Below are 288358 nucleotides of genomic sequence, written 5' to 3'. Positions count from 1 at the left end.
GGAGTGCAAGCCAGTGGCGTGCAGCACAGCGCTCACACTGAGCAGTGTGCCAGGGGAAGCCAAAACACACACAGCCACAGACACGTGGTGTGCAGCCCCCTGCGCCTGGTGGCACATACAGACCCCAGCCTCAAGCCAGACTCCTCCACCTGCGACTGGGGCTTTCAGTTGAACTCAAATACTCTTGAATAATTACAGAAAACCGATATGATTTTTCAGCAGGGATGGGTATGTGCACCAGCACAGCGGTGATGAAGCTGCACCCTGAGCTGCAGGCACCCCGCACTGGCTGCTGCAGCATGCTGCCGCTGCGCAGAGCGGGCAGCCCGAGCCCGCCCTCATTTGTCTTCCCTCTGAGTTGTGAATGAACGAACTTTCTCCCAGAATAAATAATCGCTCAAAAGTTATTTTAGGGCTGGTCTCAGCTGCTGGAGTTTCCGCGCCTGCCGAGGCCCATCACATTGTTTTCTGCTGCTTTTCTTGGCATGGCCCCAATTCAGGGCTCAGGAGTTATTACTATAAAAGTCAAATTGCTTTGAGGGGGGGAGGCTGGGGGAGGCAGGGTCGGGGGAGAGCTCCAGGATGGGATTCCTGAAAAGGCTCCAGCCAGGGATAATTGGAGCTGCACGGGGTTGGACTGGTCCCCGCCGAGCTCAGGGGAGCCTTTTGCCTGGCCTGTGGCCAGTGGGATCCGGGGCAAGGAGGACAACTAGGGCATTGCAGGCACATTCCCCTGGCAAGACGATGTGCTGGAGGGGTCCTGGGAGGCTCCAGGCTTGGTCTCTATCGTATCCTTGAGAGCCCCAGCCCATCCTCCTTCTCGTGGCCCCTTCAACCTGCCCTCGCCCTGCTTCCATTTAATGCTGGTTATTTCTCCACCTACAGCACTAATTACTTTCCTGCTTTTGCACTGAGGATCATCTTAAGCCCTGAGGCATTAGCGTTTTATTTCCCTTCTAAAACTTCCTCTTTCAGTGTTCGCCACCACAACTCTTGGTAAATTTTGGCCATCCCTAAAAGCAAATGCCCTGCCCCTTCACACCAGCCTCCACACTTAGTCGCAGTGAAGCTGGTGACAAGATGCCAGTCCCCATCCTGCACCGAGCAGTTTCTCCCTCTGTTCTTCAGGCCCTTTTCCCACCCCCTTTGCAGGACAGAGCTTGTCCTGGACCTTCCCCAATGCAGTGGGGCAGGAGCAGCTCATGGGACCCAGTGGGAATGGGAGACACAGGCCACCTCTGTGACTTCATGGGATTGTGCCCTGGCTGCTGTGTTCCACATTCTTCAACCTAAACTCGATGTGCCTCTGACCTACACCCCAGAGACCTGCCCCAGGCCTCCCCCCCAAAAAAAGCCTGGCACCTCAAATCCACCATGACACACAGTGCCAGAAAACCGCTGCAAACGTCCCCCAGCCAGGAATCCCAGGCTAGGAACAGGCATGAACACAGCCAGGAGATAAGATGTGGCTCAGCTTTGATATGTGCAGCTTGTATGCCTGGAGCAAAACGATCAAACATGGGTATCTGCTCGGCGAGATGACTGCCGGGCAGCACGGCTTCAGGGGGACAGGGAGGTGCAACAGGAAGTTATCTAGCAGCAGGATGTGGCAGCAGACGTGACCTGCAGAGGCACCTCAGAGAGGATGTCTTCGTGGCATCACTCTGGGAAGAGCCTGGTGCTGCTCCTGGTGCTGCTTCTGGTGCTGCTTCCTGAGCCAGCCCAGCATGGCTCAGGGCACATCCCAACTCCTTCCCTGCCTGGGAGATGGGATGCTGTGCTACCTGTGATGCTCAGGTGAGCAAATATAAGAGCATTAACTGAGTATAAAGAAGAAAAATGTGAGTAAAGGAGAGCAAGCAGGGTGAATCTCAGCTGCCATGGCAGCTGGGAGATGGACAGAGCACCCTGCCCAAGCACCAGGGACCCCCCTGCCTTAGGGTGTGCAGGAAACCCTTGTCTCAGGGCTGCCAGGCTGCTGTTCCACACCTGCGGTGACCTAGTGCAAACCCCCAGGTGTGGCTGCTGCAGAAAGGCTCTGCTTCTTGCAGCTTAAAGCCAGCAGAAAGCATCCCTGTGGCCACATCCAGCCGGGCTAGTGGGTGAGGTGGGCTCCTGGCTCCTCTGGACACTTTTTCCACCTAACCATCCCATTCAATCCCCTGCTGTGTGCCCCTACCACCCCAGCAGACCCACTGCCTCTCCCATGATAGCCATCCACCAGGCATGGCTAGTTCCATCCCTAATGGATCTGGCAGCTGAGCCAGGTTTCGGTTTCCCCATGCTGGGTTTTGTTGCACAGTCTGCTGCAAAGCAAGAGCCGGGGCTGGTGGCAGCGATGGTCCCCCAGCCCTGGTGCAGCTGCCTCACCTGTGGGTCATCCTGCCCGCACCCTCGCAGGCAGCCACCGGCGCGCTGGGGAGGGGAAGGAAGAAATAGAGTCGCAGGAATCAGATTGTGAACTAATATCACATGCGGAAGAGCCTGTGGGGAAGGGGCTTCCAGGGCTATTTTTGCCCAACCAAAGTTGCAATTAATTTGCAAAGGAAGTTGCTCAGCATTAAGAAACCCTCCGGGCAGAGCCCAGACCCAGAGACGCACAGCGCATTATTTCCTCGTTTAGAAACCATCGTGGTGATGAAGGGGCTGCTCCCCCTGGGCTGGCGCTAACGGGGAGCTTGGGGGGGGGCTGGGGAAGGGGGGAGCTGGCTCCAGAGGGGCAGGCGCATTTGGAGAGAGAGAGAGGGAGCAGAAATTAACCTTGGAAAGCACTCAAATTAGTCTGTGTAATAAGAGACCCACTTCTCTGGGTAAATTTGTTAGGATTAGGGCTCACTGAGCTGTTGAGGAGAATTCAGCGTGGCTTGGAGCCAGGGTGAAATGAAGCTCCTGGCTTGGTCGGCTGCGGGAAAGTCCAGGCTAATGGGCTTTGGTTCAAACTTTGATAGGAAAAAAATCCAGGAACAAAGGCACTAATTCTTCCAAAAGCCTCAAAATCTCAGTTTATACATTTGTGTTTATGTTCGTTCATAATAGATATACACAGCTGTTCTTATCATTCATATTCAAATTCCATATGCATCTTTAGCAGTTATAACTCCTGCCTCAAAAAGAAAAGAAGAAAAAAAAAAAGCCATGTGGAAGATTAAAAAAACCCACCAAACCAACCTGCCTTGGGGTGTGAATTCTCTCAGCATCTGTGTCGAGCTCAGGAATTTGCAAAGGTGTCCTTCCACTGAGGTCCCGCCTCAGAGCAGGAGAGGAGCCCATTGCCAGCCTGAGCAGGGTGTTCTAGGGACTTGTTCGAGGCTCTTTGCCACCTGCAGAGCTCCCTCTGCCCTGGGTAGTGAGGTGGCTGGTTGGGGTTCACCCTGTGCCGCTGCTCCTGGCACCCGCCAGCGAGGGCACGGCTTCCCCCAGCAATGCTCTGCAACTGGGAGAGATGTGGATGAACCTGACCTGCTCCTCCCCCAGGAGCCGCAGGCTCCCTGCCCCAGGGCTGGGGCAGCTGGGCTCACACTGCCGCGGGTGAGCAGAAGGAAACTTCTACAAATTCAGTGTTCTTAAGGAAAAAGAAAATAAAAAAAATTGTATTTTTATTTTGTTCCGTCTTTTCTTTTAATAAAGTTTGTCTCACAATCTAGAGGATCTTTCCTGGCTTCCTTAAAAACTTATCCCTGGCGCCTGGGCTAAGGAACAACAACAACAACAAAAGACATTTAAATCCGTATATCTCACAGAATATTTGCATCTTTAAACCTTATCTCTGGATCCACAGAGGTTGCTCTTACAGGCAAACCTAGTGCATTTAAGTAAAGCTCATCAGTAGGAGCTAGCTGCCAGAATGAGCAGCAGGGATACAGATACCACAGGTACTTAAAGTGTTGTCACTAGGTTTCAGAGTTAATCCTGCTGGCAAGTTCTCCTCTTAACTCCGAGCTGCTCTGCACAGTCAGGGGGCCTAGAGACACTGCTATTGATTCTTAGGATTATTAGGGGATGGCTGAGACTCCATCCCTCTGTCACTGGACATGTGACCCGTGGCCCCTCACTGTGGAAAGCAGGAGTAGCAGGGGTGGGACTGGATTGATGCAACAGTCTCTGGCTCTCCTCCTTCTCACCTCTGCACAAAACCCAGGCAAGACATGGGCTCTGCTGTCCTGTGGCAAGGACGGATGAGATCTGAGCTGCCGCAGGCAGCTCTCGCACTGGTCCCAGGGCCAGGAGGGAGTGACGTGTGCCGCTGCTGTATTTACATTCCAGTGTAAATTGCTTTCTCCTCTCGTCTCTCACGCGTGCTGTCCCCGTCCTCTCCTGATGCACGTTCCCCGGCCGACGCAGCCCCTCCGTCTGGTTAAAATATCCTTTAATCGGGAGCTCATGTCTTCCAGCCGCAGCAGAATGGAGCATCAGCCTGGGGGCAGGGGACAATGCGAGCCAGCCCAGCCAAGGCCCCCTGGCTGGTGCCCCATGCCCCCCACATGCTGTGCGCCAGCATGGTCCTTGGTGCCCAGGGAGGTGCACTGAGTGGTACCAGCACCTGCCCCCTATCACCTTCAGCCCAAAGCCACATCATCCCCATCACTCAGGGCACAGGTTTAACACCTGACTGGGGGCGCTGGAACATGTCTTGCAGCACATAACTCCATACAGATGTGTCCGCTACTCTTGTGGTCCCACTGGGTGTTTGGGTGCCTGTGAGACATGAAGGGAGGCGTCATCTCAAGGCTGAAGGACCCCCTCCAGGCTGCAGAACGGGCGCCAGAGGAGTGGAAAGTAGGCTCACCCAGCCGTCTTTCATTTAATGAACAAACACACAAAGACCTGGAAGCAATAAATCCAGAGCTTGGACTACAAAACCAAACACGGCTGCAGCTCACCCTTGGAATGGGTGAAGCAGGAGGAAGAGGACAGCCACAAAGCCAGCTGGGAAGCAAAAGCACCGTCTCCCCTCCTGCAACCACCCCTGGCAGCAGGACTGCCTGCTGAGCAACCAGGATGCTTAAAAGTGACCTGATCAGGGTGCTCTGGCCAAAAATGCAGCCCCAAACAGCTAGCTGCTCTAGTTTTTTTTGGCTGTCAGTCACCGTGCCTGAGGGATGCACAGAACATCCTTGGATGCAGCTTGGATTGGCAGGTCCCAGGGAGAGCAGTCATCCCTTGCCCTCCTGGCAACAGTGGGAGCAGAGGGTACAAAGGAAGGACACATTCCTTCCACGTCTGTGGCATCACCCACACCCCTGCATGAGGTGCCAGACCATGCAGGCAGCCAGAGCCCTCCCAGGGGCCATGGGCCACACGTGCTGTGCCAGCGGGGTGTCTGGCTGCTGTCCTGACATGGGGCTACCCCAGGGGTGCTGCAGGGGGATGGGGCTTCCCTGAGCTGCTCTGCCAGGCAGGAGTCCCCCAGCCTGGACGCTGTCTGCCCATGGGTGTAGAGTGGCACAGGATGGACAGGATGACTCCCCACCTCCCAGCACCCCCTGGAGAAACAGCTGGGACGTGCCAGACCCTGATGCTGCAGGCTCCTAACAGGTGTCCCCAGCCCAGCTATCTCTCTCTTAATGCCAATCCCCTTTCCTGCTCCCTCCTTGCAGCGGGAGCTGAGCTTTAGTGTTGCTGTGCCAGCCCTGCAGACACCCTTGGGCTCACGGCTGCCTTCCCGCGCAGCACAGTTGTGCAGCTGCAAGGATGGGTGTGCACCCAGGCCACAGCACAGCTCACTTTACGAAGCCTTGATCCCCATGCAGGAGGAGACATCCCACCCCAGAACCCTGGGGAGTCCTGTTCACACTGGGCTGGAGTCCCAGGGAGAAGGAGAAGGATGAGGGTGGGAGAGGTGACAGGAAGACCGATGGGCAATACAGGCCATTAGTACGATCCCCGGACAAGCCCCCCAGCAGCAGTCCCAGCTTTCCCCACGTCCTTGCTGGGTGTGAGGAGGGGCTGGGCGCCCACCAGCCTCCCTCCCCAGGACCCTGCTCACCTGGCTGCCAGCACACCCGGGGGACCCGGGCATCTCCCCTCGCAGCTGGGAAAGCTGCAACAGCATCATCGGAGCCACCTTCTCCTTCCAGCGCTCCAGCAAATTGCTATTTGTGAAACGAAGGTGGAAACATAAATGAAATGGATGAGTCAGAGGAGAAGTTCAAAAAGGGGAGCACAGGGAGGGGGAGAAGCAGGATCCATTTCCCCTCCCACCTGCCAGCAGGCAGGGAAGCAGGCAGCGTGCCTCGCCTGCTTGGCAGCCCATCACCGCTTCAAAGCGGGTGCAGATAGGATCTGGGAGCCAGAGAAGGCACTGAGCAAGCGCTTAGCAGGAACAGAGATAACTCCTGATAAGCCAACGTGTGAACTCCCAGATTTAAATTAACTGACTTCAGATGCCGCCGATAGTCTGCAGGGGACAGGGAGAAGTGATTTACGGGGGAAGATTAAGCAGACTAATTAGGCCAGCCTCACCACTTAGGAGTTTCCCAGCCGGGCTGGGGGCTGTGCCAGGGAGGACCTGCTGTGCCCCAGCCTCGTGGGAAAGGATGGGGAGCAAACCCAGGCCCCCTCACAGCTGTGGGTGCGCTGGCAGCCTCCCTGCCCAGCAGCATCACTGCCATGAGCATGAGCATGGGGGATGCCACCATGCACCCCAGCATTCGCTCACAGCTGCCCACTGTTGGATGCAAACATAGGATGTCTATGGGCTCCCTCCCACTGCGTGACCTGCCTCTCCCTGTGCTCCTCAGCCAGCATGGGATGGGGAGCCCGGGCCTCTGCTCAATCCACACCAGGCTGTTTCAAATTACAGCCTGGCTTCCCACCAAACCTAAACACCTCTCGTCTCCCAGGTGCTTTTCCTATTAGCTGATCATTTTTATTGTTCTTAGACAATAATCTGTTACAACACAAAGCCAGGGCACATGCATGGCTCTGCCTTGCGCTCACCTGCTGGCAGGGGCACAGGGAAGAATGTGCCCACTATCTGTCCACCCCTCCTGCTGCTCGCCATGGCCACCGCGCACCAGGCACCATGTGGACCAGGCACCACAGCTGCCAGGTCTCTGGCGGAGAATGCAAGGTCAACAGAACTCATAACAAGCCTCTTCCAAACCCCAGTTATATACACCCCAAAAAGCAGTGATTTCCAGTGGCTGCACAAGCACTGAGCTCAGCCACATGCACACTAATTCACTGTTCTCACGTGTAACAAGTTGCTGTGGTCTCAGCCAGGAGAGCTTTATATCACGCTGTGGGAAAGCACTTGCAGTTTCTTTTTCCAGGAGCCCTGGATATGATAAAAAGGCCTCCTCAGGCTTCAAAGCAGGAGGATTTTCACTGCTTCCTGGGCCAAGAACAAAGCACTATTGAGCATGGCCAACAGTTGTTGTCTCTGTCCCTTGATGTGCATCAAGTATCCCATCCTCAGGGCTCAGTGGCAGCGTGGAGACCCAGGTTCACAAGGATGGAGATGGGTTCATCCTGCTCTTGCACTGAACCGTGAGTGCTCCATGCCATGAGCTGCCAGGGTGGTCTGACCCAGGGGCTGGCACCACCTCCCCAGCCACCTGCTCGGTACCTGCAAAGACAGCGAATTGCTGCTGCAGTGAGTAATGTTGTTTTCAGCAGGGATTGTGTGCATGACTGTGTAAACGACACAGTTAGAGGTACCATGAAACCAGCTGTTCTCATGTTAAAATGTAAATTTAATAGAGTGACAAGCAGGAGCTGCGAGGGGTGCAGCGCGGGCTTCCTCTCTGAGCCCACACAAGCTGCAGCTTAACACTGGAGCATGAACTCCCCATCACACCCAAAGCTCAGCCCTGGTGTGATGATCACCCAGTGCCATGTAGAAAAGCATGGGTGCTTCCTGCCCTTTGTCCTGGGGTGCCCGTAAGGAACCAGAGCCCTGCTTTCAGACCACTACCTCCAGCACAGCAACATGCTGGGGGCAAACAGGCAGCTGAGGATGTTTCCCAGACCTCTTTGGGGAAACAGAAGTTCCTTGTCACCACTATCAGCACAAGGCTCCTGATACTTTTTCCAGCCCACGGCTGGGTCTGGGACAGGATGCCTGGAGCCTTTTGTCACCAGCGCATTGGGACTGGCTGGGGAGGGATCTGCCTGGCATGGTAGCACCAGTCCCATCAATGGAAGTGGGGGTTTTGAGGGAAGGAACTGCTGCTGTCCTCATGGCTCCTCCTCTCCCTCATGCGACACAGACCAGGGCCGTGGTGTTCCCACGAGCCCCTGCCTGCTCCCTGCATCCCGTGCTGCCAGCCCACGCTCTGGTTCCACCACCTCACCACAGTTCCCTGGGAAACAAAAGGCCTTCATGTTTGCACGGAGCCAGAGGCAGGAAAGTTCACGTGGAAAGGAAACAAAAAAGGGAATAAAAAACCAGAGGAAACAGTCTGCATCGCACCGCACTGCTAACGCCGCGCTGCTGCCGCCACCCGTGACCTACTCCAGCAATGCACAGCATCATTTGCAGGCAATTACTCATTGCACAATATTTTTATTTCCCCAAACCATTAATGAATTATTTAGGCATCTCTAGCAGTCACATGGAAAATGATCAACCGCTGTTCATCCCAGGCTGTCGGTGCGGGCTGCCTCCGTAGCTGCCAGGGAGCAGCTTTTGGGAAAAGCATGCCCATCCCCATGGCACTCTGCGTGCCCAAGCACAGCTATGGCACTGCAGAGCTCACTGCCACGCTGCCAGCAGGGCAAAGTAACGCTGGCTTTCCCTGCAAAGGTTATCCTACCAGGAGCAGGAGCTTTTTTCCAGAGCTGGAAGAGCGAAGTCCACCTGCTCTGACTCCGCTGCTCCCCCGGCCCTTCCCTCCCCTCTCCTCCCTGCAACGTGCTCCAGGCACCTGCCTGGTGCCAAAACCATTGAGAAATCCCGTGCTGATTTGTAATGTGTGAAGGCAATGCACTGCTGGAACAAACCGCATCCACTCACAGGCGAACCATGCCTATCTGCTGACGAGCACAGGGCTGGGACATCTAAAAGCTGTGAGAAAGCCCAGGGTAGGGCAAGCCAGCAGAAAGCCACCTGACAGGGAGAGCTCCAGCTGCTGCTCACTGCAGCCCTGAAACTTCACGACGGTAATGCTGATCCCTGACACAACAGCTCCAGCCAACACACGCATGGGCTTGAGGCATCTCATCCACTCAGCCCAGCTTCCCAAACCAAGGTACCACTCAGCATCTGCACTAATGGGCACAAGCTGAAGGGTCCTGAACCCAGGCCCCTTCTCCCAGCTCAGCACCTTGCATGGCTTCAATTACCACTGAAGGCTTCCACTGCCCCTGGCCTCTGCCTGGTGGGGTGAAGACCCTGGTTACTTGCAGCTGATCGCAACACCCTTCTCAGACCTGGGGACCATCACCACCTCCCCTGCTTCCAGCTCCTGAATAACGTCCAAATCCTCTTCCTCATGGCTTAACAGCTGCATGCTGTCTCTGCCATCCCCACCCCAGCCTGCCAGGTTCATGGCATCCCCAGTGGACCCAGACAGCTGGCAGTGCCTCCTTCCCAGTCTCCATGGGGGACACATTAGGCTATTCAGAGACAAAACTTTCTCTCTTTGGAGAGCTTTTTTGGTGTTCGCTGCCCCAGGGAAGCCTCCATGACCACTCTACCAGCTCTGCAGCCCCTCAGTCTTGCAGTAGCAGCATCAGCAGGGGTGAGCCCTGTGCCCAGGGCACTCCAGCACCTCACAAGCGTGGCAAGTTCCTAGCCCAAAGCATCCAAGTCTGTCTTTTACCTTATGAATTACTTCTCCTGTGCCAAGGGATGGGGCAGAAAGAGCTGAGGGGTACAGGTAAGGATGGAGCAGGGACCCATGCAAGCCTGAGCCTGTGTACCGGTACCTAGGTGCTCAGCTGCTGCGGTTTCCAGGGGACAGTCCCCTCCCTGGGGAAAGCACTCAGCCCACTTTGCCTGCTGCTAAATTTGGTGGAGAATCTTGCCCGAGCTCACTGGTTTGGGCAATTAGACCTCTTCTGCAATGCATGGCTCCCCCCTCCTGATCTCTCTGATGTCTCAGCGATGAAAGCCGAGATGACACCCAGAGGGAGGGACCCCCCGTAAGCGAGAGGGAGTTCACAGACACCACCACAGCTCCAGCTTTCCCTCCTTCATCCCCGGCCCCACTGTGCATCATGTGGCTCTTGCCTGCAGTGGGGCCTCAAACCAGAGAAACACTAGCTTTTTTGTCAGGGCTGGTCTCCTCATGTTTATTTCCCTTTGCCGCGCGAGCAATTTCCCCTTCCCACACAGGGAACGGCAGCCCATGGCCATATCAAACGCGGCCGTGGGGATGGGGCCAGCCCTACCCCGCGCCGACACAGCCAGGCAGGGACGAGCGCCCGTATCTCATCCGCCAGCATGCAGCATGCCGCCGCGCCTGCAGGAAACATATGTCACTGGTTAAACAGATCGTGAAAGCTTCAATCACTTCCTTATGGCAGAGCCTGGCTGAATTCATACCAACAGCCAGCATCTCCTGCACCCTTTCCTGCGAGTGGGACCAGCCCTCACCTCTGCGGTGCTCCCTTGCCTTGGCGCTCCCCTCGCTCCCTGGAGATGGGGCAGCCCCATGGGGAGCTATGAAACACCATCCAGAAAGACAAACCATTTCTTGTCAGCACCTTGTTACCTTCCCCAGGATGCTCCTCTCTGCCTATAAACCTGCCCCTCAGGAGGTCAGGGATGGAGAAAGCCTCCTCCAAATGCCCAGTCCATCCTCAGGCTCCCTCCAGCAAATAACACCCAGAGCCTCATGCACAAATCCTACCGTCAGGGACCCTGTGCTTGCTGGCAGCACATCGCCAGAACCCAGTAACAGCCTCGCTGGTTCCCAACCCCTGGGGCAGCCTTGCAGGAGCTTGACATGTCTTATAGGCACAGGCTGTGCATGGAGGAAAGGCTCCCCCAGCTCTGCTGTCCCTGAGGAGCTTTCTCAGGGTGCCACCCAGGGATCAGCAGCATCTCCTGGAGCAATCTGCTCCAGAAGGACATTAATTAAGCACTTTCTCCTGCTCCGCTGATGGGGTTATGAAAGCTTGCAGTGCCAATACAGCAGGCAGCCCTGGACACCCCCTGCACCTCCTGCAGCAGATGTCCAGGTCTGCCTGGCCAGGACACCTGCCCAGACGGGTCCCTCTTCCCGCAGACATGGGTAGGTGTAATGCGATGATGCATCATCACAACATCTCCTCCATTACGCTCAGCTTTCTCCTGTGGGCTGGAAGTTGCTTTTTTTGGAAGAGAGGCAAGCAGGAAAGCTCACGTGGGCTTTGGTGGTGAGACTGGTGGCTGCTGTCATCCAAGCCCAGCAGCAGGGAGAAGCCGGCCAACCTGGCTGTGGGTGCTACTGTGATGGCAGACCACATGCCAAAGAGCTCCTCCAGCTTCTGCGCTGCCAATCTTGCCTTGCCCAGGGGTGCCCCAACTCTCCTGCCTCCCCGCAGCCCCTGGCCACCTCTGCAGCACCACTCGCCAGGGATGGAGCACTTCACAATAACATCTTCTTTATGTGCCTGAAACAACTGCAAAATCCCAGGCCTCTCCTGAGGCTGCATTTCAGTGAAATTCCTGCACCTTCATGAAAGGGCAGAGCAAGACAACAGAGTTATTTGTGCAAATGCAAACACTCACAGAGATTCTAGACACTCCAGGCACTGGAGATGAGGACGGGTAGGCTGGTGTGACATCTGCACAGCTCCTATCTCCCTGAGCTCTGCTCACCGAGACATCACCTCCTGTAACAGCCAGTTTGCTTGGGATGGTTCTCCTGCTTGGAAGCAGCATCAGTACCAGCACGCCACTGCTGAGAGCAGTGCCCACTCGATAGCTCCGGCTCCTCACTGCAGGATCACGTTTGCTTTGACTCTCCCTCCATCTCTTCTCTGCACAGCTGTTTTCCTTGGCTTCCCTGTTTCCCGTGGTAGCCTGCTGGGTCACCCCTTCTGCTTGCAAAGGACAAGGACCAAATCTGTGCTTGGTCTCAGCAGTGTGATCCGCCCAGGTGCCTCTGCCCCAGGACTGTGTGCTTTGTTAGCAGCCTCAGTTCTGTCAGTATTGGCAAACCTGATCCCAGCCAAAGCGGTGCCTCCTGCCAGCTCATTAGCGAAGGGAGTATGTAACAGAAACTTCCTCCCTACCCACTCCTGCACACTGCCTCTGGGATGCTCTTCTTGCTTGGTTGCTTTCTAACGCATCTGGCAGCAAGCCAGACCCTCGCATGGCCACAGCCTCACGTGAACGATGGGACCCACCATGGCTCTTGCCAGATCCCGCGCCTGCCCCAGGCAAGAGGCAGGGTAGCTGCAGCCCACTTTCACTCCTGTGCACCTATCCCGGACCCCAAAATCCTTGGGGTGGGGTTTGCCTCCTGCACATGCCTGCTGGTGTCCAAAGCTCCAGCTCTGGTGTCTTCACAGCAGCCAACATCCCCAGCAGGAAAGGTTTGGTGAAACACTGTGCAAAGGCACAAGACAGTTCACGACCAGTTCCTGCAACCTTCATCAGTGTTCCTGAGGAACGCACCTTCCGGTTCATCAGCTCCCTTTTATTTCCATTGCCCAGGAGCCATCTCCCCACCACACCACCTCTCATTTACCAGGGTCAAGGGCCCAGGTCCACAGCTAATTTGTACAAATCAGAGATTAAACCAATTTTAAGGGGAAGAGGTGGTGCAGACTTGCTACTCATACACACTTCATTACATGCTCTACAGCCTGCTTGAACCACATAGCTCCTCATCGTCATAAACATCTCCCATTGCTGGTTCCCAGCCTACATCTCCAAAAGCCTTTTCAGGACGGACCCTCCATCCCTCCCTGTCCACCCACAGCTCCAGGCCCTGGAATTTACCAACATTTAAAAATATTTTACGCATCAATGTAAAATCACACACATTTAAGGCCAGTTAAGGCCTGAATTATGTTTTAAGATGTTGTCCAATTTGTAAGCATCAGAAAAACCTGAAATAAGTTATCACAGAAATAACCACAGGGAAATTAGAGTCCCGAATCACAGCCGAGGAGGCTGTGACCCAGGTGCACGAGCAAACAGCTCCCGCATGACTAATGCAGCCAGGGAGCAGGAGAGCTGCCAGGGCTTTCGGGGACTGTATTTTAGCCATCAAATTTGCTATAACTCCAGGCAGCTTTAAAGCAATCCTTATGTAGCTTGCCTCCTGCCACAAGAGCTTGGTTGTTCTCTGAGCACATGCTTGTCAGTGGCACAGGCAGAGCCAAGTCCCATCACACCAGGGAACCCCATGGGTGCTGGGTGCTGCCAGGCAGAAGCAGTGAGGGATAGAGGATGGCATGGGGAGCCCGAGGAGGTGGATGCCATGACCCTCCACTGCCTTGGACCTATTGGGAACATGGAGGGAAGCTGAGCTTGGGCTGACAGTGTTTCCCCCCCCCAAATATTACCTAGAAAGCCATGCAGGAAGGGATCCTGCCAATTTCCTGCCAAGCCATACCAGCGCTCAGTCTTACGCTTTCCATTATATGTACATAGACAGGGGTTGGTGAAGGGGGCTGTAGACCCTAAGCAGCACTAAACACTAGTCAGCAAACAGGGTGGCTGCTGCCTCCCAAATCTCCTCTGATTCATCTCTGCAAGGGATGTAAGGGACCACTGCCCTCTGCTACATGGCCATTTTCTCCATCTTGCTTCCTTTCCAGCAAGCACCCCGCTACATTTTGATGTTTCTATGAAGTCCCCTTGTTTTTTCTGCCAGCTTCCAGAGAGGGAGAGGCACTGTAGTGCAGGATGAACCAGCTCTCCGCAGCATGGGGAGACCTTGCTGGGCTCTTGGCTACCCTGAGGGCCTCCTGTGGCACATCTGGGCCATCAGACTTCCACCACCTCCATACAGGCTTTGGACATCGTGGAGGTGCACAAAAGATGGATCATGAAATTAAACCACCTGGAGAAAGACATGGAGCAGGACTTATGCCTGTGAGCAAGCCAGTCCCGGCACGGCAGGAGCTGCCAGCCGCCTTCCCCGCGTTTTGCACTCCCCATCTGTCTCCAATGCAAGGCAGGAGCCTGGCGTGAAAACCCACTGATTCTTTCCAGAGCTGCAAAGGGAAACTTTTCATCCCAAGGACATGGGCTGCTCTGCACGCTGCCCTCCTGCCTCCCTAAACTCCAACCAGATTTCACATGAAGCCTTCAAAGGGAAGGAACCGGAGCAGCATCCATGACAGGTAGCACAGTGGAGACTGGGCAGCTGAGCCCCTCGGGGGCACCTTGGGGCCACTGGTCCCCAGGGCAGGGTGGCAAGTTCCCATGGCAGAAAGGTGTTAATAAAGGCCTACCAAGCAGGCTGTGGCTCAGCTGCTGGCAGAGAATCAGAGAGCCCAGGTCTGTTTTGCTGCCAGGTTATCAGTGGATCCATCAAGCGATGCCTGCTAGACGCCAGATCTATCAGCTCTCCCATATGGATGCCATCCACGCTGAGCCATTTCCTGCCTAATCGGTATCAGCCGTACTCCTCCCTCCCCAAAAATCATTCTTTACAGCCTGCTGCAACTCTACAAATATTTTTACAAGTAGTAAAAAAAAAAAGCGTGGAGCGCATGCCCCCCAGCCCAAACCTGCCCCCAGGGCGCTCACTGTGCACTATCTTTGCACCAACTGGGATGCAGGTGTGGGAAGACATCCTTGGGGTCTGACATTACTTTGCGCTCTGAATTTTCACCATGGCTCTGTGAACAGATGCAGATTTGAATGAAAAGAGGAGGAGGAGGAGGAAATTTCTTTTCATAGGGTTTTGGTTCCCCTGCCTATAAACAGTGCTGACAGCGAGAGGTGGCAGTGATAAACACTGAGATAAGAGCCCAGCTAGACAGGTAATTTCGCGCAAAAGGTTTGTCTGGAGAAGCTTAGGCAGAAGTTGCCACATGCTGTTTAAAAACACAAACCTCAAGCCCTGACCAGGGCTGGTGGCTGTGCCAGGGAATTCCCTGGCTGCTCAGGCACGGGGTACCCCGGCGGGGCGGGGGGTTACCCCATTAAGTGCGGTTGGTTTTCCTGCCTGGCAGCTGCAGGAACTCCCAGCGGAGGGGCTTGGCACCCCCTCCACCACCCCAAAACCATCTTACTTTCTCATCCTATGTGCTGTCACATATTCTTAAACGTCTTCACCAACACACGCTATTAGGGGAAATCCTTCCTCCTGTTTAAAGATTCATGAATTTTGGTGTTGGAGAGAAAAATAGCAGTTTTCTCTTCCTTGTGGTCAGAAATCACCACAAGGCGGGATCGTTTAGACAACAATAAATAGTGTCTTGGCCCCAGGATCATCCCGCCAGCAGCACCATTCCCAGGGTGCCAGGTAAAGGGACCGTAAATCCTAAAACCTTGGATAAAGAGAGTACATGTTTTAAGGCAGGAGCACCACATATAAATTGTGCAGATCTTTATAAAAGCTGCAGAAAATACAGCCCCACAGTGCGAGCGGCATAAACCTTACACAACAGCTGGGATGATTCACGAGAGTGAAGTGGCATGAATCACACGGTGGTGGGTGAAACAGGTTTCTACCCTGTACCTTTAATGCAGAGACAGCCCAGCTTGGGCCGGGATCTTATCAGCCCCATCCTCCTCCCTTGGCACTGGGTGCGTGACTCGACTTGCCAGCATCGCCAGGGTGTGATGGGAAGAGACAGGGCAGGCAAAGCCATTGCAGAAGAGCCGAGGAGGATTTCTTTTAAACCAGCTGGTGCCTAGCAGGGACAGCAGAGAGATGCCTATTATTTTCAGGTGATAACAATGAAGTATTTCTACAGAGAGCAATGCCAAAGGAGCAGATGTTGTGCCCATCCGTCCAGCACAAAGCTGCTGAAGTTGAAAGGGAAATACCCAAATGCTCTGACAGCTCTCCCTCACCGAGTGACCTGGCTGCTAACAAAAGAGCCAGCAAAGGAAATAGTCTGCTCTCTGGCAGGTGTAGAGACACGTCTCTTTTTAAGGCTGCAAGAATTGAATCAGCGGTTAGAGATGAAGGTGCTCATAAAAAGCTGAATTTAAAAAAACTGTAAATTAACTAAGTAAGAGAGGGGCAAGCTGTCCTGGCTTCCTGAAAGGAAGTTCATGCCTCTAATCTGCTAGGATGCTTTCTCCTATCGTCAGGAGGGGGAAAGTAAGAACTACTTGACATAATGTGTTTGGGGTTTCAAAGCTCTTTGACAAGGTCCCTTACAAGAGGCTATTAAGGGAATTAAATGCTTGCAAAGCAAATGGAAAAAGTAACTCTAATGGTTGGAAACAAAGAGGCAAACCAGTGTATATTAATGAGGGCTACCTTGCAGAAGGCTATGGTACTCATTGGGAAACTCCCCCAGTTTTCGTGTTAATACTGTTAATAAGGTGGTTAAAGAGATGCCTTAATGATCTAGAAAAGGAGAATGAAAAATGTCATAAGAAAAATCTGGCAGAGGACCCAAATTGCACAGAGTGTTCAGAACAAGAGAAGACTAGGGGGAACTTCAAAAGGCCCGAAGAGAGCTTGATGGATGGGCCAGTCAATGGCAGATGAAATCCAAAGTAGACAAATGCATAGTCATGCACACAGTGAGGAACAGGCCCCACTAATTCAAACAAAATGTTAAAATGCAAAGGAGCGGGAGAGATAACAGGAGAAACGCTCCAGTGCCAATACCTCCATCAATAGCACCCCCTCATCAAGGATGTTGTGCTCAGCCCTGGTTGCTTCACTTTGGATGACGGCACCACCCAGCATTCCAGGGGCTGTGCAGGCTCAGGGGTAACCTGCCCATCATTAGGCACTGGGGTTGGTGCAGGCACAGAAGATGCAGCAGGTGAGGCAGAGCATCTCCTCCGGCAGGAACTGCTGAGCAAGAGCTTCATTTTCAGGGCTGGGATTGCCCTCAGAGGTACCCTCACCATTGCCCAGAGGAAGAGCCTGGTGAGACCTGCCAGGCATTTGTCCAGTCAAATAACCTTCCGATAGCAAGGTAAGGTGAAGCCTCATGCCACCCTCTCTGGAGATCAGATCCTCATCCCAGAGGATGGCTGCTCTAAACATCCTGGGAAGGTCCCACACAGAGCCCAGGAACAACAGGATCATCTGGTCTGGTGTGGTCCACCAGTGCATGAGCCCAATGCCATCTCTCTCGGACAGGATGAGCTGCTTATTTGCTCAGCTGGGGACAGCCCCGGCTTCCTGCTTTGCCCCAGTCCTCTCCAGTGCTGCCAAAACCAGCGCAGAGGAGCAGGGGCTGGACTTCATCAGCATTAACAGGTCACAGCAGCGGGCTCTTGAAAATTATAAACATCTACAGTGCCTTTGAAACAGATGCAGATGTTGACAGGCAGTCGCTAGGAGGTACGGGTGCATGGCCGGGCAGGGGTGCCCCCAGGGGCTGGGGGACAGATACCAGCAGGATTGCAACAGGTCATCCCAGCAGGGGCTCCTTTGGCATGGCTTTGACACGGCTTTGACACTTGACAGATGTCAGGCTTCAGTGGGGGCTTTGGTTTGAAAGCCAGACAGCCCTGTCTTAGGGTTGGCTTTGGGGAGTTCCCCATCGCAGGCTGGGGGAGACGGCTGTAAATACACCAAACCTAACACCATTAGGCAGCCTGGGGCGAGCAGTGACCTTGCAAGGAGCAGATGGGAAAGACCTGGTGGAAACAGTGCCAAGGAGGCAGTGCACACAACAGTGACAAGTGGGAACAGGGAAGGGAGCTCCCCACAGAGGAAAGCAAGCAAAGATGCTTGAAGAGCCCCACCAGGCCATTCACAGCTTCATCAGTGGCTAGTTTTCTGCAAATAAATGCAATATTTATTTCCAGCAAGTGGCTGGCGGAGGGTAGAGGAAGGAAAGACACTTATTGAATAATAGTGCAACCCTCAAGAAAAGCCATAAATTACCAAGCTCTATCTGTCACTATAATTTCCAGCCAAAGCCCTAATGAATCTTTCCCAACAATAGTGTAAGGACAGGTCTGAAAATCTATTGTACCATCTAAGCACTTGGGTAAGCAAAGCAGAGACATTAATAACCAGGAGACAGCCCACACTGCAGTGGGGACAGAGCATCTCGGGCCACCTTCACTCCTTGGCCTCTGCCACAGCCCTCACTGCCCTGGCACAAGGCGAGGGCAGCTGTGGGGGTCACCAGCCCAAAAGAGCAACTTGAGGCTTAAATAGTTCACAGGTTTTAATAATTATAGGCAAGAAAACTCAGCAGCAGAACAGCATCACTAAAGGAAAATGGTGCCCAAGGGATGTCTGTTTATGGGCAGGAGAGAGGAGACAGCTTTGGCCCTGTAGTTTTGGTCCACAAAGCAACAGAAGATGAGAGGTTTGTCCGCACAACGAATCTTGTCTCACATTAACATGCTGAACTGAAGCTTGTAAGGGCAATTAAAAAATATAGGTAATTTTTTTTGCCAGACACCAAAATACAGTAAAAATTAGTTCCATGAACTGCTTCTCCAAAAAGTGTTTCTGAATTCAAACCAATCTTTGCCTTTTCTCATCAAACTCTTCCAGCAACCAGTATAAATGGAGAAGGTTAAAAAAACAATAAACATTAAATACTCAGCTGGTGGCAGGTGGGGTGGGCAAACCCCAGCTCTCACCAGATCTGCACCCACCCCACTGCTGGGGCACACAAGCGCCTCGATGGCCTCTGGCTCTGGGGACCAGGGCAGCCAAACCCTCCTCTCCCAGACAAACCCAGTCCAGAGCTGCCCAGCACTGGGCTGCGAGTCCAGTCACGCTCTGAAGTCCTCGATACACTGTATGCTTTCACTTCACGTTTCACTTCTGCACTTCAAATGCTATTCCCACAGCGAGGATTTACTGCTGCCGGGTTTGCAGGCAGCCCTCCATTGTGTATCACGTAATGCCATCTCCAAATGGCTGGCATGGCTCTCTCCAGTGCTTACAGGACCACCATTACTCTGATATCCAAGTACTTCACAAGCATTAATGGATTTAAGCCTGCAACTTCCAGCTGAAGCAGGAAAGAGTTAGTACTTCTGTTTACAGATGGGGAACCATGACACAGCAGGGCTGGCTTGCCCAAATCCATGGAGAAATCTGTAGTGAAGCAGGAGAGGGGACATGGTTTCTTGTCTCTCAGATTAACATCCTAATACCAAATCCACCTTTCTCTTCCCATTCCCATGAATGGACTCCCTCCACAGGGATTTCAGCTGTTATTGCCTGCCACACTGAACCTTTAAATACAGAGGGACATACTACAGCCTCCTGTGGAAGGCATAGGGCAGCTTCCGGGACCCTGGGGTCAGTTGTGGAAGAGGGGGTCCCACAGGAGACCACAGCCTCCTGGGAACAGATAGATTAACGTTTCAACTTGGCTCAGTGTGACATTTCCATCTGGTTTGACAAACTAAACATTTGAGTTTGCAAATGTCAGTGTATTTCCATCAAAAATGTCGACAGTGAAGCCTGACATTTCTTAATCTTTTTTTTTTTGTTCCCATTTTGTGGACATTTTTGATATTTCAACTTTGTCTTGATTTGAGAGGGAAAAAACACACTGCAATTTTTGGCTGATTTAAGCAATTACAAATTTTTAACCTAAGCCATTAGCTAGGTCCTGTGGGCTATTCCTGCCAGGAATAGATATCGAGAGTGGCACCAGGCAGTCCCTCTATGAACCCTGGTTATTTACTGAGGGGGTCCAAAGTCACACAGCCCAGAGCATGTCAGGAAGCAAGCAGCTGAAGTCCCTTCACTCCAGGCTCCAAGTCGCATCCAACCTGCCCTTCACCTCCAACTTCTTGCTCAGCTCTTTCATGGGATCACACTGAACTCCCTCTCCAAGGGCCTGGGCAAGGCTCTTCCCACCACCTCCTGGTGCATTAGTGGAAGAAGGAGCAGGAAAGTCAATGCGGAAGAGCACGTACCGTACAGAAATCTATAGTCAGCTGCATTTTGATACAGTCCCCAAAGTACCTAATTATACAGCTCAGATTTCTCCCTGCTCCTCATTCCAGCAATAGCTCACCCTGAATCTTTATCAGGCCTTCAGGCTTTGCAGACACAAAGGAGACGTTTGGCTCTCCCATCTTCCCAGCAGGATAGGAGGGCAGAGGTAGAAGGGCGACATACTGCTCTTGTCAGATTTGCAGAAAACCACATCAGGGAGCAGGCGTCTAAGTGCACATAACACCTAAATAAATGCCTGCCTTCCCCGTGGTGCTTGGGCTCTGCTGGGGAGGGCTGGTGTGGAGCCAAGCAGGCAGCTGTAGCAGTGCAGGAACACGCTCTGAGGGGGTCTTAGAGGGATTTGGGAGAGGGAGAGCATGCATGAAAATTGCATCAGAGCAAGAGCTAATTGCCAAGATTAACAGGCTCCAACAAGTGAAGGGTGAGCACTTGAAGTATGAAGTGTCGACTGAGATGCGAGCGTTACCCATGGAGCCGATGCGGAGCTCTGGGTAGAGCTATTTAGGAGCAGCAAGTGGGCTACACAATCCCAGCTGCTTCCTGTTCCCAGAGGATGGGCAGAGGCACTGAACGGCCAACTGCCCCCGAGGCACCCCAGGGAGGATGACTTCAGGTCGCAAGGCTCTGAGTGGGCAGATGTAAGGGAGCAGAGAAGGGAACCATATGCCCCCATCTCGGGGTTTGCATATTGAAGGTTTCCCAAAGATGGGGCTGCGGACTGCCATGATTCCACTGCATATATTGCCCACAGTGTGTCCTCACTGTTCTGTCCCAAGAAAGGCGTAGAAATGCTATTTGCAATTAGGAATTGGTGACCTAACTGAAGAGGCTTGGGCCACTGGGAGGGAGCAGACAGCAGGGCACAGGTGGATGCCTGCTCGGAAAACCAGGGCCAGCTGCCCTGGAAAAATAAATAAAACCAGCCAGCTCTGATGCTTAGCCAATCCAGGGACACACTAACTGCACAGCTGGGGAGAGTTGTGAGGTGACTGCATGGATTGGACAGCTTACGAGATGGATGAACACCATGGCTGGCAGAATTTGTTGGTGCTTAAATTAGATGAGGAGGACATGGAGGTACTTTGACAGAAACACCTGGGGCCACGTACCAAGCACAGGGCAGGGGACGGTGGTCTGCTGCACGAGGAGATGCTGCTGCAAGAACTGCCTACAGGAGAAGATGAGAAATGCTACCACTGCCTCGTGGGATGAGCGGAGTGAAGCCCACGTCCAGAAGCAGCTTGGCAACAAGATGTTGTCATGAGGAGGGAGAAGATGGCTGGGAGCTGCCTGGGAGCACAGGGCAGGTTGCAGAGCACATACCAGCCTTGCAACGGCAGAGCTGGCAGCAAAGGGAGCCAAGGGAAAAGCTCCCAAGGGAGACACAGAAGGAAAACCCAAAGGAGAAGCTATGGGGAGTGTCTGCTCCCCTAGACTGCAGCGCTGAAGGCGAGCAAGGTGCCTGGCCCTGTGCTGAGTCCCAAGCACCCTTTTAAGATGGGTACTCTGATGATATGTGCCATAGGTGGCAGACGGATCAGGAGAGCCAGTCATTACTGACCTGCAGAAGAATGGTGCCTGCACACCTTGTGGGATGCACAAAGCCCTGCCACCCTGAGGCTCTCCTGCTTAAACACCAAGAAGAAAGGGAAGGGTACCTATCTCTGTTTGGCTCAGCAAGTCAGGGGTGCTGCAAAGGAGGGTGATGTGACTCCCTCCAAGTCCTCGACGAAATTGGTGCGGGACTGGGAGCAAAGCCTGATTTCCCCAGCTGGCCAGCAGCACACCATGGGGCACCTGCTCCTCCTTATGAGCATGTCCCCAGAACCAGATTTGGGGCAGGCACGATTCACAAACTAGAGAGAGATAAACTTCTAACAAATATTATTTGCAAACATATCATTCAGTCAGCCCCGTTTCTAGGTTACACAGCTGACAATTTTGTAATGCAGAAAGAGAAAAAAGATCAAAACCAGCCAACATGTCAAGGAACATAAGCCACAGAAGACAAAACACAGGGGAGGAAAAAAAAAGAAAAAAAAAAAAAGAAAAAAAAAAAAAAAACCCATCCCAGTTTTCAAAGAGGAAAGAGAAAGAAAACATTAAACCACAGGGTGCCTGGAGATGTCTGCCAGAACCAGGCTTGTCTCCCTCTCCACCAGGGCTGGAAACTTGCAAAACTATTTGGGGTGGGTTAACGGAGGGCAGCAAACATGGTGCAGGGCATGAGATGGACCCTGGCATGGAGGAGAACGCTGCTTAACCGTGCCCGACACCGGTATGTCTTGGTTATTCGTGCACAATAAACAGTTTGAATGCAGCTGAGGTGAATAGGAAAATGCCTGAACATCACTGCACGTATTCCCCAAAATGTGTCTATACATTGTGTAGCAGCATTCAAAACCCAAATAAAACATTATAGAATATATAAAGGATGGCATAGAAATACTATTATATAAAGCTGTCCTCGCATCAAGACTGAGGGCTTTTCCAGAAAGATACCCGTCAGCCAAACAAATTACAGAGCTTGGTACAGGGATAACCAGATGAAGTTTAATAGCCTGTAATATGCAGGAGGTCAGGCTAAGTGAGCTAATAGTTTCTCCCGGCCTTAAAGCCTATGAACGTATGAATAAATCAAGGGAATACTTGTTTAGTTCCAGTCCCCCTGCCTGCAAAAATATGATGTAGTAGGAGGAGAGGGAAGTTAGAGATGGGCAGTGGAAGCAGCACAGGAAGACGAAGGGGATGAGAAGGGGTTCACGAAGCACTGTGCTGAACAAACCCCAAAGCCACTGATTAAGATGCTGGGTTTTGCACAGTGTGTGACTGACCTTGGAGCTGGGAGGAATTGCTGGAGTGAAGTGATTTACAGAAGTAAGAGGACAGCTGAGAAGGAGCGGCGGTTGCTGGAGCAGGAGGGAACATCTGCCTCGGGCAAAGATCGGCTCTGCAGCCAGTGGGACCTGGGAGAAGATGCAAGACAGGAGTATGGGGCATCAGATCAGGCAGCATCACTCCCCATCCCCTAATACCCAAATGCAGGGAGAAAGAAATCCCACTGCCAAATCCTTGGATAGGTTGGGGCTGAGAAACCCCAGAATAAACACGGTCAGCAAGGAGAGGGGAAGCACCAAAACCAGGGTCATCAGGCAGGTGAAGCCACAGGAATGGCAGCTGATGGGTGGCGTAAGTTAGAGCTGATAAAGTGTTCCAGGGAACATGAAGGGCTTTTAAAGATATTGGGGGAAAAGAAGTGGTAGTGAGACAGAAGGATGATAATAAATGAGAAAGGGCCTGGAAAGAATGAAGAGCTTTAAAATGGCAGTTGCTGAATTGCTTTTTTAAATTGCTCTTTAAGGCGATAACTAAAGAGAAGAGGCACGGTCAATTAGGAAGTAATGAAGACCTTGTAAATACACTTACTGATAAAAAGCACGTAAGGGAATGCTTGACAAGCCCAACATACACAAATCAGCCGGGGCAAGCAACATGCGTTTTGAATTATTAAGAGAATTCTCTAAAGAACTTAGCTAGCCTCTGCCACTTCAAAACCCACCACCATCAACAGAAATAAAATTGCAGTCGGCCAAATTCCAAGCTGGCGTAACGAATCAGTGGAGGGCTCAGGGGGGCAGCAGGGACTGGCAGGGAAGGAAATAAACACAAAGCAAAATTAAAAGGAGGGAGTCTGGAAAAGGAGACTGACAATTAGTAGCCAGGAAATTTGTTTCATCTGCCAGGCAAGGAATGCCACAAAAATCGGGGATTAAGGGAAAAGTATTTGTCTGCTCCCAGAGGAGAGCAAAGCCATGAGCAATGCAAAGGAAGAATTTTCTAAGGACAAACTGTGACGGTCAAAGCCGACTGGTATTTACAGGGCATTGCACCCTCTCTGGAGCAAGGGACTGGTGGCTAAAACCTGGCAGGACACACAGCAGTTCACCCAATGTCTTAGGGATATTTCTTGGAGGAAATAAAAGGCTGCGAAGCAAGGCCAGCTCAGGAGACTGCACAGCGCAGCAGCCGGCTCATGAACCAACACTAGGCCTGGTCTTGTTCGAGATGAACATTAACGATTGAGAAGATAAATGGCAAAGTAATTATATTTGCAGATGATGCTTAATTAGGTCACGCTGCAAACAGAAATAACACAACAGGAGCCATGATGGTTTGAAACACGGATGGAACTGGGAGAGTCATGAGCCTGGAAGGATGCAGGCAGCTCAGGGGAGAAGGTGTCCTCAACATAGGTGGTGGAGACAAGCTGGGGCACAGCAGGTTAGGTGGGATTTCTAAATACATCTATTCCATGCTCCCAGCACTTTGAAAGGCATCAGATCTCCTCAAAATCACTGCTGGCACAGCAGGGTTTGCCTCAGCAGTTTGCAGCACAAGGAGGAGTGTGCTTGCTGCTGTCTCACCTGGAAGGTTTGGGGCAGAAAGGGTGATTCTGGGAACCAGGAGAAAGCACCTCCCTTGGACTGAGAGGGGCTGGGGCATTGGCTGCCTCCTGTGCATGGCTGGGTCTGGACAGGCACACAAGGGAGATGACATCTCCACTCCGGGAAAGGGCACACAGATTTGTGCAGTGGGGGAGGAAACCCACTCCCACTAGCCCCCAAACAGGTCAAGGCAAACATAAGCAGGGAGCCCCAGCAGAGCGGGTGTATTTTGGGAGAGCTGTCAGAGCACTCACTCCCAGGGCATCTCTGCTTCTCATCCACTGATGGAAGCTGACGTTGTGTGAACCATTCTGAGCAAACCCAAATTATTTTAATTTCTAAATCCAAACAACTCCAATTATATCATTTCCCCTGTGCGAAGCTGGGTAATGCTCTCCCTCTGCTTCCCTGGCAGAGCTACGGCAGCCCTTAGTGCCGGCAGTCCTGGGGAGGCTCAGGATTGGTTTGAGAGGTCCAGGAGCTCACATCCCTCCTGTTCAGAGGCAGCATGAGGGGCACATTGGGGCAGACCCCAACAGGCAAGGTTAGGTGGGGTGATGGCGAGATGTGGGTATGGCTTAAATACACAGAGGGATTTTCTAAGGTTCAGTTTTGCGCATATATCAGGAAAAAATAAAAAATAAAAAATAAAATCAGATTTTCAAAGTGATTAAAAATCTTTCAGGTGATCTCTCCTAGCCACAGCAGAGCCTTCAGTTTTCCTCCTTTTGCTCCACACAGAGCAGCCTTCCATAGCAGGCTGGGGGGGAATTTCACTTTAAGGATGAGCAACAAATGATTTGATAGTTACAGAAATAGAGGGGGGAAGAAAGCCAATTGAGGAAACATTTCCTAAAGATCTCTGATTAACTAATTAACTGAGTTTCTTCCTACACCAGCCTTTCCCTCACAGCTTCAGTGCCATCCATTTGCAGAGGGTATATTGCACTAACACTTAACTTACCATAATTGCAATTATACACCTCCAGCTGCCTTTGGTAATTTTTTTTCCTCCCATAAGCAGCCCTCCCCCTTCTCTCTAGGGCTGCCTCAGCACCATTCCCTCACTCTTGTTCTACCCACAGCCTGTGTAGAGTGAGCAGAACAAACCCTGGATGTAGCTCCTGCCTTTCATACCCAGCCTCCCCTGACTTTTTATACCTCCACCCCAAACCCCATTACTCCCTATATCTCCTTTCTCCTTGCTACCTGCTCCTCTATTTCTCCTCTTGGTACTTTTAACAGGGTCTCAAGAGTCTGCTTCCAGAACCTCTTCTCTGATTCAGCTAGGCCCAGTTCCAGGCATATCCCTCTCCCTGCATCCACCCTCAGCTCCCCAAGCCAGCAAGAGCTTTTCTCAAGCCACTCACAGCCCCTCCAGTGCCACATAGTCCCAGCAAACCTGGTCATACATGGACAAGCTACTCTGGATCTGTCACTGGTGGGAGATGCCAACTCAGTTGCCACCACCTCCAGCATCACTGACTCAGCCCTCCCCTCGCTGCTTTTTAGTGCACACAGTCCCACTGCAGCATCACCTGGCTGGCGGCAGTACCTGAGCCCCCATGCTCAGCACTCTGCCTACACACAGTCTCAAGAGGCTGCTTCCAGAGTCTCTTCTCTGATTCAGCCATGCCCAATTCCAGGCACACCCATCTCCCTACAACCACCCTCAGCTCCCTAAAACAGTGAGGGCATTTCTCAAGCCACCCACAGCCCCTTCAGTGCCACATGGTCCCAGCAAACCTGGTCACACATGGGCAAGCCACTCTGGATCTGCAACCAGCAGGAAATACTGACTCAGTCACCACCACCTCCAGCATCACTGACTCAGCCCTCCCCTCACTGCTTTTTAGCATGCCCTGTCCCACTGCAGCATCACCTGGTTGGTGGCAGCACCTGAGCCCCTCACCCTCAACACCCTGCCTACATGCAGCTGGGGGCAAGGTGGGGGCTGAGCTGTTCTTGCTCCCACGTGGGAACTCTTTGCTCTAGGAACTGCAGCGCCCTGGCACCATGTCCCTCCTAGGCTCCACCAGAGCTTTCTGGAGCACCCAAAATACCCCCAACCCCTCCATTTCTGGTTTAAATTCCCAGCCTCTTATCATGTTACAAAGTAACTGGGGCGCCTCTGTGCTCCTCTAAACTCAAACACCTTTTATTCGCATTAAAGGGGTTTGTGCCTCTCTCCTGCTTCTCTATCTCCCAGTTAAAAGCTAATTAATTACTGTTGACTTTCCCAGCAGGTGTTCTTGCTTCGGCGCTGGTCAGAAATGTGGTGATTTGTGAACCACAGGGCTCTGGTGCAGAGGAGCGAGGACCAGGGCATGTGGGCCGGTGGGGAGAGGAGTCCTACCCAGCCAGCCCTGCTTTTGAAAAGGAGAGAAAGTGGCTGTTTATGAGAAAGGCACTGGTTGTTTTTCTTGGAAAGAAGCAAAATCCTCAGATACGGGTAAAATCCTGATTCCACAGAAAATTAAGCAGTGTGGATTTCAGCTGGGTCTGGTCAGAGGTTTATTTCCCCTTATACAAGAAACCTCTCATAAATCACTGCTCTCTCCGAGGGCTTTTCAAAGTGGTGATGCAAAACAGATCTGCACTGTCCGTGAAAGGCTAGAGGGCCCCAAAGAGCTCTGGGAAAGTGGGAAGGGATGGGCGGTCATCTCCATGGTCCCACCACCCTGCTACAGCCATGCTTCCCTCTGCCCTGCACCCCTTCTCCTGCCTATGCAGCTCACAAAATGCCAGCAAAAGGTGGGCAGGGATGAGGAAGAAATGGGTGCTGGGGGAAGGAGATGGGTGGCAGCAGTGGACCAAAGGGAGGATGACCTGGCAGCACGCTGCATGTTCCATGGCAGGGAAGGGGCAACCTCACTTGCTAGTGGAGGTACCATGGCCATGGCATTTACAGGTGTCCTGGTGAGCATGGACATCCTGATGGGCATCCCAGAAGGCATGCCATGAGCACGGGGATCCTAGGGAACATGGCCATCCCGGTAGGCTTGGGCATCCTGGTGAGCACGTGCAGCTCCTGGCTGGGGCTGGTGTCTCCACTGCTGCCTTTGCTCCACCAGAGCTGCAGTTGCAGCACCCTCAGTGCAGAGTTGGACACAGGGGTATGAAGTCCTCACCAACAGGGTTCATGTCAAAGACACCTTCTTCTGCAAAAATGCTGCTGAAAACACTGCCAAGCAGCGAAGCTCCTGGGCTAACAGCTGTGAAAATCCCCTTGATGATTACAGTGACTTTCTAATATCAACAGAAACCTTGGTGCTAATGAAATGCACTGAAGTTAAGCAGCCATGGAAATGCCAGTATAAAGGCGAAAGGCCACCAAACAGGCACTAATGGAAACCCAAATCCCCAGAATTAACATGCTGCGCTTGGACGAAAAGGAAGAGAGCAGAGGTGCCCTGTGCCATTGTCCCTGGATGGTGGTGTGACCTTCTCCAGCTTCAACTAGTTGATGCCATCGTCCCTGGAGGAGAGGGAGTGCATGAGTGGGGGTACCAGTGGATGGGTAAGAACACTGGGGACAGGAACTGGGAAGACATGGAGAAGTTTATCCCTTTGGCCCTCAACTCTGGCACTGTCGAGGTGCTTTTCCTTGCCAAGGGACCTCCAGCATTGCCAGGAAGTGCTGTCTGCAGAGTGGGCACCTAACACAGCCACTTGCAATCCTGCCTGGCCCCGACAGATCATTTCCCATCGAGCTACAAGTAGAAAATGGGATTTCAGCTTTTCCTTTTCATGGTAAATGTTTCTGATTCTGCCAGATGATGTGTTCACCTCTCAAGTTAATAGGCAATAAGCAAAGCGGTGTCATTCTTGTTAAGGAGACAGAAAGGGCTCCATTTAAATGCAATATGCGGGGCGGCATAAGCTGAGCTGGGAAAATACTCTGTGCCTCACTGCAGTGGTTCAGGGAGCTGAGGAGGGAGGTTTGCATCTTCTCCAAAAGCAGAGGCAGGCTGGGAGCATGGCTGGAATACACCAGCACCAAAATTAGGGCCTTTTGTCATCTTTCCATCAGAGCTTCCAGGGGTTTGATTCAAAAGTGACCTCAGACACAGGTCCCCCTCTCCTCCCCAGCTATCAGGACAGACTGGGTATCTTCTTCCAGCCCCGCTCTGCTCCACTTGCCGCCACTCCTTGCAGCTGCCAGAGCAGCACAACCCAGTGCTGTGCTGATGCTACGAATTGCATCTTGCTGGAGAGTGACAAGAAACAGGGGCTGAACCCTTTCAGACACCATCCATGTTCCCGGGTGGGATGCAAGGTGCCAGAGGTGCAGGCAAACGAGGGTGCCATGTGCTATGAGTACATTTGCTGTCAAAGGCTTACTACCTATTACACTAAAAATCTCGCATTAAGATGAGGGTAAATGCACCCCGGCTGTCAGCAGGAACACACTCAGACTGACTCATTACAAAATCCCCCTTGCTGATAGGGCCCCCTCTTTAAACAATAAGAATTGGATTCTTCTTGCTTTATAAAATTCCATTTAAGGGAGAAATTACAAAAGCTTTCGGGCTCCTTTGGTATTCTGTTACAGTCCTTTCCAGTGTGGCAGAGAGATCCTGACCCCAGCCATGGCATGATATTTGTGTGATGGGAATGGGACGGCATGCACACAGGCTGCATTGCTGCTGCCCAACGCGATGCCAGCATCACTGCACACATCCCCATGGAGCCATTGCTGCTGGCACCACCACCCAGCTCTTCCAGGAGAGCCCCTGCTGAGGACATGCAAGGTCATCGCCAAAAGCCTTCTGGCTGCTGTGGCATGTATGCGATCAGTTTCTTTTCAGCCATGCATGTCCTTTGGCTTAAATACCAAAGCCCTGGCAGTTAAAACTGTTTCTCTTTTTTGTCTTTTTATTGAAGGGCAGAGTGTGAAGGGGAGGGAACAGCAGCCGGGTGTATTCTAATGAACCCTGATTTCTAGCAAAGCCTTTAATAGTATCTCATCTTGTGGTATCTTGCTTGAAAAATTAATTCAAATTGGTTTGGATATAAGCCTTTTCACAGGGGCTGAGAACAAGCTGAAGGATCTGAAACAAAAGGGAACAATAATATCTTGAGCTGGAAGGCGCTGTTCAGACCCAGCAAGGATTGGTGTTAGTCCTGGTTTTATCTAACACCTTCAATTAATTATCTAGGAAAGGGAACAAACAGCACCTTAATTAAATCTTCAGATGACATTACAGTGAAAAGGTGTTAGACACTGGCGGGGACATGCAAAGGGGCTGGGGAAGGCAGTGGTGCAGTGAGGAGAGAGCCAGGCTGACTCAGCCACACTGTTTGGGAGGAGGGCTGTGGGCAAGTGGGGTTCTCCACGCACGCCTTTTCCCCCTGCTGCATCTGTGGAAGTGCAGGGAGTGACCTTAGCCCACTGGCTCCAGCCCCAGCACCCTATTACCCCCACATCCCTGCCCGAGCAGGTTTCAGTGCTGCCAAAACCATCACCATCAGGACGACATCCTGCCCCCTCTGCCCACGGCCATGCTGACTCTGACCGCTCTGGACTTGCACCTCCTGCGGCTCTTTGAAGCTGCAGCTGGGCTGGGTCTGCTCTGGGGAAAACCGAAACTCTTCAAGCAATGTATTTTATGTGGTGGAAACCAAGTGAACTTAGCGGAGACACAGCCATGGTCTTAACTGGAAATGCCAGGTATATTAACAAAGAAACCGAGCAAAGAAATTTCTGGACAAAAAGTTAATTAACTAAAAATCGAGCTTCCAGAGGAAGTTACATAAATATTTTTGGGAAAAAAAAAAATAAACATGCAGAATATTTGCAAGAGAATTAAGAAAAGCTGTAAGTATTTCAGCCTAGAAATGAGAAGCTAATATTGTGAACATAAAGATTTAAATTCCTTTGCAGTTCATACATTTTATAACAGAAATCCAGACATCTAAAAACCAAAATAAAACACTCCAATAACAATCATAACTCTGGCTCTCTCTTTTTCTTGTTTCCTGGCACCCAGACAACAGCTCAGAAATGCATCTCATAACTTGAGCTTGGCGCCGGAAGTGACTTCTATAAAATGGGATAATTAAGCAAGAGTAACGTGTTATTTTAGAAATTACATCCTTGCCATAACATGCCGGAGAAGGATGCTGGGCTGCCGTGGGCTGGGACCGCTGCTCGATGCGTGCTGGCACCCCTGGCTCTGAAGCCATCAGCGCCCATGGGGTGGGCGTGACTGGCGGCTGCAGGGTGCTTCAGCTGCCCTGGTTGTGTTTGTGCTTTACACTGGGAAAGACGTAGTCTCTACACTGCATTTAACTCCCAGCTTCTCTGCTGCTGGGGAGGGCGGAGGTCAAAGCAAGGCTGCTCCTGGCAGACTGATTAATTCAGGCTGTGAGGAGCAGGGTTGTGGTGCTCTGGGATGACAAGCACTGACATCTCCCCATGCCTTATCCTGCTGCACTGGGACTGTATTTTGCATCTCGTAACATGCATCAGATGTTTTTGGTGCTGTGTGGCTAATAAGCCAGCGGCTGCCAATTCCCACTCTCCTGCTTTTTCAGTGCTGGGGCTGTTGTCCTTCCTTTACATCCCAGTGTTTATTTTTTCCTACTGTTTAGATGAGCTTTAACTTGGAGTGGACACCAGGATTTTGTCCAGGAAAAAAATAGGAATCCCACAAGCAGCCAGATCTAACAACATGTTGTAAGCACCTCTAAATATTTTATGGAGAGAGGCTGTCAGGGTTGCAGGGGAGAGGCTCCGATCTACGCTCATTCATAGTTTAGCACATCCTACACCTCCTCCCACCTTCACAAGCAGCTGTGCCTGAGCTCAAACACACGCGCACCTTCCTCATGCTGAAAACATGTCGGCAGCTTCCCGCGAGGAGCCAGGCCAACTGGGGCTGCCAATCCGGCTGCTCCAGCCCTTGGTGGGGGGGAGAGGAGCAGGAGGAGAACCACTGCCTCCAATTAATCCTGAGCAAAGTCCCTGCACAGCCAGAGAGTGCTCAGATTTATCTCCTGACTGCCTGACTTGGCTCCTCTCCCCCAAACATTTGGCAGCGGCGGCTGAGACACGGTGGCTGGTGGAAACTCATAAGGGTCTACTGGGGCTGGAGCTACTTCAAGGAACCTGCTGAGGGTCTCTGTGGTGGGATGAGACCCTCAGGCAACCCGGAGCAGGAAGCACCCGCTCTGCTCCGGTGGTGCGGTGCCTCCTCATCCATCCCTCTCACCTGCTGCAGCAGCCCTGCTGGTCACTGTGGGCACACGGGAGCCTGGCCCTGGCTGGGATCCACTCCAGACCTCATGCAGAAATGCCATGGGGAAGGCAACCCACAGGCACTGCCTAATAGAAAGGATGAGCTGGCTGGTTAGAGGTGTGAAAACAACATTTTGTTTTGGAATTTTTTTTTCCCCAGTCTTATTAAAAGAAATGATTAGTGAAATCCCTGCAGCCGGGGCAGAGCCAGTCATGCTGGCAGACGCCTCCAACCTTAATGCAAGGACAGAGGCAAGCAGAGGCTGGGAGTGAAGCCGAGATGCTGCTTAACCTTGGAGATGACCCAGGCAGCTTCCTCTGGCCCCACTGCATGGGCACTGAGGGATAAAAGGATTCACGCTGCTGGCACAGAGCTGTAAGTCTCACTGAAAAGAGAAAAGACAAGAGCAGCAAGGGCAGAGGAAGATTGAAAAAGGGGTGGATTAAGCCCTGGAAGAGTGAAAGGGGAAGGAGCGTTTGGGTCTGACACTGCTTGGGGAGGACTTGCAGGCTGAGCAAACCCACACCCTCTGCTGCTCAATTCCCGCTGCACCAAGAGGAACAGGATATTGCACGTCCTTTGTACATAAACCTGTGGCATCAAAGGAGCCCTCGTCTCTGGCCCCATGCACCCGTTCCAGGCTGCGGCTCTTGGGGGAACACACGAGTGCTCCTGGGGATGGAACACAGAGAGGCATCGGGACTTCTGGAGGCTTGTTCACTCACTGCAGGAGCTGGTGGCATGTCAAGGGGGTTATCCAGATGCCTGGAAAAGGTACACATCAGAGGTGTGGGTGGAGATGTCCCCACCACTGCAGCCCCGAGCAATGGTCATGAGCCGCGCCGCCGGGGTGCTGAACCATGTGATGATGGCTTTGGATGATGCTCCAGGGGGTGATGACCCAGGGTAAGGAGAGGCTTGTGGGTGCCACACACCCTCCTCGGGGCACTCCTGCCACTGCCTTCTCCCCAGCATGGGAGCCCGCCGAGGGAATAAGAGCTGCCTCGGCTCTCTGACTTCAAAGCTGCAAGGGGAACATAATGATGTGCGAAACGCCAAGCTGCCAGCTCCCTGCGGCCGGCCCCACGTTTCCTTTGGAGTAAATAATGCTGTCTAACAAGATGGTTTAATTGTGTCATGCTAATTCCGCTTGAAAGGAGACAAGATTGAGCACGTGTGCAGTCACGGCGGGTGCAGGACCCCAGCCCATGGTGTCTCTCTTGCCCCATGGTGGCCCGGTCACAGCGGTGCTACCACATGATGTTCAGCCCAGGAATGAGCTGCAGATAACTATGTTCTCCAGAAATAACTGAGTTACCATGAGAGCCATCTTGTGCAGACACCTTGGCTGCTCCAGGGCACCCTGGGGCGCACATAGGTGGGTGCCAGAAAGATGCTGGGTGCTGGGCAATGCAGGGAGATGAGGGAAGGTGCTACACAACACTGGGAACTTCAGCTTGTGCCAAAGGGTCTGCGTGTGGGGCTCGGATGTGTCGGCTGCATGCTACCGAGTTACCGGCTGGACCTAAACCATGACAGATGCTGGAAGCACCGCCAGCCTGGGAAGCCGCGAAGTGAAGTCAGGATTCCAGCAGCATGGAGGGCACAGCTCATAGCCTGAGTTTGTCCAGGCTCCATGGGTATTCCTGGTGCAGTGGTACAGTGTTATCTCTGATTGCCGCAGCTCAGGGGAGGATGGTGCTCAGACTTGCTTGCTGCTGAAGCCCCATGCTGACCATCCCAGGCCAACCTATGGGGTATCTACAAGCAAACACCAGCCAGTGAGCTGGGAAACCCTGGCAGCAGGACACGCTGTGCCCAGGGTGCAGTCATGTCCCCGGTGATGGGCACAACTGGTTACAAGCTGAGCGGAGCCACGAGCATCTCCCAGCCTCCCACCTCACAAAGCTGGGCTGAGCTTTGCTGGAGCAGCTCACATCCAATCTGGTTTCATCCAGTTCTACTTCTTAAATTGGATTAAAACGACAAAGAGCATGAAGAGCAGAAATGCGCACAAGGGGTCAACTGAGCCTGGGAAAATCCCCTCATATTCATGGTGGGATGGTCCCCAGTTTCCATCTCCGCAGCAGCACTGGTTGATCTGGCGGTGTGCCCCATCCCTCCTCACAGGCATGTGCAGCGCCATGATCCTCCTGGGTGGTTTGTGGCCACTGTTACTCCTGTGGATTAGCATTTTGTTATGGTCTCCAGAAAGCCTGACCCTGGTCCCCACACAGGGGCTCCTAGTCCCCCAGGTGTGACTTCAGCCATTGGCCATGTGCAACAAGCGGCCAAGAAGCCAGCACCTGTGTGCACCGTGCACCCAGCCGCCCCGGCCACTGCAGGCTCTTTCCAGGACATAAACCCTCGGTTTTCAAGGCTGTTTTCTCACCAGATGAATGAAATAAACCAATGATTAAAAGGAAAAGTAGGAAAATAAATTGCACCATGTGCAGTCGTTTGGACACCCCAGATGGCTTGTCAGCAGGGTTTGACTTTCAGGTCTACAGCACAGATGGCTACCTCTGAAGCTGGGGGAAGAGCTGTTACCCGCCATACGCAGCAGCCCCAGGTGCTTCTCCTTGGAGGTCGGGGGCCATGGATCAGCCCCACGCAAGCACTGGGGTCTCACGTGTGCCACCACGGTGCACTCAGCAGAAGCTCCACTCGTGTGGCTGCTGCACCATATGAGTGCTCTTGTGCACTGCCCCTCATGCAGCTATTTACAGAGTGATGCCAAAACACTTTGAGAAGCCACTCAGCCAGGATCCATGCCAAGGGCAGGATGCAAAGGCTGACCTGAGGCAGGGAGCATGGTCCTGATGGGGAGACATGATGCTGGGGGAAGGCCAAGGCAGGTTGGGGTATCTCAGTGGTCACCCTTCTCTCCTACACAGTAGTGATGCTGACAGCATGCCTCTTCTCCAGGAGTCCATGGCCCTCAGAGCTCACTTCCTCCTTCTCCTCACAGATATATGGTCTAATTTGGAGCAGCAACACCCTGGAGCAGAGGCTGCATCAGTTTCTGCCTGGAACTGCCAGACACATCGGCACAGTGGCATTGGCACAAGAAAGTAGCAATAACCATTAGCACCGGGACTGAGAGGACTCCATGCTGACAGTGATGTAGCATTTCCATTAGGAGCCTCACACTGTTCTATTACTATGGCATTAGTAGGAGTGCTGCCGTTGTGGCAGCAGCTTTGGGAGTGGGAGAGGATGGGGCAGCGGTGGGCCTGCGGCTCCTCATCAAACCTCCCTGCTCTGTTACCAACCAGGATGCAGTGGCAATGCTCATGGCAATACCTCGGGGTGGGGGGCCTGTCCCCTATCACACAGAGGGGTCTGTCCTGATGTTTTGGCATTTGCTTTTGTTTCTTTTTTCTTTTTCACCCCTAGCTTTCTGTTTTTTATTGTAAAGCTCCAAACTTTCCCCTCCACTTCCCTGTGTGCAACAACATTTCCAACCCTCCCCTCCTCAGAGACTCCTGAAGGCTCCAGGAAGAGGGAGGTTTGCAATAAACAGATGGGAAATAGGGAAAATAGTCAAACAAAGAGAGGAATGAGAAGGAGAAGAGAACAAGGTGCAGATTCCTGGCCACTGGGGCGGGAGGGGGAAGCGGGAGGATTATTACGTTAGGAGCAGCTTCAAACTCCCAATTCTCAGGGCACGAAACCTGCACAATTTAAAGTAGTCAAAACAAACCCTTTGCCGCTATTTATACTTGAGCTGCCTGCAGGCGGCAAAACCTTGACTCCATATTCCAGGCCTAATAGATTCCAGGTGTTTTCCAATAAACTCCCCTCCTCCAGCAAAAAGCCTGAATAAGCTCCTGGCACCTTTTGGTCCCTCATCCCCCTCGGAGTGGCCAGCGGGAAGGGGTTGGCCCATGGGGTTGACCATCCTGGCCCCCGCAGCGGGGAATCTCCTGCTCCCAACTTCCGCTGCCGGGGCTGGAAACACAGGCTGCGAGCCAGGGCTGTGGCTGCAAGGGCGGCTTTTCCAGTTGAGGGGTGCAGGGCAGCTATGGGGGTTACCCCTGAAGCCAGGCTTGCTCCTGGGGGCGACAACCACACGTGCCAGTGGGGAGGGCGTGTTGCATGGGACCAGCGTGGGGTGGGAGAGAGGGTTTGCAGAGGCGGGGCTGTTCGTGCCAGTTACATCCCCATCTCCCCCTCACCATGTCATTATGATGACCACGGGAGGTCTGCTGTCTCTGGCTGCGGAGGGAGTCCAGCCCTGCTGCAATGCTGCATGATGCAGCCCTTGAGGGTGGCTCCAGCGTCTTCAGCCACCAGCACTCAGGGCCAAAGGCAACGCGTCACCACGGTGTTGAGCATGGAGCAGCATGGGAAGCACCAGGGTAGCATGGGGAGAGAGTGTCCACCTGCACCCCTGCCTGCAGTCCCACTCCTGAAGGATGTTCAGCTCCTGTGGAGCTGGAAAATCCCTTTTTTAAAGCAGCCAAGAAGCAGCAGTAAGACATGCCCAGTATCAGGCAGCTAAACCGGTGGCAGGGCTCCAGCACGGGCTGCATGTTCCCCTCTGCTTCCCTGCTGCTCTCCCAGGGGTGGTGGGCATGGTCAGGCTTTTTCCCCAGCATGGCTCCCAAGTCCTCCCAGCCAGCCACGGTGTGGCTGGTACCATGTTTTACAGATGGGCTGCTATTCCTCGTGAGCTGAGTGAAGTTCTTTTGCAGCTCCCCAGGAAAAGGAGCAGGCCTGGCTGAAAACAAGGCATGCTTCCAAAATTACTTGGGTGAGATAAAGTCTAACCCTGGGTGCCTTATCAGATTTACACAGCTGTCTGGCAGGAGGGTACTGGGATGGAGGTGTGAGCAGGCTGAGCCACAGAGACACTATGCAAACCCTGCTCCTACCCCCTCCATGTCCAAAGAAATGTGCTTGAAAGACCTGAGAGCTGGTTTTGTTTTATTCATGTCTCAGAGCCAGAGGAGGCCACAGGCATTAGCACTGCATTGCACGTGGCAGAGAAAACTCCCCATCAGTTCCTTTGGCATGTGTAGGAAATTAGACTTCAGCATCTGAGCGATACCCACAGATTTAAGGATCCCATACTTGAAGGACCCGCAGCATCCCCTTGTTACAGCAGTTAATTCCTCTCCCAAATAAATATTTGTGCCTGAATTAATTTTTCTTTCCTCCTTTGAAGCCTCCAGCTGTGGCATCCTGCTTTACCTGCTAAGCTGGAGAAGCCTCTGCTATCAGATATCTTCCCCTGGTGCAGCTCAGGTCTCCTCTCCTTTGATCAACTGATTGGGATCCTTAAATTTCTCACGCTAAGCAGGTCTTGCAGCTCAGCCACACCAGGTATCTCAGCCTGTTTCTGATCTCGTTACTGTTTTCCCATATCCTTTTCAGGAATGAGGTCACCAAAACTGGATCCCGGCTGCTCTCACCCTTACACCTCTGAAGCAGCGCCCACCGCATCCATGCTGCACCCCAGCCCAGGCAGCACATGTGGCACAGCTGCTGGCACTGCCATGGTCTCTGTGAGATCCCACGGCTGCACAGCATCCCCCATGCTCAGAGACCAGCAAAACACAAGCCAGGGCTGGAGGAGAAGCCTTGCCACTCTCCAGCAGCACTCCTATGGGCAAGGGCGTGTGCCCATTCCCACAACCACCCCTTGTTTTTGCATTTATGGTCAGGTTTGATTTTGTTCTTTTTACATGCCAAATTAGCAGATTTGCAGAGAAGCAGAGCAGGCAGCACCCAAGGCTGCTTGTAAGGGACTTGAGAGGGTCAGCACCCGGGGCTGTGAAGCTGCTCCTTCTCCCAAGGAGGAACAGGGGAAGAGCCGGGCCCTCTGGAGTAATTTAAAATGAAACAAATAAAAAGAAAGCATGACTGTAAAGACAAATAGTTTTCAGGCACTGTGTTGGCATTTCGGCCTAATGACTGATTAATCTAAAGCGGAGTCTCGTTACGGATTCACGGGTGTCGATCGGATCAGATCGTTAATTCCAGCATCCACTGGCCATGATTAGAAATCCAGAGCGGCAGAGCCTGCAGGGGAAGGATTAAAGGCTCAGGCCAGGAGGAGGGAGCGAAGCAGTGGGAAATAGGAAGGCACAGTCAGGGAAGACATCGTCTCTACAACGAAGGGAATTTAGTGTGGTCACTGAAACAGCTGGTCTCACCGAAATCTGCCATGGTCCCAGGACTGATTTGCTCTGCAGGGATGGGAGAGCATCTTCCCACTGGGAATGAAGACTGGCAAACACAACCCCAGGAAATTTTGACTGTATCCCAGCCATGCTCAGGGCGACCATTCTAAAAGAAGGACTCTGATGATGTGACTGGCAGGAAACATCATCCATTGCCACCAGCAAGCCTCCCGGAGTCCCCAAGGAGACAATTGGTAGGTGTCAAGTGCTGTCTAACTAAAATGCTTACAGGAGCACTCTTCTTCCATACACCATGCAAAGAGAGTATGAAGGGTCCTGGCAAGAGCAGGCTCAGTTCTACACTGTCTTGTCTGCAAGCAAACCTGGCTGTGTGGTATAAATTAATGCTCTCCTGTTCCTCAGGAGCTTAACCCATGGCCATAGCGCTCTTTGCTGCACAGAACTTCCCGCTCAAGCATCCCTCTGTGCCATAGGGCAGTCCCCACGACACCTCCGGCAGGGTCACTTCCACCTCCCATGGGCTGCTAGCAAACAGAGGAGAAAGCAGCAGACCCATGTCTGGGCCAGGCTGAGTGATGGCAGCGCTGCACAGACCCAGCGTTGCCCCTGGCTCTAAACTGGAGGCAGAGACACTCAGCTGGGTCCAGCGCTGCCAGTCAGAGGAGGCACAGCCCCAGAGTGATTGCCATCCGCTCTTCAGTTGTCGGATGTCAACTGATTAACTTTGCCTGGGATTAATTACGGAGCAGCCAGTGACCGCTGTGCCGGTGGAGGGGCCCACAGTGACCTCCCCGCGGCCCGCAGCGGTGGGAAGCCAGGGTCAGTGACCGCCTCCATGGACACAACCACTGCCGGGCCAGGTGCTGAACCCTGCGGCGCAATGCGCCGTTGGCCCGGTGCCTGCCTGGGGTCACGTTTCATCCTGTGGAGACACGGTGCCAGGGACAGTGTGTGTCGCTGCCACGCTGCACCCAGACACCTCTTACGGGTTTTCCTCCACCTCGGTGGCATGCATTTATGCTATGCATTCTGCAAGGCTTCGTGGCAGCAGGCTCTGCTGCTCAGCCTGGATGGCTGTGAGGATGCAGGCAGGTCATACCAGCTGAGCTGAGCTTGCCACCGGTCCACATGGCTGGCTGTTAAACAGGCGCAGCACTTCCTCACTGGCAGATCAGTTGCCAAGTGATTGCCTGGTTCAGGAGCTGAGATCGCTGAACAGAGATGTTTTAGGGAATAAAAGCACTGAGGTTTAGGCAGACTTGGTGGAAACCTGCAGACAGAGGAGGCGGGAGGCAACTGGTTGAGCAAAAGCTGTTGCAAGATGTGCTACGCTGGCATAAGTGTCCCCTTGGGAGAAGTGCATGTGAAACCCTGCGTGCTCAGTGCTTCTATGCTGGCTCACCATGCTCAGCCGTTCACCTCCTGGCCCCAATGGGAGGACACATCCCCTCCATGAGGAGCGGTGGGTCTCAGTGGGATGGGGTGTCTGCTCTTGCTGCAAGAGGTCAGGATGGCCACGGTGGCCAGCCTGGAGGCCATGCTGCATGGCATGGCCAGATCCACTCTCCTTGTGGGTGCAGCCATCCCAGCCAGGAGTGGCCCAGCCTGCTCCTCCACCTTAGTGCCCTGGCTGAGAGGGGGTGGATAATGACAGCCCTCTGTTCATGTAAACACCCAAGGGACATTAGCTGGAAGATGAATCATCCTGAAAGCCAGTCCTGCTGTCTCCAGGAGAAGCTGAACTCCTAGGAGGTATTTCACAGGCACAGGGGGTTCAAGCGACCATTAAGCATGAATGTGAGATGCACCTTCACCAAGGTCCCAGCAAACGTGTCCTCACACCTACAGACAGCTAATCCACCCTGTGCCTCTCTCTCTACCAGGGCTAGCAAGCATGAGGGGCTCTGCTCTCCCCAGAGCAACGGGCTGGAGGCTGTAGCAGCAAACCCAGGCAGCTACAGCATGACCCGCTGCAGCCTCTTGGGACACCCTGCACTCCCATTTCTCTCCTGGAACCAGTTTACTGGGCAGCCTGCCCCACTGCTTGCAGCAATCCCAGGCGAGACCCTTCTCCATCTGGGAAAACCTCCCAGCAGAACAGCAGAACTCAGAGCAAAGGCAGAGGAAGGAGACTGTTTCCCAGGCCTCCAGCACTCAGTCTCGAGAGATATGCACTAAAAGCACTTGCAGGGAAATGAGTTTCATGACACAGCCAAGCTGTGGATGCTTGGGGATCACTCTGGTGGCACTGTGCACGTGAGTGCAATTTGGTGGAGCCCTCCATCCCCATGGGAGCAGCCCCAGCAAACAGCAATAGTTCTGCAGTGCTTCCAGCACCAGAGATAGGATCCAATCCTCCTTCCCCTCCCAGGTGCTCTGTGCCCAGCTGCAAGTGAACTCCAGCTACTGTGCATCAGTCCCTGTTGCAGGTAAGGTGGTTGAGGGCCCACGCTGCTGGTGGTCCCCAGGCCGGCGGGCAGACCCTGCACAGGGCGGCAGCAGGGGTATCACTTACAGGAGGCAGGCGCGCAAGGCGGCTCGGGGCTCACCATCCTCCGCAGAGCCACCGCTGTATGGAAGGGAAAAACGGAAAAGAGGGCAAAGAAAAGAAAAAAAGATTCCCACCATAGGGAAGATTTGCTCCAACTCCCCAGCCAGGGCATTACCACCGCTATTGCAGGAGATCCTGTCAGAGTTTTACAAAGCAAAACTACCAGGAGAAATACATAACCTTTTCTTAACATCAGCAGCTCAATTAACTAATGACAGCAAAGCATTCTCGAGTGTCACCAGCCCTACTCGCTGCAAGGAGGTGGGGGCAAGGGGGCCACTGCATATTTGTGCAGCTGCACCCGGCCTTTGGCTGGAGCTGGCTACTTACTCTTTATCTCTGGCGGGATCTTTCCTGCCTTTCGCACGCGTGCGCGCACACATGCTTTGTAGAAGTGAGCTCCACTCCTCATGAGAAGGTTAACAAATACCAGACTGCCTCTAAAAATACCTCCCCAATCGATGCTGAGCGTAAGCCAGCCCAGAGTGCCAAAAGCTGAGAGAAAACCCATTTGTTCCTCTCAGGATCACCCCTTTCCATCTCCCCTCCATGCCACTGGGAGCTCTGAATCTGTCCCAGACGATCATCCGCTTGTCCCCACCTGGCTGTCTCTAAAAGGCTGGTCCCTCTCCTTCCACTCTGGCAAAAGCCTACATATTAACTCATTTGTCTGTGTCGATTGATTCAATATTGAGACGTGACTTGTAGCCATTTGTATCTAAATAGAATCTAAATTGTTATTATGGCTCCATAGTTGCAGCTTCTTCAGCATCGCCCCTCATCTTGTCAGCTCCGCTCTGCTCTAATTGCCTTCAGTGTGCTGAAAACATGAACGTGTACAATTTACAGGGAAGAAATTATCATCGCATCTCCTTTCAGATCTTGCTAAATGCTGTTGTGTTTATTCATTCACCCTGCGATTGCTCCCGGGGCAGATAGCAGCAGGCAGGCTAACAACAGGCATATAGTGTGCACTTCTGATCAGAGGCCAAGAGGAACACTAGAAAAGAGGGAAACCCATTGCTGCACGTGCTGCAGGGACAGCCGGAGGTCCTGGTGGCTGCAGCAACCCTGGAGCACCAGTCAGCTCCATCCCACCTGCTGCACCCTGGGGACAGCTGCTCCAGTGGCACGGGAGCCTTCCCTCAAGCTGGGCTGGGCATTGCACCAGCCATGATGGGCTCGGGGTCCTGTGAAGCTTGGAAGACTACGACTCATCTAGCAATGGGGAAACTGAGGCAAGGAAGACAGCGAAGGAGGCTGGGGTGAGAGCTTTGCTGTGGGGAATCCTGCTCCTGAGACGTCTCTGCAGGGCAAGTTATTCCCCAGGGTTGAGCCAGGGTGGCAGTGGCACCGGCTGCAGCCAGAACAGCCCTTTTGGGGGGAAGGCAGCAGAAATGCTGGAGGCATCACCTTCGGGGAGCAGCTTGCTGGCATGCCGTCCCTCCTGTCAGCGCTTGGCAGGCGCCTGCCATGCTGGTACCTCTGGCAGCAGCCCCAGGAAGCGGGCACAGGCCCAGGCTGGCCATAAATCACCCACTGCATGTGTGTCCCTCGGCTCTGACCTCGGCAGGGCCAAGATTAATGGACTATCGGTTTAACCTCACCAGCCCTTAACTAGCCGTGAAGCACAGGAACAGCTCAGCAACGGCACCGGTGGGAACAGTTCCACTCTGTGGGTGGCTGGGGTGAAGAGCATGAAGAGCCCCTCTTTTTTGGAGGAAAGCTGCCTGGGAAAGTCATTCTCTCTGAGCAGGGGGGGAGCTGCCCTGCCACTTCTCCCCTGTGCAGGACATTTTTCATAATTACAGGGAAGAGCTCAGTCACAACAGCTCCACACAGCTGCAATTAATACCCAGCCCACTGTGGCTTTTGCAGCCAGTCCCTGCTTCACCTTCCGTTAGGGAGATAAACAGAGGAGAGGGCATTTCCATGGGGCAGTTTCCCACACTTGCAGCACTAGCTATGTGCCAGGAGCCCGAGCAGATGGGTGCTGCCAGCCCCTCCAGGGGGTCCCGTGCAGAGACCCACATGCTTGGGTGAAGGCATCCAGCTTTCATGGGGACAATGAGAAGGAAGCGTGCATGGCTTCATCCCCACACCCCAGCAGCCAGGGGCAGCTTGCCCTCTCACCACCCCATCCTCTGCTGATGGCTGCTCATCTGCTGCTGCCCAGCACAGGAGTGAGTTTGGGGTTTCCCACCAGTTTCCTTCCTGGCCTCTCTGCCAGTCTGGCACTGGTCCTAGCACCACCCAGTCATAAGATGCCTTTGCACTGCAGGAGAAGGCTTTGCAGCAGAATAAAGGCCCCAAGGCAGAGGCAAGACGCCTTTGCAATTGCTGGCACTAACAGCAGTGGGTCAAAGCCTCAGCTGCAGCACTGGTGTTCAGACCCTCCCAGCTGAACCTGCCACCATTGTGCATTTTACAGTAGCGAAAGGGACAGGGGATTGGGCTGGTGTGTCCTCAGGCTCCCTCGCCAGTCCTGTGTAAGGTCACACCATAAGCCCTTGGGACAGTAGACCAGGGTCCTGGCCCTGTGTTGCAGCACACAGAGCCCTTAAACAATGAGCTGCTCTGCCTTCCCAGGCCCCCAGCTCCTTCCACCATCAATTTGCTCTACACACTCATCCATACATGGCAATACCCCTCACCATGAGGAGTACCAGCAGCCCCAGGGCAGGGTACTAAGGCATTTTGCCCATTTTCAGCCAGCCTCCTCTGGCTCATCTCATAGTCCTCTTACACCATCTGTAACCCTTCTTGGGCTTTGAGACTACTGCTTTTTGCCTGCAAACACCGCAAGAGGTGAATGCAGCACCCTCATCAATGGCAAAACCCAGGTCCTGCTCCTGGAGGAGAGGAAGGCAGAAGTGCTGTGCTTTGTGCTCACCTCCACTTTCTTCCTCAGCTTCAGAAAGACCTGCAGGGTGTTGGTCACCCAACAGCACAGTGTCGTTGGGACCCGCAGGTGGCAGCTCCCCTTTGTGTGAGCCGGGCAGAGAACCCATGTGGGAGCCAGATGTCCCCAAAACGCAGTGCTCACTCTTTCAATATTGTTATATGGAATAATGGAGAGTAAATATGAATGAATTCACTATTAACTGTATGAGATAGGATGCCGTATACTCACACAGTTAAGTAAAAGGAAGTAAATGGAAATCTTTATCACTATAGACTGCTGAATATTAATAGTTATTGTTTGAGTCGCTGCAGCGTGGAAAAGTCAATTATAACCTAAGTGTAAAACCATCCTGAATTATAGATAAACTAGGCAAAGAAAGAGACGAATCTTCACTACATAATACAGAAACCATGATAAAAGAAGAAATAAATGTGATAAGAACTTTAAAACAGTAGCTGTCAAAATGCACTGAATGATTATGTTAGTTAATGCTATGTATAAACTGGAATCTGGAAAGGGTTAAACACCTGCATGTTAAACACTTGCTTTATTTCTGCAGCCTACACAAAGACATGGACAACAGAGGGGAAATTGCATGTTTGCATCTTCAGCAGCAAAGCCTGAATTTTCCAAGTAGCTCAACCCCCACAGTGGGGCTGAGGTTTTCCAGCACCCTTTCCAAGACCTTTTCCAGTGGCCAGGTTTCCCATTGTTTTCAAGAACTGTGAGCTGAAAATACAAGGACACGTGCCTTGGTGGTGGCTGGTGGGCCCTGAGCACCTGAGGAGACCTTGCCCTTTGTCCCTGCCCTGGAAGAGATCATCGTCCCTCTGCTCTTGCTAAAGACAGAAGCTGCCTTTGGGATACTGCAAGTCACTGACTCCCAGCCTGGGAGGTGAAACAGAGCTGCTGCAGCCCTGGTCTCTCCTCACGGTCACACTTGTGACATTGCTTCTAGCAGCAAGAAATTAGGATATACGTCATGAGTGCATTCCCAAAGATCCTACAGAGGCCTGGATGGGGCTCACTGCATGCCACTTTCCTTCTTGACCATGAAGCAACCCACATTTCTTGCATTTAATTCCAGGAGAGACGGATGTTTGTGGGAGATGACTCTGCTCCCTTTGGGGACAGCCTCAAGCTGGCTGAGGTCTGGCAAGGTGATGGTGGGACATGAAGCTCTGAACAGTGTACCAGGGGAGAATGGCTGCCATTCCCCAGCCATTCACTGCTGCAGATGTGAAGGAGAGTGATCCCTTGAAAGATATCGCTGTCATTTTCCATGATAATTTCTGGCAGTGGGCAGGCACAGGAGGAGGTCAGACCTTCTTCAAGTCCCTCTGGGTCTCCCATCATCCCAGTCTGCCCCACCGACAGCACTGGTCCTGGCGGATGTCCTCCAGCCCTGCAGCTATGTTACTCAGCAACTTGTCCCACCTGAATTTCCATAGCATCAAGCAAGGCTTTTGCTGGACTTGTGATCTGAGAAGCTCAGATACCTTTGTGGCAGGAGAGAAGATGAGCCAGGCGATCCCCTAGACCCTTGGAGGGCCAGCATCCCTTCACTGCCCCAAATGGAGGTTTCTAAATCACATTAGCTCCACATGTCATTACTCCCAGGTGGTGTCAAGTGACCCGTTATAGGAGGAATAACACCAGATTTCCAGAGCGAGGAGATTTGACCCAACACCAGAGGTGATGTGCTTCCTCTTCAGTAATTAATCCATCCTGCTCCCACCCCTGGCTAACACCGCATGATTATTTTGCAATCTGGATCCTTCAAACAAGCATTTCTTTGCAGGTCGGCAGTTCTCATCGGCATCGTTTATCCCTGGAAAGAAGCGCTGGAGTTTATCGTACTGCCATTCACAGCCGAGAACTGCTTCCCTGGAGGAGCGGAGAGGAGACGAGAGAGACAGGCTGCCAGCCCGCTCGCCCCCTGCCTCTGCCCAGGGCTGAAGCCGAGCAGGGCAAGCCATGCTGCCTTCGTGCTACGACTTGCCCCTGCTGATCCCGGTGTGAAATTACAGCCTCTTCCAGCTCCCCTGTCCGGAGGTGCCGGGTGCCCCGCTGCTCATCCTGTGGCAATGATGAGGGGCTTGAGGCCACTTATATTCTTGTCTGAGGCAAAAATGAGGTGAAGCCTTAGCTCAGATGGAGCGAGCCAGAGCTGCGGCTGGTAGAATTGAGGAACATTCTCCTCGCTGGCTCTAGCCCTGCTTTCTGAGAGCCTCCTGCGAGTGAGCAGCCAAGGCCACTAGAGCCCTCGTTGTCCTCCTGTCACCATCCTCAGCTCAGATCTGCTTGCAGATACTAAACCCCACTTCTGAGGTTGCACAACTATTTCCATTAGAAGCCATAATTAAGGTCAAAAACTATTTCTATTATAACTCTGCTTTACTCACTTAGAGCTTCTTGAAAAAATTCTCCTTTTGGTCTAATTTTTTCCATGCCCTGAGCCCAGAGGCAAATTGGGAGTTAATGTTTAAATTAAGCCTATTGAAGAGCATCTGAGAGACATGAGACGCACACTGTCCTGCTCCTGCCACCACTCTGGAAACAGCCCACATCCCCCAACCAGCACCACGTCTCACTCTGGAGTGGGGGCTATCCTAGATCTGAGTGGAGGAGAAAGCTGATTAATATTAAGCTGATTAATATGGGACCATTGTTTAGAGATACCCCACGGAGTATTTATATTAATTCCACACTAGCACCGTGCTGTGACCCCGCACACCATGCCCTGTATAGATATTAGTGCAGCATGGATATTAAAACAATTTCAAAATAACAAAATCTTGGCCACAGCCAAGATCAGAGCAGCGACAGCTCACAGACCAAGTCCCCTGGCCATGCAGTGAGCTGATGTCTTTGCTCAGCCCGGTTAACCATCCACAGCCAAAAGATGAACCAGCACAAAAACAATTTGGTCTCTAAGCAGCCATAAGTGTTTTGGTCTGGCAGATCACTCGCTGTGGGTCCTTCAGTGCTGTGGTGCAAGAGAAGAGTTGTAGGAAGGTTACTGTCATCAGGAGCAGATATTTAGGGAGATCCTATCGCATCTGCTCTCTGCAGGGACACGGGGGTTGTTGTGATTAGTGTAATTCCGTTTAGGAATCTAAGAAAACACCAGTTCTCCAAATCTGCTGAAATTCCTACCCTTCCAGAAAGGCAGGTTAGCAGCAGCCAGCCGGCACCTCCGAACCACCTCTGCTTGCAGACAGAATTTGTGACTCATTAAGGCAACAAATATGAACAAGATCAATATCACCATCTTGAACAACTCCAGGTACTATTGGCACAGAAAAAAATGATCTGATCCAAGCTGTGGGAGGGGAGAAACACGCTCTGGGCAAGACCCTGCAGGTATTCTGCGGGTACTAGGCAGAGAGGTGTAAAGGTGTAAGGGTGCTTGTTGGAGGAGGTCACTATTCCAAGGGTAGTTTCTCCTCACAGAGAAGCTGCTCAGGGTTGTCAGGTTGTGTGCTGGGACCATGAGCTGGGCAGGCTGGTCTCGTGTGCATTAATCGCCTCCGTCTGCTCACCATACGGGCTGCCACAGCGGGCCCCGGCGGGGAGAGGAATGCTTTTGTTAGCCCAGCACACTTGGCAGCCGGGAGGGATCGCTGGAAAGCAAAGCGGGCACTTAACGAGCCGCGTCCTTCCATTATAATTAAAGCGAGACCCAGAAATCAAAGCTATTATCTGCCTGCCCACACGACAGGCAAGATGCTGCCCTTGGTTGCCGCCAAGCTGGGGTCTGAGCCGGCCCATGGGCTTTCTGCCCGGGAATGGCTGTGGACATGGGCCAGGGCTGCTGGCGAGCCCCCAGCCCCTTGCACCAGCTGGTTTAATTTACAGGTAACCCATCTCCAGCATGGGAGAGTGGCTGCAGGGTGGAGAGAGACCTCTGGCTGTCAGACATCACTAGTGACAAGCTCTCCCCTTTTTCCTCCCAGGAATTTGGATGCTGGGTCACCTTCAGCCAGAAGAAAAGACACAGGTTTTGTCAGTGGTTCCCAGAATAAGAAGTGCAAGCCTGGCCACTCGCATGCTGCTTCTTCACCCCTCCGCAATGGGGAGATAGGTTGAGCACAGGGGATGTGGATGAGCTTTACCCTGCTGTGGATCGGTGGCAGCAGTCCAGCAGCTCAAGAGCAGCCTAACAGCAAGCTTTCACTCCAGAAGTTGCATGCACAAGAATAAGGAGAGGAGAGGGGAGGACATACCCCACACCCAACATCCCAGGCCATGCCAGGGGCATCAGCATAGCAACCCCCTCCCACCAGTCCAGGACGGCTCCTCTGCAGAGAAGACCAAACTCTGTGGGACCTTTTTTGTTGGATCAACATCTAATGGCTGTGTTGGGGGAAACAGCCAAGCTGGGGACAGAGGGGTGAAAGGGCAATGACTGATTCACAAACCACCCAGTCACCAGAACAAAATTTCCCTTCTAACAAGGCATGGAGCAAACAAATTATCTTTGTTGTTAGGAAATCTGTAAGCACTTATCATTATAATTACCATCTGTGGTTTTGCCATTCAGGTAAAGTAGCAGCAGCAGCTCTGATATGGGTTAGGCTCAGCCCCATGAGCTGCTAATCAAAACCAACCCGTTTGCCTTCAGGTTGAAGATGATGTCAAACTCGATTGAACGTCCACCTTTGATGGCTTTACCTGAGACCTAACAACATCTGTGTCCTACTCACAGTAGCTCTGAAAGGTGATACGTGTGGAAGAATGAAGCTGCTTGCCATCCGCGCCCAGAAAGGGAGCAGTGAGCTCTGTCCAAGACATCACAGCCTCAGGAATCAATAAAACACAATTAAAAAAAAAAAAAAAAAAAAAAAAAAGGAGTGTAAACAACAGAGACCAAAGCCCAAAGAGCCAGTCAGAAGATTTATATGCAGCTTAGTTCAAATTTCTGTAATCTATTTAAATTAATAGCCACGTCCCATGCTAAATTGCTTCCAGAGACCAACAGCTTCCAGGTTATTTCATTCTTTGCAAGGGAAGTGCAGAGGGGGACCTTGCCATAGGCTCAGCAACATGGTGCAACTCATCCTTTGAGGGCTAAAGCCTGCGTGTGCAAGGAGCCTGGACATGACAGAGAGCTGGATGGGTCCCTCTTAGCTGCTGCCCAGCACCTCCCGGAGGAGAAATGCACTGGGAAGCTGGTTTGGGGTTGCTGTACCTCGCTGTTTGCTGTGCTCAGCTGGAGCGGGGATGGGAGCATCCTCCCACATCCAGACCCCATCTGTGCCATGCCCAGCTGAGTGCAGGGGCCAGTGGCATGAGGGAGCCTGGTCAAGCTCTCGTCACCGTGCCAACCCCTCCAACGCTATCCAGGCTTGCCCAACATTTTCCATTTTAAGATCTTCCCTCAATTCCTTATAACCGTGCCAGCATTTAGCTGGACTTTTCAAAAATAAGAAAATCCCCTCAAGCTGGGGGCACAGGCTGGGCCAGGAATATTTCAGCCAACGTGCCGAAAAGAGGTCCTGGAAAACAAAGATGGCCAAACTGAGAAATTCTTGCAGCCGCTTCAAGGAGAAGCTTGAATGCCTCCGCGTTTGTGGTGGATAGCTGAATTTCCCCGGGGTGCTGCAGCAATTTTCCCAGTGATAATTCTTCCAAGTTGTGCAATATCTTAAGCTTCTGAAACTCCTTGGTTGCCCGTGCTGAGCAAGGAGCTTGTGTTTGCTGACTGGCAACTCTGCCGATTTATCCAAGCCCTAAACTGGGGACGCAGGAGGGAGCCAAGCTCTCTCTGCGCTTGCACCTTGCAGCGGCTGTGGGGACTCGCATTGCCTCATGCAAACTCTCCTGTCCCAGGCAAGTAGAAGAAGGAGAGGAAAACTGCACAGGAGCAAAGGGAAAACCGTGCTGAAGCTGGGCCTGGGGAGGGCTTGAGTTTGGCAGGGAAGGCAGGCAGGAGCAGAACGGGTGCTGCAGAAGTGCTTGGGCTGGATCACGGGATCCTCAGCCTCCTGCGGCAAGAAGGCAAGCCATTTGTCAAATTACACCTCTTATTTGTGCTAGAAAGAAATGTTTAACTCCCTGTGGGTGAAATGCCTGGTGTCAGAGTGTACAGCTTGCATGAAATGCAGTAGCATCAGACTATCAAGATCAAAAACTGCACCCAACTTTCACCCTGTGCCTGCAAGCTCTCAGGAAGGATGGTGCTCACAAAAGAAATGATTTAGAAAGGCAGGAGTCTTCTCCTCCCTCTCTCTATCACACACTTGCTGTCTCCATGTAAAACCCCACCGAGGAAGGTTTGAATTTAACTCATTCTCTCTATACCACATTCCATCTCTGGCAGAAACCAAACCCTGGGAATGAGAGCCCCAAAAGCTGAAAGGAGGAAAATCTCCTGGAAACCATTACACAACCCAGCACTGTTGCGACATGTCTGAAGCATAATAAACAAGGTGCTCAGCATACCAGCAATACCATCACTCTGCCCTGCGTCACTGCCACCCACTTGCAGGAGACTTTTCTTGTCTGTCCCCAAACCTCTTCTGAGCCTCAAGAGCCAGTCTGAAATCCTGCCTCAGTGTTATCCTGGTCACCCGGCCCCAAGGAACCACCATCCTCAGAGGGAGGTAACAGCCCTGGGAAAATGGTGTTGCGTGGATTTGTTTTAAAGCATAACTGGCTCATCTGGGTGAGATGTCTGCTGAGGTTTCACTGGTGTAATTTCTGTCTGCAAGCATGGTAACCACTCCTATTGCAAGTGGTAAAAGACCTTTCCCTGTACCTTGCCTTGTTCAGGGAGCACAGAGCAGCGCATGGCATCTGCAAAATCCTATGTCCTACAGCATCCCTCTCCCTATGGCCTGGGAGGCAGCACCATGAGCACAAACCGACTTCTCACCGAGGGCAGAGAGGTTACCCCCTCCCAGCATAGCTGCTCTATATAAACCATGCCCCGCAGATTATTATCTGAGGGTAGTATTTTAACCACAAACTATTATTAGTTATCCTTTATAGAGGCAGGCAGGTGCAGGAGGCACTGAGTAATGACTGTGTAAGCTATGGCTGGGGGAATGAAGGTGCTCAGTGGCATCAAGAAACGCTATTCTTCTTCACTTCTGTGTTACCTGGACATCTCCAGAGGAACCCCCTCGTTGCTCCTTGCTCTCCCCCCAGCCTTTTAATAAGCCCTTCTGCTAGGCACAGATTCCCTCCAGCCCCCGTTATTGCCCATCTCCAGCAGTCATCAACACAGATTCCCTCCAGCCCCCGTTATTGCCCATCTCCAGCAGTCATCAACATGGTGCTAATCACAGCTGACTCCCAGGAAGGGTAAGCTCCCCATGTCCCGCAAGGAATAGGCAACTTGCAGGCAGCAGCCTGGCAGCTTTGCAGTCCTCATTCAGGCACCACCATCCCTGGGGGTGGGGGATGCTGCAAATGTCCCAGACTGAATGTGCACAGGGGAGGGTGGCCACTGGCCCCCATGCCAGGCTGGAGGGGGAAAGCAGCTTCTGGTCACCTCGGCTGAGGCAAAGTGGGGTAAGCAGATGTTTTGGCACCCTGGCCCATCGCTGTTACTGATTCACTGGGGGAAGGGAGGTTTTGGGTTCAGACTGATGGATGGATGGAGAGCGTGGTCTGGCAGCCAGTCCCGTGCTGGTCAGCATCATGCTCCCTCTTCCACAGCCCCAGACACTGTCAAGTTTGTTCCTGGAAATATTTGTAAAATGTAGGCAACTCTTTTAATAACTCCCACATGACACACTTAAAAAAATCCAACAAACCCCCCCCCCAAAAAAAAACCAAACAAACCCCAACAAACCCAGCAGAGTGTCAACATTTCCTTCAAACTAGTATCATACTAATGCTAAGCATCAGTGAACAGCAGAGGAAGGTGGATTTATAGCAGAGACACAAAGTGACAGAGACACCAAACCTCCTGGGTTTTGGTCCCAACTCTGCCACAGTCTTGTCTGTGCTGGAGGAGAAGTTTGTGCTCACATCTCCACCGCACTGTGCCTCAGTTTCCCCAACCAAAACAGAAGGAGAAAAGAGGCCAGGAAGCATGTCCATACCCACCAAGATCTGGAGGAGAGGTATGCAAGGAAAAAACATATTATTGATAAACTATCCCGCGATGTCTGCAAGCCCAAGCAAATTCTCCACTGGCAGCGAAGTGTCTGGGAGAGCCAGCCCTGCCGTGCTTGGGGCCTGTGGTCAGTCAGGGCCTAGTGCCTTGTGGGGGGATGACAGAGGCTGCAGAAAACTGTCTTGAGGGATAAGTTCTAGTGTCTGTGTGTGGCCAGGGAACAAGCAAGAGGAGCTATTTCAGTCTCATTCATTTATCAACCCATTCACGGCTTCCCCAGCCTCATTACTGTCATTTCTCCCGCAGCAGCCCCAGAAGGATCTGCTCTGCCTGGTGCTTACCAGCACACACAGCATCCCTCCCTGCCCCAGCGGACGGAGGAGTTAGGCACAGGGGTAAGATGACGTTCCTCAGCCGAGTCACCTTGAGGGGCTTGGCCCCTTTCACAAATATTTGATCCACTGAACAACCTGGGGATAAGGTACCATCCCCAGATAAGCCTCTCCAGAGAGCAACCAGAAAAAGGCTTATGTGCTCTGACAGACATTCTCCATGACAGAGAGCATCTCTGCTCAGCTCAGCCTCCGACACTGGGTGACAAAAATCTCACAGTGCAAACATTGCCATCCTCTTTCCCCCCAGCCTGAGTCTTTCCACACCACACACCTCCTTCCACATTATCACACTGGCATGAGCCGCTTCATCCTTGTCATGGTTAAATTACAGCCAACAGTTCCAGGATGGAGCAAGATGGACTCATATCTTTCACACCACTGGTCTCCCAGCATTTACTGAGTTATGACCATGCAGGTCCAGGACAGCCGAGTCACAGCCTGCCACGACGGCTTTCACTGGCACAGGGAGCATTTACTGTGGGTAACATGAGCACTCTTCTGGGTTCCCAGACCTCAAGATTTGCATGGCTGACAATTCGCATTCAGGAGTACTAATACCTTGACATTTCCAATAGTTTGGTACTGCAAAGCAAACACATTTGATGTGGAATCATTAATATGTAATAAATGCAACCCCACCACAGTGCTTTGACAGCTGCTGTTTTTCAGAACAGAATGACTTCGCTGAACAGATTTTAAACCCAAAGAAGCTTTTCCCTGGCAGCTGCCAGGAACCAGGGGTTTAGAAGGTTTCACTGGCTTGCAAGGCTTCAGGGGTGCCTTCATCAAGGAGCTATGCTCCTTCAGACCTCTACAAAGGCATGAGCAAGTCCTGCAGGGCATGATCAGCATGGCAGCAGCATGGTGGGGGTATGCAGGTGGGCAAGCTGAGTTGACAGGGTTCACCCTACAGCCTCCCGGGTGGGCTGGTGGCCTTGCAAAAAGGGGTCCTGCAGCCCTAATCCAAATGGGTGGCACCATCCGTCCACCTGGGGATCTGGTGGGATTGTGCTTGGGATGCTGCTGCAGGGTTGGATTTTTATTCCTTGGTTGCTTATTTTCTATTCCAGAGACCTGTTTTTAGTCTGCAGGCTGACACTGGTCTTCGGCGCAGACATCAGGCAGCACAGCTCTTCCCGCATCAGCTCACACCTGCTTTGCAAAGCTGCTCTCCATCCAACACACACAGCCTGTTTGCAAGCTATGCATATGTTTGCGTAACCTCGGGTTTTTTTGGCCGGAAACCAGGCTTTTGTGAGGATTTCTCAGGCTTTCAAAACCCGTTGTGGTGCTGGGGCCATGAGTACGTGTGCTTTAACCACACAACGTGACGGGCAGGGGAAAGGAGCAGCGGCCGTGGGAGGGAAAGATGGGTCCATCCAAGCTGCAAAAGCAGACTTTTTGGGATCACACCTTGCTTTTTTTCCCCCTCCCCAGAGATACTTTCTTTCAAACATCATAAAAAGGTATTGGATATTCTTTCAAAGATGCCCAGGAGAGCGAGCAGAAGGAAAGCCAGCCTGCTCCGTGGCTCTGTGGATAACTGATCGCTTTGCTCATTTTCGTCTGACCCGGAACAAATATATTTCATTTTTCCAAAGAGCTGGTAAAAAAAAAAAATACAGTCCCCTTATTTCTAGTTTACTTAGAGCTTGGTTGGTTTGGTATTTTTGTTGGTGTTCTGGGTTTTTTGGGTTTTGGGGTTTTGTTTGTTTGTTTGTTTTTTGGTTGGTTTTTTGGTTTGGTTTTTTTTTTCCTTTCTTTTATTCCTTTTTAATGCAGGGCAATTTCAGAACAAAAGGCCAAAATAGTGACCTGAAAAATCACTTTTTAAGGTTTTCTTATTCTTGTCAATACAATTTGCCCTGCTCAGCCTGACTTCACAAACCATTTTAGTCACCTTGAAACACCTTTTTTTGGCCCTTTCAGTGCTCACCACAGTCATCATGCCCAATTGCAGTCTTCAGCACACCCCAGTCAGGATGTGATGGCACCCCAGCACCTCCTGCGCAGGATGCGGCCAGCAGTGCTGCGCTCCCCTCACCTCTGCGCCAGGATTGTGCTGGCTGCTCAGCTCGACGCTGTTTCCCCAGCGAAAGACGCTTCAGACTAAAGCTGAGATGTGGTTTGCCAAAATATTTGACAACACGAAGCGCTGCTTGGACAGGCTCCAGGAGCCCCGTTTGAAAAGTGAAATTCGGCATACTCTAGCCCCAGGAGCTGTTCCCACGCAGCCGGGGAGGGTGACGGCAGCGCCCAGGGATGAGGATGGGGCAGACGGCCCATCATCTCCTCATTTTGCTTCTGCTGGAGGATGAGCATCCCCAGAACTGTGGGAGGCAAGCCGCACCTTTCCTGCCCAAACAATAGGGTCGGGGTGCTGCTAGCACCCAAGCACCCTCTGGCAGAACACCAAGAGCTTGCCCAAGACAGGGCATGACTCCAGGGCAGCCTGCCCTCCTCCAGCACAGCTCCCAGCTGCAAACCCACCCTGACATGGCTACTGCCTGCTGCCAGGTCTCACCAGCTCCCGCACAGCCTGCAGCAGAGGTGCTGGGCTGGGTGAATGAGTCCTCGTCAGATGCCAACATTTTCCCTCCACTCGCAGGTGGCTTGGGAGGGCTGTGCCAGGCTGTCAAATGGTCCCTGTTTGGGAACTGTGTGCCATATGCCCTCCTCACCACAGCTTTCACAGGACACCTGCCTGCCAAAAGTAGTGACTCATGTGAGGGGCAGAGCATGGCGGGCAGCAAGGCTGCCATGGGGTAGGAAAACCCCCTCGTGTCACTAAGAAAGGTAGAAGCAGCTCAAAACTGCTGTGACAGCAAGGCAGGAGGAAAGCCAGGACACAGTCACGCTGCGTCTTCCATTTGTAACTCGGTCAGGATTTAATGCCAGGTAAATCTGTCGGATGGACCTCATCTTTCTCCCCGCACTGTAAAGTGCTGAGCACACATCAGGGTGCTGTAAAACTAATTCATAATAAAAAATAAGGTCTTCCAGGATAGAAAACATGTTAACCTCAGCACAGGGAAAGGTGTGATACAGGTAATCAGGATATTTGGGAGGCATCCCTGCCGTACTTGCACTTTCTCCTCCCACCCTCACTGTGTAAGGTTTTTGGGCACCTTGGGCTCTCACCCACCCCTGTCCAGGCTGTTGTCCCTCCGTCAGAGCTCTTATGGGATGCCCAGAGCAGCATGGAGAAATGCTGCCCACTTCCCTCCTACTCCCTTCCCCAGCCTCTGCTCTCAGGGTGGCCGGGGTTTGTTTGTCTGCAACCCAAATGATCCAGCCTTCATTTGCATCACTTCGCCTTTGCGCCAGAAAGAGAACAACAAAATTAAAGAGCAAAGCACAGCAGTAAATACAAATACAAAAACAGTGAGCAGCATCCCCAGCAGCAGTAACACATGTCCAAGAGCTCCAAATCCCAGCACATGAAAATGGCGCTTCTGGAAAGAAGTAGCAGAAAAGAGTAAAGTCTTCTTCGAGATCCCTGAAGCATAAATCCCTGATTTGAGCTATGAAATAGAGCATTAAGATGAGGAAAAAAAAGCCTAACCCTTTGCCAGGATACTGATGTTCATGAAAAGAATAAATATCTGGAAGAAGAGTGGCTGTTATTGCTGGAATAACACAATCACAAAGGAACACACTGCAAAGAATTACACTGGAACTAAGAGGGATGGATGCTAGCTCTGTACGCAATTAGGCACAGCTATGAGTCAGGGAAACACACATTTTTCTAGAAACACTGCACTTCTCCGTAGCACAGAAACCACCTCCTGGACAGCAGGATAAAGTTAAAAAAAAAAAAAAAAAAGAAAAAAAGAAAAAGGGATTAGAAATCTGCAGTATCATAACAGAAATCACAGATCAATGCGTTTGCCCTAGGAAATGAACAGATACAAATCAGGACTTGGCAGCTAAAGGAGTCTCCCAAACAAAGCAGAAACAGCTTAAAAGGGAAAGAACAAAACCGAGAGGGAGAGGAAGGAAAGGGAAGAGGGAGCAGGCTCTGGAGCAGACACCATCAATCTGCACATGTGGAGAAGGAGTCAGCAGCGGTACCTGCCTCCCGACCAGCAAAGGCTGCACATGTGAAGAGGGAGGACAAACAGCCCTGAGAAAATACAGATGATTTGCTTCCAAGGGCTTTTTCTTGCCAAAATTTACAGGCCTGCAGTTCTCAGTTAATAGATGGAGCTCCCCTTAGAGCTTCTAATGGAAGAGGCTGAAATGAAAACCACCCGCTCCCCAAGGGAGAGGGGGGTCAGATCCAACAGCCTGCGCAAATGTGCTCTGCATCATCTCTGCCGGGACAGACCCCTGGACACCTCATCACACGCCCTGAGATAACGAGCTATGTGGAAGTGGGAATGTGGATTTTTAAATTAAAAAAGAAGAAGAAACCGCCTAGCACAAAGGGATCATCACCAGGAGAATGCATGGGAAATCCCAGCCTCCCGGCGTGCCCCAGGCATGTGGGGGTGGGGTAGGATGTGTGTTGCTGCTTCTCCCTGGGACATCTCCTGCCTGACCACTGGTGAATCCCACTGGATTTCTGTGCCTCATCTGCCTGCGGGGCAGAGAGGATAAATCCATTAAACCCATGTAAGTTGGGCTATGCAGGAGGATGCCTTGCCACGATATGGAGTGGCATATGCTGCAATTCACCTGAGGTTTTAGCCTTCCAGCTCCTCACCACAGCAAAGAGGTTTCGCTGACTTTTTAGGGGAGGGGGGTGGTGGGGGGAGGGGGCGTGGACAGGAATAAATCTATTGGCATGCAGAGCTGATCACATTTCACTTCGGTTCCTGTTGTCACAAGGCAGGAGGGCAGATCACTTCCACACCAGCTGGGCTCCCTGGGGAGCCAGGACACCTTCCCAGGGCAATGCTGCACTGGGCAGGCAGGGGAACTTGGGGACCAGTGAGTGCTGAGCCTGCCGCAGCTTGGCACATCCTCACCATCTGGAGCAGGCACCCACCACCGGCGCCCAGCCAGAGGCTACTCCAAACATGCTGTAATCAATAACTCTGCTCAGATGGAGACACACTCCCAGACCTGCATAGGCTGGCAGGCAGCAAATGACATGATGGTACAAAGAGAGACCCCAACAGCTATTAAACACAAAAGGCAGCAAACTCCTCCATCGATATTCTGGACACACAACCTAACTCTCGCCATAAATCACTCCCGATAACGCAGAGAATACAACCTTTGCAGAACTGGCGAGGTGTCGCGCAGCTCCACAGGCAGTGTTAAATGCAAATTGTTTAATTAACGGGATTACATATTTGCAGTTCACCTGCACGTGCCCTGTGTTGTTAGCTTGTTCTCAAACATCCAAGGTGTCAGAGCTCTGGCTCTGGTGGATGCAAAATGGTGATGGAAAAGCAAGGCACCATAGAGGAATAAGGAGACTGGAAGCAGAACAAAGATCAACTGGCCCATCAGCCAGGCTGCAACACCTATTGCTGTAGGCAACAGGGGGGTATGAATGTGCAAACAGGGTGTGACTGACCCTGCCCATTGCACACACCCCCATTTGCCCATTCATACCCTCCTGTTGCCTACAGCCCTACTAACCTGTGGCCAGCCCTCTCTTCCCTGGCACCTGATGAGCAGCCAAGCTGGAGAGGGGAAGGGGACCAGAATAGAGCAATCCCCATGCTCAGCTCCCAGGGAACAATGTGGCCATAAAGGTGATTTACCTGCTTGGCCAAAAGTAGTAAGCTCCCATTGAATCGGGAATATACAGCACGGTGCCATCAGGAAAGACCGAGTGTAAACCAGGAATGAAACCAGCACACAGGACGTGAGGGCATGCCGTGCAGTAGAAAGGCACATGCAAGCACATATATAGTATGGTGCGTGCATATTTAATGTATTTGCTTGGCAGATGGAATAACTTTGTTAACAGACTATTTAAATTCCTGAGGGGGTACCTGTAACTATTAGAAATTGATTTTATGAGCCTGTTATACAAACATTACTCTTCAAGGTCTAAAGCATATTGAAATTCTTCCTGTTCTCTCTCAAACAGATGGTGCTAGGAATTTTTCTGAACCTACTCATATCCATAAATACTACCCACCAATCCCTCTTGCAAGACAGAAACAATCCTAATTAGAATGGTGAGCCCTCACCATCTTTTCCTCATCACACAGTTACTATAAAAATGCTCCAGAATAAGATGGTTTTGGCAAAACTCTCCACAGGCGAGTGACTGTGAGTATTCCTCTCTGCTTGTCATGATCAGGCAGAATGAAAAGGGCTTCGATGTCATTCACAAGCCCTAAAAACAAAGCAGAGTGAGTGCGTGGAATAGTAGCAGGAGGTGGCATGCCAGCCTGTGGGTAACGGAGGGCTAAAGCAGGGTAAGGATGGGAATGTGATGCTGGAAAGATCATACCTCCAACCACAGGTTCAGTAACACTCCCAGGTCTTCAGAGCACACCAAATTGCAGAGAAATTAATGTGTGTGTGTGTGTGTGTGTGTGTGTGTGTGTGTGTGTGTGTGTGTGTGTGTGTGTGTGTGTGTGTGTGTATCCCCTACAACAGATTAAAGGGCTTGAGGGATTGATTTCTAAGGAAAAATTAAACGAGCTCAACCTGTCAAGCTTGAGCAGATATCAGCCAGGAGCAGGTATCAGGGTGGGGAGAGCTCGAGTGGGAGCCATGGGTGCCCAGAGTATTTGTACATCTCCAGGAGCTGCCTTCCAGGGCATTACAAGCAGGAGCAAAGGGACCAGAGGCAGGTTAGAGTGTAAATAGAGCTCTGAGCTCCTTCAAGTACCACCCGCTCGTGTCTGTGGCTGGCTTGGTGGGTGTACAACCAGAAATGAAATTTTGCTCACTGAGAGATCTTTTGGGGCTGGCAACAGATTAATTTAATCAAGCAGCCAGATTTGTTGCGGGATGAAATTAATTTTGTTCTGGGTAGAAGTGGAGGTAGTTGAGGGAGATGAGGGCTCCTATTGAGGGGAGAGAAATAATACATGGTGTGATAAGGTGCCCATCCTCACAGCATGAATAGGAAACTGCAGCTCAGATAGGCCACCTGATAGATTTTTTTTCACTATACTGCCATTCATGAACAACTCCGAGCTCAAATACCATCATAAAAAGCATTCACTGAGTGGAAAAAGAATCATTAAAAATTGTGGTCTCTTCCTAGACAACTCAGTAACAGAAAGTGCCAGCTACATTTGTTGAATAAATTGCTCACAGGGAATAGCTTTTACTAGCTCTAAATGGGATGAAATTAACCATAGGGAATGAATGCCAAGTACCACAAAACTATTCCTGGGTGTGAGAGGTACAGAGGCAGGGAACAGCCTCTCTGGGCAGACTCCAATGAAAAGCTGTGTCCAGACCCCCAGTACCCAGCTCTGACAGGCACCCCACTGATTTGGGGCTGCTTGGTCTGAATTTGGCACTTCCAGGTCTCATCAGCAGAGGGCAGGGGCTGGCCACAGAGTTAGAAACTGGGGCCACTGGGCAGGAGACATTAGGGGCCCTTGGGTGCCCCTCAAAAGCCCTGCAGCAGGTTTTGCCAGGTATCTCCCTGTCAGTCCCAGCCTAGTGTGGAGGTTGCAGTGGATTGCTTGGGTTTGGAAGATGAGGGATCTCATGCACATGGAAGAGGAGCAGAGTTTGCAGGACTAAGTCCACCCTTATTCCTCTTTTGGCTGCTTAAAATCCCAGTGTTTTCCCTGCTCCCCAGTTGCAGCAGTCGTCCCCAGGCTTCCATCCTCAGCGCTGCCTCCCAGCCTGTTCCCTCTCCTGGGCTGGAGGACCACCTCGGGAAGCACCACGGCACAAGAGCAGAGGCAGGCCTGACACCAGCAACGGATGAAGCTTTCCAATCAGTTATTTCCTAGGACTTCAGTGAATGGAAGAGGGTCTTGTTATAGAGAAGCAAAAATCCCCAAATGATTCACCTATTCCATCTGCTGTCTTGTCTGGGCAGCTCAAAGCAGGGGCTGTTGCAGGCTGAGGGCTGGTGCCCATTAAGTGGACATACATCGTGGTAAGGATATTTTACAGCCTCCATCCTCCATAGAGAGGGAGCAGTTTTCCCTCTTTAAGAACCATTAAGGAACAGAGCAGCTAAGAACAGGATGTCTGCAGATGCCAGCCCCATCAGCACCTCCAGGACAGGAACACGTTAAGTGGGATACCTACAGGGATTCCCCAAGCTTTGGCCAGTGAGTGAAAAGCATCTGTGTGGCTTGCAGGGAGTAACCTGGTGAACAGAAGATCCTGCCGTGCCCCTGCAGCGATCATGCGTAGCAAATTGCCATAGACAGGAGACTGTAATGCAACCCAGCAGCAGCGAAGAAAGCCAGCACCATTCTTGGCTGAATGCACAAACACATTTTGCCATGGAGCAGGGAGGTGACAAACCCTTGCTGGGCAGACTGGAGGTGACACAGAGGTCCTTGCACGCCCCTGTAGGGAAGGGAGGCTCTAAAGGGGGCCAGGCAAATCAGTCTAAAGGTCTCCCCAAGACCTGAGGGCAGGAGGAATGCAGCAGTGCTAGCCTAGTCCCACCCTGCTCTTCCCTGCCAGTTTGTGAGCACAGGAACTGAAGTCCCTTGGGAAGCACCTGGAGGAGGATGGGTGAGGATGAGGGTCAGAAGACCTTGAGGCGACAGCTCACCTTGAGTCATATGGGGCTTTTTGACCAGACACAGGTCCTGGCAACCTCTCAGGGCCATGGAGTATCTATCTTGGCGGGTCCAGGTAGACAGTGCACCCACATAGTCCTGCTAGACAAGTCAAGGAATTGGACAGCTTGAAATAGCATCTCAGATGGCCTTGACCTAGGGACTTCAATGGCTTCATATCTAGAAACACCTCCCTTTCCAAAACCAATTCACCACCAGCCATATCATGCCCTGCTGCCACAGCTAGATAAAAATCATGCTGAAACTGAAAGTCTTGCCACCTACCCACAAATCTCACTTCTTCCTTGGACTGGACAAAACCCTGCAGCAGGAAGTTCCTACCTGTGGCCACCTGCAGATGCCTCTGAGCCAGGATCACCCCACAGATCGGGGACACCAATGGGAGGTGCTGTGCAAACCCAGGGTAAAAGCATCACTCTGGATCCAAAAAACTTTCCAGGAACTGGGACTGGTGGCAGGAGACATGCCACACAGGAGGTCATGGATCTGAGAAGGGCACCCAGGTGCTTCCTTGCCAGCTCCGTAGCACAGTGAGGTGAGCACTGAGCATTTCCATCACACTGCTACAGCAATTACAGAATCAGCCAAACAGTTAAAGAGGCTGGAGGGTTTGATTTAAATAAATAATAATAATTTAGCTTCCAAATTGCTCCCACATTGAGGTGCTTCAGGCTTTGTGCAATGCAATAAAAGCCATCTCTAAAAACAACAAAACAGCAAAAAGCACACTAAAATGTTATCAGAAAAACACTACTCATTAAAATTACAATTAAAACAAATTAGAAAGGCTCTACCGACACAGAGGGTGAGGAAGAGCATCCAAACGAGGAAAAATGCCTGGCAATTTTTAGTCACTGATAAGTAAAATAATGGTCTCCTTTAATACTGATTGCCTAGAATTATTTAATTTTACTTCAAATTATTCAATTTTTGGTTGAAGTTACCTAGTAATTTTTAATTACTGATACATAATGCAGTGACGAATTATTCTTATTTACCTCTGTCTGCACAGAAGCGTGTGAGAAATCAATAAGCATTTCTGGCAAATTATTAAGCAACTTGATGAAATGATAGGAATGTTTTCCCATCAGTGGGAATTGTCAAGCCCTAGCCTAGGATGAGCACTAGGGCTGGACAAGGGAGGAGAAGCCAGAGCAGCTCCAAGGCGGGGAGACCCAGAGCACTGGCCCAGAGAGGTGGCTTTTGGGAGGTGATGGGGTTGGAGCTGGGAAAAGGCAAACCCACCCCACTGCACTCAGGAAAGTGGCACTTGGTCCATTTATAGCAGTGAGCAGGCTCAGCCACAGACTCTTGGCTGCCTCATTGATTTTTTTTCCTCCTAATGGAAACAACCTGCAGGACTGAAAATATTTGCAAACTGTTCAGGTCAAAAGAGGGAGCAGCAATAACAACAGGGGCGGAAAGGAGGCTCTTCCAGGGCAGAGTCATGCTGTGCCCCTTTCCCAGCATCTCTAGGATGGTTTCTCTTCCCTGGGCACGCTGCCTATCCTTCTTTTTTTTTTTTTCCTCTTTTAATCCTTAAGCAAGAGCATTCCCTGGGTATCTTCCCCTTGTGGACCAGCCTTGTTAAAGAGATGAGGGTGGAAAGGGTCAGAGGAAGAGGAACCAGCTCTGTCCTTAAGCTGTGTGTGCCTCTAAATGGCCAAAAATCACCTCCCATTCACACCTGCTAGAGATCTTGCGCCTTGTGTCAGAACCATGATGCTCAGGCATAGCAGCAAGACAGGATTAGAGCTCAAAATGATCTTGATAAATCAGAGAAAGAGCCAGGAAAAACAGAAGGCTGTTTACAAAGACAAGTGCAAGGTTCAACTGAGCAAATATGGGGCAGGGGGAGGAAGCCTAAATACTACAGGGAAAAGCTGGTAAGATAGCTGCTCTGCAGGAAAGAGCTGGGGGATGTAATGGATTGCAGGCTGAATACTAGGCAGAAGTGTTGTACTGTGGAAAAAAAAAATAAAATATCAAAAAAAGGAGCATTGTTGGGAGATTATGAAAAGAGCATCTTGCCTCCAGCACCCTACCCAGCCCTGCCACAATCTTGCCTGTGAATATGGCCAGTTTTGGGTGCCACCATGTAATGGAGGAGGGAAATAAACAGTGAGAGCATGGCCAACGACAATGAGACCTGCCAGAGGTCTGCAAAGCCATTCAGAGTGGTTGCCCAGCTGGGGTCAACCACACTCCAGGGAGGGAGGCAGGAGGCAGCACCCAGGCCCCTTGGGTAGAGAGATGCTGCAGGGAGGAAGGGACTTCTCTGTGCCACGCACAAACCACAAGCTAAAGCTGCAGGAAGGAGAAACTCTGGATGCAATGCTGTCATCTGCAAAGCCCTTTGGGAGTCTGTCTCCATCCTAGAGGGGTTGAGAAACCTCCAGCAAATGCAGTAGGGGATGAGCTGGTCCTGCCTCTGTGCTGGGCTGGAGGCCCGGCAGCTGCTGCTCCCCCACAGCAGCTAAGGAGGGGACAGGGTGCCTTCCCCACATGTCATCCAATGGTTACGCCCAGACCCATCTCACCCTGCCCAGTGCTGCCGGAAGAGCTCTGCTGCTGGAATGTTTTCAGCAGTCACTCCTATTATTTTTTGTGGTGTTTTTTTTTTTTTTTTTATTTTTAATGAAAGAAATAGCTGTGAAACACATGATAAAAATCTATAGCTCTCCCTGCCAGCTTGTGCATAGAGTCCCATGATTGTTCATATTGGAAATTCAATTCCAATCGGTGTATTGGCAGGAAAGGATTAGGATCAGTGCCAAAAGCATTCATCCTGGCCCCTGCTTTCCTGAGCCTCTGAATGCTCCGCCAGCCACTCCGGTACCTGCTGAGGGTCTGTCTCTGAAGCCGGCTGCTGGAACAGGTCTTTATGGGGCTCTGCCCATGCCAGCACCCTGTGATGTGCCCTGTGGAGGGTGTGAGCACATTCCTTGGTGATGCCTCCACATGCCCGGGCTGTGCCTGCCTTCCTCCTTCCCTGCAGAGCTCCCATGCTTGGCTGCCCAGGGGGTCAGTGGGCCCCAGGATGACTGCACTGTTCCGCTATTGCAGAAGCAATGGGGCCTGGTGAGTAAAACCTCCAACACTCCCTCCAGTGTTCTTCCCCTATCTCCTGCAATGAGCAGTCCCTATACCAAGATCCATAAGGACCATCTAGCACGCAGTAATCAGGATGTGAGGGTCTCCAGGACCTCCTTCCAGCAGCTCTGGGGCACTGTCCCACCAAGTCTCCCAGCAGCAGTTCAAGCTGCTCAAGACACCATGGTGTACAGCTTGTTGTTCAGCAGCACCCAGGGCACCAAGCTGCCCTTGGGCATGTGATGGTGGGGCCAGGGAGCACTGCACCAGGCTAAAGCAATACGGCAGCGTGTGCCTCATTTCATTCAGGAGCCTCACTGCAAAGGAGATACTGGAAAGAGAGTTGAGAGTGAAGGATTTCAAGCCATTGGGGTTTTTAGGAGCCTCGAGATAAAGCTGAATAAAAATGAGTAAGGTAGAGGTATTACCCACAGGGTCTTATCTGATCTGGCATCCAAACCTGCTATTGCCTCCACTTCCCTATCTTGAGGAGTTTTTTTAAATGTGCACAGATACAAATCACCCCCTTCCAGTTTAAGTGTCAAATTAAATCAAGACAAATGTTCCCCTGTTGCACATTTCCTTTGGTCCTTGGCTAAGCCCTGCAGCCCTTTCCCAAACCTCCACCTCCCACAACCTGGCACAACCCCAAGCCTTTGCCTTGGGAGACATCTTCAGCCTGAACTTCCCATCCCTCTGGCATGCAGAACTGCTCCACTGCCAGCCCCTCTTTTCAGCAAGAAAATTGCTGAAGACTTTTTGCAAGAGGAGGTTTGCTGTCAAGCTCTTCCAGTTACCAGCTTTTTGAGCCCATTACCAGAAAACATCAGGCAAAACCAGAGCTCATCTTGGCATCCAGCTCAGTCTGTATCAGGGATGTACACTCATGAATGTCACTAGAAAGCTCTACCAGGACGCATTGCTAAATCCAAAGGCAGAAAGCTTAAAACTGATAAGAAACTCATTTTTACACCAGCACATGGTTAACGTGTGGAACTCATTGCCATAAGATATAAAGAGGCAGAGAGTTTTGTAAGATTTTAAAGAAGATCTGACATTTACGTGGCTAATAGAAGTTTCTGTAGCTCCATGAGTCAAGGTAGATAAAAGGAAGATGCCTGGAGGGGAGATAAGGCCATGTGCTTCAGAGCATAAGCTAATGACTAATAGCAAAAGACAAAGAAGAAAGCACCCCTGGGAGGCTGGGTTTTTCCTGTGTACCAGGTGTTTGCTTGTACCTTTTCTGAAGGTCCTGGCACATGTTACTGCAAGATCGGATACGCGACAAGCTGCATCCCAGGCTTGCCTGAGGACAGCTACTCCCCTGCTCCTAAATATTTACGTTGTGTTTTGGTTTTAAATTAGACCCAGATCTCTTAAAGCCTGGAGATGCCTCTATCATCAATCCTCCTGATACACAACCTGGCCACATGCACTGGAAATCATTGCTCAGGGGTTGGCAGGGCTCCAGACAGAGGGGACTGAGTGCTGACTCACATAGGCCCCAGGGGTGCTGACACCACAGGCAGGCACTAATGATGCCAGCTTAGCTGTGCCTGTTCCAGCCACCCTCTGTCCACTGCACTCAACTTATACTGCACTGTAAGATTTTGCCTGAGCAAGAGCATGGTGCTGCCTGGATTCTGATAGCTGCTGAAAGGACATAGGTGATGCTGGTGGGACAGGCAGGTGCTTTGCTGGCTGGACTGGACCCCATCTCCACAAAGGGGATCACAGACCTGTCTGTGCTCAGGTAGCCTCATTTTGGTGGCAGCTGCAAAGCACGATGCCAATGTGCCACAGTTCAGGAGGTATGGCAGTGACTCACAAGCCTCTCCTCCATACCAGAGTTAGGAAAGGTATCACATATCCCAGGCTGGAGCCAAACCATAGGTGCAACTGTGCAAATATGCTCATGCTGGGTATGATGGCACCAGGGCTTTGTGTGCACTTACAGCCACATGCTCCCGCATCCCATCACCATGCCCTTCCACCATACAGCAACATTGCTACACATCCACCTCCCACCTCTGCTGGATATGCTGCTTTGCAGCCTCCTCCTTTGAAGGCCCGTGTGTCTGTACAGATGTCCAGAGCTGTTGCTGGCTGCCTCCTGGCATATGCCTCATGCCTTGGTCCAACATCTTACTTTTGCATAGCTTACATGATCTCAGCCTAATCCTTCCCCACTTGTCCATGGGCTCTGACTTGCCTCCCGGCACACAGAGGTCTCATTGTACAGCTACTGTCCTCCAAGACATGGATGCTTAAGTCCCAGGTCACACATCCTTCCTCTCCATCCAACCACCACCCCAGTGCACAACTCTGGCACCATTAATACCACCTGAGGACCTTACCTTGAGGTTTGGGGGCCCAAGTGCTCCTTATCTCCAGACTACCACTTGCACATAGAAGTGGACCACACCTCTGGGATCAATCTGTTGCTCTTTGCCTGGCCCAGATCTGCAGGAGGCAGGGCTGCTCTGCCTGCGCAGCTCCTGGTGCTTCTGGCCACAGGGAAGGTCCCTCAGCTGCAAGGTGGACATGGAGATCAGAGCACTGGAGGCTGTTGACTTCCTGCATTTTGGCTTGTAAATGCATACCCCCCTGCCAGCTTATTGCTCTCTAAAAATACCAAAGGCACTGTGCTTCTGCAAGCTGAGTTATAAAGGACCCACAGTACCTTTCTATTTCCACCCCACAATGCTCATCACTGAGCCTCCTGGCTGGCAGACCTCCACCCAGCTCCACTCATCACTCACACACCTCCTCAGAAACACCTGCAGAAGGGGCTGAGCTTTGGCACCCACCCTGATGCACCATAGCTTCATCCTCAGCTTTGCCCTTCCCCATGGCAAAGCTGCCAGAGACTCCACTGGCCTTACACACCCTCCTGTCCCTGCCTGCCCCTCTTCAGTTGTCTCCAAAAACCCTGCTGCCAAGTGTCTTTGCTCAGACCCACCATGTTCCTTGACCTCATTGCAAGCCACAGCCACCTCTGCACACCCACTTTTCCACCATAGTGGGTTAACCCCCCTGTTCCCCCGCAACCCCAAGGCTGAGGCTGCTTTTCTCCTCCTGAGCAGCTCTTCAAGGGTGCTACTTCCTGCCTCACACAACCCCAAGCCCCCCGGGCAGGAGACAAGTTCAGCCACAGCACTTTTGGTCTAAACAAAAACATGCGTGCAGCACCCTGACCCCCTCCTCCTCCCTGCTGGTGCTCACCCTGCATGCTTGTTTGTGCCTCTCACAGCAGTAGTCTGTCATTCACTGACAGGACTTCAGCCTCCCTAACCTCGGGCCGAGAGATATCCAGGGGAAGATCATTCTTGCTCTTAATTGCATATTTACATGGCACCCAGCAGGCTCAGTCAGGGCACCCAAGCATGCACAACCCCCTCAGGAACCAAGTGGGCACCAGCTCTAGCTCACACTTGCCTTCATGCCACCAGTTGGACAGCCGCAGACCAGCACCGAGTCCACCTTGCCAAGGGCTACAAGCACAAGAAAAGGATGAGACCCTAAACTAACTCCCTCTGCATGAAGCTGCTTGCAGCCCGAGCCATCAGAGAAACCCACCCCATCCTTCATCAGTCTTTAAAAGGGCTCAGCTGCAGCTGGGCAGGGAGGGACTGAACTCAGAGGGGCTGATGAGCCTTTTAGCGTCCTGGCAGGTTTGCAGTGAATGGGTGTGTGATTTGCTCCATCCTGATTTAGCAGAAATTTCCGATCATGGGTAGTACTCTAGCATTTGTTATAAAACAGCTCTCTGCTTCCCACCCCCCTCACCCTTTTTTTTTTTTTTTTTTTTTATGTCCTTAAAAGCAAAGTATTTGCTTCAGGCAGCATTTAGTGGAGCGCTGTGGTACCCGCTGTCCCTGCGCTGCCGCCAGCCCCAGCTGCGTGGTGCCCATGGCCTTGCTGCCATCTTCAGGGCATCTCCCACCGGCTCCGGCTCACCCGGGGTTATGGCCAGCTCTGCGGGAGGGCGTTCCTTGCCGTGGCTCCTCAGAGACCAAAGGCGGGGGAAAAAAGCCAACAGGCAAGTTCTGGAGGACTTTCCACAGCACGATCCAACAATTAAAAAAGCTACACAGATTTTACATATTAAGACTACAACCCTTCAGTGCAACATTAAAGACTATTTATTTAAGAGGCTGTGGCTGTTACGCTGGGAAGTTTTCCCTTCCACAGATGCTCTGAGCAGCGACGGTAGAAGCCTGCAACCAGCAGTTCGTGGTATTTTATCACGTAGTTGATGCAGCCAAAAGCGCTTGTTATCCTCCAAAAGCGGAAGTTTGCCAGTGCTGTTGCAACGAGCAGCCGGTCCCTGTGTGTTGGCTATGGATGCTCTGCTGCTCCAAAATGGTGTGCCCACGGCAGCCATAGGACCACCACCAGCAAGTCACTGCCCTTATAGTTATTTACAGATGGAGGGCCAAGAGGGGACCTGGAAGAGCATCCTATCCTGTGCCATTATCCCAGTGTGGCATCATCCAGCCCTTCCCTCTTCCCCCCTCAGCTTATCCCCTCAGGGTAACCCTTGGGAAAGATGGAGGAATTAGGCATTGACAGAGAAAAATATTTAACCTAATATAAAAATGATATAATCAGAAGTGCCCATTGTGAGCTCGATGGGCTTTAAATCTTCAAATTTAGCCTCCTGACCGCAGGGAGCTCTTCCCACTCCTCCGCTGGAGGGGAAAAGAGAGCTAACGCCTTCTGCTAAATCCAGATAACCCCGTCCATCTTCCGCGGCGGATCTTTACAGTTTTTACTGGAGAGATGCCAAACACCAGGAAATCTAAGCCTTGCCTCCCATCCGCTCTCAGGCCACCTGTACTCATGCCGGCATGGCCATGCTGGCCCTGCATTGCCTCCCGAACAGTCCTGTGGTTTCCTCCCATCCCAGACAGTGTTTCTGGAGCTTTATCTCTGATTCATTATGCTAATTGGGAGGAACCAGAAAGCCAGACTCTGGGTCAGCAGATTTTTGCTGGGAGAAAAAATAAAAAAGAGATGGTTTGGCTCTCTCTAGACATGTTTCCTGCTGCAAGAAGCTGTGAGAAATGTCACTGGGGCTAAAAGAGCCATTTTACCCCAATTGTTTGATTGTTCTTCTCTGTCCAGGTCTGTACCCACTGTGGACCCAGTGACGTCTCACATGGTTTTCAAAGTTACGACCACCTGAAATTGTGTTTAGATGAGAATAACAGCTTTCATTAATGTGTAACATGTCCCTTGTGTGCCCAAAACATTCAGACAGCCCAAGAAAAATTAAAAGCCATAATGTATTTTTTTATTCTTATTGATTTTTAAGCCTATCTCATATTGAGAACCTGGCCTGTAATTTTGGAGTGCTTGTGGGATAGTGTAAGTTCCCGAGGCCTCACAGTAGGATTGTACAAAGGCTTTTCCTTGTGTTTTATTTTCAGTAACCTTGATAGCTAAACCCAGTCTTGTCAAGAAGAGCTTTTAATATTCAGGCTGAAAAAAAAAATTACTGTTCAGTATTATGTGGTAAGCCATGTGATGGGGCCACGACACTGTTTTTCACGTGGGCAAGCTGGCCAGGATAGATCTCCGGCCAAGCACAGGGACCAGCCACCCGAGCCCAGGGTTTCCCTGCTTTTCCTTGGCTTTTATTGCACCAGAAGACTGGGAACTGCATGATGCACTGTCATCTCCTGGTATTCACGTGGAGGTTTGGCTGGCTGTGCAGGTCACACTGTGAGCCCAGCAGCTCCATGTGCACATCCTTGCTCGGGAAGCCGTGCTTTAATCAAGGCTCTGGGATCCTTCCTTCGGTCGCCCGGGGCGGGGGGTGGATTTTAACTCTAAACACATTAGCGTGCGAGATTGAAAGGTAACGTGTCCTCCCGGGACCGCTGAACAACTGAAAGGAGCCTGGGTTTCATTTGCACAAAGCTCACAGTGGGAATTTCCCTAATGAAATAAAAAGAAAATGAAAAACTCGCTGTCTCCAAAAGTTTAATTCTCTTAATTACATTAATTGGAGAAATATAGGAGCCTCCTTTGCTCACATGTCTTCTCTGTAGAGGAGGGGAGCTGCAGGAAGGGACTTTTTTGCATGAGGGTGCTGGCTGGACCTGCGTCTCCTGGCAGGATGGGATGGGAACGGAGGAAGCACAACAGGGATGTCCTGTGTTCATCCTCACCCCAAGAAGAGCACAAATAAATAATGTTTCTGCCACCTGGGTCTTTGCCCAGGCAGCTCCTGTGCCATCAAATGACCCATTTGAGCCTCGAAAATGTAACAGGGATTTTCTCCAGCCACTGCCTGCTCTCAGGTGTCTGAAGGGAGATGGGGAGCAGAGTGACTCCCCTCGCCTGCAGGCTGCTCCAAAGCATTTTGGCAGCTGGTCGGTGGCATCTGGTCCTGGTGGGGGCTGCACCATGGGCTAAGGCCCTCTGTCAGCCCCGGCCATGGACCCCTTACCAGGCGCTGCCCACCTGCGTGTCCTGGCCCCACTGCCCCCATTAGCACATGAACCTGTCTAATGTGTCCCCGGGGAGAGCAGGGAGGTGACATCATGGCAAGCAGCAGAGAAGGGGGAACTGCTTCTGCCCTGCTCCACATAGCCATGGCTCCCAAACAGCCCCCCCGGATTCAACCCCATCAGCTTTAACCGCTTTGCTACCAGAAGGAAGGGAGGAGCTTGAAGAACTGTCTGCTACAGTGTTGGATGCATGTGCTGCCTGTATCCACTGATGTCCGTCCTCAACCAAGCAGGGATGGATGCTCATGACATGTTTCACCAGTGGAGATCTCCAGTCCCCAGAGACAATGAGGAGCAACAGCATAAATGCATCAAAAATACCTGAAAATGTGTATTTACTGGCCCTGCTTAGAAATCATTGCCTTTGAGAAATCTTGGAGGAAAAGAGGAAAAGCGGTTTTGAACTTGCAACTATGCAAGGGTTAGGCTAGAAAGCAGCCCATCCCCCCACCCCCCTGCCACGCCTCTCTGCTTGCTTTAGGAAAACAAATACTAAAGTAGGATCACGCACTGCTCTGTGCTTGGGCAAAATGCCTTCATCAAAGGGTCATAATTCAGGATTCCCAGGGCACTCAAAGGGCCCTGGGGAGGATCAGTGTTTGGGTGAGCAGGGGGAAAACGAGCCTGGTTGGACAGCATCATCCCTCACCACACGCCAGCTCCCCGGCGGTTGGCCAGAGACCTTCTCCCCGGTGATACTACAGCAGGAAAGGTGATTCTATAACTATAACATTAATATATAATAGGAAAAGTCTGTTTGCCGTATGCTCACTAAAAAAAAAATAAAAAAAAAGAAAATGGACATGGCCAGACCATTTGGCTGAACGCTTTCAATTGGTTAAAAAAATAAAAAGGGAAAAGAGCCACCTTTGTAGGGAGCTCACGTCTGGAAAATTCCAGCCTGAATGACATAAGTTATGAGCAACTGAAAGTTTGGATTAGAAAGGAACTGAGTACGAGTATCAGCATCCTGCTCACGGGTCCCCATCGCCTGAGCAGAGGTCGGCAGCAGGATGGCTCCTGGGATGCTCTTGCTTCTGGACTCATTAGGGCCTGGATGAAGAGGGGGAACCAACTGGGTCACAGCATCGTCCTGCCTGCAGGGTGCTGGTAGAGCAGGGAGGCCAGGGAGGAGCCAGAGCCTCCTCCTTGCACTGTGGGCAGCAGCAGAGAGCTACTCTAAGGAGACGTAAATGACCCACAGCAAAACCCTTCACCCCAAACACCTCCTGTTCTCTTCTGCCATCTCAGGGCAGGGTTGAAGTACAGCCCAACCTCAGGCTGCACACAAAGCTGAACCTATTGAACTCTTGTTGTTTCACACTGGTTTAGCTCAAGGAAGCTTTGTGCCAGAAGTCTCCTAAGTGAATTTACTCCTGGCTTGCTGCAGGTCAGGCTGTGCCAAGAAATGCGCAGGTGCAAATTAAATCAATATACCTGGTGCTGGGGCAACGGGGGGGGGTCTCTGCGGAAGGGTTTGCACAGCTTTCACCAGATTTGCTTTAAAGCCAAGTGAAGCCGAAGTGCTGCAACTTCCGTTTCAAAAAAGCTGGGCGTCTGCAGGGCTTTCCCAGGCCAGCACAGCTGTACCTCCCTCTAATGAGGGCTGGAGACACAGCACAAGCAGGAGACCCCTCACTGTCCCTGTTTCTGGGGAACAGAGATGTGCCTGTCTCATTTTGCGCAGCACCGAGTGTGCTGGCAGCTCCATTGGCCCTGGGAAGGACATGAGGTGGGGTCCTGCCCTGGCACTCTGGTAGGACCTTTCCATATCCCTCTCCATCTCCCTCCAGTTCTGCTGAAGCCCATCACAGTGCCTGAGGCTGGATACAGCAAGGCCTCCATCTGGGGTAGCGGTACCCCAGTGCAAACCAGACTTGGTGGGAGCAGCAAGCAGGAAACTGCTCCTTTTTCTGGGCAGGATACAGGTGCTCTGCACCAGCTCCACTCCCATCTGCTCCTTCCCTGGTAGCTGCTGATGCAGGAGATGCTCCTTCCTTGAGCTGCCATCCATGTCCCTCATTTGCTCAGTGTCCTAATCTGCTCTGCATTTCAGCATCATCAAGAGGAAGAAGGCAAGACCTTACCATCCACCTTGCAAGCTCCCATGGTGGAAGGCCACACATGTCACAAGCCTCCATGCTATGAGACTACCTTGCAAGTCCCCATGGTAGGAGGTTGCACTGCAAGCCCCTGTGCTGGGAGGCTGCCCCATCCCAAGCTCCAGAGGTCTCTAGATGGGGCAGAGATGGGCCCATGGTTTTATTCTCACTAATACAGAGGGTCACAGCCCCAGGTGGGCAGTAACAACCCTGAGCTCAGCTCTCCCAGGGCATTAAGGGATGGTGTGGCTGTATCCACAGTAATGAATAAAATGGTGCCAGGGAGTGGGAAATTGTTAGCACAATTTGGGCTGGGCTGGGTAGCTCTGCTAAATGTGGCTTGGGGTGGTGTGGGACAGGGAACACCCCTGGTCTGCAGGATGGACTTGGCCCCTAACTGGGATGCTGCGGGAGTTTGGTACCCTGGAGGTGGCATGGTCTGTCTGCTTGACTTCAGCAGCCTGTCTGGACAAGCTGTGGCCAACAGCCAGAAAACACCTGGGCCTCTGGGTCCCAGGACCCATCACCAAGCCACCTAGGCCAGCACCTACCCCATGGTATAGCCACACAGGACGGATGGGATTCAGCATTTCCAGCCAAGGTGGGTGTCTGTGCTGCTGCCATGACCCCTGCATGGGGATGAGCCTGCCTGCCATGCCATGCCCAAAGTCAGACAGATATCCACAGCAAAAGCCACACTGTTCCCAGGCCCTGGAACAACAAGACCTGGAGATGTCCTTTGTCAAGTGAGGGTGCAGAGACCTCAGCTGGGAGCCGGGTCTTGGGCTGGGAGTCAATGAACCCAGCCATGGCCTGTCCCAGATTTATTTTTTTATTATCTGCATTATTTATGGGCACCCAGACATGATCGCAACAGTGGGATGAGACATTGCACCACCCTGGCAGCACTGTGCACTCGCTGCATCAGCCCCAAGATGCCAGCAGAGGAGGGAATCCATGGACAGCATCGTTCCCCCTTAGCGAGGTCTGGGAGAAAGGAGGGATTGGTGGTGTTATTTTACTTAATTTATGACTAAATGCCCCCAGAAGAGTTTAGCCCTTATTACCAAGATATAATGGCCTATTAAGGGAGCAGCATTTCCTGGAAAGCAGCCCAGTGTCAGTGACTCCTTATTGCGATAAGAACTTAATAATCACACATGGGGTGAGGACAGGAGGAAGCCCGCAGCCTGCCCACGCTGCAGCCCAGGGGCTCCTGCCCTGGAGAAGGGCAGTGGGAAGCACCCCTGGGGGCTCTGCTGATTGAGGAGGAAATCCTCAGACTTGTAAATCTGTAATTCCTCACTAAATGCTTCATAATGACAACAAATGTAAAGTAGTGCCAGAAACCTCTCGTTTTCTTTCATGGTAAAGTCATGTCCTGAAGCCAAAGAGAGGGACCAGAGGAAAAATAATTTCCTGCTCACTGCTTAAAATGTGCGTATCTTCAGCACCTTCGCAGCTTCTTCAACCCATTTTCCATCCTGTGGGCAGGGTGGAGAGCTTGAGCCTGAGTGTCTCCTACCCTTCGACTAATTTCAAATGGAGCTTTCAGAAGAAGGGACCCCCCCACACACACACACTTCTCAGCACATTGCTCCTAAGTGTGATGGTCTCATTTGCTTCTGGGTTTGTTATTGAACAGGGAACATTTTCTCAGCAAAATGTAAGGCTGAGCGATAAGGACTGGGCAGGAACTGATAGAGACTTTGCAGATCGAATATGATGTTGTTTATTTGACTATGATGTATATTTAAAGGTCTCAGTTACAATTGGCCCCAGGCAATCTCTAATGAGCTGCAGCTGCCTGGACTCTCATTAGCTTTAATGACAACTTCTCAGTACATTTTTCTTGGGGTAAGACCTTGTCCTCTCTATGGTTGTGCACACACTAAAACCAAGAGACATCTCACCCTAAAAGGGCAGCCAACTCAAAACAGTGGAGCAATGATAAATGATGCAAGTGCCCAGAAGAGACAAACCTTTCCTGGAAGAGTCATTGTTTATTTAAGGCAAACTAAGTGTAATTTACTTTGGCACGCCTTAGAATTAGACTGGGAGGTATTTGCGTGGAGGCTGAAAAAATAGGTAACGAAGAAGTCACTGTGTGTGTTCGGCAAAGATCAGTTTGCAATTTCCCTGATTTTTTGCTATTCATCTTACTCAATGGATAACCATCCACCTTCCAAAGAGCCACTTTTTGAGGCAGAAAAGCTGTGAGAAAAAAACCCTGGATTTGCAAAGGAGGTGAGAGGAGCAAACAGAAGCCCCAGTGTTACACAGCACATCCCTGTTCCCGTATGGAGTCAGCAAGCTGCTGGCACTCCAGCAGGCTGCTGCCTATTGATCCTGCCCCTCTGTGCAGAGCCCCATCCTTTTTTTGCTCTGGGTATGTCTTCTGGTGCTCTGCCCCTACTGCCAGCGGAGGCCTTATCCGACTTCCATCTCTTCTTCAGAGAATTGAGGGAGCAGTCATTAATCATCCGAGCTGTCCCCTCCGTGGGAGCACAATGGCCTTCTTTATCCCGCACTTCAACAGCCCTGACATGTACAATAACAATCAGCCTTGACGTATCCATATTGCACCAAAGAGACTTACTCAAAAGGTTCTTTTGCAACATTTTGGGTTGTAGTTAAAATATATTGGTTTATTGTGAGGCAAGTGGTATGGATCATATCAGAGATGTATACGGGTTACTGGGTAGCGGGGCAGCATCTCACAACCATTTTTCTCACTGCGTTGTTAACCCAGCCAGCTGAGGTAGAGCTGGCTATTGCAGGGAAGGTGATACGTGCTTCCATGGGGTGGTTTTCCATCCTGACTGTTTTCTCAGAGAATCTTTCTAACGGAGAAATTTGGCTGCTTCTCACTGACACGTGCAGAGCCTAGGAAACTCCTCTCCCAAAATGAATGCTGCTTCTAACACATGATGGGCAGTAAAGTGCCAACCCAGTGATGCCAGCACACCCTGAGAGAAATCAGATGAAACTTATATCTCCCAATCTTGTCCTGCAGCCAGGAATTTCTCCCCTACAGTGAAGCATTGTGGAAATTTGCCCCAAAAAATTCCAGTAGAGCTCTGCATGAGCTGCTCACCAGATTTGAGCATTCGGACCTTGCTACCCTGCCATATGTGTGCGCCAAATGTCCATGCTACCCCGTGGACATGGGGTGGGAGAGAATAAACTAGGTACCACATCCCCTGGGCATGGCGGAGAGAAGGCGGAGGTCAGGAGAGGGGAAGAGAGACACAAAGGACTGCAGAAATGCTAACTAAAAAAGCAGCTGGCTACCTTCACTCTTGTTTACCCAGTTGAAAGCTGTGTTAAGAATTTCTAAGCCCTCCTTAAATTCCTGGGCTTCAAAATGCCACTGAACTAGCAGAGGTATTTCTGGACAAGTTGCAGGAGCTCCCAAATAACTAGGGAACACTAAAAAAATAAAGTAAGGCGGGGGTGGGGGAAATAAAAGCAGGAAACAGGTGGGATTTACTTCTCCCTCTCCCCCTCCTCATCATTTCACTGCCTTTTGCGGGGGCAAGCTGTACCTCTGAAGCTCAGATTAAATAGTTTTCTACAAAATAAAAATGCAACTGAGTTAACAAGCTCTGAGATTTAGGGAGACGCCACTCCGGGAGATACGCGAGTAGGTCACCAGAGCATTTCTCTGCTGTCTGGGCCCCATGGCTAACTAACTGCTCTGCCCCTTCCAACACCAGTGAAACCTAAGCCCGCCGTTTATCCGCAGTGAGGCAAGCTGCTTTCGCTCAGCCGTCCCAGCAGCCAGGCCTCGATCTGGCTTTGCTGGCTGAGGACCTGGCTCCCCACTCTGCCTGGAGCAGCCAGGGCTTAAAAAGCAGCAAGAACAGAGTGAAAATTGGGAATATTTCAGATCAATGGCTCTGTCTGAAATTACAAACTGGTTTCAGTCCCCTGTATTGGATAAATGGGTTGGCAGAGAAGTGCCAGGGCAGTTGCAGTGTGGTGAAGCTGACCCCAGGACTCACACACTCTCCCTGCAGAACCGATGACCTGCTCCCACCACAGGCGGACATCGCATCCTCAAAACTGTGCACACCATGTTAGAATAGCACGCACACTGCCCTTTTGCTCTTCTCCAGGATCCTGTATTTTTAAGCACAACGTTTCTGCTGGCTGCCTCCATTTATTTGTAAATATCTCTGTATTTTTTCTTCCTTTCCTTTCCTTTCCTTTCCTTTCCTTTCCTTTCCTTTCCTTTCCTTTCCTTTCCTTTCCTTTCCTTTCCTTTCCTTTCCTTTCCTTTCCTTTCCTTTCCTTTCCTTTCCTTTCCTTTCTTTCCTTTCTTCCCTTTTCCTTCCCTTCCCTTCCCTTCCCTTCCCTTCCCTTCCCTTCCCTTCCCTTCTCTTTTCTGTCATTTCTAAGAAGAAATACAGGAAGGAAAAAAAAAGCCCCAAACCCCAAACCATCCCATTTTCCCTGCTCACAGCACACAATGACCTGGCAAGGATACCAGTACCAGCGCTGGCAATGCCTGCTGGACCCGGTACAGACAGAGCTGTACGGTGGCAGCAGTTCAGGAGCAATGACTGGTGCTGTGAGACGTGCTCTGGGTGATACCAGCCTCTTGGCAGCTCCAGCAGCAAAAGCAGCTTTTCCCTTTGACATAAACCACACTTAGATCCAACCTCTCATTCTCTCTCCTGGGTCCTCCCTGACCCCTTCACGGAGGAGTGATGGGTGCCTGTGGGGCTCTTGCTGCCGGGTGCTGTGGATGGATGTGGGTGATGCCGCTGGCTGCGATATGGTGGTGCAGAGCTGAGCCAGGGGCCCGACAGATGCTTTCTATTTGGTCATGTTTTGGTGCAGTGGTTTGACGTGTAATTAGAATTATTAGTTATAAATTTAGCCCATCCCTCCCCTGGCCACAAATAAGCCCTGATCTCCTTGCCATGTTTTCATCATTTGCAAATGTTTGTGGGGGTGATTGAGTTTGGGATGGGGAGGGCTGCTCGTCCCTGGCCACGTGGCGTCATCCTGCTGTTCTGACTGGAGGAAAGCATTTCAAACCCGGGGGATGGCATGCCACGAGCAGCAGTGGAGGGGAGAAAGATGTTTTGGGCAAAGAGCCCCAAGAGCATCGGGTAAAGGCTGAAAGGACCAACTAGCTCTTTCCCCCTCATACTGCGAGCCACAGACCCAAGTGCAGATATTTCCACTGGTGGGGACTTTGCACATCAGCATATCCATCCCTCCAGGTTTTGCTTTCCAGCCTTTCCCCATATAAAGGCTCATGCCACTCCGCAATGTGCTCAGGCCCCAGGCTTTTTATTATTTCCAAGGTCATTTACTCTGCAGCAGGGCTGAAAAGCAGAATTGCCTTTCTTGCGCTGTTTATGTCTACCAGATACACACTACTCGCTTTTTCATTTGGATTCATTTTCTGTGCTGTCCTGAGAGAAAGGAGCAAAGCAATTTTCTATTTACTGCAAAATTCCAAGTGAGCAATTTTGTGGATCTGGAGATTGTCAGGAAGAGGTTACTGGACTGTGTACACAGAGGAGGAGGAGAGCAGAAGTGATAGGAGAAGTGCACAGAGCAGGAGAGGCGATGGCTAAAGCTTTGCAATCCCTTCACCGTTTCAAGAAACCTTTGCCTAAACACCCAAGACTGGTAACTATTAGGGGATGTGTGAGTAATTCCTAGATAATTTTTTAAGTATTTGGAAAAAACAATGCATAATGAAAACATTACGCTATTGTCATGCTGCTGACACTGTTGGCTAGGTTCTCAACTGCTGTGAATCATGCTCTTGCCTTTAACTTGAGCAGAATTATGCCTTATTTATCCCAGCTGAGGATCAAATGCATTGGCCAGTGCGTGTATCACCTTTGCCTCACAGGTCAGAGCCTAAAAAGCTGGTAATCTGCTGATGCCTGCCCATGGCCATGCTCTGAAATATAGCCAAGACTGCAAAGCCCCAGCTACAGCTGGTTGCTGTTGCCCCCAGCCTAACCCTGATGTTGATGAACACTATCTACATCTCCCGGGGATGGGCAAGGGCAGGCAGCTGCTTTGCAAGTTCCCAAGAACGGGAGCCCCCTTGGGGCAGTGTGGGCAGTGGGCGAGGGCCAGGGCTGCAGCCAAGGAACTGGGAAGCACCCGGCTGGCAGGAGGGAATGATAAACAAGGAATGGTTAGCATTTTGCACACATAGATATTAATTTCTATGTGGTTTTTTTTGGAACTTAGAATAATTTATTGTAATTACTGTTGGCTGAGTTGTGTTTGAAGAAGGCAGTGCCGTTTAAAAGGATCTTTGAAAGGTATTGAATTGGGAGGCAATTATTATTTTTTTCTTTAAATATGTTTAAGGATTATAAAAGTAATTACTGCCCTCAAGCCAGGATGTCTAATTATGTTAAACTGTGGCTTAAGACAGCACAACTTTCAGTCTCTTCCTTGGGTGGTTCATGCAGGAGTAGAGCGCACGTGGCACGACTGGGGCAGGGCTTGGCTTGAGTGGGGACATTCCCACAATACCATGGCAGTGATGCAGCCCTTGCAGAGACACAGAAGAGGCACAAGGGGATGAACATGGGGCCTCAGGGAATCAGGGAAAAAGGGGCAAAAAAAGGGAGAAAGGGGAAAATCAGGAAAGCTATGGAAGCAAGGGACTGTGGGTAGCAAGCGGGTACCTCCATCACCCCAGTCTTTGGGCACAAGCTAGCCTGATGCCTCCAGGGAAGAGCTTGCTCTTGCTTTGGAAATGGGCACATTGACCCCTCTGGGGCCTCTTCCTGCCCTGTTTTTCTCTGTTTTCCTCTGGGAGCCCTTCATGAACAGCAAGAGAGAAGTATGCGTTTATTTTTCAAGCTTGCCTTTTGACTCCAACTCCCCTCTGTTCTTCTGCCAACGTGTGAGAAACAAGTTCAGGTTTAAAAGGCAACCTGAAATGTGCATGCACGCACAAAACTGTTTTATTTTTATAATGCTGTGATTTATGGGCCAGCTTGGGGCAGGGGGGGATTTCACTGGTGATTTCTGAGCGTTTGAAGGTTGCCCATAGCAGGAGAGGCAGCCAACATCCTACGTGCCGGAGACGTGGCTGCTGCAGGCAGGAGGACAGGCTGTGCAGACAGTACAGGCAGCACCAGGAGTGGCACTGAGGGTCTCTGCAATGGTGCTGTGGCTGCATAGGAGCAGGGCAGGTCTGAATGTGATGAGGCAGGAGCAGGGAGGAGGATATTTCAGTAACGGAGATGAGAGGTGGAGCTGTGAGACATCCCTGTGTCTTAGGGATGTCTAAAGAGCTGCCGAGATTTGGACTCAGCTAGGAGGTGGGGGACCTGTGGGAGGTGATTGCTGAGCTGGATGGAGGCTGGATATCTGGCAAAAATTGGGAGCCCTCCTTCACTACCCCTTCCAGCATCCAGTACTGGTGGTGGGCTCACGTAGCTGATCACACAGATCAATTTTGAGCACATATCACCCGGCTGATTCCTCTCACCCCACACCCCAATTCTCCCCCAGGCAGCAGTGAGCCAGAAGGCTGTGAGCTCGGGGACACACTCCTCTTCCAGCACGTCTCAAAATGAATTCACCCCATTTAACCTGAACTGTCAAGTGGCATCGACCCAGAAAAGGCTGTTCCTGGGGGTGGTACCGCAGGCAGAGCGGGCTGGCAGATGGGAGGGAGGCCTGTGTCCTGCACAGTGCTGGTGAACAGGTTGGGTGCTCAGCCCCAAGCTCAGGTGCAGGCAGAGAGCAGCAGCTGCAGCCTTGGCCATGGCACTGCAGACCTAGGGTGCTTCATGCTGCAGAGCTGCTGGCTGGCAAGCACTGGGGAGCTCGCAGAGGCACAGGGACGCTGCAAGGATCAGGAATGCAGTGAGAGACGACTGACAATATCTGCTTTCTGGAAAGAGACAGTGCTGTGCTGCTATTGAGAGCAGCAGCTAGAAAGCAAACCAGGAGCTGCCAGTGCTGGGAGAGGAATGGCAGGGCAGTTTCCAGCATCCCACGCCAACCTGGAAGTCTGTCAAGTGTCAGGGCTAGATTTATCTCTGGCTCAACTGTGCTAGATAGACGGGGGAAAATGCAGCCTTAACACAAGTTTTTTTAAAATACAGAAAATTATTTATCATTATTATTGTTGTTATTATTAATACCACTATTATTATTTTTCAGTCAAGGGTGAAAATCATCCAGTGTCTTTGGGTGATTTTCACCTTTGGAGTCTGTCAGCAGAAAGACTCTGGGGTTTTTTTCCCAAGGCACAGGTGGAAACAATTCTTGGTGGTTTTGGTCCTTTGTATTCTGTGGATTATAAAAGGTCTCTCCTGTAAGGAGCCAGGAAAAAGGAAGAGTACTAATTATTATTAACTCTGCCAAAGCCAATAATATCCTTGGGTAATTATTGGTTTACCCAATTTTCCTGTGAGCCTACTGTGTAAATACACCATTGTGAAGAGGCTTTTATTTCCTCCACGCTCCACCTCACCATAGGACTGATGGTTTCCGGCTAGTCACATGCCCGTTGAGATCAGGGTTGTTCATTTTGGTGGGTGATCGGCACCAATAATCAAACATAAGACAGGAAACATCACAAGTTGGTGTGCTCCTTGCACCCTGCCAGTCCAATCCCTTCCTCCTGCTCCAGCTTTGCCAAATGCCTCTGAGCCTTCTTGCCCCAGCTAGGGCCATTTGCCACTTCCATGCAAAATCCAGCAGGATGCTCCCCCGGGACCATGGGCACCCCTCAGCTCTTCCTGGGCTGGGCCAGCAGCATGGCACAGCAAGACCATCCCCATTGACTGGCTGCCTTCGTGTCCAGCCCCGAGTGTGACTTTCCCTGCCATGATGAGGTGAAGCGCAGGCAGGGAGCTGGCAGGGAGGAAGCGTGTCTCACGGCAGGAGACCCAAGCCGCTTTCCCTTTCATCACCACTCATTTATTTGGATTAGAGTCAGCTCTCTCCTGAATCCTTTGTTCACTGTTTGTTATTCCACATGCACCCAGCACTGCGCGTTCATCTTTATTAGCTCTAATTGCTTTCCCGTTCTAATGGGATCTCGCTATTCGCATACAATTGAAAGGAAATGTATTCATTAAAATAATTCTCCTCCTGTTATTTAGGGCTAGTGCTGTCAGTGCTACTCGCCGTGATTTTCTCTCTGCCCACTGCCGAGTGCTGGACAGGACCAGGACACAGGCAAAACTACAATAATGATTTAATGTTAACATGAACTGTAGGCTTTAGGATCAGGTCAGTTTGAGCAATGTTTGTTGATATAGGAAAGGTCACAAAGCCAGCTGGCTGCTCTTTCTGTGAAGCTTGAGGAGCACATGAAGGGGTGGCACATGTGTGCTCCCATCCATGGGCAACTGATCGGCATTCCTGGTTGTGCTGGGGCTGCGCTCAGCCACGTTACAGTCCCACACACTAGAGCTCCCCAGCCTTTGCTTTCAAGGGGAAGGAATTAAATGAGAAACTGTCAGAAGGAGGGTAAAGCCAGAGATGCCTCAGAGCTGGGGAAACCATGCTAGGCAAAAGTCTCCAGTCAAAATTAGTGACAAGAGGCAGCTTCAAGCAGCAAACGATCCATCCTTCTAAAGGCTTGGCTTTCTCCCTGGCACTCAGACCAACTTTTCCTCCTTATTTATTTCCTCCCACCACTGCTAGTTAAGTGTCTTTAGGGAACACTTTAATGACCCTTCTTCCCTTCTTCCTCTTTGCTGTTTTATGCTTAGCTTTCCTTTCCCTACCTGAGGAGGCTGAGGTACCATCGCCACTGTAGCTAAGCAACCTCCCCATTAGCACACTTGTGCCTCAGACCAAGGCACCTCCTCACCAGCTTTACACAATTAGCTCTGTGGTTTTTGTCTGCCTTGCCCCTCTCCTCCCTTCCCGACACCTCCAAACAGCTTGTTTCTGCAGCACTGTCCGCTCAAATGAATAGATCTCCCTTTCAGTGAAAAAAAAACGTCCCCTGCTTTATGACATTCCCAATCCTCTGTGAAAGCTGCCTTCCCTCGCCTGGCATATTTATGCCATAATTTGTTAAGACCATCATGTAAGGCCAGGAAACTGGCAGTTTCAGGGCTTGCAGAGCTGTTCCAGTGGAGATGGGCAGCATGTTCTCCTTGTAAGTGATGCAGATGTGCAGGAGTTGTCTCTGCAAATAGGGCTGGCAGGATCCTTCCCTGTTGGGCCGGACCGTGGGCCACATTTAAGTCACTGACAGGCTACATGAGCATGGGCACGGCTGTAGGCCAGGAGGGAGCATCAACTTGGACCAACATCACCGTTCTGGGGGAGACTCTGGCAGAGATGAGCCCTGCCAGCATCTCTTGTGCTCTTGTTCCCATCCCGTGTCACTGCTGCAGGGATACTTTGCAGTCAGCTCAAAGCTGAGCCCATGTGATGTTTGTTTTCACCACCAAGGTATTCCTGGGTGCCCCCAAGGCTCTCCTAGTGCGGACACAGCCTTGCAGTTTTCCTAGAGCTGATCCTGGACTGGAGCTGGTCTGGGAGCTTCGTTTAAAATGCAAATGACTCAATATTGCCTAACAGCAATGGCACTAATGGGATGAGAGTTTGTGCCCGCTAATAGCATCCTGCAGTACTTCTGAAGTAAGCGTCTGCTTTGTCTCCACATTTGTCTGTCACACAAGAACATTACCCAGGCCCTGGCCCCCATTCTATTAATATATTTGCTTAATTATGCTGTACAGAGCGAGTGCCAGCCTAGCCGACAGACTGCAGGAGCTCTGCTATCACTGGAAGTGCTCTGCCGAAGAAGACAACAGTGACATCACAGGCGGATGACATCAGCCCTGTGACATGCTTCTGCTCTTCCATCCGGCTCTGCAAACCGTTGTTACCTTGCCCTGCCAATCTTGGGCTTGCACAAGGCAGATAGGGGCTACCAAGTTCCCCCTTGATAAAAGACACACACTGTGCTCCCCAACAACTTGCCCTGCACATCCTAATGCTGGCATCCAGCTGCCCAGTGCTGCCTCCTTCCCACAGGGAGGGCTCGCCATCTATCTGCATTTTAAAAGTTCCTATCAAGCCCCAAAAGACAGTGCTAGACAGACGGTAACCATCCGCCTGCAGGTCAAGTGGCTGTGACAGGCGTCCTCTGGCCACTAAGACAGTGAGATAGTTTTGAGACTGTCTTCGCAGAGACTCTGGATGACTGCAGAAATCGCTACCTGCTCTGTCGCTTTTTATTCATCCTTGGGATGCACTTGAGAGCTGTCAGCTCCCTGAGTCACGTCTTGCCAAAACGTGTGCTCAGGTAGCAAGAGTGTGATGAATGCTTTTGGCAGAGCTGGGAGCCCTGCACTGGGCTGAGGTGCAGGCAGCTGGCTTGCACACACGGTGTGGGGAGACCCCAACCTCGATGGCCAGGAGCACCCAGGCAGCACCAGGAATTCCTATGGCCACCCAATTCTAGCAGGCATATGGGGTACATGTCAGCAAATGCCCCTGTACACCATCACTGCAAGCTGCGTGAGATGTTTGATGAAGTATCGAGGTGTAAACAGGGTGGGTGGCTGCTCATGGTGCCTGGTCTCAGGCTGGGCATCCATACACCCCACCTCTGCTTATGCTTTCTTGGAAGCCTTGCTGTTAATCTGGCCAAGCAGCAGGACAACATGTATCCAGCCCTATCTAAAAGGGCTTTCATCTCTAAAAGCCCTATTGAAAGGACCAGCTTCCATCGCTTCCTGCCTTCCTCCCACCTCTCCACTAAGGTCTTTTCCTGATCCCTCCTCTACCTTGATGCTTCACCTTGGATGCCCCTCCTCCTCCTCCATCCCTTCTTTAGCTCCCGGAACAAACTGCTAGATCCCTGCCTTTGCAGATGGTGCTGGTAGCTGATGCAGGACACCCCGATAGGTGGGAATTTGTAACAAGTCATAAATAATCTTCCCTCCCCCCTAAAAAAAGCCCCCAGAATCCCAAACCCAACCGTAAAGGAACAATAATGCTATCACATAGCAGCAAAGACAGTGCATCACAGGAGACACCTCCTGGCAAAGCCATCCTGGTGACCACAGCAGCCATACACAGGTTACCAGTGGAGGTGGTGGGGGGAGCTTAGGCACAAGCTGCTGATGGGAGATGCCAAGCTGGTGGGGTGAGACTCCTGGGCCCTAGAAGCTCTTGCAGAGACTTACTTAAACCAGTTCCTGAAAGATCCTGGGGCACCTGCAGGTCGAAGAATGTGCCACACTTACAGGGAGTAATGCCTGGAGGCTCTGGAAACACGTGTTACCAGTGACAGGGTGTTTTTCCTCTCCTCCCAGCCGTGGGGAAGGAGGGAAGCCAAGTGGAGAGAGGACAATTCTTGCTCCAAAAAGAGTAAAGTGAGATTATTATATTTTTTTGCCTCGTTCTGCACATAAACCTAACACTTCCTTTGAGACAGTCCTCAAGGACTTCCCAGACCCTGACTTCATCAAAAAGGAGAAAATTTTAAAAACTAAGCTGTTCCACCACAGTTGGTCTCCTGAAGCTTATAAACATGAGTGAGGTTAGACAGGGGCAGGAGAGATGGGGAAATACGGACCTGGTGCTGCAAAAGGTGGTGGGCAGAGAAACCCAGCAGTGGTGCCTGAGGGGGTTAGGGCAAAGAGGGAAAAAGCAAATTCCCTGCAAGCCAGGCCTGCCTGGGGGAGGGGGATCATTTGAGTCCTTTGAGAAGGGACACCTTGGCCTTGCAGGCAGGGTGGCACATCTCTGCAGGCATTGTGCAAACCTCTCCCTGCTCCTGGTCCCTTTGAAAAATCCAAGCAACACACAGGCGTAGCAGCAGCAGGAGAGCAGGCGGCTGCTCCTCATCCTGCCATGTGTCGGAAGCCCCGCCTGCGTCAAAGCCCTGGAGTTTGGTTGTTTTCTTGGATCCTAATGCATCTACTCTCCAAGCTTCACTCCGGTTACAAACATGCGTAGGTTGTCACTTGCATTGCTTTACTATTTTTTACTATTTGCCTGTTTTAATTTCCCTGCCTCATCTAACAGCCTTGTTCCCTTGCTGAGGCATACCCCCAGTCTCTGCCTGCAGCTCCTCAACAGCACATGGCCCTGCCTGTGCTCCCCACAGCCATCACCAGCGCTGCCACCTCAGACAGGTATCTCTCACCAACCCGACAGCTTCACAGCATCCTGCCGCATTCCCCAGATGAAATAATCCCCGCACACCTTGTCGGGTTTCTGCATCAGTGGCCCCACTGCAGTTTAATTAAGGCAAAACCCCTCCTTGGTGTAGACACTTTTGCTTACCAGTGCATTTCCCTAAGGCCCCATCAACTGAAACTCTTCTCTATACCTGCTCCTCCTCTACCAGCAGTGCAGCTTTCTCTGTCTGACCAGGGAGAATAGACAAGGTTCCTCTGAGGGTACTTGAGTGGGATGCCCTGACACCCAGGGAAGCACCCAGGAGCATGCGCTCATTGAACTGAGGCTGGTCTTGTCCTGGGAGAAGATGCTTTTGGCCCAAGCCCGGGCTTTGCTTTAGGCTCAGTGCGCTGAAATTTAGCTCTCATATCTGTACTGGGGACTCAAAATAACTCTGTGGCTATTGCACGGGCTGGAATTTGTGTTTGTTCTCTAAAAATATGTAGAGCTCCCAATGGTTCTGCAGCTGGAACAGCAGCCAGGATACCCAATTACCAGTTTTTTCTCTCCATCGAGCTTGACAACATTTGCGAAAAATTAAGAGAGGGCAGTGCTCTTCCCCTCTTAGAGAAGGAATGAGGCCTATCTGCCATAGACTTCCAGATGTCATTTTGTATTTTCTATAAAAATTTATAGGCAACCCAGCTGGCCCTAGAGGCACAGTTTGAGGAGCAAACAGTGAATTGTCACTTGGCAGATGCGGTCATGCAGCACGAGCCAGTGGTGCCTCAGCCTGCACGACGGCAGGCTGCCTTTCCCCAGCAGGGGAATGCAGAGGCTTCATGTCTAAACCAATACTGGCACTGGCCAAAGCCTCTGCCCTGCACTAAACTGAAGGGGGCTCAGCCTGCTGGTGGGAAGGAGGAGTGGGATGGGCTCCTGTGAGCAGTGGGAAAGGGGACGACCTCTGCCCTGAGCTGCTCCTGCTCACCAGCTTCCTATACCCCTCACTGCTGCTGGATATGGCACTCCTCTAGTGCTCCTCGGCATTGCAAACCGCGTAGGAGCAGAGAAGGTAGCAGGATTTGCCCCTTCTCTGACTTTGTTTCACATTTTCAGGAACATAAATTGCCATGGTTACCAAAGCCTGGGCTCCTCATTAGCAACATTTGCTCTCGATGTCAGATTAACGAAGCTGTTCCTTCACAGCGCTTGTGGGTGCTGCGGCTTTTCCAGCTCCTTTCGCCAGCACAGGCCATCAGTTCACCTGCAACCTGCCTCCCAGCTGTGTGAAGGGAACCCAGCCATGGGGTCTCAGTACCACCATGGAAAGGTGGCAGAGGGACCAGGGACGCAGGCTGCCTTCCAGAGCCCACTCTGCTGCATTTCCTTCAGACCCCAATTATATCCACCCATAGCACGTAGGCGCCTTCACCCCCTTACCGAGCTACCCGAACATATCAGCTTTCATTGTCCCTAACACACGTTACTGGCAGTAATGTCTTTGAAAGTATAAAACGCATCCGTTGTTCATACCATCACTCGGCGATGACTACGAAACATCAATGCTACAGCCAACATGCCTTTTTGACCCTCTCTCTCTCTTTCTCTCCAAAGAAGAGCTATTTAAAGCATCATATCGAACCATTTCATCGTCTATAGAAGAACTTCGAATGCTCCTGATATCTTAGCTTTCATAGCTTGCTGGTGCCAGCTATGAAAACATTTATCTGTGTGCTCTCATCTGCGAGGAGGGAATGGCTGCAGGGATCACCCACTCCTTGCCAGGGAGAGGAGAGCATGCCTGAGAATGCACTGCTCGGCTTGGCAGCCCTGGGATGCTAACGGGGAAGAAATGTCAGCTCATGCCAGAAACTCTGAACCTGACCAAATGTCTTGAATGACATCAGCATGTAAATCGTTATCCTGGCAATGTAATGTCATCAGGCTAATCCCCAATGGCGCGTAATCTCCTGTCACTAGGACAACACCGAAAGAAAGTAAACCTGGACCAATACCTCCTCATTTACCCAGACCTACCTAATCCCAGAGAAGCAAGTTAATAACATACATCAGCTCAGTATCTGCTAGTTTTTTATTAAACTCCTCACATAACTTCTATATTATTTTCATCCTTGCCAACTCAAGCTGCCCTGCTTCAGAGCCAGCAAGGACGTGCTCGCAGGAGATGTTTTGTGAACAAACCTCAGGCTAAAACTTATTTGTTCTCACTATCTGATGAATTCTTATGAATAATAAAAACATTTGTTTAAAAATATTAAAAAACCCCAACCTAGGTTGGATCCCAAGCATTTTGTGTGCAGAACAGTTTGAGAACAATTGACTGAACAATTTATAACAAGTCATTCGAGCGGCTTCTTTGGCGAGCATCTCCTCCTTGCATCCACCGACTCCCTGGTGCTCATGGGGCCCTTCTCATCAGCGCCTGCTGCTGCGTCCATGCAAGCACTTACCCGTATCTTTATCGTCCTGCTATGGATGAACAGTGTTTTTCTTACCCAGCTGTGCCTTAATAAGCTTCTCCAGTGAGCAGAGATCTGTAAACAGCGGTATCAGTTATTCTGTCTGACCTGCAGGACAAAATTGTTTTCCTGCTTGTGAAGGAAATCTTCAGAGCAGAGCTAGGGATACACAAACATAGCCCCACATAGACCATAAGTAAATATATATAAGTGAACACACTCTTTTATTTTGCATGCCTGAAAGCTAGAAATAATGTCTGATGCTCAGAAGAAAGGAAATATTTAGCTAAGAGAAAGAGAGAGAGCTGTAAGAAAGAAAGACAAACACAATATATTTATTTTTTATGGTGTAAATGGAAAGCCTGCGCTTTCAGCTCTGCTGAATTATTTTATGGCATATCTCTGGCAGAAATCGAAAAAATCTGCTCACATCCAGCCCCTCAATTATTGCACCTCGCTCTTCGGTGTGCCAAAATGACATCTTAAGAACTGGCAGAAAGATTTGCCTCCGCGCTCTTCCTTGCACACAGGAAGGCTGTTCCGCTGTGCTCAAAGGTGTCGGGAGATTTTGCAGCTTAGGTCAAAGGATGTTAATAAAGCACTTGAGTCTCCATATGGTATTTTGGCACTAAAATGTCAGCTGCTTTTCAGACACTGTACTTTAATCATTTCAGACAGGCCCCTTTTAAATGGTTTGTTTAGTTTGCTTAGAGAATAATATTTGTTATTTGGTTTTCAGAATGACTAATAAATGAACTGTCTTTGCTCAGGGAGAATAATGCCACTTAAGCAAAACCTAGTACTGCAGTTCAGAGCTATTTAATAAGAAATACCTGTCAGTGTCAGAATATATTTACTGTGCATTAGCTTTGAAGAATTGCAGAATTAGTTTTTCCCTTGCTAAGTTTACTTTATGTAAAATGTAACACATGAACTGTGAATATGTGGACAGCAAACAGACTGTATCAATGAATTCAGCCTCCCTCGGAAAATGCTGACAGTGGCAAGAGAAACACCTCCTAACAGACACAACTGACACCGTCAAAAGCAAAACGTGTGACAGCTGCCAAGGAGCCGCAGCCTCCCGCCTCCCTCCCCTTGTTTAAAAAACAAAATCAAATCCAAAATAACATGCTGTAGTCTATTTATCCTCTTGTTTAATCTGCTGGGAAAGCATCAGCATAATTAAACGTTTTTAGCCTTTTGGTTTTAACTTGCAATCAGGCAGCAGCAAAAAGAAAGCGGTGCCGTACGGGAGCAGAAGCTTTGCATCACTGCAGAGGCAGCAGCCCCCAGCACAGCCCTCTCTGCCCCAGCCTTAGTGCCACCAACCACCAGCCCGCTCTGATGGACCCGCACATGGGGAAGCTGCATTGTACTTTCCAGCAGTTCTTCAGCCCAGATCCGGAGTTGCAAAAGGCACATGTTTGCTCTACCATGCTGCAGCCACACCATTTCTATTATTCATGTAACTCAGTGCTTCCTTTCACAATCCAGGTACCATCTTGGATGCTCCAGCCATCTGGGGCAGCTAGTTGGGATGCTGATGGTAGGTTGTGTGAAGAAGCAAGTTATTTACTTAGAAACCGTCTCTGTGGCATCTTGACCATCTGGAAAGAATATGGAAATGAGACTTTTAGTGAGATGGAGTTTCTCAGTTGATAAATTAACCAGGCATCTCCAGAAGTAGGCGCAGCTGATAAAAGCATGCATTTCTAAGCACATCCCAGCGTGCACACTCGTATATAGGTGTGAGCGTACGCAATTTCCCATCTCACCCACACATCTGGGGACCTAAGTCACACTCCTGTGAAGCTGCCCAAGTTTCTAGCTAAAAAAAGCCCAACTTCCAGCTGTAAAATTCATGTGCAGTGAAGCGAGGGGCCAGGCAGGGCTGGGTTATAACGCTGTGCCACTGAAGCCCTGCTTGCATGACCAGACCTGCCCAAGGGGACCAAGCCCAGTTCTGCAGGAAGAGTTGCAAGTGTGCACCCCAGCATGGTATGATTACCTACTCCCCCCAAAGCTACAGCAGTGAGCAAGAGCCTGGTGCAGTGGGGGAATAACATGGGCAGCCTGGCACACATGCAGGAACCTCTCAGCTCTTATGCCAGCTTCTTACTAATCAAAATATCATGCTAGGCTGGAGTGGATCTGGCTTCTTTGAGCATGAGTCATATCATTTGCTGATTGCCAGGAGAGTTCCCAGGAACTGGGGGCAGCAGGACAGAAATTACAGCCATCCTCTGAGCACTATAATTTGTGCCAGAGCTAGACAGCTCCCCGAACCACCCCAAGACAGGACAATTAAGGCTGGCTTCGAGCCAGATGCAGGTTACTGGGATCAGAGCAGAGAGCCCTAAATTAAGCACTAGGAGAACGAAGCCAGGAGACTACAGAAGTTTGTGAAAAAGGGAAGGCCCTGGAACAGCCATCCTGCCTTTCAAATGCAAATGCCACCTCAAGGAAAGTGTTTTGTTCTGTGAGCCTCTGAGTGCTGACTTCTAATCATCTGAGCAGAGGAAATACTCTCAGGAATACCAACATGGAGGAAAGCCTCTGGGGGCTGGCTCGGAGCAGGTCAGTGGGGCAGGGAAACATGCTCCCACCAGTTGAGTCAATCCGGGGGCGCATGTTCAGTAAAACACTGCTTTGCACATGCAGAGGGCCGGTGTTCGTTCACATGGCCCTGCCACGCTGCGCATGGAATAAAGTTACCTGCTGCTAACGCAGCCCTCCGTCTTGCTAACTAGATCAATACCCAGAAATCCAACTATAAACTGAACTTAATATATATGAAACACTAACAAGGGATCTAGGAAAAGCCACAGCCTATGTTGCCAGCCCTGTAGTAACCTCCACAGGGGGTGAGAGTGTTGCTAAACTCCCAAGTAATTTTTCAATTTCCAAAGACTCCCTTCATCTCAGGGGTCCAGCATCAGCCAGGTGTCCTTCCACCCCAGGATGGCACCTTTGTCCCTTCACCTGCAAGTTTTTAAATGGGAGCTGTGACATGGTGGAGCTGGAGGTTGTATCCAGCTGCGCCTGTATGAGCCCATTCTCTCTATTTGGGCATCAGGAAGGTGGATGTCACTGGTCACTGGAGCCTGAGAAGATGAGACCCACCACAAGCTTCAGAAGGGCTTTGAGGGGGCTGGAGCTGCCTCAGCAGAGCACTGACCAGGGAGCAGCATTCCAGGGTGACAAACACAGGCTTACCTCTACAGGGCAGGGAAATCTGGTGAAGTCCTGCTGTGCCCAAGCTCTTCCAGTGGTCAGCAGATGAGCAGTTTCCTCGTTTAAGGCTCAGCATGGTCTGAACGTCTCCTTCATAGACATATTAGTGATTCTTGTGTGCCAAGGGACAGCATGAGAGCAGCAGCTGAGCATCTGTTCCCTGAGCCTGTGCTGCAGCTACAGCAGTCCAGTGAGATTTTTAACACTTCTCTCTAAAGAATATTTTTTTGCCTCTACATGTAGGAATACATCAAGCTCAGGTGTACCCAGATGGCTCTGGGAAACCCATGGGACCTCACAATGGGATTTACTGGCCATAATACTATGTAAACATGCATGTATTTTAAAGTCTGTTATTCTATTTTGTTAATTGACGGAAAAAGGCGATAAATTAAAGCAAAACTGAGATATGAGAAACTGTCAGATGACTTTGGATACCTGCAGTGCCAACGGGGCTTGAAGCTGGAGCTGCCAGAGGCTCAGCCCTCCAGCTACCAAGCTGAAGGCTCTCTGTGTGGACTCATCCTCAAACTCATGGTCCACTGCAGCAGCTGTGTCCTTGTACTGACTCGAGCACTGTGAGATTGTGCCATTGCTGGAGTTTCCCCATCCAAATAAAGTCAGGGGCCTTGTCCAGTGACAGGCTCCAGCTCCCTCTATACCTACCAGCACTCTGAATATTTTTGGTAGGAAAGGTCTGAGATGAGACCCTCTCCCCTTTCATCCCAGGATCACAGGCAGCAACGTTCCCTTTCTGAGAAACAAGGGCCCTTTTTAAAGCACTCCTCAGGTTTAACTCCCAAGGCATTTGGTAACTCTGTAAAGACAGGAATTAACCTGGGTTTCTAGAGAGTCTAATGTTTTTAAGCAGCATTTCAGAGGCAGAAATGATCTTCAAAATGTTTTGACTTCCAGTTTTGAGAGAAACATTTTTTTCTTTGAAATTAGCCTAATTAAAGAATCACAAAATTAATTAAAATGCAAAATGAGATGCAACACTTTGCATCAGGTCAAATGAAATGTTTTAGCATGCTTTGAAATGAAATCAGAGATGGTTTTCATTTCGATTACAGAAGCCTCCCTCTCCCTCCCGCAGCTATGGATAACACTGATCCAAAGAAAATCCGCCTCTTCCAAATTTGCCCATCGCAGCTCGCAGAGGGATTCAGCTGCCCCTGCCCCAAAATGTCAGGGACCCGAGCCTGCACTTCATGCTCGATCCTCAGCTCTCACTAAAGACACTTTGGCTGGATGATATTTTAAATTGCTCCTGCTTGGCAGAGGCAGCTCGTTTAAAATTAGCAGCGCCCCTAATTGGGAAGGGGGGAGCTGTGCCTGGCAGAAATGCCACTGCTGGCTCCCAGCACTGTGGGGGCTGCCTGGTGCCACTCTCAATCGCCACCACTGTCAGAGGCAGGCTCCTGGCCACGGCTAAACTATCCGCCTGTTTAACATTGCAAGTCCCCCAAATGTCAGGAGTTTCAAAGACAGCCACGAAGCAGTGGCATGGGGAAGGCAGGGCCTGGTGCTGGCTCAGAATCCCTCTGACGTACCAGTGGACACCTGAGCCACCGATGTGGCCTCATTCTGCTCCCCAGCAGAGCTGCAGACACAGCCCTGTGTAGCTCTTGGCACCAGAAAATACATTTTCCTCTGAGACCAAAAATTTCAGTTCTCTGTAAACATCAAGAGAGCGGCTGTGATTAAGCGGTTGGGGTTTTACGGCATCCCAAGGATGTGAAGTGCTATTTAAGCAGTAACTGTTTTTACTGTTGTTATTTATTTTGTGGAGCTGGTCAGTGCTGGAGTCTGTCCCCACTCCACACGGCAGGTGTTCCCGGCACGAAATGCCGACGTGCTGCTGGCAAACCTCAGACGAGCACCACGAAAGGAGGTGGCTGCGGTCCTCATGCTCATTCCATGAGCCTCTGATGGCAAGAATCACAAGGGGAGATGTCTTTTGGCCATAGGGAGGGTTGTTAAGCCCAGACCCTGAGAGACATTCAGGTTGGTAAACCCATGAGGGAACTAAGGGGCTGCTTCCCCCCAGCAAAGCCCTGAAACACTGCTGCTTCTAAGCTTGTGCCTCAAGGGGTGCATCCCTACAGAGGGGGTGAGGCACGATCAGACACTTCTGAGGGAAATGCTCCATTTTTTCCCCCCTGCCCTGTGATCTGGGCAAGCGCAGGCAGCTCTGCTTGTCCCATAGGGATGACAGAAGGACCACAGCTCCCAGTGCCTGTGCTGGGGCTCAGGCTCACAGCTGCAGCAGGTTCTGGTTTTATGGCTCCCCATTGGCTGCCCTGCTTTGCTGCCAGACATTACCTCCTCGGGCAGGCTGGTGGGCAGCATCCCAGCAGGGCGGCTGCCAAAGGGGGCTCTGCATGGAGGGACCAGGAGGCCGGTGTGTGAGTCATCCTCCCTGCCCCTGGCTGGGCTGTGAAATGACCGTGGCGTTTGTGAAACCTTCTTTGTACACAGAATAACATTTTGCAGTGTCACTCGTGCGTTGCTGCAGCGCTTGGGGTCATTAAACCTGGAGGAGCCGAGACTCCCCTCCACCAGGCACCATGCCATCGTGAATCCCACGCAAACATGGATACTTCAGCATCGCGGCAGAGCCCTGTCCCTGACTGTAGCCACGCAACCTCCTCCTCAGACAGGATGCTCTCTGTGCTGTGCTGCAAAAGCCAGACGACAAGCTAAGCCAAAGCAAATCCCCAGGCAGCTTCCAAGGGGTTAAGGGCTGTGCACACCCGTTCTCCCACTGCCTTTCCAACCTCCTCCTCCTCGAAAAAGGCAAACAAAGAGGTTCTCCTGAGCGAACAAAACCCCACATGTACCTCGCCTGCCATAATGGCATTAGGGGAAGGGCTGAAAGAGATCCTAGCTCTCCGCTCACATTTAAGCATACAAAAACAAACAAGGAAAAAAAAAAAAAACAAGGAAAAGTTAAAGCCATCTGAAAGTGCCTCCCTCTCTCCCCGAAGAGTGATAAAGGCTTTTTGGCAGAGCAAGGTGGTGTTTATTTTGGTTTGTGTTGTGTTGCTGCTCTGACCCCCTCAGCTGTTAGCCGGCAAACTTGACAGCCTGATTGTTTTTACTGGACCACGCTGGAGTTTTTTGCTTTGCAAAAGTGATCTGGGAGCAGTTTGCACTGATTGCTTCAGAGGGCTCTGACCAAGGACCATTGCCTTGTCCTGTACCGTGGCCCCTGTCTCAGGCGGGACCGCAGCCGGGGCTCAGCCTGCAGCTGGTTTAAATCATCACTTTCTTCCCATTTCACCGCGCAAGGCAGCGCTTGAAGATTTTCCTTTCTATTCCACTGAAATGTGACTCTAATTAGATGATAACAAGGCTCTGACATTTTCTAATCGTAATCCTATCTGTGCAAGGGGACATTATTAGAACGATTAAAATTATTGATAAAGAGGAGGAAAGATGCTCAGTTAGAGAACTCAGTATTTAGCCCATGGTGCGGGCGGGAGACGACAGCTCTGGGTCTGTCCCCTGGGATAAAGTCACCCCTGTCCCCAAGGATGTGCCACTCTCTAAACACTTGCTTAAGTAACACAGCGCCTCCCACCAACCTGGAGCCTCCCATCATAACCAGGACTTAAAGGGAAAGCCGTTTTGGTGACAAAAGGTGGACCTAGACGTTAGGAGGGAAAAATGAGACACAGCTTCATCAGACCTGAAGCTACCAAGGAGGCAGCCAGACGCAGTGGTTTTCACACCCATTTGTGCTCATGTAGGAATCCCAGTGCAAACATTAACATGACGCGGCTTTTTGACCCACTTTCAGGAAGGTTTTTGCTCCATGGGGGACAAGCAATCAGGCTCTCATTTGCTCAGGTGAAATTAAAGGATACCATGTTCCTGTTCACAAGGTGAGCAGTATTTTTTAAAGCTAGGCACCTCCCTGCAGGTAGGAGTCAGAAACAGAGACAGAGAAGCCCCAAGGGCTAAAGTTTCCACAAAGTAATAGTGAACAGGCCAAGGTTTTATCTTTACCCCCTTTGTAACCCTCCGAGGCAATGCAATAGTTTTATCTACATAGGGGACAGGCTATCCTATGTGATATCCTACATCCTCTGTCCCAAACCAGCTGTCAGGCCCCGCACATCCACTGGCGTGCTACACGAGGGACACCCCAGCCATCCTGGCTGGAGCCTACCTTGCAGCCCACGAGCACCAGGGCCAGACCCACCAACACTCATCTCAGCAGTCCCCGACTCTGCATTGCTTCTGCTGGATCCCATTGTTTTGTCTGCAGGATCCTTCCCTTTGTGGGGCTCCGTGCCTAGCTCCACATGAGCCCTGCCTGGTGTGCAGGCAGGCAGCTCTGAGCCAGTTTTCTGCTCCGGAAACCTCGGGAATCTCCCTTGGTGTTTCCCAGAATAGCCCCAAGGCTCCTCTAATTTCCTACAGCTGCTGCACACCAGTGTCACAGCGAGCTGCGGCCCCACCCGGAGCATCCCTCTCGTAGGTAGCAGGGACATCATGGCACAGCCCCGGGAGCTGGGGATTCCTCATCCCTGGAAAGCCCCTGCATCTGCAGAGTACAAGGCTCATTGTGTAACACTGAAACAAAACAGTACCAACCTAAAGGGGACAGAGAAACCCAGGCAGTGAAGCCTGTTAGCCAAGACACTGAGGGACAGCTTGCAAGCTCCAACACCAGTCCTCCTCGCTCCCCAGGGGAAGGGAAGTTGCACAGCACTACCCACCCCAATATGCATGTATCCCGATAGCTCATGTGTTTTCAAGGATAAAACAGAGCAGGAATTTTCCCAGCAGTCAGTGACCCCCAATCGACTGCTGGCAACACCCACAGCCCTGCTCAGCATGGCTACCTCCACCTAAGGGGCCTCAGCCTCCCCAGCAAGCACACTGCCAGAGACAGACTGTTGGTGGGTTAGTACAGTCAGTATGTGACAAAGCATGGGGCATTTAAGATGCTTTTCCCCAGCATTAGTTTGCAGACGGGGTCAAACCGCCAACACACAGAGGGCCAACAACGCCAGCAAGCTGCAGCGCTTCTCAAAGAGCAAAGTCCTCCAGAGCTAGCAAACCATTTGCAGAGAACAATTTATTCATCCAATTTACACCTTATTTCTCTTCACAAGCAGATCATAGTCTCCATGAAATTGCTCATTGCTAGAAATTATGCATCGAATATTTCAGGATACATATCTCCAGCAAACTGCTGGCTGCCAGTGCTATTTCCCTATTCATAGTCGGAAATCTGAGCTGTTTTGATAGGACATACAGCTTCCATAGCATGGCTCGTTCCCCGTCATGGAGGCATGACGCTCTCCCAGCCTGGAACCAACAGGCAGCGCTTCTTAGCTTATAAATAAAAAGCTCACAACAGAATCAACCTTACCGTGCAAATATTCATGATTATGAATTTGAAAATCACTTCCTATGAATAAGCCTGCACAGTTTGCATTAAAATATGCTGCTTCAGCATCATTCCTGACAGTTTACATGTTTGCTAGAACAGCCACAGAGAGCAAACCTGAAAAGGTCAGGAAGGGAAAGCGAACAAAATTATTGAGAAATTGAAACATATGTTTGGTGCTGGCTTAGAAAAAAATCTGCCGCAAATACATAGATGGTGTCTCCGTCAGAGAGGCTGCACAAGGCAAAGCTTGCTGCATGGGGAACAGAGGTCTCAGTTAATTGAAAAACAGATTAATTTTTACACCAACCAACTTTGATATTTTGAAGGTTTTAATTTCTTTTTAAAATGCTGAGGATTTCTTTGAAAAAGATTTAGAATTCATATTGGAAACCCACAAAGGAGTTTTTAAGACCCTACCTTCTTATTTTAATAAAATGTAGTTTAGATTTTTTTTTTTTCTTGGAAATATCTTCATTAAATAGAAGAGGAACTAAAGGGCATGGTAATATAATTCACAGACGATACTAAATTAGGATATATTGTACACGGCAGTGCGGACTGAGAAATAATACAAAGGGCCCCAGAGAGATTGGAAACCTGGGTAGAAAATAAATGAGATTCAATTTGGAAAAATGCTGTCGATGCCTCTGGGGAAAATAATTTGGAACACGCGGAAACCTGGGAAGCAGGAATGGCTAACAGGGAGTTTAGAACAATAACAGAGAGAAAATTGGTCTGCAAAGCATTACGGACCCCCTCTAACGCCCCTAGAGTCAGCAAAGAGGTTCTTGTTCGCTGCCACAAGGCCTTGGAGATGGTCACCGCCATACTGATGGCAAAGGCGCAAGCAGAAATGTGACCAAGAAAAGGCTCATCACGGCAGTCCTGGGCAGTGTTGTGCCAAAACCACACTGAAGTGACCAGGAAGAGGATCAGAGCAGGATCATTCAAATGACTGGGGGAATGACCAGGGCTGGGAGCTGTATCTGTACTAGCCCCTGACAGGCTGGACATGGAGGCACAGGAGGGTGAGGATGCTCTACAGGACCATGATGAAGGTGAGGGGCAGCACAGCAAGAGACACAAGCTAAATTTTGAACAACCACTTCAGAGGATGCCCCATCAGTAAAGACCAAAAGCACAAAGAGCTTTTTGACTGCACAAAGCTCTGCAGACACATACACTCCTGCATGCAACCTTCTTTTGAAAGGGGTCTGGCTGGCACCCAGGTGGTCTCTACCAAACTCAAGTGTTTCCTCTTCTCTGGTTTTCTTTCAAACTTTTGTATGTTTATCAGAACTGCAAAGAACGTAGAAAAGAGGAGCACAGAACAAGCGTGAGCACAAGAGAGAAGGCAAAGAGGGGGCAGGAGCAGCCTGGTCCTCAAAGAATGTGCACTAAGGGAGGAGTTGGACCAAAGCTGGATGTTCACCTCTGTCCAGACTCACAGCAGCTCCAGTCTTGTCAGCAGATGGTACCACCAGGTGCTCTTAAGTTACTAGTTTAGAGAAGAAAAGCTCTCCCTAATTTCATCCAGTCCTGAGGCTGGGACAAGATCATCCCCTCCCCTGCCCAGGAGGGGAGGTAACAGTACTAACATTACAGGCTCACCATCCTTGCTTTCCCAAGAACCCTTTCTCCCAGAGACACCATGTCTGACAACTAACTGGGTCTTTGCCAATTAGGGCAGGAGTTTGGATATACCACCCCGAAATCACCAAAAGCACTGTTTCACACAGCACTTTTAGAAAGATGCTTTATAGAAGAAATTCCTTGGAACAGGTGACCCGATCCAAGCCAGGAACCAGCTTAATTTACAGCCAAATGCAAATATTCTGCTGAGCTGGACCTGTAATATTTGGACATCCCCATGGGATGGATCATGACCTTGAGCAAGCCCTTTATTCCCCCCCCCCCACAAACATGTGTTTTGGAATCACAGTTCTGAGAAAATGAAGTGGGAGGGTGAGGCCTCCTCACCCACTCTGGGTCCCTGCTTAGAGTGCTGCAAGGAAGGGCCTGGCCCTGCGGCATCTCCCATGGCCAGAGGGCACAGCTCAGCCTCACACTGGCGCCTTCCTGTGGTTCAGCTGCACCCGCTACCGAACACTCTGTACATCCTGGCTGTGCGATGTCTGAACCACCACAGCCCAACCCTCTCACGCGGAGCTGCACCAGGTCAGCCTTCTTGCAGGATGCCAACTCATGTTCTTTTTAAAGGGTTGGGTACTACTTCTCCAGGGCACTCAGAACTCTGCTCACCTGTCCTCTGTATTTCAAGAAACCACCTAAGCCCATATATTCCAGATGATAAACTCTACCCTAGCAATTTTCTCCTTTTCATTAAAATTATTTACACGAGAAGAACTTAAAGCAAAAATCGATTTCAGAAGAAACAAGGAGGAACAGACCAAGGACTCCTGCTTTCCACTGCTATTTTTTCGCTTCTGAAAGGCACGCGCTACGTTTATGAACTTGAGCATCACATATATATTTTAAAAGGTAACAGCACAAACACTTGTTACTGTATCCATCATTTCTTCTTGACCTTACAAAAAAATAGAGCTCGTCAGGTAACAGCATTTCTGACATATTGAAGTTGTTTTCTTTCACTTTTGGGACAGAAATAAAATCTTTAAGCATTCCGTTGAATGAGCTTTCAGAAGTGTGGCTTTGGAGACACCTAACCAGACTCTAACAAAAGGAACTCCAACTAAACAAAATGGTTTTGTTTAGACAAGGTTGAAACTACATAAGACTTTCTATCAACTCTGAAAAAACAAATTATCTGATTTTAATTCTAATTCTAATAAGAGTGATCGTTTCCTCAGAGCATTTCAAATTAGATGTAATCATTGTTTTCCCCCAGATGAAAACTCTGGCACTGGGCTGGGACTGAGGATGGTTTTGATGATCATCCCCAGAGCTATTCGCGGGCTTTTGGAGACATTAATCTCAAATCAGAGGAAACTTGTTTACACTTTTTCCAGGACTATTGATTTTTAGACACTTCTCTGAAACAGCTTATATCTAGCTCTCACAAGAGGGGTCCTTAGGAATGAAGGATGTGGATATACGACCGGCTCTCAAAGTCCCTGGGAAACACCAGAGAGGAGGTTTGAAAAGACATTGTCCTGCACACTAGGACTGCCACAACACACCGGCTCTCCGGCCAACACCAAGTTTCAGCCAGCAAATGTTTAAACCTTCAGCTGAGGCCAACAGAGAAACGAGGAGGTCTCGGGAACTGGGCCATGTACAGCACAACAGCAACCAACTTGCCGCCTTCACTGTCGGGTCATCAACAATTAGATTTAAAAAAAAAAGCCTAACTTCAGCAATTCAAGTAAAATATCCACATGCCATTTTTAAAAATAACCAGTTTCTAAAGTTGACTGCAACAACATGCACCAAGGCAGAAACTTCAGTTTAATCTATTACCTAAATAAATAGAGATACAACACCTTTGCTCCTCAGTCACCACAGTTTCAGGGAGGTGGGATGGTTACAAACCAGAAAGCAGCATCCTCAACTTTAGAATATGTCTACCACTCTGGTTACTTAAATGCCTTGTGTCCCACACTAAAACACTGTGGCAGTCTTTAGAATGTAACAAATGATGGATTTATATACTTCAGTACAAACATCTGTGCATTCTGTCATACAGAAAGCCCATCTAATGCCACCAGTTTACAGTCCAGCTACCAAGTGTAGGGCAAGGTGATCTTCCCCCAGCCCAGCTCGGAAGGAACAGGGAATCTGGGAAGTCTTCCCATTCTTTCTCACCCAGCACATGTGAGCCTACTATGGAAGGATAAGAGCTACAGAGGGCATCTAGAATTTCAGAGGAAAAAAAAAAGCCACACAAGCCATTTCAAAAAGCTGTAGGTACTAACCCAGTAAATGTAAGCCCTTGGTCTCTCGTAAGTGACTTTTGGAAATCCTCTCCATGGCTACAGAGGCCCTGGACACTTGATGAAAGGCATCATCGTCCTGTTGTGACCAGAATCTGTCACATTCATTACCTTTTACTCACTTTGAAATGCAAAACGTCGTTTGACAAGCTTCATTTCTGTATTTAACCAGTTTTAAACTATATTGTTTATTTTAATTGCATACATTCTTCATCCAAGTGCAGTTCAACAAAATTAAAGCTAAAACACATAAAGGTTATGTTCATTTTTTCTAAAATGAAAAAGCTAGGATTCTGAATAAAAAAATTGAACTATGTAATTGTTTAAATGAGCATTCCTTTACCATATCATCCTCCCTAGGAAGAAGTAGTGCCATATTTAATGCAAGCAGCTATATTTGGTTACAAATCATGTTTTAGCAATTATACTACACAGCAAGAATGAACAACTCTGTAGTTTTTAATAAAATACACATGAGAAACAGGATCTTCAATTTACATTTATTTTTATCTCGCTTGTTCATGGAAAGTCATGTTCAAAACCTACTTTGTCTTGTCTTTTCATCAGAGCAAAGTGAGGGTTTGCTTGAGGCCAATGTGGCTCCAGCATCAGGTGAGATGTGACTGTCCTGCCCAGCTCAGAACTGAGCTGCATCAGGACATCTTAAGGTCCTTTCCAACCCTTATTATTCTATGATTCTATGATCTTAACTCAGATGTCATACCTCCACGGTTTGCAAAGGGAAGAGAGCACTCTTGAAATGTAGGGCTGGAAGGTACTTACGTAACGGGTGGGAAGCGGCACCACCACCTTCCTTGGAAGGCAGCACCCTGCTCTCACCACACTTCGCATCTGTCGCCTCCAGTGGGTTTGGCAGTTCTCAGCCTAGCAGGTTCCTGAAACTTCACACACCCAGGGCCTGGCACCTACAAGGTAAGAACTACACCTGACAGAGACCTTGCCATTTTCTTTCTTGATGTGTCCCATGGACAAACCAAGTCTTCCTGGTACTAAAGGAGCCTGTAAAGCCAAAATTCCTCCCCTTGATTTAAAGCCTACCAAAAGCTCTAATTAATTCCCACTGGCAATGGACGAGCATCTTAAATCCACCATGTTTCAGCCCTTAACTGACTAACCCGATCATTTATGTTAAGTGGAGGAGTAAGGAGAAGGAAGGCCGGGAAGGACAAAATAATGAAAAATAATAGGGCTACCTGGGAAACAAATGCACAAATTGCCATCAAAACACTAGTGAAGGGTAGTAGCTCACTACCGTCCAGAGCACCTTGCTGTCCTACTGCCTCCGTGGTTGGTCAGATGTTGGAAGGGATCCCCATGTAAATACACTCAGCTCCTCACTGCTCTAGGACAGACAAGACTTCATCAACCTCACTCCAGCTACCCCGTGCAACAAAGATGCTACTTTAACAATTTTAGTAAAGATGATAAACCAAACCAGTAACTTAAGAAGGGCAATGACTTTGATGGATTTGGGACCATAGCGCCGACTACCAACAGCAAGGTCAGTATGTTCAGTACTTTTGCAATGGGGTCTTCGAAGTTTTCCAAGCCAAAGCCTTCCCTAGACCCAGAACTTCAAGAACTGGGGTGAGGATGCTGCAGGTCTGTCAACCCAAGAAATCCCATCAGCAAAGTAGATTGAATAAAAAGGATACAAGGGCAAAGCTATTGCAGTGCAGTTCTTTTTCCATCCACCGTGAGGATTAACATAATTAATGAAGTATTTAGAAGCTTTTAGACTAGGAAGCGATGCCACCTAGTGAACAGGATGGCATGTGACAGAGAGAGGACACCTCTGAAGGTTGGTCCCGGGGCACAGCATAGAAGCAGCAAGCTCCCACTGCTGCTGTCGGGCTCAGCATCCAAGCCAAGCAGTGCACATACACGGCATTTGTGCAAGGACTAACCAGGTATCCCACCATCTGCCCCCCTAGTCTCACCAGCTACACAAATGCAAGTTCAAAGACATTTTAACCGATGAATAATTTAAAGAAAAATGCATTTTCAGGAGGCCTTGAATTTAAATTTTCCTTCAACAAGACCTTTTAAAGCTGGAAAATATACAGCTTAAAAGTGACAGATGGCTTTAAAATTAGAGATCAGATTATACGTGAATTTATAAAGGTATTGCAGAGAAAAAGCAGCACTGAATGTTACTAAATTTAGGATAAAGCCTGAGCAGACACCAGCAATTAAATAAAAATTCAACAAAAATTCACTGCCCAGGGGCCATCACAGTGTTCAGCAGTGGCTGACAGCCACAGCACAGCCTCAACTGCCTAACAGAGGGCAACTGGTTCCCATTCCTGCTCTGAACCATTTTCCATTAGAAGATCCAAATTGTGAGCAAGTCAGACTCTCCACACAAGATATTTGATGCAGCAGTTTTTTTGATTCTCTCTTCCCCCCTCCTTACCCTCCCCCCCTCCCACCCCAACGAATTCCTGGTTTTGTTTAGTTATTTGCAAAACCATGTCAAGTTATAAGCATAGGACCACAAATCAGACAGAAGTTGCCACTGATGTGGTTTTGCCCCCCTCAACCCCCCTCACCCCAAGCATTTGCCATGGTAATACAGAGTTATAAAAATAACAGTTGTGATCTATGGTGGGGCAGCAGTTTGATCAGAGTAAAGACTTCTGGTATGCAAGACTTCTCTACCAAAAAATGTTTCGGCCAATTTGTAAAATTGATGGGACTCCGGAGTAACTGTGCCAAAGCCAAACACTAACATGTTTGATACAAAGGGATTTTCAGTGGATTTGCTGGCAGGTGGATGGGAGCAGGAAGAGGGGTTTGGTTTAACATACACATTCTTTTTGCAAGTGCGGTGCAGACTCTGCTGTGAAATGCGTGAGAAGACAACCACCAACGCGGCAGGCAACACGCAACCAGAAGACATCGTTGGTCAATCCATGAGCAAGGAGCTGGAGGCACCGCAGCATACGCTGCTCTGATGGTCCTTGCGTGACATCTGGTGGTCAAAAAGTACCCCGAGAAGAACCATCTAACACACTGCACCCAGGGTACCCCCACAGCCACAGGAAATGCCACCAGCTACAGCCCTGTCAAGAACTTCACCAGGACCTAAATGCTCAGTTTCTAATGTATGCTCTGATAGAATGATCAAATGGTGATTTTGGGAACTGAACTTGTATGGTAAATAGCACAGATCCCCTCAAAATACACCCCAGTCCCTTCTAATAACTAGGGTATCCTGTCTGGGGACAATCAAGTGCTTACAAGAATTGTAAGTGGCCATAAATTTAAGGCATTGTGTGTCATTACCCTAAAGTTCTTAAGCATCTTTTAGCTATATTTATATACTAAAGGAAAAAAAAATTCATCTGAAGTGTGATCCACCAGAGGACAAACCCCAAAACTCTGCCAAAAATTCTGCCCTGAAGTCTCTTTTCTGACCATTAATAGTAGCATTTAAAGATTGCCTTCTTGTACTAATTGCTTCAGAAACAGAAGCATTTCAGTACATAAAACCGATAGCAGATCTCCAAAGACAAGTTTCCTCAATGAGAAGGTAATATACTCATTGAAGGTGTATCTTGAAACTTCTCTGTACCTGAGACTTCTTTAACCACAAAAACCTCCCACCCCAAACCTGAAACCCCAAAGAAGCCAGGAATTGAAAGGTGAGCTGGAATCCACTTAATCTGTAAGAGCCTTCAGGCAGCCCGGGTGTATGCAGTGAAGCAGAAGCACGCTTGTCTGCTTTTCAATAGGCTGGAGCTGTCAGAGATGCTGCAGATAAATTGTCAAGCCCTGACTGTCCTAAACAAACATGATGTTCAACTGAATCCTGCGGAGGCAGCTTCTTCCCTTGCTGCAGTTGCTGCCTGCATTAAATTGATCTAGGATGCATGGGCTTAAAGCAAGACTTAGCCTGTCCCTACGTGCACAGAGGAGCAGCCATCCCTGCAGAAAGCATCTCTTCCTCACATTTCTCTCCCACTTATCCCAAAGGTTTCCACAAACAAGATGGCTCCTTGTCTGTATCAAGCTCATGTACCATAAACATGACCTGACCCACATTACCCAGTTAAATTCATCTTATTTAAAGCTCAGTTTCTCCCCTGCCCTTCCTCACATGACACATTTATCACAAAGCAGTGCAAACAGATTCCCTGATGGATTTTTGATCCCTTCTTCTCACAGCGACTTCCCAAAGTTGCCCGTAAAGAGCCTGAGGTAACCTAAGCATTAGGTAAGGTCTGCAAACTCAAGAAAGTGCCACATTAGGGGAGATGAGTTACTGACAATACTGAAATCAAACACAAGAATTAAGAACTCGTCAGAATTTCAGGCAGGAGCTGGAGCTGCTTCACACATGTTCTGCTTAATTGTATTGAGAGACAAGAAGCCAGTTGATTTCTCAAGATACTTCACTCGGTTTGCAAGGTTTTAGCTCTATAGTTTGCAATATTACATGCTCTGAAAACGAAATTCAATCCCCAAATCCTTCTAGCTGGTTACTCATAAAATCCATTAAGTTCAGGCACAAGCAAACCAGACTCATCTCTTTCCCTCTCGGTGCCTATTACATATAAATAGTAATTATTGTTCCTGGCAAGGCTCTGGTGTCTCTTATGATTCTGTACTTTAATGATCTGATTTCTTAGTACTTTCTACTGAAGAATATATTTAACAAGCATCCATGCTTCCTCCTCCACGATAGGATTTTAAAATTATGAATGTAATAAAGACAATGATGTTGCCAATTTCATGATTAATAGCTTAAAGAGACATTCGCTGAGCCTTCATTCCCCCCATTATCACAAATTCACAAGCTGTATAGCTTTGTAAAATTCAGCACAGACAAGATTTAACTCTATAGTTACACAGCTAAATCATAAGCAATACAAGAAGGACATTAATTTAGTTTGATCTAGAAAAGCAATTTAAGGTCCTACTTGTTCTGTTGACAGATTTGTGTTTTTTAAATGCCACCTTAGTAGAATGTGTCTAATGCAAGATTTCCACCCTTATTTATGCAATATGTAACATCTCCAATCTTGTATGTTGTCACTGCTCAAACCACAGTAAGTTACATCACTGTGATGCTACAGAATAGAGAGCATCATTAGCATACAGTTCAGAGTTATAGAACTAATCAACTGGAGAGGCTTCTCCTAATAACTTAGATGCCAAAACAAGCTGCTACAAACATTCCCTCAACCATCATGTCAGTTGCTTTTAAAATTAAAATGAAACCAAACTGCTGAAAGAAAATAGGGTTTATGGTAAAACTCAATTTTATTACTTCACGGGAACATTGGCTTCATTCGATGTTAGAACACACCCACAAAACACAGTTGTTGCTCAGTGGAGTTAGGTCTGCATCGCTTCCCAAGGTTTAAATTTTCACATCGACTTGAATAAATGCTACAGTAGATAATGCCAATCAAAACTCTGAGAAAGGTAGGTTAAGCTTTACGCTAGAGATTCAACCCATGCCAGCTCCTCTTTGCAAGCCTGTCTGGCTCAGTAATCAGTGCAAGTGAAACATTCACACTCAAGAGGGCCACATGGAACGAAGCAACAGCATATTAGATAGCACAAAGGTCCAGCCTCCATTGTGCAAGTAACAGCTCAGCAATAGGCATCTCTCTACTTACCTTGCAGAATCAGGGCCACATTTTGCATTTTTTTATTTGTATCAGCTGCACAATCATTTTAAACTACAGATTAAAGCAAACAAAACAGAAACTAACAATTTACTTCCAATTGCGTTTAAAGTTTATTACAGCCCAGGTAGCTTAAATTTGTTGCACACAAGACGGAGGCTTTGCCAGTTCTGGACTATTTGTATAAATCAGCACAGTGAGACAATCTTTTCGGAACAAGTCATGAAATTTAAGCATCAGCCAAACCAGTTCAGAGTGATTTATGAAATTCTGAAGATCACATTAAATGGAATTGCTAACAGCCATAACTACATCCACATAAATGTGCCTCTCATAATAAAAACATTCTACATAGTTCTGAATGTTTTAAGAACTAGTAAAATGACTACAGATTATGGAGTCCATCTCCTTTAAGGCATCAAAGACATTCTCAAGGAGGAGTTAATTAGTCCAGTTTCACAGGATACACCATTACAGAATCTGAGATTCTGACTGCCTGTGATTAATTTCAACCCTGCACCAACATACTTTGCTTGCATTAGCTCTGTTTTCAATTTCCCCTCCTTTTTTTCCAGAGGTCTCTCACTGGGGTGTTCACAGCTGGAGACTCAAGTGTAGCTCCTCTGTGCTGCCCCATAACCAACTGTAACACTTGTCAGCAAACCTCTAGATGACAAGGAAGCACATAAGAAGTACTTTCCAACATGCATGTTTCCCCACCCTGTTCTCCAATTCACAAGGCAGCAGATTCACATGCAAGCCCCTCTCCCCTTAAACGATCTGGTACACATATGCACTTGCTTCCAAGCATCCACATTCCCATTAAATACAAAGTTCACAGAAATATTGCGCTTTTACTGATACCACTGATAAAGAGATCACGATTAAAGACTCCTTCCAACCTCTTTCATAAAGGAAGATGGATTCCTACCAACCAGTAGCAGGCACCAAGCTTCAGGAAAGGACTACCTGTGGTCCAGTGCTCCAGCGCATTCCCATGCAATGAAAAATATCCATCAGTGAGGCAACTTCCACAAAATATAAGCGTCTTCCTCCACAAAATATAAGAAGCACCGAGTCCCCTGGGCTGGTACACTGTCATAGCACACCTTTCAAGCTTCCTTACCAAACAGCTTATGTTCTGGAAATAAATGCAACTTGTGTATGCAGTTCCCTTTCTGTATTTCACTCCCTTTCTGCAGGGAGTCTTGCTTGAGGATATAGCTTCTACTGCATGCATCCAAAGTTGGCATCACATTCATGTCTCTTCCCAGCCACTCAATTCTCCCTCTTCATTCACACTGGTATACACATTCAGTGATAAGTTACACTGAAGTTAGTCTGGGTTAAGAGCAGCCTTTTAGCTGCATTAGTTTTAGCCTGGATCAGTTCAGCTGGTCTCATCACACGGCTGCGTTAGCATCTGGACCATTCATGCGACAGCAGTGCAGAGAGATGATAAGAATGAAAGCACTGGCTTTCATGTTCTACCCTAGCACATAAGAAAGTACATCCCAAGTTTCAATTTTCATGGAAATCACCCTCGACTGCTCAGAGTCACTCGCCCCGAGAGAGTGCTGCTCTTTGTATCAGTAACACTTGAGGGAAACACAAACCAACCATACGCTGTGGGGTGTTCTGCACCATACAATGGGCAAACATACGTTTAGTCCATCTAAGTCTTCAAGTTATTTCTGATTCAGTAAGTTCCTTGTTTAAACTATCTGAGTGCTTTAGGCCTTTCTTATCTTGCTAAATTAAGTCAGTCCTTGCCAGCTGCCAACAAGGGGAAGTGGGAACACATAAGGACACCACACGACCTCCCTCTCTAGAACAACACGGCGTGCTTCCACCTCCCCGCCTGACTGTGCTTGGTGCTCCCTCACTTCTCCCTGTTCCCTCCTTTAATCTAGAAGGGATTTGCACCTGGCTTAGCTCAAGCCCGAATTAATTTGCAAGACATGGAAGTCAAAGTGGTTTTCCTCCACCAGAAGTCAGGGCTATGGACAGACACAACATGAAACTGTGCAGCAAATGATGCTAAGCATTGAAAATAGTTTTCCTCTGGGCTCATTTCTTTATCTGGCAGAAAAACACAGCAAAGACATTTCCTGGTGTAGCAGTCCCATGCAACTGCCTCTTCAAACAAAAGTAGCTCTCTTCAGCAAGGAACATATCATAGTTTATGGACCAAGGTGAAAACCCAAGTCTCAAGATCCACTGCTCTCACTCATCCCTGCCCAGTGCAACAAAGCTGCCAGACTTGCCACCTCCCGCCCCTCCAGAGCAGAATGACATAATCTTCTTGTGTTTGTACAGCACCCACCACAAGTGCTATTATTCCCAACCAGACCCATTGGTACTACGGATCGCAAAGAAAACTAGGGATGTCTGAGACAATCAAACAGCAGATGCGGCAGAAATGAATTAATTTATATTTGAACAAAGGCAAAAGCCAATAGGAAGTTAAAGACAACAAGCTTGACGGAAATTCATTTGAAGACAGAGCTCAAGGGAGAGATGCTGAAATGGTACATTTCACTGCATACTGTAGAACTGAAAAATGACTGAAAGTCATCTGAGATTTAAACAGTTACAGCCAAGGAGTTTATCTTAGTATCTAAGCTGTGACTCTTCAGGGCCAGCTTTATAATTCTCCTTAATACACACATCATGGAGACTTCTGCAGCATATAGGAACATACCATCAATCTGATTGACTGCACACCTGTGTACTTTTTATTATACAGACAGGTGCTGAAGCTTTTTTGTGCAAAGGCTGCTTTTTATCTATAGGGACAGGCTGATAATGACACTGAATAAATGTTAATGGAACAAACTTTATTAGCAACTTGAACTATTTAAAAAAGGGGTCTCCACAAATTGAACCTGTAGATGAGTTTAGCCACCCTAAAAAGTGGTAATTCAGTATTATACAGCCACAACAGGGACAATGGAACTACCAAATAGGTTCTATCTGTTCTTTTTATGGCATTGTTTGTTTTTGATACATTCAAAGCATTATTGCATCAGAAAACATATCATGCATCTTTATGCGTCCAGACAAATTCACCTGTATTTGTCATTTCTAGCTACATCTCAAAGGTGCACCAAATCTACAGTTTTATGGTTTTAGTTGCATGCTTTGCCTATATGCATGCTGAGATAATAAATATTAAATACAGGAAAGAACATAAGAGAACCAAACTGACATTGGGAATATTTTATGGCAGCTCTGTTATGTTCTGCCAGTTAAAGAGCGTGTCAAAAAATTGAGGTAACAAGTGGCCACACCACTCAGCTGAGAATCGTTCAAAATTCACGGAAGTTTTCAGAAATTCAAGTACACAAACACCAGCTGCAACTTGTCAGAAATGCCAGAGAAATTAGGTTGGCTGCATTCTATTAGTCTATTAGCTGGCGTTCACATAGCTCCTTGTAAATCCTTTTTCTCACTCGGGGCATATCTTCCTGGGAGAACTGAAAAGGCTGGTCTAAGGCGAGGCACTTGCAGTACTGAGGAAAAGGAAAAGTCTTGATTGAAAAACAGGGCATTTATTATATGAACAATATAGGCCACTAATGTTTAAAAAGCAGTACTCTTACCTGGAGCACAAAAACCCCACAGTCACTGTCATTTTTCTGTTGTGGAATGCACTAAAAGGAAAAGAAACAGGAAGAGACATGTTAGATTTTTACGTATTCTTTTATTCTCTGACTCCTGCTTAAAGTCCAAAAGGAGATTCTTCATAATGATCAGTTAGCTCATTCTCAGAGGTAGCTGTTCTGCAGCACAAGAAACTGGAGTTGTAATTACTTATTCTGATCCCAACTTTTGCAAGGTGACACTCAACTCCTTGTTAGAATAACACCTAACACTTAGAAAATATATATAATATAGGACAGAAAACAAATTACCAATCTTTCTTTCAAGTTTATTGTCTTTAAGTGACCTACACAGAACAGCTTCTTAATTAGTTTAAATAAATGTTTGTAGAGCATTATCTCCTTTAAACAGGACCAAACTATATCAGCAAAGTCATACAGGCCTAGAGGAAAATTAATCTCAGCACCCATGCTACCAGCAGTGGCTTTCTTCCTCCAGCCACACCAAAGGGTCTTGAAGAACATTAAGAGTGGTACGTTGTCAGGCAGCAGGACTGACCAAGGCAGTTTCAAATGATAACTTTCAACCTTCATTATTTCTCCAAACATGTTCAACTTTGATATATGGAGCTAAAAAGTCCCACTTGCTAGTGCTGCTATATCTCTGGCACTTGAAGAGTAAAAGTAATTATTTTTCCTCAACTCCCAGATCTTCTACCTCACAGAATGCAGGAGGACAAACTCTGACTGCACAGGGTGTGCATGAGTGCAGAGCGGAATCATTCAATGATTTTATCAGCATCTAAAAATAAACCTGTGCGAGGAGGGAGCTGTTGGGAGTATGTCTAGTGTGCAATGACCTGTTTTAGATCTTTGGAGCCATTACGGTATGGCTAGGCAAATCCCATATTCTCTCATTTACACTACACACAAGTTTTTCCCTCTTATAGTTGTCAGACTTTGCTTACTTGCGATCAAACACAACACACAGCCCTGTCACAAACAGCCCTGGAGACCAAAGCCCTCTATCCATAGCAAATATAAAATATAGGCAGCAGCAACATTAGCCTGTTCTCTCCCTCACCAAATCCCACCCATGTGGCGTAATTCAGAACAGTTGTTTGGGAGAAGTGAGGAAGCTGAGTCTCCAGCTCATTCAGTGCCTGACCTTGCGCCAACTTGGGCACCAGCTACAGATTTTGCTGCACAGACATTTAATTGTCCAGAGATTAGGCTCAGATCATCAGGTCGCTTGCAGAAAGTATTACAGACCTGGTGGAACCTGAATGAGCAACACAGCTCTAACTCCCATGTGTAACCAACTGTACTGCTTCTAGCACCCTCCATATGGTCAGCGTAAACCAATTTACTACTTGTACAAATATATGGGTTTAGAAGCAGCCTCCTAATATCTCCCAGAAAGTCAGACTCCAGGGATTGAAGTGCTACCATTTACCTTTGTAACAGCAGTCTGCCAACCCTGAAGAAACTCAGGATGATTCTTCTCTTTTGCTTCAGTCAGCAAATACTTTCGAATATTCTTCAAAAAGGAAAGGAAAAAAGCAAAAATATTATTCACCAGCTAAGGAATAAGAGACATCGACATCTTTGGCGGTATCCTTTTTGACAATGAGGACAAAATTCATGCGAGCATTAAGCGTCAGGATCTGAGCTCAGACCTAGAAGAACTCTGGTGGGTACTACACCTTTTACCATCAGGGCTCATTTTGGGCTATCAAGGGAAGCTTCAACACCCCTCAGCATTGCTGTACGCCGGTATACTTAATACTAGGCTAGCTGTGGCACTGGGGCAGAGTCAGAGTGCTCTCAGACATGCAGAGATACACAGCACAGTCTGGCGTGTGTTCTCTCCTGGATTACTTGGCTGACACCAAGACCCTTACATTTGATATGATAGCATTTTCCTCCTTGAATCTCAATACAAAACACTTTGAGCTCTGCAGCTAATCAACAAAGCTCCAGGGAGAGTTTTAGTGACATACAGGAAAAAATAGTCTGACACAAGCGAAGAAAAGGAAGCAAGATAAATGAGCCTATGGTCTTGGGTTAAGCAAATCCTACTTCTGTGTAAACAGGCTGGTGCTTTATAGCACAATTTAAACGCACTCTAGCACACTAACAATCACTTTAGTGGGTGGATCACTGTGGAGTTTTGGGTATTGGCCCCCCTTCCCCTAGAAAGGGCAGGAATAAAAGTGTCTCATATTTGTGAGACATTTAAGTGCAAATGTTTTGCCAAGAGCAGGATGGGAGAGGCCACATTGCAAGAGACTCCAGGGCTGTTGAGAGGGACCGTTGCTTTATGCTGCAAGTTCAGAAGCTAGAGAGCATGAGGTCTCTTGCTCCCAGAACAAACATTAGCTTCATCCTCAGCAAATGCCAGCAGGAAACTAGTATCTTCATTCAGAAGTTCTAGCTGGGAACTCTCCTGGGAACAATAATTACTACACTTTTGTAAGCCAACGAACTACAGACAGTTAAAAGTAGAGGGCTGCTGCATCAAGCAAGCAATTAAGTTGACAAAACTAGCTTTTGTAAGAGGGTCATTACAATTTGTTAGTCCCAGCAAAAATTTCCTGGCTGCTCTTTACCAGAAAAACTGATAATTTAACTCTAGTGTTCAGGTTGCAGCTTTGAAAGGTTGCTGAGTTATAATCAGAGGTACACACCCCATACCGATGCAGACAGAGCAGAAGGGAAAAAGGCTGTTAACAGCACAGCAACGCATAAACCCCACTGGGCAACACCACAGCATCTTCAGTCCTGTTCTCTCACCCAGGCAACCTCCCCTAAAAAGGACCACAATTTATCATTTCCTAAACATGAGTCCCTTAACAGTTGAAAGAACTACCTTTACTTTCCTTCTGGCTTGTCTGCTTCCCTATGGCACTTGGCTTAGAGCCCCTGCTTTTTGCGGGAGTGACAAGACAGAGCCACAAAAGGTGTGTGCTGATTTCACAGTCAGGCTAATTAGGCAACAGGCAATCCAGCCTCAGCTGCCCACACTGGTGTGACCCTCAAGGTCTGTTCTTCAGACTCCTCAGCAGGACAAGCTGCTTCTCATTTCATATATGGCAGGACAACGGACTCACTGCATTTGAAGTTTTAAGGCTGAACAGAAAAAGGAAAGGAGGGGTTGTTTGTTCAAGAAAACAGTTCAAACTTTGCAGTCACAGCTGTCACTCTTACCTCTACACAAAACTTAAAATGAATGCCTTGGGAATCATAAAATGAAATAATTCGATTGGGGATGTTCACAGTAATGAGGGACCAGTGGACTTCCAGGTGAATAGGAATTAACAAGAGAGTCTTTTTAAACAAGTCCACCTGGCAAGAAGAACAATATATTAGACACAATTCCACAGGCACAACACAGCAGAGATTAATCATATCTAAGTTGCCTCTCCACCACCCTGCAATTGGAGCCTTCTTTTGCCTGCTCCACTCTTTCACCACATTCCTTATGTTTATATCACACAAAGCTTATTAGCATTCACAAAAACACACTTACAGCACAGAAAGTGGCTAAGGAGCCCTGCACAGTACCATAGTTACCACTGTATTTGTGACAAAATCCTGTTCGTGTTGTACATTATTAACAAGTGGGATTTCTTAAGTCATGATGGTAATACTATTGAGCCTCAGTCTGGGTTGAATAACGACACTTCTGTCATGGGAGCACCACGGTTTTCCATCAGAGCTGCATCGTGGATAGGTGACAGTCTCGGGGGTGCTGGTTGATAAGAATCTCATCATAACCCAGCAGTGTGTACTCACAGCCCAGAAAGCCGACCGAATCCTTGGCTGCATCATAAGACGCATGGCCAGCAGGGCGAGGGAGGTGATTCTTCCCCTCTACTCTGCTTTTGCGAGACCCCACCTGAAGTACTGTGTCCAGCTCTGGGCCCCCCGTTGTAAGCATGATGTGGACCTGTTAGAGTGAGTCCAGAGGAGGCCATGAAGACAATCTGGGGGCTGGAGCACCTCTCCTATGAAAACAGGCTGAAAGAGCTGGGCTTGTTGAGTCTGAAGAAGAGAAGGCTCCAGGGAGACCTTAGAGCGTCCTTCTAGTACCTAAAGGGGCTGACTGGAGAGCGACTTTTTACAAGGGCATGTACTGACAGGAAAATGGGAAATTACTTTAAACTGAAAGAGGGGAGATTTAGATTAAATATTAGGGAGAATTTCTTCACTATGAGGGTGGTGAGACACTGGCACAGGTTGCCCGGAGAAGTTGTGGAGGCCCCATCCCTGGCAGTGTTCAAGACCAGGTTGGACAGGGCTTTGAGCAACCTCGTCTAGCGGGAGGTGTCCCTGCCCAAGGCAGGGGTGATGGAACTAGATGATTTTTAAGAGCCATTCCAACCCAAACCATTCTATGATTCTATGAAGCAGTGGCAATTACAAACATACTACAAAACCAGCAAGCTGATGCAGTTTGTCTCCCTCTGCTATAATTCAGGTTCTGTGCCTTGTCAGAGGAAGGCAGAGGAGGAGTGCATGATGCTTTGGTGAGCAGAGGAAAGGAGGGGGTGAAGGCAGAGCAGATCCATCCTTTCTTGAACTTAACTTTGTAGCAGATGTACTGTGGTCACGGGCAAGCAAACAAGGAGAAGGTCTTAAAGTACAGAACAAGTAGATCAGATGCAACACCCCCAGTGTCTGTGTGGCAGATGAGCCCTTTCACTTTTGGAAGCCAGCCAAGCCAAGGCCTTTCATGATCTTCCTTTTCCCAGCTCCTCTCAAAATGAGTGTCTAATTGCTGGGTTTTTGATGGTACAGTCCAGAAAACAAGCAAAAATAGAATACTGAACTAAAACTCGTCCTGTGGGAAGATTTCCATGCCTTTTTTTTTTTTTTTTTTAGCACTGTGCAATTTGAACAGTACATAATTGCTGCGGCACTGGTAAAGACAGGTCGTTTGTAGGAGAGAAAAGTGTATTTTTTAAGTAACGTTGGGAAGCTGAAGACGCAAAAAGGTCTGAGCATTCACAGCAGTTATCAGCCAAGCCTTGCTCAGAACAGTACTTCGATTGTCACAAACACTGACAATCCTGCTCCCACCTGCAGAAACTGCTTCCTGACCAGATTACAGCACACTCGTTACACAACGATCCATCATTCTTGGAGGGAAGCAAAGAGATGTCACCCATCAGCAAGTGAAGCACATAAAGGAAAACTGGAATAAGATAAATGAACTACACCTTCTGTGATGTCCAGCAACAGCAGAGCTGTGCTAAATGCAAGGGTCCTCATGTGACCCCAGTTGCGCGATTGCTGCAAGCATGCAAACCTGTAGCAGAAAAGTCGAAAAAGACAGCCAGAAGCTGGAAGGGTCTTTAGTTAAGACCTCATGTACAGAAAGAATGGTGGCAACCTAGATTTGCTTCACCAAGACAGCGCAGTCAGCTAGCTGACATGAGGGTGGACCAGAGCAGGAGTGCCGATCTGATCAGTGGCCAGAAGGGTAAGACACAAACAGGAGCCTTGAAACCACTGCAGCTAGATGCCAAAGAACATGTCCTTCTGGGCTCTGCCCTCCCGTATCCCAGGAGAGCACATTTATAAAACCTGGTACCATACTCTGGTTTGTTGAAAAAGCAGAAACATGTTCCCCTTAATTGCATGCTGCAGGACAAAGCAGCCTACTGAAACCTTTCAGTAGAAACTGCTTAGTTCTCATTCTTGCTTTAGAGATTCTTCAGGAATTTAAGTGCAAATGTCTGAACAACTGTCCTACTCTCATCTCATCCCTTCTCAGCAGCAACAGGAATACAGGTTCTGCTTTCAGAATCTACCTTCACTTTGGGGGTTTTTGCAAAACTTGGGTTGCCGGAGAAAAAGAACATTAAAAAAAAATATCTGGGAATATTACACACCAATATTCAGTCTCTCTTTAAAGAGATTTTAATAAATTATATGAATAGACTTTATATTTGGATAATGAGTTCATCTCTAGCATTTCACAGATGTGTGCTATTTAAGTGCTTCTGCAGAAAGATCACACATTCCAACATGGCCCTTGATTAGTCTTGCCTCATCTCCCATATTAGAAAGGACAAATGTTCACAGAAGGAAAAAAAAAAAAATAAAGAGAGAGCACTGCTCTTTGTATTAGCTGCCTCAGAAAATATCACAACCCATGACCTGGTATGGGTTCTGGAAAGCAAGGTGAACTCTCTTCTTCTCATGCAAACAGCAGTTTGGGTTATTAACTATGGGTCTCTAATTTCTGTTTTTCAATACCTGTATGTGTTACTCAGGAGTAACAATTTGATTTTATGAAACAATCCCAGTTTGAGATAAAAGGAAGAAGCAGAATTAAGTCTGCTCTCCAGCAGATTAGTGTACCTGGCACTGTCAGGAGCATCGAGACATTTCTTGCAGCTAAATTAACAGCTTGCACGAACATACACAGAGAGATAACCTACCACCGCTGAAGATTAAGCCATTCAAAGTACATTTTCACAACACAACCATACTAACTTGAATAATGCGACCTGACTATTTTTATTAACCTCTTCCCACTTTGTATAGCTCCTTTGCAAACCCATCCTTTGCCAATAACACTTTGTAACCCCATTTCAAGTTAGTGATTCAACCCAGCCCCAAGAACCAAAGTATTGATGACATGGAGTTAAAGGATACCTTTTTAGTCCATCGTTTCACCCCATTATATCCTTTGGTTACAAGCTGTCTATGAAAAAAACTGTTAAAGAAATGAACCTAAAAAAGAGAAAGAGGAGGAATGAGCACAGAAATCCATGCACAATCATTCCCCTTCCCCCAGGATAATTTATACAAAACAATATGTAACAAGGCAGTATTTAATGCAGGTTTAGAAACAGGACCCTGGTAGGGACAAACAGAGGCTCATGCCAAGCTTAAAACTATTGCTGTTCTTCAGCAAGCAAATAAAGCAAACCTTATTTCCATCTAATTTACGATGTGAGCCACTGCAGCACTTATATTCACACTTGTGTATCTCCAGGTATACCATGTTTAATTTTTTATTGGGAATGGACTTGCAAGATAAACACCAGGATAAGAAGTTACAGGTTTTGTTGTTCTTTACAGGGATTAAGGAAGAGAACATTGGACTGGCAAAGTGGGGGTGGTGGAAAAGGGAGTTATTTGTGATTTTAGTTGTTGGAAGAGCTGAGATTAAAAAAAAAAAAAAAAAATTTTTAAAAATTGATCAAAATGGTTATGAAATTCAATCCAACACCACGGTCATTTGTATTCAACTACTATGACCAGCTCTAGACAAAACCAATATTCTGCATCCCTTTTGTAACTAAAGAGATGTAGTATACTTTGTATACAAACTAACTTTTGTAAAACCCTAAATTTACAGCAAAAAAAATTGTATGCTTATGTTACAAAAATTATCTAGCTCCAGGTTAACACTATTATTCCCTGTGACTAGCTTCTTGCAATTACAGGAACAGATTAGTACAAATGGAAATCTGCAACATCTGTTTTTAACAATTCTGCTAGTGTAGAGGTGGTAGAAGGCTTGAAAAAAAGTTAGAAAATTCAGTATCTGAAAACACAGTCTAACACCCATTAGCAATGCCAAGAGACTTCAAAACCACATTCTGAGGTACCAGCACAAAATCTCCCACGAGGATTTCAATTACGCACTATGAAGAAAAAGCAGACACAAGCAAACAGATACAATCTCCAACACTCCAACCCTAGCGTACACTCAGTAAGTATAGAGAATACTAATGAAGAATCACCATCACCACCAATCAAAGCAACAACGCTGCTGCTTCTGAGCTTGAAGATTTTAAGGGTTACGTTCTGCAGGGCTCATCTAAAAACAGCTTTGTTTGGTTCTTCCTTTGTGGTCTCACCTGAAAATTGTTCAGCTCTCCCAGTAAACAGATGGCTTTTTATAATTGCCACTGCTGCAAATTTAGTCACAGAAAAAGGGGGGGTTGATTTCTTGATTATTTTTTTTTTCCAACTGCCACCAACAGTTAGACCCTGAAGTTGGAAAAAAGTAAGCATTCTGTTCAGGATGCACAAACCAGAGAGTCCTGTAGAGTCACTGCTGCCAAGGAACCAAGCAGCTCTGCATCAATTCACACTCACTAGGCAGGCAGCTGACACAGCTTGAGCTGTTACGGCCCCCACAACTACGAGGTGGGTAGGTGGGCGAGTGCAAGCAGCACATGTGCATGGTTCAGATGCTACAATTCATGGTTTGTCATCTCAGCAGAAATCCATCTTCATCAGAAATTTCAGCTGAAACACTAGACTGGTGAGCAAGGGCATGGAAAAAGCACTTTGGAAGCAGATAAGCTGGAGACAGAAAGCTCTAGGGGAGAAAGGAGCACGGGATAGGCAAAAACAGGTCACCTGTCTTCTACGGGTACATTAGTAACATCAGCCTACCACAGAGATCACCTGCAGAGCTAATCTAATAAATTCCTGAAACAAGGGCAACAGCACTGAAAACTGTATTTTAGCACAGGAAGAGAAGAAAATTTGAGCAGCAGATAGCAACAAATTATAATAGAACCACTCAGATCATCATTGAGCTAAATCTCAATTTCTGCAGCTGAAATATTCAATGTTCCACCCTTCCCTCGAAATCTCTCACTAGGTACATTTGCATAATAACAAAAAACCTCACCTTTTCAGGGACTGCATCCATTACGAGTTCACCATACATGTTAATTATCTGTAAGAATTAGTAAATAGTTGAATACATACAGAATAATATTGTAAAACCCAAGTAAGTTCACAAGTTCCCATAAAATGTAGGAACCTTCGCACCCAAAACAGCAATAAGGAGGTGAGCAATTATAGTAACATTTTGCTGTAGTCTGAAGGACGAGCACTCTGGAACTAATAGTGGTTGGCCCAGAGAGAGACTGTAACTAGCTGCTCTAGGCCTGCCTCAATCTGAAACGCAGTTTAACTCAATTTAAGTCTACTGGCGCATGCCATGGCCACTGCAGCCTTCTTGGGTTTTTGGTTATGTGCCACAGGCTGCTGCTTCACCTTGCTTTCGTTATCTGCTCAAGCCTGGGGATAGGGGAAGATGCTAACACCTCTATGGGTAGTCACTGTTTTCTCAAAATAGTGCAACATAATAATAAAATGCAACAGTTCAGTTGTGATACCTTCCATCTTCCAGACTCATAACCATTATTATTGCACCTGCCATTGTAAAAGCTGCTCACCACTTTTAGTGTACAGTAAGGACAGTCCACCTATAATGTTAGCAGAAAGTGAACAACTAATACCCTAATATTAATGGGCTCAAAAGGGGTAAGGAACCACATAAACACCAAGCGTCTCTGACCTGATCATTCAGCCAGTTTTGGCCTTCCAGTGTAGCTAAATCATCCATGTCTAGCATGTGCTTATTATAGAAGACCCGGAAATTGCACGTGGAGGTTTTTGGATGTTTTTCCCGATACTTCATGATTTCCCTTGTGATAAAAGGTTTTCTAAAACAGGATTGAAAACGTAGAAAAAAACACAAGTCAAGATCATGCCAAATGGACTTCTGTTCTGGTAGGTGTTAGACATGGAGAGTGCAATAGCAATGCAAGCAATCTGTTCTTTACAAACTCTAGAATTAGATAGTGCTACACACCTATGGGAGAAATCTTCATTAAAGACTTCGTTTAATCTTCCCATGACATCTTTTTCACACAGTGGTACTAAACTGCCATATTTCTTCATAACGTCATCTAGGAATCCTTCAAATATATCAGAAAAATGAAAGTGCAATCATATAAAAGAACTTTCCAAGTTCACTACTCCAATAAAGCAGCCATTTCTTCCAAGTGCAAGCAGCAATCATTCTACACTCAACCAACAAACAGCACCACACATGGCAAGTATATATTTAAGAAAACTGAGCTCAAATTGGCAACATGAAATAAAAGCGGGGGTAGGGGAAGGAGGACAAAAACAAAAAAAGCAGTAATCTGATCACTCATCTTTACAGGAAAAGATCAGACCCCATTCTTGCCATACACACACATATATTCATCAAACTAATTATACCAGTGCTACGAGGAGAATCCACACCCCTGCCTATTTCAATTAGCAACTTAAATAATTTTACTGCAACAGGAAAAGCCATCAGTTTCTGCAACAGTTTTCACTGAAAACCCAGTATCTTGTCCTTATGGTATGCAAAATTACTCTCCTCAGATGTAAGCAGCCTTGGTTGGCAGAGCATTTGCCGTCTGTTCAGTTCCTCTGCTGTCACTGTAGCAAACAGAAAAGGCACCAGACAGACTCTCAGCAAGCTTAACCCACTTAACCTTGCATCCTTGGGACAGCATTTAAGGTGACATGGCCAGCCATGTCAGCCTGCCATTGCCTGGGAAAGCACTGGGCAGCCATAACACCAGAAACAAAAGATACAAACTAGGAAATAATGAAGAGATGAATACTGGAGGAATTTAAAAAACTATGAAATAGATTATTTTTTCCTCAAACACAAGACTGGAACACTGGAGACATAAATTCTACCCAAGCATCCAAAACTACTTTGAGAATGAAAGAGAATGGAAAACAGAATTTCAACACTTGCTAGTGATTAAAAGAAAAAAGAAAAGTTGTCCAGTTTTCTGAAACTTAATTTTCAAATGCTGCAGAAAACACATGTTCTGTATACAGAAAGCCGGATCTGAGATCAGAGTCCAGGGATATTGCACCAACCCAAACTACAGCACTCTTCTCCAGCCAGGGTGTGATGGCAGAGAGCATCACTGGACAGCTCTCTGCTTACTAAGACTTTAACAACATTTCCTGGAAACTTTCAAATATTAGGATAGGGAGAAGCCAGACAAGAGAAACGTGACAGAAAAAAATGCCAGAAGAACAACAGTAAGAGAAGAATTAGAAAAGAGAGAGACCAAGAACAAAACACAAAAAGCTGAGAAAAGCAGTGAAGTATAGCAAGAAGTAAATCTGAACGTGTGACAGAAGGAAGGGAGGACTGAAGAGAGAGATCAGACAACAAGGAAGTGCTCTTCATGGGAAGATAACCTTCCTCACAACACTGCTACACAGTTGCCTAACAACTTTTACCCCTTAGATCTCAGTAGACTGCGACAGGGAGGATATTTCTCACTCTGGCTAGAAGTCTAGATAGACGATTCATGGGGCTTATATGTGTACCTTATTCTCTTTTAGCCTATCAAATTTTTAAAAGCTTTTTATTCATACACACAGAGGAAGGACTGTTCTTGTAGCTACAACTAATAGCAGCAGAGCTCCAGGAGTCCTCTAGGTAGGCTCTGACTTCACTTGAGCTGGTGTAACTGAATAACTCGAGGAAAATATAAAGTTTGGACCTGGTGCATGATCAGACACCCATCATGAAAAGGATTCACCACGCAGCTCTGTTTGATACCCAATATCACATCAGAATGCACTAAATATTGCAGCCCATTAACATCCAAGTTCAGCTGGTGCAGAGAAATTAGAAACCCCAGAGCATCCTCAACACTTACATCTGCTTCATGCATCAACCCTAGCAACTCTTGCTAGGTTAACAGTATCTTTAAGGTACAGTTAATTATTAACATTCCTAAAAAGACAAGAACTCCTGTACATAGTAATACTAAAATTAAAATTCTTTTTTATAGCTTTTTAGCTGAGAAAACCCAGAAGAACTATACTATCAGTATGAACATGTAGTGTAGACTTGGCTTAAATCCTCAAGGAGAACCCTCAACTCCGAAGAAAATGGAAACTGGTCTCACCTACTTTCATGCAAAAGCTAGGTAAGAAAAAAAATTATCAAGTGTGGGAAAGCTTGGTGCATTTGCTGCCTTGTCTTTTAATTTTAAGTTATTCAGGCCTCCCATGAACAGGAACATGACTGCCTATCTGCTGGGAAAACAGTAACGTTTGCCACCCTGACATAATCTTAGTTCTTAACTGTTATGGAAGGACCATATGCCTTTTTCTGCTGAACAAACTTTAAAACTCCATTGCAGAAGTGGTCCATTCACTATGGTACCACAATTTCTCTCCATTTCTCACATAGCGCCTGGTCCTTGCTGGACCAGTCATAGAGAAACACATCCCATACTCACTTGCGAATATGGATGTGGAAAGCTAAATCATCTTTTGAGGTTCAATGCCTCCTTCTTGATGTTTTGCTTTAGAGGATCAATTGCAAAACTGAAGGACAAAAAGGTTGGCAGAAAAATCAGAGCATGTCAAACTTCAATCAATCCCTTTAACACTAATTGACACCAGCTTCAGGTTTATGGGAATCTATGAAGCAAATTTCTCCAAAGGAAGACTTCGGTAACCAGAAAACCACTGAACTTGAACATTATATTAATGGTACTAGGTGGCACAATGTGTTAACTTACTGCTTCTTACTATGTGTATAGTGTGCTCCTATACATAAATAAGACACCGATTACTATTTTTACCATGTTCCTCTTTAGAGAGACTATCAAATACCACACGCTCAGCATTAAGTAAAAAACCTCCAAAGTCTTTTTGCTGAACCTTTGCTAAGACTAGTCTTGCCTTTTTGAAAAATATTGCCTGATAAGATTCATTAAGCCTACTTTATGAACAATTGTAGAGAAAACTAAGTGACGATGAACGATACTTGGCTATTAAAACCTGAGATTCATTAAGTGATTTAGTTGCAGTCTAAGACAGAGCAAGAGAAGAGAGGATAAGGCTGGAAGTATTAGAACACCAGGGGTTTTCAAAAACCAAGCTGAGTAATAATTGTCAACCATTTAAAAATTGGAAGTCTTAACCCCATATCATCTTCTGAAACCACATGATAAAAGACATTTAAAATGCTTATCAACAATTTTCCACAAAGATTTCAATTAAATTACATTGTATTCTCTAAAACAAAAGCAGCAGAGGCACTATTCAACTATCCCTCAAAACAGCTTGTCAGATAAGCATAGATTTGTCCTTCCTTCATGCAGCTCTCCTCTTTGCAGCCTGATCTCATTAAGCGTTATGATAAGCACCCTTTACAGTTCACAATAAGAAACCGTTTTAAGAAAGGAATTAACACAATATGTAAATGCCACAATACATCCAGCAGTTTTCAGAAACTCCTGGAAGCCCTGAGATACGTAAAAAGGTATACCACAAAGCCACGTTGCCAACTGCTCATCAGCCACCCGAGAAGTTTTCTGACTGTTCCTTTTGCCTCCCTTATGAGTTCCGGATTTTAGTCCTGTGCTTTCTGGTAAAGGCTCCTCAAGAGGACTTTTACAGTACGGGTGATCTAGTAACTTTGCACTAAAAATGTCCAGGTTTAAGGAGCCCTCTACTTCCATTTTGCTAGGGCTGTCCTCCTTTTGTGCCAGCTCCATGGATAAAGGTCCATTTGCAAAATTATGATTAACATCAGAATCCTGCAAGGAGGATTGCAACAGTATCATTCCATCTACACCCATAACCTCATTAGATTCAGCATCATCTTGACCTGAAATTTCTTTTCCTGTCACAGAGACGAAAATGTCAGAGCAATGCTCCTCTGCCACAGCCCCGTTAGTCTCCACCTGCTGCAAGGTCTCTGCCTCTGGAGAAGATCTAGCATGCAGTTCTGGTGGGACAGCATCCACACTGCCATCAGGCCTTCTGGATTCTGGCTCCTCAGAACACGGCTCAGCACCCAGTAACGCATCCTGCGTACGGCAAATCTCAGGTGTGCATGGTTCATTCTCCTCTCCTAAAGATTTGGGTGTATTATGGTTCATATCTGATAAGCTGTACCGGTTCCAAAGACGGTTACTTTTAGATTTCCAGTAAGAAAGCCAATTACACAATCCACTTTCAAAATCCCGCTGGAGCGTCTCTTGATGGTCCCCCGTAACTTTCTTCACCCACGTTGGCTTGATTTTTCTCAATTTGCAGGTTTTGCCTCTTGCTCGAAGTTGCGGGGATTTTATAATTCTATACCGAAATCTAACCATAGAAAGTTTCTTATGCATCATAAATAAAGATCTCTTTTTTACAGTATGATGGTTAAATTTGGACCTCTTTACACTTGTCAAGGGGCCACAAGTTCCATTCCACTCCCTTTGCAACAGCATTTCCTTTTATAGTTGTTTAAAACTATTAGGACTCTGTTGCCCTCACCATTATTGCTCTCCTCCCAGCTATATACAAAACCACCTTTCTTTACAGGTAAGGCAGCACCATCCAGTGTACATGAGACATAATGGATGTTGCCAGAGATGCTATTAAGAATAGCAACAGTTTCAAATTCTTCGTTCAAGGGATCTTCACTCTGAAAGAATTCATTGTTGAATTTTCTTACTACTTTTCCAGATGGGCTTTTGGCTTTGCGATAGGGACAGGATCTTTTTGCTCTCAGTAAGAGAAAAGCTGTATGGTTCAGTGGCAGGCTTTTGACAGGTTTCTGCATTTAGAGGCACCTCAGGAGCCCACCTGCTCTCGAGCTCAAGTGCCTTCCTTCTGCACTGCAGTCTTCTGAACAGTTTGTTGTGATTTAAGCTCACAATTAGCTGAGCACTCTGTCTTTTCTTAGCTAGGTAAAATTGCTTTTGGAAGCAGTATTTCCCAAGCTCCCCAAATCCAGTGGTCCATCTTCTAGACTGGGCCAGCAACTGACTTCTTTTCCAGAGCAAAGGTTGTCTGCGGTTTTTCATTTTTCTGCTGCATTATGATCTTGAAAACAGCTGAAAGAATAAGGGAAATTAATTCAGAGTTATCTGGACTGTAACATAATAGCAAAACACTAAGGCACATTCCTCAGGCAACATGCCTATCTAAAATTCCACCCATCCTCCAAACACAATTCCACGTTCCCTAGGACATTCTCACTTGCACCAAGAGGGAAAAGAAGCAACAGTTGCAATGGTTTTCTGCATAAACAGGCTCTTCTCATTTACCTTCCCTTGAGGTAAAGCAATAAACAGGTAATCCCCACCCAGCCCACACTCCCTATATGTAATTTCTGACTTTCTGGCCTGAGGTTAAATCTCTCTCAACACCCAATGTTGTCGAGCAAGCACAGTCAACTATCTTGCCTCAAAAAGCTTTTGAAAAACAAAACTTTGAAGTCCAAGTTAGTCAACAAGTGTGTGCAGGTACCTGATTCCATTGGCACTGTACAAACGGAATGCTTACTCTTGTGCAATAGATGTTAGCAGGTACTCTGAAGACACCTCACATGCTCACACAAATTTTCCCCTTAAAGGAACAGTAATGGATACACTGCCACAGAAATGTTGATTCTCTAGCTAGATAAAGAATGACACAGCTTACTTTGTGAACCAGTTCCTCTTTATTTACAGTAACAGGTCACTACATAAGGCAACACCACCATCACCTTCTATAATTACTGTTTATCTTTGCATTGACAAAGCAATATCAATTCAGGACACCAGTTAATCACCTTAAAATTCCCTTTCCCTCACTAAAAACCTGCATCTCACAAGTGTGCAATAAGAGGCTACACAGGAGTGTAAAGCTTGCAGAGTAATATCTACTCATATTCACTACATAATTAAAATATTAATTCAAAGGTAGAAGAATCCAGAAAAACAAGGGGAAGGCATCAGCTGCACACACAACATAGGATGTTTCACGCAACTTCTCGCAGCCTCACCAAGTACATCACATCTCGCATCCTGTATTTTACAACAGCTTTTATTTTTCTTAAATTCAGAAATGGACTTTGCCCCCCTCTATCCAACTGATTCTGACTTACAGACTATTATAACAAATTTTCCCTTAGCCACATCTGTCCCAAGCATTACACAAAAGCATCAACTAGTTGAAAATAAAGGAGCCTGTAAGCAGAAATAAAACATTAACAACTGGACTTTAAAGGCAAATATGAATGTTAGACAGCTGCAAACCCAGGTATTTAAAGTATTTAAAGCCTGACTTAAGAAGCTCTTCTGCATTCTTCACTCATCTTAGATATAAACATCAGGTGGCTTTTTTTTTTTTTCCTATTTGTTGTTGTTGTTGTGGAGGAGTGAGAGGGGAGTAGAAATGCAGAGAGGATGAAGAATATTATTTAGCACTCGGGTAAAATATTCCTAGCATACAGAGAACAGTCCAGAGTTCACTAACTTAGAAAGGAACCTGGCTACCTTCCCTGACAGAGATGTGCAAGACAGTACAGCTTAACAGTATAAGAACTGCAGTAGGTTCCAGCTCTTTTGTAACCCTCTACTAGTCACCATGCAACCTAGTTACCATAAAAATCATGACATAACACCTAATCATGCCGACTTTCTCACACTTGCTCTTTTAGCACTTACATATTTCTCCACACTAGATCCAGTTTACACCTGCCTTTTTTTTTTATGCTACAAACTCTGCATTTCTGCCTACTGTGTACAGTACCTACAAAACATTCCTTGAGTGGCCCCAGGAAACATCAGCCAAACCAGTGTTTTGCTATGACGGCTTACTGCAGCCACATTTCCATCCAGGTAAAACAAACCAACCCAGCAAAACTATAGCATTCTGAGCAGAGCCACATATACAGGGGGCTTCTGCCAACGCAGCCAGTCTTGAGTACTCTAAGAAGAGCACAGCACATGAAGGTAATGGTTTCACTGCTTCTCAGCCTCAACAATATGTGCCCAGTAACTCTGCAATATACATGCCAGGTTTTAAGAACTCCTGAATGACTTGGAGTCATCGCTTTTCTCCTTCCTCTCTCATCGCAATGCCCAACAAGAAGCATTCCCTCCACGGGCACTGTCATGGAAGTCAGTCATGGAAGAAGGCTGAGCAACCACTGGTTTTGTGAACAGCCGTGGATTACGCAGGAGCTGAAACACCTACAGCTGCCATTGTTTCACCCATAGTAGACTAAACTAATGATCACAGTGGGAAAAATACTGAACTAGATCCTAGCAAAGATAAGACAACAAAAAGAACCCGAGGCAAACTGGAACTGAGTGACAAGAGTGGTGCCACACTTTCAACGCAACCAATTGCATCAGCAGCAATCGAAATAGCTCGTTTGCTCATTAGCGTCATGAAATCCAGCTTCTTATATTGCAACAAAGGAAGATCTTAGGAAAGCTACTCTACCCACATGTTCTTCTGCTTCATTTTTAACTTAGACCATTAAAAAATGCTTCACGTTATAATTTACAGGATTAAAAAATACTTCACGACTGCCTGTGATGCACACACCAATTTCCCCACATTGAAGGTTTTTTCTGCACAAAAAATGCTTCTCCTTAAAATGGGAAGAAAGTCTAAGTCATTTAATCCAAGCAAACCTTTCCTGCTCTCCCCTCTCCCTTTTCAAACATAATCAGTTTTGAGTCTGGATCCCTTTAAAGCAAAGGCCTCCTCCAAGGAGCAGTTAATCCCAGTTCTAGGAGCTGAAACAGTTCACTTTTCTAACAGCAGTATTACTTTGAATGACAAAAGATAATCCATACGCAAATATTTAATTAAAGGTGCTGCTTGAAGAACTTATTTTCCATCAGTGCTACAAGACTATTACTGGTTTTACTCAGCGACATAAATCAGCAAGGCAAATGGACAGCTTAAAAGCGCACTGCTAGAAAAGGAACTGAAGTGAGCAACAGAAGACCAAAAATAAAGCAAGCACCACCCGAAGTTTAAGAAGCTGAAGGGAAAGTCACATCTCCACCCCATACATTGACACAGATGGAAAAAAACCTCTGAAGTGGGGGAACTTGCACCATTAGGAGACATTTGCCTTGTATAAGTCATACCTCCACTGCACAGAGATGCTGCCAAGACTATGCCAGCAAAATCTTAAACCCAGAAGAGCCCAAGATGTACACCTCCCAGAGACCATAAGTGAAAGAAATTTGCTGTCATTAGTCTTCACCCCTTTGGCTATGTTTGACATACCACCTGCAAATGATTATATATTAAACGGCACAATCTCTTTTGCACTGGCCAAAGACAACCCCAAACCATTACAGCTCTGCACTAATGGCAGATTCTGGTTATAAATTTGCTTTGTATTCTAAGCTTTTAAAAACATATTTGGGAGGCACTTGGTTTTTAGAATAGAGACTTATCCCTGGAGCTCTGGTAAGTTACAAGCAAGCATGACCGTGTCAACTTGACATAAAGCTGGCCTAAAATTCACTGAACACCTACACACGACGAAGGGAGGAATGCGAGGCCTGTGATCCTTTACCAAGTAACAAATTCAGCATAGATACATGCTATATTTTCCTTTAAGCAATTTGCAGCTCATGCCATTTGCAACTTACATGGCTGCAGCTTATGCCACCTTTAGTGAAATTAAGTACTGGAAAAGACACTACACATTTAAATCTTTCACCAATTTTAAGCCTGTTACAGTTTGATCACTAATTAGTCCTTTGCAGCCCTATTTATTTTTGGCAGGTTTAGAGAGCCCAGGTTTTCACTGAAGAGCACAGAAGCAGGAAAGGCAGTCCCAGCCAGTGCTGCTGACAGGCCTCTAACCAAAGGTTTCCAGCTGACACCCGAAGTGTCAGACCACAGATACCTTTTGTCCACATGGGCACAGAACAAACCCAGAGCACTGCAGCAGCACAGCTACTTCATACTGAGATCACCACAAGCCATCTAGCGCTGCATCCGAGTGGCCAGCAGATCAAGAGACACATGTAGCTGGTAATTCAAATACAGCTCACTTGCTAACTCTTAGGTTGTTATTCCCCCCACCCCCCATCCCCAACTGTCCAGTTTTTAATATTGCTATTCAAATTATAAAAGAAGCTTGTTTTGAAGAGCATTAGCAATCTAATCAGCAAACAGCCTTGGGAGCATGGCCTTGTGTGGGCACGAGTAATTCATGCATCACCTGCTCCCAAGGGAGGCAGCAGTTCTTGCAACACCCCACAAGTCCAGCTTTTCCCAGGGGAGATCAGGGGCTGGCTCTCAAGGACAGAAGATAAGCAGGAAAGAGAAATCGGGCCTGAGGCTAGAGAGCTGGGCTGTGTTGTGCAAGAGGATGCCCTCCCTCCCCCAACTGGAATCCAGAACTGGAAAGACAGAGAAAGGAAGCTGGGGAAGGGTGTCTCTCTTCAAACCACCGCATGGCCAGAACTAGGCTGATAACGTCAGGAAGTCTGAAATGATTCAATTAGCCCATGCAGAAGTAATGCAGATTCAAAGCACTGAGAATTACCTCCACTTTGCTTTCTTTTCTGATCTGCCCAGCACAGTTCTGTGAACTGTCAACCAAACATTTTTGTCCCAGAGGTGAAACAACCCCTAGGGAAATGCACTTCGACAAAACATACTAACGCAAGACCATAAAGAAATGGCCAAAGTCCAAAGTTACCAACTCATGGGAACACAGCAGGGCATGCAGTTGATGACCTCAGCTATCACACTGCAAGGCTTAAACTCGTACAGTTACTTTGGTTTCTTCCCTTCTCCCTACTAGTGTTCCGGGAACTAACCCACAGTCTCACCCGCTTGGCTACACATCTGCTAAATTTATTTCTGGCAAGATGATTATAATTTACTTACAGAAACATCCCCCTTCAGGCTAAATTAGATTAGTGGAGATATGGCTATCAGATAAAATAGCATTTAAGAGAAATGCTGTCACAAATCAGAGTGATGAACAATTTCTAGATTAAAGAATCCAAAGTTATTTTTGTACAAGTAGTAAGGACATAACTAATTTTTCATCTTTACACTTTTGATTTTAATGAAGTATCAGTCAAGCTTTGCCCCTTCCTTCCTGAATACCTCTGCAAGGAAGAAGCATAGAAGTAGCTGAAACAAAGTCTTTTGAACTTTGCTGTCCAAGCCCTGTGAAGGGAACAGAAACTGGAATTCCAGTCAAGGTCCTTGCACATGTTTGGGCTCAAGGGTCCCCCTTGTGTTTTCTAAAGGCTTTCCTCAAGAAACACTGTATTTTCACAAGCATTAAACACATATTCCTGCAGCTTTGAAAAAAGATGACTTCTCTACTTATGTTAGTGACACACACAGAGATAAGTAAAGGTAAGGCTATTACCAAAGACATTCTGCTTCTCTTCTGAGCGAGAAGTTTGGCTAGAACAAGTTTAATTTGCAGATGGCTGTAGGGACAGCATGTTAGTTAAAGCTCCTCACCTGAGGAATAGCTCTGCTGTTCCTGCCCTGCCGTCCAGCACCCCACCTGTGACAGCCACCCCGCTGAGCTCCCCGGCCCTGCCTGACCAGCGCAGCCCAGTTTGGACAGGTGGAGACAGTGCTGGAGCAGATAAGCTCTCTCTGCTTACACAGCAAAGAGATTGGGAGTCTCTGTGAGCAAAAGGCAAAAGGGCAGAGAAGTGGGGTCGAGAGCCCAATGATGGGAAAAAAAAATAAATCTCTTAACTGAAAATCCCTTTTTACAGCTGCCCAGCTCCACCAACGCCCCCACTCTCCCAGTCCTGTAGTTACGGAGTCTACCCGAGCCTCCCAGAAGAGAGTGGCACTGAGGGACCCCGCGCCGCCCCGGGTTTTTCCTGACTCCTTGTTCTGGCCAGCGCAGTCAAACCCCGGTGACGACGCCAGGAACCAGGAGCCAGCGCCTGCCCCCGGCACCCACGGTGCGGGCAGGAGAGGCGGCAGCCCCGCAGAGAAGGCCGGGGGGCAGCACAGCGGCGAGCGGCGCCCTGCGGCCTCCGCCCGCGGCTCCCGGTGAGTGTCCGGCCCCCCCCGCTTTCCGGCCACCGGGGTCGAGCCGAGCCCGGGCGAGAAAACCCTGCGTGCTGCCGCGCGGGAGCTCCGGGCGGACACTGCCTCCCGCTTCCCCGGCCCGCACGGTGTGACCAGCCGAAGCCGCCCTGCAGCGGAGGCCCGGCGGCCTCTGGCCAGGCCGCGGTGCCCCGCACTCGCGGGGCTGAGCACCGAGCGGGCCGAGACCGCCGCTCAACCGCCATAACGGCCCTCACGGGTCCACCGCCCCCCACCTCACCTCCGCCCGCCGGCGCCACCCGGCTCATCCCGGCCGCCGCCAGGGCCGCGCTCCGCCCCCGCCGTACGCCGGGCCGGAGCGCGCTGCGCCGGCGCCGTCGCGTCAGCCCAGCGACGGGGAGTGGGGTAGCGGCCGACGGGGCACCGCGCCTGCGCCCGCCCACGAGCGGGGCCGGGTCGGCGGCCGGCGGGGCAGGGCCTGGTGTGCTGTGCCCGGTCCTGCCCTTCCTTTGCGGGAAGCTCAGGCACGGCATCCCTGGGACCTGTGAGCCAGGGAGGCGACATGAGCCTTTCCTGGTGCCGTTGTCACTCGGCAGCGGCTCCCTCGGCTGAGGGCGACCCTGCTCGGCAGCTGCAGAAACGAGGAGTTTAATAAATAACCTTTCTAAAATAAACCACTAATACCTCGGTATATGGCTGTATTTCTAATGGACCCAAGTTAAAAAACCCTGTTGTTACTCCGGCGTCAGTCGTCTGGCAAAAGTGCTGCTACAAGTGGAACCGCGGGCAGGGGTTTGCCAGCCTGAGCCGGCGGAGCTTGCGGGGTTCGCTTCTTGCGCTGCCCTTTGTGGGTCGGTTCACGTCTCTGTTCCTTGGTTCCTGTACCCGAAGAATGGGGAAGAAGATAGCGGCCAGTTCCAGTGCTGTGCTGCGCTATACAGCGACATTGTGAAAATGGGAAGTGCTCCAACACCATTGCATTTTTGTTGCTGAGTGGAGGAAGGTTACGCTTCCTCTCATCGGGTAGCCCCTGTGAGGAGAAGCTAAAAGAATTTCTACAAATTACAAGAAGTCAGTGAGGCAGGGGAGATTGGGAAATAGCCATGATGCATCAGTTTTGCTACAGCTTTGCGTGAGGTGAAATATTTTCCTCCAGGAATTACACAGGCCATGTTTTGTGAAATGCTGTAACAAATGGGAAAAAAAAAAGGGATTGAGAAGACAATGGGGCGACGAAACAAACAAACCGGCAGAGTCCACACCAAACTGAGAGTTGCTGGCTTTTATTTGTTTGTTTGAAAAAAGTCCAGCCCAGCTCTCTCATTATATCTGCTGCTTTCCTAAGCAACCATTTGTCCTTCCTGTACAGTAAATCCAGCCAAAGATGGGCTAAGCACTTTCAGAGCAACAAGATGAGTCCTCTGGCCTTTATGAAACACACAGTAAACAGGCTGCACAAAGCAGTGCTCAGGCCATGAAGTTATACAGGAATGTATTAAATAGAAAGAAGATTCCTCCCCCAATCCATCAGTACTGCAGTGCTCTCTGGCTCTCTGTGTAACAGCACTTCTGCACTGAAATCATGGCCTGACCCAGGCGACCATCAGTACAGTCTTACACCAGGCACTTGAGACACATAAATGAGAGACCAAGTTCATGAGATCCTCTTTAAAAGTCATGATTTGAATTTTTAAACGCAGGGTTTTATGAGCCTTCTGGTTTTGCCTGTGAGGATCAGCCTTATCACATGTTCATGCTTCCTCTCTGTCCACGAGGGCTAGTAGCAGATATTTATAAAACTGGAAGCTGAGATTCTTCGATGAGAAGATGCCTGTAAACACTGAGGCTTTATGGAATGCAAGAAAGACATGAGACTTGTGAATAGTAATAAATAAATAAATAAAAGCCAGACTTGGCAATGCTGAGAGAAAGGACTGAATACCAACTGCATTACTGTAACATTTTTGTGGCCAAACTTGCAGTCCCAGTGTTTTAATGATGGCAGCCTTTGCTTTATTTAACAGAAGCCTGGATTTGATTCTTTAAGAATAAAAGGGCTTTTGAATGCTCTGTAAAGGCAGTTTCCTGACTTTATTGATTGCTGACACAAACACCAGAACTAAATCTGCCACATCTTGAGCTAAAGCAACAATCCCATTAATTTGGACAGCAGTGAACTGTATAGGAAGCAGTTGCTGGAAGAGGACACGTAGCATGAGCTGAACCAGTTGGCTGCTCTGTGTCTCATGTCGCCAAGCAAGAACAGGGCCAAGGTACATCTCCATATAACCATGTTTTATTTGGAGGCTGCTAACAGCCAATCTGAATTCACAAAAGAATGCAAATAGCCACATCAGGAAACTCAGCAAAAGATGATTTGAACTGGCAGGGTTTGTTGTCCCTGCCTCTTTTTCCACTTCTGAATAGGAATAAAATTAAGGTCCACTCCAAAAACTTGCCCATTCCTTCACATAGCCTCAGGTTGTGATGTAAAAACTAGACTGGCAGAAATATCTGTGAATCTATGCTTGTCAATAAATACATTGAAAGGATTGTTGTTAGTTGCAACAAAGTAAAAAAAAACTTGAAAAAAAGGTACATTCACAGCAGGCGAACTCGAATACAACCTGAATACAACTACAGACAATGGAGCGTGGCTACTCTTTGGCCCATGGTTCATGAAGTTGGAAGTTTCTCCAGGCCATAAGAAGGTTCATGAGGACAACCCATCTATAGCACAACAATGCAAGGGGTGGTAAGGAAGCAGTAATGCAACGGAGATACCCTAGGCTCTCCTGTGAGGAAATATACCAACTACATAGTCTTGTCTCTGTACTTTTGGCCCCTGCCCAGATACTGAAGAGAATCTTGATCAGTTGGAGGAGCTCTGCCCTTGCTGCCAACCTTCCTGTGGCCACCCCACACCCTCACACTCTGCCCATGATTCCGGTCCCTCCACCCTGTTTGTTCACTTTGCCCTCCCAGGCAAGGACAAGTGCACAGCAGCTCCTGGAAAGATCATTTCAGCATATCTCAGAGGTGAATATTCTGAAATTTAAACATTGACTTCTATCTCACAGTTTACAAAAAGTGGCATTTCTTCTTCCCTCAAATTCAATGGACTTGATAAAGATTAAACCTTGTATCAGTACAGCTATGTAGATAGGCACAAACCTCATTTAAGAGGTTGCCAATTTTCCAGCTGCTCACCTCACTACATATCAGTTAGCCCAAAGCAAGGGCTGGCAATGCAGCAAGCTCCAAATTGGATCTGCAAAGTGACCTGATTTAAAGAAAAAAAAAAAAACCCGACCAACCCAAACCCCCAAAACTCCCACAACATTTTAAAAGTAGACTTCTCACAGCTTGTTTAGAGTGTGCTCCACAGCCTGCCCAATTCATCCAAGGCAACTTCTGCCAAAGGTGGGGGACCTCTGACATTTCCATCACTGCAGGATGAGGTTTTCAGTTCCTCCTCTGTGATTATAACCCAATTATATAAATACAGGCAGAGCTTTTAAAGTACAAAACCACTGCTACTTTCACATTTACTCAACTGCATTTAAAATATCTGTATTTTCATAATTACAACATTGACAAGGATTTCAGAGGGAAGGCTAATTTTCTTGAGGGAGAGGGCATACGTAAGTGATTGAGGATGATGTGCATTAATATCAACAATACAGATATCATTCTGCTCCACCACAAACTCCTAGAGTGAACCTCTCTGTTTCTGACATTTTGTGATAGTGCTTCACCCCACAGTGACCAGCAGCACTTGCCAGTTAGAGGCTGTTACCTCTCCAGCCCAGGCTGAAGGGCAGAAAATACTTCTGTTCCCTGTCCAATTGCAAGTCAGAATAGCTCGGGCCAACCTCACCGGTGGTTTAAGTGTTGCACAGAAGAGTGAAAAGCCACACAGCCCATCAGGTCTGCTGTGCCACTGATGGCTGCCCTTAAACAGGTAGGAGCAGTGAAGTCCCAAGTGATTCTTGCTGCTTGCAAGAATAGATGCGTCTGGGTGCTTCTTGGATCTCACTCTACAGGACACGGACAGGGCTGCTTCCCTGCCCTGCAAGCGTGTTTTGAAAGCAAGCAGATTGAAGTCAACAGGCCCCAGATATAACTGTAAAAGGGACTGTGGAAATGAAGTAGACACCCCTAACATAGTGTTTAGCTTTGCACTTGGATAGTCCATAATTCTGTCTTGCTGTATGTCTGCACAGACCAGAGCTCACTGAGATCATGTATAAGCTATATTTAAACTATTCCAGGTACCACAGGCAGCATCATCATGGCACTGATACAGTGCAGGCTGTGGAGCCCACTTACGAAACCAAGAAAATATGCAAGTGACTACACTCTGTTGCACTCTGTAGCTCACTAGGGCTGTTACTCAGCTAGGTAATTTAAAGCTAGTTCTAGGTACAATTCCACATGTTTACTTAGGCAGTGAAACCAGCTGGGGAAGTTTGCTTCCAGTCACTCTTTTTCACTTATTTTTTTTTCCTGTTCTCTTCCACTGTCCCTCCAGGTGTGCCACTACTACTATCTGTGAAGCTCAGTTGAAACTGAACACTTGAATTTATCCACATGGAGAAGGGGGGAAAAAAAAGAAAAAAAGCAGCAGCAATATCCAAAAGTTTTTCTCTGGAGTTGCACAGGTATCAGTGGAGGCAGGGGCAGGCTAAAGCAGTCAAGGCTGGAAGGATATGCAGGAATCCAGTTAGCCACTAGCGAAAATGTACATGGAACCATGGTCTCAGAATAGGTACACCCAGTCACTGCTCTTATAGTGAACAACAGCCCTTAAACATGCATAAATGATGCTAGTCCAAATGGTGTTGCAGAAAGGATAAATACAATCTCTTCCTGCCAATATTCTTCATTAAAACATGTTGGGTTTGTTCTCTCTAAGAGTGACACACTAGGGGCAAGATCTGGAAGAAGGCTGCCTCCTGGAAGCACTGCTGGTGCACAGCATCCTACTGGTACATTTTGTCTTTTGCTTGGCAGCTAAATGTGGGACTTTCTTTTGACACTGTGCTGCCTTTCACTCGTATCAGATTGTGAGGGGTTGTTTCATCAGAAACAGAAGAGTGAAATGGAATAAGGAATAAATTAGAAGCAGGACCAAGCTGTCATTGCAGTTCTTAAAACTTGGAAGAAAAAGAGGTAAAAACCTCATGCAGCAGAGATTTGATTATCAGTTTCCTCAAATGATACCATTATTGTAATTGCCAAACTCCTTCTAAAGCAGTGTGTAGCTACAGTCATTGCAGCACCAGAATTGTACATGCAGAAGGATGTAAAATGTGCACTGTAGGACAGAAATAAGGATGTTACCATCAGTGAAAATCTTTGTTATCATGAGAGGCTGGAGGAGCTGAGACCATCTTCAGAAAGAAAGGAGAGTGCTGGAGGGGCCTTCCTACATATTTTCAGATCAGTGAAAAGGAGTTGTCTTTATGTGTTATCCTTTGCCTGGGAGAATCAACTAGGAGAAAGTAAGATCAAACGGGGAGTTCAAAATGAAGTAGGCAAGGATGTCAGTCTTTCCCAGTGTCTTATCAAGACATTCGTACAATATCTTATGGAGCTAATGTGCTATAGTTAAGGCTTTCGAGACATAATGAACTTGCTTTTCAAATTAGAACTGACAAATAAAATAGCTTATTCACCTCTACTCAGAAATCACTCCAAGGAAAGAAAATCCAGGCAATATAGTTGGAGACCTGACACAGAAAATGTTTGTGATGACAGAGTTTGTTATTCAGAAATATGCCCATTTTCTGGGTTGAAGTTGCGAGCGAAAGGGGAATGCCTCAACCCGAACTGGGGGCCACTCCAGCTTGGGAAGTACCATCTCAATGAGGTTGGCATGGTTTGATTTTGGTATTTCAAGAGATACAGCAGAAGACCAATACTTGGCCTCTGCTTCAGAGACACCAGTTCATCCTGTGTCCTTGAAATTTTATAAGCTAAACAGATAGCATCCTGACCACACAAGAGGGATCCAAAATGTTCAGAAACAACCTTTGATACCTACAGTCTTTAGAGGAGCTACAGAAAAAAACATATCCCACTACCAAAAGAGCTAAACCTCTTTAACCTCTTTTGTATGAGTGTCTTTAAAACAAACGTAAACTCTCACGTAAGCAGTCAAATGAGAGATTCCTGAGCAGGGCTGAGCCCCGGGTGAATAGCCAACCTTATTAGCTTGAAGCATCAGTTGCTTGCATTTGAGAGGTATCCAGTGTGGCTGGCCTGTAACTAATGACATACCTGCAATAATGTCATAAAGATCAGGGCTCAGCTTGCTTCAAGATGGGTACCTGCAAATATTCCTGGAGAATTCTATGAATAGTGATCCAAATTCTGCACTCACTACTATTCTCTGGATAGGAGGGAAAGGTGTTCATTGAAAGCTGCAATTTAGTTCCTAGCTGGTAAAACTGGAATAATAATTCCCTAGCAAAGTGGGATCCTGTAAAGATGAGCATGTTCTGGGCACTCAGCTAGCAGAGATACCATGGCTGAATACACAGCTATTAGAAGAGCTGGAGGGGATCTTGCAATGTTTCTAGTCCATCCCCTTGTCCGAAGGTAGTATCAAGGTAGGTGATTTCAAACCTACCCTAAAACATATTTACATCTACCCTCCCCAGCCTGGTGCCATCTCTAGATTTAATATGGACAATCCCTTTCCAGGACTCACCTGCACAATCAAATCTTTTTTGTCACACATTCCCTGTGGTTGCTTGCGATTCTTAAAGAGTAGGTTCCTCTCCCTTTTATCATGACTCAGAAGTTCTCAATTTGCTCCCATCCATCTGCCAAGGCAGGCATACTCAGATGAGATATTTCAAGCCGTATCTTCTTCCTTTTCCTCCTGCCTATTCTCCCTGGGCAGTCTGTACATATAGAAAAGCTTTAAGTAGCTGATGCCTTCAAAATGCAAGTCCAAGTCTCTATTAAAACTTGTCCCCTTCACTCTGGAGCCGAATAAGTTGCAGAGCCTCTGGAAGGATAAGGCCTTGTCTGCTGGAGTTTTTCAAACTATGCATCTCTTTGATCCCTTTCCCAATATGCAAAAATACTAAAATTCTCTCCTGAATTTCATTACACATAAAGACATGAAAGTGCAATTTTTCCTTACTCATCAACAACTACCCACCAACCCTAGCTCCAAGGTAGACCATTCTGGCTACTTCAAAAAATGGGTTTAGAAATTTCCATTTCCAGATTGCCCTGGCAGGTATAACTGTGACTTTGCAAACAGCTACAGCTGTGTGCACTAATTGCTTTCCTCTAAATTATTTATGAGACACTTTTGACTGATGAGATTTCTCACAACAGCATGTGCTAACCATTGGCAATGGACTCCTGAACTAGGGGGAACTCCATCACCTGCTGAGGTGCAGAAAAGCCAGATGTTAGCAGGCACTGTGTCCCCGGCAGCATGTGCACTGAACTGCGAGGTCAAGCTCTACCTGCTTTCATCTCCTTTTCCAGTAGCTGCTCAATAGGAAATGTATGTGGAAGCATTATATCTGCACATAACACACCCTCTTTACTTTTGGGATTAGATCAGAGAATACTGGAGACTGCCTAATTTAGATAAAGCAGAATATAGGGTGTCAATGAGCCATGGAAGACAATCCATTTCACTAAACAGGGCTTTTCAAGCTCTGGTCCCGGATGCAATAGGGGGTCTGTAAAATGCAATTAGGAAAGCTAGAAATCAATAGGCTTAAATTCACCACATAGAAGGTAGCAGCTTTACCAGAAAAATTCTAAAAGATACATAAACTGAAAAAGAGTTGAAAACATGACTACAGACAGTGCAAAATATTTATCATGACCCTTTTTCACTTTACCACTGCTTTTTCCTGGAGGGCTTATCACTGCTATCCAGCTAAAAACTACTTAAAAAGCTATGGCTAAAGGTAACCATAAGCCCTATCAGTTAAATAAAAAAACTGGTGTTCCAGGGACCAGCACATTTTGTCAGTATTTTTCCTTTCCTTTTCAGATATGAATAACTGATAGGGTAAAGCAGTCAGAACCAGGTTACCTAAGAAGAAAAACTTCATGTCTTTTGTTGCAAGAGCTTGACAAGGAGCAGCCAGAGGAATGAAACAAAGCAGCCTGTTAGAATTAATGCTCACTATTGGTGTTTTTATTGCCTTCCCAAGAGACTATAAAGGTTGCTAGGTGAGCAACCAGTGTGACGGCTTCATGAGTTTCACAGCTGTGTTTAAGAACTAAATTTAAACAGGATTCCCAGCCAAACTGTAGATGAAATTGTGTGTTGGCCCTTTTCCTAAGCAGTATTTTTACTTTGCCCATCCCACAAATTTTAAAAAATTTGAATTAACCTTGTGCTCATTTATTCTACATATGCCAGAAATTTGACAATGTTTTCTGTACAGAAGTCTTTTGACCCTAGATACAGGGGTTCAGGCAGGAAAGAGAGGGTGACAAAGAGGGGCCATGTTGCTCTGCTGAGGTGAGCTGGTATTTCAGAGCCAGGCCAAATATTCCTCAGCCACTCTGCTCAGTGCAACAAAGATATAACATGAATTGCTGTGGGAGGAGTGCAGAGCACGGCACACCATCATCCAGCTGTGCATAAGGTCTGGAGGAGGAAGGCAAGGCAGAATGTGCAGTTGTCCTAAGAGCACCCAGAAGTTTAATTTCTTGACTCCGTTTTCTCCCTTGCTGTCTGGCCATGTCCTGTTCAGTGGGTAACACTTGGGAGCAGAAAGAAATGTCCCAGCTTCCAAGCCTGCTTCCTCAGAGAGATGGGACACATGGACTCCTTATAGTTCCATGAAACAGCAGCCTAGTGATGAGGACATAGGTCCTCTACAGAAGAATTGGAGGAAGTGGGGAGGAAGCTGATGTTCCCAGCCACCCATTACAGATGCAAAAGGAGACAGGATGGAAGGTATCTGTCTGGATCTGACACAGACTAACAGCGTGGCAGAGGTAAGGCTAGGAAGTCATTCATGCCTCATTTCTCCCACCTGTAAATTATTCCTCCCCCTTCATCCCCACAGGTGCATCATTATGATTGCTCAATTAATTAACAGTTTAAAAGAGCTCTGAGACATTCAGATGGAAGAGAATTTTATTTTTTTTTTTTAATTTCTGCTTCTCCAAGGTTGGATGCATAAACACTGAACTTTGTAAGTCTTCTGATGATGATGAAGAATTATCTTCAGTTTATGGATGGGAAAGTTAAACCATGGAAAAGTTAAAGCACACATTTTGAGAAACAGCCTCAAGTTCCACGATCCCCCTTTCTGAGTGCCCAGCTACATACAAATACACCTTGACTTTCACTCCCAATCCTGAATGTGAACAGCCACAAGTGAAGGCATTCGCCCACTGAAGATTGTGTGCTCAGGATCCCAAATCAAGTATCTCAAAGCTAAATCCACTCTAGAAAACCTAAACAGAAAGTTACCCAAGAAAACCTGACTGGAAACAGCAAACTCAAGTGCTCTGTCTACCACATCAGACAGAGCACACTTGTGTTTGACTAGAGCTTCAGAAAAGCTTCATGCCATTGGGGAACTAGAACAGGTGATCAGACTTTTGGAGGCATCTATCACGTGGCCCTCCAGCACAGCGAGCTGTAACTGAAAGTATTACCAGAGAGTTTCCCTGACCAAAACAATTTAAACTCTCACATAAAAATAGAATGCTGAAAGGAAATCTGCACTGTTATTATGTTTAACAGAAACCCCAAGTTCCTGTCAAAAACAAGAGAATAGACAATCTTCAGCCAGTTTTACTGACAGATCTTTTGAAATAGCCATCTGTCACAGCAGGAGTGCTTGTTGTTCAGCCCTTCTGAAAAATCTGGCCCCTCTTTGGGAACATGCTGCTTTTGAAACTCCTCTCTCAGGCCCCTCCTAGGAACAACTTCTGCTCTTTTTGTGTCTATCAGTACTGTCCTCAGTGCGGTGGAACCTGCCAGTAAAGCACATAGATGGGCTTGAACTGCAAAATGGGAAAATTGCTCTGAGCTAGCTGTAAATCCAAGGACAAGGGGGTAGGTTAAGTCCAGAACTAATTGTACTTCCAGTTAATGTTGCTTATAAAAAACATTGCAAACATATTTCAAAGGATTTCCAAATGCATATATCTCATAAAAATTGCTCACTGAATACTCCTTTTCCCTGAAAAAGATTTTCCCCTTGTCTGATTTTTCCAGTCCTTTCTCTTCTGTCTTGCTTGTTGACACCTTGTCCCAGGTAAAGAAGAGGTAACAAAGGACTCCAGTCACCTAGCAATGGAATGAACTGTTCCTTTGCTCATAAAAGATTGTTAATAGTGGGGCCCCAATTTGGGATGGAAAACCAGCTTCCAAGTAGGCTTCTGCTATAAAATCTGCTATACAAACGGAAAAATTCAGGAGCAGGTGAATCATCTCATGTGCTGGGACCATGCAAACAAAGATGGTATGATGCACAACACTACATTAAAACAGAAGTATTATCTTACTGTAAATACCTACACCTGGAACCTGCAATAATTCCCCTTCACAGAGCAGACATTTTAAACCAACAATCTGATGACAGCCCAGCACAGTAGAGCGCTAACCTGGACATTTGTCCTTTCTTCTGCTACTGGTGTATTAGAAGAACATGTTTCTGGTCTGCATTAACAAATACAAAACTTTTGTGGCTCTCTGCAATAGAGACAAAACCCATGTTTCTTTCAATGGAACAAGACCTCCAAAAAATCAGTGAGATATGGAAGAACACTTTTTATTTCTGATGTGGGCCAAGAAGCTTTGAAGTTACACTGGTACCTCCAGATAAAAAGCAACACAATCCCTCCTGCTACAAGGGAAACCTCAGTAAAATTCTGGCTATGTGAAAATCAACAGCAAAATTCCCACCAGTCCCACTGTGAACAAGGCTTCAGACCATGAATCTATTCTGTAGAGGGTTTCCTACCAAATGTTTGAATTTTTTTTTTTTTTCCCTAAAAGAAAAAAAAAGTCAATTATTGTATTTTCTTCAAAAAGCCATAACCAAACATTTCATTTTAGATTGGGGTCAATCCCAATTGAAAAATTTCCAATTCTCACACATGTCTTCATGAAGCAGTGGAACTGTATTGGCTGACATGTTCTGATACTAAACTGAACTGACACACAAAAGCTTAATAATGCCAGGCAATATGTTTTGAACTTTCCATCCCCACAAAACAAAAAAATCAGCATATCGAGGTTCTTCACCATCCTCCCTCCTGAATTTGGATAGAAATACATATGGTAATGCAATTTTTCAGAGTTGCTTTTTTTTAAAACTACAATTTGCCTCAACAGTGTCTACCACCTGGCACAACCCTACCAAAACTAAGAAGTTACTCTGGAATCATAAGACATAATTCAGAACAGAATTTGGCCTGAAGAACTCCATGTCCCAAAGATCCCAACAAAACCTTCCCCTTGGCTCTGCTCATTCCTTTTGAGGAAAAACCCAGCGGAAGGGAGGCAGTCAGTGTGACTGCCAGTTTTGCAGAGTCCATGAAGCTCGTGGGAGACATGACCCCAGTTCTCTGGCTCTTGGATTTCCAACAGAAGCCTCTATTGAAAATGAGCCTCTTCAGTGCCCCAAGATCTTCACTGTTAACCTTTCTGAGTCATTCAAGAAATTCAGCCCATAATACAAAAAATACAGCAAACTTCCATTTGCCACAGCATAGAAATCTCAGAAGCTACTGAAACATTATAAACTAATAAGACTTTGTTCAGCAAGGCTGAAGCCCCAGGAATGGAAAAGAACTTCAGCACTTGCTTAAATTTAAGCACAAGCTGAAATGCATGGCTGAATAGGAATGGCCTGAGGAATTACGCAAATGCTAGATGAATCCGAGTCCAAATATGAATTACTTTAGAAGATAGAGAAGCAAGCAGTGCTATTTAATAATTTTTATCTCCTTACCAAGAATGCATAAGTTCTTACAGCTAATACTACAGCATCTTCTGCTACTGCCAGAAGCCAAATGACCTATTCTTTAGCAGTCAAGCTCTACTCATTTTCAAACTGAAGATTAGTCCATTTATGCTGAACAGTGGCAGAGAATGACAATTTCATAATACACAGATTGAGTGCTATTCCACTCACATGTTACATTACCTTGCCCTTGCTTCCACTGTGCTTCCATTTGCAATTGACTATCATGGTAATAAGGTGGTGCTGCTTCTAATCTCAAATTATATACTTTCTGGGATGCTGGCAATTCATTAGATGCCGCCACAGAGTGACCAAGTGGATCTGACCTTGAATAGGAACACAAAAAAACATGGAGATGTAACTTATTCATATTAACAGCTTGCATTAAAGTTACGTGAGCTGGCCACTTCCTCAAAATGCTGAATAAAATGAACCTTCAGCAACAGCACTGAAAAGGGCAGCCAGCACCTCCCAGCAGGCTATCGGCACCATCCACAAGTGATCCCATAATCATGAAAGGTGATTGTGAAAATGCTTCTACACATGACTAGTCCTCGCTGCTGCAAACACTCTCACAGGCGTGAGCATTTTCAGGGTCAGATCCCACAGCCATACTGCTAACAGGCAGTGCAGTAAGTCAAACAGAGATTCCAGTTTGCCCTCCTTGCAGAAATATCAATGAATCCATAATATAATCTCTGAGAATGTCATATAGAAAACTAATGCTTTACCATACGATATCATGGCCCCTCCACAAACTAAACAAAGTCCTTATTTCACTGTGATCTGAGCAGAAATACATAAGAGAAAGTGGGCAGCAATTAATAAATTCTGCTACCAGAAAGAGGATTGTTGGTAACTACACACAGGAAGATACACAAAAGAGCTCACTGAGAAAACATCCCAATTTAGACTGTACATCTCCAGGGACCGCTTGCTAAGAAAATACAGAATATTTTACTTCTAGGTCACTGATTACAATCTGGCCTCAAAGGAGAAAATGACTGAAAGTTAATGCCAGCTGACAGTGGTGTGAAAGCATTAGGGTGGATCTCAGCCCACTTTCTAGAAGGTTGGAGGACACAACCCAAGTATTTGTTACTTGTGAAAGTATAAAGCTAAACATTCAGGCTGTGATTCAGTGATACAGTAAATCCAGCTGCAGGACTCCCAGGACAAGGAGTTAATGTGACATACATAATTCTGCTGATTCCAGCTTCTCTGAAACCTTTCGACAAGTTAACTGTGTACAAACAGGTGCTAGAGCAGATCATCATCTATCGTTATGCTTTTTACAACTGAAAGAAAAATCCAAGTTGCATGTGCTGACCAGCTCAATACAAATACAAATATGTGCCCTTAGCTCATTAGGGTCCAAACCGCCTGGTATCAAGAGTCACCAAACCATGGCCTCCAAGCTGCGTCCTTCAGTGACAGCAGGTACAGGCTGTGTAGGAGCAGGCACATCAGAACTATACTGTTTTATTGCTGCTGGTCACTCTCTGGACTGGAGACAAATGAAGATGCTGTCTACACATCCGTATGTCCTATGAAAGGGTGGAGGGTGCCAGATAGTTAGCAAGTCACCCAGGACACATAAAGGCACCCAGGCATTAAATAGCATAAATAGCAAGGCATTAAATGACACCATCCCTGCTGGCACCACATCCCTGCTCATCAGTGCTCCATTCATTTAGACACTTTAAAAGAGACCAGGGAAATAGGAGATCAGAGCGATGTGCTGCTGCCTTTGATAAGCCTGAAAATAGGAGCAATGTTTGTGTTAATCCTATAGCAGTAATACAGAAAAGGCACAATTAACTGCAGTTGCAGGGACAGTCTAGTGCAATCTATTTTCCCAGTGAATTCCTCCATGGAAAAATGGGTCACAGGGCAGACGTGCAAAATGCATCCAAATATTTGCATCTGCACGGTGTCCACAGCCTGTGCTCCAACAGATGGTTGGCCAAAGGACTTCTTCTCCTTTTGTTTTATTTCGTTGTTTTTTTCCCCCTGAACACACAGGAGCAGAGCAAGCCCTTCTGCCAACAGCATAGTGAAGGCAGTGCATTCAACAATGAAAGGGCAACCTTGATTAGTGTCTAATGAGTAGAAACCAGTTGCTTTTCAGCACATAATGAAGTAGAAAAGTTCTGCTATGGTCTGCCAGAGTTTTGATGCTGCTCTGAGGAATGCTGTTGGAGATGCTCTCCATGCAGTCTCTGCTTCAGGCACCATCTTATTTATCCTTGATCCCTCCACAAGCATGGTACCTCCCACTTCACTGCAGGATCACTCTTTCACATAAAGAAAATTATGTATTGCTCTTTACATAACATGCTATTCTTTAACCAGCAGCACAAGTATCAGGGCAGCTCCACCTGATTTGTACCTTCAGATAGAAAATGCAGACAGCTTTGGTTTAGATTCCTTATGTTCTTTCTTATTTCCCTTAAAAATGATTATATTCTTCAAGTAGCATTTGACCCCCATTGCTGATAGCAATGGAGGGGAATGAGCAGCCCTATAGGTAAGTAACGAAGAAATTCTGAATCCACTGATATCACAGAATCACAGAATCACAGAACGGTTTGGGTTGGAAGGGACCTTCCAAGATCATCCAGCTCCAACCAAAGGAAAATGTCCTTGCTGAGTGTTCCCCTTAGAACTCTACACCTTTGGGAAAGAGACCAACAGAGGTTGTATTAGCTGGAGTGAAGGTTTGCAAGATTGCAGCTTGGAAAGGCAATACCATCACAAAGGTGCTACTGAGAATAAAGAGGGGTTAACATGGTCATTGAATGCATCCATCAAGACTTGGGACAAGGAAACACGAACAGTATTGGCATCACTTGCTGGTAATAATAATAAAATCAGGCTGGTGATGGAGAGGGGAAAAAAATAGTACCTCTTCTCTACTACCTAACAAGAAACAGTGCTAGCAAGAAGGCTACAGTCCCTGTACACACAGACACTTTTCACTGGAAATGCAGAGAAAACCACCCATTCAGGCCACAAACACTACTCATTAGCAGGGGCCACAGAGAAACAGAAACCATGAATTGGAGGTAGCAGTACAGAAACAGAATAAACCAAGGAGTTTCCATATCATTTAAAAACCCAGGGCATTTGCAGGGCAAAACTTTCCAGGGGGCATGGGAGGGGGTAACATCTGTGCTTTGAAAGGGAGAAAATTCACAGTTTATAAAAAGGAGGGTGGAGTTGCTAATCTGGAAGCCAAATGCATACAGGGCTTGCAGGGGAATGGGTGTTGCAAATGGGAGGAAAAATCTTGTGCTCTTCAGAGGTTTCTAAACCCAGAAAGCTACAGCCTGCACTTGCTTAAGGTGCTCCATGTTAAGCCTGAGCTCCCTCTCTTCCATTTCATATTTTAGCCAGAGAGGAAAATGTTAAGCTGTTAGAATTAATAAAGAAGGAAAAAAGGAGGTTTAAATGTTTTTAATTTTAAAAAGAAGAAACTTCTTTATAGCTGCATAATCAGTTAAAACTTGCCTGTGGTGTTATGTCCATGTGCTAGGTGTCCTTCGGGATCCATTTGCATCTGCAAATTCATCCATTTTAATTACATGATGCCATAGGGTATATGATACTGTATGGACAAGTAAAAAGACAAGATGAAGGTGGGGCAGAAAATAGAGCTACCACATTTCCATCAGCCAGAATGACTGTTGCATTCAGTCATGTGCATGGGATGGGGGAGGGACAGTTATGTGAAATAAGTTACTTCAGTCCTTCAAGTCCCCAAAATGAATTCCTTCAGTCACTTGTGAGGGAGATTCTCTCTCTTCTGTCCCACATCTCAAATCCAGTATAATTTCCTGCTCCAGATGTGGCAATACTCTTCAAGCTAGGGCGTCTGTCTTCTCCAGACTATGACCTGAAGCATCTGCCATTTGAGAAGCCCCCACCTCACAGAAAACCCCTCCTATACCAACCCAGGATCCTGCCATTTAAGAAGCCCTCTGTTATCATTTATACATATATAAATAATGACATCTATGCACCTCTCAGAGACCAAGACAGACAGTGGTATGTATGCTGGCAACATACATACATTAGCCATTTTCCAGTGATCTTTCTTAGCTGCTCTGGCCCCCATAAGCTTATGCAGATTTTGTAATGATGGATTCTTAGGTCCCTTTCTGGAGGTGAATGCCAGCAAATGACACCTCCAATGGAGTCGTGGGGTCCAGTGGTGAAGCTGTCCCACCTGAGACTCTTAGGGGCACCAGGAGGTGAAACACCTACCTGAAAAACAGAGCAAGCCACAGAGAGGAGTCTGCAAAAGTGAAAATAACTAGCAAAAAGAAAGACAGCAAGTGACATGAGTAGGCTAAAACAGCTGCCAAGAAGCTCATCTTTCAAAGGTTTGGTTCTAACTGTCAGCATATCACATCCTACCATTGTAAGTCAGTTCGACAATATCTGGATTTGCAACTTTAGAGGTTTTGTTACATCTTGAGACAGGCTTGGCTGGAAAGAAGTTTTCAAACCTGAAACTGCCAGGGCTCAAAGTTAGGTACAGACTGAGATTATCTAAGCTGTGACTCCTAAGCACACTTGAACTTTGTTGTAACTGTAAAACAAAAGATGCACAAGGCAGAACTAAGCAGCTTGAAAAAAATAGGTCGTGGGTCACCTACAATTTTGTAAAGAATGATTTAATGCTACCAAGGTGAAAGATGATCCTAAAAAAGGGTAAACTATATTAAATTGGGAAAGCAGTGCTAACATTCTCCATAAAGAAAATACTCTGCAATTAGCAAGAGGCAAGATATGGGTAAGCAGTTTTCAAGAAGAAAGTCGCTCTATCTCATTAAACAGCTGCTTCGCTCCTGCTTTTTTTCCCTGTTCAACTGCTCACCTTTAATCTGTAATACTCAGCTACACTGCACACACCAAGAATGCAAAGCCGACAAGCACGGGGCCTCCTTTATCAGCTTAGGATAAAAGCAAGAGATTGAAAGGATGGATTGTCTGTGATTTTTCATTGCAGACTGGTAGATACCTTATGCCTGTTGCAAAAAGGCTAAAGATTTGGAAAACCTGAAGATTCGTTTATCTTTAAAGATTTGGAGGAATACTGGTAGAAAATGACAGGTGAACTTCTACATAGGAAGGAAAGAAGCGCCATTGTGTTCACACCACTGGGCCATGAGATAGCACAGGGCTGTTGCTGCTGTGTGGCAGGAGTTGGGGGCAGTGTGGCGATGCTGTTGCTCCCCCTCGCAGAGGACAGAGCACTTGCAGTGCTGGCTGGCGATAAGGGGAAGATACAAATCAATGACTCCTGTCTCCCCACAGAGGTGCTGGAAAACGGTATCTGCAGGTATAAAGTCTGCAGTAATATACCACCAAGGGAAGTTTCCTGCTAATCTCAGTGACTGCCGTGTGGTCTGTAGAAAGAGGATTTCAATTTTTCTGGAGGACAGCAGGGAAAACCAGAACACGGCTGAGCCAGTGTGGCAGGCTTATATGCCTGCAAGAGGAGCACAGAGACTCCCAGAAGCTTTCTCTTCCTCGCTGTCTGAATAAAGATCCTGAGTACAGAAAAGATAGCTTTGTCAGGGCCTTCCTTATCCTCCCTCCCTGCTGTGATCACAGGGAGCTCCCACTCCAGCCCTCTGATGTGTTGGCAGTCTCTATAATTTAGAGTAGCTGTGATTTATGGCTTGGACAGAGCCCATACTTAGGGAGTACAAAGGTAGGGCTGGCCTGACCAGTATAGCTGTGTTGTTGCTGGCCCTTTGTATTGATCAAATGCGTGATAGAAGTGAAGGATTAAATTGCATTTGCTGTCTGTAAAGATCAGCTAAGAGGGCTGGGGCGGAGGAAGGGATTTAATTACCCCCCACACTCATCACCAGCAGCTAGAAGTGTGATGATGACACTGTATATTGATGGGGGGAATTGCTCTTGGCCACGTCACCCTGCACCTCCTCTCTCAGTGAAGAGGGAAACATTAAAAAAAAAAAAAAAAAAAAAAAAAAAGAGGAAATTTTCTGAATTCTTTATCCTGCATTAATCACGTACCACATCCTTCTCCTCATCTAGTCTCTAGGGGAATGGCATAGGCGCTGGAACAAGAGAAATGAAGGGAAGTTTACAGTTGCCTAAATCTAAGAGAGAGAGGTGTTTGTGGCACGCAGCATGCTGCAGCTCCCACTATAAATTCATGGGCAGATTTCCCACAAGTAATAGGGAGCCGAATCCAAACATACTACTCAGTGAAAGGCTTGAGCAACCTTTAATCAGACTCCTAATTGGTCTTTCCCTCTGTTTCAACATTTGTCATTTGAGGAAACCAACAGCAGTTCCCAAATGAGCTTTTTTTAAGTAATATTCAGAACATAATCAGGTCTCTTTGAAAAGGGATCGTTCTAAATTAGTCATAAATGTTTGAGACTAACTATTGTGTGCCAAATTTAGCAAATGGTTTTAGTGGGGACCTGTATTTATCAAATTACCACCTTCAAGATTCCCATAATGCTTATGGGGAATGCATTATGCTCAATCTGCTCAGACCTTATTTTGCTAATGAGGGCATGCCCCATCTTTTCCAAAACACTACTTCTAAGACAATGGTCCAATTTTTACATTACAGCCTTGACTGCCTTGTACTGACTGAGTAGCTGTCATTTAGATTCCTCCTATCAACTCCAAATTCCCTTTCATCTGGGGTCTGTGTTATGTGATGGCAGCCCAGAGCAGTGACCTATCACTATGCTTGACTTCTTATCTCATGACATGTGGACTAACTTACAAATGCAGGTAATTAGTCAAAGACGTTTCATGACAAATTAGACTAATGGAATTGTAATGGTTAAATTAACGTCTTGGGGTCAGTTTTCAGGTCCCTTGTTAGGGGTGATAGTTAAAATGCAAACTGTCAGACTCTGGGAAGTATCTTGTTTCTTTTAATAAAGTGCTTCTTTTGCATGTGAAAAGCCAAGGACATAACTGCTGAGATAGGGCCTGATCCAAGGGAAACAATCTGGTTGGCAGTTTCTGGATAAGGCAGTCTCCCAGTCCTGCCCCTAAACTTTGTCCTGTAGGCAAGATACACAATGGAGCAGAGCAGTAAGCATGAAGAAGGATCGAAGTGCTTTGCACTGCTATGAACACTAATCTCTCACTCTCCCCTTGCACCTTCCAACTGAACATTTCATCTGACATCTTTCTTCAGGGAGGAAGTTAATTTTGCAAAATCAAACAGTCCAACATAAATTAAACAGATAAATCATGTCCTGTTATCTGCATCCTTCCTTCAGAAGGAGCCTGCAAGGCTCTCCCTGTAGGCTCTTCTAACAATAGAGCTACTTGTTAACTCTCACACAATGCTAAGGACAAATGGGAAGGGATGAGACAACAAAATAGAAAACATCATTCTGCAATTCTGTCAGTCCCTGGCGGTGTGGCTATGTCTTCAGCACTGAATGCAATTCTGGTCATGCCGTCTCAAAAACATATGGTAGAGTGAAGGAAAGCAGGAAGAACACCAGAAGTACTAAATGGCTTCTATAACTAAAAGGACTTCACAGGCAAGGACTCGCTCGCTTAACAGACAGCTGAACAGAATGTGATTGAGGTATTTATCATGGAGTGCAATGGAGAAGGCAAAGAGCGAAGAATTACTCTTTACTCCTTATAACAAAGAAGTACTTTTTACATAGTAGGTAGTTGAATGTTGAGGTCACTGATGCAGAGTCCGAAAGAGTAAGCAGATTCAAAAAAACCTAGATCATTTCATGGGAATCCAGCAGCAGCCACTACATACAGCAGTTCAGATACAGCCTGGAGTTCAGGAAGTGCCTCCACAAAGAGCACCAGAAGCTGGAAAAATACACCAGAAAAAGGACTCTTGTCTCAGTGCCCCCTTTTATGCTCTTTTCTTATGCTTTCAGTACTGCACTCTCTAAGACAGGACACCAGGGTGGATAGGGCTTTGTTCTGCCTCAACAATGCCACTATCATCACCTGATCTTGGGTGTCTCCTTATCGCAGACAACTAATTAGTCACAGATCAGGTTAAGTCCACTTCCCTTCAAAGCAGCCCTGACCTCTGATGGCCGTCTAAAGGAACAGCTTGGTTTTCAGAGAGCTGTCTCTTGCCCCAGGTTCCAGCGGTGATGAGGGGCAGGGGTACGTCATGTAAGTACATGTACATAAGCACATGACTGGGAATGAGATGAGGTCCCTAACCACACAGCCTCCATTTTTAACTCCAAGCACATGCTTTGATCTTTCATTTTCCAACATAAACACAGAGCAGAGTACACATTTAGACAGACATTCCCTGCTGAAACAAGCTGCACTATTCCCTGTCCAGGGAAGAGAACAAGACAGAGAATGACACAAGATAGCTGTTAGCTCTGTTGCTGAATCCACACTCTGGATATAGTGGCAAAAAGCACAGTGCAAGGACCCCTGTAGAACAGAAACTGTAATGTGAATATCATTCCAGAGCCAGTCCAGGCAGCTCTGGCTGGCACAGCACCCTCCACTGCTGTTTACTTCTTGCAATTGCTATCAGTCTATTGAATTCACCTCAAAAAAAAAAAAATCCATTGTAAAAGAATTGAGCCTACTATGATTTGGTACCATCTGCTTGGTCTTCTGCATTTTAGTGTCCTCCCCAGTCCCACAATGATAGTTTGCTGTATGAGATGAAGGGCAGTCCAGCCATGGTATGCTCTCTTCCTGACTTGTGGCACTACTCACGTGTGCCCTTGCACCTGGCTCTATCTTGGGTCAGCCCTGTAACAGCTCTTCCTCATGGTCATGTCTCCCTCCTGGGGAATCTGCGTACCCAGGAAAGCCATTCTCCTTTTGATACGTGACAGGACAGCAGAGCATGCACTTTTCCCTGCATTTCATGAGTTCTAGTGGCTGAGGGAAAAGGGGGCGGTGGGGTCCCAAGGGCAGTGCATTGCCAGCCCAAAGTGCAGATGAAACAAATCAACTCCAGTTCCACTTGGGAGCCGTGGTGCTGGAGCTCCTGCTATGGCAGCTTACACAGTCAGCCCTGGAGCTTCCAGAGTATCAGCCAAAATGGTGCTGCCATTGCTTCTTTTCTTTGCCACACTCTGGAGGACACAACTCAGGGGGAAGACTGAAGGCACTCAGTCAGTACCAGCAGGGAGAGCTGGGGATGGGTAGGTTCCTTCCACTTTCTGCCAGAATACACACATGCAGAGTAACAAGCCAGACCTTTGTGTATAAAAGGAAGATTTAAATTATCAGATGAACATTAAAGGACAATTATTAGTGTTTACTACACTTACTACATTTATTTCTTCAGGACAAAAACTGCAGGAATGGAGAATTGAGGTATGTAATATGTATGTAAGACAGCAGTTTTAAGATGACAGGAGGAATAAACCAAGACAAACAAACATCTTGCAGTGCCTTGACGTTCTGTATCTTTCATTTCCCTAATTCCTGGCATGTGACATTCATACCTTTTTCATATCTGCATCAGGACAAAGTGACAGACACAAATGCAACAATTTTCCTCCACAGACAAAGCCAGGATTTAAAAGCCCATTAACAGAACCATGCAGAATTCATTACATTGTGCATCCTTGTAAATACGCATGCACACTTTTTGTAGATCAGTTCATATATGTGAAATAGTAACAAGTAGTGAACATAACATAAAATGAGAACCTGATGTTATTACTACGCTACAGCTCTTGTTCTTTATGTGAGAGCTTTTAGCATTAATAGCTAGAGGAGTTTACACACAAGTCATTCTGAATTTTGGGAGTACTAATTAAGTTCTGCTCATTTCTATTACAGAGATTGGAATATTTGGACCTTGAACATAAGACAGAAAGAAGTGAATAATGATTTATCTTTAACATAAGAAAGAGAAAATACTTCCCATTAGTGGAATAGTAGCAGCTGTTAACTCTGTAGAGCATATATGTATTAGTTTGAAAAGTCTGTAGGTAGGGAAGATATTTCAGCCTCAAGTATCCTCATAAGACACTGACCTACTTAGGATATATTTTTCAACATGTTTGTAAAGTTAATGCTTGACAATTTTTTGTGTTAGTATTATTATACAGAAGTGATATAAGTATTATGTTATCAAATTATTATGTAAAGCACATAACCATATATATAATATATAGATATAATATAAAAATAATTTGAAAAGTGGATAATATACCTATTCTAATATCTATCCTTAATCTTGCCTTGAGAGAGCAAGAAAGCAAGGCTATTTAAGAGTTTGCCTGTGTTAGAATACTTAATACCAGTAATAAAAGATAATAAACACTGAACTTGTTTGCTTCCATGGCACAAAGATACAGATATTGCCTGAAATAATTTTGATATTTCCACATAAGACAAAGCTAATTAGAATCACAGAATCACAAAAAATGCTGTTTGAAGGGGACTTCCGGAGATCCCTAGTCCGACTTCCCATTCAAAGCAGGAACACTACTGCCAACACCAGATCAGGTCAACCATACCTTGGTCTGACAGCAGCTTAAAAATATACGGACAGATATTTCACAGCCACTTTAGGTGACATATTCCAGTGCTACACCACCCTCCTGATGAAGAAATCAAGCATTACAAAGTTACTGAGAGTCTCTTTTAAAAGACTAATGAAGGTTAACTAAAGTTTGGTCTTATGAAAGAGACTGTCTCTCCATAAAAGTCTTGTCTCACTGTTAATTCTCAGAGATTGAGTAAAACCCAAAGAATAGTATTTAACTGGCCTATCTCTATTTTACCCAATAACATGCAATATTTTTATCTCGCACCAGTGAATATATTCTCAAAGTCACCTTCTGATATTATGAAAATGTTCTTAGTTGTATCTGATGGAAGGAGAACCAAGGTGAACAGACACTGTATTCAGTTACACAGGACATCCAAAACAAAGCCAGGAACTGAATCCAGATTTTCTATGCACCGCTTAGCTGAGTTAACCACAAGATCACTTTATTGTTACTTAGTCTTCCTTTCCCACAAGCTACCGCAAAGATAAGTTACAAAAGGTTGAAACAACGCTGTGAGGGCAGCTTCAGTGATGACAGCATTTGCCAGGATCTGAAATTTGGACTCTCTCTACTTTACTACCTAAGAAAGAGTCACACTTCATTATCACTACAAGTATGGAGCTCACCAGGATCTCAGTCTGCCACTCTTTGGCTTCATCTTCACTGAGATGAATCCTGCAGTTCCTCCTGGAGAATGTAAAATGTAGTCACTGACTGACACACACACTGATTTTAGATTTCAATAAGATTTCAAAGATGCCACTGGAGCCTTTAGGAAGGGTTCAGTCTTTAAGGAAACACCTAAAAATGACAAGTGGGTGATGGGAATGAAAATGCAGCAGTAGGGGTGAGAAAAGCAGGGTTTGGTGAATATGTTTACACTCCTAAAATGAATTATTTGGAATGTCATTGAGCATCTTATCTGAAGAGCAAGAGAATGGCCAGGTGTCTGTGCTCACTTCCTATTGTTTCATTTTCTATCATTGTTGTGCTGCAACACCAGCTCATGTAACAGTAGGAATTGACTTGGTGGAACCGGGATTTACTCTTGAGAATGGGACCACTCAAGCCCCTGCTGAGGTGCTATTCTGTACCTGCAAACCTTTTTTGCATTCATCTTGAGAGTGATAGCTGAAAGATGCTGGATCTCATTACTATCTCTAAACACGCAGTCCCCTGTTAGCCAAGATCATGCAGTGCCCCTTTTACTGCAGCAATGTAAACATTTACCAGGAGGAGACAGGGAAATATGATCTGACACAAGAAGATTAAGCTGTATGGGTTTTCCACAGGAAGACAAGTTCTTCAGCTGTCAGATAGAAGCCACAAGGTGACGCCTATTGTTTCTTAAAGAGTAATTACTTCTGATTGCTTCCGAGTACACTAATTTGTCTTGATACAGAATGACAGCATAACCCAGAGCAGTGGATAACTGCATTACTTTACCTGCGTACAGGTTTTCTGGGGCTGGCAAGTGTACCCACGCTGGTTCGAGCAGCACTTCTCACCACTTCTGAGCTAATACCAGGTCCTCCATCATCCATCAGCATGTCACAGTCATGCACCCCAGTCAGTACAATCCCCAGCTGAGGAAAATGTCCGCTTCTTATGCTCCCTAAGCGTCCAAAGCATAGGGAAGCAGAGAAGAGAGGCCTATGACTTGTGCAGAGAGATTTTTGAGAAGTTATCTCCATGTGTACGGAAACTTTGAGTGTCATCAAACCAAATTCTAATTACAGTCAATACAAGCACCTCTCCAGTGTACAGCATCCATGGTACAGCACTCCAAAACCACATAGTATTTCAGAATGACTTCAGTTATTTACTTTGAAAATTTTGCTAGAGCAAAGAAAGTTGGCTCATGAAAGCATGAAAGGAATCTCATGTATAAGTTTTAGTAAGAACCTATTTATCTAATTCTGCCTACAACTAGAACAGGAAATTTTATTTTCCACTGGACATTAATTTAGGGAATTTTCTGAATTAAAAAAAAAAAAAAAAAAAAAATCCAAATGTGGCCAGCTCTTAAAATAACCTATAGAAAATAAAATTAGAGAAAAGTGTTAAAAATAAATTCATATTTCTTCTGGGAAACATTATTGCCAGGTTTAAGTTAGACATTGTGAAATAAGAAGAACATAATAAATGTATCTCCTCATTTGTGTGGGCTTCATTGTAAAAGAACTGATAAATAGGCCAAGATAAAAAAAAAAGCAAGTGGATGCTAGGGTTTGGAAGCCTTGTTTTGTGTTATAGAAGTAATACAGTAATAAATCATCATTAATATAAACACATTTACTCATTCTCTCCAAAGGACTTAATTGTTTCATGTTATCAATAAATATGTAACATTATTGATGGCATTTTCTTTTCTTAAATCAACCCTGAAGTCATTCTATCGATTTCAGCTGAGTTCCCAAAGAACAGCTTAGACCCACGATGTCCATTTAAATATATAACTCTGGAAAGCACCTTTCCATAAGATCTGTGACACTAGCTGCTATCATTCACTGTTTCCAAATACAGTTCTACCATAAAAGTTATTTACCGGCTTCTTACACTGCAGTTTATCACAATCTTCATTATTCCCTATAGGAGTTGCACTAAATCACCCAGCTGACAGCTCAAGTGATCCAGTTCCCTGACTACTGGTGCTTCTGAAATAATCAAGGTCCGAACAGCCTTCTATAAAGCTTCCATTTAATCAGTGCTGACATGCACCTTAGATTGCACTTCAGAAGGTGCCAGGAGCGCCTCCAGCGGTTTGTGGCTTATCACCAACAAGACAGACCGTTATTCTGCTGGCAGGTCACAGTCATGAACCTAGCCATTCACATGAAAATGTGAAGGTACTTGCTTTAAGTAAGGGACTTTACCTACCAAATCTGACTGTACCTTTATAATTATAAGTATATAAGGGGTGGGAAATGGTGTTATTTAGTTCTACTACAAGGGAACAAGAAGAGCAGAAATCCCTTTGCAGGGCTAGCCAGGTGGCAGTCAGACCAGATACTGCATCTGAGCTCTTGCCTGCACATAATATGTCTGGTCATATGACTGTCTTGGTCAGAGGCTGGATTTTTTTCTTCTTCTGACAAAAGCAGTGTCAGCAGAAACTAGTTTTCTTCCACACACAGTTTATGCAGTATGGGAAACTAGTTCGAAGTATATTGGCAAAAGATTACTATTATTCTGCCAATATAAGCCATGTCTCCACCAGGGAGCTCTGCCCCTGGTGCTCAACCAGTCAAGAAGCCCTGTGGATAGACTGACATATATACAAAGAAACTGCCTTGCTTTCAGTGGCGCTAGCAAGGATTTATCCTGATAAAACTGTGAAACAGATACTGGCCCTCTGTTCATTCTTTGGCACACAGAACAGTATTCCGAAGAACCACAAGAGTCAGTGCTATAATAGTGAGCCATAAAAAGAGACAGAAGATATAAACACATCTGTCCTATGTCCCATAAAAATTAACAACATTGCACTAAAGAAATACTTTCTAAAAGTTTCAGGCAAAAAATATATTCTTTGAATGATTTTTAATTAAAAAAAAAGTGAAATTTTCACACCGAAGACAAAACTTTGAGCAAAATGATTTTGTCAGGAGTCCAATTTTCCACTGAAAAGCATGATAGACTATCCCTTATAATAAATAATGACAGTCACCACTGCCAGTATGCTGTAGATGAAGCAATGAAGCAAGAAAATAGCATGTTCACTAACAGAATAAAAAGAATAGGCTGTATTGCCCTGGACACCATGCTAATATCAGTTTTTGATCTCGCTATAGCAGTATTTCCTGCTAGAGAGCTACAGCTGACATGGAGCACCGCAGGCTGCTTTTCAACACCTTCACACTTGCTGCTCTCACTCAGAAAACTGTTGAGAGGAAAACCACCACATACTGCAGAAGGATGAATTTTAATTCCAGTTTTATGAATTTGCATCAGAAAACAGTGGAGGACTGACGGAAGGAGGCTTATCGGTTTCAGGAGTTATTGTCAGATAAGGTGGAGCAGGAAAAGTCACTCCTTGTGCCGAGGACTACTGTTTGCAGCAGAGAAAAGCATCAAAACCAAATACATAAATCAAGATATATCAGTCTTTGGGATATAGAAGCATACTTGCAGCAAGACACAGAAGATTTGGAGCAGAAGATGGGGCAGAAGAAGGAAATGCTTTTTCAGCATGCATTTTCTGGTTTAGTTGAGGTACCAGCCAAAAGGTATTGACTGCAGGGCTCAAAAGTCCTAAGATGCACTGCAAAGAAAATCTGATCAGCTTACAGGACTCTGAGTAATGTCCATAGTGGTAAAGAAATAGAAGCAGGAAATATAGCTATTTTGTTGGTGGGTTTTGTTTTGTTTTGGTTTGTTTTGTTTTGGTTTGGTTTTTTTGGAGGGGGAGGTGGTGCACATTAGTATATTTTTGTGCTACTAAATAAAAAGCAATTATGCTTTAAAATCCTGTGCAAAGCTGGTGCATCCTGTGTAAGTGCATATTCTTGCATGCATATGCTGAAAAGTTCTGAGTATCCACATGTCGGAGTCTGGGAAAATCTGTACTCAAATATGAATAGAGACCTCACACCAGGGCTGTGCACAGACTCTTCAGAGCACACACTTAACACCCACAGTGGCTAAAAAGTCAAGCCTCTGCCAGAGCAGCCTAGGAGAGGTTTGAGGCCGGTGCTTTGTGGTGTGACAGAAGCCTTTCAATATTTTAAGTGCACAAACATTTAAGCAGGCTTGACATATAACAAAGCCTTCCAGATTACGCACCAGCAAGACTGCATGAGGATTCAGCAAGTACCATACAGCTGTGAATAAACATGGCTGATGCTAATGTGGTGGCTTAACTCATCATATGGACATGAATGACACAGATCATATGGTAGCTGATGGGGTTTTCTCTCTGATTCTAAGACTGTAGTGGGAAGTGCTTGACACAACTGTTGGATCATTTCCAGGCTTTGCCCATTTTCTATGACATAACTGCTTGCTTTGTTGCTTCCTACAAAATTTAGGTTTACACAATCTTGTAACCTGTTTTACCTGCTGACAGCAGCAATAAATTGGTGACTGTCTCTTCAGAGTATCCTGGAGTCCAATCTAGCTCTATCTGAAAACAATGGGTACGCTTCCAGAGAAGCCACAGGGAGCTGGGATGAGCTGAAAGGGGAGGAAAGAGGTAGATCACTTGGTGAATCTCCTTTTAAAAATGCCTTCTAATCAAGGGAGGGGGTGAAAAACTTGTTATCTCAGCTTTACAGACAGAAACTACTGTATTATTTGGGAACAATCCTGCACTGTGGTGTCTAAAGGTAGGTCTCTGCAGCAAATAGGATTCTACAGAAAGCCCATATACAATTAAAGACCTAAGCACTCAGAGGCAGATACTCAGAAGTGGCAAGCAGCCATAATTCCTCCTGAAACCAATGTGGTTTTATGGATGGAACTGAGGAAGCACTCTTTCCACAAAAGAACTTGCTGACAATAAATCAGCAGCAAGTGTTGCAATTACTGCCCCACACAGTGTGATGCCTTGCTTGATGCTCCCTCCACAGCAAAGAAATTCTATTGATGGTACTTCTCACAGTGGCGCTGGAAAAAAAGCAAACAAACCAACTTCACAGCAGTTTTGGCACAAGGAAAGATCCAGACAACTGCCAGTCTGCACTTCAATACAAAATCCTGACCAGGAGGAAAATGACTCATGCAAAGTCTGGAGCAAGACATGGTATAACGCCTTCATATGGCCCCAGACACAATTATAATTCCTCCCATCGGCTCTTCCTGCTGACATCAGCTTTCACATTGGTTTGGCCTAATAATTAGAAAAGTTCTTAGAACTTAACCAGAACATCATTGTTCCCATGGAAAACACCCCATTGCTCCTGTGATGGGAAATAGCTTTTTTCCTCTTTCCTTTTGAAAATTTTACTGCTGATCTGGCTAGGCCAGGCTCCAAGTTTAAGTTAGGTTTCAGTGTGCTTTTACAATGTTGGCTTCATGTCGGCATCTCCCACTGCTTCTTGAAATCAGCCAGAGAAAATGAGCCTTTGTAGGGAGCAAGGAGAAATGTGTCAGAAAAACAGATGAGCAGCCTGGACTGTATACTGGAACAAGAGCAGGAGGTGGAAAGGTTTCTCACACTGTCCTCCCTGCCCCATGTCCTGTCCTCTGGCTCCATCCTGCTGGGGAAGAGGAACCCTGGTGCCACAGCAAACCCATGCAAAGGTGGCAGTGGCCATGGAGACAGCCATGGAGAGAGGAAGAATGAGCAGTTAACTAATATCACTTGAAAATAGTGTGAGCTGCTTCTGGGGCTCACTCAGCGGCAAGCACAGAAGCGATCACAGGTAGGAGCACCTAACAGATGTCTGGCAGTACTGCTCCAAGGGAGCCTTGGTATGGTGGAGAGAAGGGAGGGAGAGACATCCTTCGAGGACCAGAGTGGGTGGTCCCTATTTGCAGGAGGCTGCCAGGAGATGTTCCTGCAATCCCAACTCATCCTTAGGGGAATGAATTGGGTTGGACTTCTCTGGGAAATCCCATCTCCCACCTTTTCCCCGCTATCTCCATTACTTCCTCTTAAAGACTTCGATTGTGAGAGGCACTGTCACACTGCAATTGCTCAGACAGACACCAAAACGGATATAGAGAAGGTAAGGGCTGGCCCCTTGGCTGTGTCTGGTGGAGAGGACATAGCTCCACCCAAGGCTACTGTGGTCAAACTATGCTTGCCTCAGGTGATGATGAGATTTGGTTCTGTGCCTTCACAGGCAGGATTTTAGTGTCAGAAGCTTGCATGAGCTTCCAGTGAGTAAGTTATGACAGTGTCTGTCAGTTAAGTGTCCCATTTTCTTTTGCATTGATGTTATAGGGATCTGGAGACTGGAGCTCCCAGATTTAAGATGGTAATAACCCTTTTGCAGCTTAAAAAAAAAACCCAGTAAACCCAGTAGAGGATACGGTTAAGCAGTAAACCAGCTTAAACTCAGTATATTTAATTTGCTTTTTTCATCATCCATCATATCATATTGGGAGAGCTGAAAGAATCTTATAATAATTTGAAGAGTGAGAGTTTTCTGGAAGAGTATGTGCTTGAAAATAGATTTTTGACTCCTGGGCTATAGCAGTATTACAAAACCACTCACATTGCACACTGACCCTTTGCCATCACCAAGGAATAGTTGTTAATTTTCATTTTAAGGGCTCAATTTTAGATTCTTCTAGCCACGTAAGCAGCACTTCCCTACCCTAGCTATTCCACTGTGCTACTCAGACCATATTACAGATTATATATACCATATATATGCAATACTGCACTACAAAGCCAGGGTAGTGTAAAGAGGAACATCAGCCAAACTGAGGAGCAACCCAGCCATGCACCACTTTAGCAGACACTTTCAGGCATAGTTACATACTCTGTTTTCATCAAGAGTGAAATAACCCCTGACTGTTTATTGCTACCTCTGGACAGTGGCTTGCTTCCAACAGAGATGACCACTTGATGAACTGTGCTCTGTTACTGGAGTGAGCCAGCGATGGGAACTTAAGCTGGCATCGCTGACAAATATTTTATACTGCATACCTATGGCCTTAGATCCACATGACATTACACAACATGGATTTGTGTGCCTGTCTTCAGGAGGAGAAAAGATGTTCCTAACTTGTGTCAATGTTGGAAGGGGACTCTTCCCTCCTGCTGCTCTCGCTGACATGTAGAGTGTTCTATCAACCATTTGTCTTGCCTACACTAGAGTCTTAGCAACGACCCAGGCAGCATGTAACACCCACTTTTTTTTTTGGTCTGTATCATAATTAACATAACCCTATGACCAAAAATAAAGTCAGACTAGTGCCAGATGAGGAGCCAGGGCTGCTATTGCTTACTTCAGTGTTACTTGTGTTGGTCTCTCTGAGAAGCTGATGTGAGTTTTAACTGAATACACATAAGAATGCACTCATGCTAACCTTACCCAGTAATACAAAGTCGAACTGAATTTCAGAGGCATCCAGACAGCAGATTTTACCCCTCCATGTGGACAGCTGAATAGTTTGCTGCATTGTGTCTGGGAATTGTGTGCTTTTTCTGATCAGGGCTGAGAGGGAGGATTCCTTGCTGGGCCACTTAACATAGTAACAATGCCGATAGTGAGTCATCAGAATCATAGAATCATAGAATAGTTAGGGTTGGAAAAGACCTTAAGATCATCTGGTTCCAACCCCCCTGCCATGGGCGGGGACACCTCGCACTAAAAGAACATTCTTCAAAATGGAGTGTAGTTTCCCATTGTGAACACAAATTTGGGTTTTCATTTACTCCAGATATCAGAAAGAGGAAAAGAAAAGAAAGGTAATTCATACGAAGTGCACTAGTTGCCTGTAACTCAGCACCAAGGAGACCAAATCACTACAGTTAACTCTCATCGTCCTCCTGCTGTGCAGATCATTGTGCCTTGATGCAGAAACTGAGGCAGAGATGGTTGATATGCTCAAGACTATGTAGTGGGCCAGCAGCTAAATCAAGAACAGAACCTAGGAGTCCCAACCCACCACCACTGGTGTCAGTGAGGATGAGGAGATACTTTTGGATCTTTGGCAGATGTGCTCTCTGCAAATTCATGAGTGGTCACTGTCTCCAGCTACCTGCCACTACCCTGATCAGCAGGCAGGACACACAGGCTCTTAAGGGCTGATCTTTTAAGCATTGCCAATCCCTATCAATCAAAACAAGACAGGTTTACTTAAGATGGCTTAAGTAATAACTCTTTGCTAACCCAGAGGATTTTGTCAGAAGCAACTTAAGGACCCCTTTCTGAACATCTATGCAAACAATCTGAGGATGTGATAACATCTGGCAGGGAGACACAGACAAACTACAGGGAGAGGAGGAAAGACTGGGAGACAATAATCCTTTTTTTTTTTAGTACGATTGGATTCAGAGATGGATATCTGATCCTGCCTTAGCACAGTAGCTGACCTGAATCACCTGGCAAGAAAGGTCCCACAGAGGAAAAGAAAGCTTTTTTTAGCACTTACTTAAGAACACTTCCTCTGGCCCACACACTAGGTCAAAATTTTGTCATACTAAACAGAAAACACAGTTAATTAAATCAGTTGGGTTTGGGTTGGTTTTTTTTCAGGGTAGAAAAGCATCCAGAGATGATGCCTCTTTGAGCTTCATTTTTAAGCTGAACTCAGACAAACCTCTCAGACACTAGAAGAAAAATGTCCACATAAATTTTCACCCAACCTTAAATTTATGCATCACTTTAAGGAGATCGTGAGGGGAGAGGAGGGGCGGCCATGAGGGGAGATCGTGGGGAGAGATCAGTTTGCTCTTAGTGACATGGCTTAGTGGTGGGCTTGGCAGTCCTGGGGTAATGGTTGGACTCGATGATCTTAAAGGTCTTTTCTGACATAGCTGGTCTATGCTTCTATCCTGTACATATCATATTTTGAAACAAATGACACTGTCTTCCACTACAACAGCAGCACTGATAAGCAGATGCAGACACAGTTCTAGCTTTGATTCTCACTGTGCCATGGAAGAAGTATTGATCAATTAGTATCAATTAAAAAGAAAAAAATCCATGTAAACATTTCAGAAATTGTTGCTGTGCTTTCCTAACACTGGTGTTAGTCAAAAATAACTCAGAGGAAAACTGCATAATGGTGCACAGAATCAGGCCTTTTATCAGTATTGAAAAAAGATGTTGTCCTGCTGGGTGGATCAGTGAGGCTTTATCCAAGGTCAGGAGTTTCAGTAAGTGTAACTGACCCGAGTCATGCTTCTAGATAAAGCTGGTTAACCAAGGTAGGGAATGAATCTGTGAAGTCTCCAGAGGTTGGCCACATTGGCATGAAGCACAGAGATTATGAAGCCCAGCTGCTAAAGTGCTCCAAGTTTGGGTTGCCCCTTGGATGACCATGAAGATTAACACACTGTTTTTTCTCGGTTGACAGTGCTCATTTTCAGGGTTACTTCTGAAAGACTAGAAGATGAAAGTGTCACACAAACACTGAAAAGATTTGGAGCTGCAGTAATTAGAATGTCTTTTCTCACGCCCAGGACAACAAAAGGTTGCAATGGCTTTGGTAGCACAACCCAGGGTAGCTCTGAGGTCCTGCTATTTCCAGTCACTCCAAGGAGACTCACTCTCTCAAAGGAGCCAGTAAACTGCACTATTGTGTACTGAAGGGAGCCAATGTCTCACCTAATGGAGAACACAACTGTAGAAGCATGAAAGGCAGCACCTCCAGGTCCTTCTTGGGAGTGCAGTCATGGTGAGAACTTTGAGAGCCATGTTTATAGGATGAAAAGATTCACTGAGGGGTGAGTTGTCTGTACATCAGAGTTCATACAAGGACATCTAAAATCTCTAGTCTGCAGAAAATCTGCTGTCTTAGGGGACAGCTCCTAACTCTACTGAAAGTATTTCAATCACTGACTTCATCTCTCAACTGTGTTAGCCTGGTCCAGGGCCTAGTCCCTCAGGTTGCTACTCAATCAATACGTCTATTGATTTCATCAGGAGCACTGTTTGCATCAGGTCAAATGCTAAGGAGTTCACAAGTTGCTAGGCTGATAAAGAGTTTCTCCATGAAAGAGTGATTCTCAAGTATTAACTGTTAGTGAGCTAAGCAAAGCAGAGATCTAGGTGCATATGATATAAAAAAGTGATTTATTAGACACACATGTTGCAGCAACAGGCTGAAGGAGAAAACTCCAAGTGACATCCAAGTGACATAAGGAGGTGGTAATTAGGCAATAACTAGTGTAGTTTTGCTACCCTCTGCACACCTCCAGTTTGTCCATGTCCACTCATACTGGTTCAGAGCCTAATCTGACATTCTGTTCTGGCCTGAATCCTGCAAATCCTGGCACCCAGGCGCACTCTCACTGAGCACTATGAGACATCACAGCATGCATACAGCTAATAAAGCAGCAAATGTTTTCAGCAGTAGATCTTGAACTAGAAAGCATCCATTCCACCATCCTTTCAGTATGATGCATGCATTTAAAATAACCACTATTAGACTTATACAAGGAGAACTGAAAAGTCTGCCTCAAATTGTAGCTATGTACTTCTCAGACTGAAAATATGGCAGTAGGGAACTGATTCCTCATCTTGGATTTTGTACGCTCTCAATCTCATTTGTGTTGCAGTATTCATTTTTAACAAAATCTTAAAGGATAAGAGAGTCATTGGTAGACTGGCATCAACCTTGACCAATTCCAATCTCAGTATCTGAAAAACACTAAAAAGATATTTTTTTGTTTCAGGGATTTTTCTCTCTCCATCTTAGGCTTTGAATTCTTTGGGGTAGGGACCAGTCCTCTGAAGAGTTTGGAAAGTACATACTGATTTCAGACAGCAGTTGCAGTAAGCATCATTGACTCTGGGATATATCTGAACCTTGATTAATCTTTCCACTGAAATAATTTTTCCAAATTATTCATAAGACTTAAGTATATTGAATGCCAGCAATATTTAACTGATTTGAACTGCATAGTTATGTGTTTTTTCTCCTTTTAAATGTATTTCATGCCTAATAAATGGTTCTGCAGGGTTTATAAAAATCAAGGACAACTCACATTTTCACAGTATAGAAGCCTTGATCTTTCACTGGTTTACACAGGTTTAAGATTGGCTATGAAGTGAAATTCTGGCCCCACACAAGCCAATGGCAAAACTTTCATGAAGCTAAGATCTCACCCCTACGACACAGAGTATGTCTCTCTTTAACGTGAATGATCTTTTAGATAGTACTGCATGAAGCAGGAGAATGGAATATTAATAGTAAATATATATTGTTATTTAATAATACTAATAATTTTTTGTAGCTTAATTGCAAAAATTCTTGTAGCTTTGTTGCTTAATTCTGCAATTCAGCTACACCTCAGAGCACCTCCCGCTCACATTTCTGAATTAAGCTGCACAGCATGCTGACAACAGATATTCTCTCTCCTTTTCAGGTGAAAAAAAGTGAAGCTACAGAGAGGTTAAGCAACTTGCCCAAGGCTACAAAAGATGTCTGGGATATGATCTTCAGATATGTTAAAATATTGCCAGTGGCTTAAGGTGTCTAATTTCTGAGAATTACAATTTTGGAGAGGCTCAAAAGACACCAACAGAAGTCAGATTGAGGGAGAACATTCAAGAATGTATCTCTAAAGCATGAGGCAGAGAAGCATGGTGATTATAAATCCCTCAAATTGTGCAGACTGAGTTTCAGAGCCAGTGGATACTTTCTGAAAACTCTGATGTAAAGCATCTGGAAAAATGAATGATCTGATGGAGTAAGAACAGCCTTTTGCATTATTTGTCATTCTAAAAATACCAAGCCTATACATCACGGGCACTGTGAATAAAGTTCCAGTGTAAAGCAAAGTTCCTGAGAACATCTTGAAGAGACAGAGAGCCTCACATGCTTTATGCGATTGTCTCTTTCATGCCTAAACCTGTTCAGCAAAACATGAGTTTCACTTTAGGCACAACTCCACCTACATCCAAAACCTTAATGTAAATGTGCTTACATACATTCTTTTATTCTTTACTGAACTGGGGCTGATTTCAGCTCACAAGATATAGTCCCCACTGAAATCAGTTTATTTCTTGCATCCTGAAACAGAGAAAATGATGAGGACGAAGAGAGGCTCTTCTACAGGCTTTTATAGGATGAATTTTTACGAATTTATTGGGATGCTTAAACACGAGTTCAATATATTAAAAAACCCAATATATTCTTTCTTTGAATTAGTTCCACTTCCTTTTGTAGAAAAGGCTGACTGAAAAAGGCTCTCCAACATCAAAATACGTAACACCACCACCAGACTACCGAATCATATGAGATTCACAGTGTAAATCCTTGAATGCTCAGTTATAGCTACATGCTGAATTTACACTCCCTCCCCTCCCCCATGTGAAGGCTTGCAGCCTGAGCCAGCAGTGTGCTGTATTCCACCCATAAATGGCTTTAAAAGCTCACATCTTGAACAGCACCTGGCAAGGAGCAGTGAGATAATGCAGTCTACAAAGTTTCAGTGCGATATCCCCCATGTGAAAAACTCAGAAACCCAAATGAACACCTCATTCTGCTTATGCTGATGTTTCCACACACAGCATTACATACTTTCTTGAGATGGCAGTTCCCAACGAGCATAACAACATCCATGTCCAAAAGGCATGGGGTAAGTGTGTCCAAGAGCACTGCAAGCTGTGAGCCTTCATCAAATCAGCAGAATTCACCTTGTTCTGTTCCTCATTTCACAGGAATTCTTTTCTGCATTAACTAGACATTTTTTTTCTTTCTATTTATTTCCTTAAACTATCCTTAAGGTTCCTTTAAACTTCAAAATTACTAGGGAAATTTGGAGTTGCTAACATTACTCTTAAGTTAGGAATCTGAGGGAGTTCATTCTTTGTGCTGGCAAGCCTTCAAACTATCTTGATTTTATCAGCTATAATTCATGTTTTCTTCACAGGACAAGCTTGTTTCTTTTGTATTACTTTGAGTCATCTCTGGAAAAAATCACCTCGCACTAAAATGTAATAAAATATGAGAAGAGATTATGACTTATTAAATTAAGCCAAAGCATACACTATATTTTGGTATAGTAGCATCCCTGAAGGGAAAGCAAATACATTTTCAAATGAGTTCTGCTTCTAATTAGGCAGGAAAACAAGTACCTAAATTTTCAAAGGGGCCCAACACACAAGGTGCACAACGAGCACAGGATACCAAAAATCTCAGCCTATAAGCAGCACAACAGAAACTGCTGGGTGATGACAGCTTCAGCCAAGACTGTGAGCTGCACAATATGTTATTTGTAATTTTTTGCTCCAATCCTCCCCCTGTAAACTCTGCTTGCTCTGCATGTATTTTGCTACATGGGTGAATCTGGAAGAAATGGTAAAGTGTTTTTCATAGGCATCTTAATTCACACCTATAAACACCTTAAGAAGAAAATGACCTTCTGCCTGTTGGATGTATGCCTCAGATCACTATGGGTCACTTATTTTAATTATTTAAGTTTTCAACATTAAATCCTCCACCACTGGAACAAACAAGGACTTCAGCCATTGAATTTAACAGTAGCAGGATCAGACAGGTATTTACTTTCAGGCTCACAGGAAAATGAAATAAGATAAAAACCCCTATCTGTTAAGCATGCAGTGCCCCAGTATTGATAACCTTTATGTCAAATATACATGGCACAGGAGATGACTCAGCAGCTGCTAGATTTTCAGAGCAGATGGAATGTCAGTGTCCCCACATGAGAGATTCTATACACCGGCTTCTTGCTGAAGACACTGCTTCCAGTCACAGAAGCAAAGATTTTCTCTCCAAAGCTGGCTTTGCTAATAATAAGTGTGAAATAAGGATATTTCTCAAGGGGATTTTCCAAATTTAAAATGTATTCTGCTTCTTAACACCTCCTATCCTACTGAGTGCTTTAGCCTACCACAGTCTAAGTGCAGTAATTAAATGTAAGTGTAATTGTTACAACTGTCTGTGGTAGGACAAAAGTAACTCTCAGGGAACTGTCTTGTCTCCATACTGTCCTGCTTCCAGCCTGTAAGCCACAGTTGTGGGACCTAATTATTCCTCCTGATTCCCCTTCAGTTCCACTCCAGCATATTTAACTTGACTAGTGGTACCATGATGAATGTTAGTTACAGTCCATCCAATCTCAGTTCAGAAAAAGCAGGAATATGCCATATTTCCCATTACATGACCACAAGAAAATCTCAAACAGCCCCACTGATATTTAACTCCCTCGATTCTTTTACTCCTAATACTGGTTAAGAGGAGACACAGAGCCATGTCTAAATGTGAAGCTCAACATTTGGTGTCCTTATGGCTTTTACACCCTCTGTCCACTCATATACAGAGCAATGGCCACTTCTACCCTAAAAATAGAACTATCAGCCAAATTCTTTGACACTGCTTATGCTGATCTGTTTTGGCTCTGTAGCTTTATTTTCTGAATTTTTATATGGAAACAGTGACTACAGCATATAGCCAGAAATGATTTTCAAGGAGTAAATAGTAGAGCTGGGAATTAATCACAAGGCATTTGAGATGGGCCAGTAAGCTCTCCTTCTCTGCCAGTGAACACTAGCTCTGCAGGGCTGCTCCCTCGCCATGCTGGCAATGTCTCCAAGCCCCCTGGCTACACTGCAGACTGGGCTTTGCCAGCCCAGCAAGGGGCAAGCACACCTGAGAGCTTGCCAGGATCTGCAGATAGCTTCGTTTAAGGAGGGGAAGATGGGGCTTGTAACACCAGCAAGAAGCACATGTAGGCTGGTCCCACCTCCATGGGGAGCATCCAGTGTTCTGGGAGCAGGCTGGTGGGAAACTGAAGGGTGGAAATGGCCCAGTGCTAGAGGGTCTGCAAGCAGCACTGAAGTCCAGGACTGAAAAGGCAAGGAGGGTGGCATGGCTGGGTGCACATGGACCAAAGGACCCTCCCCACAAACCCCCACCCCTAGCTGGGCAGGGTCCTCACTGCCTTCTCCTTCCCCAGTTTTTTAGCCCCTGTCTGCTCCCAGCACCTCCTGGACCCTCATGCCTTGCAGGGCATACCAAAAGGGCAGCGCACAGGGCAGAGCCTGTGGGAGAAAGTGCTAACTGCTGTAAGAGGCACCAAGTCCTGGGAGCTGGGTGCCAAGGGTAGGGCTGGCTTCAATTGCTGCTAGCTGCAAGAAGCTTTGGTCCCTCCAGGGGCCAGACCCAGGATCTGGGTTGCTTTTCTGGCCTGGCCTAATTAGGCCATCAGCTTTCTTGTTTCCTGCCATGTCACAGGGACTGGAAGAAGGACAGAACTTTTCCCCTCTTCTGCAAAAGCATCCATATGAAAAGGACAAAGCAGGCTATCCCATCTCTGTGCTCTCACAAGACCTTCTTTCCCCATGAGCACTCGGGGAAGCAGTGTTAATGGCAATACCGGCATTTGTGCCCTCCACCTTTTTTCAGGAATCCTGGAATGATCTTGCCTAATGAATCTCAGTGGTAGATCCAATCATCCATCCTTATTCCATTAGTTTTGCTGCTCTGAGAATGGCAGGCTAGATTTTCCTGTAGCCCTTCTGAATTTCATACATTCCTTTAACTCTCAGCATTTATTTTCCCTCTGGAGTCTAAAGTAATATGAGAGAGCAACGAGCCACTGCACCATTATAAGCCCCAGTTTCTCTATCAGCACAGTCCAAATATGCTTCTTATTCTGCTTGCTTCTGTAATAGCGACAGAGGTTTGTACAATCCACCTAGCAGAGACTGATGGTACACAGGATAGGTAGTTTCTGCCCAGAAAACAAGAAACATTATTAGGCAGTGCACGGTTAAGAGTAATACTTGCTAAGATTCAACTAAACTTTGCTAGCTTCCCCATTTAAGGTGACAACAAAGGCAAGGGAGACTTTCATTGCATGTATGCTTCACCACTGATCTGGAGGCAACTCTTGGGTGGGTTGAGCTAACACATTAATGTGAAGAAAGAAATATTGGTCAAGGTTGACTTGGTACAAGTTCTTCCCTTATAAGTCCATTGAAATTCCTAATGTTCACACAGATGAAATGGACATCACTTTAAGTCACATTTGGAAACTCCCTGCCTGCCAAATTGCCTATCACTTGGTCATTAAAAGCAAAGTTCAAAAACATTTTCTGTAATTCCAGTGAAATATTATTTCAGAGCTTTGGTGCTTTACTCAACAAAAACAATTTTCTCATTTTTAAATGCCATGCCAAGTATTCTAACAACTGTAGCTACAGATCATGTAACTGAAAACCTTCCTAATGTGAGCTTGAGAATTTTTACTAGCTCTGAAAACAGCTGGCCATGAACATACTAGTCAGAAAGAATACGAAACAAAACTAGTAAAAAAACGTGTTGATTGGTAGCTATCTCATGGGTATATTTAACCATTTCTTAAACATATCTTGCCTGTCTGGAAGTGAGAATATTTACATTATTTATTTCACAGCTATCTGGGAAAAAAAATGCCCTAAATTCCTAATGAAGTACTTTTGTTTCTGACAGATACTTCTAAATTGAAACCTGGTGTATGCACTTAGACAAACAGTTTATTAATTTTGACTGTTCCAGGATGAAGCAAAACTCCTTGAAGACGAGTCCTAACCTCAAAAACATTTTTGAATAGATTTCAGGGATCTGTCTTCTATAGTTCTATGAGTGCGCACACATGCACGTGGATGTAAAGGTGAGGGTGCATATGTACAGAGGGAAGGCAGACCCTGACTGTTCACCCACTATTGTAGATAAGAATCCTTGCACTGAGTTCAATGGTATTTGGTTAGACTGTACCAACCCATTTGCTCATAAAATCTACAGGAACCTTTCACTGATTTCATTGGGTTCTGGACTGATTGCTAGCTTTGGTTTTAATCACTAAAATTTTTAACATCAGGTATCTAGGTACAAGTGATGACTAAGAACCAATACTATGTGTTGTCAGTAATCTTAGCCTCAAGGGCAATACAAAGACATGCTCAAAACATCAGTCTATAGGCATTGGTAAACTGGCTTTTATCGTATCTTTGCCAATTACTGTGCAAATGAATCATGCACCTTTTTACCATGCAAAGCTGTATTAGACTACAGTGGGAGACAGATGAACAAAATATGCCTTCTGTTCCTATCACTGCCACAATAAAAAGAAGTAGATTTTTTTTTTTTATTTCTCAGACATTTTAATGAACAGTTGAAGTTTTGCTATAAAACTTATAAAACAGGCTAGAAGAGTGAATCTAATATAAGCCCATTCCCCAAAGGCTGGGACAGTTATTCTTAAGCCATTCCTGGTCAAAACAAAACCTGTTCTTTAAGATGTTAATCTCTTTCTATTTACATTGTACATGAACTTCAATAGCTGGTAGCAATGCAGCCTTCAAATCAAAATATAGTTCACCTTATCACTAAAGAAGCAGAAGAGTCTGGGTGGTTCATATAGGTTAGCAAGTATTTGACTGACCTTTCAGTGCCTGCTGAAAGGAATTGTCATATTGCAAATCTGATTGTCTCCCTTTAATCAGTCCTCACTGAAAATTTCTGAGGGTATGTCTAAGAAGAGTACCTGAATGCTTGAAATTCAATAAGGAAATAGATTAACACTAGTGACCTCTACCAAAAAAGGTCAGAGGGAAAATTCCCTTTCAACTCCTCATCAGCTCTTAGCAAATGAGTGCCAGATCCCACACTTTCAGTTTAACAGCACCATGGAAACCGGTCCAGGTGAACTGCTACCCGTGACAAAAATCTGTGTTAATCACATGCATAAGGATGATAGAAATGCTCCCTGGGCTTTCCAGAGCAATGAAACGATGCGACTTTATGACATTTGCAGGGTCCTGTATGCAAAGGCAGGAAAGAGTAGGGTTTCCTTCAGAAATAATTAAGATATGGAACAGAGACATCACTAGGGTAAAAAAGGTTAAAATAAAGAGTAAAAATCTATGCTGCTGTATCTCAGAGGTTTTCCACCTTGGCCTTTCATTTCTTTGCAGTAATTTTTCAGAGCGCTTCCCCAGTACAGGCCAGAGAGAATTTTTTATGAACTCCTGAAAATAAATTTAAAATTCACAAAGTCTCATAACAACCGCTATGCTTCCTGCCATTCTCCTATATGGTCATTTTTCAGCTGAGAACTCAGCAAAGCTCAACAGACTGACATATGGCCGTGACTGGGCTGCTAAACACCCTCTGATGTTGAGGAAATGATATTCTACAGCCTTTGGCTTGTGTGATTTTTAGCGGATTCAGATCTAAGCCTCTTTAGGCCTTTCAAATCCATCAGAAAGATGATGTTACTGAAGATGCATTAGTACCATCTACTGTTAGGAAGTCAACACTGCACCTTAAGCCATTTGTATGCCTCCACACTTTTTATGCTTCTGCTTATTTATCTTTCAAGATTATGTATTTATCTTGTAAGGTAAGATTAATAAAAACAGAGACCACTTAGGCAGGACATGTGACATCAGTGCTCAGGAACTCACAGGTGGAAACACACTGTTGCAGCCAAACCATAGTCTGGCCTTAAGAGCAGGGGAGATGGAACAAATACATCCCGATGGCTTGGGAACAACTTTCTCACTTCCCCAGCAAGTACTCACACAATAAAGATGTCCCCAACTCATGAAATGAGGAAAGACTTCTCTTTTATCACTAATTTAAGCTCACTGAAAAATACAGCTAGCTCTTTTACATAACGAAATCAAGTGGCTAGGTCAGAACATTTTCTGGTAAAAACCAGCATAGCTCCAGGGACCTCCGCTTGAGTGGATCTGAGCCAATTAACTCAGCCTTGTGTACAGAGGTCTGATAAGTAAGCCTGTGCTGGGGATTAAGTCACCAAAAAGAGCACAGACAGGGCCAACTTTTATCTGCTGCTGTTTGCGAGCAAAGGTGAAAAGATAGTTGGTCAAGCAAACCAAACTGGGCTGAAAGCCAATTGGTATAACCTCACTGACTCCAGCAGAGTTTCTCCAGATTCAGGTCTGCATAATGGAGGCTGCAATCCAGACTCCTCTCCTTGCAACTTCAAGGCATTTGACTTCATGTATTTGGTTTCTCTGTCTGTGATGTCAGATCTTGAACAAGCCTTTGCAGTAGATCTCAAGATTTGGCTGTTTTATCAGCATTCTCCAACTCTCCTTTTTAAAGGACACAAATACCTAATAGTTCTGCAGTCAGTGCACACCAGCCTCCCACACAGAGGAGACAGAATTATCTCTATATTGCTGTTCTTCATCTCTGCAGTTTCTCCTATTTTTTTTGGTGGGTTTTTTTTTTTTTTCCTTTTTTTTTTTTTTTTTTAATATGGGCCTGATTAGGGCTGTCTTTGCTCCAACAAAGGCCATTGATGGGCCTGCAGGGCCTGGCCCATGCCTAGGACTTCCAGACCACTGTAAAATGCAAACATAGGCTGTGGAAGCACAGGTGAACTGCTTTCTTTCAGACAGACAGACTGGCCAATCTGTCCAGGGTTTAGTGACTGATAAGGTCCAACTGTACTCAGGTGTACTGTTAAAAAAAAAGCCTGCTTTGCTGTTACCCCCACCTCAGTCTTAATTTCCCAAGAATAAAAGAGCTACTCTTCCCTAGTCTGCTTCTGTATAGGGGACTCTCTGCTCATCTTAGAAGCCTTTTCCTACATCCACCTCCACCGAAGTTCACTCCAGAGCAGAGTGACCAGACAAGGCTTTGGCACTGCAGATGTCATACTGGTTCCCTAGACAAAGGTATTGACACTTCCCTGGCCTGCTGCTCCTCAAGATACCATCATACACTGCATTTCTTTTCCAGATGCTTCGTGCTAACAGTCCAATCGTCTTGAAATCAGGCTAAATGCCCACATTTTCCTGTCCCCTATGCTGCTGATGAGCTTGCAGCACCATGTTCCCAACCACATGGCTCCGGTTTTCTCTTCTTTCCTTTGTTAAGTTTCATGCCACTTCTGTTACTCCACTTCTAAAGGTCATCTGGCCCTTTGTGTATCATATCCTGATCCTCCTTTACTAATGGTCCCCTCTAAATGCTGCCAACAACTTGCTTTAATGTGTCCCTACCAGCAACTTGCATAGATATTGCTGAGTATGCTGAGGACATTAATGAATATATTAAAGCAGGATCAGTTTCAAGACTAATCTAAGGTATCTGGGAAACGTCACTATCAGTTTTCCTCCAAGCTGATACTTCTCCTATTTATAGGACACATTTTTGTCTCTCCTTTAGCCAGAAAAATTGTAACATGAAAGTAACATCTTTAGTAATTCCCCATATGGCAACTATCAGATACTAAAGCCTACCAGATCTACCACGTTCTCCCTGGAAAATTTACTATCTTAAAAATAATGGTGTGATATAACCCAACACTGGTTAGAGCTTGTTACATTTTATTCAACTTTCCTCTCTCTGTCTCTCCTACCTTCCCTTTCATAGTGCTCCTCCCTCCAAAGTCTCTTAGTAAGCCTTACATGCTACTGGTACAAGTCTAGCAACCCTGTTGTTACTACTTGTAAATGTAGGATTTTTTTTCCTGTTCTCCAATCACAAGCCTGATCTCCCATTTGTACATTTGTTAGATATAGCTGGGGTAAACAATTTCACGGGCCCAGTCTGAAAGACCTCTAGGACAAAAAATGCCTTGTCCTCAGTGTCCACTTCCCACTTCCATCCATGAAAGCGTACAGAGCTCTCCAGATTTTGCTGGGCCACTTTCTCTCTTCTACCTCTGCAAATGGCTTTTATATTCTTTAGAGAAGGAGAATGCAGGCAGTTTGCTGCTAATTCCTGTGGCAGCCAGAGCAAGGCTACAGATTGTGACACAATGAAAACGTGCAGCAAAAATTTTTATGTACCATTCCCACTGGGCTTAAATGGACTGGGATTGTCCATTGTATGGACCACAAACTCCTTGTGCATGTCCACAAAAATTGAGCTCTTTTCAAGACTTAGTCCTCTAGTTAACTCATACTCAACCTCAGGCCTCCTCAGCTACTGAGGAGCTACTCCTCAGCCATCTTCTTGGGTTCTGAACCCAAATAGTGTGGGCTTGTTTTGGGGAGGTCCTCGTTCCCGGAAAGGAAATCAAGCTCTGTCTCTTCCCTAGCACAGGACTCACAGGCAGGACCCCTGCCATGGGCTGAGGCCACTAACATGGTATTTCTTACTTCCTCCACCCCTTTCTGTTCTATTGCCAGCCTCGCAGACCTTTTTTTCGAGAACCCTACAGCATCTGTCACAAGTCCCTTCCTTCCTCCCTCTGGAGAGGATTCTAAGGCTTTCTCTTCTCATTTTCATTTATTTATAGCATTTTAACATAATTCTCCCTCAGACCTCTCTAATAAGATCAGGCTCATCCTAAGGTGTATATATGCATTAATACTTCCTATCTGCAGTTAACTCTTTCAAGGCCAGTGCAGGATTTTTGTATGAGGTTCTCAAAAATGTACTAAAGAGCAAAGTGAAAGAGACTGACCATGAACTTCTCCTTATTGCATCATAGTGTGGTGGTCTGGGTATTTACTAGAGAAAGCAAGTGCTTTGATGTTGACTTACATGTTGTTCATTAACTTCTTTTCCATCTCCCATGTTTCAAAGTATGCTGAAACAGTATTTGTTCCTTTGGAGAACACGCTATGTAAACTTCTGATGAAAAGTAAATATTTTTTTTGAAGGAACTGGTTGTAACTGATCTAGTCTGAAACAACTACTATAAAGGAGCAAAGAAAATTTCTCTTTTCTGATATCATTGTGTTTAGGTAGACAAATACGACAGCCATTATCACATCAGGAATAGCTTCCAGGCAACCACTGGTTTTAAACCTTCTGAGAAACACATGAATATTTAGTGCTGTGTATCATCCCCTCTTCAATGACATATGGTTGTATTTTTTTTCCATAGGCTGTGAGTAGAAGATTTAATATTTGAACAAAATTAGCCTTGCATCTAAAACATTAGTCCACATCACAAACATTATACAAAGGCCAGGAAAACCACAATTCCTATCCTTGGCACCCAGCATCATTGCATGGTCTTGTAAGTCCTTCATGTTAAGTCAGTACTTGTCACCTTCAGATCTCCAGATGCATCACCAAACAGTGATTCAGCTTCACCAGAGGGTTATCCCATTCCACATGCAAAGAAACTGAAGCTGAAAGAGCCAGTGCTTCCAACCACCACTGTAATGCCGGTGATACTCTTGCTTTGCATCAGCCGTTGGCCCAAATGATCTCCGGAGATCTCTTCCAGATGAATTTTTATGATTCGGTGACTTGACTGGTTAGATTATCCAGGTTCCCTGTTGGCCACTGTTTTTTCTCATGTGCCAGCTCATTGGATCTCTGTTAACCCAACTCATGCAGTGAATCTGCCAAAGAGCTAACCTTACCATAATAAATAATTCATTTTCTGCTGGCATAGCTCCTTGCATCACCTCACCGCATGGTCAGATGAATGACATAGGAATGCCAGAGAAGAGTGAGAGCCTATGGCTAGGAACAGGGGATGGGACCTCCCCTTTCCGCAGCAGCTAGCGGCTACATCAACTGGACTGGTAACTTCAACCCATGCCTTAGGGGCAGACACGGGAATTGAGCCTGATCCATTCTCCACGCCTGCCCCATTTCTACAACCTGTCACAGCGTCACAGATGTGGTTGAGTACCTCTGATGGACATCTGCCAGATTGCCCTGAGTTTCCTGCTGTTGGGAAGCATTAGGCATGGATCCTGGCATTCAGTCTGCAGGCACCAAGTGCAGTGGTAGTCCCTGAGTCCAGTGCTTAATACCTGTTACTAGTACCATCTCCTTAATTTTCTCCCAGCATGTTCACCATCTCACTGAAGGTACAACCCCCTTCAATCAGAATATGCTTCTCTGCGATATGTCACTGGTGCAGGTTTTCCACAGTTTTCTGAACACTAAAAATTATAAGTGTTATGAGACTTTGGCTGCAGCTAAAATGTACTTTACCCCATACACAGCACCTCTCCTAGCTCCTAGCTACTCTGAAGCATTTTTGGTTTGTAGGCTCAGGTTCTTCTGCCCTAATAGCTTCTTTTCAAAAACATGGACACCTTTCTGCTCAGGTCTGATTTCTTTGACCTTTATTACACAGCAAACTTGAACTTCTACTCTAGGAAAGCCTATTCATCTCTCCCTCTCTCCTACCACAAGCTGCCCATAGTATTCCACAAGTCTGTTTAGCACTGTCTTGATATTTCTTTTGCTCTTGGTAATTTTCTATTCGGTAGTCCCTTCAAACTTGGCTACACTGGTTTCACAGCTCAAGTTCTTTGTTTAAATATCCATCACCCAAAAGCCTAAGTACAATCTTTAGTGTTAGCTTTCCCACATTGTCCCTAGTCTGAGGGGACAGGCTGTAAACCCAGCCAGTAAGTGAGAAATGTTTTTTAAAATATCTACAAAACTTTCAAACTGGCTTTTCCAACCTGATTAGTTTCAGTGGAATTTAATGGGCTTTTCTATTTTTCCCTCCTACAATTCTTTTCACAGATTTAGTTGCTGGTAAGTTTCAATTTGTGGTGTCCAAAATCAAAAATATCAGATCTCCAGTTCCCCTCTCTGGTCTACTCGAGATACTGACCAGTCTAGCTCATTGCACAAAAGGTTTTTCCAGAGGCACTACTGCACCCTCTTCAGCGCTTTTGGTAAGTATAAACTGGATGGAGACAGAGTGGGAACTGAATATGGAAATAGCTATTTCAGAAATAACCTAATGCGTGGACACTCCTGCCTCAAAATACGATGTTTTGTGTTAAGCTCCAGGTACAGAAAGGGCTTTGGACTGGAATAGGGGAAGTTACTCCTGAATAAAATCTAGTGCTAATGTGTTGGAGCCACACACTTCTTCTCACAGAGACATACTTCTTAAGGGATCATTACTTTCTCTGAATTTATTTGCAGGCGGCTTTGGGGTGAGTTACAGTTGACTGCAGAATGCAGAAGAAGCCAAAGAGCATATATTCCTTGGAAAGCGAACAGTCTTTTCCTTACAAATGCATATTGATCCTAACAATGGGACCCAATTGTGACTGAGCCTGTAGGCCCTAATAGTTTATTCTTTATCTCAAAAAGGGGTTCCCCCCCTCATTGTTGTCATAATACAGAGCAGAAATTGTTCATTTCATATAGACTTAGATTTTATTTTCAGCAAAACTGAATAGAAATTATTTAATCAGTCACCCTCTATTTACCTTTGATATCAAAGCAAAGTTAACATAGGCAGCTTCATGATGCATGTAAAACAAATCCCAGCGGAGACCATTCCAGGATTTTAGGGGAAATTATTTGTATCATTATTATTCTACTGGGCTGCCTGCAGTTTTCAGATCAAACCCAATACATTTTTCCCCCAGTATCTGCAATGACTTCCAAAATTATGCGGACAATTATTTTATTAGCTTGTACCCAGATGGTAGACTGCCAGGCTCAGTTACTGTCATTGCATCTAGCTCTCTGTAATGCAAGTGTTACTAAGAAAACAGTGCATTTGGCCACTGGTTATATAAATTAAGACCAAACCAACAGTTACAAACTCAATTCAAACAAAATCAATAAAAGGCATGTGAATCATCAAAGTAGTAACATTAGAGATAATGTTAACACTAATCTTTTCATTTAAGATGTCTAGCACAACACTAAGATGTGGCAAATGTCTGACAGGCTACTCCTGTCCCATATCGTCATTTCTCATTGACGTTATTTATAACCAGTTCTACTTAAAACAATTCATCACTGGTGTTGCAATTCACACTATTGGTATACCTTGGACCTCAGTTGAAAGACAAGGACCTAATAGCAGAGCAAACTATAGTAAACAGGGAAAAATGCATATTCACTTTAAAAGATCATTTTTGGACCATAGCAATCATGTCCATTTGTGACATTTATCATGCTAGAATGGCAGTGGTGTTTATTCCAAGACTGTATTTTGTATAATGCAATGTTTGTCTCTTCCTACCTCCAAGGGATGATTACCCATATAGTTTGTAAAATCATTTTGGATATGAAAAGCAGAGAGTATAATACTGGCTGTGAGGATAAAGAACCCAGTGTATTGTAAGATTAATTATTGAATCACAAAGCCACAGAACTGCATGGCTGCAAAGAACTTCCAGAGATGATTCTGTGCAAGGAGGCTGGATCAACTGTCTGGTATGCACAAGGGCTAATGAGCTGTTTGCAGCAGGCAGCTATCAGAGTTGCAGTTCTTTGAGCACCCATCCTGACTCTAGGATCTTTTCAGTTGCTGAACACTCTCCTCCTTTCCCTGCTTTGATTTTTTTCCTTTGGGTGTCCATCTCATCTCTGTGGATCCTCTCAGCAGCTGTGGGCTCCTCTCCTCTGGCATCAGCACTAGCCCTTCTTATTGGGCAGTCATGGTGGCCAACTTGCCTCAGATGTATTTACCCTTACTAAGCCCCCAGACTACACAGTATTTTATCCTTGCTGGGAACAAGGACCAAATATGATCTGGGGATTCCTTTCCGCCACTAAATCTTGGTCCTCTCTCTCTTCTCTGCAGTTGCCCAGTTGCTCTGTAGGCCTGCCTGGAAAGATCCCTGGGGAGGAAGGTGATGGCAGCAGAAGTCACCTGGCTTCCTCTGTTTGACAGTGACAGGTAGGTAGAGAACTGTGGCAGTGTTTGCTGCTTGGAAAACTGCTCCCTATCTTCTTCAGGAAGAGGCAGAAGGCCATATCTGGCCCACAGGCTATCAGCTTAACCACATGGGTTAAGGCATGCCCCAAAAGTGTGAAAGCATAATCCACAAGAGCAGGACTTAGCATATCAAGGAGACAGCAATCTAAATACACCTTACACTGTTTCAGAAATCTGTTCTCTATCTTTTCAAGCACAGCTGGGAAGATTGTACTATTGGATCTGGACGAGCTAGAAGCCAAGTGTTATATTAAAAACTGTATGCCACAGGAGGCTTGTGAACACAGGACTTTTGTTGAAACGTACTATATATACTATATCTACAGATTGGGTTTAGCTTTACACCTTGATTCTTCTGGCACAGCTGTTCACACTAGGAAAGTCAAACATGATGACAGATCTGATAGCCGGCACTGTCTGATGCAAACATGGGAAGCAGGAAGCAAGAGAAATCAAAGAAGAAAAATGCTTCTCTCCATTAATGCACAACAGCAAACGGTCCAGCCATATTCTTGCTGAAAGGAATTTGATGTCTCGATCAGTGCTTTGCCTAATGAGCTACCAACATCAATCTGTCATCATCTGTATTATTTGAAATGGCCTCTGCTGACACAAGGTATATTCATGCACTGGCCCTCCTGGGCACTTGAGAGTTCAAGTCCTGGCCAGTTTATACCACACTGAATGATAATGAAGGGTAACAGAATAATCATTTGCTTCCTTCTCTCAAGGGGAGGCAAGAATGTCATTGTAGGGATCTCCCCCAGCCAAGAATGGCTTTTGATTACAGAACAGGGAATATGTTCTCTGTGCACAAATAGTCTCTAGCAGATCTTTGCAACTGTGTGTTAACTCTCCAAAGCATATGTAGCACATCTGTACTGGCATTTCCACGAGCCTGCCCCCAGTATCTGACTCTCAAGGACTTGCAGGGCTATATCAAAAGCCAAGAAAGACATGAACACTGACAATAGTGGGGAATTTCAAGCAAAGAAATCCCCTTTTAGTGCTCTGTCCCTACCTATTCCTATAATACATACAAAACATTACACAATAACCTTCAACAGTACTTCAGCTCAGAAAATTATTTCCTCTGGAAATACCTACTGAGTGAGATTTTAGATTGCAAGATTTCTAACCAATACTCAGCAGTTCTCTCAAAAACTGAATAATTAACTTGCAGCATTATACAACGGCATAATGGAAGCTTCATACAATGAAACAAATAATTTGTCATGAAACTTCAGGCAAATGGCATCTACTATATTCTTACTAGTGCAAAGTTAACAAAAGTCTTGTTTCCTTTCAGAAAGTACCTGGGAGTTGCCACACCATAATCCTAGTCAAGCCTTACGCTTCTGTGTTAATGCATGCTTACAACTGTAGCTGAGTTCCAGGTGAGTTATATAGCAAGATAAACAAAAATGTTTAACTCCAGTATTAACAACTTTTCTGTTAGGAACTCACAGGTTTCAAAATGTATGAACTCATTTCCTCTTCTGTAGCAAATAAATACTATGTGTTACATTTTCTCAGTGAAAGGCTTTCCTCCAGGTATCCCAAGGACAATGTTGTTTTCAAGACTTGTGTGGGGACTCCTTGCATGTGCCAACATGCACCATTTCCAAAGAAACATTTCATACCAAACTGCTCTTGGTAAGAAAAGAAGATAAGGCAAACCCTAGAGCGGCATTTCCATGTGTGCTCTTAAAGGAAGATTAGGCAGATAGCTGACAAAACAGAAATGCAGCAGACAAACTCACCATTTCAGGTGGTTTTCAAACATTTTGCCTTGTGTAGTCCTAAATCTTTCCAGTGTAAGTGCTGCCCTCTGGGTAATAAACACAGGTTTAAAAGTCATGTAACACGTTACTATAGATAATGTGACAAGGGCCAGCTCTTCAGGCCCTGTGAGAGTTCAGAGAGGTGATAGCCTCAAGGACAAGCTGAGAAATGGGATTCTTTCTGAAGAGAGTGAAAGAGACATACCTGTCAGTGGCATGGCTGAATGGCTCAAAGAGATCGTGATGGCAGAGGGGATGAGGTAAGACACAGGTGAACAGTTGAACAAGAAGGTCTGGTCTTGGCCAGAGCCTTGCAGATGAGAGGAGAAAATTGCGTTTGATGTTCTCATGAATGGGGAACTGCTTGGAGATACAAAGACATATTCAGCAGACTAGCATAGGGAGTAGGATCAGTGGTTGTGCTGAAGAGGATGTCATACGGAAATCAGCATATATGAATATTTTGAGGTATAGTGACAGATAAAATAGAGATTTCAGATATGTTTGGAAGAAAGAAAGAAAATTATGATGAAGACCCAGACTAATTGTGCTAACGAAAGAACTCAAAAAGACCCAAGATTCCCTTCAAGAGACAGACTTGTGTGTCAGGGAAAGGGTGCTGCCACCAGCAATGAAGAACTGAAACAATGAATAGAAAAGCCAGAAACCCATTGAGAACAACAATGCTCAACAGAACAGCAGAGGGGATATGCCAGAGGCAAAGGCTGAGATGCCCGCTACAAAATCTTGTAGCCTCACCAAAGCGGTCCAGTGAGTTATTTTTACCTATTTTATTCACAAATCCACAAGCACAAAAGCAGTATTCTGCACTAGCCACTTATATGTACACATTCTAACTGGCAAGATTTAATGTCACTGTTAGGTTCAGAATTTCTGGGCTAAACGTAAACAAAAATATAGCTCTTTTTTCTTTGACATTACAAAACTTAACAAATTCACAAACATATCAGGAAGAGGTGTTGATGTGCACCTTTTTATATAAATGTGTCACTGGATGTTGTTTTTAATCAGTTCACAATGTTTACATTCACATCTCCCTTTCTTTTAGACACTAAGGAGAAGGTCACCTGGGCACCTGTGTCTGTTCTAAAGGCCTCGTGTTTATTGCTCTTGACAGCCTGGAGTCCCTGTTTGCTGTGAAACTGATGTTGTGGAAATTAAGCAAGGAAAGCTGTAAGTATAGCTACTTTGTTGTCATAAAAATCATCCATACTTTATGTCTAACATGCAAAATTCCTTAAGCATGAACGTCTATATAATTTCTTTCAAATTCCACTTACTTGGAAAGACCCACTTCCCCTATTGCAAATGTGTTATTAATATACTGTCTCCATGCTATTAAATCAAAATGTGCCTCTCATGTTTCCTATCCTAGTTCCAGTTTTTATCCATGTAGCTGGAAGGCAGCAGAAAGAGTTGAATAAATGGGTGATTTAGGGACATGTAGCAGTAAAAAACCTTCTTGATCATCTGCCTCACTAAAAATAAATAACTTTAATTTTTTAAAAACCCTCTTGCTTGTCAGAATTATGTAAATCTCACTGGGATATTGATAGAGGTTGTCATGCTCCTGAAGGAGTGCTCCAAGGTGAGAAAACATATCAGTTTGCCATCCTCTCACCTGCCATTCCTTAGTCCTACCTGTAAGTAACATCATGGACCCTCCTGTCACTCATGCGAATGAGCCTCGACATGGAAAAACATGCACCATTTTCATAACAGTAGCCCAGTATAAGTAGGTAACAATTTCATGTTCTTAGACTGCCACAGCATGAGAATGAATGCGTAGCTTTTTCTACAAAACTCAGTGGAAAAAGCACACACAGTGCCAAGAGCAAACTTTGTTTCTCACATCAAAAATATGTCATTGCAGCTGAGCATGTGGGAATCCAGAGAGCACAGCAGGTTTCCCTAACACTTGCTGCTAAATTTCAGGGTTTAACTCAGCAAGGGAAGATAACATGTGGAGTTATCATGTGGAGTTCTCCATCAAAGAGACTAACAGCATCATAGAACATGACAGCATCCAGACCAATTGTGCATTTACATCTTCAGACATTCCTGTAAGTAGAAGAAATTAATGTGGCATGTTTCAATTTGGCTTTTTAAACTGGAGCCATGTGTCTGTGGATACCCTGGTGATGCCAGGACAGTCATTGGTTCTCATAGTGAGTGGAGTTTAAATTCAATTAGGTTGACATGCTGTTCATGGAGACAAGGAGAGGTCAGTTTGACTGCAGGGTGTCTGTTTACTCAGTGCAAAATACTCTGTTTCTGCAGTCTGATGCACTGTTTGCTCCTGTTGTTCAGCTCTGCAGTTTCTTCCCAGGTATCTTGCTTTATTTGTTCTAGGTTCTGATATGGAGCAGTGGTCACGGGGAGCAGCCATATAAACTGTAAGCCCAAACTATAGCATAAGGACATAAAGCCAAAAGAAAAACTTCAGTAGCTGCTAATCTCTGATTTCACAGTTGCCACCTATCCATCTCCAACACAACTTTCCCACACCCATCAAATTGCACAGGCATGATACAGAGAGAACCATGACATCCCTGCAGGGCTGAAGCAAAAATATCCCACTGTTAAGAGTTGCATGGCAACATAAATAACTTTGACCTTGATAAAAGGGTAAAAATGTATAAAAATTTAGGAAGGGGGTGTTACATACCAGGACAGCATAACACAGGGTAAGTCATACAGGGGCTTGAAAACCCTCAACTCAGAAAACTGCTCGTTACTGACTGCAACATTAATACACATTGCAGAGAAAATGCGGAAATGAGGAGGAAAATTGAAATCAATCAAAAACTTCACTAAGACAAAACATCTTACATAATCTTCCCACTGGGAAGAGACAGAGAATAGACTTTTGTGTAAAAAATGCAAGTTATGTCACTTGATGTACTTCTGGAAGGCACTCAAGTATTTCAGTGGCATAGACAATAGAAGAGCAAAATAGAACAAGAGAGAACAGGACAGAAATAGACTCAGTTGGCTTTGTATGGGAGAGCTGGTCAAAAATCAGAATTTTCATTACAGTAAAAATTTCAGATTTCTTGACAACTTATCATGCTCTTTCAAAAAAGAAAAAAAAGATCAGTACAGTTTTTGAAAAGAAACTCCAGCAAATAACATTTCTCTGAAATAATAAATACTAAGTCTGGGAGCCCAAATTTCAACCCTTTTAATCATGCTACATCTCCATTAAGTCCAGGAATCCCTAAATTTTTACTGACTGGCATCTGATTTGTCTGACTTTTAAATTCCTCTAATACTTATGCTTTGAATAGATCCTTCTACCCAGTGATATCAAAACTTCTTACAAAATTCAGTGAGTTATTTCAGATCACTGAAGTAAAATGGAAAATAGTTATTTCCATTTTACAGTTAAAAGAAAATAGATATTAACAGATAGAGATCAGAAAAGTTGAGTGAAAAGGAATCTCTAGCTGGGCACCCAAAACTAGAGGCTCCCAAATTAGAGGCCTTGTCTTCACATTTTACTTTGCACAATAAGAAATCTCTCAACTGCAAATACTACAGCAGACCATGGCACATGATCAGCCTTCCTTCTCTCAAAGATTCTCATATATATATATGTGTATATATATAAAAAAAATAATTAACATATAATGTTCTACTATTACAGTCTGGTAAAACTGTTCACACTTCACAGTTTTTTTTTGCAGCCTGAAATTTCTGGTATGGGAACACTGAGAGATTTGGACTGTAGTGAATCTGAGTCAACTTATATCTGCTGAAGATTTGCCCGTGTAGTGGAAAGGGGCCAATAAGACTATGCAAACCAATTAGTCTAATTTATCTTGAGGTTTTTCTCAGACCCCTCTGGGTTTTCATACACTTTATTTTTAAATGCTGGTTATACTGTCATTTAAGGAAGCAATATGCTGCCTTGACAAGACTGGTCACTTTAACTATCTGACATTTTCCCTGCAGGCATTTTCTTGCTTTAGCGTGCAGATTTCTGTGTAGGTGATGGCTATATAGAAGACAGTCCTGATGTTCCAATATCTTGTGAACTCTATGATCCAAAAGTAATGTATTTAATCAAGTGTAAAGCAAAAGGTGATTAAGTTTTGCAGTACTGTACAATGCCTGACTGCTCAGAAATGCATCTTTTGATGTGGTGCAGAGAATTGGAAAAGTTCTGTGTGCTTTACCAAAAAATGACGTTTTAGTAATCTGAAAAGAGAGCCTCAGAAATCCCCACAAGTGTTTAACTTTGATCTGAAGCTTTAGAAAGATGATATTTATCTGTTTGCTTGTTTAATTTGTTTGAATTTTAAGCTCTGGAAGGCGTCAGCTTGACATCTTGTGGAAGCAATTCTTTGCTTTTTTTCCAGATGAGGTTGAGCAGGGGCAGCAAGTTTCCAATCATCACTAGTTCTTCAAAGCATCCAACCAAGAAAAAAAAAAAAGAAAGCAAAAAAGAAAACCATCAACTCACCTTTCCATTGTAGTTTATATGAATTATTAAGAACTGAGATTCAGAGGAGCCTCAATTCTTGAGCACAGAATCAATACTGTATTTTATATAACAAGGGCAGCAAACCCAGCTTGTTCTGCTTCCAAGCCTTGTCAAGTCTCTCAGGCAACCTAATTCACTAGGGCCAAAGTCTAACACTACTGATGTGAAAGGTGGATTGAGGTGGATTGAAAACTGGCTGAATAGCTGGGTCTGGACGGTGGTGATAAGTGGCCCAAAGTCTAGTTAGAGGCCAGTGTGACCCTCTGGCAGTGTACCCCAGGGGTCAATACTGGGGTCCAGTCCTGTTTAACTTCTTCATTAACGATCTGAATGATGAAGCAGAGTATACCCTTACCAAGTTAGTATATGACAAAAAACTGGGAGGAGTGGGTGATATGCCAGAGGGTCGTGCTGCTATCCAGGGGGACCATGACAGGCTGGAGAAATGGGCTCACAGGAACTTCATGAAGTTCAATAAGAAGTCTGAAATCCTGCACCCTGGAGAAAAACAACCCCATGCACGAATATATGCTGGGGCCCACCTAGTTGGAAAGCATTTGGCAGAAACAGACCTGAGGGTCCTGTCGGGCACCAAGTGGAACATGAGCTAACAATGTGCCCTTGCTGCAAAGAGTGCTAACCGTATCCTGGGCTGCACTAGGCAAAGTGTTGCCAGCAGCTTAAGAGGGGTGATACTTCCCCTTTATTCAGCACTGGTGAGGCCACACCTGGAGTGCTGTGCCCAGTTCTGAACTCCTCAGTAAAGGAGAGACAGGGACATACTGGAGACAATGCAGCAAAGGGCCCCAAAGGTGGTTAAGGTGCTGGAACACCTCTCCTAAGAGGAAATGCTGAGAGAACTGGGGCTGCTTATCATAGGGAAGAGAAGCCTCGGGGGATCTTAAAGTATATCAAGACCTGAAGGGAGGGTGCAAAAAGGGCTGAGCTCTTTTCAGAGGTACCCAGTGAGAAGACCACAGGCAATGAGCACAAATTGAAATAGGAGGTTATGTCTGAACATCAGGAAACTTTTTTACTGTGAGGGTGACCAAGCATGGGCACAAGTTGCCCAGAGAGGCTGTGGAGTCTCCCTCAGAAGTATTCAAAAGCCATTTCGACATGGTTCTGGACAACCGTCTCTAGGTGGCCCTGCTTTTGCAGTGGGGTTGGACAAGATGACCTCCAGATGTCCCTTCCAATGTCAACTATTCCATGATACTGTGATCCTGTAAAAGACTTGTTCACTTCAGTGGGGTTGAGATGTGACCTTCTGTCCAGGAGCCCATGGAATTTAGCTCACTTTCTTGTGCTGTAAGAAGTATTTGCAGCCACTAGGAAAGGACAACTTTTTACTATGTTCCAGACATGAAAGAGAGAGAAGATTTCCACTGAGTTCAATGAGAAGTTATTTCTGCAATTATTGCCTCTTAAGTGAGGGCACCAAAAAAAGGCCAGTCATGATGGGACACAGGCCTGAAGAGAAATTACATCAGGAATCTCACTTTCAGAAGGGAATACTTAGGCAGATCTGTGCCAGTCTGTATCCAAAAGGTGAAAGGCTCCGTTGTTGTATTACCTGTAGCCAAACTACCTGGTTGCATTTTCAAACTCCATTCCCAAACATAAAAATCAAAAACCAATTTCTTCACACATATAAAAAGTAACCCAAAAAGTGCTAGCTGCAAACATTCTGCATTGCACTGAGTGTTAGTAACCATGCGGGCACATTTTTGATCCTCTCTATGCCAGCAAAGAAATTCGTACAGTCACCAAGAGGGGAAGGTCTCAAGTAAGCCTACAGAGAAACTGAAAAGAGGTACAGCAGGCTACAAAGTATTTCATTTTTGTCCTGCTTAGTAAATGAAATACTGTATGTGAGTGACAAGGGGGAGGGAGGAAAGAGGATAATAAATCCTGTTTACTAATTGAGGTTTAAGTTGTTCTTTAAAAATGGAACCTGAAGTTGACTGAACTGGGTTATATATTATATTTAGAAATATATATTATATTTAGGAATACTTAGTGCTTGACTGAAGAAATGTTATACATCCTACAGTACTTGCAACTCTGAAGTGGAGAAGATGTAACCTAAGAAACTGAGTAACGACCACACAAAATTTATCAATAATGGTAATTATATGTAACTTAAGTGAAAACCAATTTTAGCGCGCACGTGTTGGAAGTTTACCTCAATGTTTCGTATCAGAAAAGGAAAAGGGGAATTAAAAGATTGACAGGATAGAAACTGATCCATGGGTTAAAAATAAAGAGTAAAATACTATATTTCTAAATAAATTTGCCATGTTTCAAAAGATACCCACAAGGAAAACCCAGAACATGTTTTTGGAACACCAGACCTTCATCTTTTAAGTGTTCCAGACCAAACTCAAGAAAACAAATGATCATCCACACAAGAGAACAAGTGCCAAACAACACCTGCTTCAAGTGTCAGGAAGAAACAAATCATGCTTAGAGCAATTTTTTATAGCAAGAGAGAGGAGAAGCCTTTCTTTTCCCCAGGAATCTCTTCAATATGCAAATCCTAGTATCCAAAACTCACCTCATCCCATATAGCTCAAGAGAATTATTCCATCTTTTTAGTCTTTTGCCATTCTCCTTCTTCCTCACTAAATGAGTCCAACCGAACCATTTCTATTTTGCTACTTGTAGAAGCTATATTCTGCTCCATAGAACATTTTTGTTATCCAGTTACTGTTTCATAAACATGTACACTGTGAATGTAAATATAAGCAGGGGTCCAGCAATCCTGAGCATTTAAGCAGCTGATTTTCATCTACATTCTCCTTAAAACTTTTTTGTGCCCTTTAGGTCCTTCTGCCAAATCCTCAAATCCGTACAACACATTCCAGAAAAATTTCTGCAAGATGCTTGGCTTTGCAAAATAAAATTCCAGGAACTACTGGAAATATTCAGATTATTCAGAAAAAGAAAGAGCTGATGCAAAAGATTTAGCAACTATGTCTCATTTCCTATTCAAAATGAATTCAGTAGCAAAAGTTGCTATACAATTACATTTACTGTTGAATGTGATCCTTAGAACTGTTTCAAATTCCATTTTCTAGTTTATCATGTAACTGATCTCACAATTTAGGCTGGTGTCTGGTGAGATTTTGGCCCTAACAGAATGTGTCCTGTTTACAAGAAAGCTCAATTAGCTCTAGCCTCTCTACATATTTAACAGGAGGGATCATATTCCTCTTGCATGTACTGTATTTGTTTGGTAGAAAAATATCTAAAAATTCTGTTAGATTTTTGCTGATGCTTGCTTCTTTAGCTGCTTTAGCAGACTTTGCAATATCCTACCTGATAAAATTTACTTTGGCCAATATTAATCAGTCAGGTTCATGTCCTAACATTTACTTTTCTCTTTTGTTGTTTGCAATGCCTCTTGGAACTGGGACAAATATCAGACGTGCTCATGCAAAGTCTGTGGTATGTACTATATAAATGAGACCCCAGTTCTAGCAACCTAGCTACCATCTGAACAGTATTCTTAGATCTTTATTTCTGAAAGGGATTGGTTTTCCTCAGGTGTCATGAAGGCACTAGTAGCTTTAATATTGCTTGTTCAGCTTCCAATTCACAAGGCTGTACCAGCAGCTCCCCCTGCTCCCTTGGGCTGTGATGACCCAGAATCTGAAGCAGCAGCTGAAGTAGCTGTGAGTTATATTAATGGCCACAGCCAGCACGGATACAAGTTTGCCTTAAACAGAATCGAGAATATCCGCGTGCTACCCCAGGTAAGTGAGGAGCTTGCAGGCAGAGCACTGTGCTAACCTGGAGATGCTGGAAATGACCAACAAGCCCTGCCAAGGGCTGTATCCTCACACAGGGTAAATCAGCATGGCTCTGTTGATTTAAATGGGGCAATGCCACCTGGTAGCAGTTGAAAATCCAGGTCACTGGAATGTATCTCTCAAAGAGCAGGACAGAGGGGGAGACAGAAACATTCAGATATTTTTGTACAATGCTCAAAAGGACTGAGTTTAGAAATGCAGTATGCTTGCTAGGGCAGGTCCTTCACAGTGCTGATTCATGAGCCCAGTAGCTAAACTGAAGAAAAATTGTGAAGATACTCTTCATGATGCAGGTAATTATTTATTGGCTAAATGCATACTTATCATAATTCCATGCTATTAGTGATTTTGTAGTAGGCATTAATTTTACCTAATATCTTATCGAGCTGACAAGGAAGCTGAATGGAAATAACTGCATCTCATTTTCACTAAGATCTATTGCCATCACTGTAAGAATCTAGAAAGGCCACAGAAACGGTCATGAATACAATGTATGTGCCCATTCAGAACCTTTGATTCTCTCAAATCATTGAAAATGGCCCCAAGTATTAACATGACTGAAACTCCATGGTTGTTTTCTACTTGTTACGAGAGAGAGGATGCCAAAGTCATTTGCAAAAGACTAAAACAGACTAATGAGATTAGAAGCGTGCCCACAGTTACACACACAAAAACACTGGTGACACTGCTTTGATCATATTTAATACTTTTATACTAAAATAACTTTATTGATTTAAATGGAATTGCTCACGACTCAGAGTCAATCTTGGAACTAGGGAACCTCACTTCTGCCCTTCCCTTCACATGTCTTATGTTATAGTTGCAAAGGTTCAGGAACAACCATAAAAGATCCTGCAGTCTATAAAAAATATGAGTATTGGGGCTGGAACTTAGCTGGTTCAATTCAGTGTCATTCCAATGGACTAAATGGGACAAGCCAATGTGCACCAGTGTTTATTTGGTATCTGGTTATAGAAACATAAAGGTTTTTCATCAACAGTCAGCTGTTGTTTTTTTAAAACTTCCCAACAAAATAAAATCAAGTTAACTTAAGAGAACTGACCACTATATACAGGCTGGACTTTCCAACATTTATAGGCTAGTTCCTTAGCTGGAAAAAAATCAGTGTGACTGTCTTGACCACAATACTTACTCCAGCTAAAAAACCTGTGTCCTGTTTCTTATGATGTTATATAGTAAAGACTTTTTCAGTTACTCTAGTGTATACCTGGAGCTACCCAATGACAGTCAGCAACATAGACCACAGCTCAGCTCCAGAAAGGAAATCTGGTGATGTTTTGTGAAGTAATTACTACAGTTCCTGTGTTGGGTTTTTTTCCAGGGGCTGAATAATGACATAATATTTCTTGAACTTGACTTATTGGAGACCACGTGCCCCATTCTCAGCCCTACGCCTCTTGCAAATTGCACAGTAAGGAGCTTCACAGAACATGTGAGTATCTAAAACACTACTAGCTTGGTCCAGATGTGTATTTTCAGTACACTGATGCTAGAGGTTATCGTCAGTTAGATTTCCAAGTAAATGGAATGTACCAAGTAAATTTACCAAGTAAATGTTGTACCACTATAACAGTTTATAACCACCCAACCACTTGTAACCTCCTTGATGATTTTGTTGCCTTCATGTCATGAAGGGTTTCACTTCTGGTTTTCTGTCATGTTCTTTTATGTGAAGAGGACAGGTCACTGTCAGCATAACATTCCACATACAGTTCATGGATGCCATGAGCCTTGTTTAGGACCTCCAGATTCAGCCCTCCGTGGCCAGTCCAGATGTCACTGCATCATTGTGACCCGTAGACAGGGAATCTGTGCAAACACTACCTTCCCTTGGCTACATGTAGGGTGTTATCTAGTGAAATTCTTTCAAGTCTAGCCACCTAGTCCTGATCAAGACTGCAGAACAGCTATTCCCTTCAGACAGGGCTCTGCCTTCAAAGTAATGCTCAGCTGAAATTTACTCAAATATTTTGTTCTTTTGCACGTGCCATCCAGCTGTGAAAAGCCTTCCATAACCATACAGTAGAAGTGTTGTCTGAGTACAGGCAACTCTGGTTTCTAAACAGAAAACTTAGAGAGCAATTGACAATTTAAGCCTGCTGTTTCTAGAATGGGGCCCAGTTCACAGAGCTCATGACTAAATTTGAATCATGATCCACCCCTGTATTCACCAGGCTCAGATCCCATTTTCCATCTTAGGGGAGGTAACTCTAACTGTTCCCTCTTCCCAGAGACTCCAGCTTTGCCTTTGACGTCTCCTCCGCTGCTGGATTGCATTGCATGTGAGCCAGCTCACACAAGGCAGCACACTCTGCTGTTACCATGGCCACTGACCAGCTGAGATTAGTGAGAATGTTATCAAACAGCTCTGCAGAAGGACTTAATTCAAAAGTATTCATATTCTTCGCTCTTTATAAGAGAGGAACCTGAATTAAATGTCCATATTCTGGCTACACTGGCATTTCTGATACTTTTGAGATCCAGATTTGGATCCAAATTTTGCAGCTCTGGTGTGCGTTTTACAAAATCGCAGACACCCGGACACGCCTTAGCAGTGCCTTTGCAATCAGACTGATTTTACCAGGAATACTCTGCCAGGATCTGTTAATTTGAGTGCAGTAATAGCCACCCTTTTCAGAAATTCCTATTTATCTGAACGATGTAACCCTTTGATTTTTGGCTCTCTCCAGGCAGTTGAGGGTGACTGTGATGTCAAACTGCAGAGGGTGGATGGAATGTTATCTGTACTTGCTAGTAAATGCCACTCACATGCAGGTAAAGACTCTGTTATTTAAGTTTGAATCTCATTTCCTTCACCTACAAACCCCGCCCTTTCTCTTCGCTCCTTTTTACTGTGACTATTAAGATACTATAAGACTCTCCGGGGAGCAAGCCCCATATTTTACCCAGAGTTTACTGGTACTGAGACTTTTCACTCAGAAGTTTAGCCTGGAGAATTTGATTCCTTGTTGGTCTGAATTTACTAGAGCTTGCTGATATTCAGAGTCCCTTTGCCAGATGCAGCTTATTTACTAAATCCAACATTTTCAATATTGCCATGGGAAAGCATGGTCTATATGAGATCTCTTTGCTCTGTATGAGACATCTTCAGTACTACTTTCAAAACTGGTGAATGAATTAAATAACACAAGCAAAAAAAAAAAAAAAAAAAATCCCGATAAGTTAAAATATCTTCATTTTTCCACCATTTCTTGGGTGAACTGATACATATTTTCATTGGTGTCATGGATAGTTTGCTTGAAAGGGAAATTTATTAAAACCTGAGTAAGAACATTCAAAATGTGCTGCTGAAGTCCACAGCACTTTAACTTGCAGACTTGAACAGGGCAAGTCGTATAAAACACTGCCATCTATAGTCTGTACCGCAAAAATTCTTTCCACTATAATTTGGGACTGATCATGAAACAGTATTTTCTGTGACTGAATAGGTCTACAATGCCTTTCAAAACAACCTACAATCGAATCGAAACATAATCTGTTTGGTTCCTCCTGCAGACTCAAGTGAAGATGTTCTCCAGCTCTGCCCTGACTGTCCACTGCTAGCAAGTTTGAATAACACCGAGGTATTAACAACTGTTACAGCTGCACTCAATGACCACAACAGCAAAACTGCTGATGCTTACCTCAGACTCCTTGAGATTGGAAGAGCCAAAATACAGGTAATTGCTAGAACTATGTCTGCCTTCCATGTGAACAGAATATTTCTTCAGTGGTAATTGTACAGTGCTAACTAGGTATGTTTGCAAACAGACTGACCTTGCTCTTATTTGCCCTACTGAATTGCTCTTGAATTCCTAAGCATTTTGTGTCATTTTAGCTACAGGATTCTTTTTCACTTCAGTGAGAGATGCAGAGTTAGAAACCACATTTGCCTCTTATCTTTTGTCAGCAGCACTCTCAGTGCAAAGTCATTGAAACAATTTTCCTGTTTTAACAGTATCACCCAGCGCATGTTGTCTCTGTTGAGTTTGCTGTGGCTGCCACAAACTGCTCAGCAGAAGTCGCTAAAGTTAATGTGGAGGCTTGTCAACTGCTGCCTGAAGATCAGTCTGTAAGTAGAGGTGGAAAAGCACCATACTGTGATGTGCTCACACTTGTGCAGGAACTTTATGAAGATGAAAGTACAAGAGTGGTATACCATCATTATATGCTTTTCAAAATATAATTCCTAAAGCTATATCACGCCTTTCTTTTCTCTCTGAAGTATCTGCACTGAATCCTGATGTATTTGAATACATTTCAAAAAGGCTTGAGGATCAAAATGTCTTTAACACAAAATATTTTGAATCAACAGAATATATATTATTTTTTTACTCTTCTTATCATGTTCACCTGAGAAAATCAGGCTCTTTGTACTGGGCAGTACATAAACACATAAAAGGGCAGACTGTTTCACCTTCCTATAATTTAAGTGCAGTCATTTTGCTTTGTTCTGACATATAGGCTCTTGAGAATTATACTCTATACTTTATAATGCTAAAATTCTTTTGTTTCTGATGAAATTGAGTCCTAAGCAGTTTTAGTGGGTGGGAATATTCCTATATATTCTTTCCCTCCCTCACATCCAGACATACAAAGGATCTTATTCTAAAAGAACGCAGGAGTTTCACTTATTTGCTGGTTAGGCATTTAAACAGCTTGGCTTTTTTGTCCAACAGACTAAAAAGCAAGCACTTTACTGCTCAGATAAAACATGAGAAGATGTAGCCATTTCTAAATGTACCAATATTAAAAATTGTAATGCAGGCCTCCTCTGTTTTATAACTATTTTCTATTTACTATATGTTCTGCTTTGCCAGAATTTTGGTTTCTGCAGAGCAACAATGGTAACACGCCCCTCACAGGATCTCACAGTGGACTGCCAGCTCTATGGACATCAGGTACGAACTCCAGATATTCCCTTCCTTTCTAGAGTATTCTAGCCTACTAAACTGTTAGAAGCAATCACTCTGAGTTTCTCTCTTTCGCTATCTGTGATAACTTGAGTTTAACTTTGTATCCTAAAAAACCAAGGTAAGGTAGCTCCTGATTATCCTATGGATTTCTGTGCCAGGAGTTATGTCATCTCTGCCATCCATTCTTTTTTCCAGTTTTTCCTCCTAACTATCTGGAAACTTCACATGTCTGATTGATTGAGAAAAGGGAATCAAACTCTGCTCAGTTAGGGGGATGGGGCAGATAGATGTAAAACATAAAAGACCCATTGTGGTAGATGAAATCAGATGGGGTTTTTTTACTAGTAGTCCTTAGATGTGACTGAATTCGGGGAGCCTGACCTGCACTGCTATAGCAACAGGAGGGAAACGTATATGTGCTAGACCAGCGTGCTCTCCAGGTAGTTTAGTCTCCATTTGGTTTGAGAAGGGCTAGGTGATGGTTGAATACTTTCTATGGACCAGAGCTCTTGGTAACGCAAGAGCTGTCTAGGAGGTATATGAAATAAAGAGTAAGACAGCTAGTTTTGAATGTTTCACCAGCTGCACAGGTGGCCCTGAAAGTTCACATAGCATGGAATTTGGTGCTAATGATCCACCAGATACTAAAAATGTGTTCCTGGGCTCCTGTGTATGTGTTAAAATGCAAATCAAACTTCTGTGACGGTCAGGAGTATTTTGTACCTGGTTGGAGGTCTATATCTAGTTAGGAGCAGGGTACCTTCTAAGAGGTCAATGATGTTTCTATTATGAGCCCCAAGATACTGAACACAAACACAAACTTTTTCTTTTCCAGCCTGGAGTTACCTACTCTCAACCAGGCCAAGACACATCAGCTGGACTGGTGCCCAGTGTTGTACAAGGCTTCACAAACCACAATCTCAGGCTTTCCCACAATAACCCTGTTGCATCTGAATCCAGCTCTTCAGAATTTCCTACTTCCATGCTCTCTGCAAAACCTGTAGCAAAGAGAGCAGTTGCAGATGTTGCTCAGCATGACAAAGTACCTCGCCCGGTTGGCTTTGTACCTCCTCCTCCTCCATGCCCTGGGAAGATTCACCATTTCAAGATATAGGCTGTGTTACAGACATGGCAATACAGCTAAGTGAAGGATCAGTGTGCAGCAGCAGCATCAACACACAGGCCACAGCATCAAGTACAAATAGGTGAGAATGCTTGACTGAGCCGAAATGAATTTTACCCTCCAGAGGGCAGAGCTGTGGCCAGCAACTTGCAAAGGCCTGGTTCGAAATATAGACGACGACTACATATAGCAGTTCTTTTCTCTACATACAGGGATGCTCTAGTTAAAATACAGAAAATGTTGTTTCAATTAAACTGTTGTAAGACCTATACAGCAGTTGCAGCTTTGTGATGGAAACACCACCTGAAAGGTTACTTCACAATAAAATGCTCAACAGAAATGCTTTGGTATGTTCTATCTGTATATATTTTCATTCAGTTGTCGAGTATTTCCTTCACAGCATTATGAGTCATATTCTAGGCTTGATTTCAAAAACAGTAAGCTCCTGCACTTCTCATCAGCTTCACTGGGATGTGTGGGTGCTGAGCACTGCAGAAAATCAGGTCAGTCCTTTCTTTTGATCACACACCAGTAATACTGAAGAAGTGGCAGGAAAACATGTGTTTATCCCTTCCACCTGTAGTGTTTCCTAGCATGTACCTACTTTCATTATCCACCAGAAGTACTTCAATACTTTTGGACATGGCATAAGAGCATCCATGTCTATGAAAAGAGCAAAGAATCAAGACACATTCAATGCTGTGCAGGCTGAAAGCATCAATCCTTCCAGCCAAACAGAAATGCGTTGTCTGTCTTCCAGCAAATACACAGATGCAATATGATCATGGGTACTGCATGTGCTGTGTACATATGAAGGAATACCAATTCAAGAGAATAAAAATATATTACAGACATGTATCTCATATAATAGGAGTCAGTGATGGCAATTTACGATTGCCCTAGCAGTCAAATCTTCCCCAAATTTCTGGCACATGTTAGAGGCAAAATCTATTCTAGGTAGAAAAGTAATAAGAGACAGAGGCCAGAAGGATCTTAACTGCCAGCCAGACTGGAATTCTGCAGGCCCCGGGAGAGCAGTCTCAAAGACACTCATGAATCTTTAACCAGGAACAGTACTTGCTACAAGGTAATTATCATGCAGGCAGCAAAAGCTGCAGAACACATGTCGTTTCTGAACTGTTTCAAATAACCTATCCTGTTCTCCTAGCTACAACTTTGCAGTATTCAGTAAGCAACACAACTAACATTTGTTCTTGGTGTCAGCGCAACAAGTTGCTATACAGAAAGGTTCTGCTCTGTTATGTCAATGGGGAAAGGAAAAGCCATAGGCACTTGAACCGGTGGTTCAACTGGATGTATGGAAGGGAAAGAAAAAGGGCAGTCAACCCAGACTATAAACCGTAGTCGAACGTGATGGCAACATACTGATGAGAAGCTCTCCCCATGAAGGCAGCAGCTCTCACATTTCAAGAATATGCTGAGTTCTGGCAGGAAGTGTGTTGCAGACAATTGCACCAGCTACTGCCAGTCAATTGCTAAGTGAATTTTTGCTTCTCTGCAAAGCAGTGACTCCAGTATGTTCTGCATGCAGCTATTCATTCAAAAAGTGCTAGTACTAAGCTATACAAATTTCTCAAAGTGGTAAGGTAAGTGGTCCTTCCATCCCACTGCACGAGACACAGTACAGGATTTAATTAAATGGCTACTACTATGATCTGCATTACTATAACACCAGATACACGAGGATGAGTTTTTAACTGACCTGGAGCAATTAGTTTTCCTACCTTTTGTATTTTAAAACTAGGAATTGCCTTAACGATACAAATTGTCTTGTATATAATGAAGTGGGCACTAAGTTATAGAAGAGACAGTGTTTTCCAGACTTAGAAAATTCTTTATCTGATGGCAGAAACAGAATGTTTATAAAAGGGATCACTGCCAATGGGGATCTCTGAACTCCAGAAATGCTGCATTTTCTTGTTGTCTTTTCCAACCACACAAAGCTAGGATATGTAGCAGAACATGTGCAGCCTCTGCACTTCACAGATGTTCTCCTACTCTTGGGGTAACTCTTCCATTGTTTCCTAAAACAGGGATGGGGGGCGTGGGGGGAGTGGGGAAAGAAGGCAGAATTGTTCTGTGCATTCCAGTTAGTAGCTGCACCTCATCTTCTTCTCCTTAACACTTGCCCTTCTAAGGACACATTTTTCCCTCTAAAGGATACATTTTCCATGACTGTTTTGTTTCCCCCCACAATGGCCCTGTATTCATGCACCTACATCTTAGCAACAGATTCAGTATTTAATAATAGATTCTATGAGCAGCAAGTGTTGCAAAATGGCAATACATAAAATACAAATGCCTCCGTTCCTGAAATGCAGCATGAGTAGTTTTGTCAGGTCTGCATCACTAGCTGACAACATTTGTCACTTTTTTCAAACACTGTTTTGCTAAAGCATATGTACTTCAAGTGCTGCTTTGGTTGGACACGCTCAGATTTCCCAGCTGTGACCATTTTTTGAGGTCAGCTACTTCAACAGAGAAAATTTTTCCTTTCCAGTGGGAGGAAGAGTGCAAAGAACAGTCAGGGATATAACAGTTCCCCATCATAAGGGGCACCGACACAGCTGATACTAACTGGCACTCATCTCCACAGAAATGCCATGTACTGTATGGAGAAAGAAAATAAGTTATTATTCTTTAGCTCCAGGGGAAGCATCCCCAAGCACGAGGAACAATGTGAGTGAGTCTGCATTGCTGCTTCTGCTGTTCTGTACTATAGCTACAGCAGCATTTCTCAACATTCACCCCTTGTGTCCTTTCCCTCCAGGATACAGTCCGTACATTATCCCTCACCCTGAGTTTGCAAAGCAACTGGTGACACATGAGGAGGCTCAGTCTAGCAACCATGTGCCCCTTCCGACCAGCTATCTGAGTTTTCCACATCTGCCACCAATCGAAGTCTTCTTATAAAAGTTTCAGCCCCAGTGCTGTTGCAGGTCTTCTTGGCTCTATGTATAATCCCACCCAGCTTTACACAGACATGCCATGGGACAGGCTCTGATGTCTCCCAGAGGAACATGCTTTGAGCACTTCTGGGCTAAAGAGCTGAGATTCTTTATACCACCAGTAAAATCCCATGAAAATATGTAAAATTTTTAACTCACCAAACTTCACGTTAGTATTAAATAGAGACGATTACGTCCTTCACTTGCACTTTTCCTGCCTCACTCAATGCAACCCTCAAACCTCAAGGTACTCAGTGTCATCCAGCAGATAGCTGTGATCATAGAGACTCCCATGACAGAAAATGAGGGCCAGGGAAATAGTTACCCAACTTCTGTATTCTTCAAGGTGAAACCGAAGAACTGCAGAATTGAACTGCAGAATTGCTCCTTAGTAGAAAACCAATTACCTTCACTGGGATCCTCCCCAGGTAATGGTGGTAGATCTTCAAGATAACAACTATCTGTACTGCTATTTTACCTTATCCCCACCATGGAGTTCCTGACAGGTTAGCCACAAGGCACACAGCTGTAATTTCAAACTGAAGTTTCTCCAGGCAGAATTTTCAAGGACCTTTGAGGGGTCTCAATGTCTCCAGGCATTGAGAGGGAACAAATCCTGAAACAGAGCCTTCAATACCTTAAGATTGTTTTGGTAGCCCTGGTTCACTTATTGTCTATTTCCTCCAGTCTCTTACAGTAGCTCATTGTGCATCATCCCACTGAAAGAAATGACGTCTTTGGTGCAAAACCAAAACTTACCACATCTGTGCTAGTGAATGTTAAGTCCCAAATAAAGACAATGGAAATTTCTGCTTAAGAGCAGGTACCGTGATGAAACCATTAACTCTTTACATTGCCTTGTTATGATGTTATCTAAGGGTATTTAGTATCCTGAGCCATTTATCCACAGGCTTATTGTCTGCACATGGACTGCATCTTGCTGGCTTGGCCTGGGCTGAGGGTTAACATTCATCTGTAAGTATCCAACAGAGTAGAAATGCTCAAAGAATGAATCCAAACTGACCTTTCTATCCCAATCAAACTGACTGTGTTTGATTGGGATATAACATATAGCATATAACAGTGAGCCAGTGTATTTGTTTACAATTAGCTTTTAAATACAAAGTGTAAAATTGGTCAACCTTGTGGCTCTTATGATATTCCCATTCGAATTACTTGGACCTTTGTCATTATCTTACCTGGGAGAAGAACTGGCTTACTGACAGAACGGAGCTGGAAACACACCTGTCCTGCATGTAGGTTTATTTAAACAATTCTGGTTTCTTAAGAAAGCAGCTTTGTGTGTATATTCTTGTCCCTTGTGATGAGGTCAAAGTTATACGATCTGCCCAGTGAAGTTTGAATTGGAAATGTAAAGTCAGAAGGAGAAAGTGCTCTCTAGTCTCAGAGGGAGCAACAACACTTTTGTAAAACCTTGTAATCATTGACTTAGTGTTTGCTGTTGCAGCTGTAGGTTTAAAGGTGATGGTCAGTATGTAATAAAAAGGGGACACAAGTCTACAAAGAGACACAGCTCTATTACAAAAATCTGGTATTTCATGCAAGTCTCAGCTCCTCCATACTGACTTACCATTCTAATCTGCTGCACTGGTTTACTACGCTGAATGGTTTTACTTGTTTCAGTGCTCTTTGGCATACAGGCGCTTTGCTCCTGGGCTGCCTCTCCTCCTGCCAGAGAAGCACAAGCTGCATTGCTTTCTCTCACCTGTGATGACACTGCAGCAGAGAAGGCTGCAGATCTGGCTCTTTGCCAGATCAATGCTGACAGAAAAGAGGCCTACATACTCAGCTTGTACCGAATTCTCAGTGTCCAAGAACATCCTCAGGTAAGTTGCCTGCTTGTTCTGTATCAGTTTCTTCCATGAAGAGCCCTGTGTCTATCACTATTCCTTAGCAATATCTATTTGAACTAAGAAATATTTCAAGAGGCAAATGCAAAGTTATATTCAGAAGACTCCAGAGGCCATGTCAACTTTATGCACAGATGACTAAGAACAGTTTCATCACCACTGTGAGCAATTAAGAGCAAATCTCAGTCACGATTCTCTGCTGCCTGCCCCTGGAAAAGCTCCAGGCATCAGCTCAAATTTAGTATGAAACACCACTACTCTGATCTAATTTCATTTTACACCTTCCTCCCACTGCCTTAAGCAGTTGGAGTGCAAAGGCTGTTAAGTCATTGTATGTTTTGCACAAAAGATGTAAGCACAAACAGGTGTAAACACACCCAGCCTGGGACCAGGGAATTCCTTCACAGACCTCCAAATGATGACTCATTCTCCAGAAGAAATCTGAAACCACTTCAAGCACAAAAATTACACTGGAAATACCTATGGAATATCAGTCTCATATCTTAAAGTATCTTATTTCTCTATGTGTGCTTAATTTATTACTCTTTTGTGTTACAATAGCTGAAACCATTGGCATTAGCCAGGGACAACTTGAAAGGCGTGCACAAGGCCCACAAGACATACGGTATGGTGGAAGCATGTACTTACATTCCCTGCCATGGCTTGCTCACTTCTATAATCTTAACCTGAAAGGCTGAATTCTGAACCTTTAAAGAAAATCAGGCTCATTGCCAGATGTTTAAAGATCTGTACTAGCAAGAATATGACACTACCTGCTGCTCTCACTAGGACATATTTTTTGCAGACATGCTGTGGCCTCCAGCAGTCTGAGATCTCACAACTACAGATGTGCACTTCGCTGTGCTTTGCACTATGTTCTCAACACTGCTTTGCTCAAGTGACAGAATGTGCCCATTAAGCAACTGAATCAGGTCTCTTGAGAATTTTTCCACATGGGATGCCTCTGAGCTGGCATGGAACCCACATCATCAGTCATGGAGTTTGGTACTTAGACCCCCTGGGGCTATTTCTTACTGACAATAATTAGAGCACCCCTATGTCCACCCTGGAGTGCAGCATGGTGGGAGCAGACATGCTGTAAACCACTTAATTCACCTCTATGCTTCTCCCTTCACCTGCACGAAGTACATCTCAGCACAGGAGAATTTTGGTCCTTGTTTGTGATTTGATCACTTAATTCTCTAGAGGATTAACTTATTGCCTTAGGGCATGCTTTGCTCTTTGTTCATTTAGGAATTAATTTTTTTTTTTTCCCATTAATATGCTTACCCTATAAATAATTTCTTTCAAGACACTGCAATAACAAAGTAGACAATCTAAGCCCTTTGTCACATTTTTGCTGCTTCTGGGACTGAGTATATATGAAGCAGTCAGCTATGAATATGAAGCAGTCAGCTATGACAGGGATGTTCATGGACAGTAACAACCTTCTGCAACCTTCTACTTTACTCAAAAAAATGAAGAAATCTCCTCTATTTTATGAGTCAATGGTCCTTCCTCCCATTTTTTTACCAATACTCAGGATAAAAACATTTTCAAAGTTACTTCAAATTCAAATCTGCCCTTAAGCAACCCACAGTTCAGTTTTGCTCTAATTGAAACTAATGAGCCATCTGCTATTAACTTATATCCAAGTAGGATAGAGCCTTTCTTTCATACAAGATAGTTATGATTAGCTTCACTGACAGGCACTTAACCAAAAATACAAAACATGTCAAAATATTTCATTTCTTTCCCTTGCACCAGGTCACCCTGCCACAAAGGCAATGCTGCGCTGCTGTCACATCTCTTCTGACTCCCAGGCTCCCCAGCATGCATTCCAGTGGCAATCCTAGTATCAGCACTGCTGAGGAAGGGATCTTTTTGGCAATGCAGAAAAGACAGAAGGTTTTATTCAATACTGAGCAGATACCAAAAGGCCTTTGCATAATGGTCCTTTAATGAAAATTAAAATAGGGATGATGAAACCTTCAGTGATCTGCTGAGCTCTGAATAAACTGCAAATTATCCTTTTCCCAGTGGAGGATGATACATACAGAAGCAAGTAGACAAAAAGATACGTAGAATTTATAATAACCTCATCTGCGTATTAGAGCTAGTATTATGCAAGAGAGCTACAGGCAACAGGAAATTTGATCCACCCTGGTTGCATTTAGAATTTCCAGTATCACCAAGCTTTACAATCAGTCTTCATGATTCAGCTGAGTAAACCCATCTATCTCAAACATTTGATTCTGAGAACATTTCTTTAATGAGATATGTGTGTGCTTTTGCCACCAGAATACCTGAGCAACCAGCTTGAAAGCTCAGGTCATCGGTCCCAACTTAGGGACTCCTTAGAGATACACATTTTTCTTGGTTATTACTTCTTCATGCAGGATAGTCTTAATGATGTTTTTTTCCTCCTAGAGCATATACTTAAAGTTACAAGCTTGTACTAAATGCTGCACTGCTCAAAAAACCCCCATATTTTCAGCAAATGGCAATTACTCTTTGACCAGTCTTAGTTTCTGTTTACAGATTTAACCTATATTAGCTCATAGTAAGGAGACATATCATCATGGTATTTAGGTACCTTGTACATAAACAGAAAATTATGACTAGTTGTTTCCGCAGAAAGATCTTGGCAGCCAGGTGTGGGGATACTGTCATGCCACTGTGCACAGAGCTGTGACACCTCAGCTTCACTCTTTGTCAAAACAGTTTTTGATCTTTTCACAACCTTCAAAACAACACAGATAATTAAACCTCAGGATTAGTGTAGGCAAACCCTGAGAGCACAGTGCAAGAAATGACCAGATTACTTCATAGAACACATAGGGAAAAAAGAGGATATGAGAATACAAAAAGTCATATAAAACATCATAAGTTGCATATGTAAGAATAGAACTTAGAGACAAAGCTAACAATTTACTCATTCTTTATATTTATTTCTAATTTCTTTTGCTCTTTTATATTCAAAGGATTTAGTATTACATTAACAAGAATATATGGTAGAGCTTACACGAAATCACCAACCCAGTCTCTTTTTGAGAGATCTCTATACTGTGACCAGAATAGTTTTTATCACTCGGTCTCCTCAGAACTCAAGAACGGATACCTCTTAGTGTTTTTCCAAGCAATGTAAAAACCAAAAAACATCAGTACTCCAGCCTTTAGATGCCTCTTTGACTGGTGTTTCGTCACTGTTGAACAGAAATCAAAACTGAAGCCAAAATTGTAGAGATACTGGTCCCAGACTTCTACAAGACTCTTGCCCTATAAAGCGTTTTCTCCATGAACCAGTGAAATCAACTAGGAATGAATGAATACTGCTCTCATTCAGTTTTCTCTTCAGCAAAGACATAATCTCAGTCTAAACATGCAGCTAACGCTCACATCTAAGTTCTTTAAGATGGATAAATGACAGCTACTCTTTTTCCTGTTTTCCACAACAGAAAATAAAATATGACCCTACTAAGCTGTATCCTTGACAAATATCCTGGAAAGGTACTTACCCACATCTACAGTGTAAGCGGAACCAGGAGCTGCACCATGCAGCATCTTGTCTTTCTGTACCACATGATGTAATCACTATACATATATAGCTGTTCTTTTAGTCTTTCCCTGTCCCTCTGCCATGGAAACACGTTTGCCCAAAAGTTGAGCCCTAACTACTTTGTGCACTTGTGCTGCAGTGGACTGAATAAAAGTTCCTGGACTTCCGCACAGGTCCAGAATTCAAGCATTGGACTGAAGCTTTAAGGAAGTCACAGACATGCAAGGTCTCTCACAGGACTTTCTGATATCTGAGAGAATATTTAAGTTATCTGCATCAATACAGTCATTGTCTCTTTATGGCAAGTGCAAAGCATCCATACTTGAAGAAGACACTACTCTAAGAAATAAGATATTTCTGTTTCTAACGGCTACTGAGAATGATCCCTGTTAGCAGTTTTGTTTTTGTCTTGGGGTGTTTGTTGGTTGGGTTTTTTTTTGTTTGTGGTATTTCTCACCTCATTCTTCTTGAAAGTAAAATAACCTGCCTTTCAAATCTAATCAGAAAATGCAGTTGACAATGGAAACATCACCATGTTTAGTCCTTATTCTTGGGTTCTGGTTGGTACCAGAATCAGAAGGATAAAAATTACTCCAAAAGGCTTTTCTTTGATTAAAACTGGCTAAATGCAGGCCCGAGCCTGTTCTAACATGGCCTGAATCTCTGGCCATTCTCAACATCGCCACTCTTGAGAATTTGTCCCACAGAACATTCAGTTTTCAGAAAGTTGTGTGTCCCACCTGTGTGTTTTGTGTTTCTCCGTCTCTCCCTTTTATGTGTCCCTACTTTGTTCTATACAAATCTATACAAAAAAAGGGATATTACCTTTTCTTTTTTGTTTTCAGGAGATCACTGGTTCTGTCTTCTATCTCATCTTGGATGTAGCAGATATCGAATGCCATGTACTCAGCAAAAAGTTGTAGAAAAACTGTATGGCCAGATTTGATCATACAACTGTAAGGATTTTATTTTCTTATTTAATCTCATGTATGATGAGTTACTCAAGTACTACCGATGAGAGCAAACCCCCTACACATGCATTTTTAGTAGGCAGCAGAGCTTAGAAGAAATCGAACTTCATTTGTAAGGTCCACATTTTCTAATCAGTTTCAAGACTGGTAAGTTTCATTTTTTAAAAATGAAAATTAAAAGAAAGCTTTTGACCAGAGCTAATAAGCAAACATAAGTAAATAGCCACGCTAGGACACTATTTAGAATAAATAGTTTACTTTTTATAGCAGCTCTGTAAGAGTTTATTTTAAAGGCAGCCTGTCAAGAAGGGAATAAAAGAAACTCACTTTTATATAACATGTGATTTTTGATTTAGTTTAATTGCACTTTTATTCTGACAACTTTGCAAAAATTGCAATGAAGGAGTTGGAAAAAGAAAGCTCAGCAAGATATGCTGCAAAGCCAGAAAGTGATCTAAGACTGTTGCTACAGGTGACCAAAAAGATTCTGAACAAGTGAAAAAAAAACCCCATACCCCAAACCCTTATAAAATTAAGAATGACAGGAAAGAAGCCTCAGGTGGGGGAAAGAAAAAAAAAAAAAAAAAATGTTATGCTTAAATTGTCCTGGGCTGCTTCTTAGGTCAATCAGTTTTCATTTTTAAACTAAAAAACTTGAAAAAATAGGAAGACTTCTACTTCTACTCACTTCTACTTACAGAGCTTTCAGCAGGAAAAGGGTCCAAAGCATAAATGATCTATATGTCTTCTGTGAAGTCAAGAAATAGGATCATAGAATCATTTAGCTCAGAATTACACCAGTGGAAGATCTCGCCTTTTATTTTTGAAAGAGATGATACTTAGAAATGTGCTTCACTGCCATTAACTGTGTATTAACACAACTTTTTCCTCGACAAGAATTTCATGACTGCAAAGAGCAATGAATCACTCACTGTCTAGGTGCTAGGTAATTGGTGCAAAGAGTGCAGTATTAATTGTTTCTCAGTATTTATACTGTTTTAGGTTTACGGTCAATGCAAAGCAATTATTTACATTAATCAGGCAAGAAATTTTGCTCATTTGAATACTTATGAGTGCATTTTACAACCAGGTATGTCTTTATTTAATACACTCACTTTAAAAGAGGACTGGTAAAACACTCTTTGCTAGATAGTATTACTTTAAATTTTAATAGCAATTATGGCACCACAGTGTCTCTATAAGCTTCCAGCTGCCCTAATTTTCACAAGTCAGTGATCATAAGGCCAGTGTGGACCTGCAGCTCAAAACAGTCAATAATAACTGTTTTCATGTCTGGGAAATGCAGCAGAGCCTCTATATGGGCTTTTACCTTCTAGTCCAAAAAGCATTTTTATGGATTTGTAAAAGGCAAATACAAACAGCAAGCCCACTGCCAGTAGGTTGAGCTTTTTTCTTGCAGCGTCTCTGCCTCCACTGCAATATTTTTACGAGTCTGCAAATTCATGAAGATTTAAAATTCTTGAGTGAATCAAACCATATATTGTTACTCTAGGGGACTGTAAGACAGGTCCTAGGTAGGGTTTGGGTTGAGGGTAGGGTAGGGTTGAGGGCAAAGATGCATTTACAGAGACCTACGCTATCAATATGCTCTAATGGTTATGCTTTCTCTAATGACATTGTTTTGTTTGAATAAAAAGTTCCACCCAGATATATTTGGACAGTATGTCCCGACTGCCCAGTTGATGACAATCCAACTGAGCCCAAATATTTGGAGGCTGCTGTTCAAAGCCTTGCCAAGTTCAATGTAAAGAGCAAACAAACTCATTATTTCTCTGTCCTCAACATCACAAGACCTTCAATGCAGGTAAGCCAAGGCTCATCTGATTTGCTTTAGCCCTCAAGAAGTATGGATCCACCTGTTATATTTCATATGATTTGTTATGTCTTATATATTGTTTAGAATTTGTATCTAAATCGAACAGAGAATACTTTTATGCAGAATTCTGGGAAATGAGGATCTGCATTGATTCAGGACTTTGACCACACCTATTGAGGAAAAAAGAAAAAAAGAAAAAAAAGGCTTTATGCAAAACCCAAGTCAGATTTGTGTTCCAAAGTTTAGGAAAGCTTCACTGTGAGCTCTTTCTTCTACCACCACCATCAGTTAGTAACTCCCTAATAGAAAGTATTTAATAAAGCACATTCTTCCCCTCCAACACATACCCGTAATTCACTGCATGAGTTTGAACATGGTTTAAAACTAGTTTTAGACTAACAGAGAGCTACTGATGTGCTGGGCAAATCCTGTTTGTTTACCACAGTAATATCCAGTCTCCCTAAAATTCATTATGTATAGATAGCAAAGTGGTTTTCACTCTTTGACTCAAACAGTTAGATATTACTACAATAGAGTAACTAATTGATCCCATTTTCCAACCTTGAGGTACTTGTATTTCATAAATATAAAAAGTGATCCTGTTCATTAAAACAACCAGAAATTATCAACAAGGCACTGAAGAGGGTCTTCAGATACATAGTTCTATGTGGATGCTAACTTATTACTAAACCCAAACTCATTTCAACTATAGCAAATCCATAAGTTACTAAGGAGTAAAAAATAACCAGGCAATAAAGCAACACTGGCAAAAAATCATTCTCCTGTAATACAATTAATAGTAATGCCCCAAGTGTAACCTGCTGCTTCCACACTTAGGAGGAGTTTTACATTTATTTCAAGGTCTGTAGGATTCTTCCTTCTTCCTGACACACGCACAAGGTCTAATTGCCACTGGTCTCTCATTTATAGTGGGTTGAAGGTCCTGCATATTTTGTAGAATTTTTAATTCAGGAGACATCCTGCTCCAAAAATGACATGATGGCTGACGTCTCCAAATGCGAGCCACTATCATCAGAACTAGCCGTCATTTCTTTTCCTTGTATAAACACCTATTTTTCAGATACTATGATTCCTCAGTGAGTACTTAGCCTATCCCTCTGGTTCTTTGCAGGCAAGAATCAAAGCCCACAGGCATCTTTTTATGGGTTGTAGCTTTATACAGTCTTACAACTGTATAAACTGCTTTAGAATAGAGAAAACATTTCAGTAAGAGTTCTGAGTTCTTACCTAAAAGTCCATGAATAAAGAAAACAGAAAAAAAAAAAAAACCTACCCAGAAAAAGGCAGGGAAGCCACTGCCTTACAAAACTGATTCTTCAGGATTTTTCTCCAAGTAAACAGACATAGACAGTAAAGCATAAACAATGCATAAAGAGTATATTCATACTACAACCAGGTCAGTTAGGAAAACATTTAGCAACTAAGGAAAAAATATAAGAGAAACTGAAAGACTGAATGGGCATGCTGCCAAGAGATAGCATTTCAAGCCCCATCTTAATTGAGATCCAAGCCATGTCACCTGCAGCCCAGTAAAGCCACAACTATTAGAAACAAAATTTTCTCATGGTTTCTTTCACTAGTGTGGTGTGAAATTGCTTTCGCATAAAAAAGTATATTATGTTCCATTACACAACTTGCCTGCATGGGGATATCCTGGTGCAGCAGAACTTAAAATGCGCTGCTGTAGTTGGGCCTTAAGTGGCCAACTTACTTTTACTATCATGTTACCTAACCCTCAATGCAAATATAAAGCCTTTTTCAAAATGCTGCCTGCCTTTGTAAGCTTGCCTATCCCCAAGTAGAAGTTTGGCCAAGCTGCTTATCCCTACAAATACACACAGAAGCTATAAGTATTCAGTCTTTCTTAATCATTTTACAAGATGGGAGCTAACAATCAGTGCCACAATGTGAAAAAATGTTTGCATTTTCTTCTTCCAGCAAATAGGCTTCTGCAAAGGCTCTGTAGTAAACAGTCACTTGGAACATTAACAGTTTGTCACAATATCCTGTGAAATCGACAGTCTACAGGTATTTCTTAATCTAATCTTAATATCTTAAAATTGCAAGAGTAATACTCCTTTACAAAACAAGAATTGCACTTTTGAAAGCCCAGCCATTCTAAAGTTTTCTTATTCACAAAGATACAGGCTTCAAAAAAGTGATAAGGCCAAATAAGAAAGAAATCTATGTTGTGATAAAACAGTATGTTGCTAGGTGGATAGAGATTGCTGCTAGGTGTTGCAGAGGCAATAGAGTAAGTATAGAGTCAATTGTATAGACCGTGTTCAGAATGCTCTACAAAGAAATCGTAAATAATGAAGGTAATACAAAGAGAAATAATTGTCTAGTTACCCAAGCTTCATGAACCCATCCCTACTGGCATAAGAAGGAGTTCCATCTGTCTATCCTTTGATCTCCTGTTCTGCAGCTGGTCTTTGCAGACTGGAATTGCAGCAGATCCTTAGTGTGAAGGGTGACCTTCTTTGCAACTGAAAGAACTTGGAATAGCTTCAAAACAGGTAATGCTTATTGCCTGTTATATAGGATCCTGCCACTGAAGAGGGGAAATGGGAAGCTAATCAGACACCTGGAAAATCCAGCCAGAAACATCAAGCAGCTTTCCCTTCAGAAACCAATCCTTTCTCCCCACACTTAGAAAAAACAGTGGGCTGGGTTAAGATTCTACCACCTTCAACTGAGGAGGTCTCTTTCCAAAACCTACCAAAAAGTCAGAATGAACACAAAGATGGAAAACCAGTTCCACCTGAGGCTGTAGGACCTACGCCCAGTCTTGATGGAGAAAAGACTCAAGTAGACAAACCACACATGACCAAACCAGTCACTGGACCAGTTATTCTCCCTTTTCCTGAAGAAGTTTCTCTATCAGACTCATGCCCAGGAGAAGCGAGGAAGATAAATTCCTTCCTCTGGCCTTTGCTGCCTCAAAAGCCTACCAAAGTCTAGCCAGGATCCAATCGCCTTAACTACCTGCAACAAAATAATGATCACAGTGCCAACGTGGTCTTTCAATATGTGTAACATCTTAAAATAAATAAATTGCTTATTGCAGTCTTCATCTTTGGAATTCTCAGGTTTAAGAAAGCACAAGAATAGATTAGAAAAAGAAATCTAACTGGTGTTTTTTCCAACAAAAGTATGTGGCTTTTAATTCTCAAATTCCTCTTATCAGTAGGAGCATGAAAGAAAGTTAACCAAGGAGGGTAAAAGGACTTGCAGGGCTCAGATAGCCCAAAGGCATCAGAAAAAAAACATCCTCAGTAGTACAAATCTGTCAGGGCACAGCGTGGGATGGCTACTCCCCAAGAGATGGTGAGATGGAGCTGAGCATGATAACCAGGCTGGCAGGGCAGGGGCCTGTCCCTTGGAACCTGAGCAAGGCAAGCAGAGCAGATCCAGGGATGGTAGTCAGGTTATGGGAAGAGGCCAGATCACCATATAAGTTCATGGGCAATGAGGCAGGTCTGAGGTCAAACCAGAAATATGAGCTAGTGACTCATGGTCAGGATCCAGCCTGGTTATCGTAACTAGAGTCAGACATAGCCCCGTGGTCTCCAAAGAAGTCCACGGTGATAAGGCAAGGGTCTGGCCACGAAGACAAGCTGCACGACTGAATCTGAGTCTGGATCAATGGGATCCACGGCCAGGCACAGGCACAGCTGCGATGCAGCAGGAGCTGTATAGCTCAGGCAGGGGCCAAAATGCCTCAGCTTAAAGCAGCTCCTGTGGGAAATGGGGTTGGGTTGGCTCTGGCTGTGGCCTCCCCACAGCACTGCCTGGGACAGTGCCTCCAAGGTCACCAAGTGGAAGGGGAACAGACCCAGATATGCTGTTGCTGAGTTGGCCCTGAGCCCTGGAGGTCAAGCTTCCAGGAGGAGGGATGCTCTCAGGGCCCTCGCAGAGTCACGCCCAGTATAATGTGTGTGACTCTGTATAAACGGGGGAAGAGAACTTCAACACCGTTTAGCATTAAAAGCCAGTAGGTTTTTATTATTTTATGGGTTAACTTCTTAATTGTAATGCAATGAGCTTAGCCCATTTTTTTATTTCTTGTAGAAGATCTCAAGAAAGATTATTTTTTCCTAAGGCTTTATAACCTCACTTAAAGACAGTGGAAAAGGCTACCCAGATGAGAAACCTCTGCAGATAATTCTCACTGGTGTAGAATCAAGCCAAGGCTATCCATATTCTTATGCTTTACTAACCCTGCTGTGCAGGAAAAATGATGGTTTACAAAATCAGCCTAATTCTTTCTTGAGATAGGTCATATTAACTGCCTTATAATAAAAACCACAGGGACACTCTACAGCCTGTAGCTAAGAAAAATCAATCTCACTAAAGCGAGACATAGCAACTGTACTGACAATAACAAATAGAAATAAATGAGAAGACAAGAAGAAGAAAAAGAGTGAACATGGGAAAGAAATGTCATTTGTGGCCAGGAGTACACTGATATTTGCAATAATTATGGGGTTTGTATGAGACCAGAGAGCCTTTCTTTAGTTGCTACCAGATATGTAAATCATTTGTTCAAAACAAAATCAATAAAATATTATTGTTTCTGAAGATTTTATGCTGCTGAATCATCCCTCAAGATACTGGATAATTTCTTCATACAAAGAGTCTTTCAGAAAAAAAAATATGGGTTTGTTAAAGTATTCTGGCATTATGCAATTTGCTTAAAGTGGATTATTTTATTATTATAAATAAAATACAAATAAAAGTATTATTTCATTTTGAGTGGATACAAACTGATATTGAGATATTGTATGGAATTATGTTCACAACAAATATGTTTGTTTTTTCAGTTTGAAAAGCTGTTAAAAACATAAATTTTATATAAAGGAGTAATTTAATTGCATCCAAGATTAAAAAAAGCCAAAAAGTGATATGTGAAACACAACAGAGCCAAAAATAACTCCATTTCAATTCAACATCATGAGAAATTTCAAGATTTTAGTTTCATTCATTTCAGAGTAAAAAACAATTCAAAATCAGGTAGTTCTTGAAAATCCTAAAATTCAAATTCTGTCTAATTCTTACCACAGTATGAGCTGTAGGCTGTGTCAGCATTCCCCTTTTTATTTAATCATCAAATTACAGCACCTTGTTTTCCCTTGGGAAGTTTCATCTTTGCCAGCTCAGGTTTGCTTAGAGTGACCAGTGTGTTCTACCTCCCTGCACAGGCACTGCTGATTTGCCATATGCCAAAAGCAGGGGTACCAGACCATCACCCCGTGCCCTTACACAGAGCACTCGCTGTTGGCTTTAGGGAGTCAGAGGACAAGAGCATTGGGGCAGCAGCCCATTGCAATTTTCAAACTGCTTTTTTTGGCCCTCTCTTCAGTTAACCACCATACGTCTCACTTCTGCTATTTTATAAGGCAGTCTATTATATTAACTGTTTGTATGTTGATTCTAATCTTGCTGTGGCTCTATCAGTTTAACAATACTACTGAGATTTATATCAATATATGTAACCAGATTCTTCCCCAAAAGGGAAAGAAATCCACTTCATTAACCACTAGCCACAGCCAAGAATACCACATTTTGGTTAGCTCTCTTTCTTGACTACAGCTGCTTACAATAGTAAATTGAACAGCCACAGCAACAAGTGAAGATAAATGGAGTGGAGTTGGTGTGAAGATAAATAGGGAGTTAAAGAGAACATCTGAATGTCTGGATACAAAGTTTTGAGCGTTTGATTTGGATATTGGTTAGCCTGTTCTGTAGACCAGGCTCAGATATGACATGTGACTCAATAACTTTTCTAGCTTTGATCTGAGATTTAGGGTCAAAGATTTCTATGATTTAAAAATAAATACCAAAAGGGGTATTTATTTAAGCGGTAACTGTATCTACAGTACACATCAGCAAGCATCAGTGGTCAGTAGAGATTCCTGAGCATTTCCTTTATTTACTGTGGCTGCTCCAGCACTGAGAGTCCTGTACCCAGCTTTTACATCACCTAGGCCACCACCAATGTTTATCGTAATTGAGGCCTGGCATTAATATCCAAGACTAAATTATTGAAGTACAAGTAGGAGACTGAAGATTTATAGTTTCTGTGTTTACTTTATTTTCAGGACATACCTGGATATTGCGCACTCCCAGATGGCATTGGTATGATTGACAACTGATAACGTTTAGTCATCACTACTTCAAATCCTGCTGCTGATTCAGCAGATTTATGCCAATCTGTGAGTGGGCCCGCACTCCCTCCAACATGCCCACACGAACAGATAAGAGGACAGGATGCAATGCATCTGGTCTACACACATTTACTCTATGTGACAACATGATCAGACAGGACTGCAGCAAACCTAAAACCAGGCCCAGATAGTGCCAAACCTCACATCTTCTGGCCTAGTTTCTCAGCTTCTAGCCAAACTGAGCAAAACAGCTGGCAGTAACACCCTACACCTATCTTCAGTCACACCCAAACGGTCTCTTGTTCTGCCAGGACTGCAAACTGTTAAGTGCTGTTTCTCCTTCTCCTGCAAAGAACAGGCCAGTAACACAGAGAAGCAATCCATCCAGTCACTGGAGATGAGAAGCAGGAGGATTTAGGAAGACAATTCCCAACTCATTTTTCAATTTTGTTTCACAGTTTTTCAACAGTTATTGATCTTATGATATTAAATAATCTATTACTAACTTGCTATCTGGGCAATGTCCCCTAAAATCTGGTCTGATGTTTATCTGAGCAAACATTCCAGTTTCACATGGGCAATGTTTTTTATTCAGGCACAGATAACTAATGGTCAGTGACCTCTGGGGCTGTTGATGTTCTTACCAGATACTATCAAGCCTTTATTTCTGCATATAGGTGAAGCATAGTGAATGAAAAAAAAGGGAAGTAACATTCAAAGGATACAGAATAAGATACGCTGGCTTATTTAGGCATGTATCGGCTATGCACTTGTTTAGATTTTTAGCTACCTGAATTTTCAGCTATCTGATCCTATGATTCTATGATTCTCTTACACTCATCGTTGGCCAATCAAAAAGTTTTGAAAAAGCAAGGCCCAGATATCAAAGTTCTCTAGATGGACTTAAAAATCAAGATTTTTATAAAATAAGTTAATTATGAATTCTATTTATGACTTCAGAACCTGCCCACTGAACACACTTCATGGTTAAACATTTTCTTCCACATCTGAAAGGTGATAAATATTAAACAGCTGTATTCAGAATATACATATATATCAGAATCAAAGAATGGTTTGGGTTGGAAAAGACCTTAAAGCTCATCTAGTGCCAATCCCCCTGCCATGGACAGGGACACCTTCCACTAGACCAGGTTGCTCAAAGCCACGTCCAGCCCGGCCTTGAACACTGCCAGGGATGGGGGAGCCACAACTTGTCAGGACAACCTGTTCCAGTGTCTCACCACCCCCACAGTGAAGAATTTCTTCCTAATATCTAATCTAAATATCCCCTCTTTCGTTTAATGCCATTGCCCCTTGTCCTGTCACTACATGCCCTTGTAAAAAGTCCCTCTCCAGCTTTCTTGTCAACCCCTTTAAGAACCGGAAGCTGCTCTAAGATCTCCCTGGAGCCTTCTCCAGGCTGAACAACCCCAGCTCTCTCAGCCTGTCTTCACAGGAGAGGTGCTCCAGCCCTCTGATCCGCTTTGTGGTCCTCCTCTGGACTTGTTTTAACAGCTCCACGTTCCTCTTGTGTTGGGGGCCCCAGAGCTGGGCACAGTACTCCAGGAGGGGTCTCATGAGAGTGCAGTAGAGAAGAAGAATCATCTCCCTTGACCTGCTTGTCAAGCTCTTTTTGGCACAGCCCAACATACCGGTTGGCTTTCCGGGCTGCAAGTGCATGCTGCTGGCTCATGTTGAGTTTCTCATCAACCAACATATTATTTTGATTTCAAAGGTAGATTTTAAAGACCCCCAACTAGATATAATAATAAATACTATACAATCACAGTAGTTAAAATACTTCCCTTATGTTAACCTACTACAACTTATAAGCATGAATTAAAGCTTAAATATTAAGAACAGTATAATGCCACAAGCCCTGAAAAAGTAAAAACCCTTGGAACTTCCTCTGACACTAACCTTAACATCAACTTCTTAACCTCACCTTTTTTCCCAGCCTCTCAAGCCTAACAAACAGGTCAGTCTTGCAACATATCCTTAAGGACAACATCTTCCAATTAGGCTGTTTTTTTCTAGAAAGCAGTTTGCAGTCAGTGACACTGAGGACAAGACAAGGAATACTAATGCCCTTTTTATTCCCTATATTAGTTCTTGAGGCCTCCTAAGCAATGAGACTTCATCGTCAATCTGCTCACTTGACAGTTGGTCTCCTCCAAATAGCTTTTGAACTTAAGGTTTATTTGAACACAATTTGATAGACAAGGTGATGAAGCTTCTAAAAATTTGATTAAAAAAATGGTGACTGGTAAAGAAAAATAAGTTGTGGGAGGGGAAGCTGTATGATCAGGGTGTAAAATCAGGCCACCCTGGTCTGAAGCTATAAGGCATCACAGAATGAAAAAAAGTAAAGACATGCTAGCCAGGATTTCACCTCTAAGTGACTGGAGCCACATGTGTCTTTGTTAGCTCTGCTCTTGCTTAGAAGCAGAAATAACAGCAACTGCAGAACAGCACAAGCTACAAGACGGATAAGGTCTTGCCACCTGTATAGCTGATTGAGCTGTGTGATTTGATAACCCCAGCCTATGAGTGAAACACTACTGCAGAAGACAGAGAACAGTCAGCTAGCCTAACAGTTATCTGTAAATACTTACGGCTATACTTTAGGAAAGGAGTAATTGATTATTGTGCATTATCTCTTTTATTTGTCAGCTTTCTTTTTCTTTCCCCCCCCTAGAATAAATTTCTATTTATTAAGCATTGGATACACCGTTTTCCAAGTGAGGAGGATAAACCTCCTCTTTGTGTGTTTTCCCAGATTTCTAGAGAGAGGTTTAGAAAGGATGTTTCTCACTAACTCCTTAAGTTTGTGGACCACCTCTTACTGTTGCAAGTCAAGCCTTGGTAAAAGTCATGAAGATAAACAAGCTTTTGATAAGCTAGTCAAGAGAAATGCCATGTTCGGATAAATATTCCTATTCCTGCCAGCAACCTGTTTATAGAAATAGGTTCATTCAAGTAACAAACAAAACTTACAAGCGATAAATACAAAAACAAAATAGGTATTAAAAAAGATATCAAACTGGATGAGAAATACATTATACTGACTCAGCTACGACCGATACTTAATTAACTGCTCTGACTGTGCCTGGAGTGCTTGTCCATGCTGTACTTCAATAATATAGTCCAATCTTTCTTTTCCAAGGAAATTAAGGACAAAATTCTTTACAGAGGGAACAGAATCTTACTTTTACTTCTGCAGACAATTTTGCAGGAATTGTACATTTTCTACTGTTTATTCATAGTGTTTCTATTTCATACACAAAAAATACACAAGCCACTGTCAGGAAAATGATTGGTGTCACAATGAACAGCACAGAACAAATGGAGAAAAAAGAACAATCTCCAAACAATAGATGACTAAGGGAATTATGTTCTAAATTATCTAACCTGATGCCTTTCTTCAATATGACTGCCCATTTGAAAAATTAAACATTGTAAGTAATGAATTGTAAGTAATAAATTGTAAGTATTGTAAGTAATGAATGGGTGTGCAATTTGGAACACAGCAATGAGGCAAATATTACTTTTAGCTGACGAGATGTATTTCAAATACCTTTGATTATTTACAACATTTATTTTACCTTTTTTTTCAATCTTCCAGAAGAAATTCTGAATTATTATAATGAAATGTTATACATACGTATACAAAAGAAATGCCCTACTGCATCAGAACAGTGGTTCACTCAGCCTAGTAATCATCTCTCGAAGTGGAAAGACAGTTGTAGTTAAGAGAAATATATGACCTGCCCCCTTTCTGCAAACCATTCCTCTGGTATTTTTCCCAGAATAGTTGTTCTAGGGATTTTCAGGAGTACTTATCTGCTTAGTCCTCCTAGCATCCACTTAAGGACCCGCTATCCATGAACTTTTCTGAGCCATTCTGACCCTGCTGATACTGTCTGCCTCTGTATCTTTGCGCGTCAACAAGTTCCAGAAGTTCTCTACCCATTGTGCGGGGACTATTTTCATCCACTTTAAACTGACTCACACTAGTTTTGAGTATCCCTGGTTCTAATATGCAAGATTCTCCATTTAGCTTATCTACTTCCTGAGAACTGTTAAATGTGTCCTGAAGTAACTATTGAATAAAGCCACTGCATCAGCTCTGCCATTTAAAAATATGGTTTCTTAGACACCAGACATCAGCTGGATTTTTTTTTAACAAGGATTAATGAAATGATGTAAGGGTTAAGGATGACTACCCATTATATTTCCCAATGTTCTCACAAAAACAAGTAAAAAACCCCCTCCAAACATATAAACCCCAGTCAATTACATAGCTGGCACCTTTTTCTATGAGAAGCTGATCCAAACCTTCACACTAACCAGGATTTGGAAAATTTCTCATCTGAATCTGACCTTGTCATTTTGGACTCACATTGAATCTTTGTATTTTCTTACTCAGAGTTTGAATTTTATATTCAAACTTCAGCCACCCTCTGACAAGCAATTACTGCCTTTCAAGAATGACTTCAACTATTCTGAATAAATATTTGAATACAATGAGATAATACCTTTATTCTGTTTAGCAGAGGATATTGGCATATCCTGTGAAAGGGATGTATCTTAGTAAGTACTGAATTATTTTAATTAATTAAAAAAATTACCAGCAATTCTCTAAAGAAGTCTATGAAGGCTACTACAGCCAAAGAGCACACAAAACTGCTCAGATTGAGAATGCAAAGGCAGCTTTCTGTCACTTCCTGCCATGCCTAGATTACGCCAGTATTAAGCCAGTCACTCCCATTCTGTACACCAGTCTGAAATGATGTAAAGCTGATAAAAATCTGTTCTAAATTTTCTCAAGCTGGAAGAGTAGCAGGTACTCACACAGAAGCTACAGACCACCAGCTTGCAAATACACCTTAAGCTACATCCCCTTCCAAATCTGAATGATCATCTTGTTTCCCTTTCACTACTTCTCTGTTAGGTAAGGATCTGTAAAATCAGGGATATGGATATAGCCATCATTTGACCACAAATATTTCACCAATTTTTCAGTTCAACTGTTTTTACAGTAAACAGAAAACCAAGATTGCGTAATACATGCATACATAAACTGGACCTTCTTAATTTCTCTCTGGACCTTCTCAGCAGCACACTGTTAGAAGCTAAGTATTTTTCATACTAAAACACTATTGCACAATGTCCGCTACAGAATCACAAACACAGTCCCTTTGATGGGCCTTACAAGGCCTACTTTCCTCAAAATCTGCTCAATCACCATCTAATCATTTACTTGATGTTTGTAAATGTTAATCCAGGGTCAAGGTAATGGCCCCTCTGACACAACACTCAAATTTATATAAAATCATGCCCTTCTAGCATTCATTTATCACTTTGGTGGGCTACTCTGATTTAAAAGCAGACTACTGACTTTATTAGAGCACAGGCAGAAGTGACTTGATGCCACAAACAAAATGCTGCTTCTAGCTTCAGCTTTTTTCCTAATGCTACTGCAGTGCTCTAATGCACAAAACGAACCAAGCATTACGCCTGCAGACTGTAATACCATTGAAACAGATGCAGGAGTGGCCCTGGATTTGGTCAACAGACACCGCAGAAGTGGCTATGTTTTTGGGTTATTCCGTGTTGCTGACGCACATGAACTACATATAGTAAGTATCAATTTAAAGGCTGATTTACACAAGACACTGATTTTAAAATAATGACCCAGCTCTTTAAAAGCTTATATTTATTGCTTTTAACAGAGGAATGTTGATGTAATTCAATGAACCAGTTCTGATTTACGCTGTCTCAGTATTCATTTGTGCATGGTTTATCATACATAAGCTTGATCTTTAACAATGCTGAATGCCGTTATTCTTTTGGCTGACAAGATGGTGTCGTAAGAGATGCTCCAAACAGCTTTATACAACACCGGAAATTAATCTGTCCTGCCTGTTGTCAGGTCTCAGATGTTGTGTTCAAAATTTTTGTTTGAAGGGTTTCTTTAATCTGTGAATGTCTAACATTAATTAGTTCAACCTATCCTGCAAGACTGGCATTTTGTTATTATCTTAATTCTGGGAGATGAAAATGCCACTCTGCAAAACAGGGGAAGGGCTGGATAGAGAATCTGCTTCAGCCATTTCCCGTTTCCTTCCTATTTCTATTTCCTAGAGAGAATACATAAGCCTTTGTCAATGATTGCCTAAATTTCTATTTCCTAGAAAGAATACATAAGCCTTTGTCAATGATTGCCTAAATGCCAAAGCAAATCTACAGCAGAAAAAGCAATAGAATACAAAATTTCTTTAACTATTAGACAAAAGAGACCAAGGACATGCAGATATACTAATGTACCTGACCACCTTTTAGCTGCTTGCCTATGAAACTAGAATGCGGGCACACAGCCAATGTTTAAGAAGTGTATTGCACATCTCAGTATGTCAAGTTTAAAAACAAGCAGTGTTTGATGGAGCTGCTTAAGACTGCCTGTTAGGACAAGAAAAAGGTCAGGAAGTGACCCAAAGCCCAGATTCCAAGGATGTGGCAAGTGATACTATTGGGTTTTACACAATAGCCAGATAGTTAAAGAGCTCATCTAGGAAGCAATCAACCTTCTTAATCTTCAGCATTAAGAGATTTAAAGCCTCAAGTCTCCCATCCTTGAAGAATGTTGCTGCCATGCAGCTATGCGTGTGCCACCCCTGTGAAGGGAAGCCACTGGGCAGTAAGACATGCAAAATTCATTGGATGGATGAGAAGAACCATAGTTCTTTCTAAAAAGAAAAATCTCAGTGTTTCTACATTTTAATCAATTAGTAACTCCATAAACTATAGAACCATAACTTGGGATAGGGATCAGAGCTGAGGATTCACATTTCCAGGTGAATCCTCACATAATGGTCTATGGTATGGAACAACCCTTTCGAAGTTTGGGTTGGGTGCCCTGTCTCTGCTCCCTCCCAGCTTCATGTGCATCTCCTCACTGACAGAACATGAGAGACTGAAAAGTCCTTGATCAGGGTAAGCGCTACTTAGCAACAACTAAAACACTGGTGTGTTATCAACATTATTCTCATAGTAAAGGCAAACCACGGCACTGTACCAGCTACTAGGAAGAAAATTAACTCTATCCCAGCCAAAACCAGGACACTTTTACATTATAAACCATAATCAGCTTTGTTGCACTGCTCCTTGAATAAACTGAGCAGGAAGCAAAGTTCTGAAAGAGTATCTGGTCACAAAAGTCATTTGAGATGGATGTAGCTATAGAATTGGCTGCCTAGACAACTGATTTCCTAATAGACCAATATGTTCTATGTGAAAATCAGAAAGATGGAGTGGCAACATTTTAACACTGACATTTTCCCTACTTGATGAATGCCAGGATAAAAACACACTCTTCTCACAGGTTCTCAACAAAAAGATAACAGTTGTAAGTTGCAGTAAGGGAAATTCTGACTAGATGTAAGGCCAAAAAGTAAATCATGGAGAAAGTGGTTAAGTTTCTCCATGGAAACTGGAATGGCTCAGAGAGGTTGTGGAACATCTGTCTTGGTGATACACCAAACTCGTCGGAATCTAACTTTGGAGCTAGCTTTGCCTTGAGCAAGTGGCTGGACAAGATGATCTCCAAAGTTCCCTTCCAGCCTAAACCCTTTCTAAGCTTGTCAGCTCAGAAAAACCTTAATAGGGAACTGGGGAAGCTACATTAAAGATTAAACATATCTACTTCAAAAAAGCTTATTTCAGATCAAACTTCTTATATACAAACTCTTTTTTATCTGCAATTCTCTTCCAGGGAAATTCATCTTTCCTCTACTTAACTTTGGATGTGCTGGAAACTGAATGCCCTGTATTATCCAGAAGACACTGGGCGTCTTGTGAATACAGTGACACCTATTCCATGGCAAGTAATGGCACCCAGGCAGAGTCATATGTCAATAATGCATTAACTTGATCTTCAACTAACTGCCCAGAAATTTCTGTGTCACAAAATCTCTAAGACTAGGCTTTAATATGGCTCACTATAAAATAAAATCTATTGAATTCTAGACTTGTTGAACATAAGCTAACGGTTTGGAAAAGGTTTGACTCCTCAAATAAGTGCAGCTTTATTTATCTGTCTCAGAGGAGCTATACTCGACATTCCACTGCAGGTAGCAGTACTGATGTTTTAAGAATAATTTGCTGACAACTAAAAGGCATTAAAAATTATTTTTTAAGCATATTCCTAGTATATTACCCAGAAATACCAGTGTTATATTTTGTCAGTTTCCTGTCATAGCATTTGTTGTATGACAATATGAAATATTGGTAGTGTCATTACACATACAATATGTAGCAACACTTATCCTTTATTGTTGCAGTCTGGATGAGAACTACCAGTCCAAAAGTTTATTTAAATAGGAGAGTGGTGGAACTACCACACAGAACAAAAGAGGAAGGCCATGAAGAGAAGAGAAAGAGGAGAGGAGAGGAGTTAGAAAAATGATTTATTCTTTTTATTAAGTTGGGGAAAAGGAATGGAAGAAAAGATCCATCCACTTTTCGACAGAGATTTATGTAACCTTGAGTATCTCTGTCATCCTAACTTCCCGTTAGCTAGTATTATATTACTGTAAGTATTAGAATGACTGAGAAGGCTGGTTTAGTTTTTCATTGTCTACTCAGTCATGCAGACTGAGAATTAAATAAAGGCTCTCATAGAGGGATATCCCATTTTATCTGAACACAAATTTTGGGAGGTACCAGATCAAACATTCCATTAATGACCACATCTATTATTCTTAGAAGTAATGTACATTAAAAGGAGGCGTAATTTTTATGATCACCTACATTCAATTAAATCCAGAGAAAGTAACATCATACTCACATATCCTTTTTTCTTCTCAGGACTTTGGGCAGTGTAAGATTATCATGCATACAAGCCGTCTGCTGGGGAAACCTCAACTATATGGATTTAATTGTACATTAAGTCCAGGTAAAATAATCACTGTTCTAAGCCAATGCATGCCTCAAACCAGCCCTAGTACTAAATTACAAGTCTGTGCACTACTAGTATGTGGTAACCACATAGCAGATTCATTCATCTGCTTGCAATTCATATTTTAGATAATTCAAATGGAATGTTAAGAATGAGTAATAGAATTAAGGTTACCACGCTCTTCTAAGCAGACTTTATTAATGTCAGATGATAACACCATTCCAGTCCACCATAGCATGATAATGAGTATCAGGACAAACCTAAACTTGGAAAGGATGCCTGTTTGGGGCGATAAGATTCTAAGGCTGAGCTAAAAGATTTATAAGAATATTCATTTTCACAAGTTTGGGGTTTTTTCACATTATAGGACAAACCCATATTTGAGGAGTGAGGCATAGGTATTACACTTCCAAGGAAACGTTTGCATTTCAGTTTCTCATTATGAGTTCACATTAAAGGCTCATGCACACTCCCAAGAGTATTAATATCCATTGCAATATTAGTAAATTCTCTGTTTTCACAGTTCCGCCAGATTTATTAGAGTGTGAAGATTGTCCTGTGAAGATTGAAATCTTAGAAGTCACTGAGGAACATAAAAGTATTGCTGCAAAGGCCCTGGAGAAATTCAACGATGAGGGTAACCACACAAACTACTTTGGTGTGGACAAAGTTGAAAAGATTTTAAAGATGGTAAGTGTCCTAAAATTACTTATAAACAACAAAATTTTCTGAGGAGCTCAAAGTCATGGGACCGGAACTCAACCCTTTCTAGGATCAGAACTGTTGCTTGTTACCATTCAGCATAAACCAATCTGCTTAAAATTGAAGGTCCTATTTCTGCAAAGACTTGTTATTAACTTTCATTTAGGCATGTGAAAGGAAAAGGACTTCTCATCTGCTAAAAACTACGGCAGTGTGATGGCAACCAAAATAGTGGAGCCGCCTTTGTGTACCTATTTTTATTTTGAATGCCTATTTACCTATCACATCATAACATACAAGAATGTATTTACTACTGAACAGAGTTCTTCAAGATGTACAGTCATTGTATTATTACAGTCACACATTCTGTCAACCAAAATCAGATAATTTTCTACTCTTAGAATATTCAGCATTTTGAATCTCTGCTGCAGAGCAAAGCAGCACTCCAAGAGCTCTGAATGACAGGAGGTAAATTTGCATCTGTGCTGTATCTCTTGAAGAACTGCTGGGTCTAGTAAATAACTCCTCCATCTTTGAGTGATGCCACCATGAAGACTTATCCTTTGTGTGATTTGAAGTATAACTCTCACATCACCACAATTTCTTGTTGGTAGATACCAGAGACTTCCACTTGAACAGCACAGGATCATCTGCTAACACATGTCAGTTCAGGACACCTCAGTAATGAGGTCCCATGACCCTTCCCATAATACATGTTGATCTTGGAAACTGCCTAAATTACAGCATGCCAACCCCACCTCCTTGCAGCTTTTAATATTGCTCAGAAACTTTACAGTGTTCTACACTGCAGTCCTGTGCAGTGTATCCCTACTCCCATTTAGCAAGTGGCTGTTTTCGGATCACCTGATTCATGGATTTTTCCCTAAATGCTTTGCCTTCACATTTTGCTGCCTTTAGCTACAGTGACAATTTATATTGCACCAGTGGATTTCAACAGACTCCATAACACTTAGAAACTATCAATTATGATAAAATATATACCATAAAGTATGTGCATCCACTTTTAACTAATTTAGTTAAGCTAGTGAAACTTGTGTGCACACACATGCTATGGACACCTTCCACACAGACGTAAAATGAACTACTACTACAGTTGGAAATTAAAATGAAACACCTTTTTATGGATTTTAGTAGGATCACAAAGGCTTTCTCTTATGTTCTTATGGAACAATGCCTTCTCTATGAATAATGCCACTGACAACAGAGAAAGCAACGATCTCACTGTAATTGGCAAAATTTTATCCCAAAATAACATCAGCACTGTAGTACTATGCATTCCCATCACTGGAAAGGGGTGGTTGCCATCCAGTAGGTCTCTGTACTTTCACAGGAGCAGCAGTTCAATTTGGGGAGAAGATTCTAAGGATGCTACTTCCTAAAATCACAGACTGTAAAAGTAACAGGTCTTAATACATACACATACCAGACAAAGAAATAAAGCAACCATTCCTGGAACTCATAAAGGTGTGCAGAAAGTAAGGTATAAAATATATAATCTATTTTCCTTACAGTATATATATGAACATTTGAACAGCACAGGTAATGAAAGCATGAGGTGGATGGGATTTTGACAACGATATAAAGCATGGTTGCTTTTAAAATTACAGAACTTTAAATACACCTAGTTACTACTTCTTGTTTGACCTCTTGGTTTCAGATTGCCTCCCATGAAGGTTACATTTTAGGATTTTCTATAAAAGAGACCAACTGTTCCAAATCCGCACGACAAGCAGATCAGACATTGGAATGTGATTTTCTGGATGACTGGCACACTGTAAGTAAAGTCTTAGAATGAGAACTGATAAAATAGGCGGCACCAGGAAGATCTTCCCCCAATATTTCCAAGTGTTTCTTACAAGCATGCACCCCAGCTCAAAATTAAAAATCCAGCATGTCCACATCCAGATCCTAATTTTACTGCTGCTCCTTTTTATTCTATAAGGAACCAGTCTGAACTCTCAAATCTAAATGTAACTGGAGTCTGGTACATTACAGGCCTAGAGGTGAGCTTTCCAGTTTATAACTGGCTTTCATATTCAAATTGTGGCCATTCCCTAGTAAATAATTCATACAAACTTTTACACTAACATGAATCACAGATCTTGAAAAAAATGCATGTGTTGTCATCCCAGTGAGCCCAGGGTTACTTTTTTTCCCTCTGCTGCAGGGGAATGGAGAGTGGAATAATTCAGGCTTGTCTGCAGATTATTATCAAAGTACTCTCTTCACCCCACCTTCCCATTGCAATAATAGTCTACATCAAAGAAACAACTCGGCAAGGTCCTAATTTCACAATAAATTTCAGAAATTAAATTGAAGGAATCGAAAAAAAATAGACATAAACATAAAATACGTAGAACTTTTGTTTTATCTACATTCATTTTCTCCTCTGGCTCTTTATATTTCAGATGACTGGGAAGGGTTGTGAATGAACTGGTAGCAGAGGCAGAAGTTCACTAGAATGGATAAGCCATATAGCTAGAGGTCTTCAATTCTGTTCTCAATGCTGCCACAACTGCTTTATGCGTGTAAAATGTTACTAACATATGCAATCATTGATCATAACAGGCTACTAATGGCTCAAACATATATCAAGATAAAGCATCCACTACAGAGAACATACACAGAACCCTTTACCCGAGTTCTGTGCACTTTCGCATGAGCAATTCCACACACGACTGGACAGCAGGTGAAAGCCACAGCAAACAGAATGCTAAGGGAAGTAATACTAACAGATTATGAAAAATTACTTCTCTAAAATACATATGGCAGAAAGCTCTACTTTGAGCTTTGTCTGAAGCAGCATAGCTATACAGTGTCTGGTTTTGAGGACTTTGAACAAAACTTCTGTGTAGCCAGTCTGAACAGATATTTGACAAGCAAAGACAGAAAAAACAGAAAAAAAAAAAAAAAGAGCAGTCACCCATGGGTACTCATTTTGGAGACATCAGTAGCTGACCAATTTCTAACAGACATCAAAAGAGAAGTAAGTTGTAGTGTAGTAGCCCTCAACATGCCCTTGGCAAAGTGGTCTTCACAGTAAAGAATACTAAAAAATGGCATATATGTTAATCATGATTAACCACTGACAAGTATCACTGGTCAAAAAGCTCACGATCTAGCTAAGTTACATAAACATACTTAGGTATTGAAAGAACTAGCCTAACTTTTAAAATGTTGAACTTTCAGTAGCTTTTATTAACTCCATCACAAGAACCCAGATGTACATTTTTTTTTGACTTTTTCTTTTGCTTAGCATGTGGGCTTCTGCAAGGCAAGAATTATCAGTGGCTCAGATGAACCTGATGGAACAGATATAAGCTGTGAAATCTACCATCCCTGGGTACGTACTCACTTACTGAAATGTCTCTGGTTATATCCTCATGCAGGCTACAGCAACCTCACTTAGTCGAGACTGACAGATGATTGCAATGATCGTTTATGTCCCTTTATTATTGCCTAGGTGTGATGCAGCATGTCAGGACAGGCTGGCTTTTGACTGCTAGGTCAATCAGTGGATGAATTAGAATTAAGCTGTCCCTACTACTCCCTCCAAGGGTGTCTTAGTCCAATTGTACTTGTTAGTTAAAGTGAATAGAGATTGGCAAACAAGTTCAGAGGAATTTTAGAAAGCAAGAGGACGGGAGATGATTTTTACCATACTTGGCACTCCAGTTTGTATTACAACAGCTGCTCCACTGTGGGGTTTATTTTGTTTTGGTACATCACAAATTTTGCTCATTTTGCTCATTTCATTTTGTTATGGTGTAGTATTTCCAGATGATTTTCAGTAATTTGGCATTTTATCATCTACTCCTCTTCTATCCTGAAAAAATGCAGGGTTTTGGTTTGTTTGTTTTTGCTTACAGATCACCAGATCCGTAAATGCAAGCCTACTAACTCTCACCTCTGCCTCTTTCTCACCACTTCTGTCCTATTAACATCTTAATACTTTCTCCCCTGGTGTTTTTACAAACAGAAGCATGGCTATGGGAAGAGATGCAGATATTCAGCTCCGGGACAACCACACAGACATCCCCATCATCATTTTGGTCACAGACATCATCACAGGCATGGATATCCACCCTCTTCTCAGTCCAGACCTGAAGACCCTGAGCATAACCATAGTTTCAAAGAAGAACATCAAGACAGCCATGAAGAACCTGCTACTCCTCCCCCCAGTGGTGCACCACATCATCACCCTTACCCTCCACACCACTGTCCTCCACCTCCTCCCCATGGTGGACCACATCATCCCCCTCCTCCTTACCATGATGGACCACATCATCCCCCTCCACCTTACCATGATGGACCACATCATCCCCCTCCACCTTACCATGATGGACCACATCCTCCTCCCCAAGAAGAATCACAACATTCCCCTTCTGCTCCTCCTCCCCAAGAAGAATCACAACATTCCCCTTCTGCTCCTCCTCCCCATGATGCACCACATCCTCCCCCTTTTGGTCCCCGCCATGGACCACACCGTCCTCCTCATGGACCACATCACCACCATCCTCCTCCCCCTCACGGACCACACTGTCCTCCCCCTCCTCATGGACCACATAACCACCATCCTCCTCCCCCTCACGGACCACACTGTCCTCCCCCTCCTCATGGACCACATCACCACCATCCTCCTCCCCCTCATGGACCACACTGTCCTCCACCCCCTCATGGACCACCTCACCCTCCTCATTTCCATGATCACCACTGCAACAAGACAAGCATATCGGGAAAGCATATTCCATTCCAAATAACAGAAGCTCTCTATCGCATTCCAGTTCTAAATCAGCAGGATTCTCTCACACCTCCCATTGCAAACTTTCCTTACCTATTCCAAAGCAAGCCTCACTCTGGTGAAGGTATTCCCTTCACTGGCTCAAGTGTAAAGGAGATGCCAGAAGCTCCAGGTTTTCTAGATCAACTTACACAATCAAAGTCATGCCCAGGAATGCCCAAACTTGTTCTTCCAAAAATTTTGCCTTTATTTCCGCATAGCTCCATGGCAGAAAAATCTGCATGACCTCAGAGAAATATGTTCGTGGCTTGAGAGTTGCAGGGCCAATGACAGCTGTACAGTGAATGAAAACACCACGAGGAGAAGGGGAAAAGCATACAATTTCTAAGCAGCAGCACAAAAACTAATGATTAGGTGTTCCAACCTGCCTCTTGATCCCAGCTATCTCAGACTCCACTGTAACTGAAAGGCTCTGAGTCCCTCAGATAATGTGAATGGGTACAAATCTCCCCAGCAAACAATGCTCCTTTAATTCTAACAAAAAGAAAAATTTCCTAATAGTCAAAACTACTACCTAAAATCTTTCATTTTCTCATAATTCATAATCATAATGTACTTCTCTGAGGAAATCTGACTTGAGGAAATCTGACCAATTTCCATAAAAAATGATCCATGGCACTACACTCATGCTTTATAAAAATTCAAAGAAAATAAAAATATGTATGCTTTCTTTTTTTCTTGACACAGTTGCTGAAGTTTTGTCTTTTTTGTTACTACGGATGTTTAGCTGCACAGTAACATCTGTGAGGCATACTCTAAGATAAACTGAGTAATAGTGGTTGGGTTCCCAACATTATTTAGAAAAGGTCTGAGAATAGGTAATAACTTGTAGTTTAACACAGCAGGGTGGCCTGCACAGGTACTTCCATTGCTACAGTTGCAAGTGGTGATATACCAGAAATACTGCATTCAAAGACAGCCCTTTTCAGACAGTTCATACTTGCTCTCAGAGGAGGAGAAAAGCAGATGCACGTAACAACTATTTAATGTAAATGTTTTCTTTATCATTGAACCTTCCTCACTGGAAACTGAGCTGTGGGGAGCAGGAAGAAAGAATACTGGTGTCTCTATAAACTCTAACCCCATCAAGTTAAAGTCCATTCAGACAGACCTGGGTTGTCAATGAGTTAGTTCAGAATGGTTATCTCATAAGAAAGAACATGGGATAAATCTTAAAAAATTAGTCATTTGGTCCTCAAAGTAGATTTTTAATGGCATAAAGTAAAATACAGTGTGAGGGCTACGTTGAAGAAAAAAGAAACAAAACGGGAAAACAGCATTTTGGATAACTGAGTGACGGTTGTCTAATTTTTAAAAGTGCATTATCATGTATGAACAACCTTATTTCTGGCATAGTTTATCCATAAAGCCTCTAAAGTGCATTTTCTTCAAGCAAAACTTGTAGCAAGTGTGGTGGGTTGACCCTGGCTGGACTCCAGGGGCCCATCAAATATGCTCTGCCACTCCTGTCCTCAGCTAGACAGGGGAGTGAAAATATAACCAAAGGCTCATGGGTTGAGATAAGGACAGGGAGCGATCACTCAGCAATTATTGTCATGGGCAAAACAGACTTGACTTGGAGAAATTAGTTTAGTTTATTACCAATCAAATCAGAGTAGAATAATGAGAAATAAAATTACATCTTAAAAACACCTTCCACCCATCTCTCCCTTCTTCCTAGGCTGAACTCCTCCATTCTCCACCTCCTCCCATCCCAGTGGTGCAGGGGGACAGTGAATGGGGGTTGTGGTCATAGAATCACACATTGTCTCTGCTGCTCCTTCCTCCCCAGAGAGAGGAGGACTCCCCACATTCTTCCCCTGCTCCAGAGTGGGGTCCCTCCCACAGGAAACAATCCTCCACTAATTTCTCCAACGTGAGTCCTTCCCATGGGCTGCAGTTCTTCATGAACAGTGCGGGTCACTTCCACAGGGTGCAGTCCTTCAGGAACAGACTGCTCCAGTGTGCGTCCCTGCGGGGTCACAAGTCCTGCAGCAAACCTACTCCATGTGGGCTCCTCTCTCCATGGGGTCAGAGGTCCTGCCAGGAGTCTGCTCCAGCGCAGGCTTCCCACAGGGTCATAGCCTCCTTTGGCCATCCCCCTGATCCACCATGGACCTCCATGCGCTGCAGGGGGACAGCCTCTTCACCATGGGCCACCCCATGGGCTGCAGCGGTTTCTCTGCTCCAGCGCCTGGAGCACCTCCTCCTCTTTCTTCACTGACCTTGGTGTCTGCAGGGCTGTTTCTCTCTCATGTTTTCACTCCCTTCTCCAGCTGAAGTTTCCATTGTGCAGCTTCCCCCCCTCCTTCTTAATGCATTATCCCAGAGGCACTACCGCTTGCTGATTGGCTCAGCCTTGGCCAGCAGCAGCTCCATCTTGGAGCTGGCTGGCATTGGCTCCATCGGACATGGGGGAAACTTTTAGCAGCTTCTCATAAAAGCTACACCTGAACCCCCTGCTACCAAAACCACGCCATGCAAACCCAATACAGCAAGATACAAATAGAATGCCGGAGCTGAGGCAATCCTAAAGTGTGCATGGATTTAAAGCAAAACTATTTGGTGTTCAATATTGAAGATAAGCACCAGATGTTCCCAGCCAGCTCTAATTCTGGGTCTGACAGACACAGGCAACATTACTTAATCTCTTGTTCGTGGGCATCACTTTCCATATCTGTAATGATAACAAAACATTCTAAATACTAACTAATCCGTGGTCCAAAGGTAGTTGCCATATGGTGGCAGATGGACACTTCCAACAGTAGCATGAAGGACAAGGTTTATCAAGTGTTATTGAAGAGTTATGTGACAATGACATGCATCTGTCCAAAGGCTTTTTTCAAACATGTTCTGACTTCTCAGAACTACTGCAGTATGAACACTAAACAGATCTATAAAATTTACAGGGTAGTTGTCCAGAACCAGAACTTCATTGCCACTGTCACCTTCTTGGGTGTTTTATTTAAGCCTTCAAAAATAGATTCGCAGTAGCAGTTCAGATGTTAAGAAGCTAGAAACCTACAAACATTCTGCTTTCTCTTTTGCCCAGGGGCCACCATCCTGCTTAGTTTAATCCTGTCCCCAGCTGCAGCCATTTAGCCTGTTATCTTGATGTCAGGTGGATAGCCTTAGTGTCATTCTGGTGACCACACAAAGTTTATTTAGATAAACTCAGAAGTTTATTTGCAGTATAAACAGGGTATGATGAAAACCAACCAACCCCAGCAACCCACTCATTCTGTTTATTTAGCTGTAGCTCCTGAAAAACAGAAGAGGTGACTAAAACCCTGTCAAGCATTCCTCTTCCACTTGGTTTTTAAAGAGCCCTCTAGTTCAGGGGGGCTTTTTTATCTAATTATGATCTATTTTATTGTACTAGCACTCTGTTGTAGTTTTTTCTCTGGCAGAGCCACACCTCTTCTGTTTGAGTTTTTGGACTGTGACAATCCTGATGTCTTTAAAGCCGTCGATGCAGCGCTGAAGAAATACAATGGAGACAGAGCAACCGGTAATCAATTTGCTCTATACATGGTGACGGAAGCCAAAAGAACTGTAAGTAGACTTTGAAAGAAAAAAAAAGAAGGCTCGAATTGTTTATGCACTCTGAATCGGATTCTCTCTCTCTCGTTCATAAGAAAGTAAGCATGACAGCAAAGCATATTCCAGAACATTTTAAAAAAATCAAAGAAATTACTTGCACAGTAAGATACTACTGTAACAAGCAATGTTTATTATGTTCTTATCAACATCATTATGTGTGCTGGTGAACTGCTTATTAATGCAGGGACTAAAGAATAGAACATTTCTACCACTAATACAGTGTGTCTTACTAGTCCACTCTCAATTCTTCTTTCTCTATTGGGAATCCTTTCCCTTTCCATTATCAGTAAGGTTGTCAGATCAATGGCAAAACCATACTTTCTAAAAAATATTAATATTATCTTGACATGGGAAGAGCTGGTAGCACATATGAAAAAGAAAGACCTCATAAAATTTGGCAATACTGTGAATAAATTATTTGTGACTATTATTCGATTGACACTAGTCCCTAGTCACAGATCTATTTAAAAGCACTAGGTGGTATTTTAGACAAATAGGGTGACAGCTAAAATTACAGAAGAAAAAAAGAATGAAACATGATCCTTTGCCTGGAGTCCTTCTGCATAGTGTTAATCTAACAAAAGAGTATTTACCTCTGAGAGGCATACAAAGATGATATTACCATAATAATGACAAGCATTACTTTACTTGAAAACAATATTAGCATTTTTTTCTACTGGATTGGATTTTGAGATGTAAAACACAAGAAATGCAGTGTCAGAGAGAATATTTTGCACCACAAAATCACAAGACACTTTTACCCAGAAACGGGACATGAATTGTTAAACGCTTTAAACTACTCACATCCCGTGGCACCTACCCTCTGGTTTTCCTGTTTTCGAACTGGGGAGATTTTATCATGTAGTGACAAAGACTAAAATCTGGGAAACCCTTTATGCAACTAACATTAAAAAAATGAATAGTCTCACTGTCTTCACTGAACAACACACATCTTTAACAACAGCCAAATGCAAACATCTTTATATCAGAGCTGTAGCGTCACCTTCCTTTTGCTGATAGTCTCAAAGGACAGACAGTTTCAGTATTTTATCTTAAACAATGTGCTATTTTTAAGAATACATATTTATTGCAATTATTATTTATCTTTCTCTAGATATCCATCCTTCCTTTTCTTAAAAGATCTGAGGTGGAAATCAATTATTACTTTGAATCATTGATCTGACTATGATGTTAAGTAAAAAAAACGAATCTGCAATAGAGGTTTCTTCATATTCGTTATTCTTTTTCTAAAAAGAGTATAGACTTTGCTCATTGTTAGTCTCACAATGTTGAATGCATTAATTAAATAGCTGGGTATTACATATTCATGTACATTTATTATTGATAAGTTAGTAAAACATAAAAGCTGACTGGTGAAAGACTGAACCTGCCCCAGTTAAAGGTATAGCTATTCTTTATAATAATGAAATAGACCAGCAACAAATACAGAAACAATGTCTTCTCTCACTTCTTTCATTTACTCACTGAGTTGATTTACTGCAGACTTGGAACACTGTAACAGAAAACAGAATTCGGCTCTTTTTAAGTCCACATCCCCAGTAGTATAATCTGATGCAGCTCCATAAATGTTAATTTATACCTGCTGAGGATTAAGTCCCTTACATTTTTAGAGACTCTTTCATCCTGTTTTAGAACCCTCAACCATTGTATCAGTTACCTCTACACCTCTTTGTAGTCGTAGCAATACGCGACAGAAATTGAGAGAACACAGTATCTAGTTCTGTGTCTACACAAGTGTAAATCCAGTATGTTCCACCTGCATCAGTTCAGCTTCATGTTCTTGGTACCACTAAGGCAAGAACTGTAATTTAATTCTCCAGCAGTATCATTTGAGGATAACTGGTGTTAAAGTCTAGCAACTGCCTGTGTTTGTACTTGAAAAGGCACTTTGGCAGAGCAGCTTTAGTGGCTGTAAAAGATCAGTAACTTCTGGCTTTATATCTCCTCTAAAGGATTAACCACAAACCTCGCAGTGTGTTAATGTTACCTGTAGGCACAGTCTCACTACTCAGTTTATGTCAAGGAGAAACTGCCCCTGCTGATTTACCAACATCAGAAACACTTTCACAGGCTGGGCCAAACTTCATTTAATGCTTTGCCTGTATTTTGTCTTATAGATGAAATACCATCATATATTTCCCCATATAATCTACCATCATGAGCAGCACAGCCTATAACGCCTAGAGGAAAACTGCAGGCACTGCCAAAGGCTGTCTCCAGAGCATACAACCTCCTCATCCCTTTCCACCGAGTAGGCAAGGCAGCTGAAGTACCCTGTCACCATAGCGTAAAGGCAGTTTGGGCACTGCCAGCCTGCCTGAGGGTTGCTGGCTGTTGTTTCTGGACTGCCTATAGAGTTGTACAGAATGAAAGTAGACAGATCTGGGAGAAGGCCAAGAGTGAGAGTGAACGAGTCAGACAGGAGCACAGTCCAAGCTGGTAATTATGCTAACTATTTGAGCAGCAACCCAAATTTGCTTATTTGGAGTACATTTCGTAGAACTATAGAATAGTTAGGGTTGGAAACGACCTTAAGATCATCTAGTTCCAACCCCCCTGCCATGGGCAGGGACACCTCGCACTAAACTATGTCACTCAAGGCTCTGTCCAACCTGGCCTTGAACACCGCCAGGGATGGAGCATTCACAATATGAGTATGAATATAACTACTTATCTCTGGTTTTAAAAATCTTGGTACTATAAGTTAAAATGAAGGTGGCTGAGCATACTGCATCTATTTTGTCAACATATTGTCAACATATTACCTACCTTTGTAGGTAAGGGCTCATTAATATAATTAGGTAAGTTAATTGTTGAATTACGAAGACTTGGGAGACCTTGTATGGAGACCAGAAGCTAATCTGAGACCATACTATAAAATGGATAGTATTTATCTTTTGAAGCTCTTATCTTTTCACCTGATCTATCACTACACAAACAATCACATGCATATTTTTATGCAGGCAGGTCCAGACGCACAATTCTATGTGAAATATCAAATACGGGAAACCACTTGTGGCACTGAGGAAAACAAACTCTGGCAAGACTGTGATTACAAAGTACCTGCAGAGACTGTAAGTATCTGTCCTCTTTAAAAGTCCTCTGTGCAGAAACATCACCGTAATGACCAGGACTGCAGATGCTTGGGAAAAATACAGCAGAGAATTTAGCTTTTGTAGCTGTGTTGCTTTTGAGAGGATTAAAGTACAGTACAGAAATGTTTACAACTCTAAAGTTAACCATTATAAAATGAGTTGACTGTTATAATCCTGAATACGTACAGAAGGGAACATTTCAGTGCTCCAATAGGAAGGTTCACCATAAATTCAACATAAGATGCACGGAGAGCGTGAGGGCTGTAAAACTTCCTGTTAATTAATGGAAACTTGCACAACCAAACTGACTTCAGATCTGCACCAACAGAAGTACTGATATGGAAGCCACTATGGCAGAAAATTTACCAGAGGACTTTTAGCAGTATAAAGCCTGCCTGGCTCGTGCTGCTAGAAGGCACCTAGAGGAGATACAATTGGGGCACGCACAGTGGGCAGGAACACTGCATATATCCAGTGGAAGTCACTGTTATTTCCCACAGTACACAATGCAAAAAAAGGGATGGTTGTGATATCATTTGAACCAACGTGAAATGCCATGGCCATTGCTGCATATCTTGTCCTGGCAGTGTGGAAATGAGGTAAATACAAAATTTATACAGACTTCATTTATGAGGATGTGTTCAGTTCCATTATTCTGACTGCAAATTCTTTAGTTAATTAACACGCATCAATCATGATACAAAGCAATCTTCCAAACTATCTGCTCAGTTCATCCCCTACTCTCCTCACAAACAAAATTGTTCCTTTTTGGGTAACAAACCAGCAAATTAGACATTACTGCAAGTGTACGTATGAACTCGTTCCCCAAACTCAACTTGCAACTGTCAGCTTTGTTCAACAGCTATAGAAATAAATGGCATTGCCTTTTTCTTCAGCAAGTTTAAGCCAAATGCTATTATATGTTTTTGCAGAAAACGGGAGAATGCACAGCTCAAGTTCACATGAATAATGCTGAAAAAACAAGTAATGTTTTACAAGACTGCAAAATCTTTTCAGGTATGAAACTGTTTGGGGCAGCATTCAACAAGTACATTGACAAATAAGAATGGGAAACACATAATACCAGACTTTCAGGTAATTTTAAAGAGCTCCTTATTGTTCTATTCAGACATTTATAAATAATCATCCTTAAGCAATTACATGTTAAAGACAAAATTTCATTTCACAATTATACACATATAGACTAAGTCAGTGAAGCACTGTCAGTGTCTGTCCAAGGTAATGAAAACCAGCACATGCATGTGTAGAAAGTTTCTTCAAACACTGGAATTATACCAAATTACAATGAATTTGCTTAAGATCAAAACATATCAGTAACTTAGAGACTAGATACCACTTCTCAAACTTTAATTTTCTGTCCTTACTTATTCAAGTATAAAATTGCACCAGAAATCATTAGAAAAAAACTATATGACAAAATTGTATCTTAAATTTTCTCCAAACTAAATATTACTAATTATTTCTGTTTGTGTACTAAAAGAGCATTTACCCCCAAGAAAAAAAAAAGAAAAAATTAATTTACAAAATAAAAATCTAGCAGTGAGGTAATTATGTATGAGAGACTGTGATACCTTTTAGACCTTAACAATAAGCAGTACTACATTTCTTGCCTGTAAGACATTCATACATGACTATGTTCACATAGTAATTTTCTGTATCAGAAAAAGATCAGTGCTTTAAAGCTTTGCAACTGAGATCTCCATGTGCTTATGCCCAGTGTTCAGGTAAGACATATCCAAGCTAGTTTTAAACTAACTGGTAGCTGGGAGCTTAAATGCATATTAACTACAGATTTCTGAGATCTTTGCAGCTTATCTTTGGGGTTTTTTGATCCTAATTATCTTGTTTAAAGCTTAAAGGTCTATACCTACAGCCAGTGCCGTTCTAGGAACTGCAGTACACACAAACTCCATGTTCTGCTACTGAATAAACACTGCTTGATTTAGACACATTTGTAGGGCAATGGTGACATCTAGTTGCCAGTAGAAGGTGCGTGAATCCTACAGAGAATGCATGGGAAGGAAATTTGCATTTGAGTCTTTGCTTAGAAAACTAATAAAACATACATAAATGAATTATCTATTCAGCCTAAGCAGCTCACCTCCTCTTCACAAGTCATAACAATTCTGAAAAAAGAATACACGTTTGTTCAGCATTTATGAAAACGTTGGTACCATAGTGACTATAGTCACTTTATGTTTTATTATCTACTTTGTGATTACTCCCTGGAAACATGATCACATTTTTCTGTAACACATATATATTTGTCAGTCAAGATAAGTGAAGATACGAATACGAGGGGCAGGACTTTGCTCAAGTACCCCTTGGAGAGCTAAGACTAAATAGTATTGCTTACACCGAGATATTCACAATGTACAGAAGAGACAAATCAAATCTGAAGGATTAAAACAGAAAGAGTGAAACAATAGACCCTATCTGGTGAGGGATTTCCCCACTATGTCAGGTATCATACTGTTCAGCCTTCTTGGTGGAACAGTTTGATCATACTGACTGTGGATGGTTTCCTGGCTAGTGGAAGCTGGCTTAACTCCATTAAAGCCAGTTTATGCCAGCTGAGGATCAGGCACACAAATTTTACTTCAATTCCACAGAGACCACATATTGTCCCACTTTCATTCTCAAGCTCACTGAATCATGAAATTGATTTATGTACTGAACTATAAAATTAATTTATGAAAATCCAATCCATGATTACTAGAAAGGAAAGAGAGTTAATAGGATTAGGAGTAGGAAACAGAAGTTTGAGCATCCCCATCAAGCTTGTCTATCCACAGACAATCCAGCTGGTTAATCCTGAAGGTAACACCAAGTGGTAACTGGCAGCCACAGCTACTAGCAGGGGGGTTCAAACAGCACACCAGTAAAATAGTTCAACTACATTCCCAAAGGAGCTCAAAGTCTGAGCAGTTCGCATGGGTGAGCCAAAACACACCTGCCAAAGTCCACACCCTGAAACATGGTGAGGACAGTAAGCGGCTGCCCACAGTGGTTGAGCTTTGAAGAATCTGAAAAAACATCTCCTTAGTTGTAGCCTCCAGTGGCTCTAGCCTGACTGAATGAGGGATGACCCTTCCTTAATGGTGTCAGATTCAGAGATTCAATGACTCCTGAATTCACCCACTCCTCTGAATGAAGTTTGCTGCTGAAACTACGCCTGGATCCTAATGTCATGGATGCCACCTACCACCACAAAAAAAACCATGATGCAGTGAATGTCTTTGCAGGCCCTGAAACTGAAATGTGGGTTTTGCTCATCCCAATTAAATGCAGAGAAGGTTCTAGCTCATTGAACCTTTTCTCTCATTCCCACATAGGAAAAATTAAAACTTGAGGCTGTTTTACACAAAGTCTTTTTTTTGTTTGTTTTGTTTTGTTTCCTTTCCAGCTACGCCAAAGATAACACTTACTCAGGCTACATGTCTTGGATGCTTTCATCCTATATCAAGTGACAGTTCAGTAGTGTCAGAAATTCTGAAACAAGCCATTCAGAAGTTTAACACGCACAGTGCTGAACCTGCCCTTTTTAAGCTTGTGGAAATACAAGAAGCTAAAAGACAGGTTTGTGTATGATTTTTCTCTAAGTTTTACCAAAAAAACCCCACAAAACTCCAGACCCTGATTATTTCATGTACATGTTTCTGATTTTTAAGTTAGCTTATAATTCATAATAAAAGCTTACAAAACACATACAGAGTAGACCCTGTAAATAATTCTCATTTATAAGAAATTATAAATCGTTACCTACTGGATTTTCAGAGCTTTCAACTGATAGTAAACATACTTTATCTGCAGTTCCATCTAACCAGTGTTCAGCCCCAGTTTATTTGCATTCACTGATGACACAGGCATCTTGTGTCATCTTCAAGACTCTCGAGTATTCTACTTGGCCTCTCCCTGAAGCTCCAGCAAAAGCAGATCTCTCCTAGGTGCTGTGCCAAAACTGCCAGCCTGCACAGATGTCTCATACACTCTTCAGCCTCTCAAACAGCAGCAGGCATCTAGGTTTTTGCAATGCATTAGGACTCATATGTCAGCAGCTGCTATACACTATAGGACAAGTAAACCCCATATAGGAAAACTGGGTAAGAAAAACAAAACGCCAACATGCCACTTGCTGAAAGATTTCTTCACACAGGAATATCTGCTTTGAAAGAAATGACTTCTCAAGTTGCAGAAATTCTGTGTCATCTAGCATTCCAAGCAACAATTATTTCCCTGTGAAAGGCTTTCCCTCAGATTAGTGTGATTGTTGCTAGAAGGTACAGTTTCTATTTGTTTTTTAACCAGTATATAACCTAACACCAAATACAGACCCTTTTCTTTGTATGTGTATGTATTTACTTAGCCAAAAAGCATTTCTGGTCTCATATCAATTTGACCCATGATTTAACTCAAACTGTCCTTTCTCTATTTACTGATGGCAATGATCCTCTTAGCTGAAGGACAAGGTTGCACAACATTTAAGCCACATGACAAAATGCCACAGACAGACTACAATCCAGCAGCTGGAAAGAGAACCATCATGACACTTCTGGCCAACAGAGTAGTCAGAGCCCTGCACTTTAATTGAGCTGGGATAGAAAGTTCCTATATTTGATTCTTATTTCCCCTTTTTAGTCCAACACTGTGACGTGGAGAGATTTCACGGCTGAGCAGCAGTAGCCATAGTGAGGAAAACTGAATCACTTCCAGGAGAGAAAATAAAAAAAAAGGGTCACAAATCTGGACAAAACATCAGGCAGAGGAAGGTAAAGCCCTAGGCAGACAGAATTATAGGTAGATGATAAATGCAGAACAGTCAATAACAAATGATGTCAGCAGTATAAAGCTACATTATTCAGATACTGCTTTGCTATGTCCCATGCTCAGGAACATAGGACTTGCCAAGCTGTATTAGTATAGTCATCTATCTAGACCAGCTCCCTGTCACTGGGAGTAATAAGTAACAGATACTTTGGAGGAAAGCACAAGAAACCAACCATCATGAGGCTGCAGGCTTGCCAGAAGTGGAATCTAAATACAAAGTGTGCTTCTAGTGTATGCATGGCTTAGTTTACTTTTTGTACCACAAGAACAAGTTTGGTTTCTTTTTGCTTTCCATGAATACTCTAAGGGTCAATGACTGCAAGGTGATTTGATGGATGGAAGGCACTAGAAAAGTTGTTTTGCTCTCTTTGCTAATCACATTTAATAGTTTAAGTTCCAAGTTTGTATTGGTTTACATGATGTATCTCCAAAACATCTGTTCTAGGTGGTAGCTGGATGGAATTATGAAATTAAATATGAAATTGAGGAGACTAATTGCTCCAAAGACCAATTTCAAGATTTAACTCCAGAATGCAAAACCACTTCCAGAGGTGTAAGTAATCTTCAAAATCCATTAATCAAGAAAACATCATATTAACAAATAATCATTGATATCTGGCTCAAGAAAATATTTATAGACTTGCTTCACTTTGTGAATGAAGTTTAAATCCAGGCTTGTAGATAGCTAATTATGCAATTAAAACATCTGTCTTCTCCTGAATTGGTTACTAAGATGACCACTGAAATGCTTACAGATTACTCTACAGAATCTGAAGAGTCTCACCCACATAATAAATCCCTTGAGAAGCTCCTATCCAGATATTCAAGGAGTTACTCAGCTACAATCCCAAACCCGATAATTAAAATTAGCGCTATTTTTCCAGCTTAAGACATATTTTCAAAGAAAAGTAAGTAGCTGAATTATCACTTTACCCCTACCATAGTCCAAATAAGAGAGCTTCAAAAGACATTTCTTAACAAACATACCTACACTAGCCTGCTAAACAGTACTGCAAAACCAGGTACTTCCTCTGATCTGGAACAGAATTAACTCCCTCTCAGGAGCCAGAAAAATGCTTCTGCAAATATGAGGTAGAGAGCAGGAACACAGAATAGTAATGAACAGTGGTGGTAAATGGGAAGGAAGGAACCGCAGGAGTCCCAGCTCACATCTGTTTCAGCTGTTGTGGAAGTGCACTGTTGAATGTTACATTCAAGAGCTTCTCTTGCTCAAAAATTGCTCCTTGGATGTCTCAAGAATGCTTTGGCATGTTTAGAAGCATTGATCAAAAAAGGAAAGAATGAAAACACTGGTAAATAATAGAAGAGTGAGAATCAGACTAGCTGAAGCAAATCTTTTCGTTACCCACACTTGCCTTTAAACCTTAAGCAAGTTACTTAATCTGCTTGAGCCTGAATTTCACAGTCTGTCACCTAGATGTAATGACTTCTGTCACCTCACCTAATGCAGGAGTGCTACCTCATTCACATACTGCTTTGATCACACAGGGTTAGTGGGATTAGATTTTTATCGCTTATCCCCTGAACTGCTAAGAAGCCTTGCTAATAGATCATCAGCAGGTATTATTAGAATATGTATTCCAAGAATATTCCATACGTTGGAATGATCAAATTCCATGGAAGTTATTTCACACCTTTATTTAGCTCTGTACTATTCATTTTGAAATGGGAGGATACCAGGAGCACCCTGTATCCACCATGCATGTGAACCACAGAACTACTTCAGTGGAGCATAATGTCATTCTCTTTAACCTGGACAATAAGCCTTGACATTATTTTGTACTATTTTTTCTAAACCAACAACTAAGCAGATTTTTTTATGGATGGTTTGAAAATAGTATCCGTCACAGCCCTAAGATCTAATTCTACAGTTGATTAGTTTCTTTTAGAGTCTCTGATAAGAGACTTCACTGAAACCTTTTTTAAAATCTACATATACTTTATCAACAGGTCTCTTTACCCACTTTTGCTGATGCTTTTGAAGAACTTTGATAAATATGCAAAATATGACTTCTGTTTACTACAGAAATCTGGGTCTCTCCTTGATGTATTCATGCCTCCTAGTTCTTTCCTTCTGACTATTTCTAATCACTGGAATGGTACAAACATCAGTTTTATGGGTTTATAACCTTTTTCAAAAAGAACTGGAGCAATATCTGCTTTCTTCTAGCTCTAAGATACCAAGACAATTTTAAACAAGTCATCTACCGGGGTTTCTTTAGAACACCTGAGTAAATACAAGAAACTTAATAATGTTTGATTTGTTAATTGCATAATCTTCTTTTTGGTCTTCACAGTTTGAGAGAAAAAATCTAGTGAGTTCTCCATAGAACAGGATTCTGGCTTGTAAACCTCCCTGTTTCCTTCTGTAATGAACACATACAAATAGTCCATTTAGCTTCTCTTTTATGGTTTTATTTTCCCTGAGTGGTCCCTTTGAACCCTAATCATCTGTTGCCTCTGCAGACTACCTTTCAGACTTCTTCCTCTCAGTATATTGAAGGAAGGAAGGAATTATTAGTAGTATGCTTGACTTAATAGTATGCTCACTTAGGACATGAGCTTGTTCATTATTTCTAAATAACAAGCTGTTTTGCGTTTTTTACTCTAGCGTGTAGGTAAATGTGATGCCAAAGCATATCAAAGTCTTCAGGAAGTGATTGTGGATATTGCAAACCAGTGCAAGCTTCCAGGTATGTCATAGGCACTATCAATTTTCCAAGTTCTGCAGTTTTCAATTTTTTTTTACAATTGTAAAAAGAAAGACAAAGTAAAAATACAAGAGACGAAAACAGGTAATAACAAGAAAGCAATTCTTATGGGACCAGAAAAGCACTGCCTCTTAATGAAAAATGACCACAGACTTTTCACTTCCTACAAGTACTTCTTACGCAGTTAAAAGTTACATTTTATCATTTGTATACTGTCCTATTTCTATGACATGGAGGTGGTTGCTGACTCTCACTTGGAGATTAACAAACTCAAAGAGTAAAACTGTCCTGCAAGAATTAATTCCTTTTCCACCACAATGACAAGCAAGTTAATATCGTTTAATGAGTGGCTTCTTCTAACATTCCAAAGAACGCCAATCTTTTGAAAGGGAAAGGAGCTGCGGACTTTAAGATTTTGTCCAAAATTGGTAATTCAGCTATTGATGCTACCATTGTTCACTTTCTATTGCATAGCTATATTTATGTTTGTTATGTTAGAGGCTTTTTTTTTTCCCCAGTAAATAAATTTCTTAGAATTTATAAGTTCATTGCAGTCAAACTCCCAAATGGCCTTCTTATTGTTACTTTTTCCTCCAACCATCTATTTGGACACAGGTTATCACAGCTTCAGAGCTTTACAACAGGGTATACAGTACTACTCCATGTAGTAAGTGCTGCATTCTCACTCATTCAAACTTGTTTTTCTTCAACAGATGATAATGGCATTTTTCCACACACTCATTCATTGCCAATAACATACACCTCTTGTTTCACCTGAGTCAGGTCTTTCCATATGCCTAGATGTTCCCTCTCTTTTATTTGCTAGCTACCCACAATTGGTACACATCATTCTTGTTTCTGTGAGTAAACTGTTCAGTGTCCAATGTGACACCAGGTGCTGATGCAGTGCTCTTTTAGATAACTAAGATATGATCATGCTGATCATATAAAACTCAAAGATACTTCGGTTTCATTTGATAGAGCCAAATATGAAGTGTTCCAGAAGGCAGGGCTTTATAGCCTTTTTTTCCAGCTTTTATCTACATTGAATTTTTTGTTCCTTAGATCTGAAATCTGTCGGTTTCTTTCAGTTGAAGAGACAGTAATTCCTGCCACTCAAACTGGTTGTCCGAAGACTGTCTCAAAAGACAGTCCAGAACTGAAGGAACTACTGAAGGTTTCCATGGAGAAGTATAATTCGGAAAGCAATGATGATTTCTACTACAAAAGTGGAGAAATAGAAGCAGCAACAGTTCAGGTTGGGATATACCACAGACACGAGGAACAGATATGGCAGTGTTATTGGTCTGAGCTGACTGTTAGCTAAAGTTTGTATTCTATTTCAAATAATGTTTTTCTCTAAATAATTTTTTCTCTAAATAATGTTTTACACATATTATCATTCATATGGCAATATGTGGTAACTGAAATATCCATGCAATTTACTTGCTAAGTTTTATCTATCTTGGATTGAATTCAGAAGTGAATTAAAAACCTCCCATCTCTTGATTTATTTATTTATTTATTTTTTAACAACATGATTTTAAAAGCATGGAGAGAAGGTTAATTTAGGGTATCTGATTTCTGCATACCTACCCCACTTTTAACCAGCCTTTTTTAATATACCTTAGACTTTTAAAGTAAAACAAGAACGATTAGGTGAAACTACCCATGTGATCACCACACCAATACTCTGTATGTTATTTTAGACACTGTCAACCCCATTATAAGCTCCAAGAAATGGGGCTTCACAATTTCCCTGAGAAATATGCTTATTTATATACTGATTCTGCTGCTAATAACACTCCAGCTAGATTCAGAATATCTGCGCATAACTTAAGATGTAAAGATAAATACAGCTGGGTAAAGAAGAACAAAGAATTAGGAGGATAATATTGGTCAGCATTTGCCTTGTTTACAGTCCCAACGTACCAAAACAGAGGTTTAGGATAGAATTGGAAATAAGACGGTGGAGTAGTTCAGAAAATTCTTTGGTAACAGCTTCTGAGTATGAAGGTACCAGTGGAGGAGGCAGTAAAAGCACACCACAGTTTTTCTCAATAGCTCACATTATCTTACTAATAATATCAGTGCTTTTTCTTTTTTTAAACCTTTTTTCTTCTTTCAAATCTTTTTCTTCTTTCTCACTTTTCATATCATGGCTGATATTAGCATGCGTACACTTTAAAAATAGACTTAAAAGAGACAGAATTTCATGTTTTGCCTGCTATCTCTGAAGCAAGATACGTTATCTTGGGCTCTGTAAAAAATACTAGGAGAACTCGTACCAGGCACATTCTTGAACCCATGCAGTTTCTCTCCTTAATGCATTTGGCAAATATGTTCATTTTCAACTGAGCCTGTTCATCACACACTTCATTTTACTCACATTCCACTTCTACATCATATCTGGCTCTCTACAGAAGTATCTCTAATGATTTCATTTGTTATTAATGAAATTGCTATAGGCATCAAATACAACAAAACCAAAACTGTGGGGCTGATATTATTGTGGCCTTTCTGTTTCTTTCTATATCAATGCTGGAACTTTCGAGAATGGGAATTAGAGTAAATAAGTTGATTAGAAGCAGATAACTTTGCTGCCAAATATTTTTATATTGTTCTTAACATATGTTGTCCCAGTGCTCAGGACTTGCAGAACGTAAGGAGTATAAGCTTGTAGCAAAATTTCCTGTGAACCCTTTTCAATAAAATGCCTTTACCACAGAAAGTCTTCTTGCTAATTTTCCAGGTGGTTGCAGGACAAAAATACCATTTAACATTTGCAGTCCGGAAGACAAACTGCTCAAAGTCAGACTTTGAAAAAATTAATGAAGACTGTGAAGCCACATCAGACAGTGTAAGTAACGATGATGTTGCCAACTGTAATATTCTTCATGGACAAATTCATTTGCATTAGAACTTGTAAACACTTAAGTAAAATCACGCCTTGAGTTCTGTTATGTCTTTCAGTAAACTTTTGTTTCAGCAAGCAGGACATGTTTCACTGTTTGTAACCCAAGGCAGTGTCGATGTTAATAAAAAATGAAGGTGAAACTGAGTGACGCTGAGTCACTCCAACTGCAGGATCAATGCTTACAGCAAAGCAAAAGGAACTTTATTCTGATAATAATGAGCCAAGGAAAGGGAGGAAAGAGGCTGCTATGAAAGGAAGGAGTTACAATACTCCTGACTCTGTGGACTTGAAAGCAGCCCTGAGGAGAAGACTTGGGGGTGTTGGTTGATGAGAAGCTCAACATCAGCCAGCAGTGTGCACTCACAGCCCAGAAAGGCAACCATATGCTGGGCTGTATTAAAAGGAGTGTGGCCAGCAGGTCAAGGGAGGTGATTCTCCCTCTCTACTCCACTCTCATGAGATCCCACCTAAAGTACTGTCTCCAGCTCTGGAAGCCCCAACACAAAAAGGACGTGGACGTGCTAGTGCAAGTCCAGAGAGGGCCACAAAGATGATGTGGGGGCTGGAGCAGCATTCCTATGGAGACAGTCTGAAAAAGTTGGGGAGACCTTGTAACAGCCTTCTAGAACCTAAAGGGGACCTACAAATAAGCTGGAGAGGGACTTTTTACAAAGTCCTGTCACTCCCTGTAGTGACAGGACAAAGGGAATGGCTTTAAACTGAAAGCGGGGAGATTTAGATTAGATATCAGTAAAAAAATCTTCACTGTGAGGGTGGTGAAACACTGGCACAGGGTGAAGCTGTGGCTGCCCCATCCCTGGCAGTGTTCAAGGCCAGGTCGGATGTGGCTTTCAGCAACCTGGTCTAGTGGAAGGTGTCCCGGTCTGTGGCAGGGGGTTGGAACTAGATGAGCTTTAAGGTCCCTTTCAACCCAAACCATTCTATGATTCTATGACTTGCAGCTAAGGACAACATGAAAATGGAGAGTTACTGGTGTGCAAAGGAATGATGTTTCAGGAGCGCGTACTGCTGATGCCAGGAAAATGTGTTCCAGACACTGGAAAGTAATGTTGACAGGGCCAGAAACCATTGGCAAGAGATTTGGTTGGGAAAGAAAGGCTGTATTTCCCCTCTCTTTTCCCATTAAATGAGCAGTATTTACCTGTGAGAATTGAAAATCCATCACTGCAGCAGGCTCTGAATAGAAAAAAATGCTGTTCTACTTCAACTTCCCAATTTTTTAGAGGGAGAAATATCACCAATAAACTATATTTCTTAGGAATATCATGAAGATTAAACAGTTAGTGCTCCAAAAGTGCTGGAGATGAAAAATCCAATTTTCCAAGATCCAATCTTCAATCTGAAGTTAAATGTTCACACAGGTATTCTGTAACCTCAAAAAGCTAAGCAGTGATGTGTCCCAATAAAGAAGTGTCCATTACTAAGATGGATTTCACAGATATTTGGGCAAAGTTCTAAGTATATTTGTATTTAAGAGTATTATTAAAAAATAATGTTTGTTTTTGTTGGGGTTTATTTTTTCTGGCACAACTCTCTTTCTTTGTGTCTGTTTTGTTTCCTTAATGTGTTCGGTTTTGTTTTGTCAACAGGTACCATTGTCATGTGAAGCACAAATTCATGTGATCCCATGGGAGAATAAAATCTTTCCCCAGGTTAACTGCTCCAAAGAACGGTCAATGGTATGACCCCTTTTCATTACCCATCATCATAAGTAGAGCATAGAACCAAGGTAGTAATTAAATTCTTTAACCATTCCAAATTAACCCAGACTTTGTACCAAATATAAAGGAACACACTGTTCTTTTAACAACCTCAGTAATGCCACACTCCTCTCTCTCAACCTCTAACCTCAGCAACTTGTTACATTGGAGTCAGACTCATGACAAGGTGAGACAGTGGATAACCCAGTGACTACGGAAGTATAAAGGCAACAGGACAGAGAGAACATTCTGCCTGTCGACTACTCCTTTGAATTATCAGTTAAGCTCTGAAATATTAAGCCCCAGCAGCTCCTTTGAATTACGCTTCATACGAGGCTTAAAAATTTGAGACAAAAATTTGTATTTGGCAACGCACTGATTATTCCCCATGGATTTCAAAAGCATCTGCAAATCTTTTCATATGAGTAGTGCATCTCCTGCCATGGGTTGCCAATCTCTGCTGGAAGATCTTTCAGTTTCCTTCCTGCTCAGCTCCACAATTAACTAGCCCTCAACATGGGTCACTTTGAAAATTTCAGAATGAAATTTAAATCTTTTTTATTATCAGAACTTTTGTAGTCCTGATGATTGCAGGTTTTTTGATACATGCAGGGACTCCCATTCTCCCCAATGAAGAAGATACTCTGCATAAAGTGACATTGATTAACTTGCATTCATAATCAGTAACTTCACTGTGCTCAGCATCTCCATAACTACCTATTGTTTCACTATGTATCAACAATAAATGTCTCTCCTCTTCGTTTTCACTACAATATCCATATCAACTTTCAAGTTTAGCTCCATCCCAAGCAACTCTGATTTGCAGCTAGAGACACTTTGGTGGAGAGAAATTAAACCCATGCTGGACAGTGACTGCACACCGTGCATTCAGTCTCTATCTTCTAGTTCAACAGAGATGGGAAATGGAGATTACTCAATAACAACTGAATATTTCATATTATCAACTTTAACCTATATATATTATTTCTAAGCAGTCTTACAAGATGCATATGTCAAACCTAGAAACAAAAAATTGAATAGTTACATTTTATATAACAAAACAACCCAGATCTTTTGTGCATTTTGGTATTGAGTACTCAGATATATGTTTGTCTTTAGCACAAATTGGTTTTATACATTGGAGTGTTATATTCTAACAAGTGCAGGGACATTTAGTCTTAGAAATCAACTATATTGTTCATAAATTAAAACCAGTATACATTTTCCTCTCTATAGTACCATTCCCATGTAAAAATGGCAAAGTTTCAGTGATACTTCAGTTTTTCTTTTAACATATAACTGCTAAAATACTCTGCAGTTAGTCAGGAAGATGTTTATGTTTCCATGCTTATCATGGATAGAAAAAATAATTATTTAGCTTACTTTAAAAATGTGATAACCTCTTGAATCTGAAACTATCATTCTTGTTTATCTAAGAAATATGGTTATTATTGCAATGTTTTTTAGACTGTATTACTAAGAAGGCCTCCCGGATTCACACCTTTCCGAAGTCTTGTTATGTTAAATCAGCCAAATGAAATTTCATGCTCTGATAAAAATGAAGAAGAAAAGCAAAAACCTGATAAAGAAACAAGAGAAGATGAGCAAACACCTGATAAAGAAACAAGAGAAGATGGCGGACAGGAACCAGAAGGTGAAAGTGAACCTGAGCATAAACACAAGCATAAACGAGCGTATGAACATGGGCAAGAACATGGGCATGAACATGGGCATAAAAAGGATCATGAGTCTGACAGAAGGCATAAGCATCAAAGTGGTTGTAGGCACAGACCTGGTCATGGGTGTGGGCATAAAAAACACAGTAAAAATGGTAAACATAAACATCCAAACCCCAAATCTTCTGAGGAGTCCAATGAAAGTGGTTTTGACCAAACCAAAACCCTCCCATCATCCAGTGCTGAAACAGCATCAGAGATAGTAAACCCAGGGGTTTCAAGAAAGGAAACCAGTACACCTGCAGAACCACTAATTCTTCCAGATACTTCTTTATTTAATGAGCCGCCAGATCGCCCAGAATCTCCTCTCCCCAAGTGCCCTGGAAAACCATGGAAAGAAATTATGGACATTCCAGCTCCTTCTAGCTTTCCCAGAGAATTCACAAATGAGGATCTCTTGCCTTCTCCAGTAGAAAACAGCAATCCAGCCACAGAAAACTCAAGACCTTCCCAAAATGAAATGAAAGACCTTGATCTCTCAGATGCTTTACTGTAATTCAAACACTGTAGTATCCTTTTCAGAAATTGTACGTAGAAAAAGTAAAAAAAAAAAACCAGCCTTTTGAAATGTTTAAAATGTGAAGAGGCAAAAGCTCCTATTCTGTTAGCTAAGATACTCAAGTAGGTCACCAGCTCTTCTGGGGACCTAGGATCATATGGCAATACTCTGTATTTGCATATATTTGCAAAGATGTAAATCAGGCAACGGCACCAATGCCTCAGAACCAGTCTAGTAAAGGCACCAGGCAAGTCAATAGCCTTTCGCTGCAGAAGTTAAAATTATATCTGCCTCAAATTGCTATAGGCACAAAGTGAATCAAATCTACTGTATCATGTTTAAAACTGTCACAAATATTTTGCAGATTACATGAAGACTCTTGATCAAATATGGGTAAGACAAAAGCAAGCAAAGGATGCCTTTCTTAGATATCTGAAATAATATTTCTCTAATTTACTGGGGTGAAGCTTTTAAAAAAAAAATAAACCAAGTGAACTTGTTTTACCTCTCAGTTTCTTCAAACAGATTAGTATTACCACCACTCTACCGCTAGCAGTTGTTCTGTTGAATGGTATAACTAGGGACAACTGGGAGAATCCTGAATAATGCAGCTCTTTTATTCTCTGTGAACATTATGCTAACTACACCACAGAGGCACTGTGATTGACAGATTTTCATGTGGCAGAGGTGCACAAATATGACAGATGAAAAAATTACAAACACTTGAGTTGCCTACAATTTGTCTGCCTTCTTCCATAGGTTATGCATAATTTAGAGAATGGATTGAGTTTTCTACTCTGGATATCTTGCAAAGGTTGAGGTTTTGGTGAGATACATTAGCTAAAACACACCAAGTATTTCTGGCACCTTAAAATATGTTTTCTCTTTATGGATCCAATGATTTATAGAGCTGACATTCCCCCCAACCCCCAAGAAAAAAAAATTACCCCCCCCCCCCAAAAAATCCAACCCAAAAAACCAAACAAAACAACCCCAGCAATAAATAAATACTTTAACGCTAGATCACTTCACCAGTTTGAACCACTGTTTGGTCCTGTAAAAGGTTATTGAAACTGTAAGGCGCTACAAATGGTAACACTTCACTGATTTTGTTGCAAAAGACTGCATTCCTTGAAAGCACAGTGTAAGTATCCTCCAAAAAATCCACAGAGACAGAAAATATGTTCTCTGAAATTGTTCATCCCAACTGCTGGGATTGCTGTCATCAAGACTATATATTCAACAGCTGGGAATGTGTCCGTCTTTTGTGTACTATGCTTCTAGTGCCATCACCTCACTGGTTAGGAAGAATTAGACAGGTGAAGACTGCTTAGAGAATGCAAAAGAGAGGGATCAACAGGATCAGAAGGTTTTGGCACAAAAGATCCAGCGGGATCTTAAAAGAGAAAACAGCTATAGGAAAAGGTCAGAAGACACAGAAGTGGAAAAGACAGGGGCAGAGTGGAACAATATGGATGGTGTGAAAAGAACAAAAGAAAACAGCAACTTAGTGGCAAAAATGGAAACAGAGTGAATGGGATAGAGAAGTGGATGAAAGTTTTGCTCCATGGGCAAGGAGCAAAAAAAAAAAAAGACATGAACTGGGATCACTACAATTTTGCACGTGCAGTTTCTTTTTCTTCATTTTTTTAATGACTGCATTAAAACCTACATTAAAATGATATTTTAAAAGTCATGAAGTCCAAAATCGGGAACTGTCCCTGTGTGTATAAATTCAGCCTAGTTATGTGCATTTAAACCTTCTTTTTTTTAACATAGTGTAATTTGCTGCCATATAGGCATATGATATAATAGATAGATAATTATCTGTCATGACTGATGATATATGATCAGAACAGTTGTACATACTTCCTTTCTGAAAACAAATGATAACTCTTGGATCTATCACTAATCAAATCCTGCATTTTTTTCTTTCATTCCTTTCTTTTCCTTGCAGGATAAAATGCAAAGTCGATCTTTTCTTTTTAGCACATGACAAGTACTAAACTTACATAGCTAGACAAAGGAAAGCCTTGAGAGTTCTCTCTAGTTGTTTGCTTCTTTTCTTTTTTTCTGAATATTGACTGCTATGATTTTGGCTGTAACTGGGAACTCTTTGTGTATGCTGTATTATTAAAACATTATAATGTATTATGTATTATGCGTATTATTTTGAGTATAAGCTCAAAACAGCTTTTCTTTAAATTACTGTAGCAATATAAGTAATTAATGCAAAATTACAATAAAAGAAGTAAAGATGCAAAGATGAGAAAAACAAAGTTTTCTTCCCATCTCCGATCTCCCTCATCTGAATGAAAAGATAGTCGCACTCTTGACATATTCTCCTCACTGAGCATAATACATGACCACAAGTAGTGAGACATAGACTGAGTGGTCAGAGCAGGGTAATAAAAGCCAAGACTCCTAAGTTCTTGACTGCCTTGAATTTACAATGTGCTATAGTTATGATGTGAGGATTCATTAATGTTTAATACAAAGATGACAATTTCAATTTTGACTTCTCGGTTTTATAAGGAAAAAATGTTTTTTTAATCATTTTGAATAAAAATCAAAGTGTTACAGTCTAAAAAATTGGAACAGAACGTTCTGATATTTTTAGAATGGAACATTTCAATTTCTCACTGATGTGTTCCCACAGAAAGTTTTAATTATAACAAACCAGCACTTTCTGATGGAAAAATATACCGTCAGAAAGCTACTGACCAGGCCTGTTTGAGATCTGCTGCTGAAGAGCTCTGCAAAAAGACCAATTTCTCCTATTGAGGGAACCGCGCTGCAGCGCTGCATTCAGTGCACCGCGGTGCTTAACAAGTACCTTTTTCCTTGGCCAGCAGATGGCAGATTTTTTGCCACAAGGTTTTATGCTCTACCAATTAGGGGTTTGTGATTGCCGGGAAAGGTTTAGCAGGCTTAACACTCAGCGTTTCTTCTGGGTCAGTAACGCTGTAGATAAAACCACCACGTCTGTGCAATCTGTTTTAAATATTAAGCTCTACCAACAGAGCACAAAAAATTTGCCAGTTACTTTTTATGAGCAAGGTGTAGAAATAATGCTGTACGTGTAATTTCATGAATATAAAAAATAAGAGCCAGTCCTGCAGCAGAAAAATTGAATCCTTCTGATACAGCCAAGCGGAGCTAAAAGCCTGAGCTGTGAAAATATATCTGAGTTAAACCTCTGTTGATGATACTGCTGAGATGCAGAGCCACCTGATGGCTGTTCTACAGCTGTCTGGATATAATGTGCTCTCTTTCTTGTTCATTCCATCTGTGACAATGAGATAAAAATATGTATTTTAACTGACATATAAAAAATTTCTCATCTTTACCATGAAAGGCCTATTGGATTTTTGCTATAGTTCAGACATGACCTTTTAATCATAGTCTGCAATTCTGATCATCCTGTAATGCTGCATTCACATAGTGTGACTAGCCAAGGGAGAGAGATGTACAAGCACCTGACAACAGAAAATGGGGAGAACACTGGTATTTGATATGATGTAAGAAACAATTTCTTCCCTTGTTTTCTCAGGTGTCTCAGCCAGCAAGCTAATTGCTCCCAATTTAGGAATATCTGCTCTGAGAATAAAATGGGTCTAACTATCTAGAGAATTAGAAATGACAACACTGCATGGCCATTGTCATATAGACGGAGCTGTACCAAATCCAATGTACAAATTCCTCAGATAAAAAAAAAAAAACAAACAGTAGGGATAGGTATTTTCAATTGTGTGACTAGCTACTCACACTTGACTTCTAATTCTGCTGCGTTTACATGGCTACATTAGTATAATTCAGCTTCCACAGTTTTAATAAAGCTTTAAGTGAAGTTCATTTGGTATAATATAATTAATAATGCAGTGGTTCTACTGCATTCTAAAATAAGAGGAGGGCTGCTTTAAGGAGGAAAGAGTTAAGGTTTTCCTAATTGGGTAAGGCATCTTGCTACAATGAATGCTAGTATTGCTGCTGTTACTGAACTGTTTTCAATCTGCTGCTCAATGAAAAATGTAAGTTCCAAAGGAGTAACTCCTACCAGTATGAAGTAATAGGAATTATAAACCTGTTAGCGATTTTCTCTTCTGCCATGAATACTGATAGTGCTGGTCTGTGGGTTGAAGATCAGGCATTAAACTCCTTGTTTCACACAGAAAACTATTTCCCTTGCTGTTTTATTCAAAGTGAGTCACAGAGAATCAGAATTCCCCACAGAATCCAGAGTCATGCCAAAGAAGTATATTTGTTTTACAACTGAAGAGCCTGAACCCAAAATATCTTTCATGAGAAGTCGCTGCATGAATTCAGTGGATGACTCTCCATCTTCCACTGGATGTACTTACTAACAGGAGCCCTAACAGATCTCTTGGCTTTAAAAGAAAATATCACTTTGTGAACAAAAGACCCGGGAGTGAACAGGCAAAACTGATTAAGGCAGGGAATGAATGAGGATGTACCTTTTATCAAGGGAAAATGAATTTTTAACTGAAAGTTAGATTACTACAAAAAACTTGAACAGTTGCGGCAGACAAGAATGGACAGTTGTTGATTTCAAGGTGTGAATGTAATGCTCATCAACAGAATAGGGGGAGCTATAGCATGTTTAAAGAAAGACTGACTTGCATGCCCAAGACACTATAGTTCAGTACATTGGAAAATCCACCAGATGCATGTAAAGAAATTTGAACAATAAAGGAATGTTGTTTTAATTTTTTATTCTAACCCTTCAGCATGACAGCAGAATTCACTGCTATTCAATCCAATAGAAAAAAGATTAATGTCATAAAGCATCACAGAGAAGCAAAACTATTATAGCTCAATTCTCTTCATTCATATTTGCCAGCTGTTCTTCTACTAGCTGTATATTAAGTAAAAGAGTCATAATGCTAACAAAATCAATAAAAATCAAGGGAAATAATGGGTCATAGCTCAGCTTCCCTGGAATCAAGAAAATATTGGCAATAAAAAGTTTTGGAGGGGGAAAAAAAAAAATCAGTTCCATAATGTATCTAGAATTCAGACTAATCATTTCAGCAGTCTCGTGACTGTGAAACTAAAATCTCTTGTTTGAGTGCTGAGGCCTGATTTTAAATTATGCTGAGAAGCCTGTGCTCCCATTAACTCTAAATAGCATTGCAGGTATTCAGCATTTCTAAAATCAGGCCTTAAAACACTCAGCCAAAGCCTATGGTGTAGAAAACTAATACTACTTGGAAGAGGCTGAGATGGACACTGAGCAATGCAACACTTCCTTACAAGCAGAAAAGGTAATTATGGGCAGCATCACCCATCAGTACACCCTCTTATATTTTGGAAAGTTTGGGGAATCAGTGCAGGTCCTGGCATTAACCACAACAGCACTAGTGGCTTAACAGCTTTATTCCTGGCCCAAATGCAGAGTTTAGAGTGTTCTGGGTAATGTTTTGCTACACTTCCTTACTCTCTTGACCACTCCCACAATATAAACCAGATGGAAGAAACAGGAAAAAAAAAAGCATAAACTATAAGATTGCCTCTTTCTTCAGAGGTCAGCACAAATGTATGGACAGATCAGTAAATTTATAAACAACTCTTCTGCTTTGTTTAGCTTCCAGTTGAGTTACTTTTTCATCATAAAACAACCAAGATGCCTCTGAAACTTTCTCCAAGGTTGGTAGATCTGCTGATTGTACCTGACAGTCTAGCATAGGAACAGTGTCAATATGAAGGTTATAATGCATCTGTGCTTCACTTCACAGACTGGACACAATTAATCAGCCAAGACATTTCTGTATTAGCACTGTTGTAGCTCTTGTCTTTTCCACTGTAAATATTAGCCACCACCAACTGGAAACAATGAATATACATACTATTTGCAAAACAATAACCTGTCAATTAGCTATATTGTGTTTCTGGCTACCTGTTTTTGTCAATGAAGAACTACATTAAACTGATGTAAGACTGCAACACTAACCTCCCACTGTGCAGGGCATGTGGGTCCAGTCACCTCAGAAAGAGCCAAAAGACTGAGAGAAGGAGCAGGTGAAGAATAGTAAAAAGCTGCAATATGTAGCATGGTAGACATGTAGAAACAGCAGCAGCAGCTTTTGGATGAGTGCTCTGCAGCTAATTCTGCAACGACGATGAAGAGTCTTAGCCTACAAAGTTCACTCCATTAAAGAGATTCCACAGAAAGCATGTCTGATGTCTGTTCTGTAGTCAGTATTCTTAAGTATCCAATATTTACTTTTCAGTTATTTATTACATATTTTCACTCAAAAGACATCTACTTGGATGAAAGATCATTGATAAAATATTGGTAATAGATCAATTTATCCTAACAATCTTACCGCAAGAAACAATTTCACTTGCATTGTGAAAGGTTTCACAGCACAGCACAGCTGAATCTAACAACTGACACATTTTAATACAGACAGAATTAATCAGCTGAAGATTATGCTGAATTTTTTTACTGCCATTTTTTCTTCTTGCTTTTCTACCTACTGAGTTTTTTCACAGCTATCTTTACCCAGGGTAACAATATTAATGCCAAAGTAGTACCTATAAGCAGCTATCTGGAAGCAGCAGTGAGTATTTTCTAAACGATAAAGTCACTCCTCTTCTCCCCGCTTTCTTCGCAGTATTTCCTCCTGAAAGCAAGGGAGTGCGCTTGCTTGCTCATCATTCTTGCTACTCTAAACAACTGAGATAGCTTTGTTCTTCTGCACCAGCAGTTCTGCTCATGAACACTGACACTGAATTTCCTTTTTTAGACAGCAAAGACGCAGGCTTTCTTCCTCTTCTCCCTCCCTCTGCCTCCCCTCCCCCTCCTACAGTCTTTGCTGTGCCCTCATCTTACCTTCAAGAGCAGAAGAAATCCATGCTGCAGTTTTTTTCCTCGTTAGCAGCTCTATGGCAACGGCAGCTCTAAGGCAGCAGTCCTTTATGGTTCTCGCTCTTCTCTCTTTCCTTCTGCATAAAGATACACAGTAAATCAGTAAAGACAATTCTGATGTAATGTAAATTAGCAAACACAATACCTGGGGGTACAAACTTCCCAAAAGAGCTGAATGTTTGCAATGTAAATGAATAATAGTAAAGGAAATCAGAGAACTCCTTTTGGATAATACACTGCAAAATCATACTTGTGGTAACTCAGCTTTCTTGGACAGAAATGTGGGGGGAAAAAAAAAGTCTGAGCTTCAGATACACAAAATATCATTTCCAAATGAAGTCTGAAACTCTAAGTATCTTGTCATTGTCTGACCGAGTCTTTATTTGTTATTGACATATAAACTGAATCAGTGGTTGGTTTGTTATATTCCTGCTGAAATAAAAGGAGTAACGTCATACAAGATCTCGTAGTCTCACAACCCACAGAAAAGTTTATATCAAAATATAGTTAAAAATGGTAACATAAACTACAGAGGACAAAAGGCAAGCGAAGAAAAAATACCAGTAACTGGGTGGTTACCAAGTACTGTAGTATCTGCCTGCTTAGCAATTAGCATTTTCCTGACTTTGCTACTTTTAAATTAATCAGAAGAATGAGTTACAAATAAATGTTGAATATGATAGCACATAAACAACTCCTTAAGACTCAGAAACAACTACCAGAAGCTCTTAAAGTACCTAGCACAAGATAAAACTACTTTGAATAGAGGCATACATTTGTTCTTTATTTATTGAAAAAAAATGCCAGTAAATGATAATCTAGTCACTTTTCAATACATGCATGAAATAAATGAATCAATATATTCTGAAATTAAGCATGAACTCTCATTTCTGTCTCCTGCTGTGTAAAGAACAAAGGTTTCTGGCCACTGCTGATTGCTGTGGCATGGCACGTTAAAGTGCATGCCCTAGATTAGCACAAGCAATGCCACAGTTACTCCTGGCTAAAATGTGATTACCTGTATCCTATCTGTGCTTGCATCAGTGCATGTCCACTCTTGTTTGTGTCATTGGACCCCAGGAAAATGTGGGTAGCAGCTCCTGAATGTAACCGGAGCAGAAAAGAATTAATTCCCAACCATCCTGCACCTTAGATGTTCATTTTTGTCTCATCTGGCAGTGTAGTATCTTATTTGTGCACACAAAATAATGTATAATAGCATTCTGGGATAAAGTGCTAACAACTGGGACTAAGGACTGTCTTACAGAGCCTCCATAACACTAAAAAGAAACCCCAAACAGCAGAACAGAACAGCTACAAGGCAGTTTCTTAGCAGCCTGCTGGGCAGCTTCAGCTTCATAAGCACACCCAGTACTGGCTGCTTTGTAGGCTGAAGCATAGCACATCATGCAATCAGTCCTAGCCTTAAACAGTTTACAATCTAAGAGATGCTTCAAAGAGGAGAGATCGTAATTTCCATTTTACAGGCAGGCGAAACAAGGGCACAAGGCTGAAACTAGTTGTTGCTAGTTTCATATTAAGCCAGGATCAGTGACAGAAACAAACCTCAGGGAATCTGAGCTATAGTTACCTGCAGAAATGAATAGTCTGTTTTCTCACAAAAAGTAAAGCTCAGTAGAAAACTTGCAGTCTGTAGAAAGTAAGATTTCCCTTGAGATACCACTTTGTACTACACAGCCCATTTTACTAATGATACAGTATCTCTCTTTACTGTTAACATTTACATGTTGTAATGAGCTCTATAAACTGCAAAATACAGTTTTGGAGGTTAAAATGTTCTGCTAGAGAAGGAGGAAGAGACTTTAGTTAACACACAGCCACAAGGCTGGATACGGGCAGAAAGAGCTTCTGTTAAAGAACAATGAAGTAATTTTTATGATATCTTACTTTTGCCGTTTAGGGAAGAACACATTTTAAATATTCTGACAATAAAGGCCTGTAAGACACTCGTGCCAAAGCTTTCTATGCAGTGCTGCATCAGTTGATAAAACCTAGACATTTTGTTGTTACTAATCTGAGATGGGCCCTCAGAACTCACAGCACTGTAGGTATACTCTGAAAAGCACTGTGTGTTTGCTCGGATGTCTAAAACTGCAATTTGCATGAGGAAGAACAGAGTTGTATAACTTGGTCTCATCAGTCAGGACACAGTGCACCTATCATGGTAAGCATATCTACACCATACATTAGAGATTGTTATTTTTTTACCACAAACTCTGGCCCTATGAATATACCCCTGTAAAATCAAAGACCTGCTTGGCCTTTGTGGTGTTCTCATTTTGGGCTTGGTTCACATGCGTTAGTTCCTCCTAGTAATAACATGACATTCAACTTTTTTATCCATGAGGAAAGATACTCAAAATTAAATTCAGAGAATAGGTCTGCCTGTAGTGGCTGTTTCAAAAATTAAACAATTGAAGTCAGCTCAGCAATTAAAAAGATCAAGCTTTGTCAGTGGATTCCAAATAGAATGACCATCAGCATAAATAACCTTACATAGACATTATATAACCTTACAAAAATGTTTTCCTTAAAAGAATGCATAAGCTTATATTTACTTTTCTCTCTGAATTGGAAAAAAAGTTCTTTGCAGATTGTTAAACAGCAATATAGATGTACTATTTCATGGTAGCACAGAAGTCTTCCAATTGACTTAAAAAACGAATGTAACCACAGTGCTCCGGATGTTACCAGCAGCTGACACCTGCTTAATCTCTCAAGCTTTCTTTACTTTTGCAATAGAAGGAACAAACTCTACCTTGAAAGTATACATGAAACTTCTATCAAAGATTGTTAAGCCTCCTACCATTAATGATCTCCATGTTTTTCAAGCATTTGACCACACATAACCTCTGATATCAATCTGATATCAATCCTGCTTTACAGAGGAGAAAACTGGAGTGCAGAAAGAGCTCTCATTCCAATAAAAGTCAATGGTGAGTCTCTAATAAGTATCATCTGCTCAATTTTAGCGCTACAATTACATGTCTGTGATCACACTGGGAGTCTGTAACAAAACAAAGAACAGAATTAAGCTGACTCCATGTCCTGGGCCTGACTACAAGCCCTAAAAACTGCAAGAAAGAATCTAATCACTCAACCAAGGAGAACATTCGAGACCTAAAACTACAACTATTGAGTTTTATAGCATGGAGAGGAGTGAATGGCTAAGAAAATCAGTAAAAGAAAAATATATTTCCATTTCAAGTATTTGGTTTGGGATTTCATCGTGCCAACGTTCTTATTACCAGAAGACTTACTAAAATTACAAGACCACCATAAGTGATCCCATATGATCGTTTTCTTACTTTTATACTCATTTAAAGAATTAACAGTAATTCACATATTTCCTCTAAGAAAGGACAAGGGGGAATGGCTTTACACTGAAAGAGAGTAGATTCTTCACTGTGATGGTGGTGAGGCACTGGCACAGGTTGTCCAGAGAAGCTGTGGCTGCCCCATCCCTGGCAGTGTTCAAGGCTGAACATGGCTTCGAGCAACCTGGTCTAGTGGAAGGTGTCCCTGTCCATGGCAGGGGGTTGGAACTAGATGATCTTTACAGTCTCTTCCAACCCAACCCGTTCTGTGATGCTATGAAATACTGATTTTCTAAAATTAACTCTAGTTTTCATTAGAAGCTCAGTGAAGTAAATGGGAAATGTCACAAGTCTAAAGGCCACAGGATGAAACCATATGTACCTATTATAAAAATAAGTATTTAACTTTCCTTAGTTCTTTAGATTTTTGAACCTCTGGGACAGGTTTGAGAATACCATGTTCCTCTGAGGCCCCAGAACATTTCTGCCACTTCCTCTCAGCAGCAGGATACAAGAACTTTCCCACTGTATAAAAAACAAACCATCTTGCTTAAATTCATAGAAAACTTCATTATTCCAGAGTAATAACTTCAGACCTCTCAAGGCACTAAGGTCATAACAACTCTGAATGAAAGCTCCAGACTCTAAGAGGAGATGAATTAATGGATGAATAACCATAAATAAGGAATTCTCCCAACTTTACTGTTTTTTTCAGAAAGCAACTATAATATACTTGCTTAATCTTAAATAGATTAACAAATGAATATCATCAAGAAAATTAAATCTTACTTGGAATAAGAGGACTTGAGCTCAGAAACAAAACTATGCAAAACTTCAGCAGAAACACTCCTTGGAGACTTGTGCTCAAAGCAATTAGGGAGCACAAGCCACAAACCACCATGCATACATTTCAGACAAGCGAGTCAGCTGGTCAGCAAAAGATCCTATCTACCCTATATCTTCTGTGCCAGTCTGAATATCCTGAAAGACTTAGCATGTGGGATAATTAAATTAACTAAAGCAGCTTAAGTCCCACTGGCTTTCTATAGTGCTTGGCTCCTAAATCATTTAAGCATTTTTGAAAATGCTCCTTGTTGGCCTAGCACACAACTACTCAGTGAGACAAAACTTCAGCTGGGAGAGGAAATTCTGTGTGTGGATGTACTTACAATTCACTCAACAAGGACATCACTGAGATTTTCTAACACAAGTTTGATTAGTTACAAAGAGTAGAAATATCTGTCAGAGCATAACAAAGTTGTAAAATACCTTTAGAAAAGGATGACAAAACAAGCCTAGTAGCTTAATGTCTTAAAGTCATCATAATGTGGATTTCAAATTGCACCAAGATACTAAGGAATACAAAGTGAGCCTTCTCTGTGCAGTGAAAACACTGCATCTTATAAATTCTTACTGTTTTGTTTGTTTAGATTTTAATTTCAGTGGACTGACAAAAAAAAAAAAAGGCATAAATTAACACTAATGAAACCCTGTGACTGCATTTAAATAACAAGCATGCAACTCCTGGATTTTTACTTTCTTTCTGGAGATTTTCCAAAATCTTTCCTATCCACTCCTATGTCTGAGGAAGCACACTTTTGTTTAGGCAAGATCCTTTGGGAGCTGTTAACTGAAAAATATTACTTCTTGCTAATAACACTCTAACAAACCTTCTCGATCCTTAAGGTGACCTACTGTGAATAAACTCTGTCTGTTTACAATTACTTTCTTTGCCCTGCTAGTTGTGACAAACAAATAATATACAGTAGGTACTCTAGCGTCAGACTTGCAAATGCAGAAGAGGAACTTGGGATCTTTCAGGTTTCCCATAAAGTACCTGACAGTTTCATAGGAAATTCAAATCATGGTATGAGATTTCTAAAAGGAGATTTCTGAGATCTCCTAATGCAAACTGTATCATCACCTTTGCCAGAAAATTGATGAGCAGGGAATGCTCAACTGAGGCTCAGATTCAGGAGGTGTCAGCTCCTACTGCTTTCTTTAGATACATCCCTCCTTACTTCAATCTGCATGAATAATGACTGGAAACCCAGCTGCTAAACCAGCTAGTCCATCTGCTCCCCCCTGTTAATAAATGTGTAATTATGTTCACTCTCACTAAAGAGCTCATGAGTCACTAGGGCTGTCTTTTGGGGAGACATCTACTGAAGTATATTACGTGCACATAAAAGTGTGGATCCTATCTTTAGCAGCGCTGACATATTAGTATCTTTTTGGTATCTCTTCTGCCTGATGATATCATGAACCTGGTCCTTGAGGAGCAAGTTTTCAGTTGAGACTGCTCTAGAAAGCTTAGTAAGATTTAAAGCTAGGGGGCTTTAAATCCCAGTGTCAACCCAAGATTTTTGTCAGTGACAAAATCCGACCTTTTGATACCTCCCACTATGATCCTTCATTTTCAGAACACAAACAGAGCTTGGCTACTGCCAGGCTAAAAATACATAAATTAGACACGAGCTCACCAATGAAATGGCTTTTTGCCCTACTATAGCTGAAGAGATATTTCTCACTGTATTCAGGAACACAAAGAGTACAAAATGTCAAAACTTTTTCCTGTAGGACAGTCAGGGTCATTGCTAGGACAACAATCCTTTATTTCTGCTACCTTGTTTCACAAAAATAAAAGCAGACTGAATCAGTGTTTCCAACACTTTGCTTATCGGAAGGTAATGAAACAAAATTTCTTTTCTCTTTTCATTTGGTGAAACAAGGCAATCATTTTCACTGGAGGAACTACTGGATGCTTTTCCTCTTATCCTTTAATGTGGAACATCCATATGAAACTCATGATTTGTTTCTTAAAACAGAATTTCATAGTTCCAGTCATACAACACACAAGGCAAATAGCATTTGATGAGAGGCCACCTGGCTGGGGACTATCTGATTCTATAGCAGTGGCTTAAAATAATGAACCAGAGCAAACAACATGGCCAACTAATCAGATTTGTCAAACCCTGCCATGACCATGTGGCAGGAGATACCAATACGGTCACAGTCTTTTCTTTATATATTAGCATCAGGTAAATCACAGATGGCCAAAATCCTCAGAGACATGGACGTTTCAAGCTCCTCTATAAAGGCCAGCGGTCACGAGCTTTGCAGGGCACGTAGCGCTGTCTGCTTCCATAGTTGCCTAATGTCTGCATAAAGTAATCTTGGCATCTGCCTGAGAAGCTGCTTGTTATCATAAAAATCCATTTAAAAATTGTCCCTTGATTGAAGCTAATGGTGAAAAAAAAAAAAAATTCTAAGAGGTTTTGAGGGGTTTGAAGGGTTTTGATTTGGTTTGGTTTGTTCGGTTTTTTTTGCTTTGTCTTTGGGTTTTTGTTTGGTTTTGGTTGGGTTTCTTTTGTGGTTTTTTTTTTTTTTTGTTTGTTTGGGGTTTTTTTTAAGTGATGAAGTTAGGTCAAGTAAAACAAGACTTGCAGCAAATTAGAGCAATGGGGGCAGTTTTTCCTATAATTATCCTTCGAGAAAGCTTATTATTAATTATCCTTAAAGAAAATATAAACTATATGCTTGTTTCTGAGATACAAATGCTTTTTAAAAAGACATTTAAAATCTGTGGCAAATGATGGCTTGCCTTCCTGAAATTCCCATGTTAAGAAATCTTTTCCAGTCAGGGTTACAAATATACTAAGACCTAATTATAAGCAGTACATATTCCACAGCTTTCTTAATAAATATTAAAGATCCTTAATAAAAACAAATATTCAGTAATATTATTTCTCTCCTTAGACCCAAAGTCATTTTTAATGGGAAATCTAAGTGTGCCAGCTTAAAAAACCCACAAACGTGCTCATGAACAAACCTGCGTTCATGTTCCTTCTTCAGACCATACTGTTTTCTTTTACAACCAGAGGTTTAATGGTCCACACAAACTGCTATCATTCATTTTAAAAGGCCTCTGGTTGTTGTTGCTTGACTGTCTAAATTGCAAATACTAGAAGCATCCTCAATATTTTCTACCCAGCATGGGTGGACAAAACTTGAGAGGATTAGGATGGGTTGCCAGAGGAGCTGCATTTACATCATTTAGCTGGGATATTGATAAGTGTTGTACTATTGCTACAGATAATATTGCCCCAGCAGGTGCTACCATAGGAAGAGCTGATGTTCATTTAGTCTTTCAGAGATTCCCTTTATGGACATTCTAGATGGTTCTAGACAACTTACAATATTCTAGACAAGTAAAGGGTTGAGTTTTTCAAGCACTCCTTCCATTTCTTCATACATAATCACTATGGAAACAAGTTTGAGAAGTGACAGCCATAAACCCATCAGAATTGGCACAAATTATTGCTTACGATTTATATTATTTGCCTACACAAGAAGTATTGATGAACAGATTATTGTAAAACCTGAGAAGAGCATTAAAAAGATCGATATTTTTTCTGCAACAGCATGAAAGCAATGGGCACTATCACCGATCATTTAATTTTCCTTACTGCTTTATTTAGGACGGCACTAACCTTTACATCAGCATCGACAGATTTTTTTCGAGGAAATCGCTATACTGTGAACTGCGGCATATCACAGCACCGCGTTTTCAGCAGCGCCCTGAGGACCACCCTTCCTGTCTCCTACAAATATTCTCCAAATACGCCTTCACCGCTGTAGAAATCATGCCGCTTTAACACGCCATTGACAGACGGGCACGGTTCAGCTCGCTGCCGCCTCCGCCGCATGCGGACGGCGCACCGGGCCCTGCCGGCCTCCTCACCGCGGTGCCGGTTTCCGCGCTCGGGCCGGGGCCGGGCGTGGAGCCCTCACACGCCACCGTCTTCCCCCCTCACCTCACTGACCCGCGGCCCCCTCGCTAACTAGCCCGGATTCAGCGCCTTCCTGCCCCTCACCAGAAAGCGAAGAGGGAGAATTCAGATTGTTTTGCCTGGCAGTCAGGAGGGAGCCATTTCGGGGGGAGGGGAGAAGGGCAAACTCCGCGGCCCAGGCGCCAGGCCTGGCTGCTTCCTCCTGCTCGCCTCTGCCATTCCCTGACTCCAGGCAGCGGGGCTTTAAAAATGACCGACATGGCGGGGGAAAAGCAGCCATGACAGAGCTGCTGCATCCGCCCCAACCGCTGCCCCGACGCCCGCTTGATGCCCCTGCAGCCCGGCTGCCTACCCCGCCAGGCCCGGGCCTCCCGCACCCCCTCCCCTCCCATTCCCTCCCCCGCGCTGCAGCAGGGGCCGGAGCAGGAAACCCCGTGCGCAGGAACGAGCGCGGGGGGAGGGGGGACTGAGCGGGAGGAAGGAGAGGGGTGCTCTCACGCAGTCAGTGGTGCAATATCCTTCCGCGCTCTGAGGCAAAAAAGTAGCTCTATTTTCCTCTGACCTCGTGGCCCCGAGCGGCTCAGGAACCCCCTTCAGGGTACTTCAAACAGCGTGGTGAGGAGTATCTCTTGGGAAGGGGGCTCAATCCAGGGGGATTCGGGCTTTTTTCGCTGTGGCGTGAGGTGTATATCCATGCGCAGAGCAGAGAGAAACGAGTCCGGTAGCGCGGCGGGTATATAAAGCGGGCGCGGCGGAGGGCTTTCCTTTTCAGTTGAGGACAGAGCGGGTGGTCGGAACATGTCAGGCGGTTCTGCGGATTATAGCAGGTATAGCGCGGCGTGCAAAGGCCTTGGGCCCCTTCCTGGTGAAGGGGCTCGGTGGGTTGGGTGGAGGCGGCCAGGGAGAGGGAAAGGAGCGAGGTTATGTTGGGGGGGAGGTGCCTGCGCGTTCGAGACAAGCGCTCTGAGGGCGGCTCGTCGCTGCGGTTATACAGCACTGGTGCCCTAGTCCCTCCCGGTTCTAGACATTTCGGTCGCGTTTCTCTCCTCGCTTCCACTTCGGCGAGGATTTAGTTCCATTCTTCGGGATTTGCTTTTCTGTTGTTGATTTTTCATAACAACCACCACCCCGGGGGGGGGGGGAGTCTATTTTGAATTTATTCAAACTTACTGAGCTACGTGGTAACTAGAGTGTTGAGCGCCTTTTTGAGGATTTTTTTTTTTTCCTTAAGCTGCTCTCCCCGCCCGCCCTCTGCCGTTGGTTCGCTCCGCGTTTGCGGCCCGGGCTGAGGGCGAGACCATTTTGCCGGGGAGGGGGGAGGGCGCGGCACCCTGGGCAGCCGCCCGGCGCCTTCCTCCGCTTGCGCGCACTGTCCGATTTGCGCAATCCTAGGGGTGGAGCTCTCGCGAGAGTTGGCCGGGGCGGGGCGGGGGGAGCCGCAGCGGAGCCGGGAGCCCGCCCCCCCCTCTCCCCCCGCCTCACGGCAGGCGCTGCGGCTGAGCTGGCTTAAGAGTGCGCAGCGGCAGCCATTGCCCCGCTCCCTGCCCACAGCTGCGGGCCCGGCGTGCGCAGCCCCGCCCTAAAAGGATGCCTTCGTGAGGGGGGCGCTGTACTCTGGGGTATGTGGTTGTTGTCTTGCCGGCTAGCTGTTAAGGATTTTTTTTTTTAATTTTAAGGCTCTTAACCTTGAGTTGAGGCATATTTTTCGGGTAGGCTTTTCTTCAGTCTGAATTTTGCCATGAGCATCGCTGTGGCATGAAGGCTCCTGTCACGTTGAGAGCTGAGTACTTGGGTTAGGGGCACCCGAGCCAGCGGGGAGAGGGTAAGAGTTCAGCCACTGGCAAAATATCAGAGCACCTGCTAGAATGGTCTGTCACGGGTTCCAGATATGGCTTTTGGCAGCCAAGGTGTCGACCTGCTTCTGCGTGTTAGTTGCTACTGTATTAACAGCTTGTTCTGTTTGGTGACAGAGACCATGGCGGCCCAGAGGGAATGGACCCCGATGGTGTCATTGAGGTGAGCACATGAGAAGTGACTTCAGAGTTAATAATCCTGACAGAGATAAGTGTTGGATTTAATATTTTTTATTTCTTTATTACAGAGCAATTGGAATGAGATTGTTGACAATTTTGATGATATGAATTTAAAAGAATCCCTTCTAAGGGGCATTTATGCTTATGGTTTTGAGAAGCCATCAGCTATTCAGCAGAGAGCTATTATTCCATGCATCAAAGGTATGTGGGTGATTCATTTATTACCAACATTCTATAATTGGGAAAGTGTTGTAAAATATATGCATGGGTTAACTACTGTGCAATATCTATTTTTAATTCTTACTGAAGAAGTGATATGATGGTACACCATCTTTCGGGACTGACCTGAAATGGAGAGACCTGTTAATACTGATCACTTATTTCAAAGGAAATAAAATGGAAAACATGAATGACCTGTGTGGGAGCAGTAAATGTGTATCCTACTTTTTTTAGGGTATGATGTGATTGCTCAAGCTCAGTCAGGTACTGGCAAGACAGCCACATTTGCTATTTCCATCCTGCAGCAGCTGGAGATTGATCTCAAGGAGACCCAAGCACTAGTATTGGCCCCTACCAGAGAACTGGCTCAACAGGTATTGATAGTGTAGTTAAAAAAAAAAAAAAAAAAAAAAAAGCTGCTTGTGTGTTGCATAGGTTTCAGGTTTCACAACTGTGAGACAAATGGACTACTTATGGGGCTGTAAATAATATCCATTCAGAACCCTTTTTGTGTAGAGTAAGGGGGGATATAGACTGGCCTCTGTCCCGCAAGTTCTCTGCCTGCGCAAAAAGTGCATGTGAAGGGTGTGCTGGGGCAGGGATGCAGGAGCCAGCTGCAGTACTGTGTATACTTCTGAGGGGGCACCTTCAGCAGAAAAACAAAATACAAAACCTTTTATTACAGTGTTCTGAGTGGAAACAAAGCATACTTTTTTGAAGTTATTTGGATTTGCATGCAGTTGTGCAACATGAAAACTGCAGTGCGCGTGTGGTCGCTTCATTGTTTCTGTATTTTTGTGATGTTTTCCTGACTGAATGTTATTGCATGTCTGCTTCACCTTCAAGGCTTGGTATTCTGGTTTGTTAAGTGGAAATGTTTAACAAAGCTTACAGGATACTTAAATTTTAGGATTAATACATATCAATAATGTGGGGGTCTTAGGATGAAGTACCAAACAGAGCTCAAATAGAATAGAAAGTAGATTATATACAACTTCCTGTCATCTTCAGGTAGCATATACTGAAGTGCCAGTGCTATTGCGAAGATGCTTGAAGGTAAAGCTAAACACAGTAAATTAGACAGGAAAGACTTATATATTTTTTTTTAAGGCAGATATGTGGAACAAGAGCCTGTGATCAGAATGTTCAGCCTTAGTTCTACTCTGAAGACATGGGTGAGGTTAAACATGCTCAAAGCCTGGTATATAACAGTGCACTTACACGCTCTTTCGTGATCTTTCTGTGAGTGCTTAATATGCAGACGTTAGCAGTTGAAATAGTTGCGGGGACCCTGTTTTTTAGCTATTGCTAGCGGATGCATTATAGTCACTTCTTTAGCTAGTGCAACTAGTGAGGACAAAAATTTAAGTACATCTCTGACTTCAGCTTTCTAGTGAACAACTTCAGTAATAAGCAGTTGGGCAAAATGATTAATAGCAGCTCCCTGTTCTGACCATAAGAGACGCATTGTCCTTGTTTGCTCTCTTGGCTTCTAAAGTCTGTAAGCACCAATGATAACAGGGCTTAATCTTCAATTTACTAGGAACTGCTACTAACAGAAGGGGTTTATTTTTAGATTCAAAAGGTAATTCTGGCTCTTGGTGACTACATGGGAGCAACATGCCATGCTTGTATTGGTGGTACAAATGTCCGCAATGAAATGCAAAAGCTTCAGGCTGAGGCTCCGCACATTGTGGTCGGGACTCCAGGGCGTGTGTTTGATATGTTAAACAGACGCTACCTTTGTAAGTACGAATTTAATTTTGTTCTTGATACTAAATTTCTGTATGTATTTCACACCCAGTAGGAGCTTAAGTAATGTATTTGATGTCGTTATAGACTTCTACTGGAAAGTTTAGTTTTAAAGGAGAGTGGCATTAATGAAAGTAGTATCTTTCTGAAACTTAAAGAGATACTCTTGTTTTTTTCTTTACTAGCACCTAAATGGATCAAAATGTTTGTTCTGGATGAAGCTGATGAAATGTTGAGCCGTGGATTTAAGGATCAAATTTATGAGATCTTCCAAAAATTAAGCACAAACATCCAGGTAAAAAAAGTTATCTGGTTACATTGATAGATGCAGATTTAGTTAAAGTGTAGCTGAAAATAGCAGAACTGTCTTAAATCAAAACTGGTGTCCTTAAGTATGCGCTAACACAAAGTTATACATTCTAGGTTGTGTTGCTGTCGGCTACAATGCCAATGGATGTGTTGGAAGTGACCAAAAAGTTCATGAGAGATCCGATACGTATTTTGGTGAAGAAGGAAGAGCTGACTCTGGAGGGTATCAAGCAATTCTACATTAATGTTGAGAGAGAGGTTGGTATCAGTTGTGCTTGCTCTGCCTGGAAGAGTTAAGTTCTCTCACCTTCTTGTTAAAGCACTGTGCTAAAATTACAGAAACCAAGGCTGAGCTTTGGTTTCTGTAGTAATGCTAGTAGAGTACATGCAAGAAGAAGAAAAACTATGCACTGGATCCAAAATGACTAGGGTGGACCTCTTTCTTAATGTCCAGTGTCCTGTGTCTTAAGATTTGGTGCAACAGTTGATGCAGGAGCTTTGATTATTGTCTTTTTCCAACTTTTCAGGTTATATGGAATATAACTGCACTAGGGCATGCTAAATTGGTTGTTGCTTTTGATTTTTATTCTTTCTTTGGAATTCTTGTTACGCCTGAACTGTCAGGCACGATGCAGTTCCTGACCTTCTCTGTTCTGTTCAGGAGTGGAAGCTCGATACTCTCTGTGATTTGTATGAGACGCTGACCATTACACAGGCTGTTATTTTCCTGAATACAAGGAGAAAAGTAGACTGGCTTACTGAGAAGATGCATGCCCGGGACTTCACTGTCTCAGCTCTGGTAAGGATTGATGCTTCTATGTAACTTAGGAAATGTTGTGTACATACCGAAAACCAAATCATGAGCTGTATGTGAATGAAAAGCAGGAAAGTTATGATATAGCTGTGCAGTGCTGTATTATCGTTCCCCCTGCTTACAGAAAAACGTTTCCTTCTATCCCTACCTGCTTTGTTCCCACGGCAGGTAGGGACGCTGGGTTTCATACATCACTTTTGTTTTTAAAGGCTATCCCGGTCTGGGGTATTGGAACTGTAGTATTTACAATTTATTTTTTTTTTTTTAAATTCTACAGCATGGCGACATGGACCAGAAGGAGCGGGATGTTATCATGAGAGAGTTCAGATCAGGATCCAGCCGTGTCCTGATCACCACTGACTTGCTGGTGAGTATTCTTTTCCACTCAAGACATTTGTTTAAAGCTTGTGCCAAAAGCTTCATAATTCAGTGAAGGTTCTTGTAGCCTGAACTACTTGGAGCTTCTTGGAAGAGTAAAGACTACGCTCCACGATGGACTACACAGTTGTCGTTCATCACTAACCGATGTGGTCAACAAAAGCATGGGATAAGTAACTTCACCTATAGCCTGTGACTTGAGTGATTCACTCTGTATTCACTTTTCAGGCTCGTGGCATTGATGTGCAGCAAGTGTCATTGGTTATAAATTATGACCTGCCGACCAATCGTGAAAACTACATTCACAGGTTAGTTGGTTCTATCCTCTACTTGGTGTGCAATGCTGAGTGTCAGGTCCTCTGCAGAAATCTGCACCAAACCTCCCCTGTTTCTATCTTTATTCCTTGCCAATAACAGGAGGTGTCATGCATCCATTTGTACAGCAACAGCTAAAAAGCTAGCAGGAAATAACACCAGTGGTGCTTCGGCTTTAAAAAGCCCTGACTTGCACAGCTCTGATTCTGAACAGAGGAAGGAGCAGAACTTTTGGACAATAAAGCAAAGCATTGGGAAGGCTTAGATACTTGATGGGTTCAGTGATAGCTGAGATCTGAGGAGATTGCCAGCTACTGAACTACCTTTGTCACATAGGTCATGGAGTAGGATTACAATGTCTGTTAAGTGACATAGCATCTTGACAGCAGTGTAGCTCCATGTGTACAGGTCCTGGCTAATCTTCAGTTGCTGCTGCTGCTCAGTGACCAAACATTAATACTGTTAGCAAACTAGTTGTTAAAGAACTGCCTCCACTCCTGGAGGCCTAGCTGTGTTCATGCTCCCAGTGCCTTGTGTGCTCTTGGTGGCTTCTCTTAAACTGTGGGATTCTTTCCTCTGCAGTGTGTCTTCTGGTAGCAGTCTGAGTTTTGTTGGCCTAGGTTTAGTTAACTGCTTCTAGTGACTGTCCCTAAATTCAGTAAACTGTACTCTGTTACTTGGTGTAAAAAAATACAGGAGTCGGTAGCAGTTGATGACACAAGATGGTGGTCAGAAATGGCGTTGGCATAATTTAGGACGTGGATTCGTAATCGGCACAGTTTGAATAAAGAGCGAGTTGGTATTTCTTTCTTTCTTTTGTCATGATTATTCACTAAGCTTTGTGAGCCAGTTTTGCGTGTTTAGCTCTTGGACTTCATTGTGCAGTCTGCAGGAAGGTAGAACTGATGGTGGGTGTAACTGAACTGTATGCACTGATGTGTTAGGGACCAACTTGGGCTTACACAATGTTGAGGTTGAATTTTTATTAAACCAAAAGCACAAACCCTAAGTTTTCCCACTGGAAACAGTTACGTTTAATTAAAATTCTCGAGTGTGCTGTCTTTGTTATTGGCTGTAATGGGATAAACATGGGAACAGTCTGTTTTTTGAACAGTAGCTTCTTTGGATGCAGGTATGGGTACAGACGTGTTGGCTGAAGAGAGGGGAGGGAGGTGCAGTCAGGACTTAATCCCACAATACCAACCATTAAATTAAGATCTTCCTTTGCAGGCAAATGAAGTGACCTTGTCTGCTCTGCTGCTCTCCATAGGATGGACACTCCTTTTGTACTGCTGGCACTGACTGCTGGTTTTTCCTGACCAGATAGGACTGGTCCTGTAAATACAGCCATAACCTGGCCAGTGGCAGATACCAGAGCAGCAGCAGTTAATGAGTGGATCTTGCAAACATTTGCAGTGGATTAGTTAACATCTGTGTAAATGTCTTCTCTTTTTGTGCAGAATTGGCCGTGGTGGTCGTTTTGGCAGAAAAGGTGTGGCTATAAATTTTGTCACTGAAGAGGACAAGAGGATCCTGAGAGACATTGAGACTTTCTACAATACTACAGTAGAGGAGATGCCGATGAATGTGGCTGATCTCATTTAATCCCTGGGATGAGGTGGTTTGATGCAGTGCTCGCTGTTGCTGAATAGGCGATTCACAACGTGCATTGTGCTTCTTTCTTTGGGGATATATTGAATCTTGTCTCAATGCTCATTACGGATCAGAAATACAGATTTTTGATAAGAGAAGCGACTTTCTGTCGTGAGCTCTTGTGGGGAAAGCCGTTGGCTTTATCCACTTTAGGGTTAGACTGTTGGGGTTGGGTGGAAAGTCATGGGGTCTGTAAATTTTTTCTTTATTAGAAATTTATTTCCTAGTTCCATAGAAGTGGTTGTATTAGATGTTCTTTATCATTTAATAATTTACTTATGGACTAAAAGATATAAGTGCTGTATAAAGTCAGCCAATTATGTTAAACTAGCCTACCTTCCTTTATTGTATGTACTTACACTTCAGATTGAATTGGAAAGGCCTTTCAAAATCTCTAAACTTTTATAAGAGCATTAAAATGCATTTTTGTTTCATATGTATTTATTCAATAAAGTATTTAATTAGTGGTAAGTGTGATTTGGACCCTGTTGCTAAGCCCCAGCAAGCAAGCAATCATACTATTGTCTTAGTTAGGGTTAAACCCAGTAAAATTTGCCATATTGCACATGTCTTAATGAAGTTTGAATGTTCAATAAAATACTTCTATATTCACTTAAATTGTAAATAGTTGGTTCTTGGTTAGAGGGGGGTGTCTCTCACTGGGGAGGTGCTGGGGCTGTGCCTGACCAGGAAGGCAGAAGTGGCAGCTGCTGCTGGTGGTGAGCAGGCCTAGCTCTGCACTGTCCCTCTTTTGTCAGTGACTTCAGGGGCTGCTTCTGCAGTGGAAGATAGTGATCTTGAAGTGCGAGAGGTTGTTGCTGTGTGACACAGCTCATGGTGATGGACATGTGTCCGTAATACTGGAACACCCATCAGAGTAGGAAGAGGCTGGCTTAATAATTTGTACTGACTCAAAAAGCCCTCTTACCTGCATCATTGGTATGCAGTACAGGCCAAGGAACTCTGCTACCAAGGAAACTAAATCCAACAGATGCTCAAAGCAGCATCCATGAGAGGAACTGAGCTAGAGGAGCTCAACTATCTCCACAGTCTAGCCAGGCAAGAGATTTAAAACTGATTTTGCAAGCAAGGACAGAAAGATGCTTTAAAATGAGCAACTTCTTTATGAACTACCCTTCACCCCATGCTGCTTCTTACATAGCTTGAGTGAACTAAGTGTTGCAATACAATTAATAGTGATTTTTGCAGCATTTAATGCAGAAGGAGCAGATAGAAGATGGAGGCAGTATGGGCCATGCTCAGCCCAAGGCCTCATGTTCTGTGATATGTGATTGTTTTGCCATATCACTAGTTTCAACCCCAACCACTGTGAGCTAAGGGGAACAACTCGTATTTTCTTCCTCTGCTTTCACCTAATGTATATGCTCATTTTCTGATGCATTTACCTTTCCAGGTATAAGTCTACAACAACAAACTGCAAAGCAGGAGCGCCTCTGGCCCCTCAGCAGCCAGAGAGCTTTCAAACTGAGTGTGAAAAAACCAAATGCTTTAGCAGGAGTTTTTCCAGCTGCTGAGCAGCCCTTTTATTGCAAAAAACCCCCAACCCAATACAAAAGTACACAGGTCTCTGCTTCTCAGAACCTTGGCCGCTTGTGAAACAAAAAGCTGCTCCATGCTGCAGGAGTCATTAAGAGTTCTGTGTTAGCTGCTGCATCACCACAGCACAGAGACTCACCAGCTGCAAGTATTCATCTGCACCATCTGCCAAACATTTATCTACTTCCTGCAACAGAAAAGAGAAGGTAAAAGCCTCTTAAAATGGTGGTGCTCGAGACAGCTGTCCCTTCGGTTACAATGGGGAACACCAAGATGATGTTCACCAAGTGTTAATCGGCAGTGACACCTCTGGCAGTCACACATCACACAGCCATCACACCAACCTGGGACAAATGACCTCCATCTTCTCAGGGAGGCCAAGCCATGACAACTTACAGGAAGGGATGCACCATTTGCTCTGCAACTAACTGCTAGGAGCAACACTATCCCCCCTTCTTTCGTGATTTGAGCAAAATCTCCACCCCAGCTGTCTTTTCGTCTTGGTCAAAATTTAGCAAGTTAATGAGCTGTTTGGAAATGGCAGGTTTTACACACCAGAACAAAAACTTGCATTTCGCAGCTCCTGATTTTTTTGGTTTTGGTGCTGACTTAATCGCTGGTGCCCGGTGATAGGACGAGGAACAAAGGCCATGAACTAAACCACAAGAAGTTTAACCTCAACAAGAGGAAGAACTTTACACTGAGGGTGGCAGAGCACTGGAACAGGCTGCCCAGGTGGGTCATGGAGTCTCCCTCTCTGGAGACATTCAAAATCCACCTGGACGCGTTCGTGTGTAACGTGCTCTAGGTGGCCCTGCCTTGGCAGCAGGGTTGCACTAGATGATATCCAGAGCTCCCTTCCAAGCCTAATGATTCTGTAATCTCATCTTAATTTTTCCTCCCACCTTTTATTAAATAACAAAACAAGCCAAACCCCAAAAACCACAACCACCACTGTGCCCCAAAGAACCAAACCCAAACCTACAACTCTCCTTGAGTCCCATTAGAACAATATAACATGGCTAATAATTCACTTTTAGCTGCATTTCAATTCTTTCTCATTAAATTTCTCAGGACAAAAATTTAGGTTCCACCAAGAAACATTCTGAACTAAAAATCAAAATAAAGCAGCATTTTGGGAGAGAGTGTCTAAACAAGAATTAGCCAGTGGAGATTAATGTTGTTTTGTTGTGTTTTGATTTTAACTCAAGCTACAGACTTACCGCAAGTTTCTCGACTATGACAGATTTCTGCTTGTCACTGTAATTTTCACTCTCAACAACAGCATCATGCAGCTGGCTTACAAGCTGAGCAACAGCATACCCTTCATTTATGAGATTCTGTGTTAGGCAGAGAGGAACACGGAAACAATTCAGCAGCAGAAACATAACAAACTGGAAAACCAACCTAAAAAATTCTGTCTGAACTGAAAGACTGTACTGAAATTTAGTATGGAGCTTTTACACCCCAGAGGACAAGCCAGTAGGTTTGTATACAGTCCAGCATCCCACCTGACAGCAACCCAAAGTGAGTGCCTAGGAGAGACTGCAAGAGCCTGGCAGGTGCATAGCAATAATTTTTCCCAAATATTCTTTCTGCTTCTGACAATCTACATCTCCTGGATTTTGAGAGCTAGAGACATTTTAAGCATTTAAAAACCTCCAATGAACCTGTCCAATCTTAATCTAAAATTAGGAAAGCTTAGCATCCACAGCATCATGTGGCAGTTTCACAGCCTTCACGTTTTAAAGTGCCACCTACTTTGAGTTATTTTCTTCATCTGGCAGTTGCCAGCCTCAGGCACACAGAGATCCTAAGGCCAAACTTTCTTAATAAAATAAAACCCCTGGCAATTAATGATCACTTTTTTTTTTAATCAGTAGTGCCCAGTTACAAAACCAGCAAATACTCAAAGTCCATGAAGCCATTTATGCAGAGAGAAGTTTATGAAATTAGAAGAAGAGTTGGTGCAACCTTATTTTTCTGTACAACAAAATATACACCTGCGCTTTACAGAAGTATATATTCAAGTTATGTCAACTGCATATCCAGCACTAATACTTGAAACAAAACCCTACTATCAAGTACCTGCTCAAGGAACTGGAGAGCAGTTCCAAACTACGCATTGGATTTGACTGTGGTTTGATGAAAGACTATACCAGCTCCAAGGATTTAGAAAATCCATATCGACACCTCTTAAAAGCAACACATTTTCAGACATCATGGTAAGTGAACATGAAGTGGAAAGCAGTGACATCTGCACAAACCATTCTAACATCTTCTACAGGTTTCCAGACTCAAAACCAGAGGTCCTGCCAAAACTACCCGACCAGGCTCAGCCAAGGAAAAAGCAGTACAGGCATGGAACATTTCACTGGAAGAGAGAACATACTATGGCTTGCCCTCCTCTGTCAAGGACAACTCCTTGATTTAAAATCCAGTTCAAGATTGACTGAGCTTCCTTTAAACTCCTGAGGTGAGGAATTTCCCATTCTTCAGAGGGAGTAAGAATCTCTTCTGTATTAAAGAAACCTACCTCTATGAACCCTTAGCTTGTGCCATCTCCAGCAAGATCTATCTTAAGACACTGCAGTTCATAAGACAAACATAATCACTACTATACTGTAAGATTAACATAAAATATGTTAAAACTGAAGACTTATTACAGCTTTATTCAGATACTTCTCATCTAATGCAGCTTCCATGTAATGAAGGAAGGTACTAGTCCAGAGACTAGCCCAGTTCACTGAAGACACAGTTCTAAAGGCCTGAGCCAAGTGTCTCGCTAGGAATTCCTACTCTGCCTAAATCAGCCTAACAGCTCCACATGTCACCAGTTTAATTCAGGAGAAAGCCAGTCACATTGGTATGGAATCTTATTTGCAGCTTTGACAGCTCTTTTGACAGCTCAGAAGGGAAAAATCTGGGTACTAACTGGTAAAAGACACACTTCCTGAAATGTGCATCCTAACTGACCTGAGGCCAAACATTCTTCAGCCGGGCCCAGCAACAAAGGATTCAAAGGGCAGTGACCTACAAAACCATTCAGGCTAGAGCACCAAGAGGACTCTACCTTTGCCAGTGTTTCCAGTTTCTCAAATGAAGCACTCCAGCAGACAGACAGCAGTTCATCAATTTTTTCTCTAGGGATGACCTGTAACAAGAAGTTACATTTCTTTATTTCAACTTTGTAAACTTAAAATTGAAGTTGATGCCTACAGTAACAGATACAAACTGCTTATGAAGGAGGCCATTTTAGCATCTCATTCCTCTACACACCCAACCACTTTCAACCAAGTCTGAAACTAAAACTAACTAAATTCTAAGAGCCACAGCTAGGCTGTAATGTTTGTCCTATAGTAGTGATATTAAACTAAAAACTATACAGTGATAGTGAACTGTCAAAGTCACCTTCATAAACACACTTATTCAGGACACAAAATGGAGGGCCTACTTCAACAATTAGATCAGCCAGTGTTTTCGGTACCATTCTACACTTAAGTGTAACAGCAAGTCATTTTTCTCTCCAGTGACACACCAGGGACATACTAAAAAAGACCAACGCAACACAATCAGACAACAAATCAGAAGAACAAAACACAACACATGTCATTATTTAGGTCTGAGCAGGGAAGCACTACCCACATTCACCCCTGTAGTCATTGTCATTCCTGCCAGTTGACTACCTAGACTGTTCAGTTTCAAAGCTTCTTTACTTCTATCTTCTGGACTAAGTTCACTCCAGGGTCACAAAAGTTATGCACAACAAGAACTTGAAGTCTTTATGAAGATGTAAAGTTGGGTTCCTTTGGTTTTTACAAGCATTATTCAATAATGGAATTTCATGCTTTTCTTTCCTATCATTACAGTCAACTTCTGCCAGGTTTCTCAGAAATTGTGATTTTCAGATATCTGTAAGTGAAATCCACCTCTTTTCTACAGCCAGATACACAAAACTGAATGAGAAGTTCACTGAGGAAGTTGTTTAAAACACCTTCCGTAAAACACGCACAGTAGCAATAGCTTCTGGTTCCATCAAAGTGAGAACCTCACAATGCTCACAATTAGCTACAATGGCAGCACCTTCAAGGTAAATGTGTCCATCATTAAAGCCCATTTATTTTTCAGCTCCTCAACTCCTGATCTCACGTTTCTAGCTTTAGGGGATAATCGTTTTGTTGCTATAGGAACACAAAAGTCTTATTTAAATGTGTTTCCTCTCAGGTTTCTCTTGTCGCTGTCAGTATTATCTATGTCATTCTAGAAGAAATCACTGCTGTTTTGTTAAAAAGCAAGATCCTTGGAGAGGCACTGTCACTATGAACGTTAGGTGTAAACGAGCTGCTACTGAAAGCTACTCCCCTGTGGTGTTTCTAAACCATATTTTGCAATGATCTATACTTATATACACCCACATGCATATAAATATACATATATAAAGTGCCAAAAAGGCATTCTAGTCCACTGTCCCACAAAAGGCAATACATTTTGCATTCATGGGCAGAATATTTCAACTTTAGTTTCAATTATAAGACCATTTTACAGATTTCCATGACTTACAGAATAAGTTGCTAGAAACTTGATATGTAATAAGCGTACAGAAACGGGCAATCTTTAAAATTCTGGTGGTGTGTATTGGCACCATACTGCAATATGAATGAGTATAAAACAATTTTTTAGTCAAACTTTGAGCAAAAGTAGATACAGGTAGTGAGCAGACTTACTACACAAATGCTTTTCAGACTAATTCCAGGAGAAACCATAAAGCATGGCTTACCCCAGCAATTTCAGTGACTATCTTCTCTGTGATCTCTTTCCCACCCATTAGGCGAGTGGCACTTTGAAGAAAAGTAATTGCTTTTCTTAAGTCCCCTTCCGACACTTTAACAAGGTACGACACTGCCTGGAAAGTAATGTCAGAAAACGCCAAGTTATACGTTCACTGTTAATTAAAACACAGTCAGCTTTCTCAAAACACTGATTTTAAAACATCAAGTAGTGTCTAGAGCAGATGGTCAGTCAGGCACAACACACAAGTTACAAAGCAACCTCTCCACTTTTATAAATGTGTGCTGGCAATTTCATAATGAAACATGGTTTAATGCAAGTATACTCAGCACAGAACAAAAAGCCCTATAGTTTTACTTCAGTTTTCTCTGGTGGACACTTCTCTGATTTTAGAAAGCCTTAAAATTCAATCCATCTGTGGAAGGAGAATAACATTTAAATGAGGTTATATATTTTCTCTAAATACAATTGAGCAGTCTGGAAAATTATGCTGACTTAGCCCCTTTCACTGCAATGCAATTACGCACTGTATAAAGCAATAAAATTACATGGCAACCACGAAGTTACCTCATTACTGATTTTCACTTGTTCCTTCTCAGAAACATCCAACAGCCTCTGCTGTTGGATTTTGTCTGATAAAGGCTTGAAGCGGAATTTGGAGCATCGAGATGTTAAAGGTTCAATTATTCTGAAAGAAAGGAAGGTTAAGTGTTTCGTAAATGAATGCATGGGTCAAGTTCATACAGATAAAGCCACCAAGGCAGAAAAAGGCAAAATAACCTTAAACCCACAACATTGTGAAAAACAGAAGTTGAAACCTAAACATTGTCTTCGGTCTTGTATTCACATAGCTACCCCTCTAACTGAAAACTATGTATCAACCTCTCAGCAAGGAGGGGGCAGGAAGAAAATACAGAAGAATAATGACAACAAATCCAAATAAGCAACAGATTCCACACATACCTGCTGATGTAGTTACAAATAAGGCAGAAACGTGTTGTTTTAGATTCCTTCTCCATTGTGCGTCTTAAGGCTGCCTGAGCTGCTGAAGTCATTGAGTCTGCTTCATCCAGGATTACAATTTTAAAAGGAGGACAAACTTTACCACTGAAAAATAAGAAATCTGTTATCCAGGAGCCATGCAATGTACAGACCAAGTTAAAAACCAAACCAAAACAAAAACCAACCAACCAACCAAAACTCCATACTACAGCAAATGGCAAGTCATATTTTATTTATTTATACCTGACAAACAGAACTTATTCAGTTATTTTCTGATTTTTTTAAAATAAAGGACTGGTATTTGTAATAAAGGGGGGGACTGAGTTCCCATAGAAAGGCTGACACTTTAATACTACCAAAAGTCCTCAAAATATGTACTCTTGCTTTAAGTTTCTTCTTTTAACAACTAATGCAGCTCTTCTTTTCCAGGCTTCCTGGTTCCCTGAACTTCAAAGAACACTGAAACAGACTAATTTCAGTACATAAGACGATTTCTTGCCAGATAGCCCTGGCATGCAGTCTCTTTCTGCTACTTTCCACTATCTGTTTTTTCCACACATATTGGCTTCACCTGCACAGGGCTTCTCGCTACCTTACACCAGAATCTTGTTAGCATCTTAGAAACTAGCACCCATCTTGTAAGCAATGCTGCAGATTAGACACACTAGAGAAGCCACTTCCACCAAAATTTACCCAAAGAAGCTTCTCTTTGGTAGTCAGACTACATTTACAAAGGCAACAACCTATCACCAGATCCAGAAGACTTGATCTTTTGGGGTTTTCCCTGTCTGCCTCTAACAGAACTGGTGAAAGTTCCTGCCAGGTATTCAAACTCTCAACATGAAACTACATGAAGTCAATGCTTAGCCTAAGCACTCTGTGTTGCAAATTCCCGGGCAGTGCTGACCCATCATTTCTATTAGAATTATAAACAAAAAGAACCACAGGCTTTGCCCTAAGCACTTACTCTGAACGGCTTCCAGATGCAGTAAGCTGAGCAAAAGCCTTCACTTTTTCCCGAATTACTTGGATTCCACGCTCATCAGAGGCATTTAACTCAAGGACTCTTTGCCGGAATAATTCAGGCCTGCAAAATTTTTATTACAACATATTAGTTGCTAGCTCTTGTAATGATGCATTATAAAGTATCTCAATGACTTGTCTGGGCTTTCTGAACAGCAGGTATTATTTTTGCCAGCATCATTAAATAACATGCTTTGTTAAAAGACAATTGAGATCATTAAATGTTAGGTATGAATTTCCATTAGCTATTTTTACAATTGTGTCCCAGACTGTGGAAAACAACGAGGTGCAAAATTACATCAGTTATCGAGGAAAAAGGAAGTAGGAAGTTGGCTTCGTAAGTTCAGAGCACTATATAACATGCCTTTCTACTTACATGTTCTGAGCAACGTGGAAGAACAAGTAAAATGCTCAGATACAGTCACTGGTAGGGCTCTGCCATTGCAATACTACCAGAAAGAAATATCTAGAAAGTATAATAGGCAGTATTTAGCAGCAGTACTATACAGCAGCACCTCTGATTTAAAAAACAAACCAACCAGTGGATTTTAAGTTCTGGGAATTCAAACAGACATAAAACGTGGAACTGTCTTTCTACTATTAAACTAAAAGTGTTTCTCTCTAAAAACAAAATGAGCCAAAAATTAAAGATGATGATGGGGATGGTGGGGAGAGGTACTAAAGTCAACATTAGATTTGATCATAACATCGAACCACCTTCTCATCCTTTTTTTTTTTTTTTGCTTTTGGGTCACTGAATTCACTACTCAAAACCCTCAAGTGTTACAAGTGAGTTGATGAATGTACTCATGCTGAATTTTAGACTCCCAATATTATTTCTAGACACAATTCAATGGTGCGTAACAAAAAGACTACAATTCAGGCATTTTATGAAGTACTTTGAGATCTATCTGTAGCTATCAGATTACTGAATATTCCATTAAAATTGAGATCCCTTTACAAAGTTCAGTAAGGCATACGCAAGCCATTTTTTTCATACTCTTTGTTACAGAGTTACATGGGTCTTAGTCTGAAGTGTTTTAAGTCTGTATTAGTAACAGAAAGCAATGACTTGTGACAGGACAGAAGAGAAAGAAATCTCATTTTAGAGCTGCATTTCAATGTGAAGGTACTCCTGAAAAAGACCTAGGAGCTACGTAAGAGCAGGCAATGGCCAGAGCCACTCCATCACATGAATAGAAGACATGTGATAGTCGATTACACCAAAGCAACTTGATTCCAGCTTACCCATAGAGTTCTCTAGCAGCTGCTAAAATAGTGGAAGTCTTTCCAGTTCCAGGTGGGCCATAGAACAACAGATTGGGAAGCTGAAACAGCAAGGCACCGTTTTAAGAAAAGCAAATAAACAGAACAAACCACAAACAGGAACACCTACTGAAAATCTGTCACCTCATAGAACAGAAACTATCTACTCTTCCTGGTAAACAATATCAAGTCCTTCACTTTTAGGTCATTGCACATAGTGCTGAAAAGGAGGACAAATGGTTGCTGTTTATAACACAGCATGAACAAGCTGTTATTTGGTGTTATATCAAAATTAATACTTCAGTTTATATTTTATTTTGATATATTCCCTCCAGGTCACATCTGAGATTACTAAAGCTTACAGAACTTACTGTTATGACTGCAGTGACATGCAAATTTATCCAAGAATGCCCCTGAAACAGTCTGGATAATACTAGCAGTGCAGGTGTGACAAAATCTGTCACAAGTTAACTATCCCTTACTTTCTCAGCTCCCCACAGTCTCAAGCCATGCCGAGAATTCTGTCCTGCCATTAGCTTCACTACAATAAACACAAGGTAGCTTGTGAATGCTGTAAGTGCAATGCAGACAGAGCCTAACACTAACCACAGAGATGCTTCAACGACTGACTGGACTGCCAGCATAGTGCTGGCAAATTTCTACATCCATCCAAGGATTTTTCAAAGGAGGAGACAAGATTCTTAACCTAACTTCTTTAAGACATTAGGTTAACTGATCTCTCAAATAATTTAATTAATAACCTCAGCATGAAAAATAGGAATGCATTAAAGAAATACGCTGACACAGGAAGATCAAAGCAGCACAGCAAAGATCGTGGTAATAATTATAGGATGACATTTAGCAGCACAAAGCATAAAATCTCACAATTTGAGATTATAACTAAGTATCTGCTAGATATCCAGAATTCATCAGCTGGAATAAACTAAAAGTTGACTTTGTTTTGTCTGTCAGTCAGAGGAACAGTGTAAGCCTGGGTAACATGGTGGTCCTAAGATGTGCACTTTCAACGCTGATGGAAAATTATTAATACTAAGAGGGGGCTAATAAGGCTTAATCAGGAAAGCTACACACAGTACATGTCATCCTTAGTCAAGGATGATGAATCCAAACTGGGAAACGTGATTAAAGGAGTAAAGAGTCTATCTTATGAGAAGTGACTTTTTTTAAAGAGTGTGATTTAGTTAGCTCAGCAAAACAAAAGCTGAGAGGGAATACGACTGATCTCTACAAATATATCAGAGCAACACATGAGTTGGCATAAGCCAAATTTGTGCAAGTTAGCCATGACTACATTTTGGTTGAAATTAAGAAGCTTTCTAATTAGCACAGGAGTGCTAGCTTTCTATGCTACACACTTTCTATACTACAGCTTTCTATACTATCAGACTGCACTTTAAAACTGCTGCCTTTGACAGAGGGATCTTCCAGTTCTATATTCTTAGAAGAAGAATCTAAGAGTCCCTCCGATCAATAGCAAAAAGACAAACCTCTCAGTCGGACTTGATTTCCAGCCCTTAATAAAGGTTCTATTTTAAAAAAAGATCAACTAAAATTAGATTAGAGAATTTTACGCTGAATACAGCAAGCAATGTAGACAGAATGGGAACAGCAAAACCAAACACATCCAGGTAGCAGAGAAAAATGCAGGAGTACACAATCCATAATCAGAAAATGAAACAGAGACAGACTAGTTTGGTAACAAGCATCCCATTTTAACAACTAAGGTAAGACACAGATAACAGATTCAACTGCATATGTACTGTAAAAGAACAGAATATTTTCAATCTTCAATCATTTTATAGCAAACAAATCCATTTCAAGTTTTGCCTCCTCTGCCAATCATTTGTTGATTGTTTCCCTAGTTACTGAAAAGTAAACAGTATCTAGTGCAACCAAACACTTCTACAAGTTTAATTAGATGCCACAACATTACTATCCCCCTGTATCTTTTACTATCCTCCTGTATCTTTCCAGGGAAAGGAAATGCTTACTGAATGCCAGCTGAAAATTCACCAACCACTATGTGATTAACCTCATGCTGCAAGGGTAGGCATTTTCATGGAGATTCGTAATTTCAAGGCTCTATGCTAATTCACATTTTCTAGTTCTCAAATCAAGCATTCTCAGGTACCAAGTTTTAATAAGAATGTTTCTAATTCCATTAAATCCATACTTTTTTAATGTTTGTTACAACCTCATTTATGCTTGTTTCTCACTAAAGTTACCATCAATATTTACACTACTTTTTCATCAAGCACAGCCTACTCCTTTATGCAACGGTGGCAGTATTTTTAAACAGACTGCAACCTGATCTGGTTATCCATTTTTCCATGCTTGCCAGGGGTAAGCAGCAAACCTGCAGGCATCACCCTGCTTATGGAAAAGTTACCCCATATAGTGTGAACCCCAATTACTTTTCTAGAAGTTTCAGCACAAGTGAAGACAAAAATCGCCACAATAATCCTATCCCTAACTGTCTTCTTTCAGTCATTAAGATATCATCAAGTAACTGAAAACTAAAGAATACTATGACACTTCTCAGTTTCCTTGCAAAAAGCAAGAACAAATCAACAGTCCTGGAAGACAGAAATCAGCTTCTCCAGTTCAAATCCACTTGGACTCTGGTTTCCCCAGTTTCTAACAAGACAGATGCTTGCCATTACAAACGGAGATGTATCAGGGACTTAAAAGTTCTGCTCCATTAGCAGCCCCAAACCCAAGGCCTACAAATAGAGGCCAATCAACAAAGGACTGGCTTTCCATTTTCAATAGTAAGGTTTAAATAAAGCACATTACACAAACCTACAGCATTGTCACAGCTGTTTCTTTGATCTCAACAGATCTCCAAATTCAGTAAGAACTTCTGAAATAAGTACCAGCCACCTCAGAGTTCGAATTACACTTTTGCCTTTTTGACAGAATGAGTCCTTTCTAGAACAAATAAAATTGTCCAAATTTTAAAAGTGTCAGATATTTTAAAGTGCTTGCATGATTTTGTTCTCAAATGCCTTGCTGAATTTGGGTAACTATAGCAAAATACAAAGCCTGTAGCCATAAGCAGAAGTTATAATTTGGCTTTTCAACTCAGGAGGCAAAAAGTCAACACAAGTATACGAGGCTTATAATCTAAGAAACATTGCTGATCCAGAAGCTGTAAGGTTTTAAATAACTGTTGCTCAAAATAGAACTTCATAACCCATCACCTAAGCGATGTTCCACAACTGATACGTCCAGACAGAGTAAGTGGCAGCACCTCCTTTCTCCTTAGCTGTTAGTAGTTCCTTACTAACTACCTCAACTGTACAAATACTTATGGTATAGTACATAGTACATAGCAGTATATAGTACTGCTATTGAAACACAGATTTCTATGGGTACAATGCTACATGACATGGTCACATTACAGCAGCATTCTCAAAGTAAATTGAATCTGGAGATATGAGCTAGAGAAAGAAATTATACAAGTCTTCCCTAGTTCTGTCACACCAGCTCCAATTTGGCTCTCCACACTCAAGGTACTTCTGCTTTTGCAAGTTCTGATTAAATTAATATTTTTAGACAGAAATAAGCTCATATCAGTCAAAACCAGAACTACAGAGCAAATTGTCTTAAGACAAAGTTTCCGAATACCAAAGACTACCTGTGCATATAGTGCATCAGAGCACACTACAAGTGAAAGGGTTCTTGCATAAAACTCTGAAAGGTCCAAATTGTTTCTTTTAGGTCTTGTGAGCGGACAGCCATATCATAAATGTCACTTTCAGAACATCCTTACAAACCACTTCCACTGTCATTAGCAGTCCATGAAAACAGAAAAAGCTTTTGGAGCACAAGAATGACCCTTCTAGGTGAAATGTGGAACAAACAAACAAACAAATCTCAGCATGTATGAAGGGAGGAATTGTCCAGATGTGTGGCTGTGCAGAAAAGCACAGCCATCTCTTGGCTGCCTACTTTTTATCTCCCTTCAGTCTCTCCAACTCCCTCTCACCTGGTTTGGAGGAAATAACCATCGTTCATACTGAATATTTACTAAACGTTTATCCAAAAGCAAATGCAAGTATAAACAAATGCAACTGAAAATGCTCTGCTCATTCTCTTTACATTCTTAGGTCACAGAAGCCAACACTGTTGGCTTGAAGTTAGTGCAATGCAATGAAGTTAGTGCACTGCAATGAAGTTAGTGCAACTGTCGTACTTAGCTTTTCAAAGCCAAAAAGACTTACTTAGAAACTTTACCCCAAAACTCTAGGAATCAGTATCTAAGCAGTATATACAGTTATAAGTATATACTGTTATAAGTCGCATGTACGACTTAAACTTTCCTTATGAGTAAAGAGTATATTTGTTTTAGCTTTTAGCAGCTTTACAGAAGCACTGATAGATCACTAGAACTGTTTAGGAATAACTGGCAAGCCAGACTTTTCTATGAAAAACAATTAATTCATCTCTTCTCTTAAACAGGAATGTCAAAAGTACTATCTGAATAGTAACATAGAGACAACAAAAGCCTTTCAGATTTGAAACTATTAACAAGAAGTCGATCAATTGAGTTTTTCCAGAAAGATTTAAACTACATCACAGAACTGACAATTTTGCAATCTTCAGAGTGCTGGAAAAATCACAAATTTTACACGTATTTCACAACATGTTATGAGGAATCCACTTAGCCTGTTCATCAAGTACCACTGCAAAAACTATTGCCTTGGTTTTGGCTGGGATAGAGTTAATTTTTTTCTTAGTAGCTGGTACAGTGCCGTGGTTTGGATTTGGTGTGAGAACAATGTTGATAACACACTAATGTTCTAGTTGTTGCTGAGTAGTGCTCACTCTAAGTCAAGGACTTTTCAGTTTCCCACGCTCTGACAGTGAGGAGGGGCACATGAAGCTGGAGGAGGGAGCAGAGACCTGAACTAGCCATAGGGCTATCCGTATCATAGAACCTCATGTTCAGTATACCGACTGAGGGGAGTTGGCTGGTAGCCACCAATTGCTGCTCAGGGACAAGCTGGGCATCGTGAGCAATTGTACTGTGCATCACTTGTGTTTCTTTAGTTTTAGTCCTCTTTTTCCCTCTTCTTCTATTTAGTTTATTTCAATTATTAAACTTATTCTTATCTCAACCCACGGGTTTTACTTTTTTTCCCAATTCTCCCCCACCCCCTGGGGCAGGGGAATGAGCTGCATGGTACTTAGATGTCAGCTGTGGTTAAACTGCGACAATGACAACTGCCGAATTAGAAAAGTTTCCAAAGTTTCTGCCTAAACATACTGACTGGGTGGATGTTATTACACTCACATCAGCACCTTCCAAGGACTTTTTCAGCACAGCAACAACTTCATCCTGGAAGGCAACTTCATCCACATTTTTGGGGCGACTAAAGAAGAAGACATTAATTGCAATTTATTAGCTAACAAAGTTTCAGAAGAAAATATGAAAATGAGAAAAACACCACTTCTCATTCTGGCTACATCAAGTACTGAAGAATTACAGCTAATTTTGTAGTTGAGGTCAAAATCATAACAGAATACCTGCCTCTGGTCTGTATTATTGAAGTGACCTAATTACTCAGGAAGCAGTTTGCCTATTTATATTGTAAACACCTGGCTGAGCTGTTTTTAGAAGCAGAACTGTATTGCAGACTGCAATACTTTGCCACTTTATGAGTTGTTACAGGCTTCTCAAAAATGAAACATTTAATACTTTCACACCAGGCCACAGTGATGAAAGGGCACAGGTTGACATGGGCAACAGAAGCATTTTCTCCTAACACCAACAAAGGGCTCTTACAGCAATTCATGGTGCTGGTTTTCCCCTGTAACAGAAAAAGGTAAAGCTGTTCTCCCAGGAAGAAACACCAACAGCTGCAACTCCCTTTGCTGCGCACCCACTCCCTCTTCCATAAACCCCCTCCAGAACCAGCCCCACCCGCGATCAGCCACTGCGACCCCGGCCAGCGACCCCACCGCCTCAGAAAAACCCTTACTATTTCTCCACCCAGGGGATGGGTTTGGGCCTCTTGCCCTCCCCGCTGCTGCCCGCTGCGCCGGCCGCACCCCTCTCCTTGGCAGCGAGGGGCTTGGTGCTGATGGCAGATGGGCCCTTGAGGAAGGCCTGCATGGCTCCGGCTGGTCTGAGCCGGCCCCGGCCCAGCTGCCTCCTTCACCTCACCGCCTCCCCAACTCAGCCCAGCCGTTAGGCCGAACACGGCCGCGCACAGGAATCCGCCGCAACCCAAGCACGACAAGTCCCACCCGTAGGCCTCGCCGGCCCTTCCCGCCAACCCGCCACCGTCCGGGGGCGGCGCCGCTTCCGCCTGCCCAGGACCAACCACGGAGCTCGGCCCCGCCGCGGAGGCGGGCGCTTACGTAACGCCTCGGAGCGCGGGGCCTGCCGGCAGCTCTGCGCATGCTCATGCTGCTGGCGCGGAAGGCGGGGGGGGGAGGGGCACGCGCGGGGGCGCGGCGGTGGCGTTACCTCAGGAGGCCGTGGCCGCGTCTCTTCTCGGGGCGGCCCCCGCGGGGTGCGGGCGCCTGCTCCCCGCCACCCCTCCCAAACGCCCCAAGCCGCTGAACAAAAGCAGCGCTGAAATCACGCTGAGGAGGGGGCGCTCCTATCAGGAGGTTGCGGCCTTAGGCAGGGCCTGCTCCCCTCCCCCTGGCGGTTGAGGTGCGTCTAGGGTGTCTCTGGAAGCGAAACCCAGGACAGCGGGGTCTGTCCCGGGCTTGTACAGCTCCGGCTGTCCCTAAGAATTTGTGATCGTCCTCGCTGCCAAACCGTCTCCGGCTCTTGCTGTCGCCATGCGAGCAGCTCCCCCACGTGTACGGGCGCGGGGATTTCTTGTGCAAAAGCTAGTGGTGGAGGAAAAGTGAACCCTTTTTGTTTTCACATTACTTCTAGTAATCTCCAGTACCGTAAAGGCAGGGCAAAAATGGGGGGTGTGATTGATGTGACAGTTCCCTTTAAATAACAAAAACGCATCCTAGTAGATTTGGCAGTTGTGATGCATGCCCACATTTTCATGCACTGTGTAGCTACAGCTTATCCACCCAATTACGTACCAGCATTGCGGGTAAAAAATGGAAGTAATTCTGCTGCCGGCAGCTGTATGTTGTGTGATTAAAGATGTTCTGCTTTACTACTTCCCCTTGGCTACTCCTGGGCATGAGGCACAGCCAGAGTGGCCTGGGCAGCCACGGTAGTGATTACCCAGAATAGAAACCGTGCAAGGGAAAAGAGAAGATTGGGAATGGTCTCTATGGCAGCAGAAGAACAGTCTTTGAAAAAGGAGATGCAGGAAAGAATTTAGGCTGAAAATACTTCATTCTGTCAGTGAGACAAGTCTATAATCCTTGTCTGGACAATTTTAAATAAGCTGTTTCATCTGGCATTCTGCCATTGAAGCATGAAATCCAGATCGTAGCCTTAGCAGCAAGAAATGCCCACACATATAATTACTGAAGTTGTCTTGTTCTAGATGAAAATACAATGCCTTTTTTATATTTTTTTTTTTTTTCTCCCACTGTGATTATATTTGGTACTTCCAAGTCATGATAACTTGGAAATGGTAAGGATGTAAAAGCAGCTAGAACTGGCTAGCTTTCTTTCTGAAACTGTAAAAAAGCTTCATTCTCTTTGGTGGTCTCTATTTGATCCACTCTCCCTAATTGGGCCACTTTAAATATACGTGGCATTTGAGCATTTTATGAACTATGTATGAGTCTCAGGTTCAGTTCAGCAGTGGAACTTCCTGTCTGCTATATGAACTTAACTTCGTAACACAACTTTTTGTGTCATTATCTTAACAAAAGTTAAAAATTCCAGAAAGGAATAATGGAACCCAAGCTCCTCTCTCTTGCTCCCTGTTTTTCTCTCCCTATCTCTCAGATATACAAGGACTGAAAATTGTGCTTGCTCTATTCTACTGAATTGCATTCACTCACCATCTTAAGGTCCAACAGCTCAAACTCAGAAATAATGAGTTTGCTTGAGTCATTCGCTT

At 44.4% G+C, this 288358-nt stretch overlaps 7 protein-coding genes, 2 long non-coding RNA genes and 3 other non-coding genes across 15 annotated transcripts; 10 read left to right on the top strand and 2 right to left on the bottom strand.

Moving 5' to 3' along the window:
- Positions 1 to 108790: 108790 nt before the first annotated feature.
- Positions 108791 to 263857, bottom strand: SENP5 (SUMO specific peptidase 5). Of its 3 annotated transcripts, XM_030494571.1 has the most exons (11): positions 263788 to 263857; positions 255059 to 255171; positions 122718 to 124278; positions 119217 to 119322; positions 118920 to 119067; positions 118245 to 118292; positions 116246 to 116323; positions 112787 to 112924; positions 111033 to 111116; positions 109577 to 109627; positions 108791 to 109486 (listed from the first exon to the last, which is right to left on the bottom strand). In XM_030494571.1, exons 3-11 carry the CDS (start codon positions 123667 to 123669, stop codon positions 109376 to 109378), a joined length of 1716 nt encoding a protein of 571 aa, XP_030350431.1. In that variant the 5' UTR covers positions 123670 to 124278; positions 255059 to 255171; positions 263788 to 263857; the 3' UTR covers positions 108791 to 109375. The 3 variants fall into 3 exon arrangements, with proteins under 3 accessions (XP_030350431.1, XP_032776001.1, XP_030350430.1); XM_032920110.1 differs by lacking the exons at positions 255059 to 255171; positions 263788 to 263857 and adding an exon at positions 142390 to 142532; XM_030494570.1 differs by lacking the exons at positions 255059 to 255171; positions 263788 to 263857 and adding an exon at positions 130506 to 130585.
- On the top strand, positions 176070 to 180574 carry LOC115611533. The gene is made up of 3 exons (XR_003992604.1): positions 176070 to 176140; positions 178843 to 178938; positions 180514 to 180574. It is a non-coding gene; the product is annotated as an uncharacterized LOC115611533 (long non-coding RNA).
- On the top strand, positions 180600 to 185219 carry LOC115611534. Its single transcript, XR_003992605.1, has 3 exons — positions 180600 to 180633; positions 182718 to 182845; positions 185147 to 185219. It is a non-coding gene; the product is annotated as an uncharacterized LOC115611534 (long non-coding RNA).
- On the top strand, positions 188753 to 195489 carry AHSG (alpha 2-HS glycoprotein). The gene is made up of 7 exons (XM_030494577.1): positions 188753 to 189032; positions 190432 to 190542; positions 191801 to 191885; positions 192627 to 192790; positions 193069 to 193182; positions 193931 to 194011; positions 194862 to 195489. The coding sequence occupies exons 1-7, from the start codon at positions 188829 to 188831 to the stop codon at positions 195138 to 195140; spliced, it is 1038 nt and encodes a 345-aa protein (XP_030350437.1). The 5' UTR covers positions 188753 to 188828; the 3' UTR covers positions 195141 to 195489.
- FETUB (fetuin B) lies at positions 199744 to 209443 on the top strand. Its single transcript, XM_030494578.1, is given in 7 exon segments — positions 199744 to 199965; positions 204394 to 204504; positions 205522 to 205609; positions 206178 to 206344; positions 207287 to 207400; positions 208316 to 208405; positions 208922 to 209443. Coding segments are annotated over 7 exon segments (1212 nt in total). The 3' UTR covers positions 209342 to 209443.
- Positions 217907 to 227712, top strand: HRG (histidine rich glycoprotein). Of its 2 annotated transcripts, none has more exons than XM_030494568.1 (8): positions 217907 to 218189; positions 220322 to 220429; positions 221416 to 221503; positions 222030 to 222196; positions 223887 to 224003; positions 225486 to 225572; positions 226209 to 226512; positions 226579 to 227712. In XM_030494568.1, exons 1-8 carry the CDS (start codon positions 217992 to 217994, stop codon positions 227253 to 227255), a joined length of 1746 nt encoding a protein of 581 aa, XP_030350428.1. In that variant the 5' UTR covers positions 217907 to 217991; the 3' UTR covers positions 227256 to 227712. The 2 variants fall into 2 exon arrangements, with proteins under 2 accessions (XP_030350428.1, XP_030350429.1); XM_030494569.1 differs by having other exon boundaries at positions 226209 to 226513; positions 226619 to 227712.
- KNG1 (kininogen 1) lies at positions 230263 to 249145 on the top strand. The gene is made up of 10 exons (XM_030494567.1): positions 230263 to 230585; positions 233618 to 233728; positions 234682 to 234766; positions 237177 to 237349; positions 239043 to 239150; positions 241230 to 241311; positions 242421 to 242587; positions 244082 to 244189; positions 245857 to 245946; positions 247435 to 249145. The coding sequence occupies exons 1-10, from the start codon at positions 230391 to 230393 to the stop codon at positions 248197 to 248199; spliced, it is 1884 nt and encodes a 627-aa protein (XP_030350427.1). The 5' UTR covers positions 230263 to 230390; the 3' UTR covers positions 248200 to 249145.
- Positions 263858 to 263936: 79 nt separating the features above from the next.
- On the top strand, positions 263937 to 271316 carry EIF4A2 (eukaryotic translation initiation factor 4A2). The gene is made up of 11 exons (XM_030494575.1): positions 263937 to 264052; positions 265196 to 265241; positions 265327 to 265459; positions 265712 to 265851; positions 267054 to 267222; positions 267415 to 267524; positions 267653 to 267796; positions 268200 to 268337; positions 268630 to 268719; positions 268959 to 269038; positions 270506 to 271316. The coding sequence occupies exons 1-11, from the start codon at positions 264024 to 264026 to the stop codon at positions 270648 to 270650; spliced, it is 1224 nt and encodes a 407-aa protein (XP_030350435.1). The 5' UTR covers positions 263937 to 264023; the 3' UTR covers positions 270651 to 271316.
- LOC115612369 lies at positions 265568 to 265637 on the top strand. Its single transcript, XR_003992970.1, has one exon. It is a non-coding gene; the product is annotated as a small nucleolar RNA SNORD2 (small nucleolar RNA).
- Positions 267844 to 268024, top strand: LOC115612366. The gene has a single exon (XR_003992967.1). It is a non-coding gene; the product is annotated as a small nucleolar RNA SNORA81 (small nucleolar RNA).
- LOC115612398 lies at positions 268418 to 268544 on the top strand. The gene has a single exon (XR_003992997.1). It is a non-coding gene; the product is annotated as a small nucleolar RNA SNORA63 (small nucleolar RNA).
- An 899-nt stretch (positions 271317 to 272215) lies between the features above and the next one.
- Positions 272216 to 286732, bottom strand: RFC4 (replication factor C subunit 4). Its single transcript, XM_030494576.1, has 10 exons — positions 286343 to 286732; positions 285655 to 285733; positions 280317 to 280396; positions 279013 to 279132; positions 278007 to 278150; positions 277611 to 277731; positions 277033 to 277158; positions 275329 to 275409; positions 273479 to 273595; positions 272216 to 272442 (listed from the first exon to the last, which is right to left on the bottom strand). Exons 1-10 carry the CDS (start codon positions 286474 to 286476, stop codon positions 272347 to 272349), a joined length of 1098 nt encoding a protein of 365 aa, XP_030350436.1. The 5' UTR covers positions 286477 to 286732; the 3' UTR covers positions 272216 to 272346.
- Between the last annotated feature and the right edge of the window lie 1626 nt (positions 286733 to 288358).

Source organism: Strigops habroptila, chromosome 8, assembly GCF_004027225.2.
Source record: "Strigops habroptila isolate Jane chromosome 8, bStrHab1.2.pri, whole genome shotgun sequence".
In the NCBI taxonomy this organism is placed as follows: Eukaryota; Metazoa; Chordata; class Aves; order Psittaciformes; family Psittacidae; genus Strigops; species Strigops habroptila.
Note: the sequence above shows the minus strand (reverse complement) of the source record. Positions and strands in the feature narration are given on the sequence as shown.

Bases quoted from the DNA above. Each gene is read 5' to 3' on its own strand.
- KNG1 (XM_030494567.1), top strand. From the start codon at position 230,391: ATGATCTATTTTATTGTACTAGCACTCTGTTGTAGTTTTTTCTCTGGC. The intron at 244,190-245,856 runs GTAAGTAACGAT...TTTTGTCAACAG, and splicing joins GTGAAGCCACATCAGACAGT to GTACCATTGTCATGTGAAGC. The intron at 245,947-247,434 runs GTATGACCCCTT...AATGTTTTTTAG, and splicing joins GCTCCAAAGAACGGTCAATG to ACTGTATTACTAAGAAGGCC.
- HRG (XM_030494568.1), top strand. From the start codon at position 217,992: ATGCTGCTTCTAGCTTCAGCTTTTTTCCTAATGCTACTGCAGTGCTCT. The intron at 221,504-222,029 runs GTAAAATAATCA...CTGTTTTCACAG, and splicing joins TAATTGTACATTAAGTCCAG to TTCCGCCAGATTTATTAGAG. The intron at 225,573-226,208 runs GTACGTACTCAC...TTTTACAAACAG, and splicing joins GTGAAATCTACCATCCCTGG to AAGCATGGCTATGGGAAGAG.
- SENP5 (XM_030494571.1), bottom strand. From the start codon at position 123,669: ATGCTGTTGCAAAGGGAGTGGAATGGAACTTGTGGCCCCTTGACAAGT. The intron at 119,068-119,216 runs GTGTGTAGCACT...ATCCTGTTTTAG, and splicing joins AATGAAGATTTCTCCCATAG to AAAACCTTTTATCACAAGGG. The intron at 109,487-109,576 runs GTAAGAGTACTG...CCTTTTCCTCAG, and splicing joins GTGGGGTTTTTGTGCTCCAG to TACTGCAAGTGCCTCGCCTT.
- RFC4 (XM_030494576.1), bottom strand. From the start codon at position 286,476: ATGCAGGCCTTCCTCAAGGGCCCATCTGCCATCAGCACCAAGCCCCTC. The intron at 285,734-286,342 runs GTAAGGGTTTTT...CTTCTTCTTTAG, and splicing joins ATCCCCTGGGTGGAGAAATA to TCGCCCCAAAAATGTGGATG. The intron at 275,410-277,032 runs GTAAGCCATGCT...TTCTTGTTACAG, and splicing joins TAGTCACTGAAATTGCTGGG to GTCATCCCTAGAGAAAAAAT.
- AHSG (XM_030494577.1), top strand. From the start codon at position 188,829: ATGAAGGCACTAGTAGCTTTAATATTGCTTGTTCAGCTTCCAATTCAC. The intron at 190,543-191,800 runs GTGAGTATCTAA...GGCTCTCTCCAG, and splicing joins TAAGGAGCTTCACAGAACAT to GCAGTTGAGGGTGACTGTGA. The intron at 191,886-192,626 runs GTAAAGACTCTG...TTCCTCCTGCAG, and splicing joins TAAATGCCACTCACATGCAG to ACTCAAGTGAAGATGTTCTC.
- EIF4A2 (XM_030494575.1), top strand. From the start codon at position 264,024: ATGTCAGGCGGTTCTGCGGATTATAGCAG. The intron at 264,053-265,195 runs GTATAGCGCGGC...GTTTGGTGACAG, and splicing joins GGTTCTGCGGATTATAGCAG to AGACCATGGCGGCCCAGAGG. The intron at 267,223-267,414 runs GTAAGTACGAAT...TTTCTTTACTAG, and splicing joins GTTAAACAGACGCTACCTTT to CACCTAAATGGATCAAAATG.